At 45.2% G+C, this 288,358-nt stretch overlaps 1 protein-coding gene across 5 annotated transcripts; it reads left to right on the top strand.

Annotated features, from left to right (window-relative positions):
• The first annotated feature begins 82,459 nt into the window (after positions 1 to 82,459).
• Positions 82,460 to 273,677, top strand: EGFR (epidermal growth factor receptor). Of its 5 annotated transcripts, none has more exons than XM_032643822.1 (28): positions 82,460 to 82,656; positions 210,231 to 210,382; positions 211,436 to 211,619; positions 214,665 to 214,799; positions 217,742 to 217,810; positions 218,611 to 218,729; positions 220,040 to 220,181; positions 221,613 to 221,729; positions 225,119 to 225,245; positions 225,344 to 225,417; positions 226,181 to 226,271; positions 228,530 to 228,729; positions 229,768 to 229,900; positions 231,661 to 231,751; positions 233,698 to 233,855; positions 238,825 to 238,863; positions 240,861 to 241,002; positions 241,758 to 241,880; positions 242,507 to 242,605; positions 248,074 to 248,259; positions 257,532 to 257,687; positions 258,506 to 258,581; positions 261,606 to 261,752; positions 263,030 to 263,127; positions 264,593 to 264,760; positions 265,141 to 265,188; positions 265,873 to 265,975; positions 273,376 to 273,677. In XM_032643822.1, exons 1-28 carry the CDS (start codon positions 82,569 to 82,571, stop codon positions 273,483 to 273,485), a joined length of 3,375 nt encoding a protein of 1,124 aa, XP_032499713.1. In that variant the 5' UTR covers positions 82,460 to 82,568; the 3' UTR covers positions 273,486 to 273,677. The 5 variants fall into 5 exon arrangements, with proteins under 5 accessions (XP_032499713.1, XP_032499711.1, XP_032499709.1 ...); XM_032643820.1 differs by having other exon boundaries at positions 265,870 to 265,975; XM_032643818.1 differs by having other exon boundaries at positions 266,635 to 273,379.
• Positions 273,678 to 288,358: the final 14,681 nt, after the last annotated feature.

Raw genomic sequence — 288,358 nt, 5'->3', positions numbered from 1 at the left:
TCCCATTATTTGGGTCGCTTCTTCGGATTACAGAAGCACATGCTTCTGGATGAGGGGGAGAAGCCCAGGACCTCTCATCTGCACAGTACATGGGTTAGTCCCTGAGCGTAACTAACTGCACCTACAGAAGGAGACACAGAATCTGGCCTGAATGCAGACCCCAGTGCACACGTTCTGGGTAAGCATGGCAGACTGAAACTGCAAATTTCTCTTCAGGCCTTTCTGTAGTCCCAAGAAGTTTTTTAAGAAATTGAAACTTTATTTCTGTCTAAATCTCTCCAAAAGGAAAAAGAAAATGAGAGAGGGGAGAGAGTAACTGAGAGACACTGAGACCTGTTTGGAGGCTGAAGGCTTGAGACAATGGTCACCGGCTCAGTGGGGGGAGGTCCACCTGCAGTGGGGTAGAGGCACCAGCGAATGACACACTGGTTGGTGGCCCAGGCCCTAGAGGCTTAACAGTTGACAGCAGGGCTGCCTCTAAAGGCCGGGTTCAGAATGTCATTGAAAATGAAGGCTTCATTAAAAGTCCACACGAAAAGCACTCAAATTCCCAGATTTCCAATCCTGATTCCCGATCTCAGCCTCAACAGCGAAGCCTGCTCTCTCTCCATCCTCAGGAGTGGACAGACCACCTGCCACAAAGGTTCCTGAAGCAGCACAGAAGGAGCTGAGAGGTTTATCTTAACACAATCTCTCTCTTATAAATCAGACGGGTCCAACGAACAAGGGTGCTGTGGAAGAATTTCAATCTAAAATGGAAACACCAAAAATAGAATAGGGACTTCCCTGGCGGTCCAGTGGTTAAGACTCCGCACTCCCAATGCAGGGGGTGTAGGTTCAATCCCCGGTTGGGGAACTAAGATCCCACATGCCGCACGGCACAGCCAAAAAATTAAAATGGAAATGAAGACATGAGATGGGAAATCTCACACGTGTGTCCTCAGGAAAACAAAACTTCAGGGCTGAGAGATTGATTTTCTGTAAATGCCTGATTTACCAAAAAAAAAAAAAAACCCTGATAATATTGGAATGTTCTTATTGATATCACCTCATATCAATCCTGGGAAGTTTTGCTTATGGTTTTCAGAGGCATGAATAAGAAGTGACCCAGATCGGGTTGGTCTGACAAAGTAAGCTGAATTGAGCTTTGCTGTTGCCGCTGGACTGGTTTCGTCTGCTCAGGGAATTTTCAAAGCTGGTTTCCGTTTGTTTTTGATTTTAGTAGATTGTAACTGAACTCTCCCTTCTTTACATTCCCTGCCCATATATACAGCACCCCAAACTCTCAACGGACTCACTGCAGCTTGCTACACTTTGCTGTCTCAAATTGCAATTCCCCTGTTATTCCCAAATAAACTCATCTTTCTGACCTTTTGAGCTGGCCTCATTTTACCTTTTTATGTAGGTGGACGGTGCACAGTCCTGAGATTCGAGATACCGAAAGAGGTGACGTGTGCGTGGACACTTGAAGCATTTTAGAGGACACTGTTACATACTGATCAACAAACCTCCAGGCTTTATGACCTCGATGTGTCAAAATGAAAGAACGAAACCAACCAAATGAAATGGAACATGAAGATGCTTAAATAAAGCAGGACATAGAATTGACTGAAAATTTATACAAAGCCCTTGAATTTATTAGTTGCACTTTGTAACAAAGGTTAACACATGCCACATTGTCTTCATTTATTTCCTTAATACCAAATTAACTTTAGCAAAGAGGAATGACATTCCCAGCAAGTGTCTGGTACGTACTGTATCTGAGCCAAATTATTTAGTCTTCCTGGACCTATCAAATTAGTTTACTTTTTTACTGGCGTATTCATAGTCCTAGCTGTTTATTCATCTTACTACACTAAATGCACTGAAAATATCTTCAAATTCTGAATAATATTACAATAAGACGTTGTGTGTGTAATCTTGTATCGGTATTGCATGTACGGCAGAGAGAGAGAGAGAGAGAGATTGATTCATTCCACAAGTATGTTCTGGGTTTGGTTGGGTGTCTGCCTGATGCTACCACATAGTTGGCACATAGTATATAAAATACTTTTCTCCCACCTTTTCAGTCATGCCACCAAATTTAGCCCTTTTACAAATAATGGTTATACTGTCTGCTGATGTATTCTGGTGTGGATAGAAGAAAATACTTTATTTCATTTTATTATTTTATTTATTTTATTTTATTTTATTTATCTTATCTTATTTTATTTTATTTTATTTCCTGAGACTTGAAAGTAGCCACACCAGGCTCCCCCGGTAAGAGCGGATTCTGGGGTAACTTTGAGAAGTCGGTTGACAGGGAGATTGGAGGAAGCAGTGTCTGCCGTGGCGCAGAGGAGCAAGAAGCAGCCGGGAAAGTGCGAGGCTTGCCAGTCGTGGGTTGTGCCACTCCGGGATGCAGAAATAAAAAATTAAAAAGGCCAGTCCCAGCCCCTGTGATTTCCTTTTCTCTGGGTCCAACACTTTGGACTCCAGTCAAGGCCAGCAGCTGGCACCCCAGACAAGTCTTAGTAGGTCAGGTTAGAAGGCTGGCTGTTCCCACTCAGCCCTTCATCTGTACCCACCACACACAAGGGGCATCTGAATGAGCACTTAAGAACCAGAGCTCTGCCTATTCTTCATTTGGGGCTAGATTCATCTTTGTGCCTCAAGACAATGGCTGTGCTCCTTTCCCTCTCGCTTGAACTCTTGGCAACCTACAAAGAGCAGGGCATCTGCCTCTGTGGTCTTAATTTCCCACTGAACACACTCTGTTCCGCTGCATACATCAGGTCTCCAAATACATCTGAAATGTATTTGTAGCTCTTGAATGAATACCGTGAACTTCGTAGCCGATGTGCATGTCCCCCCATCGGCCAAGTGGGTGTGGGAGCTCATGGTAACAGTGTGGGTCCATCGTGAGGGGCTGCAGGACCAGAAGCAGGAATTCCAATCAGCAGACAGTCCGCGGCTGCCAGCCACTCTGAAGCAATTTTCCTCTCCCCTCACCTGGTTAAAGTGAACATTGATTACCAAGGAAATATTTGGTGGGCTCCAACATGAATCAGGACAATGCATGGTTGCTCTTGTAAAGTCAAGTAAGATGTGATCCTGGCCCTTGAGGATATTTCAATTTAGTGAAGAATATATTAGTCTGTGACGTCCACTTGCTCACTGAAGAAATGTATATTGCGCTCTGGCCACGGGCCAGGGTTAGGATAGGTCATCTAGCCCTTGCTTCTTATTTTTTTCTCACCCCCAATCCTATCTGCTTTAGATCCTGTCAGCTCTACCTTCAACAACATACAGTCAGAATCCACCCTTCTCATCACAACCACCATCTGCCTCAAGCCATCAGCATCTCCCGTGTGAATTATTTGGAGAACCACCCAGACACACATACTGGTGGCCTCGTTCTCCACACAGCAGCCCGGAGCGCCTCTTTCAGACATGAGTCAGTGATGAGATACCCTTGTCCAGAACACTTCAAAGGCTCCCAGATAGATGAGAAGCAAAAGCCACGTCTCCTCACTGGCCCGCGAGGCCTTAGGAGACTGAAATCACAGCTGTGCATCCAAGATCATTTCCCACGGCTCTCGCCTCCCTCCTCTCCGGCCACCCTGCCTTTCTTGCTGTCCTGCAACGTGGCCTTCGCGGCAAGTCCCAGCTCAGGGCCTCTGCACTTGCCATCCACCCCGACCCCACCTGGAACTTTCTTCCCACAGACAGGCACACAGGTCACCACATCAACTCCTTCAAGTCTGTGTTTAAACATCACTTTCAGGGACTTCCCTGGTGGCACAGTAAAGAATCTGCCTGCTAATGCAGGGAACATGGGTTCAAGTCCTGGTCCAGGAAGATCCCACATGCCGTGGAGCTACTAAGCCCGTGCGCCACAACTACTGAGCCCGCACGCCTAGAGCCACAAGAGAAGCCACAGCAATGAGAAGCCTGCGCACCACAACGAAGAGCATCCCCCGCTCGCCGCAACTAGAGAAAGCCCGCACGCAGCAATGAAGACACAACGCAGCCAAAACTAAATAAATAAAATGTATTAAATAAATAAATATCACTTTCACAAGGAGACCTTCTCTGACAGCTTCCAAAATTCTCATCTCATTGCCAATCTTGTTTTACCCATATCCCCAGCAATAGATACCCTAACCTATTACTATTTTGAACTAAATATCAGATACCATATCTCTTTACCCATAAATGTTTCAAAAAGAAAGACACTGTTTTCAAAAATAACCACAATATCTTTATCACATAAAAAAATTAGCAATGATTTCTTAATGTTATCCAATATCCAGTTGGTATACAAACTTCTCCCAATGACCAAAGAAGAATCTCTCTCAAGGCTTTTTTTTTTTAATCCTCTCTCGCTCGCTCTCTCTCTTCCTCTCTCCCTTCCTTCCCGCCTCTTTCCCAATTTATTTGTTGAAGACAGTGAGTGATTTGTCTTGTAGAATTTTACAGACTCTAGATTCTGCTGACTGTACACTATCTTCTATATTTCTGTAAACTGGTAATCAAATTTAGATGTCTGATCAGATTCAAGTTCAAATTTTAATCACACTGGCGATGTTATATATTTCCACCACGAGGCACCAAATGTCTTCTTGCCTCCCCTTTTTTGATCTCAGTGGCCACTGTTAGACTCAGCAGTGCCTGGACCTATGATCTCATTAGAGGTGAAAAGATGCTGAAATTCAGCTCTATCAATCCTTCCTCATGGAAGAGATAACAGTAAGTCAGGAAATCATTGTGCCAGGTTTGGATGAGGTCATCCAGGAAAAAAACAGAGAGCGAACTCTGGGGAATGTCAACATTTAAGGAGAAAGGAGAGGAGAAGAGGCGAAAAGGACTGAAAAATAAAAATCCTGAAAGGGAGGAAAATGCCATCAAAGAAGCCAATACAGAAGAAACGTCTCAAGAAACAAGAAGGAAGCCACAGTGCCAGAGGTCACAAAGACATCAAATAAGACAAAGGATGGAACAAGGACCACTCAGAAACAGCAGCATGAAATTATGCTTCTTACCACAACTCCCAGTGTTATATTTGAAGACATGAAAGGAGATTGACACTTATTTAGCACCTGATTGACACCTCCCACTTCCAAAACTGACTTCCAGGTGAGGTCTCTACCATGAGGGGAAGTCGACTTAGCAGGCTAGTGGATATAGCTGGTGCCACTCTGGGAAAACTTCTGACAGTTTTTCTAAAGCTAAGCCTACAAGTACCCTTGACCCAGGAATTTCAATTCTGAGTATTTATCTAAGACAAATGAAAATTAATGTCCACAAAAAAACTTGTACACAAATGTTTGTAATAGCCCCCAACTGGAAACAGCCCACGTGTCAATTTGTAGGTGAACCAATAAATAAATTGTGGCCTATTTCTAAAATAGATTACTACTCAGGAATAAAAAAGAACAGATTACTTACACACACACACACACAATTGTTTGATTTCATTTACACGAATATCTAACACAGGTGAAAACTGTGTTGAAAAATTCAGAACAGTGGTTGGCTCTGTGTGGGGTTACAGATTGGCTGGAATGAGGCATGGTGATAGTAATGGCCTGTGTAATCGTAGGGATTTGGGTTGCACGAGTGTATGCATTTGTCAACCTCAAATCATATACTTCAGACTTATTCATTTCATTGTATGAAAATTCTACCTCAAAAGAAATAAAGGAACCACAAAAAACACCAAACTCTGGCTGATAATGCATGCTGAAGTAATTAGGAAGAAAGTACAAATGTCTTCAAACTATTTCAAAGTGTATCCAAATATTTGTATCCAAATAACAAGATAGATTGATGGACGGATAGAAGGATGCATAGATGGATAAATATGTGAAAAAGCAAGTAGGGTAAAGTGTTAAATTCAAATCGAGGTGGTGGTGTATAAGTGTTCACTGTAAATTCGTTCAAATTTCCCATATGCTTAAACATTTTCATAATAAAATTGTGACAATTTTGCTGTTACGTTGAAAAATTGTGTTACAATGTAGCAGCAAAGAGATGAAAATATAACAAGACACCATTTTCAAAAGCATTGAGAAACATCAAATACCTAGGAATGAATCTAACAAAATATGTACAATACCTCTATAGAATAAAAACTGTGAAACATCATTGGTACAAAATAAAGAACACCTTAATAAACCAAAGAATCCATTATAGTCATGGTCTGGAAGGTAAAATATTGTAGACACGTCAACTCACCTCCAGCTGATCTGTAGATTCCATGAGATCTCACTCAATTCCCCAGGAGGTGTTTGTTGTTGTGTTGAAGTCGACAAGCTGATTCCAAAAACTTACTTGGAAATACAAAGTAAGACCCCTCCTGGGTCAAGAATAGATAAGGCAATCTTGAGAAATAAAAACAAAGCTGGAGGAGGTTTAGGAAAGATGGCGGAAGAGTAAGTAGCGGAGATCACCTTCCTCCCCACAGATACACCAGAAATACATCTACACGTGGAACAACTCCTACAGAACACCTACTGAACGCTGGCAGAAGACCTCAGACCTCCCAAAAGGCAAGAAACTCCCCACGTACCTGGGTAGGGCAAAAGAAAAAAGAATAAACAGAAACAAAAGGATAGGGACGGGACCTGCACCAGTGGGAGGGAGCCGTGAAGGAGGAAAGGTTACCACACACTAGGAAGCCCCTTCGCGGGCGGAGACTGCGGGTGGCGGAGGGGGAAAGCCTCGGTGCCGCGGCGGAGAGCGCAGCAACAGAGGTGCGGAGGGCAAAGCACAGAGATTCCCGCACAGAGGATAGGTGCCGACCGGCACTCACCAGCCCGAGAAGCTTGTCTGCTCACCCGCCGGGGTGGGCGGGGCTGCAAGCTGAGGCTGGGGCTTCGGTCGGAGCGCCGGGAGAGGACTGGGGTTGGCGGCGTGAACACAGCCTGAAGGGGTTAGTGCGCCACGGCTGGCCGGGAGGGAGTCCGGGGAAAAGTCTGGACCTGCTGAAGAGAAGAGAGTTTTTCTTCCCTCTTTGTTTCCTGGTGCGCGAGGAGAGGGGATTAAGAACGCTGCTTAAAGGAGCTAAAAGCAGGGACCCCAGAGACAGGCGTGAGCCGCGGCTAAAAGCGCGGACCCCAGAGACAGGCATGAGATGCTAAGGCTGCTGCTGCCGCCACCAAGAAACCTGTGTGCGAGCACAGGTCACTATCCACACCCCCCTTCCGGGAACCCTGTGCAGCCCGCCACTGCCAGGGCCCCAGGATCCAGGGACGACTTCTCCGGGAGAACGCACAGCGCGCCTCAGGCTGGCAACGTCATGCCGGCCTCTACCGCCGCAGGCTCGCCCCACATTCCGTGCCCCTCCCTCCCCCCGGCCTGAGCGAGCCAGAGCCCCCGAATCAGCAGTTCCTTTAACCCCGTCCTGTCTGAGCGAAGAACAGACGCCCTCCGGCGACCTACACGCAGAGGCGGGGCCAAATGCAAAGCTGAGCCCCGGGAGCTGTGCGAACAAAGAAGAGAAAGGGAAATCTCTCCCAGCAGCCTCAGGAGCAGCGGATTAAAGCTCCACAATCAACTTGATGTACCTGCCTCTGTGGAATACATGAATAGACAACGAATCATCCCAAATTAAGGAGGTGGACTTTGAGAGCAATATTTATGATTTTTTTCCCCTTTTCCTCTTTTTGTGAATGTGTATGTGTATGCTTCTGTGTGAGATCTTGTCTGTATAGCTTTGCTTCCACCATTTGTCCTAGGGTTCTATCCATCCGTTTTTTGTTTCTTTGTTTTAATGTTTTTCTTAATAATTATTTTTAATTTTAATAACTTTATTATATTTTATCTTAATGTTATTTTACTTTATCTTCTTTCTTTCTTTTTTCCTTCCTTCCCTCCTTCCCTCTTCCTTCCTTCCTCCCTCCCTCCCTCCTTTCTTTCTTTCCTTCTTTCTTTCTTTCTACTTCTACTAATTCCTTCTTTCTACTTTTTCTCCCTTTTATTCTGAGCCATGTGGATGAAAGGCTCTTGGTGCTGCAGCCAGGAGTCAATGCTGTGCCTCTGAGGTGGGAGTGCCAACTTCAGGACACTGGTCCACAAAAGACCTCCCATCTCCACATAATATCAAATGGCAAAAATCTCCTAGAGATCTCCATCTCAACACCAGCACCCAGCTTCACTCAACGACCAACAAGCTACAAGCTGGACACCCTATGCCGAGCAACTGGCAAGACAGGAACACAACCCCACCCATTAGCAGAGAGGCTGCCTAAAATCATAATAAGTCCACAGACACCCCAAAACACACCACCAGACGTGGACCTGCCCACCAGAAAGACAAGATCCAGCCTCATACAACACAGTACTAGTCCCCTCCACCAGGAAGCCTACACAACCCACTGAACCAACCTTAGCCACTGCGGACAGACACCAAGAACAGTGGGAACTACGAACCTGCAGCCTGCAAAGGGGAGACCCCAAACACAGTAAGATAAGCAAAATGAGAAGACAGAAAAACACACAGCAGATGAAGGAGCAAGATAAAAACCCACCAGACCTAACAAATGAGGAGAAAATAGGCAGTCTACCTGAAAAAGAATTCAGAATAATGATAGTAAAGATGATCCAAAATCATGGAAATAGAATAGACAAAATGCAAGAAACAGTTAACAAGGACCTTGAAAAACTAAAGATGAAACAAACAACGATGAACAACACAATAAATGAAATAAAAATACTCTAGATGGAATCAATAGCAGAATAACTGAGGCAGGAGAACAGATAAGTGACCTGGAAGATAAAATAGAGGAAATAACTACTGCAGAGCAGAATAAAGAAAAAAGAATGAAAAGAACTGAGGACAGTCTCAGATACCTCTGGGACAACAATAAATGCACCAACATTCGAATTATAGGGGTTCCAGAAGAAGAAGAGAAAAAGAAAGGGACTGAGAAAATATTTGAAGAGATTATAGTTGAAAACTTCCCTAATATGGGAAAGGAAATACTTAATCAAGTCCAGGAAGCACAGAGAGTCCCATACAGGAGAAATCCAAGGAGAAATACATCAAGACACATATTAATCAAACTGTCAAAAATTAAATACAAAGAAAACATATTAAAAGAAACAAGGGAAAAACAACAAATACCACACAAGGAATCCCCATAAGGTTTACCGCTGATCTTTCAGCAGAAACTCTGCAAGCCAGAAGGGACTGGCAGGACATATTTAAAGTGATGAAGGAGAAAATCCTGCAACCAAGATTACTCTACCCAGCAAGGATCTCATTCAGATTTGATTTACAAGTTAAAACCTTTAAAGACAAGCAAAAGCTGAGAGAGTTCAGCACCAGCAAACCAGCTTTACAAGAAATGCTAAAGGAACTTCTCTAGATGAGAAACGCAAGAAAAGGAAAAGAGGTACAATAATGAACCCAAAACAATTAAGAAAATGGGAATAGAAACATACATATCGATAATTACCTTAAATGGACTAAATGCTCCCACCAAAAGACACAGTATGGATGAATGGATACAAAAACAAGACCCTTATATATGCTGTCTACAAGAGACCCACTTCAGACATAGAGACACATACAGACAGAAAGTAAGAGGATGGAAAAAGATAGCCCATGCAAATGGAAACCAAAAGAAAGCTGGAGTAGCAATTCTCATATCAGACAAAATAGACTTTAAAATAAAGACTATTAGAAGAGACAAAGAAGGACACTACATAATGATCAAGGGATCAGTCCAAGAAGAAGATATAACAATTGTAAATATTTATGCACCCAACATAGGAGCACCTCAATACATAAGGCAAAACCAAAACCAAAACCAGATACCAAACCCAGAAAAGGATGTCACAAAGAAAGAAAACTACAGTCCAATATCACTGATGAACATAGATGCAAAAATCCTCAACAAAATACTAGCAAACAGAATCCAACAGCACATTAAAAGGATCATACACCATGATCAAGTGGGGTTTATTCCAGGAATGCCAGGATTCTTCAATATACACAAGTCAATCAATCAATGTGATAAACCATATTAACAAATTGAAGGAGGAAAACCATATGATCATCTCAATAGATGCAGAGAAAACTTTCGACAAAATTCAACACCCATTTATGATAAAAACCCTGTGGAAAGTAGGCATAGAGGGAACTTTCCTCAACATAATAAAGGCCATATATGACAAGCCCACAGCCAACATCGTCCTCAATGGTGAAAAACTGAAAGCATTTCCACTAAGATCAGGAACAAGACAAGGTTGCCCACTCTCACCACTCTTATTCAACATAGTTTTGGAAGTTTTAGCCACAGCAATCAGAGAAGAAAAGGAAATAAAAGGAATCCAAATTGGAAAAGAAGAAGTAAAGCTGTCACTCTTTGCAGATGACATGATACTCTACATAGAGAATCCTAAAGATGCTACCAGAAAACTACTAGAGCTAATCAATGAATTTGGTAAAGTAGCAGGATGCAAAATTAATGCACAGAAATCTCTGGCATTCCTATACACTGATGATGAAAAATCTGAAAGTGAAATCAAGAAAACACTTCCATTTACCATTGCAACAAAAAGAATAAAATATCTAGGATTAAACCTACCTAAGGAGACAAAAGACCTGTATGCAGAAAACTATAAGACACTGATGAAAGAAATTAAAGATGATACAAATAGATGGAGAGATATACCATGTTCTTGGATTGGAAGAATCATCATTGGGAAAATGACTCTACTACCCAAAGCAATCTACAGATTCAATGCAATCCCTATCAAACTACCACTGGCAGTTTTCACAGAACTAGAACAAAAACTTTCACAATTTGTATGGAAACACAAAAGACCCCGAATAGCCAAAGCAATATTGAGAATGAAAAACGGAGCTGGAGGACTCAGGCTCCCTGACTTCAGACTATACTACAAAGCTACAGTAATCAAGACAGTATGGTACTGGCACAGAAACAGAAATATAGATCAATGGAACAGGATAGAAAGCCCAGAGATAAACCAACGCACATATGGTCACCTTATCTTTGATAAAGGAGGCAGGAATGTACAGTGGAGAAAGGACAGCCCCTTCAATAAGTGGTGCTGGGAAAACTGGACAGGCACATGTAAAAGTATGAGGTTAGATCACTCCCTAACACCATACAGAAAAATAAACTAAAATGGATTAAAGACCTAAATGTAAGGCCAGAAACTATCAAACTCTTAGAGGAAAACATAGGCAGAACACTCTATGACATAAATCACAGCAAGATCCTTTTTGACCCACCTCCTAGAGAAATGGAAATAAAAATAAACAAATGGGACCTAATGAAACTTAAAAGCTTTTGCACAGCAAAGGAAACCATAAACAAGATGAAAAGACAACCTTCAGAATGGGAGAAAATATTTGCAAATGAAGCAACTGACAAAGGATTAATCTCCAAAATTTATAAGTAGTTCATACAGCTCAATAACAAAAAAAACAAACAACCCAATCCAAAAATGGGCAGAAGACCTAAATAGACATTTCTCCAAGGAAGATATAGACTGCCAACAAACACATGAAAGAATGCTCAACATCATTAATCATTAGAGAAATGCAAATCAAAACTACAATGAGATATCATCTCACACCAGTCAGAATGGCCATCATCAAAAAATCTAGAAAGAATAAATGCTGGAGAGGGTGTGGAGAAAAGGGAATACTCTTGCACTGCTGGTGGGAATGTGAATTGGTACAGCCACTATGGAGAACAGTATGGAGGTTCCTTAAAAACTGCAAATAGAACTACCATATGACCCAGCAATCCCACTACTGGGCATATACCCTGAGAAAACCATAATTCAAAAAGAGTCATGTACCAAAATGTTCATTGCAGCTCTATTTACAATAGCTAGGAGATGGAAGCTACCTAAGTGTCCATCATTGGATGAATGGATAAAGAAGAGGTGGCGCATATATACAATGGAATATTACTCAGCCATAAAAAGAAATGAAATTGAGCTATTTGTAATGAGGTGGATAGACCTAGAGTCTGTTATGCAGAGTGAAGTAGGTTAGAAAGAGAAAGACAAATACCGTATGCTAACACATATATATGAAATTTAAGGGAAAAAAATGTCATGAAGAATCTTGGGGTAAGACAGCAATAAGGATACAGACCTATTAGAGAATGGACATGAGGATATGGGAGGGGGAAGGGCAATCTGTGACAAAGCGAGAGAGAGGCATGGACATATATACACTACCAAACGTAAAATAGATAGCTAGTGGGAAGCAGCTGCATAGCACAGGGAGATCAGCTAGGTGCTTTGTGACCGCCTGGAGGGGTGGGATAGGGAAGGTGGGAGGGAGGTAGATGCAAGAGGGAAGAGATATGGGAACATATGTATATGTATAACTGATTCACTTTGTTATAAAGCAGAAACTAACACACCATTGTAAAGCAATTATACTCCAATAAAGATGTAAAAAAAAAAAAAAAAAGCTGGAGGGCTTACCCTGCCAGTTGTCAAGACCTTTTATAAAGCTGTAGTAATTGAGACAATGTGAAATTGGTGTAAAGACAGACAAATTGGCCAATGGAATGAACAGAGAATCCAGAAGCAAAACCACACAAATACAGCCACCAGGTTTATAATAGTACATGGGGCTGGGCCAACAGAAGAAGTCTCTTATGAAAAAATTTACCCTTGGCGCCTACCTCACACTATACACAAAAAAGATCAATTCCAGATGTATCATAGACAAATATGGAAGGCAAAACAACAAATTTTTTAGAAAAGAGCAAAGTAGAACATCTTCAAGAACTTAAAGAAGGCAAAGATTTCTCAAAAAGGGCACAAAAAATATGAACCATATAAAAGAGAAAAATAATAAATTGGACTGTTTTAATTTAAGAAAATCTATTCATCAAATACACTATAAAGGGTATGGACATGAAAGCTGCAGAGGGGGGAAGATGTGTGTATTGCATATTTCCAACAAAGGGCTGTGTCTTGTCCAGCTGTAGTACAAAGAACTACAGCTGAATAATGAGCTGTAGCATAAAGAACTGCAACTCAGCAATGAGCTGTAGTATAAAGAACTGCAGCTCAGTAAGAAAAGAGAAATCCAATTTTTCAAAAAGAGGGTAAAACTTGGTCAGATTCAACATCACAGGAATTTGACTCACTTTCTTTTCCTCCTCCTGGTCTTTTTTTTTTCCCTCCAGTTTTACTGAGATATAATTAACACATATCACTGTATAAGTTTAAGGTATACAGCCTAACAGTTTGACTTACAAATATTATGAAAGGATTACCAATGATTACCAAATGATTATTAAGTTTAGTTAACATCCATCATCTCATATAGTCACAATAAAAAGAAGAAAAAGGACTTCTTTTCCTTGTGATGCGAAATCGTAGGATTTACTCTTTTAATAACTTTCGTATACATCATAGAGCAGCGTTGTCTACAGCAATCATGCTGTACGTTACATCCCTGGCAGCGAACAGTAGAAATGATCCCTGAAAGTATAGCCTTTCCAGGGCTTCTTATAGTTACTCACCCTTCTAGGTTATTTGAAATTGCACTGGGAATTATCTTAGATGTTACTATCAAAGTTCTCTTCTATCTCTTCCATCAGTTTTGTTCAGTAAAACCCTTCTATTCAGAGACTCCTCAGTTGAGTTGTAATTTTTTTTTCTGTCCTATCCACTCATAGGGGTTTTCTCTCTACCTGTATAGGTCAGATGATAAACCATCAAGCAGCCTGAAAACTTGGACCCTTCAGATAAAGTGTAGGGAGTGTTTGTGGGTGGAGGAACCTCACTGTTCTCAAGTTCTCTGGGCACAAAAAGAGAAAGGCAATCCTCTGATAATCACCTGATCAAATAGGAATTCAACTCGGTGCTGCAGTTCCCTTTAACCTGCTGGGGCCAGCAGGATGAGGGGACCACACTACTTAAAGTATTCCATACAACAAACCCCTTTCCCCAGACAGTCTACTGGTTGGTATCTCTTGGGAATCTCTAAAATATGAGCTTTTCCAGGGTCTCCCCCTAAGAGGAAAGCCTTCTCCCTGATTCCTGGATCCAAGTGTGTACACTGGGACCACAGACCCACTAGAGCACTTGGGTCTCCAGGTCTACTGCTTGTGCAAGCATGGAGTTTGGAAGGAGATGATGCCACAGGTGTGTGCTTGGGGTTGCGTCTTCTCAGTTATCTTCCATGATAAAGGCTGACCTTCAAGTGCAGACTGATGCTTCCCACCAGCTCCATTCACGAAACTCTTCTCTCAGCTCTCCCACAGGTGCCCCCTCCATCCACATGAACTTTCTGCCAACCTCCGTTGTGCCCTTTGCTGTCTACTAAATACGCAGCTCTGTCCTGAGTCCCACAAAGTTCTTGGCCTCGACTTTAATAACCCTGCCACATTTACTGTCACCTACTAATTTGAGTCCTGCTTCAACCCTAATTGAAACTAAAGCTGAGATCTTGCTGCTGGTCCCCAGAATGAAGAGACCCTCTCCCCTTTACACCAGTATGAAGCTTAATGCAAGTTGACCTTAAATTATTTGTGCTGTTGGGTCATCCTCTTGGAGTCCAGTCCATCCTAAACCTCACACTATTGCCCTACTGCTCTGTCCCTCTTGGTTTTGAGATGCCCCTGGCACACAAAGCACATTCTAGTATCTATCACTTTTTGCTTTTAACTGAGAACCTAAGGAGGTCGCCATTATTGACTTTTTATTGTGATAAAATATCTACCTATATATATAATAAAATTTGCCGTTTCAACATGCATAATTCAGTGGCATTGATTGCCTTCACAATCTTGTGAAACCATGGCCACAATTTATTTCCAAAACTTTTTCATTACCCCAAGCAGGGATTCTAGACTCATTAATCTACTACTGATTTTAAGTGATGAAAACTTTCATTTCCTGGATTACTGATTTGAGATAAGGTAGATTCAGCAATCACTTAGTTAAAGCCTTTTCTTATAGTCCCTTCTCATGGGAAGGGAGGAATGACAATTAGTTTGAAACCTGCTGCAGTGACCTTCCCGTTCTGGAGCTAACCTTGTCTTCAGAAGGGTTAGATCTCCTCCAGAACCATGGCATGAACTGCATCCTCTATTTCATTATAAGGTTCCTTGGACACAAAATCTATATTCCATCCACTGGGACAGATAATGAAACAGGTTGAGAAGATGTGTCCAGGGAAAATATCTCATGGCATCTCAGCAATGCCACTCAGCCACTGACACACATATATACCCTGTCCCTTTAGTAACATCATCACTACCTAAGCAATGTGAGGCAGGTCGGAGGACAGAGCAAAATGTAGATACCACGAGTGAGAAAAGGGTATTTAGTGCTTTGATGCCAGGATATCTGATGTGACTTTTCAAAGTTTTGTTTGTTTATGTTGGTTGTACACCACACAGTGTGGTGTTTAAGTACCCAAGTGGACCCTGGAATTAAGCTACCTAGGTTCAAATTAGAGCCATGGAATTTAATAAGCCTTAGAAGTTCCTAAGACTTTTACTTACTAAGGCAAATGAACAAGCCTCTAAGTCTCAATTCTCTAAGCTGTATAACGCACAAAGAAATCGTAACTAAGGCTGTCATGAGGAGTTAATGAAGTATACCTTCTAAATTGTTTAGCTCAGTATCTGGCCCATACTTAGAGCAATAGTTATAATATGAAAAGTATAAATGAAACAGATCAACAAATAATTTTCAACAAATGAAATACTTAGGTACTGCTTTTGAGATGCAAAAACATGACAGAAAAGATATGAGGGTTTTAATTAACAAAACTGTTCAAAATGTCAACTTTACAGATTATCAAACTGTTTCTTTAAATAATATTTGGATGTCAAGTTTCTTCATGGAGCAAATTAAACATTCTTTTCATAGTTTTTCCCTTTTGGTTCCAAGATGTCAACTGTCAGACAAGCACCCGAATTCCAAGTAAATATCTAACATAGCCCCGGTACAAGGTGCATTCATGATTACTCATCTATAACCTGGATTTAGTCCATTTGTTTTTTGTGGGGAGAGGGGTTTGCATTCAATAGTTATGTGGGGAGTCCAGAGAAAATGTCAAGTCTGTGAGAAGTTTGTACTTTGTACTGCTTGATGTTATTCTGACTCCAGCAGAACATCCTATTTCTATGTATTGCAACAGCCAGGGTGATTGCACACCTGAACGTACCCTTGGAATGTGCCGAGCCACAAACACATGCCAACTATTCCAGCTATGTCTCCGTAGCTCAGCACACGTATCTTTTCACAAACAAGAACCGAAATAGCCCCTGGTCCCATTGCTTGAACGTGTTCGGGAACCTCATGCTCTCAGGTCATCATCTCCCATCTGAGGTCGAGCAGTAAACATCCATAAATGAGGATGACTCAGACTGAAAGCTAAAAAATAAATGAATAAGTTACCCAGGAGAAGTCACAGTATCCAGTGTAAAGTTTTTTAGAGATGGTGGACAGAGCAGTAATTGGGTCTATTCCTAACTAGATCAATGATTTCCAAAAACCTAAATATTGTATATCTAATGGATGTGACAAACTGTAGACCTCTATAGACTGGGCAGTCAAGAAATGTGATGACAATGGAAGAGGAGAGCTCAGTAGCAGTTCTTGACATCTAGGGGGGCAGCCACAGTCCAGAGAAGGGAGGGTCACCTGAACCCTCTGAGGAGTTATACTTGATTCCAGACACAAGAAGAATCTAGCAGAACTTAGAGCTGAAAAAAAAAACAAAATGTAGTTCACCAACGTGACCTGGAGTGTAAACCAAGACCTAGAACGTGGTAAGTTGGTCATATAACCTGACCACACCTCGTGATGGGGAGAGACAAGGCTGACCTAGTCTCCTGCAGGCACTGCCAACCCTATTCCCAAGATTTGGCAGAAAGCCATTTGCAGCCTTCATTTTGCACACAAGGGGCAGCTGCCAGACACCCAGGTGTGTGTATTGTAGGCTCATAAGTGCTGAAAGCACAGGTGGCAGCTTGGGGTTGGGAGAGACAGGGACTGACAGTCACAAAGCCTTCTAATACCATCAGTACCAGTGATAAGGAATTAAAGTTTATTTAATATTACATATGCCACATTTAATAGCAGTTTATTTAAAACATGGATGTTTGCTTCATTGTTGTTAAATTAAGTTGATGCTGCTATCCCATTATACCATATTATTTCCATTTTTCTGTTGCAGAAGAAAGTAGAAATGAGTTTATATTTTGCTTTTATTTCAAGCATTTTCATGTGGCATAAACTCTATAATTATTATTTTAAGTTCCTTTTTTTTTTGATAGGTAAGAAGTGGACTTATTTAGAGAAAAACACATCCCACAGACAGAGTGTGGGCCATCTCAGAAGGTGAGAAAGGCTATTTTAAGTTCTACATCCTATAATTCACTTCCATTTTAATTTTTGTGGAATATTAAGGTTGATGCTGATATTTTGTATCAACATCTATTGTGCATAGATACTACAACAATTATCCTTTTACTTTTAGATAAAGTCTTTAGTTTAAATTCCCAGAAATAGGATTCTGATCAAAAGGTATTTTTTACTTGTCATTATGTATGTTCATTTGTTTGTTATGTTTCTCTTGATAGATGCTGTTAAATTAATGGCAAGAAGCATTGTGTTAATTTACATCACACATATTACAGGTGAATGTACCACCTTCATCTCTAACACACCAACTATTTTACCATCTCACTAAGCTTGAAAGACAACTCCAAAGTCTTTAAAATATAATTTCATTCATAAATAACCATGCTGACCACTGTTTTACATTTGCATATTAAAAATATTTCCTACTAGGTAAATTTTCTGTACTTAAACTCAGAGATTTCATTTGATTCCTACTAGTTTGAATAACACTTTCCCATTAAAACTGAAAACAACACAAATGTCTTAGAAGTTCTGGAGGTCAGAAATCCAAAATGGGTCTGTATCTGTTGGCAGGGCTGTGCTCCTTCTGGAGGCTCCATGGGAGAATCCATTTCCTTGTGTTTTCCAGCCTGTAGATGCTGCCTTCATTCCTTGGCTGGTGGCCACCTTCCTCCATCTTCAAAGTCAGCAACAACAGGCCAAGTCCTTCTCAAGCTGTCATTCCACCCTTCTGACCCCCTTGTCCACTTTTAAGGATTTTGTGATTACACTGGGCCCATCTGGGTAATTCACAATGATCTCGCCATCTCAGCATCTATAAATTAATCAAATATGCAAAGTTCCTTTTACCATGTGAGGTTAACACACTCATAGGTTCCAAGGATTAGAATGTGAAAAATATTGGGTGGGGGGCATTATTCTGCCTACCATAGTCCCTAAATCTGAGGTACTCTCTAGGGCCCGACCAAAAAGGATGAACATCCTCTCTAGATGAACACATCCTCAATCTAAGTCCACAGGATTTACACAGAGGAAGACCAACCTTTGAGCCCACAATCAGTGATCAGCAAATACATGAGGAAACAAATCACCATGAGGGAGAGACAGCAGAAACAACAAATAGAAGACTTAATCCCCAATGAATTAGCATAAAGAGATTATCAGGAATCATCATAAATAGTAAGAAGACTCAAAGAAAGGAAAAAACAATTGTTGAAACGAAACACCCTGCACCCCCCCATACACATATGTCAAACTGGAAGATAGAGAAGACATTACCCAGGATGCAGCACAGAGGGGCAAGGATATGAAAAATATTTTTTTAATTGAAGCTACATAAGGAAAAAATTAGAAGGTCTAAATCCTGTCTTATCAGTCACAGAGAGAAAGAAGATAAAGGGGTAGAGAATAGAGAAAGGACAGTATTTGAAATGATAATTGTGGTGCTCCAAGGACAAAGAACAAGATAAACTCGAAGAGCCAACATTGCTGGGACAGAGAATTACTGTACTCTTATCACTCTGTCCCTAGCAACCATTACATTATCCCTGAGCCCTCCTAAGCAGCATGCCCTGTCCCTTTCCCGTTCCATATAAGGAAAGGTATTTGCCCTGTTCTCTCGTTCAACACACTGGAAGTATGCATACCCTACCCAATCAGCAGATGATTTGCTGGTTCTTTTGTTCCCTGGCTATAAAAACAGACCAGTAACCCAAGCTCGGGGTCGACTCTCCCTGACTACCAGGAAGTCGGCCCATTGTTCTGGCAGTGACACATCCCTTTAATAAATTCTACCTTCTTTATATTCTGCCTTGTGTCTGGAAATTCTTTTCCAACCCGCGTTCAGACCACGACAGTAAGAGCTGAAAAATTTCCAGAAATTCTGAAAAATAAAATCCATAGTTTCAGGATGTATAACATACATAAAACTGAAGAAATAAAAATAAAATGTGTAGGACACTTCTTGTGCCTCATCTCACATTTTCTTGGCCACTTTTTACCCAGTCATTACTGTGGCAACCATCTTTCTTCAGGCATAACGGACGGCATCTTGCCCCAGGTACAACTCACAGCTTTTGCGTTCTGTTCTGGCACTTCTCTGGTACATGTGCGAACCTGACAGAGACCCACTTGTGCATCAATCCTGAAATTGCAAGGGAGTGTAACACTTCATGGAATAATCCTTGACAAGTGAGGAACAGGAACTGGTGGATAAATGCTCCCAGGTGCATCTCCACACAGTCACTTCCGAGGCACATTCTACAAACTACCTCAGAAAGTCCCAGAGGGCTTGAGTCCCAATTTTCTATAGCAGCAACCAGATCAATAAGGTGCCCTTGCATTGGCTCTCCCTACATCCTTGTTTCATTTTTTTTTCTACTCCCACTTTTCTTTTCCCTCTGATCAACTGAATAAACAACCTACTCAAGTCTATATCTCAGGATCTGCTTTCTGGGGGGGAGGAAGAGATCGAGGTTCATAGAAAAAGTCATCTCCAGGTATATCGAAGTATAACAGCAAAATAACAAAGATAACAGAAAATCTTAAAATTATTCAGAGAGAAAAGTGAATAATATTAAAAGAAAAGACAATAAAACTGACATCAGATTTCTCAATGATATAAGCACAAAAAGCAGTAGAATAATACTTCAAAAGGCTGGGAGAAAGCAACTATTAATTTACTCTGTACCCAGCAAAATCATATTTTAAGAGCCAGGGAAAAATAAAGAAATGTATAGATAAATAGAACCTAGAAATTTTGCCATCAATATGTCTACTTTAAAGGAACTTTTAAAGAATGTTCCTCAGAAAGTAGAAAAATAAACTCAGAAAAATGTTATGAGATGCAAAAGAATGGCAGGGAAAAAATTGGTAAACATGTATAAATCTAAAGAAATATAACTCTATGACATAATAGAAATAATGTCTAATTTGAAGGTTAACAAATAAAAAGAACTTAAATTCTGGGAAACAATAAAATAAGGAAGAAGTATCAATCAAAGCTAGAATGTTCCAAGTTTCCTGTAGCATTTGGTTGGGAAGTTAAGCTATTAATTTTGAACTTAGTTAAATATACATGGTAGCATTTTAAAATTTAGTACAAAAATGGAAATAGGATTTTAAACTTCCAACACATCAAGGGATAAATGGAATATAAATCAAGTAAAAAGAAACAGCAAGTGTAATAAATGGAGAGCAAAAACATAAAGTGAGAGAGACTGGTAATAAATCTGTGATCATAATAAATACAAATGACCTAAACTCTCCCACTAAAATACAGTGGTTTTTTTGACTTCCCTGGTGGCACAGTGGTTAAGAATCTGCCTGCCAATGCAGGGGACACGGGTTTGATCCCTGGTCCAGGAAAATCCGACATGCCACGGAGCAGCTAAGCCTGTGCATCACAACTACTCAGCCTGTGCTCTAGAGCCCCCAAGCCACAACTACTGAGCCCACGTGCCACAACTACTGAAGCCCGCACACCCTAGAGCCCACACACCACAACTGCTGAGCCCACGTGCCACAACAGCTGAAGCCTGCATGCTCTAACGCCTGCATGCTCTAGGGCCCGCATGCCGCTACTACTGAGCCCGTGAGCTGCAGCTACTGAAGCCTGTGTTCCTAGAGCCCATGCTCCACAACAAAAGAAGCCACTGCAGTAAGAAACCTGCACACTACAATGAAGAGTAACCCCCACTTGCTGCAACTAGAGGAAGCCCGTGCACAGCAACGAAGACCCAACACAGCCAAAAAAAAAAAAAAATACAGAGAATTTCTTAGCAAATAAAACCAAAACAAGCCCATCTATGTTGCTTGCAAAACCCTTACCTAAATCATAAGAGCACAGAAAATTTGAAACTAAAAGGATTAAAAATTTTACCAAGCATATACTTCCCAAATGTTTATCTCTAAATGCTTACAACAGAAAAGAATAAATCCAGAGAAATTTAAAAGGAAAAGAGATTAAGAATAGGAGAAGAAATCACCTAAATAGAAAACAAATATAAAATGGAGAGGATATGCAAAGCCAAAAACAGTAGGATCTTAGAAAAGACTCATAAAAGAGGTAAGATTTTGTTGAAATTGACCAAGAAAAAAGGCTCGAATAGAATATTAGAGCAGAAAAAATAGATATAACTTCAGATAGATCAGAGACTAAATTAGTTAAAGTACTAAGAACAACCTTATTCTAATACAGCTGAAAAAAATTAAATGAACAAAGTTCCACAAAAATATAACTAACCCAAATCAAGATGAAACAGAAAATCTTAATATTATTGTAACTGTAAAGAAATTACATTATTTTAAAATATTCCAACAAATAAAACCACAGGCCCAAAATATCCTACTGATGGGTTCTACAAACTTTCAAGGAGCAGATTATTCCAATCTTATAAAACTTTTTCCAGGAAATAGAGAAAGAGGAAATACTCATAGCATGCTATGAAGCCAATAAAATTTTATAATAAAACCAGATATGAACAGTATAAAATAAAAATTCAAAATTAATCTTTCTTTATAAACAGAAAAAATAAATTTTAGCTAAAATTATAAATCTTTATTAAAACCATAAATAAAATATTAGCAACTAAAGCAAAGAATATAAAGCAAAGATAATAAATATATCATATGCTCAGGTTGAAATAGGCAGGAATGCAAAGTGACTTTAGCATTTTTAAAAAACTATAAATATCACTCAGCACATTAAATGCTTAAAGAGTAAAAATTATATAACTACCAACAAATGTAGAACAAATATTTGACGATTCATCCAACAGGTACATGAAAAGATGCTCAAAATCACTCATCGTCAGGGAAATGCAAATCAGAACCACAATGGAGAGCACCTCACATCTGTCAGAATGGTTATTATCAAAAAGACAAGAAATAACAAGTGTTGAAGAAAAGGGAACCCTCATACACTGCTGATGAGAATGTTAATTGGTGCAGCTACTATGGAAAACAGTATGGACGTTCCTCAGGAAAGTAAAAATGGAACTACCATATGATCCAGCATTTCCACTTCTGGGTATTTATCCAAAGAAAACAAAAACACTAATTTGAAAAGATATCTGCACCTCCATGTTCACTGGAGCGTTATTTACAACAGCCAAGATATGCAAGCTAAGTGCCCACCAATAAATGAATGGTTTAAGAAGATGTGGTATATATATGTGATTGACTACTACTCAGCAATAAAAACAGAAGGCAATCCTGCCATTTGCCACAGCATGGATGGACCTGGAGGGCATTATGCTAAGTGAGATAAGACAGAGAGAGACAAACACTGGAGGATTTCTTACATGTGGAATCTAAAACAAAAATAAAAACAAAAAAACCAAGGCCATAAGTACCGAGAACAAACTGATGGTTACCAGAGGCAGGGGAGAGGGAGTGAGTAGAATGGGTGAAGGGGTCGAAGGGTATAACAAACTACCAGTTATAAAATAAATAAATAAGGCAGGGGGACATAATGTACAGCATGGTAAGTAACCACAGTTAATAATACTCGATTGCATATTTGAAAGTTCCTAATAGAGTAGATCTTAAAAGTTCTCATCACAAGAAAAAAATTTTGTAATATACATTATGTTGTAATGTACATTACATTAGTGAAACTAATGTAATGTTATATGTCAGTTATACTTCAATCTAAAAATATTTGATAATTCATCACTATTCACAATTTTTAAAAACTCTTAGCAAACTCAAAATAAAAAGGAACTTCCTTAAGCTGAAGTGTTAGTTACAAAAAAAATTATACAGAAAACACCAGTCTTTGATGGCAGTATGTTTGAAAAACCTTTCTAAAATCAGGAGCAAGATAGAGTATCCATTATCACAATCCCACTCAACACTGCACTGTAGATCTTACCTAGTACAATAATGCAAGATATAGAAATGAAGCCATAAAAATTGGGAAGAGACAAAGCTGTCATTATTTACAGATGATTTTCTACATATAAAACCCAAAAGAATATATGGAATATTATAAATAATAAGAGCATTTACTAAGTGGCTGGCCAGTAATTGCATTATGTGTGCCATCAACAAGCAAGTAGTATTGCTTAAAAGATACAATTCTTAAAAGCATGATTTATATACATATACATTTATACCTATATAAATTTATATTAATATATATTATATACATATTAAAAATATTAAAATCCATAAGATACATAGGAAAATACTAATAAGTACAAGATGTGCAAAATTTATATTGAAAATTTTTCAACACTTGATTTAAAACATTAAAGAGGGGTTTCCCTGGTGGTGCAGTGGTTGAGAGTCCACCTGCCGATGCAGGGGACACGGGTTCATGCCCCGGTCCAGGAAGATCCCACATGCCGCAGAGCAGCTGGGCCCATGAGCCATGGCCACTAGGCCTGCACGTCCGGAGCCTGTGCTCTGCAACGGGAGAGGCCACAACAGTGAGAGGCCCGCGTACCAGAAATAAAAAAAAAAAAAAAATTAAAGAGGACAAGTAATGACCATGTTTCTGGATAGGAAAACTCAATATGGTAAACATTTCCTTCCTTCCCAAATTGAAATACAGATTCAAAGAAATGCCAGTTAAAATCCCATAAGGTTTATTCTGAAACTTGACAAGCTGATTTTAAAATTTACACTGGAAAAAAAAAAGGCAAAGTAAAATTAGCCAACACTCTCCTGAAGGAGGAGAAGAAGAAAGAAGAGAAGGTGGGCAAGGGGTAAACTTCCTCAACTGATTTCGGGGTTTTCTGTAAGGGTCTGGCAATTAAGATAGTGTGGTACAGGCAGGAATAGAAACATATACCAGCAGAAAAGACGAGAACCTAGAAGCAGATCCACAAATATACAGGAACATTATATATGAAATAGTTTGAACTGCAGACAATTTACAAAGAAGACTGTAGAATTAATAGACCTGGGAAAGTTAGCTATCGATCTGGGGGAAAAAATCAATGCCAGCCCAGATTTACTCAAAAATTTTTTAATAAATTAAGGACTAAAACAAGAAAGGCAGGCTTCCCTGGTGGAGCAGTGGTTGAGAGTCCGCCTGTCGATGCAGGGGACGTGGATTCATGCCCCGGTCCAGGAGGATCCCACATGCTGTGGAGTGGCTCGGCCCATGAGCCGTGGCCGCTGAGCCTGCACGTCCGGAGCCTGTGCTCTGCAATGGGACAGGCCGCAGCAGTGAGAGACCCACGTACCGCAAAAAAAAAAAAAAAAACCATGAAAAGCAAAATTTAAAACCTTTAGGGTGCAAGCATCATAAAAAAATTGAAAAGATAAGTCACAGTCTGAGGGAAGACATTTGTGATATATACTGCACAAAGGATTAACAGATTAAATATATAAAGAACTTTATAAATCAGTAGGAAAAAGACCAAAAAAAAAAAAGCAGTAGAAAATGGGCAAGTGACACGAACAGGCATTTCACAATAGATGGACTACTAATGGCAAAGAGAAAAATAGTGAAAGGGAGGGAGGGAGGGAGGAAGGTCAGTTCTCAATGGTAAAAAATTGTCCCTCTCTGGTGGGGAAGGTGGACATAGTGGAGGCTGTGTATGTGTGAGGGCTGAGAGTACATGGGAATCTCTGTACCTTCTTCTGAATATTGCTGTGAACCTAACAGTACTCTAAAAACAAAAATCTACTTTTTAAAAATAACCTTAGCAGTTACCCAAAACAAGTTAGCAGGTAATTCGTGAAGTAACTCCTTAAATAGGTTATGCATAAGGTAAAGACTAATCACTGAACAATTCCATTACAATATGGGCCCTAAATTCCAGACGACATCACTAAACCTGGTAAACAGAGAAAGAGGATGAAAAAGCACACGAAATACTTTCTTATGACGCTTATTATCCCCTTAAATGCTAACCCTTCACAATCCCTCCACCAAGCACCTCCTCTCCAGACAGGCAGCTAGTCCAATTATTCCCACAAGGACCTACTTCTGCCCTCATTGGGATGCCCTGTCCTGACTTACCGGCCCTCCAGATGTCCCCTTTCTTGACTTTTCTCTTTATTCCATTTGATTCCTTGGGCTATCAGGTCACTAGCATTTTTGTTACTACCTTAAAATGTATTTCCATTATAATCACCTGGAAAAAACAACATAGGATGTACCTGCTTCATGTGAGCCTTTGCTCAGGAAACAGGGCACAGAAGAGTCCCACAGAGATTCACATTGGTGTGGGTATCAGCTGGGCCCTTGACTGTCACTATAGCTACTAGCATCACACTTTCTGCTATTTCAAATCTGTCCCTCTCTTACCAAACTTCTAATTCTGCTCTTATCCCCAGCACTTTCAACAAATTCTTTCTCTTTTTACTTTAAAGAAAAAATGGAAGATATCAGCTATTACTCCTTTATCATCAAAACCTGAAAGGTATAAAAGTAACCTATAGATTCGTACATCCTTTTCCTTCCTATTGGAGAAATTGTATATCCTCCCATCAGTTCACCCAGGCTTTGTAGCTACTCCATCAGAAATAATTAGAAGCCCTTGTTGCTTTTGTATATTAAACATTTTCCTCTCAACAGGGCAGGACCAGCTACATACTTTGCTCATCCCAGTGCAAAATGAAAATATGGGATCCCTGGTTCAAAAGCTATTAACAGTTTCAAGATGGCAACAGCAGATTTCATCAAACCAGGTGCAGGTCCCTACAAAACTCAGGACCCCCCCCCCGATTACATGGGTTTCCCATCCACAAAGTCAGCCTTACAATCAGATCTTTCTCATCACATCTTATACATGCTCAAATAGGATCCACTTAAAAAACAACACTTTGTTGAGGATTTTATTACCAATGGCATTTTCACAGAATTAGAACAAAAAATTTTACAATTTGTATGGAAACACAAAAGAATCTGAACAGCCAAAGCAATCTTGAGAAAGAAAAACAGAGCTAGAGGAATCAGGCTCCCTGACTTCAGACTATTCTACAAAGCTACAGTCATCAAGACTGTATGGTGGACTTCCCTGGTGGTGCAGTGGTTAAGAATCTGCCTGCCAATGCAGGGAACACGGGTCTGAGCCCTGGTCTGGAAAGATCCCACATGCCACGGAGCAACTGAGCCTGTGTGCCGCAACTACTGAGGCCACACTGTAGAGCCCGTGAGTCACAACTACTGAGCCCGTGTGCCAAAACTACTGAAGCCCGCTCGCCTAGAGCCCATGCTCCACAACAAGAGAAGCCACTGTAATGATAAGCCCGCGCACCACAATGAAGAGTAGCCCCCACTTGCTGCAACTAGAGGAAGCCCGCATGCAGCAACAAAGACCCAACATAGCCAAAAATAAATAAATTAAATAAATAAATTTTTTTTAAAAAGACTGTATGGTTCTGCCATAAAAACAGAAATATAGATCAAGGGAACAGGATAGAAAGCCCAAAGGTAAACCCACGAACCTATGGTCACCAAATCTCTGACAAAGGAGGCAAGAATATACAATGGAGAAAAGACAGCCTCTTCAATAAGTGGTCTGGGAAAACTGGACAGCTACATGTAAAAGAATGAAATTAGACCACTCCCTAACACTATACACAAAAATAAACTCAAAATGGATTAAAGACCTAAATGTAAGACCAGATACTATAAAACTCTTAGAGGAAAACATAGGAAGAACACTCTTTGACAAAAATCGCAGCAAGATCCTTTTTGACCCACCTCCTAGAGAAATGGGAATAAAAACAAAAATAAATGGGTTCTAGTTAAACTTAAAGGCTTATGCACAGCACGGGAAACCATAAACAAAACAAAAAGACAACCCTCAGAATATTTGCAAACGAACCAACCAACAAGGGATTAATCTCCAAAATATGCAAACAGCTCATGCAGCTCAATATCAAAAAAACAAACAACCCAACCAAAAAATGGGGAGAAGATCTAAGTAGACATTTCTCCAAAGAAGACATACAGATGGCCAAAAAGCACATGAAAAGATGCTCAATATCACTAATTGTTAGAGAAATGCAAATCAGAACTACAATGAGGTATCACCTCCCAGTCAGAATGGCCATCACCAAAAAATTTACAAACAATAAATGCTGGAGAGGGTGTGGAGAAAAGGGAACCCTCTTGCACTGTTGGTGGGAATGTAAATTGATGCAACCACTATGGAGAACAGTATGGAGATTTGTTAAAAACTAAAAATAGAGCTACCATATGACCCAGAAATCCCACTCCTAGGCATATATCCAGAGAAAACCATAATTCAAAATGATGCATGCACCCTAATGTTCACTGCAGCACTATTTACAATAGCTAGGACATGGAAGCAACTTAAAAGTCCATTGACAGAGGAATGGATAAAGAAGATGTGGTACATATATACAATGGAATATTACTCAGCCATAAAAAAGAACAAAATAGTGCCATTTGCAGACATGGATAGACCTAGAGACTGTCATACATAGCGAATTAAGTCAGAAAGAGAAAAACAAATATCATATATCTCTTACATGTGGAATCTAGAAAAATGGTACAGATGAACTTATTGGCAAAGCAGAAATAGAGTCACAGATGTAGAGAACAAACTTATGGCTACCAAGGGGGGTTAGTGGGGGAGAGATGAGCTGGGAGATTGGGATTGACATATATACACTATTGATACTATGAATAAAATAGATAACTGATGAGAGCCTACCGTAGAGCACAGGGAACTCTACTCAGTGCTCTGTGGTGACCTAAATGGGAAGGAAATCTAAAAAAGAGTGGATATATCTATACACAAAACTGATTCACTTTGCTGTACAGCAGAAACTAATACAACATTGTAAAGCAACTACACCCCAATAAAAATTTTAAAATATCTGTCACAAACAGAAATAAAAAATGAAGGCAACAACAACAGCAAATCAGCCTCTATCATCCTATTCCTGTCCTGCTATGAAAGACTCTCCCCTCCTCTTGAAAACCTATCTAGTTTGTCTAAATTTTCATCTCCAGTGTCTCACCTCCCACTCATGCCTCCACCCCTCCCAGCTGGCTTCTCCCATGACGTCACAGAAAGGGTCCCAGCTGCTCCCTCCTCCTTCATGCTCTGCCCTTGGCTTCCATGAAGCCACAATTCCTGTTGTTCTGCTGCCCCTTCACCAGCTTCCTTTTTTTCCTTCTTTGCAAAATCCTCCTTCTCTCCTAGCCACTCGGCAGTAACACCATTCCATCGACCTGCACTCTTCTCTCTTCTGCGTGTGAGTTCTTCTGCCATAGCGCTGAGCCTGCACCTTCAGTTTTGACTTCCCTTATGGTGATCTCACGACGTAGAATTTGCGTATTTTTATATAGCTAAAACTGACTTTTTTCCTTTTTTTCAATAATTTGCTGGCCTGTTTAGGAAGCCCTCTACACCCCAAACATAGGAACAGCCTCTTATTTATTTTTTACTACTTTCATGGGTTTTTATCCTTTTCTGTTTTTTTAAAACATTATTTCAACAAAATTTATTTTATATGTGATATCTAACATCTTGATAAATTATCTGTGGGTTCCAACGTCATCTCCCTAGTAATTTGAAATCTCACTTAATCATCATTTTTTACAATAAACATATTTTTTTTTTTTTTTTTTTTTTTTTTTTTTTTTTGCGTTACGCGGGCCTCTCACTGTTGTGGCCTCTCCCGTTGCGGAGGACAGGCTCCGGACGCGCAGGCTCAGCGGCCATGGCTCACGGGCCCAGCCGCTCCGCGGCATGTGGGATCTTCCCAGACCGGGGCACGAACCCGTGTCCCCTGCATCGGCAGGCGGACTCTCAACCACTGCGCCACCAGGGAAGCCCCTAAACATATTTTTATCAGAGAAAGTAACAAATTTTAAATAAGAAAATAATGTATATAATCAAACTGGTTTTTCCTTTATAATTTGTTTTTTTCACTTAGAGTAAGAAAAGGTAGAAACTGATTAATTCTTCATTATAATTTCTGATAGCTTTTCAATCATTTTATTTTCTATTAAACTTTTAAATAAATTATAAAGTTTTTACATTTTTCCCCACTTCAGAATATAAACTCTATGAAAGCAGGGGTGTTATATCTTTTCTTCAATGCTGTATCCCTACTCCAGTGCTTAGAACAGAATGGCAGGAAGAGTTTAATATGTATTTGTTGAGTTAATAATTAAATAAGTAATTGAACAAATTAACTATTTGCTAACCGGTCTCTCCACACCTGTATTTTTTTTTATCTTTTGAAGTGTTTTAAATGGCTTTCTAGAAATCAATTATTAAATTCTAAAGTCATTGGTCTATAATTACAATGGTAATCCCTATTGGCTCCACTAATTTAATTGTCTAGAAACATGCCGTATGCCTGCATCCCAATTACTATGCCCATGTATTATGTTTTTATATGTTTTGGCTAAGATCTATTTAAACTAATCTTTCAGGACAGTTTTTGATAGTATCATAATTAGATAAATGTGAGAATCAGTTCGCTGTGATGGACAAAAAATATTTTATGACATATTTGACTCAAATCTATTAATTTGTAAAAAATCCATTTTTTTACCCTATCCATCTGTACAGTTGACATTCCGGGATCCCAGGTGTCTGCCAGGAGCAGTACTAGTGTTGGGGAGGAGCCTCAACAAGAGAGAAAAGAGCTGAAGTCCAGTTAGCTGGGAGGGGTTTCTACCCAAAAACCCCCTCCCACAGCATCGGTGTGTTCCAACTAGAAATGGTTGTTGAAAGCAGAGCCTCACAGGAGCCAGGAAGAGAGAGTCAGACTGCATATCTAAAAGGCAAAGCGGGGGGCAGAAAGGGGAGGAAGAGCAATGGATTAAAAGTTGAAAGCAAGAAATAACTGGCATCAAAATAAAGGATGAGGGCTTCCCTGGTGGTGCAGTGGTTGAGAGTCCGCCTGCCGATGCAGGGGACGCGGATTCGTGCCCCGGTCCGGGAAGATCCCACGTGCCACGGAGCGGCTGGGCCTGTGAGCTATAGCCGCTGAGCCTGCGTGTCCGGAGCCTGTGCTCCGCAACGGGAGAGGCCACAACAGTGAGAGGCCCGCGTACTGCAAAAAAATAATAATAATAATAAAATAAAATAAAATTAAGGATGACAAAAGGATTTGAAGGAATATCAACCCTTCAACAAGAAGACAGGGAGTATGGGAAGAAGGAAAGAAGAAGGAGGAGATCCTTTTCCATTTCCTTGTGTTTTCTGATCAGAAATATTATGTTTAGTGTAGGGAAAATAGAAAACAAAGCATTATGAGAAAGAAAATACAATTCACCCATAATGGGACAAAAGAGGAATAACTTTCTAATATATTACCTTGTAACCAATAAAATCAAATATATTTTCGTTTATATTTTTATAAATAGGTTCCCCCTTTCACCAGCCATTTCCTGGATATAATATCTTCATCTCTTTTTTCCACCTTTCTTTATCGTATTTTAGATCCTTCCTTGAAACAATATAGATACGTTTCATTTTCTTAACACAATCTGATAGTCTTTTATGATTGTCAAGTTTTTTTACACTTAGTTGTGACATATCTGTTGCTGCTCAACAACTTACCCCAAAATGTAGTGGCTTATTATCTCACAGTTCCTCTGGGTCACGAATGTGGGAGTGGCTTATCTGAGTGCTTCTGGCTAAGGGTCTGTGACAAGGCTCCAATCAAGTTATTGGCCAGGGCTTTCGTCATTACTATGCTCAACTGGGGAAGACCCACAACAGATGCTTCAACCAAGACCCCTGGTTTTTGGCAGGACTTGGGTCTTTTCTGGCCCTCGGTGGGGAGGCACTGAGTATAGAAACAGTCAATGCAAGACCATATGTAAAAATAGAGCTCTGAACCCCCACCCGCTGCAGCCCGCACAGGGAACCGACCTCTCATCCAGAGTCCTCCACAGGAACCAGCCCAGGAATCAGCCTGCTGTCTCTAGTGACAATGCAGAAAGTCAAACAGTAACCCCTGCGGCATTCAGCCCCAAATGCCCAGGACCTGATGAACGAGCGACAGCATACTTTTATCCCTACTTCCAGCTTAGGACCAACCAGAGGAAGCCAAATATGTCCCTCTGACAAATCGCATAGGATGCCCCTGTCTAGTAGCCACCTCCAGCCAGGGCACGCCTGAAACCTTCTACTTCTTCTGCTATAGAGCTTTCCCCTTCCTCTGCCTGCCTTTGAGTCTCTGACAAAATGTAAGGGAAGATGGTTGACTCTTTTGCTGCAGCCAGCTCTGCCTAAATAGCCTTTGCCTGTTCTCACGTGGGTGGTCTTCATATATTTTCATGGTGGGAGACATCAGTTCCTTGACACATGGCCCTCTCCACAGGCAGCTCACAATATGGCAGCTGGCTTTCCGCAGAGCAAGTGACCAGAAGAACGAGAGAGGGCAGGCCGAGACAGAAACCACAGTCTTTTTGTAACCTAATCTCCAAAGTGACATCCAACCACTTCTGTTCTTAGAAACAAGTCACTTGGTCCGGCCCACATTCAGAGGAGGAGATTACACAAATATGTGAACACCAAGATGCAAGGGTCATTGGGGTCCATTTTGAGGATGCCCGCACTTAGTGCAGTGACTGAAGTACTTAATACCATCCCGTAAATCATTTTTATGTTATTTTTCTTTTTGTTTTTGTCTTTTTTAATGTTTTTAATACCATTTCCACATGATTGTCTTGAATTTTCACTGTACATTTCCATTTCATTAATTGTAATTTTCCTTTTCTATGCTCTCAGAGATACATATGATGCTATTTTTTAAAAACAAGGGACCAGCTATTTCCCTCCATGAAATTCTATTTCATCACTATCTCATCACAGAAGCATGAGGGTTCCTTTAAAATAGATCCATTTCCCCACTCCTTCAGTCTCATCCTATTGTGACCTTTACAACATGGTGGGGGGGGTGGGAGGGGATGAAAGGGGAGATTGAGATTGACATATAAACACTATTGATACTATGTATAAAACAGATAACTAATGAGAACCTACTGTACAGCACCGGGAACTCTACTCAGTGCTTTGTGGTGACCTAAATGGGAAGGAAATCCAAAAAGGAGGGGATATATGTATACGTATGGCTGATTCACTTTGCTGTACAGCGTAAACTAACACAACATTGTAAAGCAACTATACTCCAATAAAAATTAAAATAATGATAATAAAAATAAAACATGGTCATATGCCCCTCTCTCTGCCCCACCCCCAGGCAACTCTAGTGTGTTGCTAGTATAATTTAGTACCTATTCGGGTTTCCCTCAGGGGTTGTCTCTTTGTTTCAAGAGTTGTCATTTATGCCTCTATTTTCTCTTCCTAAAATGCATGATCTTATCCACTTACACATACACAAATACACACACACACATACACATAGTTTATTTTCCACTGCTCTTTCCCCTGTTTTTGCAATCTCCCATCTGAAAGTCTCTGTTCTGATGGTTTGTTTTTATATGTTATCAACTTTTCATTGAGGTATATGACACATACAGCAGAGCACACAAATCAAAAGTGAACAATTTGATGACTGATCACATCAGTCACTCACATCACCTTCACCCAGGTCAGGAAATAAGATTTTGCCAGCACTCCAGAAGCTCCACCCAGGCCCCGGCCACTCACTACCCTCTCCATCCACTCAAAAGGAACCACCATGCTGACTTCTAACACCAGAGATTTGTTTTACCCGGTTTTGAATGTATATCAAAGAAACAATGCAATATTTATTCCTCTGAGCCTGGTCTCTTTCACTCAACATTATGTTTGTGAGATTGATCCATGTGGCTCTAGTTCTTCATTCATTTAAATTAATAGATAGCATTTCCTCATATGAATTACCACAATGTATTTATCCATCCTACTCTTGATGAACAATTTGGTTGTTTCTAATTTGGAGACACTACAAACAATGCTGCTATACTTTGTGTGTCTTTTGGTGCACACGGGCATGAATTTCTGTCAGGGCTATATCTAGAAGTTAAATTTCTGGTTCACAGGGAATGCATTTTTCACCTTTAATAGATAGTTCCCATTTCCAATGGTTGTACCACTTCAATTCCCACCAATATTGTGCAAAAGTTCCTTGGTTAATTTGTTTTGTTTTGTTTTAGTTAACATGTGTTAAGTTTACTAAACACTTATTGAATATTTGCACCTAAGACAAAAGGATTTCAGAACACAATTCTACACTTTGCAATTATTTACCATGATTCTACCAGTATCCTCAAAAAACCAGACCGGTGCTATTGTACCTTGTGTGCCCAGCCCTATGTTAAACACAAAGAATAGGGTCAATCAGAAAACTCAAAGAACCTGATGCTGTGGTGGTCAGATTATTTTTGCCACCTGGAAGTTCATTTATTTCTTCTTCCCCATGAAATTTCAATAGTAAATACAATAGTTAAAATCATCTGGCAGCCCTAGAAGCTTAATGAAGATAGCTATATTCTTACAACCAGAATTACTGGACTATAATGATCCATTTATTTCAGCAATTTTCACAGTGAAGAGACATTATTAGTGGTTCACTTACTTGATTTATATATGAGCAATTCAGGAAATGATGAAAACATCAAATAAATTCTTTAATGGGTCACTCAGCCATGGTTGTCAGAGCCAGTCTTGGTTGTTCTTTTAGCTGATTACGGGCACTATCATCTTCTGAGATTTCTGCTTAGTAAAGAAAATAATTTATTTGTTAATTTACTCATTTGTTGAGTCATTGAGGAAATGCTGTCTGCTTATAAGTGGACGTGAACTTCAAACCCATGTTGTTCAAGGGTCAACTGTATTTGACTATGTAGATTAACCCAAAATAAACACATTCAGGAAAATCCACAGCAAGATACAGCCAGTGAAATTACTGTATTTCAATAATAAAGAATTATGAAAGTATTCAGGCAGGAAAAACGAGTTACATTGGGCCAGTTTCTATGATAACTAGAAATGCCAGAAGACAATGAAGCAATGCCCATCAGAGTTGATGCCCAAAATATTCTCAGCCATGTAAGACTATAGGAACTACTACACCGATACGATTCTTCTTAAATGATTTTTAAACACAGGGCACAACAACAAAAGTGCTTAACCAAATCCATCCACCTATCTAAATGCAGCATTCACTGGTGTTGAGTTTTCAATCTACTGAAGAATACAACGATAGGAAGAAATAATTGTGGCGAATAGTGATTATAAGAAAAGATATAAATGTTATTACCATGGACATCCAAAACTACCATACGATAATAACAAATGCTTGCAAGGATGCAAGGAAACTGAATCACTCACATAGGGTGAGTGGAAATATAAAATGGTACAGCCACTCTGGAGTATGGCAGTTTCATACAAAACTAAGACATGTTGCCTACCATGCAAACAAGAAATTCATTCTCAGATGATTTCCCAGAGAAATGAAAACATGTTCACTGAAAAACTTGTACATGAATATGCATAGAATTTTAATTTGTGATAGTCTAAAACTGGAAATAATCCAAATATTCTTCAGTGGGTGACTGGTTAAATAAACCGGGGTCCATTCATACTATGGGTAGTAGTGATACAGAGAATAAACTATGACACACACAAGTTGGAAGGATGTCAAGGGGATTATACTGAGTGGAAAAAAAAGGCAACATCAAAAGTGTACACAATGTATGGGTCCAATCTAGGTTATATTCTTGAAATGACAAAATTACAGATACGGAGAACAGATTCTTGGTGCAGGGGTTTGAGGGATACTTGTGGTGGAACTATTCTGAGTCTTGACTGTTTTGGTGGTCACACAAATTTACACATGTGATAAAATTATATAAAACTAAACACATACACACACAAGGGCATGTAAAGCTGGTGAATTCTGAATAAGATTGATGGATTGAATCAATGTTGATTTCCTGGTTGGGATATTGTATATATATGCAAGATGTTATCTTCGAGGGAAACTGGATAAAGAGTAGACAGGATCTCTCTGTATTGTTTCTTACATTTCTTTGTGGATATGAATCTACTATTATCTCAAAATACAAGTTTTCAAAATTTCAATAATAATAAAAATAAGAAAAATTTGGAGTATGGGAGAATAAATAACTAAAACCTAATGTTGAAACATTTATTTAACTCAAATAATCACTTTGGTCTTTTAAGGCTTTTTACCTTTCTTTAAGTGTAAAGAGATTATTTAGAATTATTAGAATTTAGACAAAAATAAATTTCAGTTCTTTCTATTTCACTTAGTTTCTTTTAAGTTCAAATAAAATTAAATGTAATGTAATTTATTTTGAGATAGAATAGGTAATTTGATTCTATTTTTCTAAAATTATTTCTGTTCGTTTTTTCTATCTTTATATCTGCAACTACACATTGAGATGTTTAGAAAAATGTTCATCTAGTGCCAGAAATAGCTACTTCTCATTAATGAGATTTGAGGTGTTTTTTAATTTCTTTTTGTATTCTTGTATGATTTTTAAATTGTGAATATGTGCCATTTTTAATCCTAAACAAATAGCAACCAAAAAAAAAATTTTCAAGAACAATAAAAGCGTAGTCCCTGAGCTTGAAGAGGTTATCATCTTGTAGGATGACAAGCAAGTAAACGAAAGATTTAGAAGGAGGGTCAAAGTTTCCATGAGAGACACAAAAGGATGAAACAAAAGCTGCCTTAGCTCCAGAATGAAAGAAGACTGCCCAGGAGTGATGAAGCATATTATAATATTGTTTTTTAAAACCTTCATTTCTTGGTAATTTTATAAGTTCTGTCTGGAAAAGGCACACCATGGTAAAAAACTGTTTCAAGTCAGGCTTTCCACTGTAAAATCCACTTTGGTTAGTTTTGATAGTTTATTGACATGACTGTGTAAAAGGTGAGAAACTGCAAGTGGAACAGCATGGACTTGGAGGCCAAGGTGTTGTTTATTTATTTTAATGAAGAATAGTCTAATAATTAGAACCTCACTTGAATTTTTACTCTTTCAAAAATTCATTTTCACCATTTAAACCATCATTTTCTTTTTATCTTTGTAAAAGACACTATTAAAGCCAAACACTGCAGTGTGCTAGTAACCTACTTTTTTCATTTATATATGAAGTAAAAAAGAGCATTCAGATGTTTAATTTTCATAGTTAGTTGGGAATTTTCCCAATAATTAAGGAGCTGGTATTAATTTGTCACTTGATTTTAATCTCTGAACACACAACTCATGTATTTTTACTCTGGCCTTGGTGCCGCACCAAGAACTCTTGTACTAGCAGGGAGACAGGCTCTCCATCTTTCACTGAATCTATGTCTAATATTTGTACAGTTGACTGTGTATATCACCATCTATTTACATGTCTTAATTGTGTAATAACATAATTGGCCATCATAAAAGCATGGAATAGGGCACTCATCAGGCCAATCTTGCCCACAAGCCTAGCTACCCTGACATATGGTCACTCAGCTCCTGCCTAAACACCTCCAGCTTCAGGAAACTCACCATCCACCAGGTGCTCAATTTTCACAATTGCGAAGTTCTTCACAGTCCAAATAAAAGATGTTTGTGGTATTACTCATTACTCTATAGGCAGACCTTGTATATTTTATACTATTGTATGTACTTTAATCTTGCTAATTCAATTGATTTTCCCTTTTCCACTGTTGCCTAGTGGACTATTGGCCAGACACAACTATTGCTTGTAAGCTGCTCACTGGCAACGCCTGTATTATACTCACAATTCTCGGTCAACACAGTGCACATGTAGTCACTTCATGCCATTTTGTATAACAATGAAAATGTGGTTTGAATCACTTTCACAAGTTAATAACACACGAGCAACATATAATTGCAAAATTGTCTACATACCACATAAAAGAACTGTCATTTTGAAGACCAGATGTGATGATGTTTGTGGAGTACTTAATTCAGAATACATATCACACGGCCGAGTAGTGTTTATGAAAGCCTCATGTTGTATTTCTCAATGTGTGTATTAAATGTGTCTGTATTTTGGAATGTACATGTTTTCATTTCTTTTATAAAAAATAGAGTGGGGTAGGGACAGGAACAAGGACCTATTTCACCTTATAGTGACTGGTTGATGAAAACCACATTTTAATACAAATATTATTATAGAAACTCAATGTGTTTGTTCATTAAGGAACAATATTTGAATTTCATCATCACAAGGGGCATCCAGACGTGCTCAAGAACAAGCAAAGGTCACATCAATGTCAACTTTTCCATGTCCCTGGCAGCCTCTGCTGTTTTTCCTGGGTATTCACTCACTCACTCCCCCACCTCCTTGGGTCTCACAGCTCTTGCCAGTCCTAGGTCCCTTCTCCTCTGAAAGAATGTAGCCCTGACCAGGGTATTTCCCCAGGACTTCCAAAGCCACAAACCATTTCAATACACTCAACCATTTCTACTCACTTCAGGCATTTCTTTCTGCTTGCCCACGCTCCACACTGCCAGGGAATTATTTTATAGAGTTACCTTTCAGAGTTAGAGTCAATATCTCTCTTATTTCTTGCAGTGACAGAACTCATATAATATATACAAGTTCCTTAGAAAGGATATGCACACCCATCAGGACACAACCCTTGTCTTCCTCTCCAGCTGTATCTACTGCAACTTCCCTATCCCTAGAAACTTATGGTCTAACAATACCAAAAACCTCACAGGTGCTTCCATCCCTCTTTCCTTTGTGCATGCTACTCTTGCCCTATCTCCAACTCTGTTCCAAAGGAAGGGCTGAACATTCACCTCCCCCATGAAGACTGAGAGGATCCTGGAGGAAGATTTAATCTTTCCTTCCTCTGGACCCTATGGTTTGTCTATGGTACCTAATCAATTGCATTGTTTATTTTGCTTTGTTTTTAATTTAGATCTTTCATACTAGCCTTCTCTTCATATGCTCAGCCAATTTTAAAATTCCTTTGGAAATCCCTACCACCTAACAGAGTGTCTGACATGTAACTGACATTCCATGAATAATTGTTTTTGTTTTGTTTTGTTTTGTTTTGTTTTGTTTTAATAATTTCAAGCCAACATTTATTGAGCACCTATTTTATTCCAGCTAGGTGTTGGAAATACCACATTGAATAATACATGATTTTATTTGTTTTTTTGTTTTTGCGGTAGGCAGACCTGTCACTGTTGTGGTCTCTCCCATTGCGGAGCACAGGCTCCGGACGCGCAGGCTCAGCAGCCATGGCTCACGGGCCCAGCCTCTCCGCGGCATGTGGGATCTTCCTGGACCGGGGCACGAACCCGTGTCCCCTGCATCAGCAGGCGGGCTCTCAACTACTGCACCACCAGGGAAGCCCAACAATTGTTGAATGAATGAATGAACAAATGACATTCATCAAAAGAGCTTGGTCTAGAGGTGCCCATCACCATGGGGCTCTGTGTGGACTGAGCTGAGGTTGCCCTTTAGACCAGCACTGAGATCTCTGGGCATCATGGATGTAACAAATGACTTAAGAGGTAAGAGTGCCTGGAGAGGCACAAAGAGCAGTGTCATGGGAGCCTGCCATCAGCCTCCGTCCTCTCAGTGCTTATTCATTGCAGGTGCAGCTGCTCACGACCTAGTTTCATTTGTGCTTCCATCCTCAGTGGTCTCATTAGCTCCTGGCAGCGGTCATACCCCAGAGCATCTCTTTCTCCAAGTGCTCTAATGAGAAGGCCCAGCAGATCTCATCATTTGGAAATTAACAGAAGCATTGGAAAGAGAGCAAGTGCCCACCCCCTCCCCAAAGGCATCACCTCAGCCATCTCTCAGGGAAAAGAGAGAATGTTTTCAATATACTCCCCATCAGAGAGAGAGAAGAAACATTTTCCCACCAGCAAACCAGGGAGCGAGAAGATCTCACTGGGGCATTCAGTGGGCAATTGAAAACTTGAAATGAAATCCAGCCTTCATATTTTAGTGGTGGGCAGTAGCAGGAAAAGGGTTAGAGCTAAAATTAGAATAACAAAAACTAACTTTATTTGAAATATTTCATATAGAGTGAAAGAAGTATTGAATAAGAACCACTGTAAATAACAAAAAATGAGGAATTTCAAACCAAAATGAGAGTTTAATGACCCTTTTACTGCTAAAAAGAACAGTCTTTTTTTCCAATTTCTTATCCTACAAAAGAAACTAGTATGTGGAATATCCAATGCCAAAATTCCAGCAAATCTTTTTAACTGCTGAGTTTTCTAAGTGTAGAGGATGTCTTTTCCAAAAGGCTATTTCCTAAATTCTGCTAAATAGAAGAGTTTTCTTATTTTCTCTTTCTGTTACCACTGTGGCCTACGAAATTCAAATAACTCACCTAGATTAAAATATTTCTGAAAAGACTACAAAACTGAATGCTGCCTTTGCCTCAGATTTTTCTGTTAAAAGCAAGTTTTTGCATAGAAATTAAATGTCTAATGCAAATTTTTAAGGATAGATGTGAAGCAGTTTTCCAGATTCCTTAATTTGGCCCAGACGCCACAGTAATTTTGCTGCTATTAATGTTGGGCATAAAAGATATCCACCTTGTGCTTCAGTATAATATGTTTCAAAATACTAATCACGGGGATAGCTTCAAGATGGTGGAGGACTGAGACATGAAGATCACCTTCCTCCCCACAGGTACACCAGAAATACATCTACACGTGGAACAGCTCCTACAGAACACCTACTGAACACTGGCAGAAGACCTCAGACCCCCCAAAAGGCAAGAAATCCCCCACGTACCTGGGTAGGGCAAAAGAAAAAAGAATAAACAGAGGTAAAAGGATAGGGACGGGACCTGCACCAGTGGGAGGGAGCTGTGAAGGAGGAAAGGTTTCCACACACTAGAAGCCCCTTCGCGGGCGGAGACTGCGGGAGGCGGAGGCGGAAGCTTCGGAGCCACGGAGGAGAGCGCAGCAACAGGGGTGTGGAGGGCAAAGCGGAGAGATTCCCACACAGAAGATTGGTGCTGACCAGCACTCACCAGCCCGAGAGGATTGTCTGCTCACCTACCGGGACGGGTGGGGGCTGGGAGCTGAGGCTCTGGCTTCAGAGGTCAGATCCCAGGAAGAAGACTGGGATTGGCTGCGTGAACACAGCCTGAAGGGGGCTAGTGCACCACAGCTAGCTGGGAGGGAGCCCTAGAAAAAGTCTGGACCTGCCTAAGAGGCAAGAGACCATTGTTTTGGGGTGCGTGAGGAGAGAGGATTCAGAGTGCCACCTGAACGAGCTCCAGAGACGGGTGCAAGCCACAGCTATCAGCAAGGACACCAGAGACGAGCATGAGATGCTAAGGCTGCTGCTGCAGCCACCAAGAAGCCTGTGTGCAAGCACAGGTCACTATCCACACCTCCCTTCCAGGGAGCCTGTGCAGCCCACCACTGCCAGGGTCCCGTGATCCAGGGACACCTTTCCCAGGAGAACACACAGTGCACCTGAGGCAGTTGCAATATCACGCTGGCCTCTGCCGCCACAGGCTCGCCCTGCATTCCATACCCTGCCTTCCCCCGAGCCTGCGTGAGCCAGAGCCCCTAATCAGCTGCTAGTTTAACCCCATCCTGTCTGGGAGGGGAACAGATGCACTCAGGTGACCTACAAGCAGAGGTGGGTCCAAATCCAAAGCTGAACCCCGGGAGCTGTGGGAACAAAGAAGAGAAAGGGAAGTCTCTCCCAGCAGCCTCAGGAGCAGTGGATTAAATCTCCACAAGCAAATTGATGTACACTGCACCTGTGGAATACCTGAACAGACAACAAATCATCCCAAAATTGAGGTGGTGGACTTTGGGATCAACTGTAGACTTGGGGTTTGCTTTCTGCATCTAATTTGTTTCTGGTCTTATGTTTATCTTAGTTAAGCATTTAGAGTCTATTATCATTAGATTTGTTTATTGATTTGGTTGCTCACTGCCTTTTTTTTATATGTATATATTTTTCTTTTACTCCTTTTGTGAGTGTGTATGTATATGCTTCCTTGTGTGATTTTGTCTGTATAGCTTTGTTTTTACCATTTGTCCTAGGGTTCTGTTTGTCCATTTTATCTGTTTGTTTGTTTTAGTATAATTTTTAGTGCTTGTTATCATTGGTGGGTTTCTCTTTTGGTTGGTTGTTCTCTATTTTTTTTATTATTTTAATAACATTTTATTTTATTTTTTCTTTCTTTCTTTTATTTTCTCCTTTTTCTTCTGAGCCGGGTCACTGACAGTCTTGGTGCTCCAGCCAGGTGTCAAGTCTGAGCCTCTGAGGTGGGAGAGCCAAGTTCAGGACATTGGTCCACCTGAGACCTCCCAGCCCCACGTAATATCAAACAGCAAAAGCTCTTTCAGAGATCTCCATCTCAATGGTAAGACCCAGCTCCACTCAACAACCAGCAAACTGCAGTGATGGACACCCTATGCCACACAACTAGCAAGACAGGAACACAACCCCACGCATTAGCAGAGAGGCTGCCTAAAATCATACTAAATTCACAGACACCCCAAAACACACCACCTGATGTAGTCCTGCCCACCAGAAAGACAAGGTCCAGCCTCATCCGCCAGAGCACAGGCACCAGTCCCCTCTACCAGGAAGCCTACACAACCCACTGAACCAAACTTACCCACTGGGGGCAGACACCAAAAACTACGGGAACTACAAACCTGGAGCCAGAAGAAAGGAGACCCCAAACACAGTCAGTTAAGCAAAATGAGAAGACAGAGAAATACACAGTAGATGAAAGAGCAAGGTGAAAACCCACCAGGCCAAACAAATGAAGAAGAAATAGGCAGTCTACCTGAAAAAGGATTCAGAGTGATGATAGTAAAGATGATCCAAAATCTTGGAAATAAAATGGAGAAAATACAAGAAAGGTTTAACAAGGACCTAGAAGAAATACAGAGCAAACAAACAATGGTGAACAACACAATAAATGAAATTTAAAATTCTCTAGAAGGAATCAAAGCAGAATTATTGAGGCAGAAGAACAGATAAGTGAGCTGGAAGACATAATAGTGGAAATAACTACTGCAGAGCAGAATAAAGAAAAAAGAATGAAAAGAAATGAGGACAGTCTCAGAGACCTCTGGGACAAAATTGAATGCACCAACATTCAAATTATAGGGGTCCCAGAAGAAGAAGAGAAAAAGACAGAGACTGAGAAAATATTTGAAGAGATTATAGTTGAAAATTTCCCTAATATGGGAAAAGGAAATAGTCAATCAAGCCCAGGAAGCACAGAGAGTCCAATAAAGGATAAATCCAAGGAGAAACATGTCAAGACACATATTAATCATACTATCAAAAATTAAATACAAAGAAACAATATTAAAAGCAACAAGGGAAAAGCAACAAATAACACACAAGGGAATCCCCATAAGGTTAACAGCTGATCTTTCAGCAGAAACACTGCAAGCCAGAAGGGAATGGCAGGACATATTTAAAGTGATGAAAGAGAAAAACCAACAACCAAGATTACTCTACCCAGCAAGGATCTCATTCAGATTTGGTGGAGAAATTAAAACCTTTACAGACAAGCAAAAGCTAAGAGAATTGAGAACCACCAAACCAGCTTTACAACAAATCCTAACCGAACTTCCCTAGGCAGAAAACATGAGAGAAGGAAAAGACCTACACTAACAAACCCAAAACAATTAAGAAAATGATAATAGGAAAACACATATTGATAACTGCCTTAAATGTAAATGGATTAAATGTTCGAGCCAAAAGACATAGACTGGCTGAATGGATACAAAAACAAGACCTGCATATATGCTGTCTACGAGAGACCCACTTCAGACCTAGGGACACATACAGACTGAAAGTGAGGGTATGAAAAAAGATATTCCATGCAAATGGAAATCAAAAGAAAGGTGGAGAATCGCAGTGCCGTGAGAAACACTGCTGCACGGAGTGTCTGAGATGCAGTGTCCCACGTGGCTGTTTTGCACCAGGAGGGCCAGAGGCAAGGCCTCTGCTCTGGGCCCCCTATGAGCAAGGAAAATTAGACAAAGCACAAAGGAAAATAAAAAAATAAAGAAGTGTCTTGGTTTGGATGATAAATTATATGGCGTCACGGATGCCTCATTCCACCCTTGAATTCCTGCTGACCCTATTGATATTGTTACACAAAAGGATCACCTGGAAAACTTCTTTAGATGCAAATGCCTGGATCCTGCTCCAAGATATTCTGCTGATTTAACACAGACCAAGAAACTTACTAAAGAGGACTCTCCAGGAAATTCTGAGGATGTTGACCCAAATGGGAATCTTTTAGGCTATTGATCCAATATATGGTATTTTGTATGTAAGATGCCATCAACTATACAGTGCATTTTTCAGTATTTCTAAGAAAGAAAAAAAAAGATTTCAGTTATACAATCTCATTGATTATAAGATACATCTTAATTTTAGAGAAGTTAAAATGCATTATTCATCTTGGAATGCTGTAATACTATATCACTAATCTATACCAAGCTTTTGACATAATTGGATAGCAGTTGATTCAAAATTAAAAACTCTAATAAATCTCTGCTTGAACCAAAAAAAAAAAAGAAAGAAAGCTGGAGTAGCAACTCTCATACCAGACAAAACAGACTTTAAGATAAAGACTATTACAAGACACAAAGAAGGACACTACATGATGATCAAGGGATCAAGCCAAGAAGAAGATATAACGATTTTAAATATTCATGCACCCAACATAAGAGCAGCTCAATACTTAAGGCAAATGCTAACAGTCATAAAGGGGGAAATCGAAGGTAACACGATCATAATAGGGGACTTAAACACCCCACTTTCACCAATGAACAGATCATCCAAAATGAAAATAAATAATGCACATGAAAGAATGCTCAACATCATTAATGATTAGAGAAATGCAAATCAAAATTACAATATGATATCATTTCACACCAGTCAGAACGGCCATCAAAAAATCTACAAACAATAAATGCTGGAGAGGGTGTGGAGAAAAGGGAACCCTCATACACTGTTGGTGGGAATGTAAATTGACACAGCCACTGTGGAGAACAGTATGGAGGTTCCTCAAAAAAGTAAAAATAAAACTACCATACAACCCAGCAATCTCACTACTGGGAATATACCCTGAGAAAATCATAACTCAAAAAGAGTCATGTACCACAGTGTTCATTGCAGCTCTATTTACAATAGGACTTGGAAGCAACCTAAGTGTCCATCGACAGATGAATGGATAAAGAAGATGTGGCACATATATACAATGGAATATTACTCAGCCATAATAAGAAACGAAATTGAGTTATTTGTAGTGAGGTGGATGGACCTAGGGTCTGTCATACAGAGTGAAGTAAGTCAGAAAGAGAAAAACAAATACCGTATGCTAACACATATATAGGGAATCTAAAAAAACAAAGAAATGGTCATGAAGAACCTAGGAGCAAGATGGGGATAAACATGCAGACCTACTAGAGAATGGACTTGAGGATATGGGGAGGGGGAAGGGTAAGCTGGGACAAAGTGGGAGAGTGGCATGGACATATATACACTACCAAATGTAAAATAGATAGCTAGTGGGAAGCAGTCGCATAGCACAGGGAGATCAGCTCAGTGCTTTGTGACCAGCTAGAAGGGTGGGATAGGGAGGGTGGGAGGGAGGGAGATGGAAGGGGGAAGGGATATAGGGATATAGGGATATGTATAACTGATTCACTTTGCTATAAAGCAGAAACTAACACACCATTATAAAGCAATTATACTCCAATAAAAATGTTAGAAAATAATAAAACCAATGCAGCCAAAATAAATAAATAATTTTTTTTAAAAAAGGAAAATAAATAAGGAAACACAAGTTTTAAATGATACACTGAACAAGGTGGAATTAACTGATATTTATAGGACATTCCATCCCAAAACAACAGAATACACTTTCTTCTCAAGTGCTTATGGAACATTCTCCAGGATAGATCATATCTTGGGTCACAAATCAAGTCTTAGTAAATTTAAGAAAATTGAAATCACATCAAGCACCTTTTCTGAACACAACACTATGAGATTAGAAATCAACAATAGGGGAAAAAACGTAAAAAACACAAATACATGGAGGCTAAACAATATGTTACTAAATAAACAAGAGATCACTGAAGAAATCAATGAGGAAATCAGAAAATACCTAGAGACAAATTACAATGAAAACGCAATGATCTAAAACTTATGGGATGCAGTTCTAAGAGGGAAGTTTATAACAATACAAGCCTACCTCAAGAAACAAGAAACAAGAAAAATCTCAAATAAACAATCTAACCTTACACCTAAAGGAAGTAGAGAAAGAAGGACAAACAAAACCCAAAGTTAGCAGAAGGAAAGAAATCATAAAGATCAGAGAAGAAATAAATGAAATAGAAACAAAGAAAATAATAACGATGATCAATAAAACTAAAAGCTGGCTCTTAGAGAAGATAAACAAAACTGATAAACCATTAGCCAGCCTCATAAAGAAAAAGAAGGAGAGGACTCAAACCAATAAAATTAGAAATGAAAAAGGAGAAGTCACAACAGACACCGCAGAAATACAAAGCACCCTAAGAGACTACTACAAGCAACTCTATGCCAATAAAATGGACAATGTGGAAGAAATGGACAAATTCTTAGAAAGGTATAACCTTCAAAGACTGAACCAGAAAGAAATAGAAAATACGAATAAACCAATCACAGGTAATGAAATTGAAACTGTGAATAAAAATCTTCCAACAAACAGAAGTCTAGGACTAGATGGCTTCACAGGTTAATTCTATCAAACATTTAGAGAAGAGCTAACACCCATCTTTCTCAAGCTCTTCCAAAAATTTGCAGAGGAAGGAACACTCCCAGCCTCATTCTATGAGGCCATAATCACCCTGATACCAAAATCAGACAAAGATACTACAAAAAAAGAAAATTACAGACCAATATCACTGATGAATATAGATGCAAAAATCCTCAACAAAACCCTAGCAAACAAAATCCAACAACACACTAAAAGGACCATACACCATGATCAAGTGGGATTTATTTCAGGGATGAAATTATTCTACAACATATGCAAATCAATCAATGTGATACACCATACTAACAAATTGAAGAATAAAATCCATATGATCATCTCAATAGACGCACAGAAAGCTTTAGACAAAATTCAACACCCACTTATGATAAAAGCTCTCCAGAAAGTGGACATAGAGGGAACCTACCACAACATAATAAAGGCCATATGAGACAAACCCACAGCCAACATCATTCTCAATAGTGAAAAATTGAAAGCATTTCCTCTAAGATCAGAAATAAGACAAGGATAACCACTCTCACCACTATTATTCAACATAGTTTTGGTAGTCCTAGCCACAGCAAGCAGAGAAGGAAAAGAAACAAAAGAATACAAATTGGAAAAGAGGAATGAAACTGTCACTGTTTGCAGATGACATGATACTATACATAGAGAATCCTAAAGATGCCACCAGAAAACTATTAAAGCTACTCAATGAATTAGGTAAAGTTGCAGAATACAAAATTAATGCACAGAAATCTCTTGCATTCCTATACTCTAATGATGAAAAATCTGAAAGAAAATTAAGGAAACACTCCCATTTACCATTGCAACAAATAGATAAAATACCTAGGAATAAACCTACCTAAGGAGACAAAAGACCTGTGTGCAGAAAACTATAAGACACTGATGAAAGAAATTAAAGATGATACAAACAGATGGAGAGATATACCATGTTCTTGGATTGGAAGAATCAACATTGTGAAAATGACTCTACTACCCAAAGCAATGTATAGATTCAATGCAACCTCTATCAAATTACCAATGGCATTTTTCACAGAACTAGAACAAAAAATTCTTAAAATTTGTATGGAGACACAAAAGACCCCGAATAGCCAAAGCAGTCTTGAGGGAAAAAAACGGAGCTGGAGGAATCAGGCTCCCTGACTTCAGACTATACTACAAAGCTACAGTCATCAAGACAGTATGGTACTGGCACAAAAACAGAAATATAGATCAATGGAACAGGATAGAAAGCCCAGAGATAAACCCAAGCACATATAGTCACCTTATCTTTGATAAAGGAGGCAAGAATATACAATGGAGAAAAGACAGCCTCTTCAATAGTGGTGCTGGGAAAACTGGACAGCTACATGTAAAAGAATGAAATTAGAACACTCCCTAACACCATACACAAAAATAAACTCCAAATGGATTAAAGACCTAGATGTAAGGCCAGACACTGTAAAACTCTTAGAGGAAAACCTAGGCAGAACACTCTATGACACACATCACAGCAAGATCCTTTTTGACCCACCTCCTAGAGAAATGGAAATAAAAACAAAAATAAACAAATGGGGCCTAATGAAACTTCAAAGCTTTTGCACAGCAAAGGAAACCATAAACAAGATGAAAAGACAGCCCTCAGAATGGGAGAAAATATATACAAATGAAGCAACTGACAAAGGATTAATCTCCAAAATATAAAGGCAGCACATACAGCTCAATATCAAAAAAACAAAGAACCCAATCCAAAAATAGGCAGAAGATCTAAACAGACCTTTCTCCAAAGAAGATATACAGATTGCCAACAAACACATGAAAGGATGCTCAACATCACTAATCATTAGAGAAATGCAAATCAAAACTACAATGAGGTATCACCTCACACCAGTCAGAATGGCCATCATCAAAAAATCTACAAACAAGGGCTTCCCTGGTGGCGCAGTGGTTGAGAGTCTGCCTGCTGATGCAGGGGGCACGGGTTCATGCCCCGGTCCGGGAAGATCCCACATGCTGCAGAGTGGCTAGGCCTGTGAACCATGGCCGCTGAGCCTGCGCGTCCGGAGCCTGTGCTCTGCAACGGGAGAGGCCACAACAGTGAGAGGTCCGCGCACCACACACACAAAAAAATCTACAAAGAAAAAGTGCTGGAGAGGGTGTGGAGAAAAAGGAACCCTCTTGCTCTGTTTGTGGGAATGTAAATTGATACAGCCACTATGGAGAAAAATATTGAGGTTCTTTAAAAAACTAAAAGTAGAATTACCATATGATCCAGCAATCCCACTACTGGGTATATATCCTGAGAAAACCATAATTCAAAAAGAGTATTATACCACAATGTTCATTGCAGCTCTATTTACAATAGCCAGGACATGGAAACAACCTAAGTGTCCATCAACAGATGAATGGATAAAGAAGAAGTGGCACATATATACAATGGAATATTACTCAGCCGTAAAAAGGAACGAAATTGAGTTATTTGTAGTGAGGTGGATGGACCTAGAGACTGTCATACAGAGTGAAGTTAGTCAGAAAGAGAAAACAAATACTGTATGCTAACACATATATATGGAATCTAAAAAAAAAAAAAAAAGTGGTTCTGAAGAACCTAGGGGCAGAACAGGAATAAAGACGCAAGCGTAAAGAATGGACTTGAGGACACAGGGAGGGGAAGTGTAAGCTGGGACGAAGTGAGAGAGTGACATGGACATATATACACTATACACTACCAAATGTAAACTAGATAGCTAGTGGGAAGCAGCCACATAGCACAGGGAGATCAGCTTGGTGCTTGTGTCCACCTAGAGGGATGGGATAGGGAGGGTAGGAGGGAGACTCAAGAGGGAAGAGATATGGGGATATATGTTTATGTATAGTTGACTCACTTTGTTATACAGCAGAAACTAACACACTATTGTAAAGCAAGTATACTCCAATAAAGATGTTAAAATAAATAAATAAATATATATATATATATATATATACTAATCACAAAATAGTCAATACTCAAAGAAAAATGTAAAAATTCAGAGCAATAGAAAAAAGAAAAAGCACTTCTTAGTTCCGTCCTCCAAATATAACTGTTTTCAAAAGGGTACATTTCCTTTCTTTCCAATCTTTTTTCCTATGTGTAAAGGAGTCCTCTTTTCATAGCTATCATCACCTCTACGTACTGTATGATTTATGTTACAATTTTATATGAAATACTTTCATTTCAATTTTAAACATAATGATAGCAATAACTAAGACTATCAACTGGGAGAATTTTCATATGGAGGCCACATTGCACATGCCACCTCTAACCTACCCAATCCTCTAAACTACTTAATGCTGTATTGGCTTCGACATCCTTATGTAAAATATCTAAATGAATTTTAGAACTTCTGTAGGGTCACTGTAGATTTAGATTGATCCTAGTAATGCCCTATTTTTCCACATAATCAGGTTTTCCAAGCTGGAAAGTCCATAAGAATTACTAAAGTGCAATCTCATTTTTTAAAGGAGGAAATCAAGACCAAAAGAAATTATATAATTTTGTTCAAAGTTGCACGAATTAGTCCCAGGGTCAACCATTGCCCCTGGGCCTCTTAATTGCTCTCTGCATTGCCCTTCCACAGCACTCACTGCCTGTCAATCATTTGTCACCAAAATTAGTTTCCAGAGGGTGAGGCTCCCTGAAGCTCTCCCAGTCTCCCACACCTCTTTCTCAATTCTTGGGCTAGGTTGGCTTTTCAGAGAGTTGTAACAGAAAGAGTACGTAAATACTACATTTCTGTCTCGAATTCACTGATAGTTTCTGCAGACTTGTCCTGTAACTCTTGAGTCCTCTCTGGGGATGAACTCTTCATTTTCTGAGAGAGAGACATACTCTGTAATTCAACTACAAAGTGAAAAAGTTCATTTCAGTAGTGAGAATAAAATCCCCAAATTGGATCTATCTTTTGCTCTTCTGTCTCTCTCATTGGCCCTGACTTGAAGTTATCTGAAGCAGGGCTGGTATTCTTGGAGAAGAAGAGATTCTAAAAATAAAAAAACACTATCCTGCATGGGAGATGTTGTAACAAAGGGGCAAGAAACACAGTCATTCCCATTTCTCTTTAAGGATAGAAAATCATTTTAGGACTTGCTTCCCTTTTCTCACCTCCCTGTCACCAAGCCCTCCTGTAGGAGGGGAAAGTTAATGCCATTTGAAACCATACACCCTGGAAGAGAGGGTGCTAGAAAAATACTTCTAAGACTTTTCTCCAAAGAAGACATACAGATGGCCAATAAGCACACAAAAATATGCTCATCACTGCTAATTATTAGAGAAATGCAAATCAAAACTACAATGAGGTACCACCTTACACTAGTCAGAATGGCCATCATTAAAAAGTCTACAAATTACAAGTGCTGGAGGGGGTGTGGAGAAAAGGAAATTCCTACATTATTGGTGGGAATGTAAATTGGTGCAGCCACCTTGGAAAAAGGTATGGATGTTCCTCAAAAAACCAAAAATAGAGTTGCCATGTGATCCAGAAATCCCACCCCTGAGCATATATGCAGACAAAACTATAATTTGAAAAGATAGATGCATCCCTGTGTTCATAGCAGCACTATTTACAATAGCCAAGACATGGAAGCAACCTAAATGTCCCTTGACAGATAAATAGATAAAGATGTAGTGTATATATATATATATATATATATATATATATATACATATATATATAATGGAATATTACTCAGCCTTAAAAAAGAATGAAATAATGCCTTTTACAGCAACATGGATAGACCTAGAGATTATCATACTAAATGAAGTAAGTCAGACAGAGAAAGACAAATACCATATGATATGACTTATATGTGGAATCTAAAATACAATACAAATGAACATATCTATGAAACAGAAATAGACATAGAAAACAGACTTGTGGCTGCCAAGGGGGAGGGGGTGGGGGAGGAAAGGATTGGGAGTTTGGGATTAGCAGATGCAAACTATTACATATAGGATGGATAAACAACAAGGTCCCACTGTATAGCACAGGGAACTATATCCAATATCCTGTGAAAAACTACAGTGGAAAAGAATATGAAAAAGAATATATATATATACACACATATATATATACCTGAATCACTTTGCTGTACAGCAGAAATTAATAAATCAACTATATTTCAATAAATTTTTTTAAAAAACAACACTCCTTCTATTCTCTCTTCTATGTGCCTTTTCAGACTCAAGTTCAAATATATAACAGGCAACTCTGAGCTTCTAAAACAACCCTTAGGGTCTTCCCTGGTGGCGCAGTGGTTAAGAATCTGCCTGCCAATGCAGGGGACACAGGTTCAAGCCCTGGTCTGGGAAGATCCCACATGCCATAGAGCAACTAAGCCCATACGCCACAACTACTGAGCCTGTGCACTAGACCCCGCAATCCCCAACTACTGAGCCCATGTGCCACAACTACTGAGGCCCACGTGCCTAGAGCCTGTGCTCCACAACAGAAGAAGCCACCGCAATGAGAAGCCCACGCACCACAACGAAGAAAGCCCACGCACAGCAACAAAGACCCGATGCAGCCAAAAATTAAAATAAATAAATAAATAAATTTATTAAAATAATAAAAAAAATAAAACAACCCCTAATGATCAGCCTTGAATATGACTTAGGAGGTGAGGCACTTGGACATTCCTCTCATCCTTTTTCCTCTCACTCCAAACACAGCTCTCAACTAAGCTGTCTCAACTAAGAGGAATGCAAAGATAGAGGTCCTAATGAGAGGACACCTTATCATGTGGTGGAAGAGACAGCCACTAATGGAGGGACAGAAAAACCACAAAATCAGAAAGGCAGCTAGTCATTCTATTTGCCCAGGGCCCTCCCAGGTTTACAGTTAATCCTTTGCACGCTAGGGCTCTATGCAGATTCAACTGGTCACCTAATTTACAAAGATAACATGTCATAATTGCTTATGGTTGCACAGCATCACTTTTCTTGCCCAAAAGTCACCTTCTCTGAACCCTGCTTGTCAGAACTTAGCCAAGACCCCAGAAGCAAAACTGGCCCCCAAGACACTTGATGAGCTGCTGTAAAGTTAAGGCTCTGAAGTTTAGGTACTTTACTCATAAGAGAGGACTCATCCAAAGTCAATTTCATTTTCATCTTTGTGTGTTTCTAACCAGCATGACTCTAAAATTTCTCAGCTCACAAATAGATTAGAAACAGCAAATATTTGAAAGGTGATTGACTTGATCAACTGACAGATGGTGAAGGGGAAAGAAAATTACTACAAGTTAATAAGGCATAGCCGCCTAGATGTGGATTCCGTGTAGAGGCTAATGTATTAACACACTTCATTAGTTCCTCGGGGACCTCTGTGTTATAGCCCAGGCTCTCAATGAAGGTCAAAATGACAAATGTCCTTCGTTCCTTCATGTCCTTCAGATGGCAGCTTACACATCAAAGGCTAAGAAAAACCTTCTTCCAATGACTCCACTTGAAGCAGCCCTAACCCATCATTCTGTTTCTCAGCGCCTTTTATATTTCCTTCCCAGCACCTATAAAAATTTACAATCATGTTATTTATGACTTTACTTTCTTGTTACATTGCCTACCTGCTGCACTAGATTATGAGTTTCATGTGGCAAAGAGCCATGTCCTTCTTGATCATCACTGACTGCCCAAATCCTGGCTCTGTGTTTGTCACATAAAAGGGTCTTGACAAGTAAATGTTGGGTGAAGAAAACAATGTCACCAGGGAAGCAACTACATTCCCTGATTACAATATATCACTTTAGAAACATTTCTTTAAATTTAGGAATGCTCCTTAAAAAGATGCTTAAAGAGATGTTATTTCCTGAAAGGACAGGAAAGTTGGGGGAATGTAACTACCATTTATTGAGCAACCATCATGTACCAGGAATGCTAATCCTCACAATGACACAGTAGAATAGGTATGATTAGTCCTCACTTCAATGATGGGGAAACTGAAGTTAAGCAACTTTCCAATTCTGTGCAATTAGTGGTAAAACCTAGATCCAAGCCTGAGGTCCACATCTCATTACTTTGATGGGTAAAGCTTCAATTATCTTCCCTTAAGGAATAGCTTATGTGTTGTCTGGGATGCTGGCTGGAGTAGAGCCAAGAATTGGGTTCCAAAGGGACTATTAGGAAAGACGGAAGGTCTTGTAGGTTGGGGCTGAGTCAAGTCTGATAGTCAAGACAGGGAGACCAGGTTCAAAGGGCAGACAAGGAATTATAAATGGACAGAATCAAAAGTCAGGAGTCCTATGAAAACAGGATCTGAGTCATGCTTCAGCCCACGTAAATCTGGCATCCACCCCCACCCCCAGACTCTCCCAAAACAGCTCTCACTAATGTTACCAATGACTTTGACATCACCAAATCCAATGGGTAATATTTACTCTTTATCATGCCTGGCTTCTCCGTAGCATTTGGCATTCTGACCATTTCCTCCTTTGTGAATCATTGTTTACCTTTGGCTTCCCCACCACACTCTGTCCTGGTCCTTCTCTTACATATCTGTCTGCTCCAAGTCTGTGTCATTTGCCACTTCACCCTCCTCCCACTTGGCAATGAATGTGGGGTTTTTTCAAGATCAAGACAAGACCTCCTTCTCCTTTGTCTCTTGGTCTTTACTGTCTTCTCTCTGGGTAAACTCACGAATTTCCATGGCTTTAAATATTATTGATATGTTGACAACTTTTCAGGCATTTATTTCCAATTCTACAATACATTTCTGAACTTCAGGCTTGATTTCCAAATTTGCCTACTTGGCATTGCCGTTTGGATATTTTAAAAGTAGCTCAGGGCTTCCCTGGTGGCGCAGTGGTTGAGAGTCCACCTGCCAAAGCAGGGGACACGGGTTCGTGCCCCGGTTCGGTGAGAGCCCACATGCCGTGGAGCGGCTGGGCCTGTGAGCCATGGCCGCTGAGCCTGCGCGTCCGGAGCCTGTGCTCCGCAACGGGAGAGGCCGCAACAGTGAGAGGCCCGCGTACTGCAAAAAAAAAAAAAAAAAAAAAAGTAGCTCAAATGTAATATATTCAAATACAAATTCATCAGTTCAATCCTGATGATTGAACCCATGTATCCACTCAAGCAATGCAGAAACTTGGCATGATCCTTTTTTTTTTTTTTTCCTGGAACCACAGCTAATTGGTCTCTCCACCTCCACTCTTGTTCTCCTCCAATTCATTCTCCATGTTGCCACCAGAGACATCTTTTTAAAATACAAATCTCACTACATCATACCACTAACCAGGGTAAAACTCCATGCTTATACGGGTTCTATATATCCCTGAATAATCAGACTTCTGCCCGCCTTTCCTGGCCCACGTGAATCTATACCAATTCTCTATTTCTGGGTTTCAGCCACCAAGGACCTTCTTTCAGTTTGTAGAATCCACGATGCTCCCTTTGGCCTCAGAACTTTGATGTATTCTATCCTTCTTTCTGGAACATTCTCAGCCCTGTGATCACCCCTCATCTGGTCATCCTTAGGTTACAACTCACATGTGACTTCCTCAGGAATCCCTGTACCTTTTGGATCCCACCCCCCCCCACACACACACACCCCGACACACTGGATCAAGTTCCCCTAATACCTAATATTCTTGTTCATCGGTACCTACACATTGTATAATTTGATTAATGTCTCTCTTTCTTAATGAAATGTAGGTTCTGCGGGGGCAGGGGCTGTGGAGATTGCTCATCACTGAATGCCAGGGGCCAACACAGTGTTTTGCACAAAGATGATTTACAAGTATTTGTAAAATGCAGAAAGGGAGAAAGCAGGGAAGTAGTCCTGAGAGGACCTGGGAGCATCCATAGCTCATATATATCAGGCAGTCCCTAGGCAGCGTCCAGGTGTGTCTGGCTTAAAGTAAAGGTGATTTGGTGTTATCAGTGGAGAATTCGTGTAATTTATTTATAAGGCAATAAACATTTTACTTCATCTTTAGATTGTTTTGACTTTACAAAGTTGAATTGTGGCTAGCACATTTTTATTGTTGGGACTGTTGCTGTTTTGCTAAATCATATTTCTCCATTAACTTTTAATTCCAAATTTAAGATATATTTCCATTATAGCAGTTTGCAATAAATTTTTCATTTTTTATTTTCAGGATGCATTTTATTTATTTCTTTACATATTCATTTACTTTTAATTGAAATACAGTTGCTTTACAATATTATATTAGTTTCAGGTGTACAATATAGTGATTCAATATTTTTATAGATTATACTCCATTGAAAGTTATTATAAAATATTGGCTGTATTCCCTGTGCTGTATCCTTGTAGCTTATTTATTTTATACATAGCAGTTTGTACCTCTTAATCCCCTACCCCAATCTTGCCCCTCCCCCATTCCCTCTCCCCACTGGTAACCACTAGTTTGTTCTCTCTGTATGTGAGTCTGTTTCTTTTTTGTTATATTTATTCATTTGTTTTATTTTTTTAGATTCCACAGATAAGTGAAAACATACAATATTTGTCTTTCTCTGTCTGATTATCTCACTAAGCATAAAAACCTCCAGGTTCATCCATGTTGTTGCAAATGGCAAAATGTCATTCTTTTTCACGGCTGAGTAAGAGTCCATTGTTTACATCTACCACATCTTTTTTTTGGCCACACCACACAGCTTGTGGGATCTTAGTTCCCCACTCAGGGATCAAACCCACGCCCTCTGCAGTGGAAGTGAAGAGTCTTAACCACTGGACCACCAGGGAAGTCCTATACCATATCTCCTTTATCCATTCATCTATTCATGGGCACTTAGGTTGTTTCCATATCTTGGCTATTGTAAATAGGGCTGCTAAGAACATTGGGGTGCGTGTATCATTTCTAATTAGTGTTTTCATTTTCTTCAGATGTACACCCAGGAGTGGAATTGCTAAATCATATGACAGCTCTATTTTTAGTTTTTTGAGGAACCTCCATACTGTTCTCCATAGTGGCTGCACCAATTTACATTCACATCAACTGTGTACAAGGGTTCCCTTTTCTCCACATTCTTACCAACATTTGTTATTTGTGGTCTTGCTGATAATAGCCATTCTGAAAGATGTGAGGTTATATCTCACTGTGGTTTTGAAAAACCACAATGATTTCTTTTCTAAAAGCCAATTCTTGGTTTCATTGATCTTTCCTATTTTGGGTTTCTGGGGGTTTTCTTGGTCTCTATTTTATTTATTTCATCTTCTATCTTTATTATTTCCTTCCTTCTGTTGACTTTAGGCTTGTTTTTTCTTCTTTTTCTATTTTCATTAGGTTGCTTATTTGAGATTTTTCTTGTTTCTTGAGGTAGGTTTGTATCACTGTAAACTTCCTTCCTAGAACTGCTTTTGCTGTGTCCCATAGATTTTGGAAAGTTGTATTTTAATTTTTATTTATCTCAAGGTATTTTCTCATTTCCTCTTTGCTTTCTTCATTGATCCATTGGGTCTTTTTTAGAAGTATGTTGTTTAGTCTTCACATGTTCGTGTTTTTCCCATTTTTCTTCCTGTAACTGATTTTTAGTTTCATACTGTTGTGGTCAGAAAAAATGCTTGATATAAGTTCTGTCCTCTTAAATTTGTTGACACTTGTGTTGTGGTCTAACATGTGATCCATCCTGGATAACCTCCTATGTGTAATTGAAAAGAATGTGTATTTTGCTGGTTTGGGATAGAATGTCCTGTAGATATCTAATAAGCCCAACGGGTCTAATATGTCATTTAAGACTACCATTTCCTTATTGATTTTTGGTCTGGCTGACCTGTCCATTGATATAAATGGGTGTTAAAGACCCCTACTATTATTGTGTTATTGCCAATTTCTCCCTTCATGTCTGGTAATATTTGCTTTATCTACTTAGGTGCTCCTGTATTAGGGACATATATGTTAGCAAATGTTGTATCCTCTTCTTTTATTGATCTCTTTATCATTATATGTTGCCCTTCTTTGTCTTTTGTATAGACTTTGTTTTAAAGTCTAATTTGTCTGATGTGAGTATGGCTACTTCAGCTTTCTTGTTGTTTCCATTTGCATGAAACACCTTTTTCCATTCTCTCACTTTCAGGATGCATGTGTCTTTAGCTCTAAGGTGAGTCTCTTGTAAGAAGCATATAGATGGGTCTTGGTTTTTTTTATCCATTCAGCCACCCTATGTCTTTTGTTTGGAGCATTTAGTCCAATGACATTTAAGGTGATTATTGATAGGTATGTACTTATTACCATTTTGTTACTTCCTTTCTGTTTGTTTTTGTAGTTCTTCTCTGTTCTTTTTTTTTTAACATCTTTATCGGGGTATAACTGCTTTACAATGGTGTGTTAGTTTCTGCTTTATACAAAGTGAATCAGTTATACATACACATATATCCCCATATCTCCTCCCTCTTGCGTCTCCCTCCCACACTCCCTATCCCACCCCTCTAGGTGGTCACAGAGCACCAAGCTGATCTCCCTGTGCTGTGCGGCTGCTTCCCACTAGCTATCTATTTTACATTTGGCAGTATATAAAAGTCCATGTCACTCTCTCCCTTCATCCCAGCTTACCCTTCCCCCTCCCTGTGTCCTCAAGTCCATTCTCTAAGTCTGCGTATTTATTCCTATCCTGCCCCTGGGTTCTTCAGATCGATTTTGTTTTCTTTTTTTTAGATTCCATAAATATGTGTTAGCATACAGTATTTATTTTTCTCTTTCTGACTTACTTCACTCTGTATGACAGTCTCTAGGTTCATCCACCTCACTACAAATAACTCAGTTTTGTTCCTTTTTATGGCTGAGTAATATTCCATTGTATATATGTGCCACATCTTCTTTATCCACTCATCTGTTGATGGACAGTTAGGTTGCTTCCATGTCCTGGCTATTGTAAATAGAACATTTACAATGAACAATGAACATTTTGGTACATGACTCTTTTGGAATTATGGTTTTCTCAGGGTATATGCCCAGTAGTGGGATTGCTGGGTTGTATGGTAGTTCTATTTTTAGTTTTATAAGGAGCCTCCATACTGTTCTCCCTAGTGGCTGTATCAATTTACATTCCCACCAACAGTGCAAGAGGGTTCCCTTTTTTCCACACCCTCTCCAGGATTTATTGTTCGTAGAGTTTTTGATGATGGCCATTCTGACCAGTGTGACATAATACCTCATTGTAGTTTTGATTTGCATTTCTCTAATAATTAATGATGTTGAGCATCTTTCATGTGTTTGTTGGCAATCTATATATCTTCTTCAGAGAAATGTCTGTTTAGGTCTTCTACCCATTTTTGGATTTGTTTGTTTGCTTTTTTGATATAGAGCTGCATGAGTTGCTTGTAAGTTTTGGAGATTAATCCTTTGTCAGTTGCTTCATTTGCAAATATTTTCTCCCATTCTGAGGGTTGTCTTTTCATCTTGTTTATGGTATCCTTTGCTGTGCAAAAGCTTTGAAGTTTCATTAGGTCCCATTTGTTTATTTTTGTTTTTATTTCCATTTCTCTAGGAGGTGGGTCAAAAAGAATCTTGCTGTGATTTATGTCATAGAGTGTTCTACCTATGTTTTCATCCAAGAGTCTGATGGCGTTTGGTCTTACATTTAGGTCTTCAATCCATTTGGAGTTTATTTTTGTGTATGGTGTTAGGGAGTGTTCTAATTTCATTCTTTTACATGTATCTGTGCAGTTTTCAGAGCACTACTTATTGAAGAGGCTGTCTTTTCTCCACTGTATATTCTTGCCTCCTTTATCAAAGATAAGGTGACCATATGTGCGTGGGTTTATCTCTGGGCTTTCTATCCTGTTCCATTGATCTATATTTCTGTTTTTGTGCCAGTACCATACTGTCTTGATTACTGCAGCTTTGTAGTATAGTCTGAAGTCAGGGAGCCTGATTCCTCCAGCTCCATTTTTCTTTTCTCAAGGTTGCCTTGGTTATTTGGGGTCTTTTGTATTTCCATACAAATTGTGAAATTTTTTGTCCTAGTTCTGTGAAAAATGCCAGTGATAGTTTGATAGGGATTGCATTGAATCTGTACATTGCTTTGAGTAGTAGAGTTACTTTCACAACGTTCATTCTACAAGCAACTATATGCCAATAAAATGGACAACCTGGAAGAAATGGACAAATTCTTAGAAATGCACAATGTTCTGAGACTGAACCAGGAAGAAATAGAAAATATGAACAGACCAATCACAAGCACTGAAATTGAAACTGTGATTAAAAATCTTCCAACAAACAAAAGCCAAGGACCAGATGGCTTCACAGGCGAATTCTATCAAACATTTAGAGAAGAGCTAACACTTATCCTTCTCAAATTCTTCCAAAATATAGCAGAGGAAGGAACACTCCCAAACCCATTCTATGAGGCCACCATCACTCTGATACCAAAACCAGACAAAGAGGTCACAAAGAAAGAAAACTACAGGCCAATATCACTGATGAACATAGATGCAAAAATCCTCAACAAAATACTAGCACACAGAATCCAACAGCATATTAAAAAGGTCATACACCATGATCAAGTGAGTTTTATCCCAGGAATGCAAGGATTCTTCAATATACACAAATCAATCAATGTGATAAACCATATTAACAAATTGAAGGAGAAAAACCATATGATCATCTCAATAGATGCAGAGAAAACTTTTGACAAAATTCAACGCCCACTTATGATAAAAACCCTCCAGAAAGTAGGCGTAGAGGGAACTTTCCTCAACATAATGAAGGCCATATATGGCAAACTCACAGCCAACATCGTCCTCAATGGTGAAAAACTGAAACCATTTCCACGAAGATCAGGAACAAGACAACGTTGCCCACTCTCACCACTCTTTTTCAACATAGTTTTGGAAGTTTTAGCCACAGCAATCAGAGAAGAAAAGGAAATAAAAGGAATCCAAATTGGAAAAGAAGAAGTAAAGCTGTCACTGTTGCAGATGACATGATACTCTACATAGAGAATCCTAAAGATGCTACCAGAAAACTACTAGAGCTAATCAATGAATTTGGTTAAGTAGAAGGATACAAAATTAATGCACAGAAATCTCTTGCATTCCTATACACTAATGATGAAAAATCTGAAAGTGAAATTAAGAAAACACTCCCATTTACCATTGCAACAAAAAGAATAAAATATCTAGGATTAAACCTACCTAAGGAGACAAAAGACCTGTATGCAGAAAATTATAAGACACTGATGAAAGAAATTAAAGAAGATACAAATAGATGGAGAGATATACCATGTTCTTGGATTGGAAGAATCAACATTGTGAAAATGACTCTACTACCCAAAGCAATATACAGATTCAGTGCAATCCCTGTCAATCTTCTCTGTTCTTTTCTTCTTCTTTTAGTTTCTCCAAAGCAATCTACAAATTCTACAGATTCAATGCAATCCCTGTCAATCTTCTCTGTTCTTTTCTTCTTCTTTTAGTTTCTCCCTTACGGTTTGATGATTTTTTTAGTGGTATGCTTGTGTTCCTTTCTCTCTTTTTTTTGTTTATCTATTGTAGGTTTTTGACTTGTAGTTACCATGGTGTTCATAGGTCTTGACCTAAAACTATAAAACTATAACTACTTGTTTTAAACTGATAGTCATTTAAGTTCAAACACATTCTAAAATATCTACATTTTTTACTCCCTTCCCCCACATTTTGTGTTTTTATGTCATATTTTATGTTTTTGTGTTTATCCCTTAATTGTTTATTGTAGTTATAGTTGATTTTGCATTTTTCTTTTTTAATCTTTATACAAGCTTATTGAAGTGGTTCATCCACATCCTTTATTATGTATTTGCCTTTTCTAGTGGGACTTTTCCTTTCCTATAGATTCTTAAATCTTGTTGTAACCTTTTCTTTTCCACTTAGGACATTTCAACATTTCTTTTAGGGTTAGTTTAGCATTGATGAATTTGGTTTTTGCTTGTCTGAGAAGTTCTTTATCTGTCTTTCAATTCTGAGTGATAATCTTGCTGGATAGATTATCCAAGTTTGTAGTTCTTTTCCTTTCACCACTTTAAATATGTCATATTAAATATAGTATGCCACTCCCTTCTGACCTGCAACGTTTCCGCAGAAAAATCAGCTTATAGTTCTATTGGGGTTCCCTTGTATGTGACTCTTTGTTTTTCTCTCGCTGTCTTTAGAATACTTTCTTTAACTTTTGCCATTTTATTTATGATATGTCTTGGTGCAGGTCTCTTTGGGTTCATCTTGTTTGCGACTCTCTGTGCTTCCTATATATGGATATCTGTTTCCTTCTTCAGGTTCAGGAGGTTTTCAGCCATAATTTCATCAAATACATTTTCAACCCCCTTCTTTTTCTCTTCTGCTGGAACCCCTCTAATCCAAGTGTTAGTATGCTTGAAGTTGTCCCAGAGGTCCTTTAAACTGTTTTCATTTTAAACTTTATTTTTCTTTTTTGCTGTTCTGATTGGGTCATTTGCATTATTCTATCTTCCAGATCACTGATGCATTCTTTTGTATCACCTAGTCGGCTCTTAATTCCTCCTAGTGTGCCTTTCAATTATTGTATTCTTCAGCTCTGACTGGTTCTTTTTTATATTTTCTAGTTCCTTGTTAAAATTCTCACTGTGTTCACCTATTGTTTTCCCAAGTTCGGTTAGCATTCTTATTACTAACGCTTTCAACTCTTTATTTGGTAAATCATTTATCTCTGTTTCATTAGCTGTTTTTTCAGGGTTTTTTCCTTGCTATTTCATTTGAAAAAAAATTCCTCCATCTTCTCATTTTGTTTAACTTTCTCTGTCTCTAGGAAACGTGGTGAAACAGTTACCTATCTTGGTCTTGAAAGGGTGTCCTTATGTGGGAACATCCTTTTACAGACTGCATGTGCCCAGTGGCTTTGGTGGGAAAGCTGGATCTGAAGTGAGCACAGGTCACATTTTTCCCCAGGGTGCCACCATGGTGGAAGGTGGCCCTTGAGATGGAAGGATTGGAGCCCGAGCCAGGAGCTGAGGCTTCTGCTATGCTCAGTGTTGTTACTGCCGTATCAGGAGTGGGGTGCGTCCCTAGGTGCTGGAGCAGAAGCCCTGAGGGTCAAGTCCAAGCCGGTTCTGTTCCTTCGAAGTGTGTGCTCGTCCCCAGAAAATGCACCTTTGCCCCAGTTGAAGCTATGCTAAAACAAGTGGGGCTGGAGTGGGTGTGAGCACTGGGTTAGTCCAAGGATGCCAGTCAGAGCTTAAGACAGCTCCCCAACCAGCGCCTCTGCAATCACCAACAAGGTGCTCACAGCTGGGTCAACACAACTGTGCTCTCTCCACAGCAACAGCAGCTTCACCCTCATGGGGAGCTGTGCCGGAGCTGGAGGGGTTAGGGCACAGGTGCTCAGCACAGGCAGGGAGTACCCTGGGACAGTCGTGGGAATCAGGCCAGAGCCCCAGGCAGTTTTAATCTGCTTCCTCCACCTTGTTTCAGGAGTGAGCAGGTGTGCACACTCTTCACAAGTGGAGTTCTGGTTTCCTACAGCCCTCCTGTAAGCCCCACTGGTTTTCAAACCAGCTAAGGGGGCTCCCCTTCCTGGTGTTGGATGCCAGGGATGGGGTGCCCAATATATGGGCTCAAACCCCTTGCCCAGGGAGGGTCCCCGAGCCTGTATAATCCCCTCTTCTTCTGTGTCCCCTCCTGGGGTGCGGGTTCCAACCTCATCGCTTCTCTTCCCTTTCTACCGAGTCCATGTAGATCTTTCTTACAGCCTTGGTTGTAGCAGAGACTTCCTGCCAGCCTTCAGGTTGCTTCAGTGAGAACTGCCCCATGTGTAGATGTATTTTTGATGTGTGCACTGGGGGAGGGGAGCTCAGCATCCACCTACTCCACATTCTTGATCTCCTCCAACTTTTAATTTTTTTAATTTGGGCAACAGTGGAGTTAAAATGTCTGACAATTGTGGGCTTGATGTAGGGCTGGAAGCAATTTTGTGTAGATCTAAGATGGATAATTTGATCAGCTCCAGACTGTCTTTCCTATTCTTGCCCCTAACTTTTCCTTTCCCCATAAGAGAAGTTTCTTCCAGACCTGAAGACCACCTACAGTGGATTCAGATTGCTTGGGTTGGTCCAGTATCCAATGCTCTTTCTGATAACAGCACCTAAACACACTGTCTCAGCATACCAGTTCTACTCGATCTACGTGCTTGGGGTGGGGCAGATCCACCCCAGCTCCACGGGTGGGCAAGTGACCCAAGTCTGGGCAGTCAGAGCACATCCCCTGGCCAAGGTGACTGGCACACAGATGGCCACAGTCAGGCCAGTGGGACTCAGTCTGGTTCATTGGACTGCATGAGGAAGAGAAACTCTTCCTCTTTCCTTGGCTGAGAGAATAGGAAGTAAGTGTGCTTGGCTTTCTGCCCTTTGTCCTCACAAGATGAAAATGTAGCCACACACAGAAAAGAAATAGTGGGAGATAGTGAGATGATGTCAGTAGAATAATTTGAGTGCTTCCAGGGCAGGGGTGAAAACTTCTGGAAAAGGGCTAACTAGTAAATAAGTTAGGCCTTGTGGGCCTGTGGACTGTACTGTGACTACTCAGCTGCCCTTACAGCACAAAAGCAGCCAAGGACAATATGTAAACTAATGAGCAGAGCTATGTTTCAAGACACTTTTATGTACAGACACTGAATATAATTTTTTTTTTTTTTTGGCTGCATTGGGTCTTCATTGCTGGTACGGGCTTTCTCTAGTTGCAGCGAGTGGGGGCTACTCTTTGCTGCAGTGTGCGGGCTTCTCATTGCGGTGGCTTCTCTTGTTGTGGAGCACAGGCTCCAGGCACACGGACTTCAGGAGTTGCAGCACGCGGGCTCAGTAGTTGCAGCACGTGGGCCCTAGAGCGCATGGGCTTCAGTAGTTGTGGCTCACAGGCTCTATAGCACACGCTCAGTAGTTGTGGCACACGGGCTTAGTTGCTCCACAGCATGTGGGATCTTCCCGGGCCAGGGATTGAACCCGTGTCCCCTGCATTAGGAGGCAGATTCTTAACCACTGCGCCACCAGAGAAATCCCTCACATAATTTTTATGTGCCCCGAAATATTATTCTCTTTTGATTTTTTCCAACCATTTATAAAGAGCAGAAACTGTTGTTAGCTTGCTGGCTTTACAACAGGCCATCAGTCAGAGTTGGTCTAGACTACACTTGCCAACACACATGCAATTATTCAGTAACTCAGCCTGTAAATTCTCTTTTTTGCCTTAAGTCATTCCAGGTTTGAGGGGTTTTTGTTTTCTGGGGTTTTTTTTTCCTGACATTTGCAAGTGAAAGAGTCTTGAACGTCTTATCCCTTGTTTGCTACGTGGGCTTTAGTTTCTCTCCTTCTGAGCCTGAACCAGTGAGAGGTCTGAAAAAGCTAATAGAAGTGCTGTCTGAGAAAGTCTTTTCACATTCGCTAAGGCAGAAAAAAATGTTTGATAACATCTTAGCCATAGTGAAGCTGGGACTGAATGCCTTGCTTCGACATCAATACAAAAAATTCATTAATAAAAATAACCAAACGGTTATAAATTTACTAATTTCAAAGTCTGACATTTAATGAAAAGAAATTAGTTGAGAATGTCATATGAGTGTTTGACTCTTCCAGATTGATCTCCCATGACTAGAAAATATCATTTTAGACTTTAATAATTTTTGTCATTGCCTCAGGTGGAATTTATTACCAACCCAGAATATAGTGTTTTTAACAATACCTCATGCATTTAGTCCTCATTTAAGTTATCGAAGTCAACCCTCCATTTGTCTCTCTTTCTGTTCGTTACCTCTTTATTAGTCATTAAGTTCATTCTTAGTGTTTTAAAAACTGATCTTTTAATTTAGAGTAAAGTAGCAACAAAGACAGAGGAACAAATAATTCTACTAAACCGATCTCTACGCCAATAATTAGCCCAATATACTCTACAAGCTTGAAATACTTGCTTATAATTACCTTTGAGAAGAGGAGGTTGACTTTGCTGCCACAATGCTCACCTTAAAGTTGACACTTTACTCAGACGTGCAAACTAATGATCAAAGGAGATTTGAATCACGCACTGAAACACTGAGGAAGTCTTAACTTTTTAAAAAATATCTAATAATGATATGGTACTCTCTGTTCCTCTACCCTAACAAAATCACTACTTATATGTTTGCATGTCATCTCCTAAGAAGATAACTTTTACCCTTACGTTGTTGTAATCATCGCATCCAAATTGCTGTGTATGTTTCTATTTTAACTGGCACTGAAATTTTGCATTGCCTCATGTTTCTACACAGTCTCCATAGTGACCATTTAATCGGCAACATTATATTATAGCACAAAATATTGCAGTTCCTTTATAGAGCAGGCAGAAAGGTTGTATTTCCCTGATGTTATAGAAAGTGCGTCACTGAATATTCACATGTGTGTATTTCTTGGGGTGTCTGAATCCATTCAGTCTCTGAAGATCTCTAAAGAGCTCCTTTCCCATTTCCTTTCTGGATATTACACATTTCCTTCTTGATTTAGTAACTGCCTTATTCTCTCCCTTCTAGATCATATAGGTTTGTTCATCTACTTTATGTGTATACCGAAAACAAAAGTAGTAATTCCATGTCCCTTAGCTAAACATAGATTTACTGCTTTCAACTGAGTGCACTTGTTACAGCCAGAGCAGCGGGTGCACAGGGAAGATGGCCTCCAGTTGGTGGGAGACTGAGAGCTCTGTGACTTTGCAAGTGCATCCTCTTCTCCCTTTCTCTCCCCTGCCCTGCAGTCCAGGTTGTTCGGACGTCCAGCCGGGAGGGCAGCCACTGAAGCAGCAGCAGCCTTGGTGATCTGATGTCTGGAACCAGAGTCCCTGAACCTTGTAAATACCACGGTTTCTTTCACGGGGTCACTTGTAAAAGTTTCTGTGGAACTAGAACACTGTTCGAGCTCCTGTAGGCTCTCAACAGTCAGAAAGGAGTTGTGAACAAGCTCTAAGCATCAGGGAAATGAGACTGAGGCTTCATCCCACACCAGGAAGGACAATCAATGCCCTCCCCACATCTCTGCATAAAGGCCAGCTTACTACACTGCAGACTGACGCTTCTCCCTGAGAGGTTAGAAGGCAGAGGGAGGGCGTTGGAGTGTCTATTTGTCCCATACCTTGGAGGTAGCATTTGGATGACTGCTACAGAATGAATTCCTTTAAGAGTAAACATGGCAGCCCTACCAAAATACATCAGCTTTACGGTGGACATGACTCAGCAACAGAAGAGGAATAAAGAGCAGGATGAAATGCATTTGCCCTTCAACTCAGCATTCTCCTCCTGGGTATTTACCCAAGTGAGATCAACACGTCTGTCCATCCAAGGACTTGTACATGAATATTCATAGCAATTTTATTGATACCGATAATAGCCCCAAATTGGAAACAATTCAATGTCCAACAACTGGTGAATGGATAAACAGAACGTGGTATGTCCATATAACGGAGCACTAACCACTAACTCAGCAATAAAAGGACCTATTGATAAAATCAACAGCGTGGATGAATCGCAAAATCAACAAGCTGAGTGAAAAAAGCCAGACACAGAATACGGTTGACCCTTGAACGTTGAGAATGGACTTGAGGACACAGCGGGGGAAGGGGAGGCTGGGATGTAGTGAGAGAGCAGCATCAACATACATACACTACCAAATGTGAAATGGATGGCTAGTGAGAAGCTGCCGCATAGCACAGGGAGATCGGCTGGGTGCTCTGTGACCACCTAGAGGGGTGGGATAGGGAGGGTGGGAGGGAGGCTCAAGAAGGAGGGGATATGGAGATATACGTGTGCATATAGCTGATTCACTTTGTCGTACGGCAGAAACTAACTCAACATTGTGAAGCAATTATACCCAATAAAGATGTATAAAAAGAAAAAAAGAACAACACAGGGGTTGAAAATTCACATAGAACTTTTGACTCCCCAGAAATATAATGACAAATAGACTACAGTTGACCAGACGCCTCACTGATAACATAAACAGTTAATTAACACATATTATGTATGTTATATGTATTGTACACTGTAGTCTTAAAATAAATTAAGCCTCTGGCTTAATATAAAATCTTAAAATAAAATCTTATTAAGAAAAAAAATCTTATTAAGAAAACCGTAAGAAGAGATAATACATTTACAGCAGTGTACTGCATTTATCGATACCCTAAGTTTATGTTGCCTGTTTACAAGATGAGCCATCTGTCTGTCAGTACCTACGTGATACTGGCTTATGCAATAAAAAACACTGTGGATGTTTTACATATCACTAACACTAGACATCAAAAATAAAAAGATAATGTAGAAAAGAAATTCATATGTATTTACAGGTAGAATGTTTCATGCATTGATAATGAAACAGCAGCAATGTGATGGCTTCCCGGTCGCCCAGTGTAATCAATGTCAATTGCTTCATGGTAGCCTAGTCTATACACGAATGAATGAGTTGTTACCAAACTTTTATGGCATACAGTAGGACAGTCATATTCATAATGCAATATTGGAAATGTTGTTACATTTTTTAAAAAAGACCCTTACCTGTGATGATAGGCTGATACATAGTTTCTCCGATTATAAGAGAGAGAGGCATGCTGTATGGTAATGTAATTCTTTGAAAGCAATGTTATAAGACTGTAAGAAAACCAACACATCATTAATTTTGTATTCATTATCTCTCACCTTCTGCTTAGGTAAGGATAGCCTATCCACTTCATTACAAGTCTTGCACGTGATGTTCTACACGATGAATACTCAGGTGTTGATGATGATGACACAGTAAAAGTCTCATATAGTTCTTGCCGTACAGTTCTTAGATGTTCCCACAAAGACACACATGCATAGTTAATAAACAGATAAGTTTATTAACTGTGTGATACGATGATGATTTACTATTCATTAAGTGGAAGTGGGTCATCATAAAGGTCTTCATCCTTGCCGTCTTCACGTCGAGTAGGCTGAGTGGGAGGAAGAAGAAGAGTGTTGGTCCTGCTGTCTCTCGGGGGTGGCAGAGGTTGAAAAGGTGGAGGAATTGGGAGCGGAGGCTGAGAGGCAGGTGCACTCGGTGTAGCTTCATGGAAATTCGTCGTAATTTCTGTCTGGCGTTTTTGCTTTTCCACTTCTCAAAAAATGTTTCTGTATAATATCAATCCTTCTTTCACCATTTGCTTTAGTTTCAGTGCCCATATCAGAGAGGGTCCGGGCTGTAAAGTGTTGAAAGTGGTCCTGAGTAATCAGAGCCCTTCTGCCCTGTTGTCCAGCATCAACTTGTTTCCGGGCGCTGCTTCTTCCTTGTCTTCTTCCTCATCGTCTGGCCCAGGTTGGGAAGTGCTCTTCTCCATCTAGTCGTCTTCTGTCAATTCCTCTCACGGGGTGTCTATTAGCTCTTGAATATCTCTAGGATCTCTATGTTGAAACCCTCCACCTCCCACCCTTTTTGCCATATCCACGATCTCTTTCATGGTTTCCTTGATTGGCTCTGTCGTAAATCCTGTGCAGTCACGCACAACGTCTGAACGTGGTTTTCTCCAGCAGGAATTTATTGTTTTAGGCTTGATGGCTTTCATGGCTTTTTCTATAACAGTGATGGCATCTTCAGTAGTGTAATCCTTCCAGACTCTCATGACTTCTTTCTGTTGGGTTTCTCTTCCATAGCTTGACGATCCTTTCCACAGAGTACCATGTATAATAAGCCTTAAGGGTTCTTATGACCTCCTGACCTATAGGCTGAATTAGAGACATTGTGTTTGGGGGCAAGTAGACCACTTTAATGTCTTTGGTGTTGAACTCATGGAGTTCTTGGTTGTCAGGGACACTGTCCTATATCAAAAGAACTTTAAAAAACAGTCCCTTACTGGCAAGGTACTTTGTGACTGCAGGGTCAAAGCATCGATGGAACCAATCCAGAAAAAGTGTTCCCACCGCCCAGGCCTTCTTGTTGTACAACCAAAAGCCTGGCAGCTGGTGTTTACCTTTTCCTTCAAGGCTCAGGGGTTAGCAGATTTACAGACAAGGGCCGTCCTGATCATACACCCAACCGCATTTGCACAAAACAGTTGAGTTAGCCTATCCCTTCCTGCCTTAAACCCTGGTGGCTGGCTTCTCTTCCTTACTAATAAATGTTCTTTGTGGCATCTTTTTTTCCAGAATAGGGCACTTGCATCTGCATGAAAAACCTGTTCAGGCAGATATCCTTTCTCCTCAGTGATTTTCTTAAAAGCATCTGGTAACTCATCTGCTGCCTCTTGGTGGCAGATAGATAATAGGTTTTTCCTATTATCTTGCCATTTTTAAAGCCAGATTGCTTTCTAAAATTATCAAGCCATCCTTTGCTGACATTAAATTCTCCAGCTTTAGATCCTTCACCCTCCTTTTGCTCTAAGTTTTCCTATGACTTCTCTTTCTCTAGAACATATTAGAGTCTATAGGTATGCTTTTTTAACAGCAATCCTGCACCCGCAGAAATGCTGCGTTTTTCGGTACAAGATAAAAAAGGTATTCCACAAAAAGTGTAAGGTTTTTGAGCCTGCTGGAATAGCAGCAGTGAGAGCTTCACAATTTTTGGTCTCCTTCCTTTTTTTTCTCCCCCACAATGGTCCTTACACTGGATTCATTTGTCTTGGAATGGTAGCAACTGCAGCTGCGGACATCAACCTTCCGTACATATCAAGCAATTCAACTCTTTCTGTATGTCCAGCATCACTAGTGGCCCTTCATGGGTCCCACTGTGTTGTTTAAGGTTTACGGCATTGCACTAAACATGATGAAAAACACAGGAGGACCCTGAGAGATCACTTTTTACTGAGATATCCAATGTACTGGAGAGACACACTGCTCAGGGGGAGCTAATGGGCGTCACAGGGAGTTTTAAGCAGATACAACACTTGAGCTCACGTGAAAGCAACAGAAGGGGCTCCAAAGTATTACAGTAGTACAGGGTGTACTACAGTTGATTTTATTCAGCTTTGATTTAATGCTGCATCTTTACATTTGTTTACGTTTCTCTTAACTGCAAATGGCGCCTGTGTGTGCATACATTTTGTTAGACTTCAACAAGATTTTTTACGATAGATTTGCATATATTTCATGGTAGTAAATGATAAAATAGACTAGCGTCTACATATATTTCATGCATTCATGGCATACCTTTTTCTTAATTGATTTGTCTAGGCTACTTGGTTTGTCTGCAAGTTTTTACAAATTGTTGCAAATCTCAAAAAATTTTTCTGATGTATGTATTGAAAAAACTCTATGTAATATAAGTGGACCCACAAATTTCAAACCAGTGTCGTTCAAGGATCAAGTGTACTTCATACGGTATAATTCCTTTTGAAATTCTAGAAAATGCAAACTAGTCTATAGTGCTGTAGGGGTAGATCAGTAGCTGAGTGGGGCAAGGGGCAGAGAGCTGGGGTTTGCCAAGGAGCATGAGAAACCTTTCGGGGTGATAAAAACGTTTGCATCTTGACTGTGGTGGCGATTCACAGGGCTTGTATTGTACGCTTTGAACAGATGCAGTTTATTATATGTAAACAATACCTCAATCAAGTTGATAACACTTATTTCTTTTTTCAAAAATTTTATTGGAGTATAGTTGACTTACAATGTTGTGTTAGTTTCAGGTGTACAGCAAAGTGAATCAGTTATACATATAGATAGTATATATTTTTTTCATTGGCAAGAGACTTAAAAGAGATACTTCACAAATGGCCAATAAATACATGAAAAAAAGCTCAATACCATTAGACAAGAGAGAAAGGCAAATTCAAACCATATAAAACCATAAAAACGTGCATTTCATTTCATGTAAATTAGACATTAATTTTTAAAATGCAGATCTTAAATAGAGAATAAAAATAAATTTTATTTTTAAATCAGAAACAAAACACTCAGAAATTCCACTTTCAAATGCATAAAACCAGTGCTATAGGTTATTCGTTGTTTGGAAATATTCAAAATGTCCTTCAGTAGGGAACTAGGTAAATGAATTAATAGTACAATCATAAAAGGAAATACTCTACTATGGAAAGAAAGAATGAGGAGATGTTAAATACTGATGTGAAATAGTTCCACAATGTATTATTACATATACTTTTTAAGTGAAGAAAGAACACTGTGTATATTGAGAGTATTGGAAGAACCATTCCTGGAAGGAAAACCACCTGACTGGGAGGACAGGGGTGGGACAGAAGATTTTCACGCTACACATTTTTAATCCTATTTAGTTTATTTATTTTTTTTATTTTAGGCTGCGTCAGGTCTTTAATTGCGTCAGGTGGGATCTTTGTTGCAGCATGTGAGATCTTTCGTTGCGGTGCGGGCTTCTCTCTAGTTGTGACGCGTGGATTTTCTCTCTGTAGCTGCGGTGCGCAGGCTCCAGAGCGCATGGGCTCTGTAGTTTGCGGCATGCGGGGCTCTCTAGTTGAGGCACGTGGGCTCAGTAGTTGTGGCTCGCGGGCTTAGTAGTTGTGGCTCGCGGGCTTAGTTGCCCCGTGGCATGTGGGATCTTAGTTCCCCGACCAGGGATTGAGAACCCGTGTCCCCTGCATTGCAGGACGGATTCGCTACCACTGGACCACGAGGAAAGTCCCTAATCCTGTTTAATTTTGAACCATGTGAATTTATTTACTCAAAGTTTAAATTAAGTTCACTTAATAAGTAGACACAAACAGCCCACCAATCTTCATACCTAAGTGTATCAAAAGCCATTGCCTTTTGTCAAGGGTCCTTGGAACTCTCACCTCCTTCCAAGCCAAGCCAGTGAGCAGAGCTCACCCGCCCCCCTCCTTTCTCCTTCCCCCTCCCAGCTCCTTCGGATGCTTGGATCTGACACTTGTTCTCTTCCAGACCTTCTGGCTTCCATTTCCTCCAGTAGTTGCCCTGAAGGAGTAGCCCGGCCCCTCCCTCTGCCCTCCTTCCACAGATACCTTTCAGATCCCAGCACAGCAAAATCATCACTTGATGTCTGCCTATGAAATAAAGCGGGGGAGAAAAGACATATGAGTGGGAAAACATTATTTTTCTGAATGTGAAGATTTAATATTATCAGCAGGTGGATAAAGTATTTTAAAGAGGTCAGTACCTCTTAAATATTCCTATAAATTTAATAAAATTTCAATCAAAACCCCACTCCAATCAGACTCTCGCCCCACCACTCTAGTGAAACTTCTTCTTGACAAGGACACCAGTGACCTTCCGGTGCCAGATTCCACTGAGGAATCTGCAGCTTTTGATGTAGCTGATTAAAGTCTCCTCTTTGAAGCCCCACTTGCCTCCAGGACAGTAGATCAGGCCACTCCTTCTCAGTCTCCTTGATTTCTTCCTCCTTATCTCCTGTGTCTCTTCACAATGGAGGCCCCAGGGCTACTTGTGGTTTATATTTTCTTCTAATCCCTTTATGACCTTATTCAATCTCAAGACTTTAAGTAGCATCTGTATATGGATGATCATAGTTTTTATCTCTTGCATGGACCTCCCTCCTGAAGCTCAAACTCATAAATCCAACTACTTCTCCAGTATCTAAAAGTATCTCAGACATAGCAAGTCCCAAGTCAGACTCTCAGATGTTCCCTTCTAAAATTCTCCTCCCATCTCAGTAAACACTACCATCAACCCCTTGCTGACCCTCGCCTTTCTCTCACACCCAGATTCATCATTATTTTGTGCCAGCTCTTACTGCCTGCCCCTCCTCCATGCACTCGGGGGATCCCTTCTCAGGGAGCACACCGCACCCCCCAGCCCCACCCCGGTCACCACCACCATCTCATTTCAAATCCATTGATCTTCCTGCTACTTCCTTCCTTCCTTCATTGTTCTGCACAGCACTTACCCTAGAATGCCTATGTTTACTGGCAGTCTTCCACCCACTGCAATATGTGCTGAGCCCGGTCCTAACAATTGGAAGATGGAGCAGTAAGCAGTACCCAGCACACAGCAGGCTCTCAAATAATGCATGCACGCAAGTATGGTGACTGAGGAGTTTACTACACAAACTAGACAACTTCACATTTAATTGGGGCTAGCTGAAGGCCATCTTACACTTACTTTTCTCCTTAACCCCAAACAAGATGTGGAAACAAGGGCAAAGATCAAGTCTTCCTACCTCTGTGTCCCACATCTGGTGAAGAAGTGACAAATCAATGGGCTGTCTTGGGAGGTGACCAGAGCACATTCTGGTTACCGCTGGAGAGAAAGAACTTGGTGATTCTGTAAACTGCCTTGGAGAAGGCACAGCCTGCTGGAGCTGGTCCTGGGTTAACCCAACAGTCTGTTTGGTTAGCAGTGGCATAATTCCCTGCCTCGGGGTCAAGTAACATTTCCTAGCTGGAATTCTATGCCCAGGAATGCCTGCAGGGGCTACGAGCAGCTGGAACTTGACACGAAGCAGAGGATTTGCTTTTTCCAGAATATTTTATACCCCTGGAGGCCCCCTTAGGTTCAGGAGAAGGTAATCACTGACCAGATTGGTGCATGAAAGCTGATGCCACAGAATTTATCTTACTTCTTATCTAGAACTTGAGGTCATTAGGTGTCCTAAGGCTAGGTAAAAGTGTCCCATCCAGTAAAGACACTGTCAGCTCACCTGTGGGAGGGCTTGCAGTGTGGGAACTGCCCCGATTAGATGACTAGGACCTGGTGAGAGCTTCTACAGAGGTGTTTGTTTCCTTCAGAAGATGTGGATCTCTTTAAGGTAGTTCCAGCCTTGGTCAAATAACAGTCGGTTTAGAGGGACTGTGCATGGGGGTGACCAGGATACTAAGGAGGGAAGAAAGCAGGGCACAACCTTTAAAAGGATGACAAAGCCATTAAAGACATGACACAAACTGGTTAAAACCAACTAGGTCCAAGATGCTGGAAGATTCGACTTCCAGTAGACCTTGAGCCTCATTATACAGTCATTGTAATACATTAGCATCTAAAAGACACACCCACAGGTGCCATGACAGTTCCAGGGAAGACCGTGAAAGGCCAAAAAGTGGGCAATGGCCCAATTCCTGGAAATCTCCACCCTTTCTCCAAGATAGCTGTAATAACCCTCCCTCTTGTTAGCCTATGAATTACCCAGCCCATCAAAAGTAACCACATCCATGTCTCCTGCTTTTCGCCTTTTGAGACAGACCATGTTCTGTGTATGGACCGTGCATCCCCCAGGGCCGCCTCTCGCCTTCTGGGCAGGCCCACACCCTGTCTGTGGAGCGAGTATCCCTCTAAATAGATCTGTTTTCACTTTACTATGGTCTCCCTTTTGAATTCTTTCCTGCGCAAAGCCAAGGACCCTCACTTGGCGCCCATAGCAGAGACCTGGTACAGGAACATTCTCTTGAGCCCCATTTTTTTCCTGCAATACTACCACGTGGCACTTCCCTTGATAGGACTACGTTCAAAGGACCAGGTCTGTCCCATCACACCTCTAGGAGGAGGAGTTGAATTCGCTCCACCCGGCGGGGCTGGACGCTCGGCGCTGCTCCTCCCTTCCCAGCCGCCGGCAGAGCGAGCCCAGCCAGCTTCCCCAGACCTCGGCGGGTCCGGGCGGGGGTCGGGTGTCTCTGTGGCAGGTGCTGGGCACAGACATCGCGGGAGACCTCGCTCACCGTTTGTTTGTTTGTTCTTTTTTTTTTTTGTTAACATCTTTATTGGAGTATAATTGCTTTACAATGGTGTGTTAGTTTCTGCTTTATAACAAAGTGAATCAGCTTTGTTGTTCCCATATCCCCTCCCTCTTGCATCTCCCTCCCACCCTCCCTATCCCACCCCTCTAGGTGGTCACAAAGCACCCAGCTGATCTCCCTGTGCTATGTGGCTGCTTCCCACTAGCTATCTAGTTTATGTTTGGTAGTGTTTGAAAAACAAACTTGAGAAATTCCGCAAATCTCAGAAAAGAAGGGATAACAAAAGTAGCCAATATTGCCCTCCCTCGTCCTGCTGAAATCATGGAAAACCCAATTCTCCCGCTAGGCCTGCTTCCAATCCCTCATTTAAAAGTTAAATATTTTTTTTAAAAGCACACAAAAGTTTGGATAAGGTGGGGGGAGAGGGCAAAATAGTAAAAACACGCAGTTACAATGAAATCCTTACCCGCAAAATCACAATACAGGGTCAGACCATCATCTCCGGTCAAATCAAAGAGCGCCGCACGGGCAGCACATCCCAAAGCGGCCCAGACGCAGGGCCGGGAGAAACCGGAACAACCCCAAGGGCGACCCGCCCCGCCGCGCGCTGCCGAGCTCCGCGCGGCCTCCCCTCCCCGAGCCAGACCGCCGCTGAGTGGCCGCGCGGGTCTGCAGTCGGACGGCCCTCGGCGCCGCCACCGCGAAGGGGGAAGCGGGCCGCAGGGCACCCGGGAAGGGAGGCGAGGGGAGCCGCTGCGCAGCGCGGGCGCCGGGGCACCTGCACAGCCGGCTGAGCGCACGGCGGGCGCTAGCTCGGAGGGTCATTGCCCGTTTCCCCCTGCACCTGCCGCAACCAATAGCAGTTCTTCGGAAGGCAAGGAACACCACTGGTCCTCCAAGTTCATAATTAGAAATCTCAGGGGAAAAAAAATCATTGTTGCTAATGTGTGCCGTGGGGAGGCTGAAGGGGTCTTTTTTTTTTTTAACTTTTAATGACGAATTCTATGTTTAGATTGTTTATATGACCATGAAGACTAGCTGAAGGATACATCTAATGGGCTGCGCTCCACCGACTGGGCTCAGAGCTGAGCCAATTAACTGTGTTTGTTTACTGCTCTGTCTGCATATGAGGAAGGCTTAGAAAATCTCCAGGGAAATGAAAGAATGTTATATATACAACCCATAGCTCCGAAAAACACATGCACACAGTGTATTTTTTGTCATTTGCTATCTGCTAGGTGCCTTACCTACATTAATTCAAGTCATAATAATCCTATGTGGCAAGCATTAATGACAATTTACAGAGACAAAAACTAAGGATTTTGGTTGGAAAGACTGAATAAATAAAACATGCTCAAAGTCACATTTAGTTAATGGCAATTTTTAGATCACTGTTCATTTGGTTACTTCACACCCACCCCACCCCCCCGTCCAGTATATATATTTGTGTGTGTGTAAGTGCGTGTATAATATATATTATACAAAACACACATGTATAATATATATGTATGAATACTTATGTATCAAAGGTAAAATAAATAATTTAATATAAATTATTCATAAAAGATATCATTTAAATATTTAACTAGGGGTTTAAGTCCTTCTTGTATAAATTAAGTAATGCCAGGGTATAACGGAGTAAGAAACAACCTGCACATCCAGGTAGCCGAACAAAGGTGAGTGTCTCTTCCACTCTTCCTGTCCATCGTGTAGATGCGACCAGCTGAAGGGTCTGCTCCCTGCCGGCAACCTTTCTCCAGGCCCAGCCTGAGAAGCAAGCCACTCTCTGGACCATTACCAACCAAGGTAGAGGAAAGGGTGTCATGGGGAAGTGTACCCCACTTTTGAGAGTCTGCCCAGAAGGGACATGAATCCCTCCATTAACATGTTATACAAGTCGAAGGCTGATTTCCAGGGGACCAGAAAGTACCATCCTCCCATGGGGGAGAAGGCAGGCAGACCCTGCGGGACACACTACTTTTCTCCACTGGGCTACAATGAACTGGTCTCCAGTGAGACTACTAAAGAGGAAAGGCAGCAATGCACTTGCCAAATGATCTTAGCGTGTGACAAAACTAAATGCCACCATCAGAACAACTCACCAATCTCCAGTGAGACAACAGTAACTTCCCTAAATGTAGGCATTGAGAATTCTAGTTACGTCTGACATTTATTTTTATAGTGGAAGAGTAAAACATCCTATTATTTTGGTGGCATTGAAAAATCAGCGAAACTGGTAAAAACTAAAGAATAGAAAGGTTCCTATTCGTACACGCACGCAAACACACACACACACACACACACACCCCTAGTTAGTCTAACTAATCTTTTACAGGCTGACTGTAAGTTCTATGAGGGCAGGAACTGGTAGCTGACCTCTGTCTCCCAGCCACTTTGTACTCAGTAAGTGAGTATTTAGTAAATGCCACTTATTCCAACTCTGAAGTTTAATAAAATTGCTAACAACCCTGAAAACTTCTATGTGTTTTATTTTATTAACAAGGTGTTTTTTATTATTCCTTTCTCTGTCCCTGAAACAATTCTTTTGGACAAGGTGCTTACCTGTCACCTATAAAATGGCAGGGCCGTATCTCCAAGGTCCCTCTCACCTCTAAGCTTCAACCTCAGGCTTTCTTGTGGCTCAGTTCTACGAAATTAACATGTGCAAGTATTTCTGATTTTCCATTCAATTGCAAAAACAGAAAAGCAATTTACCTTGGATTGCTCTAGCCCTGTTAATCATTTTTAACCTACCATATTCTCCCCCTTGCAGACCCTCTAGATCTACCATCACCTAAAATGCCACTTTGAATCTAACTTCTGGGGACTTTCTCAGAAGTGATCTGCTCCCTTTCACAGTACTTCTCTTACTTAAAGACAATCTAAAGGAAGTAGTTTTCCTGGCCATTTTGAACTCTTCGTACACAGTGTCCATTTGTTTGGGGTGGGGGGTGAGATCTCAACTAAAACATGAGAGAACACTTTAAGACTTTCAAAACATTTCTCTGCATCTATATTCTTTGTGAAGAAAAATAAACTGATATCATTCTCTCTCTTCAGTCTCTTTAGTTGTTCCCTAAGAAAGCACGCATTCTATCATTTGTTACAGTTTACTATGGACAAATCGGTCAGACAAAACTTGTTGACCTCCTAATGCTCCACCTCCTTCCCTGGGCTTCCTCCATCGCCAGCTCAGGGTCTGTCCATGCTCATCACACACACGTCCCATAACCGAGAGGTAGAGCCTTCTCTTTCGGCTCTACAACAGGGCTGCATTTCTCCCCAGCAGTTTTTAATTGGTTAAATTCAATTCTATGCCTCAAGAATGTCAACCATAATAATGATAGGGTATAACCATGAGCTGTGATAAACATCTGTCCTTTTACATTATTCCATATTTGAAATATACTAATTTAACATAAGGTCTATCACAGTATTCAATGCATTATGACCTCTGGACCAAAATCTCTCAACAAATAGATATGCACACACAGGCCATGAGCCAGAATGAGCTGGATAGAGAAAGGAAGGGAGAGGTGAGAGGAAACCACACCTAAAAAGTGGCAGTAGCACTATTTAATCAGGAAGGCTGAGGCTGCATTTGCTAATGCCTATAGTAGCCACGCAGGCCCCATGAACTGGTGGGTCAGGCTTGGTGGTGTCGGCGTGAGCTGAAGACTCAGTGTCCTTTCCGAAGGGGACAGTGATCACCCCGCCAAATGCCAGCTTGCATGAAAGCACACCCAATTGGCGAGCACTTTCCATTTTTCAAAAGAAACACAAAATTCACATTTTATATATGAAATCTCCTGATTTTTAAATGCTGCTATTAATTCAATTAGAAGAAATATTAAATAAGCCCCACAAAACCACATCTGTATCCTGAACTTGGTCTGCCGGCCACCAGTTGAAACCTCCAGGCTAGTGTTTCTAGTTATAACTATTCCCTGAGACAAGTGGTGACACCTTGGACAAAATATTTAGCGTCAGTTTTAAACCCTTAACATGGGCAAGGCATTGTACAGAGTCCAGAAACCTCCTACAGGATCCCTGTGCAAAGTAATTAACAAACATCTCAACAACGCCAGAAACTGGCATTCAAAACGCGATCCTGCTTTTTGAGCATTACGTAACCCTCAACCCTAGAGATAAGGAAGAATACTAATAACATATACTACTACTAAGAACACTAATGACAAACGAAGGCCTCAGCACTTTGGTGTCAGCGTATGATCCCTGAAAAAGAAGTTGCTTTTTTCTATTCTGCCAGAGATAGGTCTCAACTCAGAGTCAAATGCAAATAACTCGACTCAAAGGGAGAGGAAACCTGGAAAGCTTGCCACCAGCACCGCCCAGGAACCTCGACGGGGTTTCTGAGGCCACTGACTCCTACGTCTCAGAAGCAGGTAATGCCTGCTCACAGCGTAAAATTGTAAGTGTGTAAAAGGACAGACATTTGAAAGACAAGTCTCCTTCTAATTCCTGACCCCCAGCTACCTAGCTCTCCTCCCCAGTGACAATTCTTGTGTCTTCTTAAAATATATCTTTGGAAGAGCTGCTGAGTGCGTGTACATTGAAATGGGAACCTGTTTTAGACATGCATGTTCTTAGAGAATTTTAGGATTGGAAGGGATCTGGTTCAGCCCTTAATTCACAGCTTCCCTTCGCACTCTTTCTGCATACAAACCTCTCTATGGATGGAGAAACACTTTCCACCTGGAGGCAGCTCATCCCACTTTTAGATAACTCCAGTAGTTTACAAAAGACATTTTTTAAAATTCTGAAATCTGCCACTCTGGTGTTTCTTCCTCTTCAATTCCTGCTTTGACCTCAAAGGCCAGAGAAAACAGGTGGTCAAATGCCTTTTGCCTAAAATGGAACTTAAAATATTTGAAGCCCTCCCACTGTCACCCTGCCAAATAACCCCGGCTTCTCCTCCCCTTCCACAGGGTGTGTGGTTTCAGGGGATTCACTGCCATGTTCCTTCCAGAAAGGATTAAAGTCTTATTTAAAATACTCAGAAACGTCTTCAAAGAGGAGAACTGCTCATTAGAGGAGGGGAAAAAATTTCCGATTTGTGGCTAGCAAAGTAATGAACAGCCTGTGTTATGAAAATGGGTGGACCACAGAAGATTTAATACAGGATGTACTACAGTCTCAGTGCATACTTGGTGTGCACGGATGCTTTATGTAGGAATTTGGGGGCCAAGTAGAAATTTTGGTTGTACCTTCTCTAAAAAGTTTCCAAGATATTCTGAAATAGAATTTGGGGGCCTCAAGTCTCCATGTGTCTCAGGTCTGGAAGAGTGGCAGTATGAGAGTGACGAAGGATGTGGCCAGGGTTTGAGTTCGAGGCTGGCCTCATGACTAGCAAGGATGCTTTGGGACTTCGGGTAAGTTATTTACTTAACCTTTCCCAGCCACAGCATCATCTTGCTATAAAAGGCAGACAAAAGCGTAACCTAGCTCATTGGTGGTCAGATAAGCTAATTTCTGATCAGTACTTAATACAGTGGAGTCAAGGCTGCTCCTTCTATGCCTGTGGTGGTGGTAGGGGCAGCTTTTGCTTGGGATATGGCCCAGGATGTGACGTGGGATCACTTTTTGCAGAGGTTGGGTGCCCAAGCATCCTGTCTAAAGGGCCCAGTCTGGGCAAAGCTCCGTTCTCTCAAGAGGATGTCCTTTCTGTTAGCTCAGCCACACAGTTTTTTTTCTTAACAAGTAACACATTCATGAGTACACTCCACTCCACGTACCTGTCAAAGAGCGTAAAATCATCCTGAATGTCAGCCCTCACATCACAGGCTCAGAGGAGAAACTGAACCTTCACATACCTGTCCCAGGAGGCTGCTGAGCCTCCCCGTTCCTCTCCAGTCACTGGGACCAACCCCGTATTGGATCATGTGCCTGAAGTGTCACCCTGCCTCTTCAAGTAATTGTTCTCACAAAGCTCTGCTTCTTGAGATGCCATCAGGTCGTATGGAAGGATGCACTATGAAGGTTGTTGCTCTCTCCTTTGGGGAGAGTCATGGGAGAAATCCCTGTGCAGTCTTAAATATTTGATGTAGCTTGAATAGCTTGGTGTTTTAATGGACAGTATACACGTGCTACCACACAAACGTTTCCTTGACAATGGCTTAGGGCCCAGTCTGTGGCCCTTGTGGAGTAAATGCACAGAATTTCTGTGAGCAGATCCGCTACGAGACGCACCCTTGGCTGCATTCTGTGCCCCCACTGCGGTGTGCCTCGGTGTCCTTCTCTAGCAGGTTGTCCTTTCCTGAGGTTGTTTCTTTACAAACCACTTTAAGTCCTCGTTTGGAGCGTGTGGAGTGGACCGAAGCCACAGACTGCAGAATGTACACAGCCCTCTTCATCCAGGGGCTGGATGAGTTCAGCAGGCTCAGTGGTCGTCCTGATTCATTAAAACAAAGAAATAAACACAGATGACTCTAAACTTACAGAAGTCTCAGGTTCCATGGACTTGCTGCCTGGGAAGGAAAGATGCAAAGTTCTGCTCCTCCCACCGTAGGAAAGGTCCTGCTTTAACTCCATTTACTGTAGGTTTGTGATTCCTGCTTAAACAGGGGAGACCAGAGCTGAACCGCCTGAATGTCACAGTGGACCTGGTGAGGAGAGGGAATCTGGCTGTAGACAGGCAGAAGACATCTGTCCTGTAGGCAGACTCTGCTGAAGGAACTTAGCTTAAAAAGTTCCTGCAGGGGCTTCCCTGGTGGCGCAGTGGTTGAGAGTCCGCCTGCCGATGCAGGGGACACGGGTTCGTGCCCCGGTCCGGGAGGATCCCACATGCCGCGGAGCGGCTGGGCCCGTGAGCCATGGCCGCTGAGCCTGCGCGTCCGGAGACTGTGCTCCGCAAAAAAAAAAAAAAAAAAAAAAAAAAAGTTCCTGCAGCCTGAGAAAGCCAAATTTCTTCTAGCCGAGTCCTTAGTGGTCTCCCTGGCTTTTCTCCTGCCTGAGTTACAGCGTGGTTGTCTCTGGGCAGAGGGGCACCTAGCTAGTGTTTGTGCTGAGGCTTGATTCTCAGCGCTTGACTTTTTGAAGTGATTTACTGCATGCATTTGCTTTTCAGGTACTCCTGGGCACATGAAATGCTGCGGGCTCCTTCGGTGCCCATGCACTCGTTCAACACACATTTTTCCAAGGCTAGTCTCTGTGTCAGGAGTTGGGTGCCCTTATTTCAGACGACTTCGAGGGTGCCTGACGGGATCCGAAGGACCCTCGGACTTGAGAGCGCATCTCAAGAGGCCAGGCACCCACCGCATCCACGCACGCGGGCGCGGCTAACAGCCTTCTTGGAGGCCAGGCCGCCGCTGACCCCCCACTGGGAGGCCGGGGTGCTCAGAGGAGTTGGGGGCCAGAATAAATCGGTGCTTTCCCCCTAAGTACCATCATCCGGCCTTGGCCTAAGGCTCGGCCAGTTTGCCCGGAGCTAGAACAAGTTTGCTCGGCAAGTTGAAGGGAGGAAGAAGGGAAACGGGAACCCTGGCATAAAAGTGGCTCGCAGTAGGCTGGGTCAACGAGACAGCAGGCAAGTCCGCGGGGACGCGTCCCGAGGAACAGCGCGAGGAACGCCCGGCTCGGCAATGAACTCCCGAGGCCTCGCTCGGCTCCGCACGCCCCCTCCCCGGGCACCCCGCTCCCGGGGCCGCCGCTGTCCGCCTCCCCCTGTCCTGCCGGCCGACGCTCCTCCCGCCGGTTCCTCCTCCGCTAGGCGCGCCGTCCGCCCCTCCTCCCGGTCCCTCCTCCTTCGGCTCGGCCTCCCAGCGCCCCCGCCCCCGCCCCCGCCCCAGAGAGCTAGACATCCTGGCGGCCGGCGCAGCGCGCAGCCTCGGCCCCGGCTCGGTGCGCACGCCCGCGGCCCCGCGCTAGCCCCGTCCGCCCCGCGCCGCCGAGCCCCGCGCCCTGTGCACGGCCGCCGCTGCGTCCCGACCGAGTGCGGAGCCCGGCGCGATGCGACGCTCCGAAGCGGGCCGCGCCGTGCTCCTGGCGCTGCTGGCCGCGCACTTCCAGGCGAGTCCGGCGCTGGAGGAGAAGAAAGGTAAGGCTGCCCGCGCCGCCGTCCTTCCCGTCCTGGGCGGCCGCGCTTCTGCCGGGCCGCCGAGGAACGCGCGCCTCGGTTCCGGGCGGCGGGGCACCTCGGGCGCGAGGCGCGGCGGGCCGAGGAGCCCGGAGCGTGGCTTTCCCGTCCGCTCTCCTGTCCTCCGCCGGGTGGAAGCCCTGGCGAGCGCTTGGTGCGGGGCGGGTGCGTCCCGGCATGTGCGTCAGCAGTCAGCCCGGGCCCGGGGTCCGAAGAGAGGCGCGGAGGCCATCCCGCCCCCTCGGACCTCCGGAACGGGAGCGGCCCTCCGCACCCGCGCCCCGCCCCCGGGCCGGCTCTCCGACCCCGCGAGCCCTCCTCCCGGCGCACCCTTGACCCTGAGAGCTCGTCCCGGACACGAGCCACCTGTGCTGCGCGGCTGGGAGGGCCGCCCCTCCCTTCGGCACGGCCCGTCCGCGGCCCCCCTGCCGCCGCGAGCTCCCCCCGGCCGTCCGCGCCCTCCCAGACGGTGGGCTCTCGTGAGTGGTGGCTTCCCGGGACTCCCGAGACTCGTCCCCACCTGCAACCTTTGGGCCGCGTGTCCGCGCTGCGCGGTGGAGTGGACGGAGCGGTGGGACCGGCCTCGGCGCGACAGCCGGGTCCTGGTGCGAACGCCCCAGGGGCGGAACCCTTCCTGGCCGGGGCCCCGCGGTTTCAAAACAGGACTCACAGCACGCTTTCCTCCTCAAAATCCAGAGATTTTTCTCTTTGGGATGTGTCTTCTAGCTTTTTGAAAAATTTGACATTAGGCCAACTAAAATATTAAACTTAACTAAAAAAAAAAAAAAAAAGGATTGATGTCCATGGTTCATGTGTGCCCTGCCCAGACCCAACATGAGCGAGTCTGGCTTCGTGACTACCGACCGTAAAGTCACTTGACGCGAGAAACATGCCTCAGAAGGTTTAATTGCACAATTTCAAGATCGAGCAGCCCGGGTTCCGAGAGTCAGGTCTGTACTTGCTGTTGATGTCATTGGCACAGGGAGTTGGGTTTGGGGCTGAGCGCCTTTGCTGTGGGAGCGCTAAGGCATAAAGCAGTGGTTCCCAAACTTGGTTGCAAATTAGAATCACTTGGACTTTAAAACGAAACAAAACAAATGATGTGTGGCTCCCACCCGCAGACTTTCTCATTTCTCTGGGCTGGGGTGAGATCTGGCATCTGTATTTTAAAAAGCTCCTCCGGTGCTTTTGTTGGGCAGCTGGGTTTGGCAGTCACTGGCAATGGAGGTGGAATCTCTGGAGAGATTACCTGCCCATTTACAAAGCTCTTTTGGAACATCTGGAGTTTTAACAGTCTTGCAAAAATATGGGAACGAGGACGTGGGGGTGATTTCAGTAATAAGGGATTAGTCTTTTCACTGATGGGCTCCCCTACTCCATGCTGTGAACCCGGGAGGCTGTGGTCCTGCGCCTGAATCAGTTGACAATAGGGTTCTTCTAGGCAGGTGGCAAGGGGACCCCATCCTTATTTTAAGTGAAACTCTTGGAGTGCCTCCAAAGCATCGCTTTTCTCACTCCAGAAATGTTCCCAGCTCCTTGCCGTTAGCTCTGTGAACACTACTGTTAGTGCTTGGCGATTTGTTTCTAAGAAATATATAAATACCACTTAATTTGCCTGTTACTCCCGTGTTTGTTTAAAACAGAACCCTCCTGGATAGAATAATGAGAGTAGGTGGGCAAATGTCATTGGGTTAAAGTAACATAAAAAGACCAAAGTGTAAGGGGCAGATTATTAACAAAAAGTGTGAAAGACCCATATCAATCAAATTTGGTCAGTTCTGTTCTAGAAAATTTACTCATTTTAGAGAGATTTGTTTGGTTCTAAGATATGGTGTCTTTTGTTCTTCCTGCACTTAGTCCTGTCAGACACCGTTTTAAGTGTCCTCTTAATCCTTGCATCGACCATACGAGGTGGGTCCTCTCATTATATATGGGGAAACTGAGGTACAGAGAAGCGACTTTCCCACAGCCAGCAAGAGGCAGGATTCAAACTCAGGGCTTCCCCCAGCCCCTGCCTGTGCTGTCCTGTGTGAGTTCTGGTTTTGGGGGAGCCCTGTTGGTGTGTGTGATGTAGGAAACTGGCAGGGGAGGAAGAGGACCGGGGATGGGGAACCTACCTGGCGTGTGGTCTGGATTCCTGCTGCCCGTCCTCAGGAGACACCTTTTGTGGAGGAGCTCGATTACCAAGTGAGCAATGACCGTGGAGATTGCTGGATGGATGTTGAGCAAGCCCCTTGCTCTTGCAAAACGGAAAGGTGAAGGCGCTACTCCGGAAGTGATCCTGGGTGGTATTCCCAGCCAAGCCAGCCTGCCTGGCCCCTCCTCTGAGGACATCCTTGGTTCAGTAGGTCTGGGCTGTATTGAAGAGGACAGACTCAGGGATTCCAAATTGTATCCAGCGTGAACCCTCCTTCCTCTAAGGAGACCAGAGGACTGCCACTCAGTACTGGCCTGGAGGCCAGGAGCCTGTGTCCTTATTCCCGCTCTGTGTGAAGGTGGACATGTCCCTTGCCAGCTCCAGGTCCTTGAGCCCTCATTGCTCAATTCAACGAATATTTATGGAGTGCACAGAATGTGCCAGACTTTATGAATTAAAAGGGGCAGGGGTAATCTTAATGGTTTCTGTTGTTGCTTCCAGAGTGGTTCTTTGGACCACTAATTAAGTATTAGTAGATCGCTTTTCAGATCTGAAAAGGAGACCAGGGTCTGTGTGTCTGTCATCTGTCCACACCCGGGTGGCTCCGTCTAGCCGTAACAGGCTGATAGCTCCCATCGGCTTTGGACTGCCATTTCAGGCTTCAAATGTTTAGTTTTATAGTCCATAGATTTTCAGAAACTTATTCTGAAGTTTGAAGAAGGCGATTGCCAGAATCCATTGTCCTGTGTCATTAGACTTGGTCCATGTGATGGCACTAACATGTTTTAAAATGTTTTTAGAGGTAGTGTCAATAAAGAGGAAGAATTCTGCCCTGTTTGAAAAGAAAATACTCTTTGTTTTTCCTTTGATCAAAGCTCCAGGACCAGCAGCTAGTGTCTGAAACTTTCTTGACAGGAGTGGCAGGCCAGCTCTAACATTACCTTGATGATCACGGTGTTTATGAGAAGATGGCCCCATGCCGGTGCCCCAAGCCCTGGTACGGGGGCGGGGTCAGGGTGTTGCGGACACATGGCTTGTTGAAGGACACCTAAGAAATCGGCTGGCACTCGCCCTGTGGCTTGCTGTGAAAGTTGTGCTTGTGTGTGTGTTTGTGTTTTCATTTTGACTTAGTATAGTAGAAACGGGTTTATGGTTTTACCAACAGAGGTATGTTTTGAGAAAAGGTCCAAGTTCTAGAACATGGCTCACCCATGTGTTGTTTCCTTGTGGACACAATTTAAAAATTATATTATGCCCCTCAGATTTCTGCTGAACAAATCCCATTTTTGTTTTCTTCTGTCACTTGTGGGCATTCGAAATTATGATAAGAAACATTTTTGGTCTCAGTTCATTATTACTGGCTTATTTCTGAACCATCAACACACATGGAACAGAACTTACATCTTAGCTTGTTCTCGTAGGTCATTCCCGTTTGCATCAGAGCTTCTGCCCATACCTTCTTTTTCATCTTCCTTCTAAAAGCTTGTCTTTTCTGAGAAAATTCCAACAGTTGTCTCTTTGCACAGCATCTAAGGATAGTCTGCCATCCAGCCCATGGGCGTAAGCAGGTGAGCTTGAATTCGGGCAAGGATCCAGGCTTTGAGACTTATGCCAAATAACCGGTTTGACGGAAATTTTCACATTTTCAGAGTCATCAGGTCCAGCTTCCTTGCAACAGGTTTAGATAGAAACACTCGATTCAGTTGTCTAGAAAGTTCCCTGAGCCAGCTGGGGCAGGAGGGGTAGCTGGGGCCGGCGAGCAGTGGTGGCTTGTTTACTTAGCCTCATTAGAAGCTAAGAACTGGATTTGACATTTTAATCTCTGAAGACGCTGAAGTATAAGATCAAATGTCTGACCCTGCTGACTGAGCATCTGTGAGTTGCATATGCTTAAAATAAACTTTACTCCTACCAAATTTCAGCAGCTTTTGCTTAAGAAAGTCGTCTGTGAAAGCTTGAGTGTGGGGTAGAGTTTCCTTCTCTGCCCCACATTATATCCCATTTTGGTGGGTTCTCATGGAAAAACCCAGAGTCCAAGTATCTTTTCTGGCTCTGTCTGGAACTTGTCATTATCAAGAGTCTCAAATTGCAATTTAGTGGACTCAGGGTTAGGTGAGAATGCCTTGTACACTGTTCTTGTTATAGCCACAATTGCACCTGTTACTAGGGGGCCAGCAAACATGGCCTTGATTTAGTTCATTTAATTGAGTTTATTTAATTATTATTACATAAGTTAACCACTGTTGTTCTTCCTTCGAATAAAAGGATGAGTATTGCTATGTATTATAGCCTTGGCTTTTATTTGCTTTCTTTTCTTTATGTTCGAGCCATGGTGACAGTTTGTGCTGTTCCATCCCCATTTTGAACTCGAGGAATGAATCTGACTTGATACCTGCCCTTAAGTGTCTAGAAGTCAAGTATGGGAAGAGAGATCTATAGATAACAAGTGTGAAAATGTCACAGGAGCGATGATAGAATTCCATGCAGGATAAAGAGGTCTTCTGGTATTTAGTCCTTGCTTTGAATTCTACCTGGAGAGGGGACCAGGTATAGCCCCAAATGGAAGGGATTACTCATTTGAGCCTGCAAAGAGCTATGAGTATTTCCCCAGAGACTATGATGTATGATGTGAAAGGCATTCCGAGAGAAGTGCCAAGAGTGGCAAAGTCCTGAAGAGCCCTGGTGATTCAGTGTGATGGGAGGGAAAGGGAGAGTTGCAGAGCCTCCAGTTCGCGGGGAGCTATGTGTGAAGGGAGGGGCACCGTGGAGTTCGAAGCTAGGAACTGGCGTGACGTGTTTGGTGTTTCGGAAAGATGACTCTAGCAGGATTGTGGGGGATGGATTATAGGGGCAACGGTAGCACTGGGGAGATGGGTGACTCCTGCAGGTGAAATGATGTGGCAGGACCAGTGAGGTTGCAGAACAAGAGACTCGGGCAGATCTGGAGGTAGAACTGATTGATAACTGTGTGTAACGAGTATAAGAAATGGAGAATCCCAGGATGCCACACAGGCTTCTGACTCGGAAGCCTGGACAGATATAAATCCATTCACGGAGGCTGCAAACGCTCCAGGCGGGATGGAGTTGATTGGTGGGATTTGCAGCGCTCAGATGGGAAAAGTCCTGGAGGCAGTAGAGCATACAGGTCTGGAGCCCAAGGGAGCCGTGTGGTCTTGAATTGTTTTATTAGACGTTTCAATTGCAGGCATTGTCTTTGGCTATAGGACAGCTCGCCCCAGCCTGCTTTATGCTCACGGTCACCGTCCATTACTGAGCCTGGCCAGGTTGTAGATCACCAGCTGCTTTTCGGACTAGGCTGCTATGGTGAGCAGCCTGACCGGGGCGGTTATCAGCAACTGATGAATAATATATCGTGCATCGAAGTACGGTGGGAATTGTATTTGTGTACCACTGCACATCCTCAGATGGGAATCCGCCGTGTCTTATTTAGGACAGCATCAGATTACTTGGTTTTGTACGTTAGTGACTGAACCAAGAAGACCAGGAGGTGACTCCTTTTTTTAAAAAAAAAGCAGCCTTTCCACTTTGAACATTCCTTAGAATCACCAAGGAGCTTCTGAAAAAGAGGGTGCCTTGCTGCACCCTAGGCCAGTCCAGTCAAAATTTCTGGAGGATGGAACACCGGCACATACTTTTGAAAACTCCCTAGGGGGTTGTGATGAGTGGAGTAAGTGGTGTGTATAGCTTGCGGCAGAGAAGAAATTTTGTCTTTGTTCTCTGATTCCCATGTTTTACTCATTACATCAGCTTCCTCAGGAGTGAGGGGCTGGTTTATATTTCGTTAATAAATGAGTCTCAGAGTTGCATTTTTTTCATGAATTGATACATGAGAAGTCTACTACAGTGGCTTTCAGATTATGTCCCAAGACAGCAGTAGTAGCGCCTTGAACTTAAGAGAAATGCACATTCCTGAATCCCCAGCCCAGACCTCTGAATAAGGTACTGGAGGTTGGGGCCAGGGTTCGAGAACTGCTAACATGCTGCCCGCAGGCCTCGAGCTGGGTTCTGGGTACACACTCGAGGAACGCAGGAACTGTGCTCGGCCTTACTGGATGCACAGTTTGCAGGGCTGAGCGGGGGCACGTGTAGCACAATGTCTCATGATAGACGTGATGGGGGTTTCGGTGGGAGCCCAGAAAAGGGGTTGCGTCTATCTCTGGGACAGCGGCAGCATCTCAGAAAGAGGACATTTAGCTGGAGCTCAGAGAATGAGGTTTTTACCTGGTCTCCATGCGAAGGGAAAAGAGAGAGATGATAGTGTGGCTGGTAGTCCGGCAGCAGGCCCGCCATGGCTGGCCACTTCATAAATGCACAGGTGAAGGCTTTAGCATTTCCTGGTTCCTTTTCTGAATGAGCATAAGGAAACTTACAAGGTCAAAAGTAAAGTGCCCGAGAGCTGACACATTTTATATTTAAAAAATAAAATGGTCATTTGGTCATCTTCTTAAAAATTAACCAGATATGAAGGATTGAACTAGAATCTGGATTATAGTTCATAGTTTTAACATTCTCCCCAATAGCAAGATTTGTCCCTAAAGCTTGTTGTGAATAAGAAAAATGACTTCGTCCGATCCTTTATTTAACTCCTACTACAGAAAGCAAGGAGAAAACGGCAACAAAAGTCTGCATCATTCTAGACACAATAAATACATGTTGAATCACATTGAACTCAGAAAATCTCTCAGATTAATCGAGCCACTATCACTTATGAATTAGAAGACATCTGTTTCCTGATTCACTGTTGAAAATTGTACAGGTCTACCTGTTTATTTGCAGAGCTCATTTGGAAACAACCAGGCAGATTTGTAACAAGGGATTAGTGACTGCGAAAGTCTCCCTTGTACACTCATGCCTGCCTTTAAGTGGAAGGAAATATGGAAGTGGTTCTAGACCACTGTTTACTTAGCAGTTGTTTTAAGAGCATTTATGAAGGATTTTATTTTGATCGCAGAAATGTGATATCTGAAGGTTTTACTGCTATAGACGTGCAGGCCTGCACATGGTAGATGACGTCATGATGGCCTTAGCAGTTGCAGACCTTTGCACATGCTATCATTATGACCACTTGCTGAAGTTCCTTCCTTTTACTCTAGGTTTTGGAGAAAACTGATGCATTGCATATAGTCTCTCAGTTTGACAAACTGAATGTATGTGAAAAACTGCATGCTTTAGTTTCTTTGCCCTCAGTCATAAATTCATCTCTACTTTAGTGTCTGGAATAAAAACAAATCATTTATTGGATCTGTGCAAGTCCTTAAGGACAGGCAAGTGTTCCCAGAAATCTCTTATAATTGTAAATGGGATTTCAGAAAGTTTTGCAAAAAAAATTTTTTGATATCAGAAACCTGGTTTTACTTATTTACCAGCACATGTGGAATACCTGAAGTCTGTAGGGAGATTTTATTGCCATACCCTTTCTGCATTTACGCAGTATCTCTTAGTTCATTCGTATGCATCATAAGCTAGAGTAGAGGGCTAAAACTGTGCTGAACAAGATAAACTATTTTAAGTTTCTTCCAGTACTAACTTGTAAGATCCTTTCTTTTTTTTTAACTAAAGTATACTTTAACATAATATTAGAAAGTTTAAAAATTATCACCTCTTTTCACAAGAAAAGAAAAAAAACACCCCACTACTTTTGATTAAGTCCAGATGAATGACAGAAAAGCAAAAGGTGGTAGTCTAGTCGAAGCATTATTGTATCACCTGTTGGTATTTAAGGTATTGATTTTTAGATACAATGCATTTCAGAACTTTTTCTTGGCTTTGATTTGCTACAGAGTTAATAGAGAATCAGAAACCTTTCCTTACAGTTACTTCCTGATTTCTTTCTCTTGCCATTTCCTGATACTTTAATAGACTTTATGCATGGAACATATTTATGAGTGAGAATAATGTATTACCTTAATCTGTCCTCCCTCCCTTGCCTTCTTTGCGTCCTTCCTTTCCTCCTCGCTTTCTCTCTTTCCGTCTTTTTGGAAGCTGTTATGAATAAGCGTTTGCAGAGAAAGAAAACTTCGACAAAAGATTGCAGTGAAAAACTTTGACGAGTGACTGCAATAATACACTATGTAATTTTTTTAAGTTAGAAAGTATCAAAGACATTCAGTATTTATGATTTTTTTGTACAAATAAGCATATTCTTGTATCATTCCTTAAAGGTGGTGTTGCTGAAGTTTTCCTTAGTATGTAGCTTAATGTATTTTCCGCCCAGTAATCTGTTGTTAGTTACAATAGGAAGAGAAAACAGATTAGAATCTACCTTCCTAGTTTCAACTTCCAAAAAACAACTAAACCAGATGGTTCTGAGCCTCCTGCCAGCTGGAACTGTCTATGAAATTAAAAGCAAATCTAAATGCATGCAAGATATATATTTAAACATGTCGATAATAAATGTATTGTCCCTATAATTTAGATGCTAAAACATTGATGTCATAATAATAATAATGACACCTTGCATTTATACATCACTTCACAGTTTACAAAATGCCTTAATATCCATCTTTCCCAGGCTCCCAGCAACCCAACGGGATGAAGATAATTATCCATATTTGAAGGTGCGGGACCCAGGCTTGCAGGGGTTCTGCACTTTGCCCATGGTTACTGGGCTAGTCAACACTTAGGTGCCGAGAGCTTTTCCTGCTTCACAACACACGCTGTCTCCCGACATGTGTGACACATCTGACACAGGTGACACATCCGATACGGGTGACACGGGTGATGCATCTGACACGGGTGATGCATGTGACATGGGTGATGCATCTGACACCTGTGACACATCTGACACAGGTGACACATCTGACATGGGTAACGCATCTGACACCTGTGACATATCTGACACGGGTGACGCATCTGACACGGGTGACACATCTGACAGGTGACGCATCTGACACGGGTGACGCATCTGACACGGGTCACACATCTGACACGGGTGACGCATCTGACACAGGTGACGAATCTGACACGGGTCACACATCTGACACGGGTGACGCATCTGACATGGGTGACACATCTGACACAGGTGACGCATCTGACATGGGTGACGCATCTGACACCTGTGACATATCTGACACGGGTCACACATCTGACACGGGTGATGCATCTGACACGGGTCACACATCTGACAACGGGTGATGCATCTGACACGGGTGACACATCTGACATGGTTGACACATCTGACACAGATGACACATATGACACCTGTGACACATGTCACACAGGTGATGCATCTGACACCTGTGACACATCTGACACCTGTGACACGTCTGACACGGGTGACACATCTGACACAGGTGACGCATCTGACACAGGTGACACACTGTTACCCGTGTCAGATGTCCCGCACACTCTCCTTACCCCTCCTCTGAGATGTCCCTGGTTCTTCGCTGTTGATGCTTCCTATCATTTTTAGTCCTGCTTGTGAATCAAAAAACTAACATAGAGCACTCCTCAACATTTCTGTTATACATCTATTACTTGTCTTTAATGCCCCTCACAATTCCTGCTCTGTATTGTTCCTTTCCCACTTTTCCTCTTGTTGTGACGTATTTTTTGAGAGTTGTCTCTTATATATATGTTGTAATAGCCTGTTGCATAAGATACAGGCATTGAATTTATGAGCCTTGAAGACATTTACTTTAGAAATTAAAAGTATAACTTTATTTTAAAGAGTCGTAAGCTTATGTAAATTTGCCAGACCTGTAAATACTTGAAGAAAAAATCAGGGGAGAAAGCACCTTGATGTAGCAGTTGGGTCAGTTCACAATGCGTGTGGCAAAGTGTGCTAATTTACTTACACAGTTGTGCAAAGAATCGTATTCTGTGATTTAAATGAAGCACATACTTCAGTTCATTAGGGTGTGTAAACAGCTATGATGAAAAGAGACACACTTAACAAACAGTGTGCTCTCCAGGGATGCTGACGTCTACGTCATACCCTTTAGACAAAGCCATTCTGGCAAGTATCATCCTTGGAAGTGTGGACTTAAGGAGAATTTATTACAAAAATGAAGCTGTCCCGCTTTGAGGAGCTTTGTCGTTTAAATGGATGGAACAAGGAACATGACGGTGGGTGGGCCCCACATTGATGGAGAGACACCTTTCCTCAAAGAATTTCCAGATACAGTGTTCATTCTCCTCCATTACAAAGGAAAGAGCCTTTTTCAGTTATTGTTTATTCCTAACATAGTGGAAACTTTCAGTACTCCAGCAGAAATTCCCCAAGAGCATGTTTATATTTCATAATTATCAAGTGAAATAGGGAAAATTCTGTATGTAAGCTGAATACTTTTTTTTACTTTTTAATATTTATTTAGGCTGTGCCGGGTCTTAGTTGCAGCATGTTTAGTTGCGGCATGCAGACTTTTTAGTCGCGGCATGCGTGTGGGATCTAGTTCCCTGACCAGGGATCGAACCCAGGCCCCCTGCATTGGGAGCGCGGATTCTTACTCACTGGACCACCAGGGAGGTCCCTGTAGGCTGACTAACTGATCTGCAGTGCAGCCTGTGTACTCAGGTGTAGGGGCTGTCACTGAGAACGTGATTTTTGCAGCCTGAGATGGCATAGACCCTTACAGTGAACAGGCAGCTAATATATTGATTTCAGGGCCACTTTAGTAACTGAGCCTCTAAGTCTTGCAAAAGTTACTTGGGCAAAAGCTATGCCATTTCACTTTCAATCAGCAAAGTCTGCCCAGCCAAGGCAGAACAGACAGTTAAGCAATTTGATGAAACTGGACAATGTAAAGAGTCAGTCAGATGAGTTGCTCAGATTTTCACTTCACTTTCGGCCTCCAGAGACTTTCTCTTGTTTAAATGCACATTTAATGATGTCCCTGGCTGGGGGAGGGCATTAAGTGAGAAAGCCCCAGGTTGATGGAGGACTTGGGTGGGTACCTGAGTCCATGTTCCCTCGTGACATAGGGATTGTCCTTAAAGTCTTGGCTAGAAAAGCTAGCTTTTTAGGTTGAGCAACGGCTACTAAATAGTCATAATGTTGCCCAGTTGCAGAAACAAAACATTCAAACTATAGCCAGGGAAAGAAGCAGTCGAAAATTCAAGGTCTAAACCATCCTAGGAGCCAATGAGAATGGGGTGTTTGATGCCACGGTGGGGACAGTTCTCAGGAGTGCGTTCTTCTGTTGCATTTTTTCTTTCTTCCTTGGACTTCATTTTGGGGAGGCGTTGGACTTTATTCCCCTTCTAGGCTTGCATCCTCTCGTCTAGGTGGCAAGGGAGAGGTAGACCGAGGTGGCAACCACGGTGCAATGCGACGGTGGTGAGTGCAGGGATGCTGAGTGCATGTTTGTTGAAGTTTCACAGGCCAGGTGACTTTTGGACACTATGTACAAGGTCGCTTTTTAATTAAGAGGGAACCACTGGGTACCACGTAATGTAATAACAGTACGCAGTCCTGATCTCATGACCGTCACATGTCCTGTTCACCAGGCGTTCTGTCGAGCCAGAAAAGGCATGGGCTGAGTTTAAAAGGAGCTTTAAAAGTAACAGATGATAATAAATTAACACCCAGTGGTTTTGAAATGAGCCATCAAAATGCCAACTCAGCAGTGTCTCTCAGAGATGGGGAGAGGGTGGGATGATGAAGCCCGTCTCTTGTCTGAGGAAATGGCTTCGTGCGGTGAGATGGGAGGAGCGTGTCTGCAGATGAGTTTCCTCAGCGTTTGATCGGTGAAGTTTCTTTCCGCGAAGACCTCCGCTTGCCCACACCTCTGCCTCCTGGTGTGTCTTGGCTGGCCCTGACAGGTGGGAGTCGTGTGCATCCTGACACATGCGGCTGGGACGTTTGCAGGTCGGCGGCACGTGTGTGCCACCTCCAGAGACGTGCGACCACTGCCCTCTGGCCGCCTGTGACTGTCCTCGCTGTGTTGTTGGTGTCATTTTGCCGCAGATGCTTCTGGTCGCTTATCAATTTTCTGTGCCCACTAGTTGGTATAGAATTGATTCTTCTGAAGAATCTGTATCCGTTTATATTTGGGGTGCTGTAAAGTGGAATGTGTATGTCATTTATTAAAATGTCATTATTAAATGGGGAAAATGTTCTGGGGTTTCTTGACTCAAACAGGGAAAGAGGACACTTTCTCAGCCAAGAATTGACTACATTTGTGGGGTGAAGAGGACTCACCAAACCAGAGGTCAAAAGGCCGCATGTGCCAATTGTTCAGGGCTCTTGGAGTAACTGCCCTGAAAACAAAGGCTTCCATTAGGTGGATGTTTGTGAATTTCACTGGTTCTGTGTCCAAAATGATCACGTCTATGAGTAATTTTTCCAATCTAAACGTTATTATAATAAGCTAAAGAATGCATTCGACCAGCGATTCTAGGACTAGTCATCACCAACATTTGACGGATGACTTTTTCATGCTAGAAAAGGCAATAATAACGTTCGTTATTATTCGTTATTATTATTTTCGCTACCATCTGTTTGATGTTCAATTTTTTGTAAACAGGAAAAATAAAATGTGTACATGGGACTAAAATATAAATATACAAAACAAGGAATATATCAGAAAATCTCTGGATCTGCTGTGTGGTTCTTTTTCTGGGCAAAAGTTACTTACTGAGGCTCTGCATCCTGCACGCTCACAGAAACGTGTGGGGTCTGGGTCAGTCTCCCCCTGGTTGCTGGGCACGTTGGCCAAGTTGAGTAACCCCATGAGTCCTGTTTTCCCCATCTGTAGCATGGAGACAGTAATGGTGCTTATCTCCTGGGGCTACTCAGAGGATGAAAGCAAATGGTTTGTTTAGAGGATGGAGTCCATTCCAGAAGAGCTCACTGTTATCACTGTGTGAAGTGCCGCTGACTTGCACTCTGACCTCTAACCCTCACCACGACCTTTATGATCGCTGTTGTCGATGGGGAGCCTGGGGTGGGGCAATGTCACACCGCTTACGGAGCTCATCCACCCAGGCAGCGTGGCCCTGGCCCCTGCCCGAGAGCCGGCGTCCTCAGCAGCTGCAGGTCTCCGGCCCCAGATGCCCACCCTGGCTCGGGATCCTCAGGAGGCCATGGGCTCCAGGCAGGGAAGGCTCAGTGGACCCAGTCAGGGCCTCAGTTTCCCTCGGAAGAGCATTGTTGCTGTCTTGCTCCTGTACGGCCCTGGGCCAGTTTTCAAAATGCTGCTGATTTCATCGTACAACCTGATGATTTGTTCCTGTGCTGTTTTCACATCAGCACGTTTATTCCAGCCACTGTGAAGGCCCATTTCTCGTCCGTTTGGCCTGCTCACCCTCCTTTCATCACTGCAGCACACGTGGCAGTGACGGCCACACACGTTTCCCCCACCTTTATGTCTTCATGGTCCCCTGGACAGATGCCCTGCCGGGAGCCCTTGGCCCTTTCAGCCACAGTTCAGTTTCTAAAGAAAGAAACAAATGGGTCTGTATTCCCCCTTTCAATTATTATTTGATCTGAAATGAAGCTGTTTCAGGTAATGCTTAGTGCACTTGGGGTGGGTCCTGAGCTGCAACATGTCCTGCCCGGAGGCTGCTTCCTTCATCTGTGGCACCAGCCTCAGAACTTCCTTCGCTTTCTGGTTCTTCACCAAGTTTGTACTAAGGCCTGCAGGTGCTCTTGTGGGACCAGGAAAATGTACCAATTCTCTATCTATCTATCATTTTACTGATCATTGTGTTTGAATTTGCAAGATAACAGGTAGGTCATGAATGAACATGCTAGAGACTTGCTATTTCCTAGCAGCAGCATATAAAAGTTATTTTTAAAGTTGTTTTAAATCCGTGAGTAAAAATAAATGGCTTTTGCCGCAAGAAACACCAAAAATGGAAAAGCTAAGAGTCCGAAGGCGATAATTTATCCCGTAGGCATTGTTAGCAGCGTAGCTGCTTTAAACAGTGAGAAGATTCATGAGACGCTTGATTTACAGCTGGGTTGAAGGGCGTTCTAACCTTCATGCTAGGGCTCGCCATCCTGGAGCTCTTTGGAGTCACACAGCACAGTCGTGGAGATGTGGCTTGCCTGCAAGCGGGCCATTTGAAAACAGGCAGGACACACAGGGAAGCAGTGAGCGCTCCTGACACGTAAGCCTTTGGGAAACAAGCATATTATTTTCTTAGAAAATTAACTTTATGGTTAGCTCTTTTTTGTTGTTTTTTTTTTAAAGCATGGGAGAAAAGAAAACGTGCAGTTAGGAAAGTTAGGATTAAGGAAGTAAACTGCTGTACCTTCCCTAGATAACGTTTGAGAGAATAAGTTCTTCACTTTCAAAACATACTTCAGGGCTTCCCTGGTGGCGTAGTGGTTAGGAATCCGCCTGCCAATGCAGGGGACATGGGTTCGAGCCCTGGTCTGGGAAGATCCCACGTGCCGCGGAGCAGCTAAGCCCATGTGCCACAAGTACTGAGCCTGCGCTCTAGATCCCGCGAGCCACAACTACTGAGCCGTGTGCCACAACTACTGAGCCTGCGAGCCACAACTAATGAAGCCCACACACCTAGAGCCCGAGCTCTGCAACAAGAGAAGCCACTGCAATGAGAAGCCCGCACACCACAACAAAGAGCAGCCCCTGCTCTCCGCAGCTAGAGAAAGCCCACGCACAGCAATGAAGACCCAATGCAGCCAAAAATAAATAAAGTAAATAAAGTTTTTTAAAAAACACACTTTAGAGTAGGTATTTGTCTGAACTTAGTATTTGGATCTTATTTTTTCTCAATAATTTTTTGTTTTGTTTTTACTTAATAGAGATGTTCAGAAGACTTTTGAAATTGTTGTAGTCCTTAGACTAAAAATAAAACACTGACCACCTTATGTAAATATGAATGGTGGTTTGCTGCAACAGCAAAGCTTTCTGTTGTTAACTTTTTATTTTTAAAGAATTACAGATTCACAGGAAGTTGCAAAATAGGCAGAGGGAGGTCCTGTGCACCCACCCACCCCCAACTGCCCCCAGTGGAACATCTTAGCAAAGTTTTAAATATTTAGTTTGACATCTTTATCTACTATAACCTAGGCTAAATGCTCACTATTTTAATTAGCTAGTAAGGTGATAATATAGAAATCATAGCCTTCACAGTACTATTTAGAAGTTAATTTTTTTTTTAAGAAAATTTTGGTGTTTAAATTTGGAGGCCATGGAGGCATGAGGAAGGAAATAGAATGAGGGATGGAGGGAGAACATAGACAGACAGACAGACAAACAGAGAAACAGAGAGAGCGATAGAGAGATAGATTGCTTTCTTGCTTGATAGATTGGACAAGCCAAACATTCTCTTCTAGTTTTGGGGTTAATTTGCCAAGTTTATATTGTGTTCAGATCATAAGTGGTTGGGTTTTTGTGTGTGTACCGTTACGTCCAACCCAGGTTTATTCTCATCTGTTTGGTCTATTTTGCCTTCTTTTTTTTTTTTTTTTTTTTTTTTTTTTTTTTTTGTGGTACGCGGGCCTCTCACTGCTGCGGCCTCTCCCATTGCAGAGCACAGGCTCCGGACGCGCAGGCTCAGCGGCCATGGCTCACGGGCCCAGCCGCTCCGCGGCACGTGGGTCCTCCCGGACCGGGGCACGAACCCGTGTGCCCTGCATCCGCAGGCGGACTCTCAACCACTGCGCCACCAGGGAAGCCCTATTTTGCCTTCTTTAATTATCGGTGCCCTAGATGAGGGTCTTCTGGATCGCTGGTGATGTCATGTTTCTTGATTCAGATGCCGGTTCCACAGATGGAATCACTCAGTGAGGAATTCATGGACCTGCATATTTTAGATTTGTACACTTTTCTACATGTACGTTATACTATACTAAGTTTAAAATACTGGACACACAGTCACTAGGCAGAGAAGATAAAAAACCTATAGGGAAAGCCAAGATTTTATTAGAAAATTCAGGATCTCAAGGACAGTATTAGACTTCCAAGTCAAGGCATTGCATCTGTTCTTTCTTTTGGTATAAATAGCAAAACGATCTCTTCAACTCAAAGTGAGACTGCTCTTCCTGTTACTTCACTTTAAGTTAATTACAAATTCTTTTAAATATAGGGTTGGAAAAGGATAGCATCAGAGTGGTATACTCCTTCTTCTTACATATACGTAAAATAGCCCCCCAGGAGAAAGCCTCTTTTAACAGGTACTCACCAACTGCAGAATCCTTGCAGAAGGACAGTGTCATTGGAGGGTCACCACATCTTCCTTCCCTGTCTGTTACCTCCCAGTGTCAGGGTCTCATGGAGCTATATTTAGACCCACACAGGGAAAGAGAAGAGAAAACCAATCCCGTGGTAAAGACAGCTCCCAGTGCCCGCAACAAATGCATTCCCATACCGCAGATCCTCTTGTGGGAGTCTCTAGAGATTCCCAGATCCCCAAGCATGCTGAGCCCTGGTTCTTACACCTGTTCCAGTGCACAGCCATAAACTGTGCTCGCAAGACAGCGGGGGCGCTTTATCTTAGTAGATCGGTATAATTTAGCAGAATCACATTCATGTTTCATTTCCAACTTTTCAGTCCAGTTCAACACAGTAGGCATGCATTAGATGTTTACTGCATATACTGTGTACCAAGAAGCTGCTGGGGGCCGGGTTCCATAGTCAGAAAATGTAGTCTCTGCCCAAACGAGCCTGCAGTCCAGAAGCCCATTCCTTCCATCAAGTTTCCGAAAGTGAGAATTTGGTCTCATGTCGTTTGTGAGTTCTTCAGAACTGGAGTGACAGTCGCAGGAAACCTGAATGGGTTTGCTGGGATGCTGGTGTGTGGCTGTGAATCAGGACGTCGCTTTCAGAGTCCCTCACAGCTTTCTCAGAGCCTTTGACACATTTTATCTTGTTTGAATAATCATGCAAGAATAACCTCATTTCGAGGACTTCCGTGGTGGCGCAGTGGTTAAGAATCTGCCTGCCAATGCAGGGGACACGGGTTCGATCCCTAGTCTGGGAAGATCCCACATGCCACGGAACAGCTAAGCCCGTGCTCCACAATTACTGAGCCTGCGCTCTAGAGCCCACGAGCCACAACTACTGAGCCCATGTGCCACAACTACTGAAGCCCGAGCGCCTAGAACCCGTGCTCCACAACAAGAGAAGCCCCTGCGAAGGGAAGCCCATGCACTGCAACAAAGAGTAGCCCCCGCTCGCCACAACTAGAGAAAGCCCACGTGCAGCAACGAAGACCCAACGCAGCCAAAAATTAATTAATTAAAAAAAAAATAGCCTCATTTCCCTTTTTGATCTCTTTGTCAGGGTGATCCGGTAGATTACAAGCCCCAGCTTCTGTGTTCACAGAACCGAATTGGTTCAGAAAATCTCTGAACTCTTTTGACGTTTCTAAGTTGACATCTAAAATTGTTTACCATAAGCTTAATAGTGGTAAGAGGTAAGATTTCAATCCTTTGGTGAAGCTGCCAGAAAGATGCTGACTTCTTTTTCCTGCTCAGAACAACTTACTACTTTCCTTAAAAGACCCGTCTCAGTTCTGAATGCCGATTCTAAGATGGATACTTTGACACTTGATGGGAAGCTGGGGCAAGGAGCCGTCAGGGACTGGCTGCGGGGAGGGAGTCGGTCAGGCTGTCTGCAGTATTTCAGTGCTGGGTCCAGCACCGTGCACGCGGCCGTCCTTTCGTGTGGCACCTGGAAGGGTTTTTACAAACGGGGCCTGAGATGGGCCAGGAGGGTGATTGTGAACGGAGAACCTGGCTTCAGGTGGGTTGGCGTTAGGAAAGAGCACACACAGGTGGGGAGACCCTGGGAAGTCCGGTACCGTGGGGGCCACAACCCCGGTGTCAGACTAAGGACAGAGCAGGCAGGAGTGTGAAAGTGACAATCCGGAAACTGGAGGAAACACACCCTGCCTGCAGCCTTTTCCTCAACAGTGAATCTTCCTCGAGAGGGAGGGAGGGGGCTGTGAACAGTATGACCGTTCGCAGGAAAAGGGCTGAGCAAACCCATCACAGCGCAAGTGCGCTGGTCCCTATGACAACGTTGAGCCCACTGTGCATCCCCGCCTGGGGCTGCTGGGGAGCAAACCCGCTCCCCCTCTTGAGCTTAGTAAGTAGTGGCGGCAGTTATGAAGCTGCTCTAAAGTTGCTTTCTCAAACTTGGGGGCCACAGATGTACCCTTTGGGGGAAGAGCCTGTGGACTTTATGAGATTTTTAAATCTTGTTTATTCATTTTGAGCATAATCTATAAATTCTTTTGAACTTATGTGCGGGCTGAACCATTTTGTAGCAATAAATCACAACCCGATGGTACGCATGTGTGTAGGTAAACCTCACCCTCTAGCGATATCTTAACAGTCACTTGTATATAAGGACATTAAGAGGAGAAAAGGAAAGCTGCTATTTTATACTGACCCACCCATTTACCATGCGTTTCCCTTCTCTTCTGTCGTTCAGCCTTGCACTGACCAGTGGCTGCTGCCTGACAACAGTTGCCTCAAATATTTCACTCAGTTTTCTGGTGGTTTGTAGCAGGAGGACAGTCTCGTACCAGTTACCCAGAAGCGGCCAGAAGTAGAGGCGTGTGGACGGAATTTTTATAATTTCAGTGTTTCTCCAGTTGGGGGTCCAGTGGACATTGTTTTTCTGTCAAGAAGGCCCATACAGTATTAAATGTGAGAAACCTCACTCTAAATGAATGAAGCTCAGAGGAACGAACAGGTAGGTGCCTTGTCCAACGTACTGTACTAGGGACCTGATCATCAAACACTCTGGGTAGCAGAAGTAAACCAAGTATCAGAAGTTCTGTTTGTATACGCCACGCTTTAAAGGGAACCTGGAAAACAGGTGCGAGGGGCAGTAGAGATGGCAGGGTAGTGTGGAAGCCTGAAGAACCGTTATAACAACCGAGGATATGTAGTGGGAAGGAGAGGAACTTTTAGGGGCCACACCTGCCTCTTCAGGTTGACAGGGAGAGGAGTGTTTGGGGCTGAGAAGGGACAGCAGAGGCCCGCGGAGGCACGAGTCATTTCAGCTCTGTCCAGAGAGGAATGTGCTTGGTTGAGGCAGAGCCCCTCTGTCCCGGGGCTGGTCGGAGACGGAGCAGTCATTTGTGGGGTTAGTACTGAGGCGTTCGTTTGTAGAGAGAGGCTAGGAATGCTTGAGTGTGTAGATATTTAAGAAATAAATTCTGCGCGTCCCGTGTTTTTTCCGTACTCTGTCATGCTGTCACAATGGTTGCAAAGGAAGCACTGCCTGACATGAGCCCCCCCCCACCCCCGCCCCAGGCGTGGGAGCAAAGAACTGTCCCTAAACTACTGAGAATGAAGGAAAGAGATGGGTCCTCTGTGGGTTTGCTCCCAGCTGATACCTTTGTCTTTCTTAGACCAACTGATTAAGCTCTGACACATGACTGTCCTCTTAACTAATACACTGAGAGTGAAGCAGAAATTCAGAGCTCCATGAGGGTCACAGGGTGTTTTTAAACAAGTTTTGTATGGGGTAGATCCAGCCTTGTCTCCCCTGGCTCTTGTTACAACAAAGAAAGCTGCTCATCAAAAAGTTCTGTTGTAAGGGTACCTTTCTGCATCAAGCTTGGAATCTGGCCATGTGGAGGTCGGAGGAATTACTCCCCTAGGGAAGTATAAAAGATGGATCATGCCTCTATAGCTGTACTGCCTGTCAGATTTCTGCACAGAACTACTGTATATGTATATACTGCATTTCTTCAAAGAAATATTAATCCTGAGACCCACAGTCAAGTAGGATCCAGAGATGCTTAAGAAGACAGTGAGCTTGGAAGATCTGTGTTAGTTACATCCTCTGTGTGCTGTGACAGTGTGCTCCATCAGGGAAAACCTTTGGTAAATACAAAATGGGTGAATCAGACCTTTGCGATGCCTTTTACTTACGCATTGCTATTTTTATTTCAAGACTGGTTTGAACTGCTACAGAGCAATGTTTAAAAGTGCTTTCCTCACTCTTCTTTGCTCTGCAGTTTCCCCATCAGATCACTACATAACTGGAGAGAGATGTTTCTTTGTTTTTGTTTTTCAGCGTCTACTTACAAAACATGTTTTCTGAACAACTGTGTTTTAGGGACAGCGTGCCTTTTCCCAGAAAATATCAGGTTAACATTCAATAGGCACTGGATGTTTATCTGATCTTGTTTATAGGAGCTTGAGAACTTCGGTAACCTTTGTATATACTTTATGCTGTTAACTAGGTAGGAGGTCATTGGAACATTTAGAATTCCACTATAAACTTCTAAAATTATCAGGTGATAATTTTATTTGCATTGCATCTATATCAGAAGATGTTTGTTACTCATCCAGGAATGAAATTAGCTATGTGACAAAGAATACGTGTGGCTCTGTTTGGAAATCTACATTCAGTGACCAGCAACCGCATGTCCTTCAGGAGTTCACAAGGCCGTTCTGCACCGTCCACCATGGTGGACGCCGTAGTAAATTAGCCTGGGCCTCTGTGGTGGGAAGTGTCATAGCTACACCCATGGAGTCAGTCACTGATGATGGAAGAAGTTACATATAAAACCATAGAGTGAGCCTGAGGTACTCTGCACTTCTTATAGGACATTCTAGATTATTTATGTTCTGGTACAAATTTCTCACTAGATTGTCAGCTCCGTGTGACAAGCAGCTTCTGGTTCATTCAGCCCATAACTCCCAGCACCATGCCAGGTACGTAGAGAGCAGTAAATAAATACTGGCTGCAATGCATCGAACATATCTAGGGTACGATTGCATTTCAAATAAACTTCCGAAATCGAAACACATCTTTATTCACTAAGAAGCAAGAATGTATTTTTAAAAAGGGGGGAGGACTTTCTAAACCAGCAGATGGTTAGATTATAATGATCTCAATTCGTAAATTTTCTCACTGGCCTTCTTTATACTTAATTTGGAGTACATAGGAAAACAAGCATGTCTGAAGGAGAGTGCCAAGTGTTTTCTTCTTTTACATTTCAGAGCATTCATCTCTAAAGTCAAGAACAGACATTGGTTTAAAAGTATTTTTAAGGAATTAGTAGTTGGATGAAAATTGAGTTATCAAGGAAAAACATATCTTAACTTCATGCGTTCATGATTCGACCTCTTCATATAGAAGGGTCTGAGATTTATCTGCCGTATTCACCATCATCCAAAGAACTCAGGGGCATAGATTTTTTTTTTTTTAATTAAAGTTAGTAGAAATTGGCAGGCAGTTTAGAGTAACATCTGATCTTCAGAGCTCCCTTAGCAATTAAAAGAAAACTAATTATTTTTGCATGGAATACGATAAGGTGACTTTAAGTGCGTATTAAAAGGTCATAACCATGACAACTCTTAAATATTACATCCAAGAAAAATAAGTTTGACTTTCATTTATTTTGGAAATAACTATTAACTGTAGCCCAAGAAACATTATGAACAGTGAGTTTGCTTCACGCCAGAGTGTTGTGAAAGTCAAGTGGCTAGTGGTTATTTATTACTGACAAGAGGCAGAAGTCAGGTCCTGTCTGTCTATATGTCTGGATCTGCCCCGAGTTGGTACACTGATGAGAAGACCACAGGTACTGAATGAGGGGCTTCAATGAAATAAAATTGAATTTCAAGGACAGGGAAAGCAAAGTTCATTGAATTCTGTGACTCATATCCCAAGTATCGTATGCTTTCTCACACTCAGTGCAGGATTCCTCTGTTTCATTTTATATTTCCATGTAGCGTGGGCGGGGGTGAGAGTCTCCTTTACAAAGGCGGTTCATGTAATTTACTCTACGTAAGTGTATGAGGAAATTATAAAATTTTGAACCATCGACCAGATAAATTTTTGAATCTTCAAACCGGAAGACATAAAATAGAGGGAATCAGAAGAACTATCTAAACAAAATAATGATAGCAGGTCACACTTTGCTGGCACACATGAGTCTGGGGAGGAGCATTGGTCTTGGCTTTGCATGCACACGTTTAACAAATAGTTCTTTCTTCTTTCCCATTTACCTCTGGAAATGGAAATTAGCGTCGTCAGTGACTTTACTGGGAAGTAGAAGCTGTCTGTGAACTTCCTTTTGTAGTTTTTAAAACAGACTATCACATTTAAATGTCAAATATGATAAGCTGGCATCCTTTAGAAATACCTGTTTCAAATCAAATAGTATCTATCCTTCAAACTGCCATTTAATGACTGACTACTATACGCGAGGTGTTACCTCCAAACTTAGGACTTAAACTGCAAATCAAGTTAGCAGATTCAGGGATATGCAGATCCCGACCAGTGGTTCTCTACCGGGGACAGTTTTGCTCCCTGCAACCCCCAGTCCCCTTCAGGGAACATTTGGCAATGTCTGAAGCAGTTGTTGGTTTTCACACTGGGGTGTGTTATAGGCATCTAGTGGGCAGAGGCCAGGGCCAGTCCCTGCCATAAAGAAAAATCCCCAGCCCAAAACGTTAGTGGTGCCGAGGTGGGGAAACCCTGGGCTAGGCCAAGCCAACCGTATTCAGCTCTCACTCATCCGTCTTTTTCATATCACACCAGAATACACTCACGGGCTTTATTCCTCCTGGCTTTGAGTTAATTATTCCTTCGCCTGGGTTTTCTGTGTGCCCGCAGTGCAGCAGCCGGCTTGGAGTTTGGCATTCCTGATGATTGCACTCGAGCCAGCATTCCACCTCCACCTGCACCAGCCTGTCCAACCTGAACGCTTACTGAGTGAAAGCAAGAGTCATGGGAAGACGCCTTAATTATACCCACCCATAAACTTGCTTAGAAAGGAATCCGCGAGGTCCTGGAGTCAGAAATTGGCTCTCTCACTGTTGTAGAAACAACATAAATTTAACAGAAAACACGTGCTTTTCTTTTCCCTTCTTTTGTCCCCCTCCTGGCAGTGCAAGAGCGCCATTAGGTGAAGAAATCTCTCCCCACGCCGCTCCCCAGAACCAGAAGAAAACCCAGCTTGTTCTAGCCCAGCTTTGTCATGGAGAGAAGGCAGCTGCTCCATTCTGAAATAGCCTTTCTCTGATAGCAGCCTGCCCAAGGATGAAATGCGTTTAAGAGTTTGAATTACACAGTGCGCAGTGAATGCATGCCTGTTTCTGCTTTATGGTACTTGAAAGTGAGGCTGTGTGCGCTGAGGTTTTAGATCACTACACCTACTGGCCTAGCAGAGGGGGAGGAAACCTTCTGCCAGGCAGGGATCACTGTGTCAGTATTGGGGTGCTGGCCCACCAGCTGCCTGAGACTCCCGAAAGGGCTAAGTCACCATGCTCTTGGCCGTGCCTAAAGGGAGTTACTAGAGTCTTGGAACAGGGCCACACACCTGTGGGGTGTTCCCTGGGCATTTGGGCAGGGCAGGTGACCAAGGGTCCTGTTGGAGTTGGAGGCCAACTTGAAAGCACATCTGGCTGTGAGCTCAAGTTCAGTAACACTCCCCGCCCCCCATAATTCATGTGTGTCATAAAACACAATAATTTCTTGAACTTTAAAGTCATGCCTGTAATAGCGCCTGGCATACAACAGGAGCTCCATAAGTACCTGTTGAGTGAATGAATAAGTTCAGAACTGACGGGCTCTTGGTCCAACTCTCACTTAACAGAGAAAGAAACTTGAGGTCCACAGAGATTCTGCGATTGCCAAGTGAAAAGGTTGCTTTCATGGGCATGGTTTGCAGGGCCCTGTGGGTTATGTGCTAATACAGACCCCCAGGAAAACACCCACTCAGCAGACAGTGCTGGCTTGGGCACCCTCCCGCTTCTGCTCCCAGCTTTCTTTTAAAAAGAGCCTCCAGGATTGCTTAGGCTTCAAGCTCCCCCAAATCTGCATCACCCTAGTTGAGAAAAATCAAGGAATAAATAGAACGGGGCTGAAGACCTCGACATAACTATTAGTTCTAAAACAATGAAATAGGTATTTTCAAATGTAAGACTTTTTAAAAATGTTTACTATATATATTAGTTCTTGCCCTCTCTATATGAATGTAATACAAGTGTCACTCTCTGAATAAATTAATAAGTTTTAGAGAACCAAACTGATCACGTTTTTTATAAATTAGACACATTTAGTCAAATTTAGTGTGACTACACCCAGCTACGTAACTGATAGAATTTAATTTGAATTTCTGTATTATATGTTTTTTCCCAGTAATTGACCCCAGTTTTCCCATCTGTAAAAGGGGGTCAGACCTCACGGTAGCTAAGGTACCTGCCGAGTTTAAGGGAAATGGCCTAAAGGGAGGACTCTGGACCGTGTCCACAGAGGGTCCTGCGGCCTCAGAGTCAGCACCATCACTTAGGGACTGTGTGACCTTGAGAAGCACCTCTTTATGCCTCAGTTTCCTCACCTGCCAAACACCAGCACAGTGGCAGCTAGGGCTTAGGGCCGTGATGAGAGTTCAGGGAAGTGATGCATGAAAAGTGCCTGCCATGTAGAAAGTGCTCAACAAAAATTAGCTATTTTTTTGCTGCCGCCGCCGCTATGGTTATTAATGTGGCTTCTAGACCTTTGCCATCCAATAAGGTAACCATGAGCCTCATTCGGTGGCTTTTGGGTACTTGAAATGTGGCTTGTCCGAACTAAGATGTGCTGTGTGTCGAAAGTATGTACTGGATTTTTCAAAATGTTAAAAATAAGATTTTTCACATACTTTTTCTTGTACTAAGTCAGGACAAGAAAACGTATGTGAAAAATCTTAACACTTTTTAAAATTAAGGACACCTCGAGGCAAAAATATTTGGGGTATATTGCATGAAATAAAATACATTATTAAAATGTATTTCAGCTGTTTCTTTTTACTTTTTTATTACTGTGGCTACGAGAAAGTTTTAAGAGACGTATGTGGTTCGAATGGCAGTACTGGGCGGTGCCGTGGGTATTGCGGGCAGCCAGGGTCCCAGGATGGTGCAGCAGACTTTATCACAACTTGACCATAGCTTCTGGTCTCCTCCACCCAAGCTCTCGCAGTGTGGGCCTGAATCTTTAGACTGGTAGGCTTTATCTCTCGAGAGGGTTGGCCCGAGCAGATTGAAAAGAATAAGCATCTAAGCCACTGAATCTCATTTGCTCTCTGACTGTTCTGCTCTGGCCGAGGGGAGGCCCTCTTTAAGCGTCAATCTGCCGCCAGTAAATGAAGGGCGATCTAGTTCCTTGGTCCTCAGAGGGTCCACTGAGAAAGCGTCACTGACCTTGCTTACGGCTCTCCTTTCAAGGGCAGCACGTGGCCTGGTGCTTCTTCAGTCTGTGGTTCCCGGCTTTGTTCCTTAGACACATGTTAGTGTGAATAGTTCTTGGAAAAAAGCCTTCAGTGGAAGGCCCTGCATGTACCAGGCCACTTCCTGTGCACATTTCATGTTAAGGACTCTGGGTAGTCCTGCAGTAAGGAGGCCTGTCTGGTGTTGTCATGACCTGTGGTCACTCAAGTTTATTTGACCGCAGAATCCTTTTCAAAGAACACCTGTAAGACACACCCCACCTGTAAGACACACCCCAAACTGAGACAGTTTCAAAAACACTCTCTTAATGAAAACGGTCCTTTCACATGAACAATGTTTTCAGGGAAGGCAGGCTGAAACGATCCCCCTGGAAATGTGAGACTGCTTCTTACTGAGTGCCTTTTGCTGGAAGAAATCGCCGATAACTGCTTCTCTAGAAAGAGTGAAGGGGGAAAAAGTAATTGCTCTCTTACTAGTGTGTCAACCTCTGATTCATACCTTTCTTATTTTTGGTTTCTCAGACAATATTGAAAGAATGCCTCGTTTAGATCAATAAAATAAAGAAAAAGGTTTGCCTTCAATTTATATTTATTTATAATTAGTCTATTTCCTGAAAGTAGCTGAGACATGAGAGTTGCAAAACTAGGGCCATTCCAGCGAAATTGTGAAGTAAAAAGAACGCAGCCATACAGGAGGAGGCGACCCTGCCGGAGACTGCAGGCTAATGGGAGTCACACAGCCAGGCATGAGCGCACGCTCGGAGCCTCCTGGCTGCAGGGAAGGCCCTTGCAGCGTCATGGTCCCAACCCCAGGCCTGGTAGATTGCTGCCTAAGTCATAGCAGCAAGGCCAGCCCTGGGGGGGGGAATCTCCTCCAACATCTGGTTACTGCAGATGTCAGTTTAGAGGATTATGCACTATTGGAGTGTTGGTATACAGAGAAACTTCTGTATGAAAAGGCCTGAAAAGAAAAAACCTAATATAGTCAATCCAAATGTTTTTTAAATGAAAAAATGTATTTGTATACTTAACATGTATTAGTACAGCTGCCTATGTGCATTGTCATTAAATAATCATTTATTACGGGGATGTTCTCAATACGTATTTTGCTAACAGGGATGCTGATCCAGACTCTTTTAGGCCTTCCTGCTCTAGCCTCGTCCACTGGTTTTCCAGCAGTAATGAGGGGTATTTAAAATAATTTTTGGTAATGACACATGGCTTCTCTGGGCCAGCGTGTGAGTAGTAGGTGACAGCCGTGTGCCTTGTTAAGCTGTGTAAGCTGGCTCCAGGGCCCTGCGTGGAATTTGAGTTACAAGTGCTGATGAAGTTGGTGAAGTTTAGGTAAACACAGCTGGGACTGCCCGATGGCCTTAGCGTGACCTTGGACATCACTGTAATTTACCTTTGGAGATGTACATGTGCATCTTCCCTGGCACGATAGGACCTTCCATGATGCTTTTAAAGTGGTTTTGTCTGTGTTTTCTTGGTTACCAGACTTTCATGGAGCCAATAGAAGACAGTGGTTAAAGGCATCTCTTTATAGACAGACTGGGCTCAAACTGGCCGTGGGACCATGGGCACGATCCCGTGTCAGAGTCCTCGCTTGGGATTGAGGGTAGAGTCTCCACCTCTGTCAGAGCACCGAACGGGACACTGCATGCCGAGTAGGTAGGCACTCACAGCAATGACTCGGTGCCATCTGGGGCAAAGGTGAAATACGGTAGCAGCTGATCCAGAATTCATCCAAGGAGAAAAGCAAACTAAATGACCCGGAACAGATTTTCTTCCTTTGAATGTCTCTATAGCATAGAATGCCGGTTATTCTCAGGAAGGAGCTATGTACATCAAATACAGCTGCCTCTTAATTAAAGGAAATCCAGACTATTAGCACAAACGGTGTGACCAAGCCGTTAGTACACGGTAAACCACGGCCCAGCAAGGCTCTCCTTTTTCTGTTAGTATTTCCCAGACTTTCCACTCTGATTTTTGGTGCAGACACCAAGTAACCCTGGTTGTCTGCCCTGCTTTCAGAATACTTTGTAAGGATCCACACCAAGAGGGGAATCATTGGTGTGATCGGCTGGGTGTTTGGATTATACTCTAAAGTGGAAATAAAATCATCAGACCTTTGTTGCCTGAAGTTGGAGCCACTACAGGTAATTCTTTTCCACGAGTGTTTTGCTGACGCTGGTTATAGCCTGGCTGTTCATGCAGTGTCTGTGGAACATACAAAGGGTGACCCTGTATTGAAAATCAACCCCAAACAAGTTTTTGTTATCCTTGTCTTTGGAGGCCCCTTATCCTCTGAATGGTGTCACAGTAGGGGGTGTCATCTTTTTTTTTAAACAACTTTATTAGAGTATAATTGCTTAACAATGGTGTGTCAGTTTCTGCTGTATAACAAAGTGAATCAGTTATACATATATCCCCATATCTCCTCCCTCTTTTTTTTTTTTTTTTTTTTGCGGTACGCGGGCCTCTCACTGTTGTGGCCTCTCCCGTTGCGGAGCACAGACTCCGGACGCGCAGGCTCAGCGGCCATGGCTCACGGGCCCAGCCGCTCCGCGGCATGTGGGATCTTCCCGGACCGGGGCAAGAACCCGTGTCCCCTGCATCGGCAGGCGGACTCTCAACCACTGCGCCACCAGGGAAGCCCCTCTCCTCCCTCTTGCGTCTCCCTCCCTCCCACCCTCCCTATCCCACCCCTCTAGGTGGTCACAAAGCATTGAGCTGATCTCCCTGTGCTATGTGGCTGCTTCCCACTAGCTATCTATTTTACGTTTGGTAGTGTATATATGTCCATGCCACTCTCTCAATTCGTCTCAGCTTACCCTTCCCCCCTTCCCGTATCTTCAAGTCCATTCTCTACAAGGTCTGCATCTTTATTCCTGTCTTGCCCCTAGGTTCTTCTGACCATTTTCTTTTTTTTTTTTTAGATTCCATATATATGTGTTAGCATACGGTATTTGTTTTTCTCTTTCTGACTTACTTCACTCTGTATGACAGTCTCTAGGTCCATCCACCTCACTACGAATAACTCAGTTTCGTTCCTTTTTATGGCTGAGTAGTATTCCATTGTATATATGTGCCACATCTTCTTTATCCATTCATCTGTTGATGGACACTTAAGTTGCTTCCATGTCCTGGCTATTGTAAATAGAGCTGCAATGAACATTTTACATGACTTTTTGAATTACGGTTTTCTCAGGGTATATGCCCAGTAGTGGAATTGCTGGGTCGTATGGTAATTCTATTTTTAGTTTTTTAAGGAACCTCCACACTGTTCTCCATAGTGGCTGTATCAATTTACATTCCTACCAACAGTGCACGAGGGTTCCCTTTTCTCCACACCCTCTCCAGCATTTATTGTTTGTAGATTTTTTGATAATGGCCATTCTGACTGGCGTGAGATGACTTGTGCTCTAATTGATCCAATGCTTAAAATTGTTCTCTGAGATTAAATTTTACAGGAGTCATATCACACCTTTCCAGATGCTTACTGTGTCAGTTTTAAACAGCATACCTTTCTGGAAATTTTAATCTATATTTAATATTTTTTTAAAAACGAAAGTACTCTGTTACGAGTGTTTGTTATGTCTAAGACTTATTCGTCTCACTCCCCCATGGCCTTAAAAGTAAGCAAGCATGGTTATGCTTGTGATATGAGAGGTATTCAACAAGTCCCAGCTATTATCCACATACACACTCGCAATTCACCAAGAATAGTAAGTCTGAGAAGCAGTTTGAAGTCTGAGAAGCAGTTTGAAATTCTTGTATTAGAAAAAAAGTGCTGTGTCAGTATTTTAATTCCCTGTGAATGATCGGTGGAGATGTGTAGACAGAACCACTCATGCTTTCAGAACTTTTATAGAACTGGGTGCTGTCTGAGGCACTGGTGTCCATAGGTAACATGGTCGGAGGACCACGTGACCAGTTAATGGAGCGTTGGAACCTACCCGGATCTTTCAACCTCAGTTACTTCTGTAACACCAGAAGGAAGAAAGCCAGGCTAGAAGGATAACAGGAAACAGAAACCAGCTAGCTTAATTCTCACCGAGAAGATGTTGAAATGGGACAGATGCCTGGAGTGGCTGTGCTTTAACAATTGGAAACACAAGTGTCCTACAGTACATTGAAGATAGAACTCGAAATTCAAAATGCTATTTTAAAATAATATGTGCAACCCCTTAAAATAAGTGGAAGTGTTACTTACTTTTCGTATGTATGCTTTAGCCACATGAAGTATTTTGATGCCGTTGATACAGTACAATGTTCCATGACTTTTTCTACCCAAATTAGCCAAGTATGAATTCCATCCGCACGATCTCAATAAACTTTAATACGATCTTTACTGATTGTAGCAATACGTCGGGATGATTATTGGTATGTGTATAGAAAGTTCCACCCCAGCTTCACAACGCCCTGTGGGAGGCCCGAAGAGAGTATAATTTTAATGTATCTTCTATTAGGGAAAACCTGGAGCCACCACGCCCTCCCGGCCCATGGACTCGTGAGCGCTCAGCCCCTTGTCGCTGTTTCACAGGACAGACCACAGGCCACTGCTGCACGGGCAGACCTGTCAGCCATTAGACGGCTCTGGGGAAGGAAATCTGACACTTGACTCAGTGTCAAAATCTCACTTTTGACAGTTGGGGATTAGCTAGCTGTAGCTGAGCGTGGGCTCCTTGCTTCACTCGTCCTCCTGCAGACCTTCCCCTGGCAGCCTGGCCGTCCCTCGTGGCCTTTCCCGGGGCCGCAGGTACGAGGCTCTGCACAGCGTGGAACCGACGGGATGGGGTCCAGCAGGGCCATCTCAGGAACAGGACCTCAGGGAGCCGGGGACTCTTTCACATATGGAATGATAAGCTCAAACAAAATCAGGACTGCGTGTCCACAAGCTCAGAGGAGCGCAAACCCCTTGCTTGCATGCATCGTGGTGGCAGGTTCTAAATCAGCCCGAGTGGGAATCTGCCCGTCTTACCTGCAGAATTCCTACATGCCCTCACATCCATAGACTCCCACGTGGCCTCTGAAAATGCTGCTCGAATCGCCCCTTCACCTGCTCCCACTCCGACCCAGCTGTCACTGCGGGCGAGCGATGGACAACCTCCCCAGTCGTGGGCCATGCCTAGGAGGTCCAGGCGTGATCGGGTCCACCCTGCTCCCTCTCTCTCTCTCCAACTATTTCTAATTGTGACAAAACATACATAACACAAGGGTTATTTACCACCATAACCCTTTTTAAGTGTGCGGTTCAGTGGCATTAACTACATTCACATCGCTGTGCAGTCATCACCACCATCCATCCCCAGAACTCTTTTCATCTTGCAGAACTGAAACTCTGTCCCCAGTAAACAACCCTTCATTCTTCCCTTTCCCCAGCCCCTGGCAACCACCATTCTGCTTTCTGTGTCTATGAATTTGGCTACCCTAGAAGTCTCATATAAGTGTCATCATACAATATTTGGCTTTTCGCGACTCTCTTACTTCACTTAGCGTATCTTTAAGGTTCCTGCATGTCATAGCATATTGCAGAATTCTCCTCCTTTTTAAGGCTAATAATATTTTATTGTAGATATTTACATTTTGTTCATCCATTCATTCATCAATTGACACTTGGATTGCTTCCACCTTTTGGCTGTTGTGAATAATGCTGCTATGAACATGGGTGTCAACTGTTCTCTTCTAAAGCCCAACTCTGATAAAGTCACTCCCCAGCTTAAAGTATTCCCCAGCTCCCTGTGCCCATGGGATAAAGGCCGGGGTCTCCTGTAGTTTTCTCCTGCCAGCCCTGCCCTGAGTTGTCTGGCCCATCACTGTGGCTGGGCCTTGCATCTCCATAGCCCTCTGCCTGTGTCCATACTCTGCCCTCCATCTAGAATGTGGTCTCAACATCTCTACCTGCTGAAATCTTGTTTCCTCTTTCAAAAAAAACCCCAAACCCCAAAATCCAAAGACTTCAAGTGGGACTTCCCTGGTGGCGCAGTGGTCGAGAGTCCGCCTGCCGATGCAGGGGACACGGGTTCGTGCCCCGGTCGGGGAAGATCCATACGCCGCGGAGCGGCTGGGCCCGTGAGCCGTGGCCGCTGAGCCTATACGTCCGGAGCCTGTGCTCCGCCTTGGGAGAGGCCACAACGGTGAGAGGCCCACGTACTGCAAAAAACAAAACAAAAAAAGCCCAAAGACTTCAAGTGTCCTGGCCTCTGCCTGGGGTTTGGCACACGCCTGCTCCCCTTCCCTCCTCCTGTGTGCGTCTATGTGTCTGTGTCACCTGTAGGATCTGAGCCCCTAGAGGGTGGGCACATCATCTGGTTCAGTTTGGAAATCCTGGTCTTCCCTAAGTGCCTAACTCACTGGAAATGTCCCTTGAGCAGTGTGACAGCTCCTGACCCTCGGGAGAGCCCTGCTAAGTCATTCTTTTGCAAATTGCTGATGCTGCCCAGGTCACAGCTCTTTGCATGAGTGTATCTGGTCCCCAGAGAGTGACCTGTGGGGCAGGCACAGCCCTAGGAAGCCTTTACACAAAGATGAGGCTCTGCCTTCTTTGGTCCAGTTAGGGTCACGACCGTCTGAAGTCTGCGTGTCCAAGGGAGCTTTTGCAGAGCTGCACTCATGCACGTGTCCCCACCTGTTCCCCAGTGTCACGTTAACCCGCTGTCCCCCGGCTCACTGGGCTCCAGCCTCACTGGCCGCCGCTTAGTTTCTCAAGCTGAAGTTCTCACTCCCCCAGGGCCTCTGCACAAGCTGTTCCCGCTGCCTGGACAGCTCGTCCCGGATCTTCCATTGTAACGTCCTTCTCACCTTGTGGAGTGTTTGTTTGCTCTTTAAATGTCTCTCCAGCTGGACCACGATGGCAGAGCTCTCACCTGCTTCCTTCACCTGTGTACTCACAGAACCCAGCACCACTGTACGTTGACTGACACAAAATGCACTGAGAGTGAAAAAACCCTGAATCCCAGCTCCGCAGCGCTTGCTTTAGCTGAGTAGGTTTGCTCAAGTCCCGTCTCCTCCCTGGGCCTTAGTTTTCTCTCCTGTAATAAGATGAAGATTCCCCTTGCTGGCGTGTCTCGGGGGACTACACGGACAGGCACTGAGCCAGCACTTTTGCTCACTGACGATGAGAAACAGCTCCGAGCCTTGCAGAAGAGACTTACACGCCGTCCTTCCTCAGGCACGGTTTATTCATTAATTAGTTATGTGTTGAGAAATGGGTTCTGGGGGAGCAATGTGGTGTCCACAGCCCTGATTGTGCACCTTGGTGTCTGATGGCCTGGCCTGGACCCTCACGTTTAAACCCTTTCTATTCTTCAAAAATTAGACTTCTTTCAATAGTTTCAGTAATCAGTCAATCAGTAGTAGTAATAATAACGATAATGAGTAATCCTGCCCCATGCCGGCTGTGCTCCGCTGAAAGCAAGCTAAATGCTGCTCTCCCCAGAAACCTCGGGGGTCTGTCCCGCCCGGGACTGTGGCCCTGTGATGGAACAAGGGAAGATGCCACCAGGTAGAGAGGTGCCCCTGGCCGCCCAGGCTGGTAGCGGGGGATGCTGGCCGGGCTCTTGCACTCGAGGGCTGACGACGTCATTGGCCAAAGTGCAGATGCCGCGCAGGCCGTATGGAAAGGGGCGAGTTCACGGCTCCCGGTGGGGATGCAGTGGCTGCAATGCGACGGAGGTCAGCGGGGGACCGTCCTGGAGGAAGGGCCGGCCGGGGCGAGCGTGGGCTCTGACCCCCGCACCCAAGCCGCTCAGCTCCCGGCGACCCTGAGGACAGCGCCACGTGGGGACTGGGAGAGGAGCCAATAAAAGAAAACGTGGGTTCCCAGCACCAGGAGAGGCCCTCCTCCAACTGTGCAAACAGTGCCCTGCAAGCATTTCAGGGATACGGTTTTGAGGAGAAGTATGTTATTTTAGCTTTCTTAGGTCAGGGAGAGAATGCAGCCCGGCGCACATTCCTCAGAGCAGACTATTCTAATTATTACCAGTTTAATATGGGTTCTGCTTATCTAGGGAAAATCCCTGTGGTTCCCTGACATGTTTCACTGTCATAACTTAGTGTTGGAGTAAATAAGACTTCACGGCCCGGCGCCTGGAGGAACTCAGCCCTCAGCGCTGGGGGCTGGGAGACCTCCGACCCCGGGAAGTACGGAGGCGTCCCTAGAAATGAGCCCAGCACCGCGCGGTCCGGCTGCGAGGCGGTGCCTGGTGGGCCGGTGCGTGCGCAGCTTGCCAAGATATTCTGCGGCCCGGGAGTCCCGAAACGTCCCAGCCTGCGGTCGCCAGAGCCGCCTCCCGCCTGGCCACGCTTTCTCCTCCCAGGGTTTCCCACGTGACCCCAGAGCGCTGCCTATTTCATTCAAAGCTCGGTGCATACTGCTTCCCCTTAGAGACGGCGCTGCCTTCCCAGCGGGCGGCCGCTGGGTAAGAGCGGAGATGCAGTCCCTGCAGGGGAGGCCCGCGGAAGCCCTGGGAGAACCGTGGGTTATACAGTCGTTTGCTAGCTGCCTCGGGGCCAAAAAGCAAGTTACAATTAAAATGCAAAGGATCTCACACCGGTCAGAATGGCCATCATCAAACAATCTGGAACCAATAAATGCTGGAGAGGGTGCGGAGAAAAGGGAACACTTTTGCACTGCTGGTGGGAATGTCAATTGGTATAGCCACTATGAAGAACAGTATGGAGGTTCCTTAAAAAACTACAAATAGAACTACCATATGACCCAGCAATCCCACTACTGAGCATATACCCTGAGAAAACCATAATTCAAAAAGAGTCATGTACCAAAATGTTCATTGCAGCTCTATTTACAATAGCCAGGACGTGGAAGCAACCTAAGTGTCCATCAACAGATGATTGGATAAAGAAGACGTGACACATATATACAATGGAATATTACTCAGCCATAAAAAGGAACGAAACTGAGTTATTTGTAGTGAGGTGGATGGATCTAGAGTCTGTCATACAGAGTGAAGTAAGTCAGAAAGAGAGAAACAAATACTGTATGCTAACATATATGGAATCTAAAAAAAAAAAAAGAAAACAATGTCATGAAGAACCTAGGGGCAAGACGGGAATAAAGACACAGACCTACTAGAGAATGGACTTGAGGATATGGGGAGGGGGAAGGGTAAGCTGGGACGAAGTGAGAGAGTGGCATGGACATACATACACTACGAAACGTAAAATAGCTAGCTAGTGGGAAGCAGCTGCACAGCACAGGGAGATCAGCTCGGTGCTTTGTGACCACCTAGAGGGGTGGGATAGGGAGGGTGGGAGAGAGGGAGACGCAAGAGGGAAGAAATATGGGAACACATGGATAAATATAACTGATTCACTTTGTTATAAAGCAGAAACTAACACACCATTGTAAAGCAGTTATACTCCAATAAAGACGTTAAAAAAAAAAAAAAAAAAGCAAAGGTTGGCAAATCCGAAAGGCTCCTGTCCCATCCTAGCCGCCCCTGTGTCCCAGGCAACCTGGGGTGGGCGGGGGCCGCATGTCAGTGGACACCTGATGCCTGGCCCTTCCTTCAGGTGATTCGCATGAGCTCGCACTCTTTGGTTTTTTATTGATTGATCCATTGAGCTCTTAACTGATCTGCTTTACAATAAGCTGGTTTTGTTGGAAGCGGACAAACCCAGTTCCTAAGGGACATTGATGATTTCTTCAGTCTCTGAGGAAAAGTTTTCATTTCCCTCAATTTGTGAAAAAGGCAGGTGCCCTCCCTCTCCATCGGTGGACAGTCTCCACACCCGTTGACGGGTGCCGAGTGCCGCGGCATGGGGCCTTGTCCACCCCGGAAGAGGAGAGCCTGCCCATTGGGCTGCCTGTTCCCCGTCTGTCCTCTGCCTGGACTCCCATCCGCCCTTTCTGGAAGGTCTGAAGGCCTGGCGCTCCACGCTTCCCTCCCTCAGATCGCCTGGCCCGGATCAGGCGGCTCCTGGGCCGATCGCCCAGCCTGGAGCAGGAACCTGACCGTCCAGTTCCCCCCACCTCGACCTTCGCTGACCTTGAGCAAGTTTCTCAGGTTTCACCTTTGATGAAACTTGAGCAACTTTCACCCCCAGGTCGTCCTTCCATTGGTGTGTGCGGGACCAGGTGAGGTTGCGTGGAAGACAGCTGAGGACTGGGGGCGCGGGGCTGGCGAGCTGGGCTGCCTTCACCCGGGCCCAGAGCCTCGTGCCTGCCTGTGCCCCGGCCTCCTGCGGGGACCCAGCTCCCCAGCACAACCGCTCTGGGCGGGTCAGCGAGGCTGTCTCACACACTGATGTCCTTTGTTCCCAAAATGAGGGCCCTTAGTCTCAATCACAGCTTGACAGCGAGCCTGGATGTGTGAAATCTGCTTGGGAAAGTCTGGAGCACCTGGTGGCCAAAACCCTGGGCACAGTAGGAAACGAAGCACCTCTGCCCTCACACCCCTGCCGTGGTGGCAGGTCCTCAGGGCATCGTTGCTTTGATTTTCATGCCATCTCCATCCTTGTCCCTCCGTCCTCCTTGCCCTCAGGGCTCTTCTCGGCGCTCACAGTTAAAGGCCCCTGCCGACCCCGGATGCAGAGCCTTCACCGTGGCCGGGCCTCACGTCTGCACACTTGTGTATAGAGCCCCTTGGAGGTTGCACTGGCAGTTCCACAGCCACTTCAGGTTCTGTTTACACATGCACCAGAGTCACACACCAGAGCCGTCCTTAGACATCCCCATTTTCCCCACTGCGTCCATCCTGTCCTTGGTCCCCACGATGACCTCTTGGGTCGGCCCTCACCATCTCCCGTGAGGACAGTGTCATTGCTTCCTCCTTGCCCCCCTCCCCTGCTCTTTCTTAGAGCTTCTCGGCACGGCTGCCAGAGCCATCTCTGAAACAGTGGTTTGAAACCTTGGCTGCACATCGGAATCGCCTGGGGAGCCTTAAAAAATCCCAGCACTGGCCCCAGTCCCTGGTATTCTGCTGTAATTGGTCTGGAGTGGACGTCAGAGGTGTTTTGTGAAAGTTCTCCACGTGGTTTAGCTAGAATTGTTCTGAATTGTTCTAAAATGCTAATCACATCAGGTCACGAGCTTCTTAACTCTGTTAGGTGATCCCTCTGTGTGATGTTCAAAATTGAACATATCTGGACTCAGTGTACACATGACTTCCACCTACTTGAGGTCAGTTCTTGAGCTTTGTGTGTTCACGGGGCTTATGAGCACAGAGCTGAACGTGTCTGAATGAACCAGGGTGCTTCTGGGAGCCTCAGTGTAAGAAAACATGGGGTTTCTCCAGCTCTGAGATTGAGTTTGCTCTTAATAATTACATGATTCTGTGACAGTTTGTTGGTTAAGAAGGGAATACAAAAGGTGAGTTAGACCCTTGGCACCTGAAAAATATTCACAAAACATGGAAAACCAGATGGGTGAGGGCAGAGGGAATAAAGGCATCTCGTAAGCGACATTGGTAGCTTAAGAGTTTAAGGAAAACGCATGAGTGTTTTCACTATGTAAGTAAAACAGATGGTCATCCTGTATTTATGTGTAGGGTAATACCTGGAAAACTAAGGAGCTTGTCTGATGTGTCAGAGTCAGTAAAGCAGCTACGAGTGCTACTTACATAACTTCTAAGAATAACATTTTGAACTAAAAGATGTGCTTTCCATTGATTTTCAAACCGGCGACAGTCAGAATCTGGCTGTTTCTCGGCAATCTACTCTGTGCCCCTCCAAACACACGCGTCTGAGCATGAGGGTGGGACGTGATGGGACTTCACCTCATCATCTGCAGTGCCCCCTCCCACGTGACACTGGGACTCTGCATGGCTGCTTTGCCTTTAACAACTAACTGATAATAATAGTTAACTTTTAACATGGAAAAATTTAATTTTGGGTTCACTTGTAGGTCAGAAGTCCATGTGTTTCCTTAGTCTGTTGCCCAATCATCTTATGGAAAATTGTCCACTTTTGGACATTTTTTTCTTGAAGGCACTATTTGTTGAATGACTGGCAGAATGAAAAAACACCAGTTATGTACGTGTGAAGAAGATGGGGTGGCTCAGGTTAAGTGTGAGCCAACAACAGTGTGGTGTGGGTGCAGCAGCATGTTGGTGGGAGCACAGGGTCCTGACCCCACGAGGTGATGGTCCAGTGCCAGGTGCTGGGCAGGGGTGAGTAGCCTCTGCTGGCTGATTCAGGGCACATCTTAAAGGGACCATGGCGAGTGGGAGTTTGTGGAGTGGAGTGTAGCCAAGAGGAGAATTAGAAACCACACGTGAGTAATTCAGCTTGATGGAAGGACTCGTGGTGATAACAGCCATCCTCAGGTGTTCGTGGTGCCGATATGTACGGTGTTAGGTAGGGTTCTGATTTCATTCTTTTACATGTAGCTGTCCAGTTTTCCCAGCACCACTTATTGAAGAGGCTGTCTTTTCTACATTGTGTATTCTTGCCTCCTTTGTTATAGATTAGGCGACCGTAGGTGCCTGGGTTTATCTCTGGGCTTTCTATCCTGTACCACTGATCTGTATTTCTGGTTTTGTGCCAGTACCATACTGTCTCAATTACTGTAGCTTTGTAGTATAGTCTGAAGTTGGGGAGCCTGATTCCTCCAGCTCCGTTTTTCTTCTCAAGATTGCTCTGGCTATTTGAGGTCTTATGTGTTTCCATACAAATTGTAAGATTTTTTTGTTCTAATTCTATGAAGAATGCCATTGGTAATTTGATAGGGATTGCTTTGAATCTGTAGACCGCTTTGGGTAGTATAGTCATTTTCACAATATTAATTCTTCCAATCCAAGAACATGGTATATTTCTCCATCTGTTTCTGTCATCTTTGATTTCTTTCATCAGTGTTTTATAGTTTTCTGAGTACAGGTCTTTTGCCTCCTTAGGTAGGTTTATTCCTAGGTATTTTATTCTTTTAATTGTGATAGTAAATGGGATTGTTTCCTTAATTTCCCTTTCTGATCTTTTGTTGTTAGTGTATAGGAATGTGAGGGATTCCTGTGCATTAATTTTGCATCCTGCAACTTTACCAAATTCATTGATTAGCTCTAGCAGTTTTCTGGTGGCATCTTTAGGATCTTCTATGTATAGTATCATGTCATCTGCAAACAGTGATACTTCTTCTTTTCCAATTTGGATTCCTTTGTTTCTTTTTCTTCTCTGATTGCTGTGGCTAGGTCTTCCAAAACTATGTTGAATAAGAGTGGCCCAAGTGGACATCCTTGTCTTGTTCCTGATCTTAGAGGAAATGCTTTCAGTTTTTCACCATTGAGAATGATGTTTGCTTTGGGTTTGTCATATATGGCCTTTACTATGTTGAGGTAGTTTCCCTCTATGCCCACTTTCTGGAGGGTTTTTATCATAAATGGGTGCTGAGTTTTGTCAGAAGCTTTTTCTGCATCTATTGAGTTGGTCATATGGTTTTTATTCTTTAATTTGTTAGTATGGTGTATCACATTGATTGATTTGCGTATATTGAAGAACCCTTGCATTCCTGGGATAAATTCCACTGGATCATGGTGTAAGATCCTTTTAATGTGGTTTTGGATTCTGTTTGCTAGTATTTTGTTGAAGATTTTTGCATCTATGTTCATCAGTGATTTTGGTCTGTAATTTTCTTTTTTAGTGATATCTTTGTCTGGTTTTGGTATCAGGGTGATGGTGGCCTCGTAGGACGAGTTTGGCAGTGTTCCTCTCTCTGCTATTTTTTGGAAGAGTTTGAGAGGGGTGGGTGTTAGCTCTTATCTAAATGCTTGATAGAATTCTCCTGTGAAGCCATCTGGTCCTAGACTTCTGTTTGTTGGAAGATTTTTAATTATAATTTCAATTTCATTACTTGTGATTGGTCTGTTTATATTTTCTAATTCTTCCTGGTTCAGTCTTGGAAAGTTGTACCTTTCCAAGAATTTGTCCATTTCTTCCAGGTTGTCCATTTTATTGGCATATAGTTGCTTGTAGTAGTCTCTTATGAGAGAGTCTCTTAGTCTCTTTGTATTTCTGCAGTGTCAGTTGTAATTTCTCCTTTTTCATTTCTAATTTTATTGATTTGAGTCCTCTTCCTTTTTTTCTTAATGAGTCTGGCTAAAGGTTTGTCAATTTTGTTTATCTTCTCAAAGAACCAACTTTTAGTTTTGTTGATCTTTGCTCTTCTTTTCTTTGTTTCTATTTCATTTATTTCTGCTTTGATCTTTATGATTTCTTTCCTTCTACTAACTTTGGGTTTTCTTTGTTCTTATTTCTCTAGTTGCTTTAGGTGTAAGGTTAGATTGTTTATTTGAGAGTTTTCTTATTTCTTGCGGTGAGATTGAATTGCTGTAAACTTCCCTTTTAGAACTGCTTTTTCTGTGTCCCATAGGTTTTGGATCATCGTGTTTTCATTGTCATTTGTTTCTATGTATTTTTAAATTCCCTCTTTCATTTCTTCAGTGATCTCTTGGTTATTTAGCTGTGCACTGTTTAGCCTCCATGTGTTTGTGGGTTTTTTCCTTTAATTAATTTCTAATCCCATAATTCTGTGGTCAGAAATGATGCTTGATACGATTTCAGTTTTCCTAAATTTTCCGAGTCTTGATTTATGATGCAAGATGTGGTCTATCCTGGAGAGTGTTCCAGGTGCACTTGCGAAGAAAGTATATTCTCCCGCCTTCAGGTGGAATGTCCTATAAATATCAATTAAATCTGTCTGGCCTATTATGTCATTTAAAGCTTGTGTTTCCTTATTTATTTTCTGTCTGGATGATCTGTCCATTGGTGTAAGTGGGGTGTTAAAGTCCCCCACTATTATTGTGTTACTGTTGATTTCCCCTTTTATGGCTGTTAGTATTTGCCTTATGTACTGAGGTGCTCCTATGTTGGGTTCATAAATATTTATAATTGTTATGTGTTCTTCTTGGATTGATCCCTTGATCATTATGTAGTGTCCTTATCTCTTGTAACAGTCTTTATTCTAAAGTGTATTTTATCTGATACGAGTATTGCTACTCCAGCTTTCTTTTGATTACCATTGCATAGAATATCTTTTTCCATCCCCTTACTTTCAGTCTGCATGTATCCCTAGGTCCGAGGCGAGTCTTATATATGCAGTATATATATATATATATATATATATATATATATATGAAGCATATATACATTTTTTTTTAATGTGGTTTTAGATTCTGTTTGCTAGTATTTTGGGATTGACATTTATACACTAACATGTACTAAAACTAGATAACTAATAAGAACCTGCCATATAAAAAACATTAAATTAAATTTTAAAATGTGTGCCTCATTACATTTTTTTTGTAAAATGTGGGACTTTGAAAAATCAGCATCACAGTGTGAAATTCAAAAATTTACCATGAGACTGCAGTAATTTCACTTTCTGAACTACACCCCAAGGACCCATATATATATGGGTCTTGTTTTTGTATCCATTCAGCCAGTCTGTGTCTTTTGGTTGGAGCGTTTAATCCATTTACATTCAAGGTAATTATCGATATGGATATTCCTATTACTATTTTGTTAATTGTTTTGGGTTACAAATGAACGATCAAGGTAAAAACCTACAAGACCAAATAACTGAAGAGGAAATAGACAACTTAAGAAAAAGAATTTGAGTAATGATAATAAAGATGATCCCAAATCTCAGAAATAGAGTGGAGGCACAGATTGAGAAATACAAGAAATGTTTAACAAAGACCTAGAAGAACTAAAGAACAACACTAACAGTGATGAACAACACAGTAACTGAAATGAGAAATACACTAGAAGGAATCAATAGCAGAATAACTGAGGCACAAGAACAAATAAGTGAGCTGGAAGACAGAATGATGGAAATCACTGCCGAGGAGCAGAATAAAGAAAAAAGAATGAAAAGAATTGAGGACAGTCTCAGAGAGCTCTGGGACAACATCAAACACACCAACATTCAAATTATAGGGGTCCTAGAAGAAGAGAAAGTGAAAGGGTATGAGAAAAGATTTGAAGAGATCATAGTGGAAAACTTCTCTAACATGGGAAAGGAAATAGTCACTCAAGTCCAGGAAGTGCAGAGAGTCCCATACAGGAGAAACCCTAGGAGAAACCCACCAAGAGATACATTAACCAAACTAACAAAAATTAAATTCAAAGAAAAATATTAAAAGCAGCAAAGGAAAAGCAACAAATAACATACAAGGGAATCCCCATCATGTTATCAGTAGATTTTTCAGCAGAAACTCTGCAGGCCAGAAGGGAGTAGCAGGATATATTTAAAGTGTTGAAAGGGAAAAGCCTACAACCAATATTATTCTACCCAGCAAGGATCTCATTCAGATTCCACAGAGAAGTCCAAAGCTTCACAGACAAGCAAAAGCTAAGAGAATTCAGTACACCAAACCAGCTTTACAACAAATGCTAAAGAAACTTCTCTAGGCAGGAGACACAAGAGACAATACATTATTATTAACCGAAGTTCACAGTTTACTAGTGTTTACTCTTGGTGTTGAACATTCTGTGGGTTTGTACAAATGTATAAGGACATGGCTCAACCATTACAGTATCACACAGAATAGTTCCACTGCCTTAAAAATCCTCTGTGTTCCACCTGTTCACCCTTCCCTTCCCAGAACTTGTGACAATCACTTGACCTTTTTTCTAAATGTATTTATTCCTACGCTTTGTGTTATTCTGTGCTTACCACGTTCTGATAATGTGAAATTACATGACCTATAGTAGTGCTCCATAAATATTTGTTGAATAAATATTTGTGTGAATAATCAGAGTTTTGCAAGATTTCTTATCCATTACATCATCACTATGAGAAAACAGTGTTTTCACAGAGATGTGCTGAGGGGACACTGGGCATGTTCTTGACCCAGAGAACGTCTGGGCAGAAGTTGAGCTGGAAGCACGGAGGTCCGCACTCGTTGTCCAGTGTTGCTGGGCCTCCGGGAGCCTGTGCTGGGTGCCCACTGGTGGCTCAGGGGTGCAGGCTGAGGTGGGTTCCCCACCTGCCCCGAGCACACAGGGGGTTCTGAGGGGGACGTGCAGGGGTTGCTTCCACCCCACAGAAGAACAGCCTAATTCTAATTTATTTCTGTCATTCTAAGTTTTCTTACCTTTCCCAGTGAGCCATTTTATTGCTCTTAATCACAGAATTGCCATTTAAAGTCATATGATTTTATTTCATTCAATTTACGTATTCTAGTTTGCTCATCCATTCTTTTACTGGGCCAGTTGTGTGGTTTCTTGATATTTCTTTTTTTTATTAGTGCTCATCAGTAGTTTTACACACAATTATTTTTCTCTTTTGGATAATTTCCTTGGGGTGTAGTTCAGAAAGTGAAATTACTGCAGTCTCATGGTAAATTTTTGAATTTCACACTGTGATGCTGATTTTTCAAAGTACCACATTTTACAAAAAAATGTAATGAGGCACACATTTTAAAATTTAATTTAATGTTTTTTATATGGCAGGTTCTTATTAGTTATCTATTTTATACATGTTAGTGTATACATGTCAATCCCAATCTCCCAATTCATCCCACCACCACCACCACCCCCGCCACTTCCCCCCTTGGTGTCCATACGTTTGTTCTCTACATCTGTGTCTCTATTTCTGCCTTGCAAACCAGTTCATCTGCACCATTTTTCTAGATTCTACATATATGCGTTAATATACGATATTTGTTTTTCTCTTTCTGACTTACTTCACTCTGTATGACAGTCTCTAGGTCCATTCACATCTCTACAAATGACCAATTTTGTTCCTTTTGATGGCTGAGTAATATTCCATTGTATATATGTATCACATCTTCTTTATCCATTCATCTGTCGATGGACATTCAGGTTGCTTCCATGACCTGGCTATTGTAAACAGTGCTGCAATGAACATTGGGGTGCATGTGTCTTTTTGAATTAAGGTTTTCTCAGGGTGTATGCCCAGTAGTGGGATTGCTGGGTCATATGGTAGTTCCATTTTAAGTTTTTTAAGGAACCACATACTGTCCTCCACAGTGGCTGTATCAATTTTCATTCCTACCAACAGTGCAAGAGGGTTCCCTTTTCTCCACACCCTCTCCAGCATTTGTTGCTTGTAGATTTTCTGATGATGAGGCACACAAATTTTTTTTTTTTTTGCGGTACGCGGGCCTCTCACTGTTGTGGCCTCTCCCGTTGCGGAGCACAGGCTCCAGACACGCAGGCTCAGCGGCCATGGCTCACGGGCCCAGCCGCTCCGCGGCATGTGGGATCCTCCCAGACCGGGGCACGAACCTGTGTCCCCTGCATCGGCAGGCGGACTCTCAACCACTGCGCCACCAGGGAAGCCCCACACAAATATTTTTAAATAGACCTTTCCTTAGTATCTTTTCTGTCCGTTTTTGTAGGGGAGTGCCAGACTGTTTCAAGAACCCAAGACCTAATACCATCCCCCCCATGAGCAGGGCCGCAGTGAGCTTCTCATTGTCTCTATTTCAGGAAAACACCGTAGAACTTTTCATCTTGTGTTTTGGGAGCCATAGAAGCTTATGATAGACACCATAGTTTAGAAGGTTATTTGGGCTTGTTCCCGATGTAACAATGCAGTTTCCTCTGAATAGGAGATGAGCAGGTGTGAGGACTTAGGATGCTGCGTGGCCTGGAGAAGGAACCTGGCTTTGGAGCTGGAGAGACCTGGTCTCGGTCCAGCTCTGCCTGTTACCAACCGTGTGACCACGTGAGCCTTCGGAACGATGAGCATAGAGTGGGAGGCCAGCAAATTACTGTTTTTTCCGATGATGTTAAACAGACATGGCCCAGTCTACTCTACTTCCACTTCTGCCACATGTCAGCGTTTTAAAGTAACCCTAAAGAAGGTGAACGAAACCGTGGGAGACACTCCTTGCTCTTTAAGCAAGATGTAAACTACAGCCTAGGCACCCATGCATGCCACTCCTGACTGTGTTTCCACCAGCAACATTTGGGAACACAGCCCACTCTGGATCACTTAACATTAATCCAGTGGATTTCATTCGTGATATTTAGTAGGCCCCCTGGGACTGGACATATAGGTCTCCCGTGTGGATGAGATTCTGTCTTCCATGTAGGTATGTGTTTCTGTTTAGCTTTCAGGTCCCACCCCTGGGAAGGCTGTAGGGCCTTTACCAAGTCGCCCACCCACACTAAGGAGAACAGCGTCCAAATGTGGAGAGTTTGCTTCCCACTGTTCTCAGCTGCTTCCAATTAGCCCCGATATCCATAACCCGGCTTGTGTCTTTATCAGCACAATTCTCCCATGCCCGTGCAGATTCTGAACCACAGAGCGGGGGAACAACCGTGGATGATTTTTATAACAGAGCTCTCCCCTCCCCTCACTGCGGTACTCAACACTGCACGGATTTCTTTGCTCTGATTAGACAACGTTTCATATCCCAGATTTGCTTGGAGAGGCACACTTCTCCCTACATGGGTCTCAAAGGATGTCATATATAAAAAATCCCTATAAATATACACATCTCTCTGTGTGAAAGGTCATTGTCCGTATGTGGATGGTTGGAACCAAGACAAATGAGCTTAGCCAAGAGACTGTAAAGGGTAGACCAACTATGATCTAATCTCTTTGACCTACAAAGCATTTTATACCTTGATGGACACAGTTTGTGCAGCACCTAAAAAGTGAAGCTGTTTAAGCCTCACAGACACCACTGTCTCTATGCGGGTACGACTGCTGGAGATGCGGGGCTTGGACTGACTGGTCCTCACAAGCTCGAGCACATGGTGCGTACTGTCACTCTGGGCGGACTAGGGGCTGGGGATCTAATTGCTCAGGGCCATGGGACTCTAATCTCAGCTTCAGGGGAATTTAGGGCCCCGGAGGAGGAGCTAACAAACCCCGTGAACCAGGAGAGGAACTGATGCTGGGGAGACGTGAAAAGTAAGAAATGTAGCCTTTTAAGAATGAGAGAGCCCGAGGCTAAAAGCCAGAAGTGGAATAATGGGGGAGCGAAGGACTGTTCTAGAACTAGGTCCCAGCTCTAGCAGCTCCCAAGACATGGTAGAAAAGGAAACTTCTTTTTGTTTTGCGGTACGCGGGCCTCTCACTGTTGCGGCCTCTCCCGTTGCGGAGCGCAGGCTCCGGACGCGCAGGCTCAGCGGCCGTGGCTCACGGGCCCAGCCGCTCCGCGGCATGTGGGATCCTCCCGGACCGGGGCACGAACCCGTGTCCCCTGCATCGGCAGGCGGACTCTCAACCGCTGCACCGCCAGGGAAGCCCGGAAACTTCATTCTTGAATTAAGATTGGTCTTCAAAGACAGGCGGGGGATTTGTGATTCACTGTGTGAGAAAGAGGCAGGAGTTCTGGCTTCCAAAGTATCTGAATTAAAGTGGGATTAACAGGTGGCCATGAAAGGGAGGAACAGTAGAGCAAAGGGCTCCACACCCCAGGTACCCTTTCTTAACCGTTCATTTAAGATCATAGAAATGACCCTAGAAATAAGTTACAGTAATTGACTGTTGATCATTTATACCTGTTGCTTCAACGGCCATATTTTCTCTTTCATAACTGCTTATTTGCATGGAAAAGTGTACATGGGTTTCTGAGCATAATTTTGTGGTGTTCCTCTCCACTGTATTTGTGCCATTTAGATCATATTTGATAGGCAGGCAAACAGTATTATTCAGTATTCGTCACAGTATTATACAGTATTATTATTATTCAGTATTATTTCCCAGTAGCTTTCTTTCCTTCCCATTTCTTTGGAAATAATCAGGAACTGACTTGTGGCATCACTGAAGGCTACTTAATGTAAAGCTGTGCTCTGAACTCGACAAGTGTACTTTTAATACCAAGTCAACGGAGCCCTTAATGCTCGTATGAGATGAATCTTACCATGCTGTGGTTGCTTGCCCCGTGCTAGGCACTGTGCTTTAAGCCTGTGTGCTTAAACTCAGCCTGCAAGAGAAACATCATGGCTCCTTTTCACCGGTGAGGAACAGAGAGGTGGAGTGACCACTCCAAACCCACAGAGCCAAGCCCGAGCCCTGAGCTGTCTGCCGCCAAGGTCGCTCTGCTTCTCCACACCACACTGCATCTCCATTCTCATCACTCAGGGTCAGATGGAAAGAACAGATGGGGTCAAGTTTCAAACATAAGAGAAATCAGGAAATCTGTGCCCGGAAGCCAGACCGACTGGCCTCATCAAACTGGTCCAGTCGCCTCCTCTCATATCCAACCTTTTCTGCCTGTGGCAGATCTTCTCTCCCCCGCTTTTCCTCCTTGATCTTCCCTGGTGAAGTCATTAAGGTCCAGGCTTTGTTTCACTTCGGTTCATAATTTAGATGGACCCACATGGGCCGATGCAGTTGGAAAGGTGTGGAATTCTCTGGACAGCAGTAGAGTTGTGGACGGGTCCAGTGTGTGTTTAAGATGAGAAGACCAGGCGTGGGGGAGGAAATAGAACGAACAAAAAATAGATGTTTTTTCATGAATACTAAACCTACACTTAACTGGAAAAGTTCTCTTCCCACGAGATCCCCCCCAAAGTGTTTTACCATCAGCGCACACAGACCTTACTGAGAGGTGGGGCCACCTCGGGACCATCTGGGCCGCACGTGGCATCAGCCAGGCCAGCAGAAGTGCATCGTGAGCTGGCAGTGGGTGAAGGGCTGGGTCTGCGCAGCGAGGGGAGCACAGCAGTGGGTGGGAGGGTTCGTGAGACACGCTCTCCAGGAGGGTGACGTAGAGGAAGCAGAGCGGTGCCCCCAGGACTGGAGGGACTTCTCAGCTTGTCCTGGGGTGTAAATTCCAACTGCTCTCTTCTTTTTTTTTTGCGGTACGCGGGCCTCTCACTGTTGCAGCCTCTCCCGTTGCAGAGCGCAGGCTCCGGACGCGCAGGCTCAGCGGCCGTGGCTCACGGGCCCAGCCGCTCCGCGGCATGTGGAATCTTCCCGGACCGGGGCACGAACCCGCGTCCCCTGCATCGGCAGGCGGACTCTCAACCACTGCGCCACCAGGGAAGCCCTGCTCTCTTCTTCAACTAAGAAATAAGGCTGAGTCAGCCAGCACAGGAGTTCTTGGGCTTCTTTGCTTGTGCTGCACAATTTCCTTGTTTTCGTTACCTCTCACCTCCACACACAGCCCTCCGGGAGTGGAAAACCTAACATGGAAAATAGAGGTTTTAGTACATTTTTGTCATCTGAGCACCACTGTCCTTCACTGCTAATGGAAAGGCAACTGCCTTCGTGATGTGTGATGCACAAGAAACCAGAAAAATTGTACCAGGTGTTCTGGGTTTATTTGCCTGAACATAATAGGAGATTTTTTTTTTTTTCTTTTAAAAGAATGATCTTTCCTGGACTAAAGGAAACCTGCAAAGCGCAAGCAAACATCAGTTTTCGATGTATAACAATATATTTCTTCAAACTACGTCTTTAATATTCAGAGTTTAATCTAAAACTGCATGCAGGCTTATGTACAAACCTATCGATACAGAATGAATGTTTAATAGTAGGTCATGTGTATTATTCACAGGCCTGTCTGACTGTCAAGTAGAAGTAATTCCAATTCATAATAATTGTGTCAATTATTCTTCTCCACCAGTAAGCCAATTTAATGGAAAATAATTTAATGTAGTGTCTGTCGGTTGTAATTTCAAAAATCCAGAACTGGGTATTTTTCACAGAGCAGCCTGTATTGCTTTGTTAGGAGAATATATTAGAATCCAGACGTCCAGAAAGGGCCCCTCACGTTTTCAGAGTCCATTTTCCCTTTTTTGAACAACACGGGGGTTAGGGTCACTGACCCCCACGCGGTGGAAAATGTGAGTATAACTTTACAGTCGGCCCTCGGTATCCGTGGCTTCAACCAACAGCAGATCGTCTGGTGCTGTAGTATTTACCATTGACCGAAACCTGTGTGTAAGTGGACCTGCACAGTTCAAACCTGGGTTGTTCAAGGGTCCACTTTACCGACAAGAAACACATAAATAGATGCGAACCAAACAGAGATCTTAGAGTAATCCCACTGATGTTTATGTACTTTTATTCCCTCATTTGGTCCTTCAAATTCTCACTCAGTGGCTATTTGCTCTTATTTTAGGGACAGTTTAAACCTAATTAGAAACCAGAAGCTCTTACATGTCCACAAGGGATTTAAAAAGTTTGACAGCAGCAAGAAAAAAGAGTGTAGCAGTTATATGGCAAGGTAAAGGCTGCTAACAACACAAGGATAGAATTTATCATTGGTCTTAGACTTCTGAATTTAGAACTTCTCATAACAGCCTCTAGAACAAAGAAAAAGTCAATGAATAAAGGACATGAAAAGGAGACATAAGCCTAGTGGGCAGGTCATCTGTGTGACAGCAAACAGCCCACACAGGCCAGAGGCCAAGGAGGTTGGTGTGTCCCAGCATTGTCTACAGAGGGGGTCACCTACACACTGCACCACAAACCAAATATGGTGACATCGGAAGGCTCAGAGCAAATGTTTTACAAATATTTATCCAAAAGCATTGAAGTAAGCATTCTCAAGGCTTACAGAGGTCAACCTGAGTTATCTGGAAGGTGATGACATTTTTTTGGAGATTGCTTGATCCTTAATAAATGGGGGACCAGATGAGGATTTTCCCGTCTACTGTCTCAGAAATGTAATTCTGGAATTCCTTAGCTTCCTGGAGATTCTTGCTGCATTCTGGGCTTTTCCTGTATGAATACTTAGATGTTCTAAGTAAGTAACTCCCTAGGGAGGAGAGGGGTGCATGAGGAGTAACCTTTGCTCATGACTCATGTGCTGTGTGGAAATTCCCCGTGCAAGTGAGCTGTCCTGGGTGAGTCTAAAGAGTTAATGCACTTTCAAAAGCCTCTGATTTATTATCCGGGAGAGTAACTTACTCACCAGAAGTATCTAGGTGATACTAACACACTTGTAGCCTTTATAAGATCAGTTTTTTTGTTTTGTTTTTTTTTTTGCGGTACGCGGGCCTCTCACTGTTGTGGCCTCTCCCGTTGTGGAGCACAGGCTCCGGACGCGCAGGCTCAGAGGCCATGGCTCACGGGCCCAGCCGCTCCACGGCATGTGGGATCTTCCCGGACCGGGGCACGAACCTGTGTCCCCTGCATCGGCAGGCGGACTCTCAACCACTGCGCCACCAGGGAAGCCCAGATCAGTTTTATTTTAAGATCAAAAGTACAGAGCAACGGCTGGAAAGTCATTAAAAACGGACAGCCAGTTTCCCATTTTTGGAAGTATTCATTAAAAGGTTCCTGTTGCAAAAGGAAAAAGAAATAGCTTGGGATCGTGGCAGCATGAATCTTGTTGTCAACATGTTAACTCCGGCTGGAGAGAGGTCTGCAAATCAAACCAGATGAGATGAAGTATCACCAGAAGGTGCTGTGGTGTAGGGCACATGGACCGTTATTTCCCCACCTCTCTCCACTACTAACATGTTCTGATATTCATGGCAGGGGTGATAGCACTGGGGACACAGGGTAACTGAACTAATTTTTCTGCAGAATGAAGTTGAGTCATGTAGCCTCTGTCATTCCAAAACTATTCTCTGTTGCCGCATTCTTCTGTAACTCTGGAGAGGGGTTCCGGAAGTCTGTTCCTATCGTGGATTACGAAAAAGATGAACTGTTCCAAAAAGCTGGAGATCGTTTCTAGCCTGTGTTTTCCTAGCTGTGGCTATATGACTGAAGTTCAGTGCACACGGGACATCTGAATAAGGTGCTAAAATGTCCCCATGAGCGTGTGGAGAACCGCCCTGTGGAGGCTGGCTCCTTTCTTGCTTCTCTTTTTTTTTTTTGCAAGTTAACACATTCCTTCGATTTGGAGAGACTCCTTTTCGTTCGGTGGTGTTCTTAGCTTCAGAAATATAAAATAAAATTTGCGAATCACCGTAATCTAGTTTGACTTTGGAGAATTACAGCCCAAGTTTTAGAAAATCACAGAATTGATCACTGAAGAATCACAATATTGTAACACTGTGGTTAAAATATTGTGGCATTTGATAGAAAACGAGTTATCGCCATGCCTCCATTATTTTCAGACTTTCGCAGCCCCTTTTCAACAGAGACAGTTCTAGTGGAGGAGCCTGGGCGCGGTGGGTGGGTGGCAGGTGGCCGAGGCAGGGGGTGCCCGGCGGTGTCCGGACGCGGCGAGGGCTGGCGCGCGTCCGCCGGAAGAGAACCCAGATTTCTGCAGGAGATTAGATCAGAACGCACGATAGCGGACTGTCTTCACGACCGCATGGAGGCATCTCTTTTCACCGTCAAGTTTGGTTTGCTGAATCACACAAAAAAAGGGCAGGTCAAAAAAACTTTGATATTTAGATTGATATTAGGAAGGTAAGATAAACTGTGCCCGGCAGGTTGTTCCGGCTGTTCCTGGGGTCGGTGGCACGTTCCTCTTCTTTGAAATGGACCCCAGCAAAGACTAATGATGTGCGCGCCATTCCTAAGCTTGGAAAATGATACAGCAAGAAAAAATACATGATTTCTCGCTCATGCAGACCTTCTGAAACTTAAAACTAATTAACACGTTCACGTAGAGTTGAAATGACAGAACTCGAGATTGAGTTGGCAGTTCCTGGAGCAGGATGGTGAGCCCCACGTGGCTGCAGGGTGATAGCGCCTGCTTGGGCTCAGCTCCGCCGCCTGTTGACCGCGTGATCTTAGGCCGGCTCTGTACCTCTCAGGGTCTCTCTCCTGCAGCCCTGCTGCGGGATGCTGTGAGGTGAGGATGCTCGGCACCTACTCAGTGCCTGGCACAGGGGGTGCATCAGGTAAGTACAGTTCTGTGGCATCAGAGTAGATGAGGAGGGTCAGAATTTAAAAAGCTGGAGCTGGAAAATGCTGTTGTATCCAAAATGCTTTCAAGATTCATTAGGGACACGAATGAGGAGAGAAATGGAACCCACAAGGAAGTTATTTCAAAGCATTACATTTATTAGAGGAAGTCATCCAAATGGAAAATGTACACTAAAGCAAATAAATGCCTTAACAAGCAAGCAAAATAATGATGAGTCCCTGAAAGGTTAGTTACTGGTCCATGACATTCAAAACTTAAAGTGAGGACCCCTCATTGCTCTGTGTCAAAAGAACAGTCATTGTTTTGTCTTGGCTTTTGTTTTGAAATATCAGAACAATAATAATTTTCCACAGACAGAAATCCTCAATCAACACTATTTTTCTGTCTCATATATTCTTTTCTTTAAAATTTTATATTGAAGTAAAGTTGATTTACACTATTCTGTCAGTTTCAGATATACAGCATAGTGATTCAGTTACTTTTTTTCAGATTATATTCCCTTATAGGTTTTTATAAGATAATGGGTATAATTCCCTGCACTATACAGTGTATCCTTGTTGCTTATCTATTTTATGTATAGAAGTTTGTATCAGTTAATACCACACTCCTAATTTGTCCATCCCTCCCTCTCCCCTTTCGTAACCATGTTTGTTCTCTATATCTGTTAGTCTGTTTCTGTTTTGTATATACATTCATTTGTATTATTGTTTAGATTCCACATGTAAGTGATATCATATAGTATTTGTCTTTCTCTGTCTGACTTATTTCACTAAGTATAATATTCTCTAGGTCCATCCATGTTGCTGCAAATGGCAGTACTTCATGAATTTTTATGGCCAAGTAATATTTCATTTTGTGTGTGTGTGTATGTGTGTGTCTATTAAATCAATCATCTGTTGATGGGCACTTGGGTAGTTTCCATGTCTTGGCTATTGTATATAGTGCTGCCATGAACGTTGGGGTGCATGTGTCTTTTCAAATTAGAATTTTTGCCTTTTCTGGATATATTCCCAGGAGTGGGATTGCTAGATCATATGGTAGTTCTATTTTTAGTTTTTTAAGGAACCTCCATACTGTTCTCCATAGTGGATGTACCAACTTACATTCCCACCAGCAATATAAGAAAGTTCCCTTTTCTCCGCATCTCTCCAGCATTTATTATTTGTAGACTTTTTGATGATAGCCATTCTGACTGGTGTGAGGTGATACATCATTGTGGTTTTGATTTGCATTTCTCTAATAATTAGCGATGTTGAGCATCTTTTCATGTGCCTGTTGGCCACCAGTATGTCTTCTTTTGAAAAATATCTATTCAGGTCTTCTGCCCATTTTTATTAGATTGTTCTTTTGATATTGAATTGTATGAGTTCCTTGTACAATTTTGGATTCTAGCCCTTTGTCAGTCACCTCAGGTGCAAATATTTTCTCCCATTCTATAGGTTGTCTTTTTGTTTTGTTGATGGTTTCCTTTTCTGGCAAAGGTTTTTAAGTTTAATTAGGTCCCATTTGTTTATTTTTGCTTTTAATTTTTTGTGCCTTGGGAGACTGATCTCCGAAAATATTGCTACAGTTTATGTTAAACAGTGTTTTGCCTGTGTTCTCTTCTAGGAGTTTTATGGTGTCACCTCTTACATTTAGGTCCTTAAACTATTCTAAGTTTATTTTTGTATGAAGGAATGTTCTAATTCCACTGTTTTACATGGAGCTGTCTAGTTTTCCAAGCACTACTTGTTGGAGAGACTGTCTTTTCTCCATTGTGTATTCTTGCCTCCTTTGTCATAGATGAATTGACCATAGGTGTGTGCATCTATTTCTGGGCTGTCTATTCAGTTCCATTGATCTATGTGTCTGTTTTTAATGCTACTACCATGCTGCTTTGATTACTGTAGCTTTGTAGTATAGTCTGAGGTCTGGGAGGTTTATACCTCCAGCTTTGTTCTTTTTTCTCAGGATTACTTTGGCAACTTGGGGTCTTTTATGGTTCTATATAAATTTTACAGTTATTTATTTCTATTTCTGTGAAAAAATGTCCTGCATATTTTGATAGGGAGAACATTAAATTGTAGATTGCCTTGGGTAGTATGGCCATTTTAATAATATTGATTCTTTCAATCGAAGAACATGGGATATATTTCCGTTTCTTTGAATCATGTTCAGTTTCCTTCATCAGTGTTTTGTAGTTTTTAGTGTATAGATTTTTCACCTCCTTGGTTAAGTTTATTCCTAGGTATTTTATTTTATTTTTTTGATGCTATTTTAAACAGGTTTGTTTTTACACTTTCTCTTTCATTGTTAGTGCATAAAAATGCATCTGATTTCTGTATATTAACCTTGTATCCTGCATTCTTGCTGGATTCATCTATTAGTTCTAATAGTTTTGGGTGGAACTGTCTCATATAGTCCTCATAGACTTCAGGCTCGGTATTGAAATTTTTTTTCTGAAAATAGAGAAGAATACAAAGACAAGATTCAAAAGAATCGATGTCAGGCCCCTTCTCTTTTATATCTTGTTTCCTGCTCCCTCAGTTTTCCTTGGGGATGGTGTTTCTGGTTATTTCTGGTAGCAGCACATCCAGATCAGACAATGGTTTTCTTCACAGATAGTCTGCAGTGAGACACCGAACGAGGTCAAAGCAAAGATTGCTTAGACACTCCCTGGGGACTTGCCCTGGGTGGTTACCGTCCTCTCCTCCTGCCAGTCCTCACTGAAGCCGTGACCACAGTGCATGGTGAGAGTCACTGTGTCAGTGTCAGTATTCTGTCAACATCTAGGAGCAAACTTGGAAGAGCTGAGAGAAGAGAGAAGCTCCCCTCCACGCTCGTGTTAGAAATGTATGGAGGAGAGCAGATGAGCAGGGCTGGGGCGGGGCAGCAGGGGAAGAGGGTTAGGACATGTGTTCCGAGAGGAGAGGTCTGGCTTTGGAAAGTCCGGGGCCCTTTGGGAACAGTAGCCACTTCTTTTTGCTACTGTTTCTTTAGAGAAAGGTCGTGAGACTAAAGTCTCTTATGAAGCAGTTTTGAGACATTCAGTTCCAGACTGATTACAGAAATGAGTATGAAGCTTATTTTTACTGTATTTTTTTTAATGGAGTTCTCATTTCAGGAAAGGCAAAGAAACCAGTGAGAGCTCTGCAGTTAATATTTCTTCTAAAACCAGATAATTAAGACACATGAGCACGTGAAGAGAAAAATTTGCACTGGTGGCCCTGGAGTTCCATGTGTTCAGCTACAAGATGAAGTCACTTATAATCACCTATTTTAGCCCTTGTCAGGGCTCTGCTCTGCTACACACATATGTCCAATAAGTATTTGTTGAACGAATAATAAACAGCCTCGGAAGAAGAGACAGTGGGTGGTGCCAGGTCTAAAAGAGCCCCTCGCTCCACCCATCCTGACTCCCCCCGGGGTTCCCACAGGCCAGACTGAGCAGACTTGTCAGACCTAGGTCCTGCTCAGTTCTGGGTGCCACAGCGTCCAGCAGGTACTCTGCCCGCCAAGACCAGACTCCCTATTCCCTACTCACTTGGTCCTCCTCTCAAGGATTGGAGACCTTCTAGGTCACAATACTGTGATGAGCACCCACCTCCCTGTGACATTGCTGACTAGAGTTTAAATATTAGACTACTGACAGTGGGGTCGGGTAGATGCACTGAACCCGGGAAGATGCCTGAAAAGACTTCCCTAGTGTTTGAGGAGAAAATCCTTACAGGGCATGTGCCCCAAACTGATCTACCTGCTACCTACACTAATCACAGGGGTTTGATTACACACACAAATATGCATTCTCTCTCTCTCTCTTTCTCTCCCCACCAGCCTCCCCCACTGACACACACACACACATACACACACACACACACACACACACACACACACACACACAGAATCTGGTTGCTTAAGTTTCAGATAGTCTACTTTCAGAAGAGTTTCCAGAAATACATCATGTACCAAACGGAGATATTACCTGAGCTTTTTTTTAGTTCTAATAGAGAGCAACACAGGCTGCATTATTTTTCAAATATCACGCTTGAAAAGCACAGACAGGACACAAATATATTTAGAAAAATAGGTTATTAAAATTCTTTTAAAAGGAGAATAACGCTACGTGCCTTATCCCACCTTTCTCTGAATGTGACATTTCTCCCCTGTCCCAGGCTGCATCTAAGAAAAACGAAAGGGAATACACTATGTCTTCTTTTTTGAGTAATGAAGCTCCAGTTTTCCCCACCTTTTCAGTGCATAGCACCTTCTTTTATTTCTGGTCAGACAGGCGTAGGTTTTGATCCCTGAAGGGTGCTCTTCTGAGTCCCCTAATATCACTGACTGACTTATTCTCATCTAGGTAATCGTAAGCATCACCAACTTTCCTGCCTCAGCAAAACCTCCGCTGCTTGAAATATAGCAAGCTTATCCGTTTTGGAAAGGACTGCCATAAGTGGAGTGGGAAAAGAACCGAAGTGTTGAACTTCTTACCTAACTTCCATTTAGATTTCTGGGATTTAAATACATACGTGCACACATACCCACATGCAAGAAAGTGGCAAAAGCATTTTATTTATTTATTTTTTAAAAATTTATTTATTTATTTATTTATCTTGGCCGCATGGGCTCTTTGTTGCGGCACGCAGGCTTCTCTAGTCGTGGTGCACGGGTTTCTGTAGTGGCGGCACGCGGGGTCTAGAGCACATGGGCTCCGTAGTTGTGGCGCATGGGCTTAGTAGCGGTATGTGGGATCTTAGTTCCCCGACCAGGGATCTAACCCCAGACCCCCTGCATTGGGAGCATGGCGTCTTAACCACTGGACCACCAGGGAAGTCGCGGCAACAGCATTTTTAAAAATGATGAGATGCTGGAGTTAGAACAGGGGTTTTCAGTCTCCAGTTCAATGCTCCGCTTTTACAGATGAGAGAGTTGAGGCCTGTGTACATGGTCATTGGCAAATGATCCTCCAGTCTTCCAGTTTATGTTGTAATTCACAGCGAGTGCTGATTTTAGAAGCAAATGAACAAACGTGCAGGAAGAAATCACACAGACTGTGGCTTGGGTAACCTCCTATCTTGGTAGGATCGTTGAGCAGTGTTGCATTCCTCTCATTCCCCCACACCAGTCCCGCAGAAGGGCAAGGAAGTGGAGAAAAGAAAAAGGAATGAACAAAGCTGATGGGCTTTCGTCCCAGAAGAATCCTATTTAATCCCAGCTTTATAAAGTTTTGCTTTATTCCATGGCAACGTGGGTGTACACATCCCGCTGGATGTTTCAGTTGCTTGGAGCAGGTGAGGTCTGTGCCGAGTTCAAGCAGGAGGCAAAGTGGAGACGGGCCCCAGAGGTAGATGCCGGGCCTGTCATCCCGTCTGTGCCTCGGCCTTTGCTGTGAGATCCAGAAGGGTCCCCTGACGCTGACCATCGAAGCAGAGCAAACGCTGTGTAGGCAGCTTTCCGCGTGGCCAGGAAGGAGAAGGGAATCGGGAGACTTGTGTCCTGTTCGCAGGCAGGAGGTGAAGGGGCTGTCCCACCCCACTAGTTGTGTGCTACAGTGGAGAACTTATAAGAGATGCAGTTTCCAAAATTGACTTTGTAAGTTTTGGGGTTAAGGCTTTTGGGGGCAAGAGGAAAGAAACAGTTGTTTTGAATATATACTTCCTTTTGCTTCTGTTACTTATAATTGTGTTTTGCCTAAAAATTCAGAATCTTCAAGAAATAGATGAAAAGTTCTCTCAGAATGTTTTGATTGAAAGGAGAATTGAAACCGGAGAGCCTGAGGGTGTCCGTTAAACCAGGGCCCGATGACTCTCTCCTCACAAGCCGCCCTTGTGTGTTGGCAGAGTCCTGGCAACTCAGTGGCTTCTTGGGTCTCTTCGTCTCTTTCAGACTGTGACCCTCCTTCCCTTCTAACCACTCTTACCCATGTGCCTGCGTGTATGTGTCTGTGTGTGCTCACGTGTAGCTCACAAGAACTCTAAAGAGATATATTTCTGCTTAAATACTTGTACGTTTGCAGTCTGCATTTCAAATCAGTATAGAATCACAGGATTCTCTCCAAATTGTAGTTGAAAGAGAAAGAGAAAACAAAATTTATCTTACAGATATACTCACGGCACACTCAGGTCACACATACAGAGATGTTCCAGAATGTAGCTTATCTCTTGAGAGACAATTGACATGGTTTTCTGGACAAGGCAAGGCAAAATATTCTGTAACTTAGCAACATAAACAGAATAGAGCCAGTATTGCAGCACACTTTTCTCTTGGACTGGGCCAGAAAGTAACACAGAGAAAACAGTGTCGAGAAAGCTGCAAGACTCCTGTAACCAGTGCTGGGATTAGCGCTGTCCCCGCGGTAGGGATTCCGCCAGGTATGCACCAGTGCCAGCACCTCCTTGACCACGACATTGAGTGCAGCTCTCTCTCCCTTTGTACGTGACCTCCAGGAAAGTGAAATGGGTATGCTTTAGAAAGTTCCAGTGCCTACTTAACTGTTACTTTACAGAACATCAGTCCAGGTGTCATAGCTATTACTAGCAAAGTAATTTGGGGGTGAGTTCCTCAGGGAACTTTGAACAGACTTCAGCACATACAGCCCGGCACATGGTGTGTTGACCACTGTCATTAGTGGTGCTGGTTTCCCTTTTTAAGGAAGTGACTTTTCTGTGCAAAGGCACCAACTACATAAGGACAGCTTCCTGTCAGCACATTTGCCCATTAATTGTTTCCGTTAATAGGACCAGGAACGGTTGTTCAGCCTTTTGATGACTCATGGATACACCGTAGTCAAATTGCTTGGATGTGTTTAGATAAATACTGATAAATGCTTTTAACAATGTGCTGTTTTGTCTCCTTAAAGAGGCCCTTGAAAGATGACAGCACAGGTGAAAAGATGCCAGGAGTCACCTGACATCTCCAAGTGAACCTGTTTTCTTTACTTGTGAATTTGCCAGCTTCTAAAATGTCATATACCTAGGACTTTCATTAATTTTTTTAGGTACATGGCTACAGTTCAGTTTAATTCACCATCTGGAAGGTTCCCCACCAGTCAGACTAAAATTTCTCATGCTAACGTCTCACTACTTGTACATAAGCGCTCAGGCTTTGCTCTGTGTGATCACTTTCACTCACTCCCCGATCCCCTTGTTATCATTTTCCTTCCAACCTGTCGGTCTTTCTTCTGTCATTTAACCACTTAATTATCTCTGATTTATCCAAAAACGGAAGGAATTTCCTCAGTTCAGAGAGTCCCGGATCAATGAAGGGTTGATTCAGTCCTGGGCAGCCTGAGTGTGCTGAGTGCTGTCGTCCACATCAGCCTCCCAGGTCTCCCACTCAGCGTGCTCCCTTGTCTGTGGAAAGCTGTGAGTGTAGTGCCTTCCTACTAGGATTTTTTGTGAGAATAAAATCAAATACTCACTGGAAAACTTTAGCACAGTGAGTGGCTGAGGCACGTACCACCGACGGAAGGGTTGTGCAGTGTAGATGCCGTAGCGATGCATACATGTGTATCACCCCAAGCTCCCCACTGCGACTTTTGAGTGCAGCTCACACTTTGTATGTGGCCTATGGGGACATGAAATGTGTATTATTCCGTAATGTTCAAGTGTGAACGCAGTTTTGAATTTACATAACATGATGGGCTCTTAGCTGCTGTTAAGAGCATTTATATCTACTTTGTCCCATTTTTCCCACGAGGAAACCAAGGAGCAGAAATTAGAATACTTTCTAGAATCATCTGAACCACATACCTGTTAAGTAGAGAGACAGGCACATCTACATCAGATTTGGTTTTCCCCACCTCTTAAGATGTTATCAGCTTCATTTAAAAAAAAAAAACACGGGGGGGGGGGGGCGCTTCCCTGGTGGCACAGTGGTTGAGTCCGCCTGCCGATGCAGGGGACACGGGTTCGTGCCCCAGTCTGGAAGGATCCCACATGCCGCGGAGCGGCTGGGCCCGTGAGCCATGGCCGCTGAGCCTGCGCATCTGGAGCCTGTGCTCCGCAATGGGAGAGGCCACAACAGTGAGAGGCCCGCGTACCAAAAAAAAAAAAAAAAAAAACACAAAAAACGGGGGTGTGGCCCTGGCGGTCCAGTGGTTAGGACTCTGCGATGTCACTGCCGAGGGCCCAGGTTCAGTCCCTGGGGACTGATCTAAAATCCCACCACCCTGGCGTGGGGTGGCCAAAATGTTTTTTAAAAGGCAAATATGTTGTCTACTCTCACTTAGTCAAGCAATTATAACATTTTTCTTTGAAGACTGTGTACTTACTGGGGTGTGTATCTTACACAAGGAATAACTTTTAGGCAAATTACAGTTAAAATACTGTTTGCATCTTTTCCCCTTTAGAATTGAAATAATCATGTCTTAGATTGAGTTAAACTAGCTCTTTCTGAGCCAGTGAGTGTAAGCCACACCCTTCGCCTGGCCTGGAGAGGCAAGTGGGCGGAGCCACTGGGTGTGGGCGGGGCTCCTCTGGCGCTGGGCGTGGCCGGCAGTCCCTGGCGTGTGCTCTCTGGTTTCCTGCGGGTCTGCCAGGGGCACCGGCTCAGTCTAAGGTGCTCACTATTAACCCCAAGAGAAAACCAAGAGGCTGGCTCCCCGCCCTGCCCACTTGCGCTGAGGCATGCTGAAAATGTTTCAGAATATCTGTTTTGACCATGAGTCCCCATCCAGATCCACAAAAAAACTTCTGTAGTGTGTTCACTGTGAGATCCCATTTTGAGTCTCCTCCTGGCTAACCAATTACTTCTCGACTTAATACCTTGCTGCATTTACATCCTGGCGGTCTCAGTTAGAGCTGAAAGTTATGAGCATGTCATCAAACTAGAGCCCTGGTTTACAGCTGATTCCCCTTGTCTGGTTTGTGTTTATAAAATAGAAACAGAAAGTGTGAGTAGTGACTTACTCTTTTTTTTTTAACATCTTTATTGGCGTATAATTGCTTTACAATGGTGTGTTAGTTTCTGCTTTATAAAAAAGTGAATCAGCTATACGTATACATATATCCCCATAACCCCTCCCTCTTGCGTCTCCCTCCCACCCTCCGTATCCCACCCCTCTAGGTGGTCACAGAGCACTGAGCTGATCTCCCTGTGCTATGGGGCTGCCTCCCACTAGCAATCTGTTTTACTTTTGGTAGTGTATATATGTCCATGCCACTCTCTTCACTTCGTCCCAGCTTACCCTTCCCTCTCCCCGTGTCCTCAAGTCCATTCTCTATGTCCACGTCTTTATTCCTGTCCTGCCCCTAGGTTCTTCAGAACCTTTTTTTTTTTAGATTCTATATATATGTGTTAGCATACAGTATTTGTTTTCCTCTTTCTGACTTACTTCACTCTGTATGACAGTCTCTAGGTCCATCCACCTCACTACAAATAACTCAGTTTCGTTCCTTTTTATGGCTGAGTAATATTCCATCATATATATGTGCCACATCTTCTTTATCCATTCATCTGTCGATGGACACTTAGGTTGCTTCCATGTCCTGGCTGTTGTAAACAGAGCTGCAGTGAACATTGTGGTACATGACTCTTTTTGAATTACGGTTTTCTCAGGGTATATGCCCAGTAGTGGGATTGCTGGGTCATATGGTAGTTCTATTTTTAGTTTTTTAAGGAACCTCCATACTGTTCTCCATAGTGGCTGTACCAATTCACATTCCCACCAGCAGTGCAAGAGGGTTCCCTTTTCTCCACACCCTCTCCAGCATTTATTGTTTATAGATGTTTGATGATGGCCCTTCTGACCGGTGTGAGGTGATACCTCATTGTAGTTTTGATTTGCATTTCTCTAATGATTAGTGATGTTGAGCATCGACATATGCCTTCACTCAGTGTGAAAGGCCACTCAGAGTCTTTTCAAAATTATTTTTGAGACTAATATGGATTTTTAAAAAAATATCTAATTATTTTAAACATCTTCTTGCCTGTTCCCCAAATACATGATGTTCTTACCTAGGATGTATCAGGGAGAGGATAATTTCTCCCTACCCTTCTTGAGTTCTTTAGGCTGGTCTAATAATTAAATTGACACAAGACAGATTAACAGGAGGAAAAAACCAATTTAATTCATACGCATGAAGGTTTCATAGAAATGGGACCATCGAAGTGACCAGAGCAGACTGTTTTTATATCATTTTTAGACTAAGAAACACTTGTGAAGATTTAACAAACAAAGGGGCTTGTGCTTGGGGCAGCAGCCTAATGAAGAAGTGGCCAGATTTTGTTTATACGGCCTTCTTAGCCTTGATTTCCCTAAATCCGGTGCCAAGTATGCCCTCTATCCTCTTGGTACAGGAAGGACACCGTCACACGGGAGATTATTTATTTCCCACTTTCTGGGGGAAAGAGGAGGGTCAGAGTGTGGGGTTTTATACCTTTTTTCCACCAGCTGTTTGTTAAGTAACTTTAATTCAAGCTAATCAATATGCCTTTGAGGCATGTTTTGGGGTGGCCTGCCCGGGGGCCCAACAGATGTATAGTATTACTAAAGAATATCTAATATTTAGGAATGCATATTTTCATGTTATAAACTGCTACGACTACGAATTGACCCATTCATTGAAGTCAAAAGAAATTTGTAATCAATGAGTAAGCTTGTTGGCTGTCAAAATCGAGGTTATATTTTCTTAAGGTAGCTAACCTAACATTTCAATTACCAAATAAAGAGCTCTCTTCCGAAGAGTATTTCAACAACACCTTTCCATCCAGAATTTGAACCATGAGATTGTATTTCAGAAGTCTGTTTTAGACAACTTTGGTGAAGATTCTAACAGTTACGTTAATGGAAAACCGATATAAGAACAACCTCAAGAAGACATTTCACAATACTAGTGAAGTTCCTTTGTCACCCTCTTAAAACTCTTATGGAACATTTGGAAGTCACTGAGTGAGGGTCAGGGGTGTCCAGGTGGCTGCACGGTCAGCCCGCTGCTAGAGCAGGGTCAGGTAGCTCCAGGCTGCGGGCTTGTGATTGGCACGGTGAAGACAAAGCTCAAAGGAGCCAGTGTCAGCTTCACCAGCCGGGACACCACCTTTGACGACCTGGCCTTCCTCGCCCAGGCTTCCTCAGCACCTACAGCCACAATTCCTTTCGCTTAGCCCTTCTCCTGGAGGTCATTCTATCAACTGAGTTGTAAGCACCGTGGCAGAAGTTCTCATCTCAGGGCTTTTGGAATAGAAACAGTTTTCAGACCGTGCTCACGGGGGGGTGGACTTAGCAACGACAATAACACAAGCAAAAAAGAAACCCGTGTATCTTGGAACACATTTGGCAATCTGAATTTTTCCCCAGATTTGGTCACGCTCACGTCGCAGCTGATACATAGCCATGTCCCTCCCAGATCTTGGGAACACATCTTCTTGAACTCGCTTACAAACGGGCTCCCTGAAGCGTGGGCTCCTCTGACAGGGACACCCCAGGGCAGGGCCAGAGGCAGTGGGGAGACGAGGCGGGAGCTCGGGCCCATCACAAGTGCACCGCAGCTGCCTTGGCTGGCAAGCGCTGAGCTACATGATGTACTTCGGGATTGGAACCCTTTTTTTTTTTCAGTTGGTTTGTAAATAGGATTGCACAAAAATCCATGCAAATCAACTCTCCGGATCAGAATTTGCTGAGCTAAGAAGACTGTTGAATCAGAGGGGCTTCTTTCAGTGGTGGGACTGTGACAGAGTAGCTCTGCAGGGCAGGGCTTTAGAAAGACAGACAAGCTCACCGCACGGTAATTTCCAATAACCTGGAAATGTCAACACTGTTTAGCTCGATTAATTGTCCTTGTTCACTTGTCCAGCCTAGCAGTTATCCATTACTAACTAGAAATGAATGGGGTGTTTGCTGTTAGAACATCTCATTTAAGTAAGGTACTTCTACTGTTTATTATGACATTCTATTAGCGATGTTTCATCAGCTTGAAAGGTATTACAATCCAAACTCCGTGTGAGTTTTAGTTTTTCAGGTGGCATACCTAGCTAAAATTCTAATTGAAATATGATTTTCATCGTAGTTGAATAAATAACCGAAATGGTAACACATGTTAAATACCCGTAAAACGTAAGAAAGACCTGTATGTTCCTTCAATCTGAGGGGCACTACAAGACAGTTTTGTTATCAGACTCAGGGATCCCAGTAAAAGCTGGATGCATCAGTTAGAGAGAATCCCAATAACCCCTGTGCTTATTCACTTTGATGATTGAAATTTCCAGTATGTTATGTGGCCTGGACTTAGGAACACAATTAATGTCGTGAGAAGAATTCTCCTTTTTATTTCTCTCACCTAGTTCACCTATTTTCACACACACCAGCCAAAAAGAGCCAAGCGAACACACACACGCACACACGCACGTTCACCTTTTTCATCTATATCAATTTTCAGAGCTCATCTCAATAAGACCTGTTTCCTACTTGATCCCTGCTTCTTCCAACAGTCTCCCCTGCAAGGAAATAGTTTCTTCTCCTTTGTGTTTCACTTGTAGAGGATACAGCTCATTCACCCTTGAGGAAGAGTATTGTCCCTCCCCTACTGTTCTAGTTATGTTCTATAACACCCATGGGGCTCTGAGCACCCTTTCATTTATTCTGGACCTCTGTAATACCACCCCATCATTGGCGTTGCCACGTAGGATGTCAATAAATATATGATGAATAAAACAGAGAATGAGGGAAATTGACTTAGCAACCAAAGTCCTGAACCTTCTCTGCTTTGGTGTTTGAAAACCGAGTTCACTACCATCACGGGACATATAAAGGCAGAATGAAAATTGTACAAAAATCTGTGTTGCTACCAATGTCTGCACGGTTGTTGAACAAACACCCATGTAGTAATAGAGGAGTTGCTAAGTCATCCAGTGTCTTGGTGAGATCAATTACAGATTATTATTTAGACTCAGAGATTCCAAAGAAGATATTTGGATCAAGTCTTCATTCTTCGTAAAGCTAGGTGGAAGTTGGCAGTTTTAATATTCTGTGCTAGATGTGGTATTTTTAAAAACGTTATCAGTGTGCCTGGCATAGGACCTTGGCCACATAGAAATTCCCTGATAATCGTTGAATAAAAGTTCAATGTAAAAGATCACATTAAGACTGTGAAATTATTTTCCTGGGTGGTTAACATAGTAAATAACTAAATATTTTGCACAACATAAGCTGTGGAACAATTTAATTGCTTAATTTTCTAATCTCAGTCTTGGTATTTACTTGGAAAGTGAAACTTTGGCTTCCTTCTCTTTCTCTAACAGTGAAAAGCATGTGTGTGTCATGTGCCCCGCTGCACACTTCCTAATCTAACATCCAGATCGATGATGCGTGATTGTGATGTAATTAAATGACAGAAATGTTGACTCGCGAGTGGAACCAACCCAGGGGAAGCCAGGCTGGGCAGCGTGTAGACTGAAAGATCCAGGTCCGCCAGAGTGCCAGAAACAGGCCAGAGCAGGAACCCAGGTCCCTGGGCAGGAGTGGAAACCTCCTGTGAGGCCGCAGGGGCTCTCGGGTGCTAGATTTAGTGAAATGCTCTTGCAAAAGAAGGCTTGGAGAGGTGCTCTTCTGGGTGCACCGTCAGCTTTTCTTTTGAACTAAGGCAGTGACAGAGAGCTGGACGTTCTCTCCTGGGCTGGGGGCTGCAGAACAGGCTCTGACACCCTCGGGCTCTGCTTGGTTTGGTTCACAGAGCTGCACAGGATCGCCGTGTTTCACCAGTGAAAGGCGATGGGTGGTGAGCCAGGATGCTGTGGGTGACGGAGGGAGCGGGGCGGGCACCTTAGCTGCCTCTCTTGGGGTAAAGTACACAGCGGGCCTGCCGCCTTTCCTCCCTGGGTGGGAGAACAGCCTAGAATAGGCTTCATATGTTCCTCCTGGCTTTCTAGAAACTGTGGAGTGTTTACCCTTCCCCTGCGGTATGTTCCAGTCCCCGGGTGTCCCCTTGCCTGTGGGCACGGGGCGGGGTTGGGGGGGGCAACGTGACAGCTGTGGGGCCGGGGGGGGGTTGGGGAGGGTGGTTGAGGGCCTGCCCTCCACGCCGGCGTATCTCCCTAAAGCCCACAATAGTGCCAGAAAGGTCCCTTCTCACAGCCATACTTTAGGTACCTCACTTCTCCAGAGGTGCCGCACTTTTAGAGAAATACTTTTCTTTTGCTTTATTTTCCTTAACTAAGTACTGTGATCGAACTAAGTCAAACAATACCTCAGTGTGCAAAGAGTCTGTAAGCTTCCTCCTTCCTTCATCTGGTCCCAACCCGCTGAGGAGAACCGTTCTTACACGCCATTGCATGTCTTTCCACCTGTAGAAAATGTTTCTCTCTACCTGTCAGCCTGGGGACCACACTGATGCTGCAATTGCTGAATCTGTCGGATTAAGGAACTGCCAGTGTGGCTGACGTGGTGAGAGCCTGGAAGCCGTGATGGGTCCACGGGGTGGGGCTCTGCTCAGAAGGACGGAGGCGTGGGCAGCCGCGGGCAACTCTAGGTCTCTGGGTCCCAGAGTATCCCCTCCATCACCTGGGCATCCTCCACAGAGACATGGAGTAAGCAAAAGGTTCAGGAACTCTGCTGTTTCGTGCAGCTCTGCATCCTTGTATGGCCTAGAGCGTGGTAACAAGCACAGGGCACCAGACTCTCCTCCACCTCCAGGTACCAAGTACTTGTGTTCAGTTTCGGTTTCAAAAGGGAGAAGAGAAAATAAGGTCGGCACGTAGGGGTTCTTCACTCTTTCCTGCCGTGAGTGACAGGCTGTTGCCAGAAGTGAACATTTGTGTGTTTTGAGAGCTCTTCCTATGTTCTGTTTATGAGTCCTCTGTCAGATATGTGGTTTGCAGTGTTGACCCCCAGTCCGTAGCTTGTCTTTGCAACCTCTTAGAAGGGTCTTTGCTGAGCAAAGAAGTGCAGGTGACGCGTTTCTTTTTATGGATCATGCTTTTGTTGTCATATCTGAGAATTCCGCACTGAAGTCCAAATCCTGAGGGTTTTCTCTTATGTTATAAAAGTTTCATAGTTTTGCATTTTAGACTTAAATCTTTGATCCATTTTGAATATAAAGTGTGAGCTTTAGGTCACCATTCATTCTTTTGCCCCTGAGGTCTAGTGGCTCCTGTGCCATCGGTAGAAAAGACGCTACCCTATTTCAAGACATATTACACAGCTGTAATAATCAGGAGTTGTTTCTTTTTGTTTTGATAATAAATGCCGGTCACTGCAACGTGGACATGGTGGGGACAAACAGGGGACGTTCCTCCCCGTGGCGCTGTGACCTCAGGGTGACCCGGTAGTTGGGGTGCTGGTGATTGATGACAAGACCTCACCGCAACCCAGCCACCAGACAGTTAGAAAAATGCCCACAAAAGGCGCGCTGCAAAGCATGAAAGCTCAATTCTGGACTTTAAATGCTTAAAAAAAGTACATGGTTGGGCTTCCCTGGTGGCGCAGTGGTTGAGAATCTGCCTGCTAATGCAGGGGACACGGGTTCGAGCCCTGGTCTGGGAGGATCCCACATAGTGAGCAGCTAGGCCCATGAGCCACTACTACTGAGCCTGTGCGTCTGGAGCCTGTGCTCTGCAACAAGAGAGGCCGCTATAGTGAGAGGCCTGTGCACTGCGATGAAGAGTGGCCCCCGCTTGCCAAAAAAAAAAAAAAGTACATGGTTACCCAAATGTAAAATCGATAGCTAGTGGGAAGCAGCCGCATCGCACAGGGAAATCAGCTCGGTGCTTTGTGACCACCTAGAGGGGTGGGATAGGGAGGGTGGGAGGGAGACGCCAGAGGGAGGGGATATGGAGATATATGTATACATATAGCTGATTCACTTTGTTATACAGCAGCAACTAACACACCATTGTAAAGCAATTATATGCCAATAAAGATGTTTAAAAAAAATAAATTTTAAAGAAGTATATGGTTACCACGTTTATGTCAAACAGTTTTTCAGGTGGAATTTTTCCTAACGTAAAACAAAAGCAATTTGAACAGAAAGCGTTTTGAAACATGCTTTTGGTGGGGCTCCTTGCAGATAGGGAGTGGAAATGATTAACAGGGCGGTTATCAACTGTGGACTTCCGGCAGCAGAGGCAATGTTATTTTTTGACGTAGTGTGGGCCTGAGGCATGTACCCCAGACATTCGATTTTGTGGACAGTCTCTTTCCTCGTCCACGGCAAGGAACAGGAGGAAAATGCAGTGCTGGCAGAGGACGTGCATCTTTTTCTTGGTCATTCCTGCTGCTGGTAGGAAGCAGACGTATTTAGCCTGGCTCTGCTTTCTTCTTTGCTGTGTGTTGCAGAACCCCAACAGAGCCCAGGTCCCCAGGAAGCTGGGGTGTGGGTGAACTCAAGCTGCAGTGCCGGAGCACACCTGCCCTTGGCCACGGTGCAGAGCGGGGGGGGGGGGGGGGGGGCAGCCTCTAAATTCCCCATGGGCAAAGCCTCCCCTTGGCGAGCAGGCCGTCACCAAGTTACCCACCAACCTAGGGTAACAGTGGCTGTTTCTACACAACTCCCTGGTGTTGCTGGGAAGAGAAGGGCAAAGAGATCATTTTGGAGTGGTGAATTTTCTTTCTTTTTAACCTTCCAGCTCTTTTCCTCTCTTCAGAACATGCTGTCAGTGTTTTCTTGTTTATTCTATAGGAGATTTTGAAGCCAGTCGTAGAGTCACAAAAAGTTGGCACAGGAAAGGTGTCAAGATAACATTTGGTTCAATGGCTTTCAAACATTACTAAACTGAGAAATTCATTTTAAAAATTATGACATTTACACATGACTATATGTGAAGTTTCATGAAATAATACCATCTTTATAATATCACCCTGATACTGTCCATTTTCTTTTCTTTCCATTCTATTTCTTTTTCTTGTCTGTTATGCTGGTATAACAACCCACTAAGATGATTTCCCAACACTGCTGGGTTGAGACCCACAGTTTGAAATAGCATCTAGGGCATGACTCTCATGTACAGAACAGGAAACTGAGGCCATTAGTAGATAAGTGATTAACCCAAAGTTGTTTAAAGCTAGTTACAAAGTGGCAGAATCTGGATTAGAACTGTTTTGGCATCAGGAACTTGGGTCGTTCTTGGTACTTCAATGAGTAGAAAGATAGTCTTTGAACCTCACACATGGATAGAAGATACATTACCTTACATTATTCCCCACTTTCCTTTTCTCCTTTCCGCCACCAGTCATTGGATTAGGACCCACCCCAGTCAGGTATGACCTCATTTTAACTTGATTACATCTTTAAAGACCTTATTTCCAAATAAGGTCACATCACAGATACCAGAGGTCAGGACATGGACACCTCTTATTGAACAGTTCAAGTCATAGCACACAGTCACCTGCATATTCCACTTGGAGACTTTGCTCTTAGTGGTGGTAACCCCTGCAACGTCAGTGTCACAGACAGCTTGAAGCATATGATCTCTGAAATGCATTGAAAACATTGTGTTCCCTTCCTTAGTCTGCAGTCAGTCAGCCTTGAACGCCAGTGAAGGGCTTCCTTTGGATTTTCTTCATGACTTACTCCACTGAGCCCTCCCCATAGTCCAGAAGGACTGTAGCAGATACCTTTGCCAATGGTCTAGAGCCCTCGCTGAAAGCTTTCTTTGGTGAATACAATGTGAGAATGACACACAGTAGGTCACTCTTGCAGGGGAATGACAGCTTACCTGCAGTATAACAAAAAGAGTGATATGGTGAGACACTGTATAAATCCCAAGTTTTAAATTACAGCTAGGCTGAGTGGAGATCTCTGGTGGGTCTACAGATGATAACAAAGACTGAGGAAAGGGAATCCTTTTTTGCCCTTCGAAAATTGCAACTCATTAATCAAACTTGTGTTTTTAAAATATGTGAAGAGGAGATCGGGATGGTGGAGTAGAGGGATGTTGAGCTCCCACAAATACGTCAAAAATACATCTACATGTGGAACAGTTCTCACAGAATACCTGCTGAAAGCTTGCAGAAGATCTCACACAACCAAAGATGCAGAAAAAGATCCCCATGTAACCAGGTAGAATGAAGGGAAAAAGGAGAAGAGGAGGAATCAGGAGGGGACCTGCACCCCTGGGAGGAAGCTGTGAAAGAGGAAAGGTTCCCTCACCCTGGGAACCTCCCTCACCAGCCAGGAGGTCAGCCTGGACAGATGGGGAGTGTCAGAGGCTGGAGAGGAGAGTGTGGGAGCTGGCCTGTGGCCCCACAGGGTAGAGAGAGACCGGGACAGACGGTCCTGGCCACATCACTGCACTTCCCAGCCCAAAACGGGCACATGCTGGTGTGTGCTGCAACTGGCTTCAGTGGACAGACCCAGGGAGAGGACTTGGTTTGGCCACTCGGAGACAGCCCAAAGGGTCTGGAGTGTAGCCACGGAAGGGAAGAGGTACGATTGTTATTGTATGTAGATCTCTATATACTCTATATAGAAAACCACACAAAAACTATTAGAACTGATAAATGATTTCAGGAAGGTAGCAGGATACAAGATTAATACACATAAATCTGTTGCAGTTCTTTACACTGACATGAAATATCAGAAAGAGAAAGTTAAAAAAAACCAAACCTGTTTAAAATTGTGTCAAAAAAATAAAATACCTAGGAATAAACCAAGGAGGTTTCTGAAGGACTTATACATTGAGAACTATAAAACGTTGATAAAGGAAATCAAAGATGATTCAAGGAGATGGAAAAATATCCCATGCTCTTGGATTGAAAGAATTAATGTTGTTTAAATGGCCATACTACCCAAAGCAATCTACAGATTTAATGTGATCCCCATCAAATTATCCATGATATTTATCACAGAACTAGAATAAATAATTCTAAAATGTCTATGGAACAACAAAAGACCCAGAATTGCAAAAGCAATCCTGAGGAAAATGAACAAAGCAGGAGGCATAACCCTCCTGGACTTCAGACAATACTACAGAGCTACAGTGATCAAAATGGCGTGGTATTGGCACAGAAACAGACATATGGATCAATGGAACAGAATAGAGAGCCCAGAAATAAACCCATACACCTACGGTCAACTAATTTTCGACAAAGGAGGCAAGAATATACAATGGAGAAAAGACAGTCTCTTCAGCAAGTGGTGTTGGGAAAGCTGGACAGCTGCATGTAAATCAATGACGTTAGAACACACCCTCACACCATACACAAAAATAAATTCAAAATGGCTTAAAGACTTAAATATAAGACATGCCACCGTAAAACTCTTAGAAGAGAACATAGGTAAGACATTCTCTTAAATAATCTTATCAGTGTTTTCTTAGTCAGTCTCCCACGGCAATAGAAATAAAAGTAAAAATAAACAAATGGGACCTAATCAGACTTACCAGCTTTTGCACAGCAAAGGAAACCATAAACAAAACAAAAAGACAGCCTTCAGAACGGGAGAAGATATTTGCAAACAATGTGACTGACAGGGGCTTAATTTCCAAAATATACAAATAGCTCATACAACTCAATAACAAAAAAACAAACAACCCAATCATAAAATGGGAAAAAGACCTAAATAGACACTTCTCCAAAGAAAATATACCGATAGCCAATAGGCACATAAAAAGATACTCAGCATTGTTAATTATTAGAGAAATGCAAATCAAAATCTACAATGAGGTATCACCTCATACTGGTCAGAATGGCCATATCAAAAAGTCTACAAATAATAAATGCTGGAGAGAGCGTGAAAAGAAGGGAACCCTCCTATGCTGCTGGTGGGAATGTAAATTGGCGCAGCCACTATGGAGAACGATATGGAGGGTCCTCAAAAATCTAAAAGTAGAGTTACCGTATGATCCAGCAATCCCACTCTTGAGCATATATCCAGAAAAGATGAAAACTAATTTGAAAAGGTACACGCACCCCAAGGTTCATAGCAGCGCTGTTTACAACAGCCAACACATGGAAGCAATCTAAGTGTCCATCAACAGATGAATGGATAAAGAAGATGATGTGGTGTGTATATATATATACATATATGTGTATATATATACACACACAGTGGAATATTACTCAACCATAAAAAGAGTGAAATAATGCCATTTGCAGCAACAAATGAGATTATCATACTAAGTAAAGTAAGTCAGACAGAGAAAGACAAATATCATATGATACCTGTGTATGTGGAATCTTAAAAATAGTACAAATGAACTTATTTACAAAACAGAAACATAGACACAGAAAACAAAATTATGGTTACCAAAGGAGAAGAGGGGAGGGATAAATTGGGAGTGTGGGATTAACAGAGGCACACTACCATATGTAAAATAGATAAACAACAAGGATTTACTGTATAGCACAGAGAACCATATTCAATAACTTGTAATAAACTGTAATGGAAAAGAATAAAAAAACAAATATAGATATATACATATATATATATATTACTGAATCACTTTGCTCTACACCTGAAAGTAACGCAATATTGTAAATCAAGTATACTTCAGTAACAAATTAAAAAATAAATAAATATGAACTATAATGCAGACAGCCATTAGTTAAGTATACTGAGAAGTCTTTGGTGAAATGAAATCCACTGTCTCTGTATATTACTCACACGAGTCAGTAGGCGACATGTTGGGAATGATTGTCCAGGTTCAGTAAGTACCCAGGTTTTTCTAATACAAGAAATGATGAGGGATTCGAATATACAGGTTGGCAAGATCAGGACCCTAAAACACGAACCACAATGAACGGAACAGAATTAGGGAATTCATCCACAGCAAGGTCAAGACAGAGCCAGCTGCAAAGACACAGGATGGAGGAAAGCCGGCTTAACAGATGCACCCATTGAAGGTGAGGCTTAGTTTACCATAAGGAAATAACAGCCCTACCTGGGATGTTGTAACAAATTACTGCAAGTGCTGTGGCTTAAAACAATACACACGCATCGTCACCCTGTTTGGTGCCTGGGTTCTCAGGGGCTCACAGTGCTGTTATCCAGCCCTCCTCCATGCTCATCCTGGTTGTTGGCAGAATCCACTTCCTGGAGGTTGTAGGACTGAGGCCCTTGGGCCCTAGCAGCTGCCTGCCCATTCACAGCAGGACTGTTTGCTTCTTCATGACCGCAGTGTCTCTGCCAGGAGAGGCATTTGTTAAGAGCTGTCACCTGATCAGGTCAGGCCCACATAGATCCTCTCCCTTTTGATCTGGGACCTTAATGACATCTGCAAGATCCCTTTGCCTCTGACTTAAAACCTACTCACAGGAGTGATATCCAGCATGCATTTGGATCAAGTTGTATTAAGGAATAAGCAAGAGACATAAAACTGGATAAGCTTGTATTGATTGGAAGTGCTCAGTTCCAGGGCTGCACTTGGGAGGGATGTTTGCAAATTGAAATGGGCCAAAGGGCGGGGAAGGCACTCGGAAAAGTCACAAGGACAGATGAAGATGGCCTGGACTGCTTGTTTGGGAGAAAACTAAGGGAGGATATAAGAGTTATCTTCAAATATTTGAAGGGCTATTATTGGGAAGAGGAATTTGACATACTGGCTTTTGGCCTTTGGAAAGGCATGATGAGACATCTGGAAACATCCATCCCAGCGCAGCACTCGCCTGCCACATTCCTTCCCGGCTCCCCAGTTCAGTTGCTTGTCTGAATTCCAGGCCGTAGCCTTCAGCAATCACACATATCGTGGACACTCAGGAAATAGGGAAGTAACAGTGGCAAAGGCCCATTTCCATCGGAATGATCTACTGAAGCGCGTGCTCCAGTCCAAGGAGGGTGTGTCCTCCCCTTCATTTCTCTAGACCCTCAAAGGGTCAACTAGCACCAGAAAATCAGGACACCAGAAGCCTTGAGAAGTTTCCAGTGCCTAAGTGGACAGTAGTCAGCTGCCTAGAATAGAACACATCCACACAGGTATTCCGTATTTAATCATATAAAGAATACATACCACCTTGAAGAATTGCTGCAGGTATGTCTTACCTGAGGCATCAGAGTTGGCATTCAGTTGCCCCTTTCCACTGCATTCATGCAAATTCTTTTAATATTGCAAAAACTCAGTGTCATTTCCATCTTCTTTAAGTTTTCTGCGTGTGTCTGCTTTTCCATGGGATGGCGTGGCGGAATGGAAAGCTGGTGGGCCCTGGGGTCAGGTGGGCTCTGGTTTCAGGTCCCAGGTCACTGTGTGCTCCTGGACCCGTAGGCATCTGCTCTGTCGCACTGAGCCATTTTCTTTCCTATAAAATGGGGATGATTCTGTCTCTGAAGGAGTCCGTGAAAACTTAATAGAGCAACACAGAAAGAATATAGTATATAGTTGGTGCTTTATAAACACTTCTACTTTCTGAAAATTACTTCTGAAATAACTAGACAAGAATCCTTGAACATGTAGAATTTTCATTTTAACCACATACCATAACGTCAACAGTGTGGTGAAATTCTGCTAAATGTGATCTGCTAAGTATCAGGCAGGGAGAAGAATTGACACCCAGGGTCCCTGTGTCTCCTGGCACGGTGCTGGGTTCTTTACCCAGCGTGTCCTTGATTCTCACAGGGGCCCCCGGTGACACAGTGGCAGATGCGATGGCCAAGCTCACGTGTTTTGGGCTCCATGTTTTGTCCACTGAACGTGCTACCCTGAGTCTGACAACGTGCAGGGCTCCGTAGGGACATGCCCCCTGCCCCTGGGGAAGGCGACCCTCTTCCACTGCTAACTCCTTGTGCGTCTCACACATAGTTTAAAAGCAGTATTGATAGTATTATAGTGGCTGCTGTTTACCAGGTACCAGGCCCTGTGCTGGGTAATTATTATGAGTTATCCAATATCTATATTGCCTCACAGTTTTCCTGCTTCAGTGTCTCCACTTCACAGGTGAGGAAATTGAAGCTCAGAGACTGAATAACTTGCTGTCGTTCACACAGCCAGGGCTTCCAACTCAGAACGTTCTGAATGTCTTAAAACCAGTCATTACAGGTTGTAAGATTTACCCCCAAAAAATGACGGTCTGTGGTAATGCAGAAAAGTGAGATTATTTGGCTCCCGTGGAGGAAGAAAGAGCGCTGGAAAGACGTATCACCAGAGCATGGGAAAAGTGAAACTACGGCTTCTCTGTGAGCCAGTTCTTTCCTGGCAGCGTCTTGGAACAAAACCAACTATAGCAGAATTTTCTGTTTTAATATGAGCTGCAGGGTGACTTTTTTTCTTTATGCTTCCACCTCTCTCCCCGTCTCTGCCTAGTTAATTCCGAGGAGCCCCTGCCTGGCCCACCGGACAGCCGTGCAGCTTGCAGTGCCCGGGGCCAGCCTCCGCGGCACAGGGGCCACTGGCCTCTGCTCCTGCCGGGAGGCCTAGAGGCCCGCACAGCCCGGGGGTGGGGGTGGGGAGGCGGCAGCCGCTGGCGGGCCGAGCAGGGGGTGTGGGGGGCTGTGAGCCGGGGGGGTTGATGGCCCATGAGAGAACTGAAGTCTTGCCTTCCTTTTTGTCTCCCCTTCTAAGCCGTGAGTCGACCCCCGTCTCCCCCGACTCCGTCCCCTCTGCCCCCCTCCGTCCGTGCCCCACTGCAGCCTCGCGTTCTGTGTACACACAATGCTGTCCTAATATTTCTCTTTTCTCCGGGCAGGAAATGAGAAACTCATTTTTTAGAGCCATTCAGGAAGTTGTCCAGAGTTATAATGGCCCATTATCTAATGGCCAGAGTTTACTTAGGCTTTCACTACTTCCACTGCCCACTTGAAACAAGGAAAACTATTTCCCCCCGCTGCCGCAAGTGTGCTGTTGACACGGACCACCGGCACCCGGACGTCCTACTGCCCAGCAGCACGCTCCAGGCTAACCCTACTTCGTGCTCTGAACATTGTGCTCACAACCCCCTTATTTAACCCGTCATTCCTTAGAGAGTCGATCAACCCGAGCTGTGGCACTTCTAAAAACGCGTATTCCTAGGCCTGCGGAGGGAGGGGACGGTGGGTCTCCGGAACGCTCACTCTAAGCCTTATTCTCGGCACCCAAAAGAGGCAGAGCGCACGCTTTAACAAAAGGTGGTTTGCGCCTGAAGCACGTAAAACATTTCAGATGTGTGGCAAAATGCGTCTTATTGGCACCAAAGATTTTTTATTTTTATTCGGAGCGTGAATGACAAGAACTGACTTTGAAGGAGGATTAAGAGAGCAGCCTTTTCTTACCTGCGCTTTGTGCTTTCGGGACAAGTTGGAAGCTCCCCTTTCGGGTTCATCAGTGCGTGAGCACCCACGCCCCCAGCTGAGACCCAGCCCTGTGGGCCGTGCTCTCACCCAGGATGTGGGAAGGCCTGGCCATGAGTCAAGGCTTATAGGAACCCATGCAGGTGAGCGGGGAACATTCCAGCACCTGGTGTGCAGCCGCCCCTCCCAACGGCACTCCTCCCTTGGTGCAGCACTGGCCGCGGAAAGGAACCCACAGTAGTAACTCTGGGTGTGTATGTCCCTAGCTGCTCGAGATGGGAGGTGATACATGGAAACAGGGATCTCCTTCCTCAGATCCTGGCATAACGCAGGGAGTAAAAGTGCACCCGCTCCCACATGCTTGACATCTGCCACACCTGCTCGGTGCCCGTTCCTCTCCCGTCTGGATGAACAGCCCCACAAAGCCCGAGGTACTGAGAAGGGAATGAGATGGCCACCTCCGCGGAGAAGAAAACCTGGTTTCAGACTCTGCGCTCACCTTCCCCTGACCTGCTCTGAAGGTGGGGTCCATCAGGGCAGGCCCCCTTGGCACAAAGGACCCCGTGAAAGAACCTGAAATCCAGTCTGTAAAACTGCAAAACAGATGCCAGCAATGTTCCTAGGACGTCTTCGTGAGTCAGAACACAGGTGCCTTCAAGAACATTTAACTTCTCGACCAGTGTGCCCTGAGTATGTGTACTCTCCCTGGACCTGGCCACACTTGTGGTTGTTCAAATTACAGGGGTGATTTTAGAGTAATTTAAAAGTCAACTGCCGGGCATCTTGAGTTAAGGGCACCTTGGTTAAGGTCATTACAATACAAATTACAGGGGCGCACCTGGGCGACCTCCACAGTCATCCAGCTCCTGTGATTACCAAGGGCAGTCACCTTCCCTCTCAGCCCTGATGAAAGCCTCCATCATTCTGCTAATGGGGCACAGCCCTGTTATCAGCCCCATTTTTTTTTTTTGAACGCTGACACTGTTTTCTTTCAAATGAAAGGCCTCTGCCCACCTCACTCCTGTCCCTTTGAATGTGAAGACAGCAAGCTCCGGAGGTTTGCCAGTGTGCCCTTCCTGCACTCCATCATCCTTCGTCTTCCCTCCCTCCACCATTCTTATCTGTCTCCATTTGTTTATTTGTTTGGCTGTATTTTAATTGCTTGATACAAAAACGCCTCCTCCTTGTAACAAGTTCAGTGGTCGCAGAAAGTCAGAGAATAGAGGGGGTCTTGCTCTCCACCTCCCAGATCCCACTTCCACTGGCCAGAGTTTGGGAGGTGCCTTCCAGAAGTTGTTCTCTGTATTCTACATACAAACGTATGCACAAATAAAAATACTTTAGGTTTGGTTTATAGTTTTACGCAATGAGTTTGTATGATGCAAATTGTTTTGCTACTTGCTCTTTTTTTTTTTTAAACTTCACTTTAACTGAGAGCTTTCCAAATTGCAATCTGTATGAAACAGCCTCATCTGTGTAATTGTCCCTCGTCCTCAGGGTGGCCTGCCGCTGCTGGTGGGCATTTAGATTGCTTTGGAGTTGTTAGCCAGAACAGTGAGGGCTGTAATGAACATGTTTACACAGTTTTTCTCTGCACACAGGAAGGGGTTTTCCAGAAGAGAGCTAGGAGGTAAGGACCATTCAGTGGATTTTTCAATAGTTTTAAAAATTTCCATTATACCCAGAAGTTGTAATACATATCCAGAGCCCCAAATCATCAAGATTATTTCACCATCTATCCTTTCATTTCTGAAAAAGTTTAAAGCCAGTCACGTCACACCAAGAAATAATGTCATTTCACCACACCATCCTTCATTATGCATCCCTAAAACCGCGAATTTTATGTCGTCCCAAGAAGAGTGGAAACAGTTCAAGGAATGCTCAAGCTGTTGGTCCAAAGAGCCCGGACTGTGTCCTAAATGTGGCCCTGAGTGGTGGCAACTCTATCAGAGCTTGCCTTAGACAAGGTCCCTCGGCCTTCTGCAGAGCTGTACACAGGTGACAAGACCCAGTCCTAACTTGGTGTGCACACCCATGACTGAAGTTTGGCGAAACAACGTGTACAACACACACCCTTAATGACTTAGCTGCCTCTGTTCTCCCACTGTGCCTATGATTTCTGCTGTGCTGGGAACAGAATGGCCTGAAACACAGTATTGTGGGTGAAATATCGTAAACTGTCCCTTGCTTCACTTTGCATTTGGCCTGACAATTCCAGTAGATGCTGAGTTCTGCAGATTTATTTGAGGAGGCCAGGAAATGCCCCGGAGGCCGAGATTAGGTGCTCCCTGTCGTGGAGCAGTCACCTTAATTGCTGCAACAAGGTCTGCATCAAGAGCATCGGTGCAACCTCACTGCAGCCCTGGGGTGCAGCGTGCCCCGCGGAGGCTCCGGTGTCCTTGCAACCGTACAGTCGGGGGCACTTGCAAATCCAGGCTAGCCCGAGAGCCCGGCACACTCACATTTCACCTACGCCCGCGATTGCAGCACGTAAATGATCCCGTTTTTCATCCCCGAGGACTGCTGTTTTTTCTATATTTATGACTGTATAATTGGTTCTGAAGAAAGTGTTCAAATTGTATATCATGTGGAATACGTTTATGGAATCCAGTTTATATACCTTTTTCACCGGTTCACAACAAGCTGTCCTAGCAAATGTCACCAGGCACAGTGACGAGCAGGTCACGTCATCCCTGTGCCAGGCTAATTACAGCTGCCTGCCCTGGCATCAGCCACCGGGCAGGGCCAGCTGGTGGTGCATCTCCAGCAATTTGCAGATAATAAATGTGGTTTTGATGATGTCGCTAAAGATCTGTCAGTGTAGAGAGGGATCAGAGATTAGGAATTTGGAGGGCTTCTATTGCTAGCATTTCTACAAATGACCAGTTAGAGGACTGAGTCCAGCCTGCACACCTATGTGAAAACCTGTAATGGACAAAGTTCACTTAATTGGCTGCGTTGGGCCTTCATTGCTGCACACGGGCTTTCTCTAGTTGCGGCGAGTTGCGAGATGGTGGCTTTTCTTGTTGCGGAGCACAGGCGCTAGGCTCATGGGCTTCAGTAGTTGTGGCACGCAGGCTCAGTAGTTGTGGCTCACGGGCTCTAGAGCACAGGCTCAGTAGTTGTGGCTCACGGGCTTAGTTGCTCCGTGGCATGTGGGATCTTCCCGGACCAGGGCTCGAACCCGTGTCCCCTGCATTGGCAGGCGGGTTCTTAATCACTGTGCCACCAGGGAAGTCCCTTAATTGGTTACTTTTATGTGTCCCATCTTTCTAACTTGTCCAACATTTTCACATGTTTTAATTTTAGTCAAAAGAATCCAAACTAAAATGGGACTTGGAAAAATTATTTACCTTATGTGTGTCTTAATTTCCTCAACTGACATCTCGGAAAAAGAAGATGAGCTAGAGGGCCCCAGGGGTCCCCTCCAGCGTGCGTGCCTGTCAGCTCCTCACAATGGGCAAGCCTTCAGGGCACTTCTGTTGGTCGTGTCCTGTGAGAACAGATTTACCTTCTACCCTTTTAGTTCTACTTTCCATGTTTGAAATTATGGAGGTCATGTGTCCAGGCTTTTTAAATGAAATCGCCTTTGTGTTGGTGGTTGTATGGGTCATTTTTTACTCCACTTAGTTTTGGAATCCCTAGCTTGGCCAATTCATAACCAAAAACTGTAGTTTACAGTTAGTAATAAATCCCACAGATGACTGTAGTAGCCACATCCATATTCTCTTTCCACGGCTCATTTTCAGGTTTTAGTCCTAGTTAATGATTAACGGAAACAAGAGCATTTCTCACCCTGATTGAGCAGCATCTCTGCACTACTTTTCCTCGTCTGTTCATGGTATTACACAAGTTTCTCTTCTGGAAACAGGAATTTCTGCTTATATCTGTGGACAATCAATAATGAAAAAATGATTTTTTTCAAGGAGGAAACTGTATTTATATCTACTCTAATTTTGATGGAAACTTTCTCTGGAGACTGGGGTTTTGTTTTTAAAGTTCTTTTCTTTCAAACATAGGAGAGTTTTTGCATCTGTTATCCAAGGATCATCCTAAGTTTCTCTTAGGTGGTGTGGTTTAAGGCTCAACGTTTGAGTCCAGTCCGCTCCTGGCGGCGGTGTTGGTCTTCTCAGTCACGCTGTGACTGTTCCTGGTGGCCCAGGGAGTGGCCAAGGAAGCACGGGAGGTGCCGACGGACACAGAGCAGTTGTCTTCATAAAACGTCAGCTGTATCACAGATGATGGCAGAACCAGGACAGGAAGCGCATCCACCAAGAACTTACAGCACAGCCAGTGTGAGATGCGCATAACATATAAAAAAATGAAACTATTGTACAGATGCAATGCATTGCATAGGCTTGTATGTTTTCCCCATTACAAAGGAAAGTTTGTCTTCAAGAGGGGCTGCTTGACAGGATGACATCTGGCGATAACATTTTTCGTTTGGAAGTTAACCTTAGAAGCGAGTTTCCATTGACTGGTGAGGAGAAGAATGAATTGTCCTAACCCAGCATCCAGCACTGCATCCTCGGGAGAGAGAGCTCTTGGTCGGTCATGAGAGGCAGCTGCCTTGTGCCAGCACCAATTCTGGGAGGTTTGCCTAGGGCTCTTCCTGAGCATGGCAAAAAGGCCTCGTGGACGTGGCCCTCCTACTGTCCAGATGATCGTACAGGACAGGCTAGCCTGTCACATCAGGAGGTCCAGTCAGAGAGAGGTTTTCAAGCATCTACTTTGGGGGCAGTCAATAGAGCAGTGCTTGGAGACTCCTTAAGTCGGTGACCAACATCTAGGTCATAGTTTTCTACTAAGAGTCCATAATGAAAATAGGAAGAGGAAGCTACTCCAGAGCATTCTAACAATTTTCTTTCTAACTTCATCTCTCACTAATGCTAGATACTCTAAGACTTTGTGTCCATGCAGCTACCTCAGATTGGTTTGGGAAGAGGGTAAAAGAAGGAACGCATAGTGCTTTTAGGTTGTTTCTGGCCATCATAATTGCTCAGCACCACATGTTCACGGGCGTTTATTTTGCAGAATCCAGACAGACTCTGCTTTTTAGCAGATACGTAGTTATCCTTGAAATATTAGAAAGGTCCCAGCAATTTAGCAAAGGCGTTTTTGGATCATTCAAAACCATGACTCATAGTAATGCAAATTCATGACTCTGACTTCAGTTGAGCAAAAGAAACAGAGTTCTGTGGGGACATCCAGACTTGGGAAGTTGCTCTGAAGGCTTTTAGGGACTTGGAGAGGGGGCTCTGGGCCTCCTCCTTCAATGGTTCTTTCAATCCCCTTTCTTCAAATTAAGGCTCAGTTCCCAATAATTCTGAATCGTCCTTTATCCTTTTCCAGTTGACATGCCTTGCAAATGTGTACCAAAAGGTGGTCATTTCCCTGAGGATACTGCTTGATCCTCTTATTCTTTTGTAACTCCTGGTGCCCAGGCTTGTGGCACTAAGGGCATGGTCTCTCCAGCCCATCGCTGTGCCCTTGAGGGTGCATTCCCTTGGGAAATGCTGGGGGAAGGAATTCATCACCTTGGAAACTTAGAGCCGCCTCCAGCTAAAACAGGAAAGTCAGTGGTGAACACAGGGTGATCCTGGGGCTATATCCACTCTTTATGTTGGTAAGGGATAGATTTCACAGGGAAAGGAGAAAATGGTATTTTAAAACTCAAGTTTGTATTTTCTCTTGCTTATGATTCAGTAAAATCTATAGAGGAGCCTTAGAATTCTGTCACCTTGTGGAACTGAACATATTGTTTTTCAGTTCCTGGTGGCACATACGGAGCCATCACCACTTTTGAGAAAACATCTTGTTTAGGCCTCACAGTGGCCCTTCTCACTCGCTCTGCCTTCTGATCCTCTGCTTGAAATCACTGACGTTCCACTGTGTCCCCCACAGAGCAGATATCCTGGCAGGCAAGCCCTCACCAGCAGGTCTGCCGGGAGCCCCTACCACCGTTTCCTGGATGAAAAGTCAGGGTGCGGCAGGGAGCTGGGAGAGCCTGGTCTCCTAAAGAGGCGGTGGTACAGACACAGCGTGGGTTCCCGGGGCGCAGCCAGGGGCCCGCTCTTGACTGTCTGTTCCTGACTCTGCACCCTTTGTGGCGCTCGTTGCCCTCCTGCGCTGACCCCACCAGCCATGGGCACGCGCTGTCTCTGGTCTTGTCTGGTATCCGCTTTTCCCTCCGTCATGCAAAATTCAAAAGGTCAGATCACTTCACCTTCCTAGACTCAATTTCCTGCGCCCTAGAGGAGGAGAACGAGGGTGGCATCACTGCCTTGTCCCCTCCGGTCTCCCGGCTGGTGCAGCGGCCACCTGGCAGTGATCACCCCGCGCAGAGCACTGGCCCGAGTGCAGGGCAGCTTCCCAATTTGTGCAGTGACCACAGGGTCCCACAGGCATGTGCGGGCACATACACACACACACACACACACACACAGAGGTAAGGTGATAGCACCTAGTTAAGGAGGAGAAAGTAACGCTCAGTCTCTCCTTTTTATAGAGGGAGAAATGGAGGCTCCGTTTGAAGTGAGAAAGCACGGAAGTGAATCCCGGGCTCCGCCTAAGCCTTTTCTCCATGAAAGTTGCCCTCACTCACAGTGTACACATACTCAATTATTGTTTAATGTCTTTTTTCCACTCTTAGTCCTGAAACACAGCAATGTCTGTGGGAAGCAAAAGTCAAAAAGAACGGTGACAAGGGCACCGAAGGCTAGGTTGACAGCAGGGCATTGTGAAAACAAAATAATTACTCATTGCCTCTATCCTCACAATTAGAATCCACATGCACACCCAGGCACCCTTGTTTAAATCCTGGGCCCACGTAATATCCGGCAGCTGGGAGCGTACACATCAGCTACTTCCGTGCAGCCAAGTGGAAGGCAGTCCGGGTTCAGGCAGCTGACCCTCAGCAACCCTCAGCCGAGTGGTTCTCAAGGCTGGCTGTTCACTGGAATCATCTGAACGGCTTTCAGACACCCGTGCTACCCCAGAATGATTGATTTGCAAATAATATTGTTTAAAAGCCTTACCGTGACTTACTGAATATCTGACCCAATGATTTGGTCAATAAGTTATTTCCCTTTAATTTCCTTGTTTGTAAATGCAGGCTTCCCACCTGTGTCTTCTAGGTTTGGCAACTTTGGGTTCTATTTCATAGCAGTGCTGGCTCTGTCGATCAGAATTCACCTATGACTCCTTTCTAGAAAATCACGGGGGACGGAATTTGTCTCCCCAGCAAGTATGGAAGGGTGAATTTGTGCATCAGTAAGTTTCTCCTTATTGATTGCAGCTGTCTGATTACTGCGCAGCAGTTCCGTTTCTGAACGGCTTACAGTCACGCTGGGTTAAGCAAACGCGTCAGCACACCCTGAGGCACCATCAGTGATGGCTACTGAAGGATCCGTTCACCCGCTCATTTATTCCGCAGGTTTCTCTCAGGGGCCTGCTGAGTGTTTGCCGCTTGTTGGGCGCTCAGGCACGAAGCAGGCACAGCCCGTTCGTCTCCCTGGTTGGTTCAGGTGCTCAGTGGATTGACTACACCTCTTGGTACCGTGACCAGCCTTATTCTTGACTCCCCCGCTTGTTGTCGACCTGAACCTTACCTTTGGGGCTCACGTTCTTCATGTGTGACATTTACATGCTAACAGGTGCTGCTGGCGGGGGCGTTAGCCTGCTCCGTACGCATCCCCTAGTCCGTGCCCCCCAGCTGCCTGTCGTCTCTCCCTCTTCTGCTCCGACTGCTAACGCGGCCCCTCCCACATCTGTGCCGCCCAGGCCCACATTAAATCTTGAACCTATTCACTGACCACTTGCTCTGGCTCTCCTCTGAAGGGCTCCGCGGTCGCTGCACCGTAACTCATATTTCGGGTACCGAGGTGCAAAGAGGGGTGCGAAGAGGCATCTCAGACCTCTCAGCTGCTCTCAGTGGGACAATATCTTAGGTACCCACTTCCTCATCCTTGAGGTTGATCACTCAGTGCCCTTGAGGATGACATTCAGAACCCCAGAGATCTGCACCTCCAAATCACCTTTCCTACCTACCCCCATGGCATTGGAGCTGTTTCACCTCAGAAATCTCGAAGCCTAAACTGCATTTTTTTTTTTTTTTTTTTTTTTACAAATTTAAGGTTTGCGGCAACCCCACATCAAACAGGTCTTTCGGTGCCATTTTTCCAACAGCATTTGCTGACTCTGTGTCTCTCCGTCACTCCTGGTAATTCTTGCAATATTTCAGACTTTATCATTGTTATATTTGTTATAGTGATCTGTGATTAGTGACCTTTGATGCTATTATTGCAAAAAGATCTCAGGCTCAGATGATGGTTAGCATTTTTTAGCAATAAAGTATTTTTAAATTAGGGTATGTGCCTTGCTCTTTTAGGGATAACGTTATTGAACACTTAAAAGATTATGGTATAGTGTAAACATAACCTTTATATGCACTGGGCAACCAAAAAAAATCTGTGTGACTCGCTTTATTGCGATTTTCACTGTATTGCAGTGGTCTGGAACCAAACCCAAAATACCTCCAAGGTCTGCCTGTTCTCTGGTTTTAAAAAAAAAAAAATGGGGGCTTCCCTGGTGGCGCAGTGGTTGAGCCGTCCGCCTGCCGATGCAGGGGACACGGGTTCGTGCCCCGGTCCGGGAAGATCCCACATGCCGCCGAGTGGCTGGGCCCGTGAGCCATGGCCACTGAGCCTGCGCGTCCGGAGCCTGTGCTCCGCAACGGGAGAGGCCACAACAGTGAGAGCCTCGTGTACCGCAAAAACAAAACAAAAAAAAAGCTGCCCTGTGCCAGGCTTGTGCAATGGAGCTAATGGAATGGAATGAATGTAATGTGAATTCATTACCACAGCCCCTCACCAACCCTCCAGATGCATATTATCATCCTCCTTTGCCCGATAAAGAAAGGGAAGCAAGAGAGAGTGTGACTTTCCCAAGGCCGAGCCTGTGCTCTTTCTGGAGCTTGAATAACTGGTTCTAGAACGTTAGCATGCAAAGAAACTCCTGAGGACGTTTGTCAAAACGCAGATTTCTGTGTGCCGCCCAGATCTACAGAGCCAGAATCTCCCGAGGGGGCTTGAGCCACTTTCCTGGAATGCAGAACGGGAGGCTCCTTGCTCCTTTCCTGATGGCCTGAGGGCTCTCAGATCCACCGGGGAAGGAAGGCAACACAGCCACTGTGAGAATGACCTCAGCTGACAAAGCTCCCTCTCACACCTCCCACCCAATATTGTTTTAATAACACAACAAAACAAGATAAAACTGACCAGCCCAAATATCCATCAAAGAACAAATGGATAAGTAAATCACCTAGAGGGAATTTACTGCAAAGCTAAAGAAACTGAAGCTCCTTCCAAGGCCCTGGGTGGTCCTAGCAGTATGCTGGCAGGGCCTTATGTTTTATGAAATTTGCATAAGGAAAACATCTTGTGATTTTTCATTCCAAGTATTCACTTGCACTCTGTACCTAATTTTATATGCCTAAGTCTCAGGGCCCACAAACCCTGTGTCCACCTCTGGGGCCACCTGGGGGATACTGCCCAGCAGGAAACGGATTGCAGTAGATCACAGTGTGTCTGGTGAGTGATGGCCAAGATGGAGTCTGTACTTTGCCCACAACATCCATAGGACAGTCCCATTTGTGAAGAAAAAGGAAGTGATATATTTGAGCACCTCAAAAAATTTTTTTAGCCCTATACCTTGCCATACTCTTGATCTTGCCTCAGACTTCAAAAATGGTATTGATTCTATTATTTCTCCTAAATAGAAAAGGATAAATTTTTATAGAAAAGCTTGAAAATAATTAAAAATGTGATGAGAAAATATCCTCAAATCATGCCACATGGTAATAACTACTGTAATGTATTTAAAATTGGCGTTTCTTCCAGGATAGACCCCCAGGGCCGCCCTATGCCTTGATGGTGTAGTTGCTGAAACAAAGAATCCCCTTTACTTTAAAAAACGAGGGTGTAGATGCCTTATTAGAAATGGAAAGCTCATTGATTTTTTTTTTTTTTTCCCCCACACCTAAACAGCCTGTGTTTCTTTGAATAACCAATTTGTGACCCGGCTGGGACCAGGGGAGGGAGCGCTCCTGTTCACCTACTGCGAGCGCGGTGGCAGACCTGAAAACATGCATGGGCTCCAGCAGTGGAGGACCCATTACATATGTAACTTGACTCTATATGATGAAATACTTCTCTGCCAGTAAAAAGTATTTTGTAGATAAATATTTATTAAAATAAAATACTTGGCAGTCTATTAAATGAAAAAAGGCAAGTGAAAACTTATGTGTAGTAGAGTCCCATTTTTATAAATAAATTCCCTACCTACCCGGTATGCGTAGAAAGAATTCTGAAAATACAAATACCGTGTGAAGATCATCGGTTCTGTCTTTTTTTTCCTGTTTGCTTATCTTTAAGCCAGTCATGCTTCAAAGAACATGTTCCTCCAAAAATATAGAAATGAAATAATTGAACTTTTTAATTATTTTTTGCGGTCCACGGGCCTCTCACTGCCGTGGCCTCTCCCGTTGCGGAGCACAGGCTCCGGACACGCAGGCTCAGCCTGAGGCCATGGCTCACGGACCCAGCTGCTCTGCGGCATGTGGGATCTTCCCGGACCGGGGCAGGTAATTGAACTATTTTAAACAAGGGCAGGCAAACCTGGCCCTCCAAGCTATCATCCTTCTGTGATTTGAAACTTCAGTTTTCTCACTTGATAAAAAGATTCAACAAGGTATTGAAATAATATGTGAATAAATAAACCATTAAAGGGGTGGAGGTGTTGTCTGTGAGCCGAATTATTAAGTGATTTGATTCCTTTGAAATCGCAGTCTTCTGTGCCAGGCAGCAGTGGCTGCCCCAGGAGCTGCCGTCTCCAGGCGGAGCGGGTGAGAGGGCCCGAGAAAGGCCCCCAAAGCACGCGGCCCTCCAGCCTCTTCTCAAGTGCCTGTCTTCTCCCCTTCTCACTCCTCTGTCCCGTGGCCTCAAAGAGGAAATGGAAATCATTCGAGAAATACCCCGGTGTTCTCTCTAACCTGTTCTGCTCACGTGCACATAGGTGGCTTCCTCTGTATCCCTCTGTTGATTTATTCTCTGGAAGTCAGTGGATCGCAATCCCATCCCCGGCACGCTGTGAAGATTGTGGTGAAACTTCCCCACATCTCCTCAGTTACACAGACATTTCAGATGAGCTAACAGATGCCCGTTCTAGGGTAGGGTGGTCCCATTTGACTCTTTTTTTGTTTGGGGCCAGTGGGATGGGTTATATATTTTTTTAATGCTACATTCTTTTAAGCATTAAAGACCACCGTTTGACTTTCAGAACTGGAAGTCATTGTGACGGTAGCACCATTTGACTTTCAGAATTGGAAGTCAGTGTGATGGTGAGGGCAACATTCCTTTCTATGAAAAGATGAAATAATTGCTTGGAATAGCTGAGCAGGACACTTGGTCCCAGAGGCACAGGAGGAATTCAGGCGCGAGGCAGGAAAATAACACTTTGCACTTAGCAGCCTTGAGGGCTGTGATCAGCCACTGCAGGACCTGCTGCTGCCAACGCCACCTTCTGGAGGGGTGCCCCCCTGTCACCAGCTGTGGCTGTCCCCCGAGGGCAGTCTCACCAGGCTGTGCCTGCACCAAGGCATGCTAGGGTGGGAGACGTCCTCTGCTGACGGCTCTGTGTGCCCGCTCCCAGGGTCTGATTCATGAGAAAGCACAGATTTCACAATTTCTCCCAGTGTCTTCTGCCAACTTCTGTGAACAGATGTGGAATTAAAAAAAAATAAAAGCGAAGGATCTCCATTCTCAATAACTGGGATGTTTCTTTTATATAAAAGAAACATAAAATGTATATATATATGTACATTTTTAAAAATTTGTTTATTTTTGGCTGCACTGGGTCTTCGTTGCCACGCGGGCTTTCTCTAGTTGCGGCGAGCAGGGGCTACTCTTCGTTGCGGTGCGAGGGCTTCTCATTGCCGTGGCTTCTCTTGTTGCAGAGCACAGGCTCTAGGTGCACGGGCTTCAGTAGTTGCGACACGTGGGCTCAGTAGTTGTGGTGCGTGGGCTTAGTTGCTCTGCGGCACGTGGGATCTTCCCGGACCAGGGATCGAACCCGTGTCCCCTGCATTGGGCAGGCAGATTCTTAACCACTGTGCTACCAGGGAAGTCCCAACTGGGATGTTTCTGATAGAAGAAAATAGGCTAATGATTTGTTTAAAATCTCAGAGATGGAACTGATGCATTAAATGCACCGGTGTTTACAGATACGGGCAGACCTTGTTTGATTGCAGTTAGTTTCATTGCACTTCAGAGATCCTGTGTTTTTTACAAATTGAAGATCTGTGGCAACCCTACATTGTAAGATGATGGGTAACATCTTTACCAATAAGTACTCTTTAATTAAGTACATTTAATGTACATTTTTTAGACATAATGCTATTGCACACCCACTAGACTACAGTGTGGTGTAAACATAACTTTTATGTGCACTGGGAAACCAAAAAACTTGCGTGACTTACTTTACTGCCATGTTCGCTTTATTGCATGGTCTGGAACGGAACCTGAAGTATCTCTGGGGTCTGCCTGTGTTACAAGGTGGGCCGCTTATGATTGTAATCTTTTCTTTTAAAATTTTTCTGAGAGCTGCTGGGTCTAGGAGCTCTCCGTGCAAGCCAGGTTTGTCAAAAAGAAGTGGGCTTTCATCGTGGCCTCGGTGGCCAGCGTGCACGGCTAGCCAGCCTTGCAGCACCTCCAACCCTTCCCCAGGGTACATGCTCCTTGAGCGGAGCCTTGAGCACCCTCCCATGCTCCTCGAGAAAGGAAAGCACTAGAAGATCACAAGCCTTCACCGAGCAGCCGCGGGCCTGTTTGCTAATGTTAACTATGTCAAGTGCTTTGAGAAGGCCCTGCTCCCTGCACCGTGGGCTGCCGGTCGAGAAGGGCTCCAATCACAGCTGTGCCGTGTGTGCCCCATCCCCTCCGAGCCAGGATGTTCCGTGTAAACAGTGCTGTTGATTCCATCTGGCCAGCTCCCCTGGGTTCGGTGGGCGGGCCCCCAAGAGAGCCGAGCCTACAGGACCTCCCCTCCTCCCTGCTGTCTGCTTTCTAAATTGTCTCAGAGCCCCCACAGCTGTGCACTGCGGTGACCCTGCTCACAGCTGTGGTGCGCGAGGCCCAGGAGGGGGATCGTGGCTTCCGCCCTCTTAGAGCGCGGAGTCCTTGGGGTCCTGGACTTGCGGGACACGCGACAGGAAGCAGCAGCCTGGGCGGCTTGGGCCTCAGGTCTGGGAGGGCTGCCCGGGGCATGAAGTCCGTGAACTCTGCCAATGGCAGGGAGCTCACCGCTACCCGAAACAATCTGTGTTCCACCTTTTTCAGCAGCTCTAATAATTAAAAAAAAAATTTTGTCATCAGTACATTATCTGTGTCCCCGCCTCACCTTTCTTCTGGCCCTCCGACACCACATATGACGCCTTCTTTCTTTGTGCCAACCCCCCAGTTTAAAGACAGCTGAGCGTCCTCTTCCCGAGGCCGAGAAGCCCCCTCCCTGCAACCAGCTGATGGCTCCTGTCACACTTTGTCACTTGCCCAAGGGACCCCATGCTTCCCAAGCAGCCCCCCGACCACTCCTGCCCTCTCCCAGCTGCTGCTAGCTATCCTGGTATGTCGGGGTTTGGGAACCTAAGTAAAGCACTTGTCATCTGCCCCTTTTAAAATTAATGCTGTTATCAACACTCCTTCATTCTAGCTTCTTGAGGACACCTGGGATCCGATCCTGCCACCTGGCACATACAGTTCCGAATCCCAGTGTTTCATAATGATTTCTGTGGCTTTATTTACTGGATCGTGGCACAGATGTTGACCAAGGCTGAGTTGTACGTGGTTAACTCCGCTACCCTCATCTGCTTCGAAATCAACACTCTTGTCAACAGGCTCTGTTTACCCTATGGGAATCCATGAAATCCTATCAGCCACCACATCTTTGCTAATTAATATTATGGTTTAGTTAACTAGATGGCCTCATTGCAGTTCATGATTTTAATATGCCTTAAACTGTCTCTACATTCCTAACACTCTCTAATGCGTTTCTGTAAAGATACCCTTGCAAAATTAACTGGACATTCACGAACCTGTAGTGTCACATTAAGAGATGGAGTGAAAGCTGGCATATTTCACTTGAAGCTCAATCTGAGGAAGAAAGTTTGTATAGACAGAGCTGTGTAGGTAGCGTGGTTTGGAAAGAACAAGGTACCAGTGGATGGCGGTGTCTGAATCTGAGCAAGGAATATTGTCAAGGAAATTTAGACATCAGACTACGTTCTTCCAAACACAAGAATCTGTAGAATAATGTCCTGTGGGAAACCTATAAATATTCTGGAACCTGTCTCTTCATGGGGAGCTATTCATACAAGTTTTGTCATCTCTGGTTACAAGAATAAAGGATGCTGTATGGGAAGTTCACATCTTTTAATTCACAAAAATTAATTTTTCTTGAATGATATAGTTCCTAAAAATTTATTACTTGCATTACATTGTTTTATTTTTTCATGCCAGAGGGTAGAAGTGCCTGTGCTCATATTAAAAACAGCAGTGTTAATCTCTGCCTGAATCAAAACCCAATTTATAGGGTCTGTAATGCTTATGCCCACCCAGAAGCACCCATGGACGTGCTGAGGATAAAAGAACATCTGTAGCTGATAGGAATAGGAAATGTTTATCAAATGCTTACTGTGTGATAGGCACTGGCATGTGAGCTTTAGGGTCTCATTAACAACCCTTTGTGGCAAAAAGCATTGTAAGCTATTCAGCAGGAGAAAACTGAGGCATAGAGAGTCTAGGTAAATATACCAAGGCCACGCAGGTGACAACCTGCCAAGCTGGACTGAAGCCCACACACATGGGTTCCAGCTTTTCTGCATGGCTGCCGTGGATGAGTGACATCTGGGTAGATGGAGTTTTGAAGTCACGTAGGATGCTGACTTTAAATCCCACCCCAGCTGCCTACATGCTCTATGACCTTGGCAAGGTCATTTTCTTGAGTCTTGTTTTTCTCATCTATAAATTAAGAAAAACTAGGGCCGATTAGGGAGGTAGTCATCTTAAGAATTCCAAGGATGTGCATGGCACTCAGTACCCGGTATATACTACGTGGTCCACGGTGGTTAGCATCGCTTTGTATTCTCAGGGCAAAGATGCTGGGTGTGTTGAGTCGCTGCCAAGTTGGCCCGTCTGCCTTCTCCCAGCTCCCGCCCCATGGTGAGGCAGGGCTCAGCCCAGCAACTCTGGGGAAGCGCTGACTCCTTCCATTCAAAACCCATGTCACTGACCCTGTGGAGTTTGTTTTTTGAGTTTTTGTTTTGTTTTTGTTTTTGTTTTTTTCTGTTGCTTTCCAGTGAAGTAGGAAGTGGGCAGCCTGGCAGGGAAAGTGATTTAGAATCATTTTATTGTTTATGCTTTGGCTTCATTTGATCTAAGACAGATCAGCTGCTCTCAGAAAGCTACTCAAATGGAAGAAAAGTGTGTGGGGGGGGGGGTGGGGGGGAAGGGAATTTGGATTAGCAAACTTTTGCATGATAGAAATAGTATTAATGATTAATAACAAGTTTTTTTTGGTTAATATGGGCAATTTATACTACAATGATGCCCCTTTAAAAATTAATTGTACAGGGCTTCCCTGGTGGCGCAGTGGTTGAGAGTCCGCCTGCCGATGCAGGGGACGCCGGTTCGTGCCCCGGTCGGGGAAGATCCCACGTGCCGCGGAGCGGCTGGGCCCGCGAGCCATGGCCGCTGAGCCTGCGCGTCCGGAGCCTGTGCTCCGCAACGGGAGAGGCCACAGCAGAGAGAGGCCCGCGTACCGCAAAAAAAAAAAAAAAAAAAAAAAATTAATTGTACGATGGATGTTTGCTCTTGATTTGAGGATTTGGAGTATAATCGGTATTTTAAATTTGTTATGATCTTGCAGTTGTTGCATCCTTGCCCTTATTGTGCATTTTTAGCTGTCGCCCCCGATGTCAAACACTCAGGCGGAAATAACACATTCGATTACAGCGTGGCTCCATGTAGTTCGGGAAGCCAAGGAAAGGGTGTGCCTTCACTGCTTCAGGTACTAGAGGGGAAACTAGTTGACTTGCTGTTTTACTTTTTTTTAAATCTCATTCTAAGCGGTTTTGTAAGTCAGTTTCCTGTTGTTGGAAGAGAGGGATTTACTCTATAACTTCCTTGTAAAACAGAGTGTTAGACATCCCTTCTATGATGAAAGAGAAATTGGGTCGGAGGGAGGGGGAAATGGGGAGATGTAGGTCCAAACTTTCAGTCCCAAGAGGAGTCTGTTCAGAGGATCTAAAGTGCGGCTTGGTAACGGCAGTTAATAACACCGTATTGTATACTTGAGATTTGCTGAGAGTAGATCTTAGGTGCTTTCATGACACAGACAAAAAAAGAGTTTAACTGTGTGAGGTAATCTTGATCTTGGTAATCATTTCTCAGTGCACGTGTGTATCAAGCATCACATCATACACTTGAAATGTGTGCAGTTAGATCTGCCAGTTATTCCTCAATGAAGTTGGCGGGGGAAGAAGGGAGAATCTGCGTCTAGTAGTTTCAGTGCCTACATGTAGACATGAATTGTTTCTCTCCTTTTCACCGTGAAAACAGTTCCTGCATAAGTGGTACATGTAGGGAATAAGGCACAGTTACAGCATGAGGGGCCCTCAGAGCACTGGGCGCAGAGCTGGACCACCTGTACCTGTCTCTAAAGGGGCTGACGACGTCCAGGTAAATCACAGAGCATAGGTTCACCCACGTTAGAACGCAGAGCCCTTGCATACAAAAGGAATCCTGATTTTACTCTAAAGTTCATTTATATTTAAGGTTATTCCAAATGTATAAACTTTTAATTTAGCTGTTTTGGGAGAAAGATCTATTTGATAGATAAGACATAATTTAAAATAAATGTTCAGGGCTTCCCTGGTGGCGCAGTGGTTGAGAGTCCGCCTGCCGATGCAGGGGACACGGGTTCGTGCCCCGGTCTGGGAGGATCCCACATGCCGCGGAGCGGCTGGGCCCGTGAGCCATGGCCGCTGGGCCTGCGCGTCCGGAGCCTGTCCTCCGCAGCGGGAGAGGCCACAACAGTGAGAGGCCCGCGTAACGCATAAAAAAAAAAAAAAAAAAAAAAATAAATGTTCATTTGATGAGTGGGTTTTTAAAAACTAGTTATTTTTATTCTTTCCTCTGAAAGAAGTAGGATGGTGAGAATAGGTAATAAAAGTTTTAAGCATGAAATAGGAAGGCTGTCACATGAATTTCTTAGTTCTTTCTTGATAACAAAATTCAAGACTTCGTTAAAGGAGGTGTTTGAGGTAGTACATAGAGGCCCCAGGAGATCCAGAGACCCAGGTCAGGGCTGAGCTGGACCACTTCAGTAGAAAGCCAATGGCCACGGCCATTCTGAAGAGTAGGTAGAAGCTTTGTGTCCAGACGTGGAGCCCAGAGACTCGGGTAACTCTGATAGTACATGGCCGGATAGTGAAGATAAACATGGATTCTTACTTGTCCCCTCCCAGCACTAGCTGGGGGCTCACTGTTTGTTCACGCCCACTCTCAGTTCAGGGATGAACTAGAGCACTTCTGGCCCTGAGTCAGGAGTCACCAGGAGTGTCATCCTACCTAGATGTCCCACCAGTGGGCCATGCCCATCTTTTCCCTTCTTATTTGCAGCTGTATCTCTGTATTTCATGATGCATTTTGCCCTGCTCCTAACTTGAAGTCGATCTCATTTCTTTGGGCACCAAATTGTCCGGTGGTTGTGTATCAGTACTCAGTCCTGTTTCCTTTAAGCATCACTCTGCACGTCCAGGGATGCACTGTGTGCTCCGCGGTCCACAGGCCGTGAGGGAAATTTTACCTTTATCAAAGACTTAAAGTAAAACCTTTCAAATTAATCATCTCATGTGAAAGTCTAGACTTGATTAATACAAAGTGACTTTCCAGACTTTAATTCTAAGACGTTTTCCCCAGACTCTGGAATTTTGTTGCATCCTATCAATACGTATCCTTAATGCAGCAGTTTATCAATTACTCCTCAACACCTGCATTGTCAAATGCATATTTTACAATCAGTTTTTAAAAAGTGGTGTTTAGAGATCTTGTTAAAAGTCTAGGAGTCAAGACATTCCCCTATTAACCATGGAATTGTCTTCAGGTCTAACTCAGATGTTCCTGAATTCGTTTTCATAATGAACACGTTAAATAGATGTATAATATGTTTGCATATAAAACATGCATATGTATCTCCGACCTTGTGCTTTTCTAAGTAAAATTATAATACAGGAAAAGTAAGTCTGCTTTGTCAGAAATAAGATATATCAAGCATAAACTGGCAGCATCTGGTTTATTAAAGCCCAGGCATGCTCACTGTTTACACAAGATAGTCCCATGTTGTAACAAATGTCTTTCCTCCCGTCTGTCACTTCCTCTTTCTCCCCATTTTTTGTTCCTGATACTTGGTGTATATTTTTTTTCCTATTTCCGTTGGCAAGCTATATGCCAAGCACGTGATCACTAGAAGACTACGATTCCTCAGTGAAGGAAAATGCCCATTAGGTCTTGTTAATTAGTCATATAGACTATTTTCCAGTTTTTTTTGCCTTGTTTTGTTCTCAGTAGCACCTATAGAGTTAAGTGATATAAAAAATCGATTACTGTGTCAGGTGTACATGTTTAATGAATTTCATGTGAAATGTTGGCATTATAACCCAAAAGAAAGGAAATATGTGAGGAGTGAATGCTGCAGCGAGTGGGAAATATCAGAGTTCCTATTTTTCAGCATCTTGTAATGTCCCAGACATGTCCCGCCAGACAGAGTGCATCATAAAGCACAGGAGTGAATTCCGCTTGTCCAGAGTACATTTGACTTCCAAATTCCAGAGGCCGCAGATTTGGAGATAGAACAGTGTTTGCGTATGAAACTGTGGGATGATTTTTGCACAAGTGCCTATACGTTATCTGGAGAGAATTTGCCCACTCACTAGATTTCCCCCCCTGTTATCTGAAACAGACGACTGAAAAGACGGGCGTACTTGCAAAATAAATGATTTGCAAACTAAGAAAAATATTTAAAATCTATGCAAATGGTTATACTGTGTTACACTATGCATAAAAATGTCAATAAGCAAAGAATAACTGGAAAACAACTCCACTGCTGTGTAAATGAAACATCTTTTTACTGGATCCCGCTGGGTTTCTTACAAAGCTCTGTATTTCCTCTTCAGGCGTTATCCTTGAAAGATGAAGTTGAAACAAAAGTTCTATTCTTTTTAAGTTGGCAGAACTTCTGAAAGGTGATTCTTAGCTGTACTGTGACTCATTCCAAGTACAAAATTCTCTGACCCTGAGCTAGTCTATTTTTCACGTAGGAGCCTAGAAAAGCCACGAGCGATAGGAAATGGCTATATGTAGACTCTTGCCTGCAAGCTTCGTGCAAACTTACTCTCTGCGTTCCAAAACACACCTTGAGCACCTCTTATGAATTAATGGAAGGATGGCTGGTGTTCAGAGCAAACGAGGAACTGGAGCTGGCCTGCTTCCCTCGCCAGACCTCTCCCATGTGGATGCATGCTTTTAATAGCCGCCCTGTATACCAGGAGTAGAATGTACCCTGATCTGTCTGACCAACCTTCTATTGTTGGATATTTGGCTTATTTCTAGAAAAGGTTGCATACTTGTTCGTACATTTTTATGCACTTAGGTAAGTCTCTGTTGGATAATTCCTGGAAGTGAAACCTGGTCAGAGGTTTGTGAGAGTTTTAAGTGTTACATTTTAAGAAGGTGTGAAACGAGGCGAGGACTGAGGAAACGTAGCCTGCCCAGGATTCATGAATAATAATTGAAAGAGCTGAGGCTATTTAGCCCTGACAGGAGACATTGGGAGCGGGCTGCAGACAGGACAGCCATCCTCAGATCTTCAAAGAGCGTTTCTCCAGGGCAGGAATGGGCTCCACCTGCAGGGAGGCGGGGCTGGGGTGGGCGGGGCCGGGGCCGGGGCCTGACTCCAAGCTATGGGGCTTCCATAGGCTTAGAAAGGATGCACAGAGCACCTTGGCAGCAGGATCACAGGCCTGGCCAGTTGCCTGCTCTCGTGGAGCTTACATTTTAGTTCGGAAAACAGAAAATGCAGAAGTAAACTTACAGAAGAAAAAGGAAATTAATGATACTGGTCAATGATGGTTGGAAAGAAAACAGGGTCCTGTGATAGAGTGACTAGAAGGGAAGAAAGATGAAGGGAGCATTTAATAGGATAAACAATAAAGGCCCAAATGAAGAACAGTCTGCCTTATTAGGCAGTAAATTCCACAGCCTTGGAAGTTAGAAAGGGAATATATTAATATACACAGAGGATGAAATTACGGGATCTGCAATGTTATTTAAAGTCTCTTTCAACATAAATTATATGGATGTAATCCAAACAAAAGGCATCCTCAAGGACTCATATTCTTCCCAAGGATCAAATTTTACTGTAGTTACACTGGGAGACTTACATCCGTGTCGGGTGAATCGTAAGGAGTATCTAGAGGAGTGAAAGATCTTCGGGCATTGCACTGTGTTCCCAGATAACAGTAACTGCAGGATGATTTCTGCCTTGAGGTTGTGGCCTCGTGGCCGTATTCAAAAAAACCAAGGGCGGGTACAAGGCACAAAGCACAGTGCTTGGTTACAAGGGATCCGATGGCCCGAGACCAAGCAGAAAGCAAGATGAGACAGGTCCTGACGCAGTAACGCAAAGCCTTCCTCTCTTTCCCATATGAGTCATTGTTAGTCAGAAAATTACCTTTGCAGAAGGACTTAAATCCTTTTCAGACCTTAAAGTGATTCTTCCTCTTGGCTTAGGTGTAAACCTTTGTCTCAAAGGATAGATTCTATGAATCTGTCGAGCCTCCGACTGTGGGTGTGTGTTTATTTGCATGACAAAGAGGCCTTTGGTATTTCAACAAACAAAAACAGGCATATAAAAACATCCTCTTTCTGAATGAGTACCAAAATTGTTCTCCAGTGAACTTCTGAAGGAAGAGAAAACCTGGGTACTACTCCAAGGCTGGTTGTGTATTTTGCTTGCAGGAACTCCGGCAAGCTAGCCCTCCGCTGAGAACAAGGTCACCTAGATAACCAAATGTGGAAGTACGTTAGGGAGTGCAAAAAGATAGAAGAAATTGAGAGGTATAACAATGCAAACAGATATCAAGAGGTGTGATATTATCACTGTAAGAGTCTGTGGGGGAAGAGGGTAGGAGAGAAGATTTTCTATGAATCTCATGAGAATTTCCAGAGAGAGACAAGGGGTCTCGATAGAGAGAGATGGCTCTGTGAATCCATCCCCACTAATCCCCATTAGGTGATAGCGCAGAAGTGTGTGTCTGTGTCCCTACAGCCAAGCCCGTCCAGCCTTGCAGGGACAGCCCGGCTGCTGGGTCAGCCCTCCCAGCCCCGCCAGGGGAAAGGTAGCAGAGATGGAGCACAACCCAAGGTTTGCATCAGCACTGCCCTCAATCATCTGTAGGCCTTTGTCTTAAATCTTAAGTGTCTTAAGATTATTTAGTCATATATATATAGAGAGAGAGAGCTCAATTAACATGTATCCATAACCTAAGATATTCATGAGACTGTATCTGTATGAACAGAATCAAGGACCCAGGCCACTCTCAGTCCTGTAATTACTGCATTTCCATGTCGCTTCCTGTTCACACCCAGAAGTCGAATCTCAAATATTGCTTTTCAGACGGTATTTGGGACCAATTTTAGCTCCGCTTTCCTTTCTCTTGCCTCTTGCTGGCCATCAGCCACCAGACTCTGCACAATGACCAGCTGGCCCCTGGCAGATCTTGGGCCCAGGTGTGAAGTAGCTAGAGAAACGTTTCAGAGCCAAGAAGGGAGTGATTTCATTTTCCACTGGCAGTATGCAGAACTGAAGGGGATTCAAGTGCCTTCAGAAAAGCTTCCTTCCAGTGAGTAGAGTTTTGGGGAGTTTCCAGACTTATACTGCTTTTATTCTTGGAAGCATCATTGTGCCTTTTCCCCCTTCCATTTATATCCCAGGAACTGATTCACAAACCATAGCAATTGGATTTGGACTTGCTGAATGCTAGCAGACAGCTGCCCGCACTCCTTCCCAAGATTCCTGCCAGCTGGGTTAGGTACCAAGTGCGAGCACCCCTGAGCCAGCCGGCCAGGTCCTCCAGCTCCAGCCGTGCGACAGCAAAGTGACCAGAGCTGCAGTGCTGTGCTTCGTTCGTTAGACACTTTGTGGTTTGGGCTCAGTCAACCAGGGTATGATTTCAACCCCCAGTAACGGGTTTGGGGCAGCTGCCCAGTGAGGCAGGTTTCATCTTGCTTCCTTAGCTGTTTTTTCTTACCTCACACCTTTTTCTTATTAGACTTGGATTTCCGTTTCCTGAGCCTGTTGTTTCCACGGATTCAGACAGGCTTCCGGGAGGACCTACCAGCCTTCTTGAATAAAATGCAGCAGTGAAGGTCTTAGGTTTAAAATTGCCCAAAATGTGGTCTAAAAAGTACTAAAAATATTGTTACCATCCGGATTGAATAAAATCCTATAGAGATGAATTCCTTGACTTGAACCGTTAGCTGAGCTGGCCTCACCTCAAGAGTAAGTGTGTTCAGTTAAATAAGATGAGATCAAATAGAGGAGTGTTAGCCTGGGAAGCGGCCTGGCCTCTTACGTCAGCAGCCCACCAGGTAAACACCGTGGAAATGCCACATTTAGGAGGGCTTAGGATGGTACCACTAAAAGGAAAGGTTTTTAAAACAGGGAAAAAGTGAAATGTGTACCTCAATCGTAGTTCCCCTGTGCCAGGCATTGTGCTAAGTGCTTTCGTCCACATCGTCTCCCTCAGCCTGAGGGCACCCCAGAGCTGCTGTTAGGGGGTGCAGGGGCTTGGGGGCATGGGGCTGGAGGGGTGGGTTGGCAGCTCGCGCTAAAGCCCTGGCAGAGCTAGAGCCGGGCTCTTCCGTGACCGCTGCCGACCCCGGCCTTACCTGAAAGCCCTCTGTTGGGCAGTGCACAGGATTCGTGGGCAAAAGGGCAGCTGCCCTTTACCTCCTCCTTTTCAGGCTGGAAAAAGCCCACTGCAATAAGAGCGAGCCTTTAACCTGTGTGCCACAGTGACCTCCCAGAGACATATGAAAAAACCCACACCAAGTGAGCGTTCCGCCCTCCTGCGTCTCATGGACATTCACGGTGACATCAACACGATCTTGGGGACATTCTGACGGCCGCCGTTCCGTGTCCTCCCTGGTCCCGTGGTCTCGGCGGGCAACAGAATCTTGGGCCAACTATGGGGACACGACAGCCCGGTGACCAGGCAGCTGGTGGGAGGGGGCCATTGCTCAAACCTGTAATTCGCAGTCAAAACAAACAGACGATTAGCTGGGGGTTGTCACTTTCAGTCAAGGCCTTTAGCATCGTCTGGACGTGGCCTCAGCGTGAGCCCCGTGGGGCTCCTTGGCAGGCTCTGCGCAGATGGGGAAGCGTTGAGGAAGGAAGGGCTGCACGGATTCAAATCAGAAAGCCCACCTGGGCCTCGGTCACCTCACACGAAAAGTGAGAGGGGGTCTTCCTACGAGGCTCGCTGCTAGAGTTGAAAAACAAGAAAGAGTGGCTGCAGAATACTATCTGAAATGTGACATCACGACGATCCTTGTTAGGCTATGAAATTGCTGTCCAGAGGGCTTTTGTAACCGGCCCAGGTCGCCCAGGCACTTCGTGGCAGAGCCAGCCCTGGAATCGGTCTCCTGACCCTCAGTCCTGTGTGATGTGCATCAGACGTGCAGCCTGACAGTCACACAGGAACTGCCGCCCAAGTCCCTGGGTTCCAGTCCCGTCTTCTAAAGATAGGTATCATTTTATCCTGGTGATCCTGGGGCAGTCATCAAAGGAAGATGAAATGATGCCCTGTAGATTCAGGATGTCCATACAATTTTCCCCTCCAAACTAGCACACTTTTGCGAGTGAAATGAGGGGACAACTGGACCAGACCCTGGAGCCAAAGTGCTAAGAGAAGCGCCTGGGCGGGCAGAACAGTGATTCCCACACACCCGGAAAGGTTCACGCGAGTCAGGTTTGTCACTCAGCTTCAGTTACGTGGAGAGTTGAGTGAACTGGGACAGCTCATTGCCTAAGCATTCTGACTGCTAGTGACACAGTCCGATAGTACAGCTCGCCCTGTCTCATGGTCGTGGTGACTAAATAAGGTAGCGTGTGTGCCTGCTGCACAGGGAGTGCTCAATAAGCATGTGCATCCCATGAAAACACTCCCTAGTCAAGTCCCCTGGCATCCAGGCAGTCGCTCGTCTCCCGGGTGAAGTGTACAGTGAGATGTATGCCCAGCTCTTGTTCTCCTGGGTGTTGGCAAGGGGGTCCTTTTGGTCTCCTTTTTCCTCTGAAAGTGTGAAAAGTCTTTGATGTGTATAAACATTATGTTTTTGCCCTGTAGACAAGTAAATCACCTTCTTTCCACATTCCCGATATTTTTTCAATGGATGTCCTCCAGTAAGGAATCAATAAGGGGAAATTCATTGAAAGCTTTAATTAGGTTCACTATTGATCCAAAAACATACCTCAGAAACCCAGCTTTTGTTCAACATTCTAGCCCGGTATATTCACAGAACTTCAATTCTGATACAAGCAATTTATCTGTGACAGAGACCCCAAGGTGAATTGGTAAGAAGCAGGGCTGTGTATGGGCTCTGGAATGTTTTGGTAGGAGTTCAAGTCCCGCCCAAAGGCCCGCAGACCTCTAGAAAGCAGGACACATGTCTTACTGTGGTAGCCTGGGGCCACCTGGGGAGCTTTGAAGAAACGCTGCTGGCCCAGGCTCACCCGACCCGACTCGCTGTTTCCCAGGTCTGGGCCCTGCCTTGGGGGCGGGGGTTTGAAGGTTCCCGGGGTGGGGAGAAGTGCCCCCGCTCCCCAGCCCCCGAGACACTGAGAATGGTGCTTCCCTTTCTCTCAGCACTTAATACCTTGTCTTCCGTCTAAAAAGTAAGACATGGCTGTCCTGGAAAATGGCCATGTAGTAAATAAAAACCTTGTCGTCCAGAGACAACCATTGTTAACAGGTTAGTATGTATAAGTGGTTTTTACTCATTAATAGTGTATCCTGAGATTTTTCTGTGGCATTTAATGTTTTAAAAAGATGTTTCATTGTTAGAGCACTCAATTTTATATCTATGCGCAATCGTTTATTTATAATAGTTTCTTAGTGTTGGACATTGAGCAATTTTTTAAACAAATACTATTTTTTAAAATGTCCATTTCTAATTTTTATCATAAGGAACGATTGGATTTGATGTAATTGGAGAATTCATTCTCTTCTATGGCACCGTGTCCAAGAGACTCGAAGTCTTAATATGTGTGTTTCTGGGGGGGTTTTCCTGGCATTTCAAAAAGAATGAAATACATTGTTACCACCTATGTACATAACAGCTTTTGAGAGAAGGGAATTTCATAGAAATAATGAAACATTGCAGCCTTTTATTTATTATTCTTTAAGTTTACATGAAAACCTAAGATGATTTCAAAAAATACCGTAAGTTAAAATATCACCAAGACTCTACTTAGACAAACGTACAATATAAGTGCATCAGGCTCTTGACAGGCATGATCTCTTAACGCCACGATAGGCTTGTGAAGCAGGATCTTACCTACCAGGATAACTGCAGAAACGCCACGCACAGTGCCCACACAGAGTACATATTCAGTGGTTGCTATTTTTATGAATTCTGTTTAATAAATGTGTATTGTCCTGTATCACATTGAAGAAGTTATATTTATCATTACCTAAGACTTTAACTCTTCTGTCTTTTAAAAATAGATTCTGTAATCAGTCACAGGATTGCAGAGTGACTCACAGATCTGTAAATCTGAAGGGTTTCCTGGAAGCCTTCTCGGAGGTGGAGGCTGTTAGGAACCCCTCAGGCCTGGCGCAGGGGCCCCTGGGACCGCAGGACACGGGTTCCTCAAGGTTTCACTCCCCACCCACAAGTTCCCTTCAGACGCTCAGGCTGCTGCTGCCCAGACCCGGTAATGTATTTACATCAACTCTGTCAGTTCCATGGAGAACTTCCTGTGTGCCCTTCCCTCTTCCACGTAATTCCATTTACACAACGACATGCCAGTGTCGTTGCTGGGTACTTGGACTGGTTGGCCCCTGGACTGCATAACTGGAATGGAGAATGACCTCAGTAGATCCTCAGGGCAATCATGTATTGTTAAAATTTTACGTTGTTTTAAATGACAGCAGGTGTGTGAAGGAAGATGCACAGGGTCCCAAAACACAGATAAGCGTCTGAAGTTGGAAAGAAGTGTCTGCCAGTCAGGGTTCAGGGTGTTTTATTAGCGTCCTCAGTTTGGAAGAGGGAGCAGAGTGTGTGGGTTCATGGTTATTGTTATAACCTTACTTGTTTGACACTTGAAAATACAGCTTAATCGTGCTAGAAAGGAGAGATTGCCCTGGCAAAAGGCAGACTTGATGGCATGGATTAGAGAGGACCATGCGTGTTCTTTGTTTAGACGCCTCTCCATGCAGGTGGATCCCTGATCTCAAGCGCGGGGAAAGTCGAGGCCCTCTCTGCTTCCGATCCAGGGTGGGTGAGTGAGATTTCTGTGTCCACACTGTGCTTAGAACTCCAGCCCGGGCAGCTCTCCTCCTGGGCAGGTGGCTTGGTGAGAGGCCGTGAAGGGTCCTGAGCTGGATGGACCGCACGGTCCTGGACCCCCCGGGGACCTCCTGTTCGTATGTTCTGCCAGCCCCATGCATGGCCCCTTCAGAAAGCCTGATTCCTGACGGGAGATTCTATTCAACCCAGGCAGCTTTTCTTATAGGGAGCAGCAGTCCTAGAATTTTTTCAAGGAAAATTTCAATTCACATATCACGTAGAGTCAGAAAAGTGCACAGATCAAAGGGGTGCGATTTGATGAATTTCACAAACCAAACCCCCCTTTGTAACCAGCACCCAGATCAGGATAACCAGCCTCTTGTGTCCCCTTCTGGGGCATGGTAACCACTATCTTAATGATAATACCATGGATTGGTTTTGCCTATTCTTGAATTTTGTATAAATGGAATCATCCAGCAAGTACTCTGGTGGGTCTGGTTTCTTTCACTCAACATTTTGTGTCAGAAGTGTCCATGTTGTTCTATGGAGTTGTATTCCTCTCATTCGCAGCTGGATAGTCCATTATGAGAGAGTTCTACACTGCGTTTGTCCATCTACCGTTGACGGGCGTTTGAGTTATTCTCTTTTTTGCAGTTACGAGACAGTGAGTGCCATCGCACATGTTTCTGAATACTATCGCACAGTGAATACAGCGCAATCCTCTGCGTTTCCGTTGGGTACCTAGGAAAGGAATTGCTGGGTCGTCGGGTGTGGGTTTGCTCTACTTTAGTAGATATTACAAAAAAATTTTCCGAAGTGGTTTTAGCAAACTGTACTCCACCTGCAGTGTTTGAAAGTTTCAGTTGCTCTGGATCTGCCCCAAGGCTTATGTTGTCTGATTTTCTTATTTTAACTATTCTGATGACTGTTATCCTGGAAATCTAATGGTGAAAGTCAATATTCATTAACCTTCTTAAAATTAATTAATTTTCTTAAATTTATAAATATAGCCTTTATGCCAAGGAGGCAGCGTGGGACCTGGAACAGACTATAAGGCAGAGATGGGCTTGAATATCGCTTCTGCCGTTGTCAGCTGAGTAGCTTATCTTTAAACCTGGGTTTCTCCTGTCGTAAAATTGGAGTAAAGGACAGGATTAAGTGAAGATTAAATGACATAACCTCAGAAAACAGAAAAGGCCTGAGGCGCTACATTCAATAATGCTTTGTTGTTTATACCCCACTCCCTGCAGGTTTTTTAAAAATTCACATTTGCTACAGAAAAGCTTGTCTTCTTCAACAAAGCGTGAGGGTTGTGTAAGGCCATGGGCCACAGTCAACTCTGACCAAGGACCAGGAGCTGACATGTGGTCTCTTTGCTTTGCTCTCTCCCTAGACGATATGAATTTTAACAGTTTTCCCAGGGCCATTCCCTAAATCCTAGAGGATGACACTTAAAAGAGAACTTGGGGACTTCCCTGGTGGTCTGGTGGTTAAGACTCCATGCTTCCAAGGCAGGGGACAGGGGTTCGATCCCTGTTCAGGGAGCTATGATCCCACATGCCGCAGGGAACAGAGGAAAAAAAAAAAAGTGTGGAAATCCTCCAGCCCAACAATTCACTCCATTAAACCGTAACCAAGCGTCAGGAGGTAGAATGACTCTCTCGAGACCCTACAGGCAGTTGTGGCCTGGATGCTCCTAGAATTCAGACCCTCTGATTCCGGAACTGTTTGGTGCCTCTGGTCAATACAGCGTAAATCTGTATTTAAGCCGTAATGAAAATGAAAATAACTTCTGACATATGCAGTTAATATAACTTCTATCTTGTTCACAATAAATCTAACACCTCTCATACCAGTGACAACTCTTCAGCAAATTCGAAAGGCAATGTATTTGCTCTTTTGATTCCAGTGGTTTATAAAGTGCGACAGGGGTGGGGTTAAAGGTTTTCTTGCCCCCATTTGAGATCAGTAAATGTTTATTGAATGAATGTGTGAGTGGAAGAGAGATCATGGCACCCAATAAGCTGCAAGAATCAAAACAAGGCAGCTTGTCAAAACGGAAGGCCTTTTGGCCGTGGCTGCTGCATGGAGGAGCATTTGGTCCTAGGAAAGCCAGGGCGACCCTGGAGGCCAGGCACTGAGTGAGGGGAGACGTGTGTCCGGGTCACGGTCCTGTCCTAACGGTAGGAGCTCTGTGGAGTCACCCAGACCCTCCGCAGCAGGTACCATCCGTGGGCCACCTTCTCAGACTGGTCCACAGGCATTTTGTAGGATGCCCTTGATGGACACCAAGGAAATGGGCTGACGCCCCCAGCCTTCACGTCTGTAAATCCGCATCGGAACCGCACGTGCGCTCTCACCTCGTTGAGAGCTTCGCAAGTCTCCAGCACATGTTAAGTTTTTATTAATGAATCCTTTATTCGTCTTCATAAAATACTTAGAAGGAAGTTTCCCCTGCAGGTTTTCAGCAGAAATGCTAGAGCAGGGCAGGCCCAGCAGGTCACTGAGGAACAGGTCCGCCCACTGCCAGGGAAGCTGCTTCCTATGGGGTCAGCCCTGTATCAGCCGCCACCCTCCCCCGACCAGGTGTCAGTGACACGGCTGCAGCAAGTCCAGCAGACACAGTGCCTGCCCCACAGAAAGTTCACATCCACCTGCACACGGCAAGTCAGTCAGTCACTCACAGCCCTGGGGTCAGCGGTGTGAGCTCGGGAAGGCGCCAGGGGTGGCGGGACACTGAAGTGGCAGATCAGAAGGCCCAGATCGTCCCCATAAATGTGCTCTCAGTGCCAAACTGGCAGGAAAATTGGTGGTTTCACTTTGCGAATTCTTACTGGAAAGCTAGAGTTTAAAAATACACTCCAAAAATGTTTTTATTTTTATTTTTGACAAATCCTACCTTTGCTCCAAAGGCAAGGAGAAAAGAACAGAGGTCCATGGGAAGTTCAGGTAAGCCTGCAAGCACTTGCCCTTCCCCACTGCTCATTTTACAATTAAAGTGTTACTACATTTATTACTGCAAGAAAGGTATCATTTGGGCTTCCCTGGTGGCGCAGTGGTTGAGAGTCCGCCTGCCGACGCGGGGGACACGGGTTCGTGCCCCGGTCCGGGAAGATCCCACATGCCGCGGAGCGGCTGGGCCCGTGAGCCATGGCCGCTGAGCCTGCGCGTCCGGAGCCTGTGCTCCGCAACGGGAGAGGCCACGGCAGTGAGAGGCCCGCGTACCGCAGAAAAAAAGAAAGGTAGCATTATTAAGACCTTAATTTCATAATATTGTCTAATCTGATAAGAATATGAATGCTGTGAAATGCAGGCCTTTTGAAAGCCTTCTCTAATACTACACTGAGTACTCTGTTCTCTGCATGCACAGTCTGTGTGATGGTCTGCAAGTCCTTTCCCATGAGATGTAACACAGTGAGATTACAGGCTCAGAATTCAACATCAGACTCTCCCTTTCTTTGATAGGATAGGATATGACCTAAGTGTCTGATCCCAACGCAGCCTTTGGAGTGTTTAAAAGTGCATGGTGACTATAGATAATAATGCTGTCTTGTGTGCTTGAAATTTGCTAAGAGAGTAGATCTGAAGTGTCATCACCACACACACACACACACACACACATACACGGTAACTCTGTGAGGTGATGGATGTATTAACTTAATTATGGCAATCATTTCATAACGTGTGTTATTAAATCATCACATTGTACATCCTAAAGAGATATACTTTTTATTTGTTAATGATGCCTGAGTAAAGTTGGGGAAAATATACGGAAGTAACGTTGGCTCTAAAGTTGTATGTCTCCAACAAATGTTTAATCCTTGGAAACTAGAATTTCAAATTGCAATGTAGTCGGAGATGGTCTTGTCCCGGCAAATGTGAGGAGAGACTGTCACCGTGCATTTTCTCCTCCTAGCCAGTGTGTGAATTTCCTCAGAATAATCCGCGCGTTCTCACCGCGCCACTGAAACTCATCTGGGAAAGGTTCGGAGACTGCCTCTGTAGTTGAGATCTGGTCCGTGCCTTTCCTCTCACCTGCTCCAAGCTTTTGCAGCTTTGGACAACGTGGTGTCTGCTTTTGCCTCGTGGCCTGGGGGACCGCCCTGTCCCAGCTCTCCCGTCTCCTTCATCTCTCCTTGTTGGTGGTATATTTTAACAAAATCTCAGGTAATTCATAGGCCCTCCAGGGCTTGAGAAGCGGTGTCCTGAGCTCCTGGAGTACGATTATTGCGGAGGTCAGTGATCTAATCGGGTGGCTAGATGTGACTGGGGATGCTTTTTCTTTCGTGTGATCCTGGATGGGCCCAAGGCCATCCACCTGGCCAGAGCAGGCTTGCGTTCTGGGTTTTTCCCTTGCGTTGTTGTGTCTCTCCGTCCTCCCGCCGTGTGTGAGTGACAGCGCACTGCAGTGGCTGCATCTCCCAGGTTAGGGGCCCACAGGGGTGTTGGGCAACTTGATTAATAGTAAAAGGAAGTGCTTGCTTTCTTGGACAAATAATCGCTTCCACTCTTTCATTTGAAAGTTGTTCACATTGATAGAGAAAAGAATGTATGACCTCCATGAGGACATTTTTGTGGCTACGACCCGTCTGGAAAGGCATCTACTCATTGCCCTGCAAATCAGCTCGTCAGTGGTGGTGTCATGAATCCCCAGCTGTATTTAGTGTCGGTCTTTCTTCCCAGACTGCCAGCTCCGTGAGGGCGAAGACCGTTCACCCCTCCAGTAACAAGCACAGGGCCTGGCACGCATTTGGGGCCAGTGAACGTTTGATGACTGACGCAAGAGCTCGTTCATTCTCCTGGGAACTTCACTGGTAATCTTCAAACACTCATTCAGAATAGAGACTGCTTGTCAGGGGCTGCCAGTTATTATTATTTTATTTTCCACTGGTTATGGAGCCTTCAGACTTAAAAGGCATTATGAATATTGCTTGTAAGAAGAAATGTTGATGGAAACGAGGCAAATGGCATTATGGTTAGAAACTTGCCAGGTGTCATTTTTGGGAGATTAGATAACTGTCTTGTCTGGTAGAGTGAATTGCCTGTTTGTTACAAGTTAGAACTTTGCTGGACTGGTTTACGGGGCTGAGGGGAAAAAGATAAGTGAATCTTCTAGTGAGAGGTCATCTGTTTTGAAAGTGGGGACGATTCCATGAACCCGATCCAAGTGTTACAACATAGGGAAATGTCTCAGACCATTCAGCATAAGGAAGCCCCCAGTTGAACGTTAAAGCAAAAATTCTTCACGCTGTCCTCTTGGAAACCCCATGCAATCCAGACCTCTGAGTGCACAGTCATGAGTAGATTTGGGGATGAAACTCTGATACCAGAGAAGAGGTGAGCTTCTTCTATCAGGCACCCGAGGACGAGGCTGTCCTGCTGTCCTTGCCGCTGGCGTTCGGAAGCCGTTTCAACAGAGGAGGTCAAAAGCAGACGGGACTGCCCCTCCCCGCACGGGACCAGGGCAGGTAGGGCGTGTCCTCTCCATGGCATCGTGCCATCTCTTCCTGTCAGGTAGTGGCTTGGCCATTAGAGGAGTGTCTTGGACATCTTTGCATATTCCATGACAAGAAGAGCAGAAGATCCTGCCCTTCTAGAGATTGCACTCGTCCTCGTAGCCAGCCGGCTGGGCCATGCTTTCTGCTGCTGCCTTCCGCTCCATCCCCAGCCCGGCCACCACCCCTATTACTTTCTTTCTCTATCTGAATTCCATTCAGAGAATCACCATTAAAAGCAGACAAGAAGTACACCACCCTGCAGCATAATGGGTGGTTTTTATCTCTTGTTTTAGGTACCAGGCTTTCCCGGATAACGTCAGTTAATTGAACTTAATATTAGAAGGCCCTCCCGTTTACCAGACTAAAAAGGTATTTCAGTGATGCAATCGAGCGTGTGCTGTAATTAATTCGGACATCTAACAAGTGTATTTGTCGGTGTCTGTTCTGTGCAGGGGGCTCCTTGCTGTCCGATCCCATCAAGTGGTGCTGTATTGTGCGCTGAAAACCGGTTTGGAGGATAGGTCTCAACGTTAAATGTCTTAACACGATACAATTTTTTAAAATTAAATAGATACACTGTTAGATTTCTTTTAAGTCAATTCAGACCCTTAGAGTCCATCCCGAAAAGATTTAGAGGGTGGATCTGAGCCCACTTCCTGAAAGAAATGATATCAATTTACTTAGGTACTCTGTGAAACAAGCAGTATGGGAATCTCCTCCCTAAGAGCCCTCTGAGACCTCACCATGAGCCAGGAGGCTCCGCCTCTGAGACCCCAACACCCACACCTCTCACTGGCCTCCTTTGCTCCCAGCCCTCAGCCTCCCTTGTGGCACCCAGGCCTCGTCCTCCCTGCCCTCTGGCAGCGCGCACGGTGATGGCGGCCCCTGCCTGCCAGCCAGCCAGCCACATGCCCTCCCCCCACTGCCAGCGCTTTGTGTGCTCCTTGCTTCTGATCAGTGCCCGGCTCACTCCTGGAGCTGCTGTTCCGGGCTGGCATTCGCTCAGCGGATGGACCTGTGTCTCCCTGCTTCTTCCCGCCCCCTCCGAGTCTTCTCACGTTCCGTTCCTTTGTTCTGTCTCCCCCGTGTTCCTCTGCACAAGGAAAAGCTACTCTTCACAATACACTCAAGCATCAGATCCTTTAGGAAGCTTTTGTTTTAAAGGTGCCCTCTGTCCTCGCTTAGCTGAGAATTAGCGGCCTGAGCAGTTGCCGTACCTTCTTTCCAGCATGTCGCGTCCTGTCTCTGCCACGGACGGAGTTCCTTCAGGGCAGGGGCCAGTGCACAAGTGCCTTGTGTTCAGTATATGGTGACAGGTAGATGAATTGATTGGTTAACTAATTAATAGTTTACAGTAGCACACCTTCCATGCAAAGATCACATTAACATAATCCACATGCTGGGTTGTTTTAGAGTGATGGCCTATGATCAGGAAAAAAGTCACAAGACTAGGTCACAAATTCCTTTTTAATCTACTGGCTTCCTATAGAAGATATTGTAAATGACCCACCTGGTTCCTCCAGTTTTACCAGGCTGTGTCTCAAACCCCTTGTATGGAAAAAATGTGCAGCTACAGACCCTTCTCGGTGTGACCTAGTAAGTTTCAGGTGAACTTGTGGAATGATGGTGATGCTGTGGTGAAAGCCAAGGGGTAAAAGAGGTATTTTTTGCCCATAAATATCTATCCAAGCAATTAAGAAATTAACATTCAAAATGCACTTATAGTAATCAGCATAATCATTCCTTTGATAAACAAACATGAGGAAAACTTAACTAAAAATACTGCATATTTCTGCTCAAGATTATATGCCCAGAAAGGATATATTCTTCTTACGGTTTTTGGTCTTTACTTTCTGTTTAGAATAGAGTCTGTGGGAAAATGCATTTCTTCATACTTGAAGTGTACCTCCATGTAAAGTGTTTTCAGAGGTTACTTATGTAACAGACGACTGCTGGCACCGTCCTGAAGAGCTTCACCCCATCTCTATCATGTGCTTCATTTCATGAGGCTTTGTAAGAGGAGCTTTAGAGCTGCAGTGTCTCACTAGTATAAATGTCAGTGTCAGTTTAAATCTAAGATGCAGTTTCTGAGAAGGAAAGCCTACAGGGTAAGACAGAGAGGGATCAAAATATGGGGAGAATGTAATGAAAGACGAGAGCAACTGAACTTACCCAGCTCACAGAATTAAAGCTGTGTGTGTGTGTGTGTGTGTGTGTGTGTGTGTGTGTGTGTGTGTGTGTTTCTAAAGCCTAATTAGAGAGAGCGCATAAAGGAATAGGGACATGAACAGGAAAGCTATAGCTTCAGTTACAGGAAAACTCTTTGCTCTAGATCAGACATGGTTTTAAAATGTTCAGACTTGTCGATATTTTCCCCCTGTGCTATTGGCACAAAATGTCCCTGTGACATTCCATACCACTTCAATCAAATCTAAAAGCTTTGTTTCAGCATGTTTTATTGAAATCTGTATGTTTCAGATCTCTACCAGGTTTTTGTATAGGCACATGTAGGCCTTAAATTGGCTCAGTTATTCACGATGGAGGCTGAACCCCACACAAAGTGTGGACCCGGGCTCTGGAGACTTGTTTGACATTGTTGGTGTTTACAGAATCTCAAAATTGCGAATTTAAACTCTACAATTATAATGTTGTTCGGGATATCCTTTGGCTGTGGCCTCCAGTTAGAAAGCTGTAGGGGTTCCTATGTGAATACCATGGATCTGGGGACTTTTTTGAAGTCTGCATTGTCATGATATGCAGGTTTGGACTCGGCGTAACTAACTCAAAGGATGGACCCTTGTGGGCAGTGCACTTGGCTGGCGGTCAGGAGCCATCACCACCTGCTTATGCATTGCCGTCATCTGCAGCCCGAGCAGGGAGACTAGGCTCCATGCAAGGCGGGCAGCCCCTCTCGCCTGTTCTGGACTGAACGCAAGGTCTTTCCCTATTATCTAGGCCTTTCGTTTTTCCTTGCTGCCATGACGAGCTCAAAGCAATCCAGATATTTACTTGGAAAGGCCTCTTCTGTGCTTCTATAACAAGCTCTCCCCAGTTCTGTGGATTCAAACTCTAACACCTGTCGGGGTTGCCCGCGACCCTGCCACCGTGCTAGTGTCGGGCTTGGAAAGCTCAGTGCAGGGGCATCTCCTAGAGACCTTGTCAAGATTCTGATTAACTTTCTGATTCTGTGAGGCTGCGATGGGCCCAGGACTCTTCATTTCTAACAGGCTCTCGCAGGCGAGGCCAGCGTTGCCAGTCTGCAGACCCCACGCTGCATCTTGAGGCTCTAGACTGTTCTGCAGCTGCCTAACTTGGTCTCCCCACACTGCTCTGGAGACCTTCTCCACGGGGCAGTAAGGCCTTTTGTTTAAGTTAGAAGAGGGAGGTTGTTTAATTTTATGAAGGTGCGACATGGCACAGAGAAAACTAATTCTTGTGCACTGTAGAAATCACACGCTTGTGTAGCACAGGGAACTCTACTCAATGTCCTGTGGTGACCTAAATGGGAAGCAAATCCAAAAAAGAGGGGATCTGTGTATACGTGTTGCTGACTCACTTCGCTGTACAGCAGAAACTAACACAACATTGTAAAGCAACTATGCCCCAATTAAAAAAAAAAAAAAGGATATGGTAGTCTTTAAAAAAAAATAATGGCTTTCCTCTTTATAAGAAAAACTCGCAGCGTTTGAAAATTACAAGCTATTGATATCCCACTTAGAGGTGAAGAGTCCCCTGTCGCCAGGGCACTGCCAGAAGCCAGGCTCATTACCACCAGCACTGGGCTGCAGCCTAGGGCTTTGGCTTTTCCGACAGCTGACACGTTCTAAGGATGACAGTTCCTGCCAGACTTCTGCCTTACAGCTTGTGCTTCTGAAAAAGTAATGTAATTAAACTTCTTGTTTTGGGAAAAGTGGAAACTCACATGTTGTAAGAACTGGCACGGAGAAGCCCAGTGCCACCTTTTATGTAGTTTCCCCAGTGGAGCATCTTGCAACATCAGGATGTTGGCACAGAACATCCCCTCCCACAGGACCTCATACGGACACGCCCTCTTCGGGGCACCATCTAGGTCCTGCTCCAAAAAGCAGCAGGTTTTTCTTTTTTTAACATCTTTATTGGAGTATAATTGCTTTGCGATGGTGTGTTAGTTGCTGCTGTCTAACAACGTGAATTAGCTCTACATTTACATACATCCCCGTATCCCCTCCCTCTTGCATCTCCCTCCCACCCTCCGCATCCCACCCCTCTAGGTGGTCACAAAGCACCGAGCTGATCTCCCACAGCAGGTATTTTTTAAACACAAATCTGAGCATGTTCCTCCTTGTTTGAAACCTGTCGGTGGCTTCTCACGCCTTTAAAATGGAATGGAAAGTCCTCAGCAGCAAGCCCTTCGGCGGCCCCTCTGCCTCCCCTTTCGCTGCTGTCTGGGCTGCATCTCTGCTAGACTCATGTCCTGCCAGGGAGCCTTCCACAGTCGCAGCTCCTCCTGCAAGAAAGCCTCCCAAGCCCTTCCCCACACTTGGCCAAGCTCCTCTTGTCCTTAAGAGCTCAGCTGAATGGCCGAGAGCTCAGGGAATCCTGCCGGGGCCGCTCTGACCGCGTCAGGGTCGACCCTCTACACCCACTCGCAGCCACGCTGCAGCACTGAACTGATCCACAATTTGGTGGCTGTCTGTCTCCCCACTGGAATGCAGGCTTCACGAGGCAGGAACAGTGTCAGACCTGTCTCAGCCGTGTGCCCGGACCTCACGTGTGCCTGACACACACTGATGCTACCGCGGCAGTGCTGATGACAGCGATAACAGCGATGGCCTCCGTGAGCAGACACGGTCCTGCAGATGTTAACAGTTTCGTCCTCACACCGCACCGACCCCAAGAGGGTGGCACTTTTACCCCCATTTTACAGAGAAGGGAAAGCGAGGCTGAGCCAGAAATAATTTGCCTGGGGTGGCCCCACCGGTCCCCGCTCAGAGCTGGCTCAAAGGCAGGCATCGGAGCTGGAATCCTTGCGCTCAGACAGGAGCATTCACCACAGGCAGCCTCTGCGCTGGTCCCTACACACGGCGGTCGGGTGTCCAGTGGGCATCTGCCGTACAAACGCTGAAGGGAAGCGGTCCCCGTGCTGCCCTCGCTAAGCGGGGTGCAGTCGCAAGGGGCTTTCATCCTAGTGGGCTAGATTCTCAGTAGTTTCCTTATTAGGTTGATTTTCTTTAGTAGCTTAAGTATTAGGTAGAGATGAATTAGAAAGTTGAAATCAATTGCAAGTGTGAAGTATAAAGCATTTTGTAAATGTAATTCTCTTTGTAAGTGGATGAGGGTATAATGAATATGACATTCATTATATGAAAAACATTGTGGGATTTGGGGTATAAAATTGACTTAGGAATTGTCCTGTGAAACAGCCACAAACATCCAGTAATACCCAAACACCCCCTTTTAACCTCAAATCAACACTAAATAAGAAGTGACTAGACTTAAGGTGGGGGGTAGTGGAATTGTCCTATGAAACAGCCACAAACATCCAGTAATACCCAAACATCCCATTTTAACCTCAAATCAACATTAAATAAAAAGTGACTAGACTTAAGGTGGGGGGTAGTGCATGTGTATTTCTAGTGGTAAAAACCATTCCCCGATGAAAATTAAATTATTATCTAGTTAATAAGAGTTCCCCTGTCCCTTAGCACATTAATACTTGCTCCCAATTGCTATTTAATATTTTTGGTTTTGTATGTCTTTTACAAATTGAGCTAGCATTTGATGAATGGCTAGGTTCTGCTACTCCAACTTTTGGACTGTTTCCCGCATAAAAATTACAATTCCAGATAATCATGCCACAGAGATCTGGGTCTCATTAGGAGGGAGGGATGCCGGGAGGTGGCCTAGTCCGGCCTCCCCCAAACCAAAGAGCCATGGCTTTCTCTCGTCGTCCTACAAACGATTCAAATTTTTCAGTAATTCTAAAACCTGATGTGTTCTTTCCATGCAAGGAAGTGTTATGGCATTTTCCAAAGGGGGAGGATCTCTATCCCTGCTCCTTTACCCTCTCATTCCCACCCCCTCACCAACACCCACACAACATCTGTAGTTCTTAAACTAAAAGCACAAATTATTGTAAAACTTAATTGAGCTTACAAAGAAATGTTTGTGTAGGAAACTTTCTCGGCTTCAAGGAGAAAAGTCTGCTTTGCATGGCCATTCCACAGGGTAGAAATTGGTTCACTGGAGGCATTCCTACAGCCCCACTGGGTGACCCCTTCTGCTGCCACCAGCCCCTTTCTGCAGATTTGACGACGTGCCAGATTAAACAGCTTAGTGATGAGTCCTCAAAACATAAAGCGCACACGTACCGTTTTTCACTTCTCTGGTTACTGGCCTCCATAACCAGAGAGTCAGCTTAAAAAGCAAAAAATAAACAAACCAAGAAAGTACTTTAGGTTACAGATTACCAACTTACTGAAATATGTCCATTGCACCTAGGCCCCCCGGCCATTTGAAAGACCTTGGACACCATCCTCACACAGCACTGGCCTTGCAGGGACCTGCAGGGCCCCAGGTTGCCAGGAATGACTTGATGTCTGTCAGCGTGTTCTGTCGGATTGAATGGGACAGCCCAAGAATCCGGGGCTGGCACGGGAACAAATAAAAAGTTTTCCCATCTCCTGGAGTGAATTGTTGAGCCTGAATTTGGTACTTAGACGTATAGTACGGGGTCAGCAGCTTTCACTTGCGGTGGTTTTCCAGACCCAGGTACTTTGCTCCAGCCCCGTCACCCCACTGCTCTCCCTTAACGACCAGGAGTGACTTAGAGTCACAAGCAAATAGGCGGAGGCTGTCTTGGTGAAGCCTTGTAACTTCACTTACAGTACCTGCATTTTGAAAGACACTAACAATGACCAAAAGCGGCATATGTGGCTCCTGGAGATTAGTCTCCGATTATCCCCAAGGGGAAAAAATTCAAATAGTTTCCCACTAAGAGATGAGGAAACCCCACTCCAGGATTCTTTGGCCTAGAATTATTTTTACGGTGGAGCAATTTCACCTTGGTCATTGAGCTTAAATGAAGGCTATTTTAGAAAGCTGAGCAAGGGAGAGAATTACAAAAATGTCTTCTGTGAGTAAGAGAAAAGCAGAAGAGAGAAGTTGGAGGTAGGAATTGTTTCAAAAGAAGATATGAAGTATGTTTTGTGAATCCCCTGTGTGAGTTATTTTTATGTATTCCCTTGGGTAATCCTGAATAATGCAGCAAGGAGGGCAGTGATAAGTTTTCTTGTCTGTTATTCTAACAGACCATGTGTTTGGAAGACATCACTCTGGTTAAATCCCAAATAGATTCAGTCAGAAAGTGGGCTTTCAACAACGGAATTCTGTACCTGCAGTCAGTAGCAAATCCAATTCCATTAGGCCAGGAGGATGTAATAGAAACTAAAACTTAAGAGAGACCCAAGCAAGGAAAATGACTTCCTCATCCAAGCCTGAGAGGAATTTACGGTCAGCCCTACTATTAATAGATGCAGTGGAGATTCCATTTTCATTGCCGAACTGCCATTTTAGTTATTAAACTTAAAAGGAGTGAAGCAAGTCTGCTGAAAACTCATATATGATGTTAGTACAGATAGTAGTTTAGCAATATTTATTCATCCCTTATTGCTTGCTGAATTTCTCAGCGTAATAAGCTAAAAGGGAAGCCAAAGGAAACAGCATGTTTGCTGTCGTTCTCGGGTGACATATTATTCTTTAAAGAGACAGGATGTGCTGTGAAACAACAGAACGCTTTCACCACCCAAGTATAAGCAAGTGCACATCCACAGGGGCAGCCGGGGCTGAGGAACCAGGACAGGAGGAGAAGCTGATGGGGAAGCCTCTCTGGAGGGTGTAGCTGCGAAGCGAGACCACACACGTGGAATTCCCAAGAGCACTTGGGAGGTGGAGTCAGGGTGGGGAAAGCACTGCGGTGAGAACAGCAGTGAGAGGCTACTGTTGTCTTCAGTATCTGCAGGGCCAGTTGCATCTGTGTTAAGTCAGAGGAAATTATCATGGGTCTAGCTTCAGATCAGTGTCAGGAATAATTCTGGGATAGAGTTGTAAGTCAGGAGTGCGCTGCTACGCAAACTCTCTTAGCAAGATTAAAACTCTTAGTCACTCGGAAAGACCAGCAGGACTTGATAACCATTTGTCGTGAATATGGAAAGCCAGGATTCCTGGATATGCAGTTCTTAAGGATGTCCAGTTCTTTCTTTTTAACATCTTTATTGGAGTATAGTTGCTTTACAATGGTGTGTTAGTTTCTGCTGTACGACAAAGTGAGTCAGGGCTTCCCTGATGGCGCAGTGGTTAAGAATCCACCTGCCAATGCAGGGGACACGGGTTCAAGCCCTGGTCCGGGAAGATCCCACATGTCGCGGAGCAACTAAGCCCGTGTGCCACAACTACTGAGCCTGCGCTCTAGAGCCCCCGAGGCACAACTACTGAAGCCCACGTGCCTAGAGCCCGTGCTCCGCAACAAGAGAAGCCACCGCAACAAAGAGTAGCCCCCGCTCGCCACAAATAGAGAAAGACCGTGCACAGCAACAAAGACCCAACTCAGCCAAAAATAAATAAATTTATTAAAAAAAAAAAAGTGGGGCTTCCCTGGTGGCGCAGTGGTTGAGAGTCCGCCTGCTGATGCAGGGGACGCGGGTTCGTGCCCCGGTCCGGGAGGATCCCACGTGCCGCGGAGCGGCTGGGCCCGTGAGCCATGGCCGCTGAGCCTGCGCGTCCGGAGCCTGTGCTCTGCAATGGGAGAGGCCACAACGGTGAGAGGCCCACGTACAGCAAAAAAAAAAAAAAAAGTGAATCAACTCTACATATACATATATCCCCATATCCCCTCCCTCTTGCTGATGTCCAGTTCTAAGAGTAGATGACGTAGCTTCGCACAGAACCGTAACCTCACCGCCCCAAACACATAAATGACAGCGTCCAGCCCCGCACTTCCTTATAAGTTCTTAGTACCGTATATCTTCATTTCCTCTATTTAGCTGAGGATAAAATAGGAAGAGCTTAACCCTAAGAAAACCCTTCTGGAGTTTGGCCTTGGAGCAAAATGACTCACTTTAACCAGGTTTATCTTCTAGAAAGTACAGAATAAAGGGATTTCGAATCACGTGCTTCCCCACCTTCTGTCAGGCCTTCCTCTAAAACAGAGATTGGCAAAGTACAGCCCAGGGGCCAAATCCAGCTGCTGCCTGTTTTGCAAATAAAGTTTTATTGGTGCACGGTGGGGCCTGGCTGGCATTGCTTGTTGTCTGTGGCTGTCTCTGGGCCACAGCAGGGTTGAGTGTTGGGACAGAGGCCCTGTCATCTGCAAACCCAGAAATATTTACTCTGGCTGTTTTCAGAAAAAGTTTGCCAGCCCCTGCTCTGGACCAGCATACAGGATGCTTCAGACTGTATTTTCTGGACTCAGACCTGCAGGGTGAGAGGCAGCTCTGGTTGGCATCACTCGTTCATGCATTTTTCCAGGCACGTGACCCATCTAATAGCAGATGCTTCTGTAGGAAAACTATTACCTTGAATTGCTAGCTCCTCGTGGAGAGCTTATATGTTCTAGAAACAGTAGTATCTGAGCAAAATCAAGATTCTTCTGTGGCAGAAAGTTGGCCCAGCCTTCTTCTGAGTTAACTTAGAAGTTTTTAGTGATTTCTGAGTCAGTATTTCCTAGTCACTGAGCCCAGGAATTGGGGTGGGCTTTGGGTCACACTGCAAACCAAGGAAAGAGAGGCTGCAGGCCTCCCCCACGGGGACCATTTTAAAATAAAACTTAAAAGGAATATTTAAATTAAGTAGGAGTAAGTGATAAAATGGTTCATCTTAAAACAAGCGTTAATTGAAAACATGTGCATACACACAGCACACAAATCCAACCGCACTTACAAAACCACCACAAAGGGTCAGGCGAGGCTTTCTTCTAAATGAAAAATAACAACAGCAGAGAATGTTCTGAGCAGAAAGCTGGAGCCCTCCTCAGGGACTTCCTCTAAAAGGCGCACAGTAGGTGTGGCCTCCTCAGCCTTAAGTGCCCGGCACAGACCCCCTGGTCAGACGCGGGCCCAGATGCCCCCGCTTTCAAGCCCTGGGCCGGTCCCTGTGGCCGGTTAGCGGTGGTCAGTGTCAACTGCCCCTTGCCTCAGTACAGGAGCCACGGCTGCTCACCAGGCCACAGACAGCCATGTGAGCAGAAGGCGGAGTGGTCAGCCTTTGGGAGTGCTTGGAAGGAAGGAAGCAATTCATTGGACTGGACCCAGTCCAGATTTAACTCAGATTCAAGTCGTAGTAATACTTACTGAGTCTACCACGTGTCACTGAATCCTCCCAAGAGTCCCTATTTTATAGGTGAAGAAAAGGAGCCTCAATGTGATGGAGAAGTGACCTCCGTAGTGGTGGGACCAGAGCTCTTATCCAGTCCTTGTGGCTCCGAGGCCGTTGGTCACTGACAAGTCATTGTAAAAGTCGGTGGGGGTTGGGGGGCGGCTGACTTGCCCCTTTTCTGACTTTTCAAATCCTTTATGACCTGAGTGTGAAAGCACTGGTTCAAATAGTTGTGCTAAGGACCCGACATGTTTCAGTAACTTGAAGAAAAAAGCCAGCGGCAGACTCTGCTCGTGGGTGAAATCAGGTCCATCACCTTTTTAGGGAGATTACTTTTCTCCTTTCACTGCTTCTGATTTGTTCCCAGCAGCAAAAAGGATACGATGACTCCCCCGCAGAGAGCAATTCCGACCTGAAGCAGCACAGTGGAAGTTCAGACTAGAGAAGTGGCTTAGAAATCTCAGCCGTGTTAGCTCTGTCCCCTCCACACTCGCCCCCCCAATCCACCCCTTCCCAAGCAGCACCCCCGTAGACCGGCCTCCTTCTGCACCTCTGCTTCCTTTCCGTGATCCCCGTTCCTGTAGGTTCCCCCGCAGGAGTGTCAGAGGTCCTCTGTGACCTCCTGCGTACCGTCTCCTCTGGGCTTTCCTGCGGCTCTGCAAAGGCCGCCTTTGGAAGTCTTCACACAGCAAAGGCCGGGCGGGTCCCAAACGCCACGGGGCAGCTGAGGAACTAGACCTAGCCTTACCGTGGCCCGTGCTGCGCAGGGAGCACAGCGGGCGGTGCTGGGAGCATCTTGGTTTTCAGAAGAAAACACTGTTGTCATGGCCTCTCCCGGTGTCTTAGTGATTACTCCCTTCTTTGGATTTTCGTTGTCGTCATTTGCTTTGGGTTTTTGTTTTTTGTTTTTTGCTGTGGTGGGGGGTTTGGGTTTTTTTCTAATGCTCATGAGTAAACCAGCTTAAATGTGTGCATGTTTAGAGATATGACCTTGAAACACAGTTGTACACTAGAGACTGATTTCTTTAAAACATGAGTAATAATAGATGAAAAAATTTAGAAGGACATTCAGACCATCTTGGGGTGGAGGGTAGGATGCACAGCCGCACAGAACCCAAACAGTGGTTCTGCAGAGAAATACCTGCCGGAGAGGTCTTTACCCCCCATTCTGGATTGGAAACCTTTTATTTCCTTGCAAATTACAAACCTTTTCCAGAATTTCCTTCAATAAGAAGAATGCATGGAGAAGTGATTCGTAGAGATAACTGTAAAAAACCCAGGAAGGATCACTTGTATCCCCGGGTGGCCCAGAGGAGGGGAATGCAGCGGGGGAAGGAGAAATGGAAGAAACCTTATTTTCTTCGTGTAGCAAGTTGTGTGACTGGGTACAGTGAAGTACCAAGCCCAGCACCTGGCACGTGTAGGCAGCCTGCTCTTTGCTGGGAACGTGGGGTAGCGTGGCTTCATTTGCTTGACGGTGAGAAACGCGAGGACCGTTCCCGGGTAGCTCACGGTTGGCGACTTCTCCCCTTGTCAACCTGGGTTCCTTCAGCGGCTCTGCACCGCTTGGCTGTGGGATGTCCTGTGATTATTTCATATGTAAAGTCATCTCCCCAAAGGACTAACGCATTTCTTCACGGCAGTGAGCACTTCGGATTCATTCCTGGCAACTGTTGTAGAACCATTTTATTAAATATGAAATAGGTTTTAGTTGAAGAAGTGAATGGTCAGAAAAACAAACAGCCCTCGTGGCCCGGGTGCAGGGAACCAACCCTCACTCGGTGGCCAGCGACACCCAAGGTGATGGCTCCCCAGGCCAGGGCGCTCCTAGGCCAGGCTGGGATGAGTTCCAGGGGGACAGCTCCCACTGTGGGGCGTGTTACCCAGCCTTTGTCATTAGAGGGTGTCATGCAGGCCTGAGCAGAATGGAAAGCAGAAGGGATGTGAGTTGGGTGGGGACGTGTCAGCCTTGCCCCACTGTACCTCCGCGCCATCTTGCTGGGAATGGCACCGATTGTGAGCTCGCCACAACCTTCCTGCTGCTTTCTGCTCGCCAGGTCTCTGCTGAAGAGGGTCAGGCCGAGTCAGAGGTGAGAGGTGGTGAGGGACAGCGTGCAGTCTTAAGTCAGACTCTGAACCGTCACGTCACGTTTTGACCCTGGTTTCAAGCAGTGGTCTTTGACACCAACCCCGTCTGGGATTTTACGTTTCCCACTTCCTTAACCAGCCCTCCTCTGGGCTTTCCTCTGTGCTAACCATCCGCGTCCCCTTTTCCACCCCACCTCCGTCCTTCCCTGCTCTTTCAAGTCTCCTAGCTTTCGGATGGGCAGACCATCCCATTCCAGTGGGTGCATCGGCGGTGAGAGAGGATAACTAGCCCTTCCTCGTCCAGGTGACAGGCAGGTCTCCGCGGTCGCCTTCTTGAGGAAGAGCTTTGCAGACTGTCAATTGCAGCTGTGCAGTGTGAAGTCCTAATCTTACTGTGCTACCCCACACGGGTCGGGCTGAAGTCATCACCTGAGAACGCGACGGGGCTCTGAAGAAATAGGTCAGAGGCACCAAAATCGCTGTGCGGGCAAAGCGTCCAAGCAGTGGTTTGGCCAGCGGTTCAATCAAGGAACACTCCAGTCCCATAGAGGTCCAGTTCTATGTTACCTGATACAGATTCTGATGTATAATCTGATATGTATCATTCATCCATCCATGAATTTTCATTCAGTACATGTCCATGTATTTAAAATACAGATGACCAGAGACAGAACGTGTTGCCAAGTACTCCAAAGAGATGTATTGGACTGAATGCATAAAAGATGAGTATGGCTTTCTGAAATCTTCTCCGGTCCAAACCCATTCCTGGTATTCCAGAATAGGTACAATTCATTTCTGATCTACCAGCCATTCAACCACCTATAAACATGGAATTGATGGTCAGCCCTGTGATTCAAGATTTTTCATTTCCATTGTCGGGACCATTCTCTGGACAGCATCCTATAAAAATGAAAAGTGATATCTTTAATTTCAGAATTTTAAAGCATCCCAAATTTCCACACAGCTCATCAAATTCTGTTGAGTGCATTTAAAAGAGAAATCCTGAGGGGGGGGTAAGTGGGGGGCTAGTTGGCTGGTATCCTTGAAGACACATAGGCAGAAACAGACTGCAGTGGTTTGGCTACTGTGGATACTGCTATGGTGAAGCCTTAGTGTCAGACGTGATTTGTATTTCGAGAGATCTGTGATTTATGAAGCACGTTCACGTCCACCATCTCATTACTTCCCACAACTACCCTGTCAAATGCATCAAGCTGGTCTGATTTCAACCAGCGGGAACACCGAGACCCAGAGAGTTACGATAACTGGCTGGAGATCATGCCATAATGATACATCACAGTCTCCACAGTGGCAGGGTAGATGTTTGATGCTGTCACTGGAAACCTTCCACAATCCCTCCCGGGCCTTCCCGGGATTCATAAACATCAGTTAACGCCCAAGAAAGCGGATACACTATGCACAGGTGTCCTAACTCAGTCTGTTTTTTAAAAGTCATAAACTGGGCTTGGGCTTATTTGAATGGCTGGGAGGAGAATCGTGAGGAAGGAAGTCAACCAGTTTGGGTATTCTGTGCCCCAACTCGAAAATAAAATCGGTGTAATTTTAAAGTCTTCTGCTTGTTAACTTAATTAGAGCTACCTGAGTTTGCAAATGTGTTGGACGTGCCGAGGCTTGGCGTGTTTAGTCCAGAAGGCATATTACAATGCACGTGGCAAATTATCAAGTATTTAAGAGGACTTTTTGAGTATTACACGTGCATATTGCAAGTTGCAATGTAGATTGAAATTCAGTTTGACAACAAAGGCGTCTTTGGACGCCTACGAACTGAGGCGTCTACGAACTGACAACAAAGGCGTCTTTGGACGCCTACGAACTGAGGACTATTTGTTAGTTATGAGATCAAATATGATAAAATAAGGAACTCCCGATAAAATATAAAGTTTTGGAAAATAAAGAAAAATCTTTTTCAAAATCATAATGAGACTTTTCCCCTTCCACACAACCTTTGATTAAACACACAGTGAAAACTTAAATACTGTTTTGTATTTACTCTTATTATTCCTCCCAATTATTTCATTATAACTGGACCCATAGATCTAGTTTCCTACCATCTGTTGTGTGGATTAAATAAGTTTCACAGGCTAGTCGGGTGCCGTAATCACAATTTATAACATTTTTCTATGGGATAAACTTACTCTCTGCTCCCCGAAATGGAAAAATGTATTGATAGATCAGGAAGAAAATGGAACTTGGGAACTCTTCACTTCTGTCATCATCTGAGGAGAAACCATGTGTGTGCGACGCATGGCGTTTCCCAGGGGCTGCCGTATGCAGCTGTTCTGAACAACACTGACGTGCGCAAGCTTCAGCTTACTCGCCTAACACTTTCTATATATAGTACTTCATTCAGTTATTTCTAATTTTTTTTTTTTTTTTTTTTTTTTTTTTGCGGTACGCGGGCCTCTCACTGTTGTGGCCTCTCCCGTTGCGGAGCACAGGCTCCGGACGCGCAGGCTCAGCGGCCGTGGCTCACAGGCCCAGCCGCTCCACGGCATGTGGGATCTTCCCGGACCGGGGCACGAACCTGCGTCCCCTGCATCGGCAGGCGGACTCTCAACCACTGCGCCACCAGGGAAGCCCCTATTTCTAATTTTTAAACCGCTTTCATAAAGCCGTTTAACATGCAAAACTTTGAAAATCATTTCTCCATTTTTATGAAGTGTATTTTATTATAAATGTCCTTCTTTTGGCCTTGTTCAACACAGATTTTTGTAAATTATCTCCCCGATAATGTTTTATTATAAAGAACTATATGGTCACTATAGAAAATTTGAAAAATGGAGAAACTGTAAGGAGGAAATAAGAAAAACCCAGAATCCCACTATTCATAAAACACTGTTGTTAACAGCATTTGGTGTATTTTCCTCCTGTCATATTTCTGTGCATTTTTGAGTAGTTGAAATGTATATACATGCACATTTTGAAATTGCCACCATAATACAGTTTCAGTAAGGCAAAAGAAATGATAAATCCTGATACAATGAAACCTCTAGCAAACTCGGAGTATCTTTTCCTTATTTATTTTTAAATCCATTATGTAAATATCTTATTTGAGATTTCCTTAAACCTTTTCAGGATGAAAGTGGGCAAAATCTTCCTCTGGCTTTTAAAGCTTAATCAAATATGTTACCTAGCCTAGAAAGACTTTACGATAACCCTCCAGAAAGTTGTGAGGACTGGCAGTCTTCTGAGGCATCCTGCGTCCTCCTCCACCACCACCAGACACACGGAAACGGGAGAGGCAGAGGGACCCGTGTCAAGTCATCCAAGACTTTGGTCACGTGGCCACCACTTACCCATTGCTTCCACGTCTGAAATGTAAATGCAACATGTGTATTCACATCCCAGCAGTCAGTCCAACGAGATATATCTGTACATATTCCACCTCTCCCCATTCTGTGTGTGTATTTGCATAAACAATAATTTTAAGTAGTGATAAATGCCAAGAAGAAATCAGGAAAATGCGATAGAATGCAATGGTGGGGACTTAAGCTATTCTGGTTCCAGACAGGCTTTTCTGAAGGGATGTCATGTCCATTGAGTTGGAATCTCAGTGATAAAAAGGGAGACAAAGATGCAAAGAGCTGGGGAGAAAGGGAAGAGCATTCCAAGCAGATGGAACAGCCCTGAAGGGAGCGGGAACCTGGCACCGGGGAGAAACGGGGACGGGGCTGTGTGTCGGGGGAGAACATACGTGGCTGGGCCGGTGGACGGGGGGAGGGAGACTGAGAGGAGGTGGGGAGGCCGTGGGCAGGGGCCCGTCCTGTGTTCTGATGATACTGGGAAACCTGGATCGTTCAAACCAAGAGCAGTGCAATGTGATTTCTGCTTCAAAATGAGGTACTCTGTGGAAAATGGGGTAACAGTAAAAACAGACAACTTCGGAGAAGGGGATAGATTGGCAACAGCCCAGTGACTTTGGTTGCCGTTGAAGTGTAGAGAAAACAAATTAAAACAATTATGAGTTTACTTAGGCAATTCCACAAGCGTCTAAGTGGATTTGGAGAAATCTGGAGAAACCTGTTTTCATGTTGTGTCTTAATCAGCCGTATACATTTGCCCGGGCTTGTGGGCAAAGAGAAGGGCCCACTCCCACAATGACACAGGAAAGCCACAGGCTCTCCCCCTCACATCAGGGGTATCTCAAGACTTAAAGGAGGCAGATTGTTTTATTTTCGGTTAAGATAATTTGGGGGATTCTTGAGAAAAAGAACAGCCTGACTCTGGATCAGCTCTCAGTGTCCGAGTGTAATTCGCAGATAACTTCCCGTAAGACTCCCTGGAAGCCACGTGAAGCCCGGCACCAGGATGAATCTCAGAAACACCTGCTGTGCAGGGGACCTGACAACAAAGGACGGTGCTGCGTGATTCCAGGAGAACGAGGTCCCCAAACAGGCAGAACTATTCTAAGTGAAAACAGATCGCGGCGTGTGGTGTGTGGGGCGGGGATTGTCGGGGCGGGGCCGTGAGGGAGCTCCTAGGGTAAACCGTGATGTTCCAGGGGTAACAGGTTACACGGGTGCATGCATTTGTTGAAACTCATCGACGCTACGCTTAAGACTGATTGTCTCACTGTTTGTGATATTACCTCAACAACAGCTGTCCACTCATGTTGAACTGTAACCCGTGGCATGTCAGGGTGAAGGGTACCGACATCTGTACCTTACTTTAAAATGCATCAAAAAAAGAAGATGGATAGATACGTGACCAAGTAAACGTAGTAAATTGCTACTTTAAGGATGTTCACAGTACAATTCTTTTAGCTCTTCTGTCCGTTTATGAATCGTCGTAATAAACTGTGAAGGTGAAAAGCTAAGTGCTTTGCAGGGCCCTACTGTTCTTGGTTCAGTAGGATTTGTCTTCACATTTGCAGGAGGGAGAGCAAATCCTTAGTATGCTGTACGGAGCTTGACACAAACACTTTTAATTGTCTGGTTTTCAACTTCATAGCCCTAAGGTCATATTAAATTTCTATTTGAATCAATTGCTTAAATATGCCGAAATGCATATTTTAATGAAATTCTTAAAGTACAATGTATTTCTTTTTCTTTCTTCTTACGATTGGGTAAATATTCTTCAGACAAAGAATAAAGTAACTCTGTTTAATGCCCAGTATTTGAGTAAGCCAATCGGCAGATTCAAACATGCCCAGTTCAGACAGCACCTTAGGACAAGGACACGTCCACAGGGGCCCCCAACGTCTGTCCAGAGGCACCTTATGTCAAACAACTGTCACAGTTGCCAGTAGTTAGCTGTAGCGAAAGAAAGTTGAAGCTTTTGTGTTCATTCCATCCTCAGAACCATTCTGGGAGGCCAGAATTGTTTTCACCAAGTCAGTACTTGAGGAAAGCGTGGCGTAGAGCTCGGGGAAGTCGTTCAGTGTTGCATAAGGATGAAGGGCTGACCAAGAAACTTTCTCCTGGCTGAGCTAAGGGCTCTCACTCTTGCAGTTTTGTCTTAAATCTGCCTCACTAGTTAGTGATTTTTACTTTTTAATATGACTGATTCAGTATTCTCACATTGAAATTTTCTCACTGCTTTATATTACGTAACATGAGATATTTGGTATAAAGATATTTATTTGTTTACACAGGTTGTCCAGTTGCTTCTCAAAATGTTTTACAAATTAACCTTCATATCAGTAATGTGTAACGTTGCTATTATCTTCCAATACAGGATCTTTTATGAATGTAAAAGTAATTCATACTAATTGTAAACAGTGAAGGGTCATGGTAGGTATTCATCAAATAAATACTTGTTCAGCACTTTTTGAATGAGTGAATGACAACACAATTACAGTCTTCTTGCAATTATTTTCTTCTATAACAGGCTAAACTGGCATGGCATGTTTTCCTTTTCTACTGATGAAAGTCACTTTTGCGTGATTTAATAATAAAAATTCTTTGGTTCAGCGAAGAGAAATTTACAAGCTAGTACCCCTGATCCTTTAAAATGAAAGTAGATGGGATTGTTTTCATCCTTCTGTGTACAGAAGAAACGCTTCAGAAATGTGCTCCAACACCCAGTTCTAGTCAATACTGGTCACCTGGCTGGTGTGAAGGGCATGATGGATACTTGGGGCTCCCTAGACCAGAGCTGACCAGTTAGGCTGAAATTTAGAGACCATGGTCTGTCAGCTGGAAGGCAGCTTTTGTTCCAAGGTGTGCGGACAGAAAGGTCACCCTTTATCGTCAAAACCCTGTACCTCCGTTGGTGGTGGCATCTTTAAGGACCTTAGAATTGGGAAATCAGTCTGGCCCCGTCCACGTGCGTTGCCAACTGTGTACAGTGGTTCCAACTTGAGGTTCCCGTCAGAGCGGTCCACACTCCTGGGTGAAAGCAGCCAGAGGTGTTGGGTCCATCCCGTGTTATGGTTGGAAGAGTGATGGAATCACTGTGCCCTGGAGACACTGCCGGGGGGCTCTGTCTTGTGGGCCGTCGCAGTTCCCTTGTGAACGTTCTCTCTACCACCAGATTTGAATGAGACCACAGAAGGGGAAAAGAGGGAAATCCCCACACAGTTAAAGAGGAAGTAAGGGTTGCTTCATATTTACTGTTGGTGTAAATGCTTTGCATTGATTATGTGGTATCTGAACACGTGCTCGCTGCCGGGGCACTAAAATGCAAGAGCGGACGGTGATGCTCTTCGGAACACTTCTGTGGGGAGGGGACAAAGGACCTATCAAAGAGGAATGAAGACTGGAGAAGAGTTCCTGAAGGGAGTCCCTGCATATTGACTCTGGCCTTGGTGTTGTTCTCAACCACCTGGTTGCAGGTTGCATCCGTGGAAGAGCCTGGCCTGGGCTGAATCTAACTTCCAAAGCCAGGGGCCATATTTCTTCACTTATGATAATTTGGGTTCAAAGTACAGTCCCTTAACAGCTCCCTGCTTCAAAAGGCCCGAACCTCTTTGTTTTCTTATGCTTGCCTGTACATGTTGTTCAAAGAGCTAGGTTTATAAACATGGCTTTATTATAATCCTCTCCCTTGCTTTTAAAGATAGACTACCAAACGTATTTTCATAGTGTAACTTTGTCCCCTAATTTAAAATGTTTTCCTACATTAAGTTTGATACCTGAAAACATCAGGGAGTTAACCGTGCCAAGGCCACATCCCGGCAGGGGATGCAAAACCCTTGCACCTGCGCCTGGGTGTGTGGGCTCCTTGGAGTGTAGGCAAACACAAAGGCGTGTTGGTTTCTTAGTAGCTGAGTGTGTTTTTTAAATATATGTTTTCATGTCGTCATTTTCTAAATGTTATATAATATTTAATTTTATTCTTTGGTGCATTCGTTTAGAATATTTTTCATCTCCAGCCAGGGGGTTTCAGTTTACACTCTTGTCATTGATTTTAGGTTGTACAGTGTTATGGTCAGAAAATAGGTTTGTAAATATTCTTTGAGCACGCAATAATGTGACATGCAGTTTTTTGCAAAGTAAAAAGTTCATTATATGGTTGTTAACTCATCGTTGTAATGCTGAGTTGCATATTATGATATGTATTTTTTGTTTACTAAAGCTCTTATAGACTGTTTTATCTTAAAGATTTTCATAGAATTCCCATCTGTTTCCCCTTGAACTTTTAACAGTTTTAAACAATTCCACGCATTATAGAGATGAACTAGTCCTTATTATGAACTGCACCTTCTATAAACTTTTAAACATTTTTCGTCACATTTGTCCTGAGTGGCCTTCGATCGGAATATGTCGTAAGTCACTGAAGTGTGCAGTTAGTTGAAGATTGCGAATATCCTTTTACTTTAGTTTTGCTCTTCTACTTGGCATTTCATGTGATACCTCTTTTCCTCTTGTTTCCAGTTTGCCAAGGGACAAGTAACAAGCTCACCCAGTTGGGCACTTTTGAAGACCACTTTCTGAGCCTCCAGAGGATGTTCAATAACTGTGAGGTGGTCCTTGGGAATTTGGAAATTACCTACATGCAAAGTAGTTACAACCTTTCTTTCCTAAAGGTTAGTTCAATGAATTTGATTCTTACCCAAATATAGTAGAAGTAAATATAAGTAGATAAAGGCCTTGGCAGAATTTAACTGGCATTGTATTTACTTTTGCTGTGGTAATGATAAGTCCTAGGGACCTACACATGCAAGTTTTATGAAAAGGCCACTTTACCAGCTAGTGTCAAGTTATAGCTATAAAAGAACAACAAAGAGAAACAGACTGGTCTGGCATTCCGTGATCATCATGGACACTAATCTTTTAACCGTCACTTCAGCCATGGTATCCTGACATACTGGCTCTTTAAAAAAAAAAAAAAAAAAAAAAAGCCTCCTGCTTTGTAGCATTTGTCTATTTCCTGGGTATAAATACCCCCACCGTGGTTGATTTCCAGCTACCAAGAGTTTAACGACTCATTCACAAAATTCCCAAATGTTTCACAGTAGGCTCTAACGAGCCAATGGGAATCAGCCCTGAAGGCTTCTGAGTTTGGTGTAAACTTAGGATTTGATTGGTTTTCTTCTGGGTTTGTTTGGTCTTTTTTAATAGGAAAACCTGCAAGACAGATAGAAAATAAATTAATAAAACATTTCCATTTTCATCTCAGTGTGTTGAACAGCAAGCAAAATGAAAGTCACAGCATTCCTAAGTAATACACATGGTCCTTTGTTATTGTTATCAAGCTGAAGAGGCAAAAATGCAGGAATCAGGGCTTCCCTGGTGGCGCAGTGGTTGAGAATCCACCTGCCGTCGCAGGGGACACGGGTTCGTGCCCCGGTCCGGGAAGGTCCCACATGCCGCGGAGCGGCTGGGCCCGTGAGCCATGGCCGCTGAGCCTGCGCGTCTGGAGCCTGTGCTCCGCAACGGAAAAAACAAACCCAAAAAATGCAGGAATCATCGTAAATTCTGTCACCTCCCATGGGATCCAATGGTAATCACCTGCATGCTTTGCATCTGTCAAACACTCCTGTTCAGCCAGGTGTCCTGGGCTCTCTGGACCTGTTTCAGATCTTGCATTTGTGAGTTCCTCAAAAGAGAAATAATATGTTTATGTTTTATCTCCTTAGACCATCCAGGAGGTTGCTGGCTATGTACTCATTGCCCTCAACACAGTGGAGACGATTCCTTTGGAAAAGCTGCAGGTCATCAGAGGAAATGTGCTCTATGAAAACACCCATGCCTTAGCGGTCTTATCCAACTATGGTGCAAATAAAACGGGACTGAGGGAGTTGCCCATGAGAAACTTACAGGGTGAGAGGCCAGGGAATGGGGAGGCTATAAATGCAGAGAGTGACCTCGGATGGTACTCAGCAGACTTGGTGCTTTTCTGAATTCCATTCAGAGAAGACATTTATTCATCAGACTTAGACACAGAGGTGTTTGCGTGCCAGCCGTGTGCAAGATACAGCAGGTGGAAGTCGCTAAGAAGATAGTAGATGGTGGGGTGGGAAGGGAAGATTTAAGCCAAGTACCAGTTCTCCCTGGTTCGTGGAAAAGTATCCAGAGAGTTGGTAAAAAGTGGTAAAGGTTCTGGAAAAGAGAGTATGACCAGGTGACTGGAGCTGGAATGCTTAGGTAGTCTGCCAGTCTTACTACCTGGACCTCAGGTATAAGGGACATACATTAAAAAAATCAACCCTAATTTGAGACGTTTTCCAGATTAATGCTGATATCCAGAAAACCATTTTTAAGTTAAGGATAGGGAAGGGAGTAAAGGTATTACAGGAGAAGTTTGAATTCTTGTGAGTAGGGCACTTGTGTGAGTTCTGTGAGAGGAAACTACAGAAGACGTAGAAAAGACGTCAAGTTGATTTTTAAAAATTGAAGGTAACAGTGATTGTGCCCTCACCACGCGGCAGGTGCAGTGCCAGCTGTGTTAAATTGGTAACTTCACTTAATGCCCACAACCTTCCTTGAAAGCAAGTGGTAGCTCTGCCACTTTACAGATAAAGAAATGGTGGCAAAGTAGCCCTCCTGAAGTCCCACATGAGCGAAAGGACGGCCGGGGGTGGCCACCCAGTCTGTGCCCCCAGAGCCCTCGCCTTCGCATCTTCCACGCAGCTCTGACGAGCGGGGGGGCCGACCCCAAATGGGGGATGAGAGCAGAGGATGCACGACAGAGTGAGGGTGCTGGGCAGGGAGGGGCCTGGTCCCAGGCCGCGGTGCTGGGATGGCTGAGTGTCCAAGCCCCACGGAGCCTGACGTCTGCTGTCCAGGTTGCCTCCTGGGCTCTGCATTCAGGAGGCGGCCTTAGGGCTTCCCACCCCCTCACCTAAAGGGTGCAGCTCTGGCGCTGGGTTGTGCTGTCCGTGCTCGGTTGTGCTCCGCCTGCCTGGATTCCCATCTTGCCTCACGCTGTCGCTGTTTCGTGGCGACAGGCAGAGGCGGGTGGGAGCGGACTGGCGGGTTCCAGCCCCGGCTCCATTGCTCACCAGCCAGGCACCCGGGAGCGTGTTCTCTGTGTCTTCAAAAATGGGGATGGGGCTTCCCTGGTGGCGCAGTGGTTGAGAGTCCGCCTGCCGATGCGGGGGACGCGGGCTCGTGCCCCGGTCCGGGAAGATCCCACGTGCCGCGGAGCGGCTGGGCCCGTGAGCCATGGCCGCTGAGCCTGTGCGTCCGGAGCCTGTGCTCCGCAACGGGAGAGGCCCCGACAGTGAGAGGCCCGCGTACCGCAAAAAAAATAAATGGGGATGAACGATGGTGACAGACTTCCGAGGGGGGCTGAGAAGACTAAGTGAATTACTCCAGGTGAAGCGCTCCTGGTATTATTTCCGTTGTGGGTATTGGGGTAGTATCAATCCCGATTATTTCATGCTATTAAATAATCCTCTAATGTGGGTTACTGGACGAGAATTACACACTGTTATTGATAACTAACGCGGGCCTCTGCTCCTCGCCACGCTGCCCGCGGCTTCTGTCGGGCCCTCGGCCCCCCCGCTGGCGCTCTCCCGGCCCCGATCTGTCGTCCCGAGGGTCCCGCTGCCCTGACGTCTCTCTTCTGCGTCTGCAGTGCTGACCTCTCATCAGTTTATCCCTTGACTCTGGCTCCCTCCTGGTGAACGTTTTCACTTGGTTGTCCTGCTGCCGTCTCTGACTTCGCATCCAAAGCTCCCTTTCCGACGCCCCCAGCCTGCCTCTGTAGCCCCCGCCCCACCCCCACCACCCCACCCTACCCCCACCACCCCACCCCCACCACACCCCACCACACCCCACACCCCACCCCTGTCTGCTGAAGGAACCGCCCCCCTGAGCCCTCGGGGCCTGTGCTGCGGTTGTGTGTCCACTGGAGCCCGCAGCGCCCGCCCTCCCTCAGGTTCCTCCACGTGCTGCCGCCGTCAGCCTTCAGGAAATGTCAGTCTTTCCATCAGCCTCAGAGAGCTTCCCAGGGAGAACCCTTCCTCTGCCACGTCCTTTTCTCGCTGTGGGATGCTGGCCATTACCTAGGTATCTAGATTTGAGTTACAGTCAGAGAACCGCGTGAGGATTAGCTCAGGTCATGCTATAGCCCAACTGGCCCCTGTTGTGAGTCGTGGTCCGCTGTGGACGTGAGGTCATTAACTGTGTCTCCCGTGCATGTCGCTTCTTAGAAAGGGACCAACAGAAAGCACTCATCTCCACTGACCCCGCAGCTCTTGGTGCTGTGCTCTGTGTACACAAGTCATTCAGGAAATGTTTACACAAACGTCATGGATAAAACACGTGTCCTCTGCTCAGGCTTGACTCTTCGTATCACCCCTGATTTTTCGTGTCCTCCCAGCTCTTCCTTTGAACAGTTGAGCGGGTTTACATCTTGGCATTCCCAGCGCCCGTCCCGTCTCTTCCTCACACGTACACACCCTTCTGCTGCACCTCACTCCCACCCCCTTTTCTCCAAATGAAATACTGCCAAAGCCCCTCACAGCATCCTCCCTTCCACCTGCCCTTCCTGTTGCATCTGCCCTTTCACATCGTCATCACACGGTCATTCCGGTCCAGCCCAGACCAACCTCCCCGGGAACCACCGACTCACTACACTTGTCGTTTATGCTAAGTGACTGAAGCATTATCTTCTTTCCTCCCCATATTTCGAAATTCTGATCATTCATGGTTCAAAAACCCAGGGCAGGGGAACCCTGACTCTTCCACAGAGGAGTCCATCAGGTTATTTTCCACTGCCCCCAGTGAAGTTCCAAGGGGAGTCTCATTTGCAGGTTGCCATCTTTTAGCAGAAGGCAAGACGTGAAGAAACGCATGCATACTTCAGGAGAATTTAGGAGAGATGGCGCATTTGTTCATGGTGGTTCCTTTCTCACGCAGAGATCCTGCAAGGCGCCGTGCGATTCAGCAACAACCCTGCCCTCTGCAACATGGACACCGTCCAGTGGAGGGACATCGTCCACACCGACTTTCTAAGCAATATGTCGATGGAATTTCAGAGCCAGCTGAGCAGATGTAAGTGTTCCACATGACCCCTGCCCCCAACCTGCAGCTCTTAAGGTGGGCAGAGCTGTGGAGCTGGGGTGGGGATCAGGAAAGCAGAGTTAACATTATGTTACATTAATCTAATACAAAAGTAAATATTGATAGTAAACAGATTATATGCTCACTAGAAGACAGAGGGGAAAAAAACCTGTTTTTCATGGTGACACCTCCCCTGCTGGCAGATCACCCGCCCCCACCCCCACCCCAGGACAGCTAAGCCCTCATGTGGCATTGAGAAGAGCCCGGCGAGGTCACCCCTGGCGAGGGGGCTTCTCACATCTTGTGTGAGGAGACTGCCTAGGCTTTTGTGAACTGCTGACTTGCCGCTGAGACTCAAAGTAGCGCCAGGCCCTCTGGAAGCTTGGGGGCTGAACTCTGTCCTCCTGCTGCTGGGCCTGGCCACTCCCACATGGAGCCCCCAGCAAAATTGGGGAGCATACGGTGACGAGTTTGTCCATATTTAACTAGTGCCCATTACCTAGTCCCTGCCATTCATCAGTAAAGCAGCCCATGCAAGGGAGAGGCTGGCCAGGGCCAGGCTGCAGGTCAGGGCTGCCCCATTAGTGCTGTTGGCAGTGGGAAACTCTGAGGACTCTAAGCTCCGCTTAGCCGGCTGCCTTCCTGATCTCGCTGACCTTTTCGGTCTTGAAAATAAGAAGCCATCATCATTTCCTTTTTCTGTTTCTCTACAACTGTGCAGTGGATGCATGGGTGTTTGTTTTTGCTTTTTGGGGTTTTTTTGGTCTCAGAATTTGGAGATGATATGGATCTTAAAAATCAACTGGAGGGCTTCCCTGGTGGTTGAGAGTCCGCCTGCCGATGCAGGGGACGTGGGTTCGTGCCCCGGTCTGGGAAGATCTCACATGCTGCGGAGCGGCTGGGCCCGTGAGCCATGGCCACTGAGCCTGCGCATCCGGAGCCTGTGCTCCGCAACGGGAGAGGCCACAACAGTGAGAGGCCGGCGTACCACAAAAAAAAAAAAAAAAAAAAAATCAACTTGAGCTGCTTTGTTTTTTGGTTTTTTCTTTGATTTGATTGATTGATTATGATAAAATACCCTTAACATAAAATTTACCATCTTAATCATCATTTTTTAAAAATAAGGACCTTTTTTCCTTTTGTGTATTTTTGTGGTGAACTTTTTTTCTTTAATTTTCTTTATTTTATTTATTTATCTTGGTTGTGCTGGTCTTAGTCGTGGCAGGTGTGCTCCTTAGTTGCGGCTCACAGGCTCCTTAGTTGTGGCATGTGAACTCTTAGTTGCGGCATGCATGTAGGATCTAGCTCCCTGACCAGGAGTAGAACCCACGTCCTCTACATTGGAAGGCAGGTTCTTAACCTCTGTGCCACCAGGGGAGTCCCAGAAGGACATTTTAAAGGCATGGAAAAATTGTCATAACGTTTTATCAGTTTTTTTAAAAGTTATAATACAGTGTGTAGTGTGATATTAATTCTTATATGTAGATATACTTATATGCCTATATTGATTACCTCTGGATAGTCTTATTTCTTCTTCTTGCTTTTTTCTATTATCTGTATTTTAAATGATGTCTAATTCTTTTTTTGTCACAGAAGGTTAAGAATAGCATCATAGGCAGACTTTGAATCCCTTGATTGGCAGATGTTTTCCTGTGTTACAGAAAGATGCCATTAAACGTTTTTATTTTAAATATTTTCTTTTATAAACATATTATATGCTTATAATAGAATTTTGGAAAATATGGGGAAGTATCAGGTAAAAACGAAAGATAACGTGATATCATTGTACAGACACAACCACTTTGAACATATCTATGTGTTACTCTGGCTCTTTCCTCTTAAGTTTCTTTCTCTCTTTCTGTCTCCATCTGTCTCTCTTCACAATGTACAACCCGCACCATCCATTTGGGGCTCGTCCTCCCATCCTTCAGGATTCTAAGAAGTGCCAGCATTGCACTGATGCCTCTCACCCCTGGGAGCGATTGTAAACCTTGTCGGTCTTATTGAAGGGGTGCCCTGGTCCAACAATCACTTGGCAAATCGTCAGCTCTTCTGTTTGAAACCGAAATTCTCCCAGAGACTGAATTCTTCCTGACTGTGGGAGACTTTGGGACACATGTTAAGTCCCTTGGTTACTGTGTCTTTGCGATGGAAGTGATCTGCATGGCTGATCTCTTTCTAACAAATTTGGTGGTCAGCTCTTCTCTGTGTCTGTATATAGAACACTTGGTCCTCAGATTTCTTAATGCCGATGAAAACAGAACACAACTAATGAGATTAAAACCCTTAGTAGCTGTCATTTATAGTCAGTCATTTACAAAAACTGCACGAATGGATTGATCAATTACAGATATTTTCAGACAGTAACTTGCAAATTAATAGCTGAAGTTTTAGATAATCAACCAGGTGACACAGACCATGCACGTCCTACCCTTTGTGTGGCATCCAGGCCTCTCTCTCTTTGGCATGGAGTCTGGGAGTATTTATTTACAGGACCCCAACTCCTGGGATCACTGAGGATTGGACACGGCACGAATGTGGTTGGTACATACCCATCCCCCCAGATGAGGCATCCTTAACATCATTGTGGGAGATGCTGGAAAATTCTCCAAGCCTAAGCAGATTTGAAATGTGGACCCATGAGTCCATTTAAATCCCAGTTTTCATGGCCTGCGACAAGTCAATAATCGCTCTCCTCCTCAGTTTCCACAACTGAAATGTAAATAAAAGCAGTACCTGGTTCTTTTTTTTTTCTCATGAGAGTCTTTTTTAAATCATCTTACAAACCAACCAGTTGAACAAACAGAATAAGAAATTTGAAAGCACTTCCTTGTTTCTAGGATGTGGCTTTGCCTAGGGGCTTGAGAAGGGGCCATCAGTTTCTTGTTTCCTTTCCCTAAAATATGAATTTAACGATTACTTTTATATTTTAGGCCCAAAGTGTGATCCAGTCTGTCTTAATGGAAGCTGCTGGGGTGCAGGGAAGGAGAACTGCCAGAAACGTGAGTCGGGGAGCAGAGTTTCACTGGCCATCTTCTCCCCTTACACTTGCATTTGTTTTCCCTTTGAAGACTCCGAAAGCATTGTTGATTTTAAGGCCAGATGTTAGCAGTTATGTGAATGACAGTCTTGCAAATCTCCCCGTGTGCAGTTAGTCCAGCGCGGGCTGTTGTTGGCACTCCATCCTGTCGTAAGTCAGTGCAAGTGGGCCACCCGTGTACCCGCCATTCTCTCTGAACAATATGTTTGGCAGGTTTTCCTGGGAATGGGGGCTTGTCTGTGTTACCTGAGTCATGGCACCTCTCACGTCCTCGCCTCTCCTGCTGCCCCCCTCTCTTGAGTACCCACCTCCAGAGAAGCAAGAGTAGCTTCTTCTTCAAGGGGGTTTTTCTGCGGGAATCCTAGTTCGGGAGCGTGAATGGCCAAGGAATCTGGGGACGTGTCATCTTGAAAACTTCAAGTCTAATTGTGATGTGACTGTTATGTCCTTTTAAACACTGCTTTCTGGCAGGCGTCATGCTATTTGTACATGCTTTCTGTTACCCACCCCCAGACTCAATTCTCATCGGTATCTAATTTAGCAGTCTGAAAGTCCAGAGTTGATCTGAGTCAGTTCTCCTAAGTGATGAGAAACAAGTAGGGAAAAAAAAAAAAAAGTACAGTAAGAAAGACCAAGACTCAGAATCACCAAATTGATCCATCTTTCATCCGCTGTTTGCAAGTGCTCTGCGAGGTCCCGGGGAAGGCATCCTTCCTCCCTCCCGAACCCTTCAGCTCATGGGTGGCCTCTGCTTCTTTCCAGTGACCAAAGTCATCTGTGCCCAGCAGTGTTCCGGGCGCTGCCGCGGCAGGTCCCCCAGCGACTGCTGCCACAGCCAGTGTGCCGCCGGCTGCATGGGGCCGCGGGAGAGCGACTGCCTGGTAATACCCACCCCAGCGGCTTCTCTGGCCCGAGATTCAGAGAGCCTTCCTGTGACTGCACTGTACTGACTGACGTCTGTAGCCGCCCGGGTGACGAAGCATCTCTCAGTGTCCTGCCTTCCTTCACCACTTACTTGGTGACCTTGGGCAACTTATGTGACCTCTCCGTGCCTCAGTTTCCTTGTCTGACAGTGGTAGAGAGTAAAGTACCTACCTGTTAAGTGCTCTAAACAGCACAGTGTGTGTGGCCTCCATACCCAGGACCTGGGCATAGAATGAGCCAAAGTACGAACTGTGTGTTATGGGCCCCTAATGTTTCTTGTGGCCAGCACCAGCCTCGTCTCACTGCTTATTGCTCCACTCGATTCTCATTACAAACCTAGGGCGTTGATGCCGCAGGGACCCCTGAGGTGTGTACGGAGAAGTTAAGGGGCCACACAGATCCCGAGTGGCGGGACAGCTGCGACTCCATTTGTGCCTTTCGCCCCTAAAGCCTCTGCTCTTTCCACCTTGGCTCAGAGGCCTCCTGCGCATATCCCTCCACGCCCACCCCCCACCTCCTCGCCCCCCGTGGGGTCCCGATGCCCTCGCTGTTGTCCCTGTTACTGCAGAAAGCTCACGCGAGACCTAGTGTCCCCGTGGGCCGCGGGTGCCACACATCTGATCATGGGTGCCTTGTGAGTCCCGAGACACCAGGGCGGACAGACGGGGTCCCAGAGTCAGAGCTGAGCGAGCTCCAGACTGGGAGACTCACCTTGGATGGGATCCAAAAGAGTCTGGTTTTCAGGAACAGGGAGGCTAAAGTTCCAGAGGCTGGACAGGCCCCCCAGGCTTTGGACTCGGCTGGTCTGGGCCGGTCCTGATGTGCGGCTGGAAGGAGACGGCCCGAGGCTGTTGGCCAGGGCCCCTCTGTGCGTGGTCTGGTCCCCTCTGCACAACACCCCCTAGTCCAGGTTCTCTGCGTTTGGCAATAAATTCTAAAATGTATCCTCAAGTGTTGTTTAGGAGGGAAACCTGACGTAAGTTAAGCCGAAGAATAATTTCACCGTAGAGTTAACTACTCTCGTGTGTATACTCCTGCCTTGTTCTGAAAGTTAAGGGAGACGTATTTTTCCCTCATCATAATCTGTAAACTCTGACAGCTGGGACAGTGGATTTAAGAAAAACCATGCTTTTAAGAGAAGGGTCTTTCTGACTCTACCGAGAGTACTTTGCTAGACGTGTGTGCTCTGACCAAACACCTGGACGCAGAGAACCGCGGCCGCAGCTCCCCGCACGGAGTCTAACAGCCGCCGCCCCTCCCCTGACAGGTCTGCCGCAGGTTCCGGGACGGAGCCACGTGCAAGGACACATGCCCGCCACTCATGCTGTACGACCCCACCACCTACGAGATGAAAGTCAACCCGCTGGGGAAGTACAGCTTCGGCGCCACCTGTGTCAGGAAGTGCCCCCGTGAGTGCCCCTCGTGGGGACCCTTCCGTTGTCAGGCACCCCGTTACCTGTTCTGTCTCCTGCTGGCATCCCCGCGTCCCCCGCTCACGTGTCCTTGGGTCCCTGTGTCCGCCTCAGCGTCAGGCAGGTGAGGGGACAGCTACTGCTCCAACCTCGAGTCAGTTCTTGTGTCCTGAGCCCCAGCCGTGGTCGCCCAGAGTATCCCATCCTCTGATTGGCACAAACCCATGACCACTGGGCCATTTTCCCATTTAGCTCTTTGCAGGTATTTAAAAGGCCTAAGTTAGAGAGTAGTTAGAAGACCTGCCTTCTTTAGTGGTTAAAAATCTGGTGAAGGTTGTGCCCTTAGGAATACTGCAGAGGGGTTTTTGCTAGTCAGTTGGCTTTGTTTAATCATTTGGGCTTGGGTTTTGCTTATTTCTATTTGTGCTTTACAGATGGCTCTGGTATTTAGGGAAATGGCAACATGAATTATTTCGTGGTAGAGGAAGTGTAGAATTGTCTCATTAAATTGTTTTAGAAACCAATCTTGATTTCCAAGAGGGAATATTAAGGAAAAAGAAAAAAATGTTTAAGAACAATTATGAGGGAGAGGTTTGCCCTACCAGATCTGTGAACATGAAATTTTATAAATTTGGAACAGAAAAAAGAACACACAACTAGAATAATAAACCACTGTAAGGTAAATGACAAGCTAAGAAAAATTCGCTGCAGTCGTGACACAGACATATACTCTTTGAGAGACAGCTTAACGGGCAGCATTTAAAGTCCACAGGAAACCACTCAGAGCCTCAGAGAACAAAAGTAGACAGTTTTCAGAAGGAAAATGACAAATGTCCAGCAAATAAGTTTGAGGATCCACTTGGGAAAGTCGCAAGGAACACACAGAGTTCCTGAAAAGTATAGACTAACATTTGTGTTAATAGGTTATTAACACAAACACGTTGCTGCATCGGCAGCAACGAGACAGTGACCGGCGTCGGGGCTGGTGCCGAGCATGGGCACCGCCACCCATGGTGGCTGGAGGGGATGAGGGCAGCCCCGGTGTGGCAGCCCCGGTGGAAGCGTGGGGATGAGGGCAGCCCCGGGTGTGGCAGCCCCGGTGGAAGCGTGGTCTTTGTGTACCTTCCCATTTTTTAATAAATAGTCAAGCTTCAACCACAAGTCCTGAAGGTAGACCCTGCGGGAACACAGGCTGCAGGGGGTGGGGGAACACTGTGACCAGCGAGCAGGCAGCGCCCCGAGCAGCCCGACACCGCGCCTGGCGGGGAGGCCCCGAGAACCCGTGAACCTCGCATCCCTCTCTGTTTGCAGCCTTTCATTCTTTGTCCTTAAAGTAAACAAAACCAGAGGATCAGCCCGTCATGGAGGGTCCTGAGGCCCAGGAACACCTGGGGCCGCCTTCGCCACCTCCCTTTCACTGTCCCCCAGGTAACTACGTGGTGACGGACCACGGCTCGTGCGTCCGCGCCTGCAGCTCTGACAGCCAGGAGGTGGAGGAGGACGGCGTCCGCAAGTGTAAAAAGTGCGACGGACCTTGTGGCAAAGGTGGGAAGCCACCCAGTGCGGGCAAGGGGCTGTCTCTGTTCCCTGCCCCCAGACCTTCGGCATCACGCTCAGACGAGACGTGAGGGGATCTCCAGGCTCGGAAACGTGTCCCTTCCTTTACGCTCTGCCCTGTTCCTGGGTGTCCTCAATGCCAATTTATCCCTGCTTATCCTGTACTTTATCTTTTATCGAGAAATTTTTCAAACAACACCCAGAAACGTTGCAAGAATAGTGTAATGAACACCCATATGCCCTGCACTTAACTTTACCAATTTTCAGTAATCGCCACGTTGCTCCCACTCTGTGTGTGTGTGTGTGTGTGTGTTTTCTGAGCCCAGTGACAATTACAGGTGTTATAGCACTTCACCCTGCATTCGCCAGCACACTTCCTACATACGGGACATTCCCCTGAGTAACAAAAGACGAGTTTAACATCGATCAGTGCAATTCTAGTTTTCAGTTTGATTTCCACTCCCCCACTGTCCCAATACGTCCTTTTTAGCTGCTTTTCGATCCAGAGTCCAGCTGAGGGCTGTGGGTTCCATGCTCTTCGTCAATTCAGGACCATTTCTCAGCCCCCTTTTCCCCGATGCTGTGCAGACCCAAGGACGTCCCTCGTCTGGCCTGGGCATGGTTTTCCTCCAGGCGGGACTCAGGTGGGCAGGAGCATTTCCCCTCATTGCGTCCCACCAGGTGGCACAGCCATTTCATCCCGTTACCACGATGACAGATTCGATGATTTGCTTGAAGTAGCGTCAGGTTTCTTGGTGGTTATAAAGGAGTGATTTCCTATTTCTGTCATGTCTTCTACATTTATTAGTTGACATTCTTTTCTAAAATAGCTTTTTTAGTACCCATGTGAGGTCATTGAATCCTTTTTTTATTCAGTTTATGGTAATCCCTCCTGTCATCATTCACTTCGATGTCCCGACTGTCTCCCGTGTGGCCCGTGGGAGCCTCCCCAGTTGGCACCCGAGTCCTTGGCAGGTGGCAGGCCTAGACCACGTCTTCCAGTCCCACAGAAGACGCATCTACACTCTTTGTACCTTGCCACTTAAACTTAGCATACCCTGGAGATCACTCCAGATAACTTCGTATGAATCTTCCTCGTCCTACTTTGCAGCTGCTGGGCCCTCCCCGAACCCTATCCATAATCCCCTATACCCTATCCCCTCTACCATAATTTATCCAGCCAGTCTCCCTGTATATGGTCATTTAGATTGTTTCCACTGTTTTGCTGTTATTAAAAAAAATGCCTCAATGAATAACCACTTATCTCGAACATCTGCTTCAGAGGCCACCTTCCCTAAGAAGCATCTGTGATTTCAGCTGAAACTGATTACCACCTCTGTGCTCTTACATTGCACGTGTGTTCTCTCACGGGGCAAACTCAGCCTCTGTGCTGCACGTCATCGAGTCCCTCCAGCCCCCCTAGGGCGTCTGTGCCATTACCATCCCCACTTTACAGACCCACGAGCTCCCAGCGGGTCTCTCTGGCCACCTGGCCTTGTAGCTCCTGTGTGGCAGGGGTGTCAGGGCCCTGAGAGTTGAGTGTCCTTTGGCTCCAGGAGACCTCCCGGCAGAGGGGACATGGAAGGAAGAAAATAAGAACCTGGGGCAGTGCCTGGCACAGAGAAAGTAGAAGAGTTAAGCCCCTGAAGAGAGAGAGGGTTATACCGTCAGCACCCTCAAATGGATCAATAAAATCAGAGATGATTTTTGTCTTTCTTCTGTTAGTTTTGTGTTCAGCAAACACTTCGATTCTCCTGTAATCATTATGCTCTATGTTCTACCCACCCCCAGCTCATATCCTGGAGTAGTGGCCAACTCAGATCCCTTCGGGTATAGGGCAATGCCAGGAAAACAAAGTTTGGAAAATGCGTGTGTCGATGGTCTACAACTTCTCCAAATCTGATCGGTCTAGGGGTGAATGTGTAATTTATCTCCAAATTTAGGAATTCAGGTAACCCCACCGTCACCATCACACCTAAACAGAGAGAGAATGGATATTCTTTCAAACATGTGGAAATCTCTTCCGAACCTGTAATTAAACAGCAAGTCCCCATTGGCAGGCACCTGCCTCAGGGCTTCTTGTGCGGAAGCCGGCCTCACTCTGTTGTCAGCCAGAGCCTTGGAATCCTAAAACAGCCTCGCCCTCCCATTCCCAAGCCCACAGTGAGGCAGACGCAGTACAAGGCGAGCCTGGAGGTCCAGGGGTGCTGACGGGACAGGCCCCACTGCCAGGTGGCAACCCAAGCAGCAGGGACTCTGGACGGAGTGGAGCAGAGGGAGACGGAGGGACCGGGGGGACCTTGTCCCCAGGGAGGCCTGGGTGAGGCCAGGGGAGGACCTCACCCTCATCCTTTCATCCTCCCCTTTCAAAACCTCATTGAAAAACAATGAGATTTTCCATGATTATTCTTCAAAGTAAGATACAATCTGAAAGAGAGGTACCAAAGATTGCACTGTGAATTCTAGAAGTAGAGCCACAACAGATAAATGGGCTTTGGAGGGAGCTGACATTTGAGATGGAAATTCGGGAGTGAATGTAAATTAATAAATGGGCTCAGAGTGTGGAAAAAGGCATCTGAGACTGACGTCACAATAGGACACAGATCAAAGCACATGGCTTAAGTAAACACTGTGGAAGAAAAGCAACTTATCTGATAAGAGTTATTCCAGTATTTCTTATGATGTAACATCAGACGGCCATTAAAAACCATGTTTGTGAATGGTTTTAATGACAGGACAAATGTTCACAGCATAATAAGTGGAAAAAAAAAAAAAACCAGCTCCATATCTAGTGTGACATAACCATGGAGGATAGCTAGAAGGAAATTTTCTAAAATATCAAAGGTACGTAGGAGAATTGCTTGTCATTTTGTTCCCCTTTATTCTGTGTTTTCAAGGTTTTCTCAGATGAATGCATCTTGCTCTTTCCATTAAAAACAAAAAAATCTATGCATATTGTTTCTTTCAGTTAGAAGACCAAGACGCAGGCCCAGTTAGGCGAGGGGAGGCGTTGAGGGTCAGTAGGGGCACGTGGGTGAGCACAGGACAGCACTGACGGCGCAGGGCACACTGTCATGGAGAGGAAGCTGGAGTCCTCAGGAGCAACTGTACTCTGGCCCAAGTGGGGAAAATGAGGAGGAGAAAGCAGGTTCCTTGAGGACAGCCATGGCGTCTCCTGTAACCACTGCAGCCCCAACCTCGCCATGATCCCTGGGCCCTAGCAGGCCTAGCAGTGTTTGTTGAGTGAATGAATGACAGCATGGCGGCAATAGTTCCCACGGCTGCAGTTTCCTGCCTGCTCCCCTCTGCCCGTGGAACACTAGCTATTCTTAGTTCAACAAATGCGAGTGGAATAAACACCTCCCTTATCTTTACAGTTTGTAACGGAATAGGAATTGGTGAGTTTAAAGACACACTTTCCATAAATGCTACAAATATTAAACACTTCAGAAATTGCACCTCGATCAGTGGAGACCTTCATATCCTGCCAGTAGCATTTAAGGGGTAAGTAAAGATTTCTGAGTTACTGATATAATAGAAAAAAACGAAATCAGCTTTGTTCACCTGCAGGATGTTACTGATCGTCCTGTTACTTGTTTCAGTGATTCCTTCACACGTACTCCACCTCTGGACCCAAAGGAACTGGACATTCTAAAAACCGTAAAGGAAATAACAGGTGTGTGCCGCTAACATATCATATGAACATAAACAGGAAATCAGTGTTTTATGGAGAGAACATTTAGCAGTATTTTCTTCTCCTTTGGCATAAAAACATTTATTCTGAAATGCTACCATTCATGAGTAATCAGTTCTTCGATATTTTTCAAAAATGCAGTTTCCCCTGCACTCGAGAGGTGAGCTCTTTAAGCAAAGAGTTAGGTCACTCATGACGTGGTGTGAACATGTCTGCTCTCTCACCGCCCAGCCCAGGCCAGCCGTCCGAGGACCAGCCCAGGGCGTGGTGGGTAGAGGGGGGGTGGGCAGCGGCGAGCGGACAGCAGGCTCCCGGGCCTGGAGACGCACTTCACATCCTGCTCTACCACCGGCAGGCCTGGGCCCGGGACCCATCAGAGCTCCACTTCCGACATCCCTAAAAAAGAAATAATCAGACTAAATTGTTTGGAGAATTGGAACTAAATAAGGATACCATGTCAGCCTCCCTGTGGCGCTACAGCTCGGCACTGGCCGCTGTCATTGAGCACGGCGGCCTGCTTGGGGTCTCGCCCTTGGAGCACAGCCTGCGGGGTGAGAGCCGGGCGGCGGCCCAGGGGCAGCGTGCCTGGTGCACAGCGACGCATGCGGGCGTGTGCTCGGGAAGATGACGAGAAGAACGTTCACCTCTCCTGCTCATCGACACTCCTGAAAATCCTACAATAATGTCTCACACAGAACAGAAATTTCTAAATGGTGTGTGCCTGAACCTTCCTTCTGCCTTATAGGGTTTTTGCTGATTCAGGCCTGGCCTGCAAACAGGACTGGCCTCCATGCTTTTGAGAACCTGGAAATCATACGTGGCAGGACGAAGCAACAGTAAGTTGACCCCAGCCAAAGCCTGGTGGACCCTTATTTTTTGTTTTTGAAATAAGACTTACAGAGGTGCTGCAGAGACACTACAGAGAGTTCCCACACATCCTTCACCCGGCTGCCCCGATGGTGACACCCTACCTCAGCGCGGCACAAGAATCAAGTAAATCAGTAGTAACTGAACTGCAGACTTTCTGGGATCTCGCCAGTTTTTCCATGAACGCCTTGTGTGTTCCATCAGCCCACACTGCACGCGGCTGTCACGTCTCCTTGGTCCCTGCAGTGGGTGACAGTTCCTTGTCTTCCTTGTCTTTCATGGCCTTGACCCTTTTGAAACGTATCGGTCAGGCAGCTTGTAGGATAGCCAGTGTTTTCTCCTGATTCAGCTGAGGTTTTGCACTTCTGGCAAGAACAGCACTGAGGTCACACATCCCTTTCAGCAAGTCATTTCAGGGGACCTGAGAGGCTTTTTAACATTGAGTGTTTCTTTCAGGATTTCCACTTTTCCAGCTCCAAGAGTGAAACACACCCACACACCCACACGCACACGCACACACACACACACAAGCACCTTTAACGTAACAAGGGTAATGAAGAGTTTTGTGGTGAGGGGAAGTTGGGACTCTCTTGTTCAAACCTGCCTTGGAAACCGTCTGGTTCCGAGAACTCTTTCCCATAATTGACTCCTCAGAGGGCTACGTGATATTATGCAATATTAAGGAAAGTCAGACGACAGCACATGTGAAATAAGCATCACTTTCCAAAAACCGTCTTGGCTTTGCATCGCTGATGCTAAACAGGCAGCTCATATCACTTCCCAGAAAGGCCCCTGTGCTCTGAGTTCTCAGGAATACTTCTTTTGCCCAAAGTTCATACAGAGATGAGAGATTTAGGTTAGTTTTCTTGGGTGACTAGCATGTACCTCTCAGCTTAGTTTTAGGGATTTAAATAAGATAAAGATGACTTTTTTTCCTTTTCGCATGTGCTGAGAAGTCCAAGGATGCACCGTCCCTCCTGGGGCAGTGTGACCCCTGGTTCTCAGCAAAGCCAAACCTGCCCTGCCCTGCAGGGAAGACCTCAGCTTTGTCTCTGCCTCCCCTGGGCACAGTTTGGGGGGATTCCTAACAGCAGGGGTGCAGGTCTAATACACAGGAGCCAGGCTGTGGGGAGGACAGAGGGAGGAAAGGGTGGGGAGAGAAAAAGAAACAAGGAGAAGAAGGAGTCTCCAAATTATGCTTTGCCTTCTGTCATCTCACGCCTTCATTATCACTCTCTCTACTGTACTGTCTCAACTGGCCCATTCCACGTCCTGGTGTCCAGTGAGCTTCCTAAAAATGCAAATCTCCTTCCTATGGTTTCCCATCATTTGCAGACAAAAACCTCCTCCGCGTGGTGTCTAAGGTGGTCCATGCTCTGGCCTCTTCCTCCCTCCCAGGCTCCCCTCCCAGGCCCCGCCCACCTCCAGCAGTAGTTCATGGTTCTTAGTACCTGTCACGTTCTCCTGCAGGTGGTTCAGGACTTCCTTCCGTTCAGTCGGAATAACTTCGACCTGGTCACTTGATGAACACGTACTGATCACCCCGTAGGATCCTAGCACAGGGTTGGGTAGCAAAGAAAATATCATAGTTCCTGCTCCCGAGGTCCTGACAGTCAGGCCTCACCACTTCCGGGAGACCCCCTCCGCAGACTTGTTTAGACCCCTACTCTTTGCCTCCGTGGTACCCCTGCTGGGTTAAAATTATCTACTCATATGATTGTGTCATCACTAGACAAAAGGTTTTTTGAGAATAGGAAACACACACTTAACCTAGAATTAGAATGAGTCACATGTTACCTCAAACGTTTGTTCAATAAATGGATGGGTGGATGGATGGATGGACGGATGGGTAGATGGATGGATGGGAAAATGAACCTATGATCTCTTAAGTGTATTTGGATATTTGAGAACTTAGAACATGTTCTCAATTCCCAGGCAAAATTAAAATGCAGCCAATCAAATAATGACATTAAGACATTTATTCAGCCCCTGGTCTGCCACTGGGATTAGAGATGCTAAATGAACAAGGAACTAGCTCTTCCCTGAACTAGCTTTAAAAAGCACTTGCAGTTTTCCAAAGTTGCAGTACGTACCTTCCACAACATGACTTAACAACCCGTGGAAGGCAGTTTGTGGTAAATCTAAAGTGGTACAGAAAAGCAAAGTTTTTAATGAGGCTGTGTTTTCATAATTTTTCACGACATTGTTTTCCTTCTCTCCAACTTAGTGGTCAGTTTTCTCTGGCGGTTGTTGGCCTGGATATAACGTCCTTGGGATTACGCTCCCTCAAGGAGATAAGTGATGGAGATGTGATCATTTCAGGAAACCGAAGGTTGTGCTATGCAGATACAATAAACTGGAAAAAACTCTTTGGGACCTCAAGTCAGAAAACCAAAATTACAAACAACAGGAGTGAAAAAGAGTGCGGTGAGTCATCGCTTTGGTCGATTGTGGAGATGGTTCCAACGGGTCGTTTATTTTGATTTAGAATATTGAAGAACCATTCCCAAACCTTAAAATTACTTTTTACATCCGTAAAGAAGCCAATCGAAAGAAATCTGTATATTCGTAATGGTGGAGTTCATCAGAATTGTTTCTAGATCATTCTCATTTCATAGGATGAACTTGCCTTGAAGTCTAGGCTATCAATTATTGGTAATTTACAGAACTAAATTGAGTATTAATGATATTGCATTTTTTTAATATTTTGTTTATTACACAGCAGGTTCTTATTAGTTATCTATTTTATACATATTAGTGTATACATGGCAGTTCATCCCACCATCCCGACCCACCCCTCTTCCCCCAGTTATATTGCATTTTAGCTGTGTGTTCCTCCCTGCTCATTTCATCCCCAGTGGCTATAGCTAGACACACACACACACACACACACACACACACACACACACACACACACTCTCACACACACACACTCACACACACACACTGGAATGGGATGACTGTTTCACACAGGCATTTCCAGTTCTGAGTTCTGAGCCATAGTCAGCTTTTGAAGCGGGGCCTGCACCGGCATAGCCTGTGCTGTGAGACCCTGGCCACCGGCAGAAGCAGACCTGAGTTCACATCCTGGCTCGAGCCCTTCCTGGCTTTGAGACCTTCATCAGTTTACGTAAATCTTTGGGCTTTGTCTTCTTCATCCATGAAGTGGAGGTAATAATGATTCCCACACCATAGTGCAGTTGAGAGGATTGGTGAGATTCTGTGTGCCTCGCACACAGCAAGGAGCCACACGCTTCCCGTGCTCTTCCGGCAGCTCTGAGTGTTTCATCCAGCTACACTCAGCACCCAGCAGGGCAAAGGGGACTTGCAGTGGGCCTCCGGAAGCCCTTTTTTGCCTGCATCACTGCTTCTACCAGGGGGCCCAGCACGTGTTTGAGCACCTCACCCACAGGGCCCTTGGCCGCTGTTCCTTGCTGACCCGTGTGGCTCACCCTGTCTTTGCAGAGGCCATGGGCCACGTCTGTAACCCGCTGTGCTCGTCAGAGGGCTGCTGGGGCCCGAAACCCAAAGACTGCATGTCCTGCCGAAACTTCAGCCGTGGCAGGGAGTGTGTGGAGAAGTGCAACGTTCTAAAGGGGTAAGAGGCTTTGTTTCTTAATCCCTATGTTTTGATTTTAAAAAAAACAAGACTTAAGATTGTTTTATAGGTTTATGGTTAATCAGTCGGATTCTTTTCCTTTGTTTTTGTTTGTTGACAACTGTTAATCACAAAGGGAAGCGAACAAACTTTTTTCATTACTTAATCCAATCCGATTTATAGAGTCTCTCTCTATCTGGAAGTATCTTATATTTTTCCTAGCTGCACAATGTCCCCAAGACAAACAGAACAGTCTTCCGTGGTTCAGATGTTCAGATGGCCAAGACCATGGCCACTGTGGCACGGCATTCCTGCTGTGTCAAAACACAGCTCCTGGTTAATTTTTGTTTATGTTCAAGACACACTGAACAGTGCAAAGAACTTCAAATATACCCATGGACAAAGAAATAAACAGTTGTATAACATTTGTTGAATTTATTGCAATCAATAAAAAGTACAGTCCGTTTGATTCTATGGGAATTTTGATATTGAGTAAGGCTTTGAATGACCACAAATAATGACTAAAATAAATTAATAGGAAAGTAAAATGGAAGGATAGAGACTGGCAGAGGCAATTTTTTTTTTTAATTTAAAGAAAAAGAAATTTCACGATAGAGAAGAGCGTAGGAGTTACAGATGGCTCTAGGAAATCTTCCTTTCTGTTTCACTATCAGGGCTTGGGCTACAGCTCAGATCAGAAATACTCGGAAGCAGGATGAGAAGACCAAGTTCAATTCTGTAAGAACCTTTAGCTGATAGGCTCATTAGCCTAACAGGGTAATTTGCATAATTGATAGTATTGTTTCAACAAGAAATATTGGTGCAGTCCTTACAGCTGCAAACAGACACTAAGCTCTCACGTCTTCAGTGCTGACGTCTCTTTGAAGCGACAAGGTGATTAAAATATCCACGGCGGTGGCGCCCGGGTCTGCCCATTAGAGAACCCCAGTGCCCAGAAGCACCTGTTCCACTTGCGAGGCTGGCTCCTGCAGTAGGTGTGGTAACCCAGGGAAGAAGCACAGGGAAAAAGTCCCATGACGTATTTGGTTTAATTGATGCCGTCTGCCTGAGAGGACTCACGGACCACGTCTTTGGGGGTAAACACTCCTTGTTCACTGCCTAGTTAATTACCAGTCGTCTTAACACCTGCCACAACTACAGTGTCTTTTCAATCAAACATCAGCTTGTCGCTTAACGTTAATCTAAGTTTGAGGAATGGTTAAAATAGTACAAGCAAAATTTTTCACGCCTGTGTTCCCTACTTGCTGTTTTTAGGAATAACCATTGAGGAAACTTTTAATAGCTGTCTTTCCTTTTCCCAGGCATTAGTCTAGATACCGTTTCTTTGCAGCTTAATTTAAATATCCATGAATCTGATATTGGAGGGGGTATCTTAAATCTTAAGGACTGATACCTTAAGGACTGTTTTCTTCTCTTTTTTTCCCATGTGTTGCCTTGCTTATCTAATATTCAAAAACTGCACCTGGAGAAAAAATGTAGGGAAGATGTTTTGATTATAACGGAAGCTGATGGTTTTGTTCCAGGAGAAGATGACCAGAGATTCTGCTGTCAAGAATCGGTTTATTACGTTACAGTATAGTCCTAAATTCCCGGCCATTCGACTTTTACCTAAAACTGTCTTGACTTTCTAAGAGAGGTGATTTGTGTCATCTGAGCTCTCAGACAGGTGAACCCAGACAGGATCCTGCAGCAGGGTCTCCAGGGACGGCACTGACCAGTTTCCCGTCTTCTCCCGTCAGAGAGCCCAGGGAGTTCATTGAAAACTCCGAGTGCGTGCAGTGCCATCCGGAATGCCTGCCCCAGGCCATGAACGTGACCTGCACGGGACACGTAAGGAGCATGTTTAATGTCACCCCACACGTCAGCCATAGCCCGCAAGGATGACCCTCACCCCCGTCACCCCGTGCCTGCTGGGACGCGCATCCAGCACACTCCCCGTCCACACTTGAGGCCGTGCCATCTCACAGCCGTCGGGGGCTGTGACTGAGGGGAAGTCAGCACATACCCTGCTGGCACGGGCATTCCCCTTCTCTGTCCAACCCCAGATGCACGTGGTGATGCCCGTCCTCACACCACAGATCAGGGCGCCCTGTGGACGGGGCACACCCACAGGCAGCCTTCAGTGTTCCTGACATCTGTCTTCATTGCTTTATTGTCTTAATCAAACATCACCAAATTCTTATTTAACATGAGTTTATCGTTATTTGAAGAGTATTTTTGTTTTTGTTTTTTTTCTTGCGGTACGCGGGCCTCTCACTGTTGTGGCCCCTCCCGTGGCGGAGCACAGGCTCCGGACGTGCAGGCTCAGCGGCCATGGCTCACGGGCCCAGCCGCTCCGCGGCACGTGGGATCTTCCCGGACCGGGGCACGAACCCGCGTCCCCTGCATCGGCAGGTGGACTCTCAACCACTGCGCCACCAGGGAAGCCCTGAAGAGTATTTTTTAATCACAAAGGAAAGGTTTTCAGAATTCAGTTTCACATCTGCATGTTCAGTAATAATCTTTCAGAGAGTGCGAGAATGCAGGTCCCTCTCACACCCGTGTGCCCATGTTGTTAATTCTCAGTATTATTTATATGAGGAGCTCTGTTTGGATTTGAATTTCAACAGCCATATCTAAATCTAGTAACGGAAAACATTTTTCAGAAGTTCTTTAAATCAGACAAAAGACGGTAAGGCTCAGTTTTGAGGTACAGGCTGCCAAAATGGCTGGTTACAAAGGAAACCACTGGTTTTCAGGTTGGTGTTCGGCTAAATTTTCATCAGTGAAATAAAATAACTGGTGATGCTGACTGAGTTAGTCATCTGATTGTTCTGGCTCTGGGAATACTCAGTCTTTGAGACCTGAGAGCACTGAGCCAGCAGGCAGACCCTCCCCTACCCACGTTATTTCAGCCCTGTGTGAAGTGTGCGGACACAACCCAAGCAGCCCCAGTGCATTCATTTCTGTGGGTTTTACCGACGCATTCACATTTGACCAACAGAATCAAATTTAGCGTGTTGCACAGTTAATTATGCAGCCACCACTGCACTTACACGTGCCACCTTCTCAGCACTGCAGAAATGTAGGTGTGGGTTTTCTCAGCTTGGCCTTGGTGAGTCCAGCTTCCCACAGAGGCCCCCTCAACTCCAAACACCGTTCACAAGGAAGTCCATCTGACCGATAAGGATATAAATATACATGTAGGCCAATCAAGAATGCTTTGACAAGGAAAGATGCCCACAGTGTATCCAGTAAAATGTAATAAAGCACATAGTACAGTTTCTTTCATGTTTATATATATATATATATATATATATATATATATATATATATGTATGTATATAAAGTACACATTTAAAGTCAAGAAGACTTTATTCTCAGCTGTTAACAGTGGTCACATCAGGCAAGCACAGTCACAGAAGAGCTTATCCACTTTAAGAACTTCCACGTCGTTTGATTTTTTTTCATGGTAAGCATTTTAAGTAAAAAGTTACTTCATTCTGGGGCTTTCCTGGTGGTGCAGTGGTTGACAGTCCGCCTGCCGATGCAGGGGACACGGGTTCGTGTCCCAGTCCGGGAAGATCCCACATGCCGCGGAGCGGCTGGGCCCGTGAGCCATGGCCACTGAGCCTGCGTGTCCGGAGCCTGTGTTCTGCAACGGGAGAGGCCACAACAGTGAGAGGCCCGCGTACCGCAAAAAAAAAAAAAAAAAAAAAAAAGTTACTTCATTCTGAAAAAGAGAGAGACATAAGTAAATGTTTGATTTATGAAACGGTTTTTCCACCTTGGTGCAGGGACCAGGCAGCTGTGTAAAGTGTGCCCACAACATCGACGGCCCTCACTGCGTCAAGACCTGCCCTGCTGGAGTCACAGGAGAAAACAGCACCCTGATCTGGAAGTTTGCAGATGCCAGTCACGTGTGTCACCTGTGCCACGCCAGCTGCACCTACGGGTGAGTGCGGGAAGCTCTGGGTCTGCAAAGGAAAAGGCAGAACGGGGTGCTTCCCATCTTGCAAATTTGTAGATTGAAAATGTCTCCGGACTTTCCAGTCAGTCAAGTACAGAGGTCTGTATTTGAGTCAGTTCCTCCAGGTGTTCTGGACCCACGGCCACGGCAGCAGCAATGATACGCTCGTGGGCAGATCGTGGTGCTGGCGGGAGAGCCTCTCAGCCTCTCCAGGTGTGTCTCGTGCCAGGGCCCTGTTCTGTGGTGCCAGCATGTCCCGACAAGAAGAATAAGGGACAGGGGGAACAAGAGCAGAGGTCCTGCCCCATCCCCGAAGGTGTCTATATATATATATATGTATATATATCTTTCCAGATGACTGGGATTCCTGTGGGAATCTTTTATTGGTTTACAATTAATAGAAGATAACATTGCCTGGAATGTTGCCTAAAGGTGCTTTTTCTTTTAGCTAGTTGATTGCTAAGCTGTTAATAGGGAAATTAAAACTTTTGACTGTAATTAGTAGAAGCACTCAGAACGTATATATCTTATTTACTAACATGATAAATTTGACAATGAAATTGGACTACTAGAAATCAGAAGGAGAAGTTGTCCCATATATTTCACATTCCCTTCTATCTCTCTATAATCCTCAACTTTATTTGGCACCGTTACTCTTCTCTGGAGCCATCTCTTACTAGCTGTGTGGACTTGGGGAAGTGTCTTAACCTCTCTGTGCTTCACTTTCCTCACCTGTAAATTAGGATAATAAGACTGCATCGCTCACAGGATTTTTGAGATCTTGAGTTAATACGTGTACTGTACTTAGAATAGTGCGTGGACCACACGAGCACTCAATCAGCGATTGCACAGATGGCGGTGCGGAGCTGGTGACGAGGTGGCAGTAACGATGGTGGCGGTTATAATGCTGGTGAAGGAGGTAACGGTGCCAGTCCTGCTGGTAGTGACGGTGGTAATTATGACCGTGACAGTGATGGTTAGTGTTCTGAAGGGGTGCAGAACCTTGCAGTTAGACTTCTAAACATCAGGAGTCTTGAAAATTTTCCGAGTATGTCCTAAGTTTTTACAAAAAACCTATTTTAACTGTATTTATTTGGAAGAGCCTGGGCCTGGAGACAAGTGATTTGGGAATGACTGGTACCCTGGTCAACTTCCGTCGTTTCACCTTCCTTCTTGAGTTTCAGCCATCATGAGGGTAAATGGAAGGGCTCCATCATTCCATGACCCTGTGGTCCAAGAGTTTCAGTCCCAGGCAGCTGACTCCCCAGCTAACATGTAGGAAGCCTGGGCATTTCCTGTGTGGTTTGCATGTGACTGTCTTCTCCCTCTAGTCTTAGTCTAAGCCATTGGTGTGTTGCAAGTGATCTGGAATATTTTACCAAGTTTAACACACACACACACACACACACACACACACACACACACACACACACACACACACACAAACCCCACTAAAGCCAATTAATTAATTTGAGTAGGGCTAACATTTTTACAATATTTTGTACTCCCAGTCAGGAAATGATCATTTCTTCATACATTCAGATACTCTTTTTTATATTTCAGTAAAGTTTTAGTTGTGTTATTTCATGTTCTGCCTAAACATTTTGGATTTATTTTTGCTACTGTGAAGTGGACCTTGTTTTCTAGTATATCTCCTCATTTATTATATCTAATATATAAGATAGCCTTTGATTTTTTTTGGCGGAGGTGTATATTCATCTCGTATTGGTGGTCTCTACTGAACTTCCTTTGAAATTAGCGTTTTAGTTCATGGTCTTGAATTTTCCAGGAAAACAGTTAGATCATCTCCAGTAATGGTATCTGCATCTCTTTTCCAAAAGTTTCAAATCATATTACAAGGGCCAGAATTTCTAGAATAATATCAGATACATTGGTAGTGGACATGAGAATTTTATATCTGATGGTGGTGGGAATGGCTGTAATAAATCACCACTAAGAACAATATTTGCTATTAGTGTGAGATTCTTGTTATCTTGTTAAAGAAACAGTTATCTATTCCTACTTTTAAACTCTTTTTTTAAAATCCAGAATGAATTCTGAACTTTACCAAATACCTTCTTGGTAGGAATTTCAAGATTTTTCATATTTTTCCCTTTGGGTATACCAGCACACTGGTTACATAGACCACTCTGCAAACTCTACAAAACATAGTATAAACTGTAATTTGCTAGTTTTTCATTTAGTCTGTTTTTTTCATATTCCCCAAAATAAGCAATTTCAGAGAAGATTCTCTAAAATAGAATTATACTACCTATATAAAATAAATACATTTTTCCTGTTTTTTTCTATCTTTGGGAAATAAATGTGTTTCTATATGTGTGTGTGTGTCTGTGAGCATATAGCATTGGTGGAAAAATATATAGTTTTCCGTAATCTTCTTATTACTATCTCTATCTTCTCCCAAAGGAATTACGTATTAAAAATGGATTTAATTTTTTAAATATGGAGAAATATTGATGAGGTGAGGGGAAATAAGAAAACATTTCTTTTATTGTGTATCCGCGATGTGCACAGCATCATCAAACACATAGTCTCAACGATGACTAAGAGCGAACGCGCTGCTTTCCCCATTTGTATTGTTAAAGAAACACTTGGAAAGGCTCTGGGGTCACCACGACTCATCAGCCAGCAGTGACAAAGCCCAGGTGACAGGCGCATGCTTGCTTCCAGAAGCCGTGCCCTTCCCGCAGGGCAGGTCTGCTTACCCCAGGGAATGGGTCAGCAAACTTGAAGCAAATCCACTTTTATTTATTTATTTAGGCTGCGTTGGGCCTTCGCTGCTGTGCGCGGGCTTTCTCTAGTTGCGGTGAGCGGGGGCTACTCTTCGTTGCACTGCACGGGCTTCTCATTGCGGTGGCTTCTCTTGTTGCGGAGCACGGGCTCTAGGTGTGCGGGCTTCAGTAGTTGTGGCTCGCAGGCTCTAGAGCGCAGGCTCAGTAGTTGTGGTGCACGGGCTTAGTTGCTCTGCGGCATGTGGGATCTTCCCGGACCGGGACTCGAACCCGTGTCCCCTGCATTGGCAGGTGGATTCTAAACCACTGCGCCGCCAGGAAAGTCCGCAAATCCACTTTTAAACGGAACCACATTTTATAGTAAGTCGTCAGGGGATGGCTTCTTTGAAATTTTATGCCAATAAATTAAACGAAATGACACGAAATTTTGCCTATTTTAATTACATGTAACAAAAAAATAATAAATCAAGTGGGAGACAAGGAATAATTTTTCTGACAAAATTAAATGATAGCATGATATGGCCTCTTTTGCTTGATATTTGACAATCATTTCTGCAGAATTATGCAGGGCACCACCAGCTTTCCCAAGGACCCCTTAATCCTTTGACACTCAGGTGGTTCCCTCTTAGGGCACCTGTCCAATCACTACCCTTGTCCATCAGCTCTTCAAATGTAAACTGGCTGAGCTCTCCCTATGAGCGTCTCCCTTGTCCATAGCTTCTTGCTAGAAACCCCATAGGTTTCCCAGCAGCACTTTCAGAGGCTGCATGAGACCCTGCTTCTTGTCCAAAGTTTGCAATTCCAGTTTACACCACTATGCATAGAGTTCCCGTTCTATTACGGCCTGGAAACTAAACAGGCATTATGGGAAAATATAAAAACACTAGTGAGGAGGGCTATTTTGAGGAGGGATTAATTTTACCAGTGGTTATCCATTAGAGAATGTTGTCTCTGACGATTATCCTAGGAGATAAAAGACTGTGAAAAAAGGAGAACTCCTTGCATGTTCCACTGCCTGAAGAAGCCTGTGTCGGGTGTAGGGGTGAAGGCTCGAAAGCTTGCAGGGCCGAGACTGCGTTGTCTGACGCCACGGAAAAGAGGTCTCAGACCTTCAGAACCAAGAGGAGTAGAGTACAGAGATCAGAGCCCTTGGAATGGGACAGAAAACGATTAGAACCAGTTGACAGTGTGCATCTAACTTAGCACCGGTCCCCTCACATACCTGAACCAGGCTTCTTCATCTCTCCCCAGGCCGTGATCAGTCCTCTCCATTTAGTTGGAATATTTTATTTTCCTGTTGACGTTTTTATTGACAAACACTGCTGTCCTTCAAAGCCAACTTAGTCTGCCTTTTCAACCATCATCCTGTAATCAAAATAACAGATGGTGGTGCCCCACAGAACGGGAACCCAGCTGCTGAGGGGTCACGTTAGGACAAATGATGTCCCTGCTTGACGTACAACGTTGCAGTTGTGTGGAAGTGGATGGAGCCAGCCCCTGGCTTTCTGGGTCTCAAATCATCGTCCCCGTTTCCCTGCCCCTGAGATGCATGTCCTCACTCATCTGCCCCCCCCACCCCGCTCCTTTATCAGTGTGCCCCAGGAAATGGTTCTGGTCTCAGCTCCCTCTACCTCCTGCCCACATTGATGTTCTAGAGCCAGCTGTGGGCTCGCTCTGTCAAATGGAAGACATGAAAACATGTCAATAATGAAGACCAGAAATGTCTACTTTGTTCAATGCTAGAACAATCCCTATCACAGAGTAGACACTCAAAAATACCTGCTGAGTGAATGAACACATGAATAAATGCACAATAAACAAATGCTTAAGCAGTATTGAGACGCGGTGTGATTGTAATGATTTGGAAGTCATTTAACACACATTGCCTTATGATTTAATAAAAACTCTCCAAGAGGGCTTCCCTGGTGGCGCAGTGGTTGAGAGTCCGCCTGCCGATGCAGGGGACACGGGTTCGTGCCCCGGTCCGGGAAGATCCCACATGCCGCGGAGCGGCTGGGCCCGTGAGCCATGGCCGCTGAGCCTGCGCGTCCGGAGCCTGTGCTCCGCCACGGGAGAGGCCACAACAGTGAGAGGCCCGCGTACCGCAAAAAAAAAAAAAAAAAAAAAAAAAAAAAACTCCAAGAAAAAGTGCTAAAGAAGTAAAATGATCGAAATGTGTATTTCTCTTTCAATTCCTACAGCTGTGCTGGGCCAGGTTCTGAAGGCTGTGCAGTGAGTGGGTAAGTGTGACACTTGATGACCTGATCAGAAATGACCAAGAGCGCTATGGGCGAGGGTGGTGCTTTCCCTCTTTTCCGACTGCCCTCTGCCTTGGCCGGTTCTCACTTCACCCTGGGCCGCCTGGGCATTCCTAGCAGAGCTCACCCTGCCCACGCTGCTGGCTGTGCTTTGAGGCCGGGGGGCAGGGGGGGTGGGGGGGGCGAGGGGGAGGGCAGGACAGGAGTGCTGGGCCCCTCCACGCGGAGCCAGCCTCACTGCCCAGCGCTTCTACATGCAGCCCTGCTCCCTAGGTCACCAGGGTTGTTGGGTCCTTCTCCTCCTCCAGCTTCCCTCCTCTTTCCTCGCTGACCCAGTTGGCCCTACCACGAACCTGTGTTTGAATGACCCGTCTGTTCAATGACAGAGCTCCACCTTGGGAGACTTTCTCCCCTTACTTCCTTTCCTAAACACAGGACTTCCTTCAGCATTTCAGTTGTGATCACTTTGCCGTCATTGCCTGAAATGCTGCACAGAGAAAAGCGGAATTGGGACTTCCTGTTCAGACTCATCAGGAAAGAGTGATACTATCAGTTAATAATGTCTATCGAAGAATCAGAATTATACACAAGACACTGACCAGTTATCCCCAAACAGCAGCCAAATGTCCAGGAACCTCTGCCATCTCCAGTAATGTTTACAGAATTCCTCCCCCCAACAACCTTCCTCAATGCCAGTCAGCTCAGTCTCTTGCCGAAGAATTAGCCAAGATAACTGATCCCTCCTGCTATCAGTTTCTCAAAGATAAAGATTTCCTTTTACGCCCCTCTTCACTTGAGCCACGAGGACACCAGCAAGCTTCGTCCTCTCTTCGTGCTTCAGTCAGCGTCTTCGTAATGAGGTTTTCCATCACATCCCCACCCTGAAACCGGTCAACGACCATTCTTCGTTATATTTTTACCCTTTTAATTCTTTTCTTCTCTTTTCACTCCCCCTGCTTCCCATGGAACACATACTCTGTACAAATTATTCCTTATATCTTTCAGTGTCCCCTTCAAAATGGTAAAAACCCATTAATTCAAACTGCATTAACTGGGAAGATGGTATAACTCAGGAGATGGCTTTTGCACTTGCTAAGAAGAAAGTGTCATAAATACTATTTACGTGAAGTACATTTGATGCACTTATGAGAAATCTGTAAGAACACTGGCACATTTTTTTAGGTGCAAACGGTGCTACTGATTAATCTTTGATATTCATTAACATTTCTACCTGAAAATATGAAGTTTGCCAGAAGCTTAGATGGCACAGGTGCTGGAGAATAAAAGCTTTATGAAGATTCTAAATTCAGAATCTACTAATTCAGACGGTTCTTTTCCCCGTGAGCTTTAGAACCTGAGTTTTGGGTGTTTGCTGACCCGAGCTCTATGGGGGGAGGGGTGGCTGCAGGATGACATCACTCGTCCCTGACAGCTCTGCCGTCCGTGTGGAAATCCTGTCACTTCCTCACCCCCTCCACACTCATGCTACAGCACTTCCTACAGCTCTGGTGCCATCTTGAAAGCCCCGGACCCCTCGGGAAGTCTCCACAGGTTTGAAAGGGTCCCTCCTTCCAGCCTGGCCAGCAGACATCGCAAGTGTCACGTGCGGAGGGCGTGCCTCAAACGCGTGGAGACACTCCGGGGAGCCACACAGATTCATATGAAAAGCATGACTGAACTCTGAGTTACTTTTTAAATGATGTGTTCTCTTAATCAACAGATGAAAAGTATGATCCTATAGGGAGAAGTCCAAATGATACTTCAGTGTAAAACATGCGACAAAGCAGGCTCCTACACTGAAGGAAGTTGGAAACCCTGCCCTGGGGCTCGAAGTCCGCCCTCCTTTCTCCTTTACGAGCTGCGCCGTATTCCACTTTCTGAGCTAGCCCTAAATGACGTCATGCTATCAGAACGTACGGGAAATATGTGAAATGCCAAGGTAACAAACCTCACCCCTTTGCGTGTCCACCTCGTTCCAGGCCCAGGATTCCGTCCATCGCCACCGGGATGGTGGGCGCCCTGCTGCTGGCCCTGGTGCTGGCCCTGGGGGTCGGCCTCTTTCTGCGCAGGCGCCGCATCGTCCGCAAGCGCACACTGCGCCGGCTGCTGCAGGAGCGCGAGGTGAGCGCCGCGCGCAAGGGGGCGGGGAGGCGCGGCAGCCCGAGGTTTGCGTTTTGAAGATGTATTACTGTGCTCCTTTTATCGCGAAGAAAAAGTCGGAAGAATCTCTGAATGTCCAGTTATAAGCAACTACATGCACATGTTAGTACTTGTATCCAGGGGAACGCAGCTGTGTCTAGGGTAAGTCCCACGGCCGGTTACCAAGCCGGGGCGCCCGCTGCCCACGTGGGGCGGGCGCTCGGGCCGGCCAAGGGGAAGGCTGGCGCGCAGAAATGTGAGCTCAGGAGGTGTTACTTTGGAAAATGCCATTGTCCACACCAGCGGCTGCTCTTTTTGGAGCCACGTTTGTGACCGTGTTGTCCGTGATTTCTCAACCGGCATCCGTGTCCGACGGCGTGTCAGAAGCCAGAGGCCGTGGGAAGAGGGACCCACCGCAGCTACAGCAAAACGGCTGTGCGGGGCCCGACCGGTTAGCAGAGTGACCACCACAGAGCACTGTCCTTCCCCAAGTGTTCTCGGCCCGGACACAGAAATAGAAATTGCACTTATTGCAAAGGAGCTGTTCTGTTCAAGGATGCCTTTTTTTGAGGGGGGGAGGGGTCAGTCCCTGTTCCTTCCGAGGGTCTCACCAAGTGCCTTAGAACAGGCGTCCCAGGCTCCGGAGGGAGAAACGCGAGTTCTGTCCCCTGGTGTCTGGACCTGCCACCCCTCTCCCCGGCCCGGCGGGCATCGTCTCTTCCTCTTGTCTGTCACAGCTTGTCGAGCCTCTGACGCCCAGCGGAGAAGCTCCCAACCAAGCTCTCTTGAGGATCTTAAAGGAGACGGAATTAAAAAAGGTCAAGGTGCTGGGCTCCGGAGCATTTGGCACGGTGTACAAGGTGAGCCCCCCGAGGGTCCCGGGCGTCTCCGCGGTGGTCTTTATCGTGGTCACATGCTCTTTGTGTCACTGAGGGTTTAGGAAACGCCAGTGTTTTTCTCAAGTTGTCTAGAGGGAATCTTTTATAATCCCAGTGACAAGTAACTGGTGCGGTGAGATCTGTACACCGGCACAGACATTTTCAGGAGGACAGTGTGAGCTTTCTGAGGGGTGGGTGGCACAAGTCCGTCTGAGAGAGGGTTGCCTCTCACTGCACAGCAGCATCTGAATAAAGCCCAGCTCAGAACAGCTTCCTCTTCATTTCTTTCTCCTACATCCCCCCTGCATAGTCTGATTTCAGTTAGGCCTAGACCCAGAATCTCAGAATTCTCGACAAAATGACACACACTGACTGTGTAACTGGCACGAGCTTAGGGGTTTTGTCTAACTACTTTGATTTCTGGAACGGGATAGCTAAAGAGCTGCTGAGCTGTCGTGACTCCCAGCACCGGTGGCCTTGGGTGCAGAGCTGTGCTCGAGCCCCTCGCCCTTTGGGGTGGGGTCACTAGTGTTGCCCAGCCAGCCTAGGAGCCGCATGTTACGTGTATGATGCTTGCCAGCCAATGTCTTCACCTCTCTTCGTCACAGGGACTCTGGATCCCAGAAGGCGAGAAGGTTAAAATTCCTGTGGCTATCAAGGAATTAAGAGAAGCCACATCTCCAAAAGCCAACAAGGAAATTCTTGATGTGAGTCTCTGCTTTATTCTCTAGTTCTCTGCAGGCCTGGAAGCCAGAAGCCACCTTTCTTCGTGGTTGGCAGGACGCTGCTCTGTTTTAGACTCTGTCATCACCGCATTCTGAATGGTCACTTTTCCTGGCTTTTTTCCTTCTGGCTGTAGTTGGTATAATTCTCTCTCGGAGAGAAGACTGACTCTTCCGTTCTCTTATCGGCCCCCAAAAGTACGGAAGCCTGCGGTCCCTGGGCATGCACCGGGGGCCGTCCCTGTGCTCGTGGCTTTACCCCTGCCGTCTCAGTGACTGCCGCTGGCGGGCCTGTGCTGCTCTAGGTGTTGTGCTCGCCAAGCTTTCAGTGAAGAAACGGAGGCATGAAGCGGCCTGATGCTCAGGGTCACGTGGCTGGGGTAGGATTCCAGCACGTGGTTACTTCTGACTCTGAAATGCATGTTCGTTTTCTTCCACCAGCTAGCTCATCTTTGAAATGGCTTTGTAAAGGTGCCTAGGATTAACACTGTGATGCTCTATGAACTCTATAATCTGTTGCTCCCCTTCTGTACTTTCTCTCAAAGTAATTTAAAGGTTATTTCCAGCGTCTGCTGATTGCTGCTTTATGGACTCTTTGAAATACTCCACAAGATTGTTGTTACATGTGTTTACTTGCGATTCTCTTGAACTTTTTCCACCTTCCCTGGACCCTCACTAGCCAGTGAGGGGGCTGCACAGTCTTAGAAAGAGGCTGGATGCAGGAGGGGCCAGCCTGGAGCTGGGCAGAACCCTCTGCAGGTAGAAGCTCAGGAAGCTCCGGTGGACACACCCTTGGGGTCCCGGGCTAACAGCGCTGGCCTCTGCTTGCCGGGGTGGATGTGGGTTTCTCTTGCTCTTGTCCCAAAGCAGAGCCAGTGAAAGAGGAGCTGGAGGGGCTCAGCGGTGAATTAGGGAAACAGTCAATGAAAAAGGAAAACGACTGCCTTTACTGAGTCAAAAATCTAGAGAACTTAGTTCGTGTTACAGCCACGAAGGACAAAGGTCAAATATAACATTTCCCCACTCTTGTATCTAACCCACAGAATATACAGTAAGCAAAGCAAACATGGGCCTTTTTAAAAAAGCGTTCAGGCAGTGAGCTTCCCAGGAGCGCACTCTCTCCAACCCCATTTTCTCCAGGCAGCCTCCTCTCCTTTCATCACAGCAGGAAAGTCCCACCCCAGTATCTTCTACATGAAGGATGATGTATTAACACCGTGCAACAGAAGGTCTCACACACTGATGATAGCTTACCAGGCAAAGTTATCTTTCATTTTCACAGTTTACAAATTAACGTACAGTCTGTTAACGTAATGTCGACTCCTATTTCCATAACCACAAGAAGTACAACAAACAAGTGATTTGTGAAGTCTCTTCACTTTCAACCTCTAGCTCCTTCTCCTACACCGTTAAAAAGAAAATCTTTTTGCAGAATTTGCTTCCTTAATTCATTTGTTACTCATTTAAGACATTCTAATAACTTTCACAAAACGGTGTTGAGATGTGAGTTTTAACAATATTCACTACGCAGAGTAAGGGCGATTTTGAAGACAGTAGCTATACTTTGGGAAGGAAGTAGCTTCACTGAGAAGGGCCCTCCAGGACCCCTAAAACTGGAGGAAATCTGCTTTCGTGGGCCAGAGTTGGGGTAGAACATAGAGAAAGGAAAGACTGAAAAGGTTAAAAAAAAAAAAAAAAAAGTGTAAAGTCCCATTTCGCCTCTTGCGCTGTCTCTGTCCTGCTCTCCTTCTCTCCCTGCGTCCCCCCACCCACCCCGGTTTCTTCTTCCTGCTCTAACACCTGTCCTGTGGCTGTAACCAGAGGGACGGCAGCCCGAGGCCCTCCGCCTGCTTTTCCCGAAGCTCCTTCTGCCCCACACGCACAGGGAGCCTGTCCTTGCAGTGTGGGCGCAGCCGTGGGGAGCCCCTGAGGGAAGGGAAAGCTGAAGCAGCCGCCAGTGATTTGAGGGACAGTTTCAACAGTGAGTTAAAAAGCAAGTTAATTCTGTGACAGGCAGCCCAGGGGGCTGAGCGTGGGCTTTTTTTTTTTTTTTTGGCGGTACGCGGGCCTCTCACTGCCGTGGCCTCTCCCGTTGCGGAGCACAGGCTCCGGACGCGCAGGCTCAGCGGCCATGGCTCACGGGCCCAGCCGCTCCGCGGCATGTGGGATCCTCCCGGACCGGGGCACGAACCCGTGTCCCCTGCATCGGCAGGCGGACTCTCAACCATTGCGCCACCAGGGAAGCCCTGAGCGTGGGCTTTGAAACACTCACACGCACTTGTAAATGGCTCCAGCAACCCGTACTCTTATTCCCCTGCCCAGACCAGCACTGAGGTCCAGCACGCACACCCTCCAGCCCTGGCGCACGCTGCGGTCAGTGGTGGCTTAGTTAATGGGACACTTTCAGAAATATTCTTAAAGTTAAGCCTCTGCCTCTCCTGAAGGAGTTTAAAGTCTAGTGGAATCCTTTCTCCCCAGTCTTTAACGTAAACTAGTTCACAGATGAGGGAGACGGCAAGAAGGAAGGCCCCCCAAATTTCAACGGTTGGACAAAATAATAGACTTTCGAGGTCACCGAGCCTCAGAGGCCCTCCTGCCACGTGACTCTGACCTCAGCCTTGGGAGCCTCCGCGCGTGGGCTCTGCCTGCCAGTCTGCACGCCTGGCGGGGGTGGCCGATCCGAGATGGCTGGGGAATATACCAAGCGTTCTTGCCGTAGGTCACAGTGTACCTTTGAGATTCCAAGAAAAACAAAGCTCACGTTAACTCCTGCACACGCTGAAAGGACACACCACCAGACAGCATCCCCATTGTGCCCGGGCTTCGGGAGCCAGAAATCTGTGGCTGTACCAGATTTTAATAGGAGCGGGGACCTGGCAGGGCTCCAGGCTCTGTGTGGCCGGACACCCACGCCCATGCTCTGCTCCCTGAGCCCCAGGTCAGCTCCCCACGGCCCGCAGCAGATGGGCCGCTCAGACTGCTCTGATCTGCAGATTTCTCTCCCCTCTAAAATGAATACAACATGTTTCCAAGTCTCCAGCAGATCTTAAGAAAATAAGAACAGCCAGGGGATTTCTTTGGTGTTATGGTTGTACAGTTTCCCAGACTGGGGGAGAGACGTGCTTTGTGCTTTTCTGGCGATCGCATGGCCTATTGATGTTTCCATAGACTTTCCAGTTTAAATTTAGGGCAGGCAACAGATCGAGAAGGCAAAACATATTTATGTACGTGCTCTTTCTGTGTCATAAGGTGTGGAGCTTTCTGGTAGCCCATCTGCCAGAGCACTCAACAAGGCCTTGCGGTGCGTGGGGTAAGCGGGGGGGGGGCCGGGAGGGCCTGGGTCGGGGGAGACCCGGGTGTGGGCCCCGCCCTGACATAAGAAATGTGGTCTCTGGTCGTCGTTCACTGGGCCTCAGTTTCCTCTTCAGACAAATAATGGCTTGAGAAGAAACCACTTGCAGGCCTTCTCCAGTTTTAACTTTTTATCAGTAGCCCCTCTCAAAGGTGAAGAGCTGGCAGAAGGTCCATAGTATTAAACACCTGCTCTGCTGTTGTGATGCCGCGTTTAGAACACGGACGAGGAGAAAGGCCGACTGCCTGTGAGAGCAGGGCGTCTCCACTTGGGGCAGCGTCCAGACAGACGGCGGCTCTGCAGCAGATGTCAGAGCTGCGGGTTTCTTTCCGTAGTGGACGTGGCATGGTCTCTGTCTCGTGTGATTTCAGTGTCGTTCGGCCGTGGTGTTTCTGAGGCAGCTCTGTGCCTAGAGATGTGTTGGGCACCACGGGAATGACGTAGCAGGAGCAGGTGTTGGGGAGGTGAGGTGATAAACAAGCCCCAGCTCCGTGCCTCTCACACGGCACACCTGCCCCGGGTGAGGCCCAAGGGTTGGCATCTCTGGCAAGTTCGCAGGCCGTACTGAGCCTGCTCCCCCGAGGGAGAAACTGCAAGATGCCAGGAGAGTTTAACTTAGATCGGGGCTCAGGGATGCCCTCTGAGGAGGGGTCAGCCAGGGAAAGAGGAGGTGGAAGGGCATTCCAGACAAAGGCCCTCCCGGGTGCAGGCAAGCAGAGTTGGGGAGCAGAGAAGAAGGAGGACCACGGGGTCTGTGCGAGGAGAGGCTTTGCGAGGCCTGGTGGGCTCCCCAGGAACAGTGAGGCCAGGGGAGGGGTTCAGGCCATCACGTTTGTGTTTAGGGATATGTGTGCGTGCCCCTCCACCTGTCTGTCACCACTGTCACCTCAGGCTCCTGCGGTGCCTGCCCCAGCATCCCCCTGGCGTGCCTTCACCTGGCCCAGGCCGTGTTCTCTTCTGCACAGAGGGCCCTACCCCGAGCACAGCAGTGGTGAGGTGGGGAGAGGCGCCTCTGAACTTTCTCTTGGAGACCAGGTGGTCCCTTCTGTGTCTGTATAAAATATCACCCCCCCCCTTTGGATTCTAAAGGGAAAGAGATGGAGTTTCTTGGTGGAAATTGAGGATTCCCTAATTCTTAGACAAAAGCGAGGCCCAGTTATGCGCATGGTTGTGAATGAAATCAGCTTCCTCCGCCCGAGGATAGCAGAAGGGTTCAGATAAAGTCCATGGCTGTGGGTCTGTGCCAGGCTCCCGCCACGGCAGCCTCCGAATTAGCAGGGGCGGGGCCGTGGGGAGTGGTTCTGCAGAGCAGCATGGATTTCCCTTCCCAAGACTGAGGCGGGGCGACGCAGACCACCTCTTCAGAAACGAATCCTGGGCCGTAGCGGAGTCTGCGATCGCTGTAGGTGTAACGTCCTCCGTCCGGTTCAGAGCCAGAAACTCTGAAGCACCGAAAGGGCTTCTCTGCCGTGCGTGGCGGCGGTGCCCGTGGTCCCGGCAGTGCAGGGGGTGGGGGGTGGCTCCCCCTCTCTGCCCCCGGTGCTCTGTGGGGAGGTGAGGTCCCCCTCCCTCTCCCGACACCCCCCCCCCCCCCCCCCCCGCCACAGAGCTCTCAGCATCTCCTTCCACGGTGCCCAAGGCCGGGGTTCCGGAGTCAGCAGGCAAGTCTCCACCAGGGTGTGGGCCCCAAGCACAGGTTCCCACCGGCCCTGACACCGTTTTAAGCGGCGGCATCTTTGGCTTTGAGGTGGAGGTCTTCGTAAGGACTCAGCAACGCCCAAACTTGGAGACATCAGGTCTCATTTTCACCCAACGCTTTGCCGATGGCGAGCGCTGCCCGGGCCCCTCTGTGATGCAGAATCCGCACGTGCGCTCAGAGGACGCCGTCTCCCATCGAGCCACTCCACAGCCTCGCGGGCAAGAGACCCCACGGGAACGCCCACTGCACTAGACGTTTCACGGGCACCCTTGTCCTCCACACGCGCACACCTCCAAACTCGAAGTCGTGTTCGACTTCTGTACCCGGAAAGGGTCTGTCTGCCTGTTCCTTCAGCCACGGCGGGGAGCCTTTCTGATGCGCCCTCTCCTCCTCTCCCCCCAGGAAGCCTACGTGATGGCCAGTGTGGACAATCCGCACGTGTGCCGCCTCCTGGGCATCTGTCTGACGTCCACGGTGCAGCTCATCACGCAGCTCATGCCCTTCGGCTGCCTGCTGGACTATGTCCGCGAGCACAAGGACAACATCGGCTCCCAGCACCTGCTCAACTGGTGCGTGCAGATCGCAAAGGTAAATCAGAGGAGCGTGCTCGGAGCAGGGGCCCAGCTCTGCAGGGAGGGCCGGCAGGGCCACGAGGCAGCACTGGTGGCTACCGTCGCTTTGCCGCCCCAGCCTCACCTCCTGGGATGATGCGATCCTGAGGGAGAGCCCCGGAGAACAGCGGCACAGGGGAGATAAAGACAACCGAGAAATTAATCGTTACGTTCTCCATCCTAGGACAGCATAGAGTTTGCCAAGAGGGCGTGTGTATGTGTGCGCGCATGTGCGTGGCATGCAGTCTTCTTTAGTTTGGATTAAATTGAATCAGTTGTCCTTTGCATCAGATCAGTGCCTATCCCACTGCACGTCGAAAATCTAATTATTCAGCTACGTTTGCACAGTTTTCTCTGCACTGGGGGCTCTCAGTACGGTTGATGTTAGTGTTCTTATTTCCCTGGCCTTCTTTTTGTTGAATCCTGTGGTAATTTGGAGCAGAGGAGGAGGTGTGGCTTTCCCCCAGGCAGGACTTGATCACAAGGCCAGCAAACCAGGCCAAGGCTGTCAGGTGACAGTGGCCGGGCAGGCAGACAGACAGGTGCTGGCTCTGACGTGTGGCGGCAGGAGGTGAACAGACGTTTCTGCTGCTTCATGGGGCTCCGTACGCGTCCCCCTGTCGACAGGCTAGATCCGGAGCGAGGGAGGGGCTGAGGGGGCAGACAGTGGCCAGGTGGGGCTGAGACCAGGAGCACAGCAATGAGCCAGGTGTTAGCTGCTCATACGGCCTCACAGGACTGTTCTTCCATTTCAGATCTCCCTCTCTTCAGGCCAGTAGTGCATCGGTTGTCTGCAACCCAACTTGCTAAATTCTGTTTCTCCTGACAGTGGGTATACCGAATGGAATCTGTGGGCAGGCTCCGCCCTCAGCCCCGGGGCGGGTGTTGGGAGCCTGCAGGAACCAGGGAGGACAGGGCGGCCCTTGTCCCCCAGGCCCCATCCAGGTCCTGGTTGCTTGCCTCACCCAGGGCGGCAGCACCCTCGGTCCTGCAGATTTACTCCTGAGGATGCTCTGAACTCGCTCGCTCAACCCCCAGCAGGCGTAGGAGGTGACTAAAGACAGACGAAAACGTGTTCTGGGCTCCGCTCAGCCACAAGCCGCCTGAGACACTTGCTACAGGACGGGGTCAGCGGTGCAGGGTGAAGGGTGAAGCTGGCGGTGGGAGGCTGCCTCAACCCTCTTCTTCCAGTGCCCGCCGGGGTCGCTGTCTCAGCCACAGCCCCGGAGGCTCCGGCACGCGGCGGTGTGGGCACGCCTCTCGGACGCCCGCCCATCGCGTGGTGCTCTCGGCCGTAACCCCGGTCACAGAGCAGAGGAGTCACGTGGCCGCCGCTAGGCAGTGGTCCTGGTAGAGCCTGTGCGCCTCGCGTGCTGTGGTCTCATGAAAAGGCTGGGTATTTCTCTGTCTGACTGTGTTAGTTTCCTAGGGCTGCCACCAAAAAGCAAGACAAACTTAGCGGCTTACCACAACAGAAGCTTACTCATAGTCCTGGAGGTCAGAAGTTCCAAAGCAAGGTGTCAGAAGGGCCGTGCCCCTCCCAAGGCTCTAGGGGAGAATCCTTCCTCCCTCCCCAGCTCTGGTGGCTCCAGGTCCCTCCCGTCTCTGCCCGGTCTTCACGTGGCCTCCTGCCCTAGGCCTGAGTCCAGATCACCCTCTCTCTTAGCAGACACCAGTCATTCCTAAATCCAGGAGGACTTCATCTCAAGGCCGATTAGATCTGCAAAACCCTATGTCTAAAGAAGGTTACATTCTGGGGTGCCGGGTAGGCATGAGATCTGGGAGGACGCTGTTCAGCCGAGGACGGAGGCTGGGGTCGGGGAGGAGCTCATTAGCCCCAAGTAGTTTTCGCTGAATATGGCATTTTTCCTGGAGGTTTACTCGTGTCCTGACTCCTGTCCCCAGGAATTCTTCCTTAGTCTCTTCCCTGATTAGCTAAGGCAGGAGAATCACCAAAGCTATCCCCCTCCACCCCAGGCAGCCTCTATTACCTTGCTTAACTTGCTTTATTTTTTAAAAACACATCTTGCTACCTGCGAAGACCTGGTTTATTTACTTGTTTAACTGGAAACTGGGAGGTGAGCTCCATCAGAGCCAGGCCCTGGCTGCTGCGGCCCCGATCAGGCAGGGCGTCCAGAGCTCTGCACACCTGCCTGGGTGAAGAGGCCCAGCTCACCAGAGGGTGCCTTGGTATTTAGCATATTCTGACTATCTTGTGTCAGTTGGCAGCTCCACAAAAGCGACTTCTTACGTGATGCGACGCATAGCCTTGGCAAGTTCTGCCCGTTACGGAACGGGGCTTGTGACTCTGGGAGATTCACAACTCAATTCTGGCTTTTCTGAGGCGAGTTGTCTCTCTGTGGCCGCAGAAGGGCCTCTGCCGTCTGTCCTCCCGGCAGCGAGAACGGTGCTGGGTAGCCTCTGTGAGGTGCCCACTTGGGCCCCAGTACGCACCCCACGCTCACCTCTCTGGTTTTTTTCGCCATATTTTGACTAATTTAAGTTAGATTTGTGACGAAAATCTAAGCTGAAACATTGTCTCATTCTAGTTCTATATCGACTTTCTCTCCCTAGAGCAGCGTCTCCTATTTCTGGTCCTCTCTCGTTCATGAGCTTTTCCCCGTCTCTCCTTGGCAACCCTACATTCAGATCTGCCTGTTCACAAGTGTCTGCATAGATGGAAGTTTATTTGACCCCCAAAATCAGTCTTCTGCCAGCACGAGGAAGAAACAAACACCTGACCACGGCAGTGCCCGCCACAGGGCGAGTTCAGCTGTGCCCGGGCCCTGGTCAGCCATGAGTTTCCAAAGTTCCTGAGTTGACTTTCCAGGGCCTGCAAGTTTTCCAAGACAGTGCTCTATATAATAGTACTCAGAATTTCACCTTGTTATTTCAATCCACTGCTCTGCCTGTTGAACTCTGTTTAGGTTCACTTTCATCCAGAGTCGGTTCACGTTGCAGCTGTTAGATTTGTCTGCGATGGAGCTGCTTCCTATTTCACAAGAGAAACCTAAGCCACTGTACTTGAATAGCTGTGGCGATGCAGTGTCTGTCCTTGCAGGGAAAGGAAAGTAATGGTTTCTTCAGCTGTAAAGAGAGAAATTTGCTCTTGGGTTAGTGACTGTTTACCTAAGGATTGAACAGTTTTCTCTGTAAAAGTTAGAAGTGAAACTACCCAGAAACACTTAGTGGCTGACCAGAAACTAATCTTGGTGGTGTTTTCGAGGTGGGATTTATTGACTTACAAACGTCCTCCCTGACTCACAAAGGCACAGGCTCTCTTGGGAAGTTTTCCAGTATTGATGGAGACCTGGGTACCATTACGCAGGTTTATTGTCCTGGCTAAACTGCTAAGAGGCAAATAAAATTATATCACGGGCAAGAGAAAAAAAACAGAGGTGGCCTAGTGGGGAATCTTGCTGGGGTTGGGAAAGCAGAGGTGCCCTTCCACACAGGGTGAGAGTGGATTCTAGACTCAAGTCTCAGGAGGCCGTGGAGACGTCACCTGCTCCCTCATCACCGCTTCCTAAGCTCCTGGCTCGGGAAGGTACGGGGGGCTCTCACTCACGGGGAGTGACTTAGGTGCTTCGGAAAGCGTATGCATTCTTCCTGACTGCATAAGCCAGCTAGTGAATCCCAAAATCATTAGATGGGATAATAATGTAGTAAAATGTTAGCATGCAAAAGACGCTGTCTGTCATCAATTCAGTTTAGAGAACACCGCTGCCGCGCCAGGCTCATTCCTCTTAGAGCACCGCAGAGCACATGACTGCCAACTCCTGCATAAATCAGCTCTCTAGGCTGTGATTAATTTCACATTTTCACAAACCTTTGGGACTGCAGAGCTGTCTTTCACCTAACCTGGATTAAGATCTCACAGAAGTGAGTTTTTAGAGAGACGATATACGTTTCAGATACTTGACCAGGCCCTGGTGAGGTTTGAAGGTAGCTGGGGGCTGGGGTCGAGGGGTGGGTGGATGCTGTCAGAAGGAAACCGACCACAACCTCAGAAGCACCGAACTACGCCTAGTTCGTTCTATAAGATGAGACTTAATAAGGATGAACTTCAGAAAACATTCCATTCGAAGGATCCAGTTTTCAAGCAGACGGGATACTTAGTTTGGTCTAAATTCATCTGGAAAAGCCCCAGAGTTTTCACTGCTCACACATTTCTAGGCGCTTTCGGGGCACGAGAGCAGCGAAGAGAAGACGCATCCAGGTGAGGAGAGGAAGGTGGTCCTGCCGATGACGTAGCAGAGCGTGCTGGCCACTCATGTCTGGGTCTAGGTGCCGTGTCATGACACCCACATCGACAAATTATAGCCTGGTCGTGAGAGATGAGCAGGGGTGGGAGAGAATGAAAATCATGCTGGAAGAGAGAGGGGCCGTTGTCTGGCAGCCTTCGGGGGCAGGGGGGAGACGCTGACCGTCCTGTGCACGGCCTCCTGTCTGGGCCCAGGTGGCTCTGGCCTTCACGCCCATGTCTGCTCCCCCATCGCCTGGCTTTCCTGTGCTCCAGATCAGGACTCCTGAAGGTGAAAGGTGAGGTTCCAGGCAGCCCCCACCCTGCTGACTAACTGTGCAGCCTGTGGGTGGTGATTCAGCCTCCGGCCTCCAGCGGCTAGAGAGGAAGACGCTTCCTAAGAGCTGATTCAGCCGCAGAGCAGGTACCTGCGTAAAACCCTGGGCAGCAAGACCGCAGACAGGGGCAGAGCCACACAGCAGATCCGGTTACCACATATTCTGCTTATCTGAATTATTTTTTCATTTCTTCTCACGTCGTTCCACAAGATTACGGTTGAACTTAACCTAAATGATCGCTTTACAGTACGTCACTATAAAGCCAAAAGCTGTTGTACTCTTAAAGCACATTCATCGACTTCTGGTCATTTCACTTGGTGATTTCTTGAGCATTGATCTGTCAGTGTCAGGTATCATGTGAAATACGTATTTAAAGAAGACAAAATTTCCTATCTCCCCAAACTTGCAAACAGGTGAGGAAAACAGATCCACACAGAGGTAACAGTGCAGCAGGAGATGAGTGGGTCAGAGCAGGAGAGCCGAGGGACCAGACTCCCAGAGGCTGCTCTACGCGTCGCATGGGCACGGCCCAGTGGGCTCAGTCGGCCAGCCAAGCGCCAGATGCGGGGACGGCAGTGGTGAGGCGGCCGCCCTGCACCCTCGGGAGCCTGGACGTGGTTCTGGTGCTGTGGACACAAGTGAGAGCCGTCCCTGTCCTGGGGACCATCTGAGGCGGCAGTGAGAGGTGGCCAGGAGACACTGAGGGCTGCCGGGAGCTGAGGGGCAGGCCGGAGGGGAGGGGAGACCCCGCAGGAACCTGCAAGCGCCGCTTCATCACGAAAGCAAAGGGCGCCACGCGGGAAGTTATTCGTGATCAGACTTTGTTGGAAAGTGTAGCAGGACGTGGCAGCAGAAGGGGTGGAGAAGAGAGGATGGATTTGGCATTTAGGAGGAAATGATGGCCATCACAGCACCGAGGGAGGACTCTCCGGGCCCCGTCCTAAGTGCTCCATGAGGATTAACTCATTTAATCCTCTGAGTAGCCCGTTGTACATATGGGGGAGAGCGAGGCAAGGGGTGTTGAAGTAACTTGCCCAGGTCTCAAGCTGGGAAGTAGCAAAATCGAGATTCCACCCCAGGGCTCCTTGCTCCCAAGTCTGTGCTTTTCCCCAGCACTTGATGTCACGGGTCAGAGTGGAGCCCACAGGCTGGTGAGCCTAGCAGGCCTCCTGTCCCTGCACAGCAGGAGGTTGGGGCCTGGAATAGGAGATTCGGACACTTCCCTGCCTCTTCTGAGGGCAGGGGTTCGGTGGTGTGGACGCCGTGCTTTGCTTTACTCTGCCAGAACCTTCTGCCTACCCCTCCGCTTCCTATCCTGCCACCTCCGTAGTCACCAAGTCAGTGTCCGCCCCCACTACCCACCACTTCCCCACATGGTGGTGAAAAAATACACTAGAAATGCAGCGCATTCCTGCCTCGCGCTCTGGGCGCCTCCTAAGAGTTGCAGGATGCCGCAGGGCCTGGGAATACGGTCGGTATGTGTCACACCCAGCCCAGGCCTCTCTCCTTCCCCGGGTGTTGTGCGAGGAAAGTCTTATCCTGTGTCTCCTGTGCATTCGGGTCCCAGGGGGGCTCTTCAGATCCCCTTTTAACCTCAGGATTGCAGCATCCATCCTGGCTGTCCTGTGTTAACTAGCAAAATAAATACGTTCCATTAAGTTAAAGTGAGGATCTCGGAGAGGATGCGCTTCCAAGAGGCCCCATGAGGCTGACACTGATGGTATTGCTTCCTGTGGTTCTCTGTTTGGATTCTGAGAGTTTACGAGCGATGTCAGGGCTCTTATCTTTGGTGCTGGTTAAACTATAACTCTGCTAGGCCTAGAGTTATAACTGAGATGGCCTTTCAAACCGCCATATTATGTGGGACAGAGACCAAGGAATAGTTTTATCTAAGTTCAAATGAGTCTAATCTTGTCCCAAAATTATGTCTGATTTAAATCCCTCTAGCTGTGTGCTCCAGACACGTACTGCTCTTTCCTGCCCTTTCCCAAGCCTTCTCTGAAGGCTGGTGTTACGAAAATACGTTGCAGTGTATTGCAGTTGCTCTGCTCCTTTAAAAATCTGAGGGGGGTGGGGGGGGGCGAGGGAGGGGCTGGGGTGGAGCTAGTTCCTTTGTTAAGATTCCCATCCACCTGCCCTTGGGCACGCTCAGCTTGGCGGCATAGGGCCAAGATGCTGGGGTGTGGCATCCGTCGGAAGCAATCTCTGGGTCTGCAGACAAGTCTCACTTGGAGGCCCCAGCAGGAAATTAAGGGCACGGTCCCAGTGGTGGCCTCAGAGCTCTGGGGCCCTGGGGCAGCTGTCGAGGCTGTTGTGTGGGTACGAGACCTCCCAGCACCAGGAGAGGCATCTTCGCAGGTGTGTTTGAAGTGCCTGGCTCGGAACTGTCAGCCGCTATTATCATTCATTCATCCCTTCCTTCCGTCATCTTAAGCGAGCTTTTGTAAAAAATGTATCCAGTGCACCAGATCCTCTGTTAGAGGCAGAAAGAAAGTTCACGATGATAGTTAAATGTAGCTGGAAATGCCCTCTGAAGTCCTCCTGTGGGCTTAGTGAACCACAGGGGAGACGGATGCTGCCGAAAGGAGCCCCGTGAAGCGGGGGAGGTGCCAGGGAGTAGGAAGTCCTCCTCTGCTAGGAAGCCCTGCTTCTGTCTTCCTCTCCACGCTCCATCCCGAAGGAATGATTCCTAACCTGGAAGTGCTATTCCAGGGAAGCACCTGCCCACCTCCTCTTGAATAGACGTGAGCCCATTAACCTTATTTCCCGACACCTGAGACATCTTAGAAAGGAACCCTTTAAATCAAACAGCATCTTAAACACTCAGGAGCGTTCTAGATAATACAGTACACACATGGGAATCTTTTTTTTTTCCCCCAAGCAAAGAAAAACATTAAAAGCTTCAAAAATAGCCCTCAAAGACTAATTCCTGGGTAGTGTCTTTATAAGATCCTGCTTTCCTGTGATGGCTAGTTTTAACTCTAGAAAGAAAATTTGGAAACTTCAGTTTGATGTGACAAGTTAATTAGTAATTTTTACCTAATATCTACGCAAAAGGAAGCAATGAATTTGCCAGAAAATTTGGGATCTCTCCTTATCTACAGAGGTATTCCCTACATTTGCACTAAAATGAAGAGAGCTACGTGCAAAAGGCTCGAGAGTAATGCAGAGTTGGTTTTGCCCATTCATTTCCATTTTGTGCCCTTCGGTAAGCATTTCTGTGGTGCCTGCCCTTCACTGGAGGAGAGTTCATGAGTGTCGGCTGTAAAGGAGGCTGGAAATGTGGTCCACCTCCCTGGCTGGGGAGAGGAGAGGCGCCTTTGTGAGCAAGTAGGAGAGGACGTGGTTCCAGCCACACAGGCCGTGTGCAGAGCTTGACCCTCCGGCTTGGCTTCTCCTGCCTGCCCGTCTGGCCCTGCACAGGGGCGAGGGCTGCCAAGCTCATGTCAACGGGTTAGGGCTTGCGGGGGTCCAAGGGAAGCTTGGCTCAGCTGGGCAGGCTTCAAGCCATGAACAGGGGCAGGAAGTGAGCCCGCCTGTCAGGGGAGAAGGGGCAGGTGACAGAGACACCACGGAGGCTGTGGACAAGGGCTAGAGGTGAAGGGTCACACAGTTAGCCCTTCGTAGCCGCGGTCCTGCATCTGCAGAGTCAGCCAACTGTGGATCGAAAATATGTGGGAAGAAAATTCCAGAAAGCTCCAAAAAACAAAAGTTGAATTGGCTGGGTGCAAGCAACTGTTTATGTAGCATTTACACGTTTACAAATATGTACATCGTATGGGGTGTTATAAGTAATCTAGTGGTGATTTCATGTATGCAAGAGGATGTGTGTAGGTAACAAACACTTGCTCCATTTTTTGTAAGGGACTTGAATATCTACGGATTTTGGTTAGGGGGGGTGGCAGGGAGAGGGGGTCCCAGAACCAGTCTCACGGGTACCAAGGGCTGACTGTACATCCGAGAATTCACTATGTGTCGGGCACTGTGCTGGGTACTTCTCAAGTATTCTTTCTTTCTCTTCCAGCCTTGATTCTGATTACAGCAGTTATGGAGGCAGCCAGGGAGGGGGTAGGGAGTGGCACCTTGTATCCATAAAAGCAAATTCAATATCCATGTGATTTCAATTTCAAAAAGAGAAAATAAAACAGGACCAAAACCTTCACTGGTAGTGAATCATGTACGATGGTCCAGGAAAGCGTGATGAGAGCCCTGGGTCCTGGGAAGGTGGCGCCCCAGACGGGCTGGCACAGGGAAGGCGAGGCCGGGCAGGTGGGGTTGGCCGTCCCAAGCAGCGAGCAGCGTGTAACCAGGTCACGGCCCGACGGCGGGGCTCCTGCTGTGTCACTGGCCTCTTCTATTTGTTCAGCTGAGTTTGAAACTTGAGTAACTGGATGGAGATAAGGTAGTAAGTCAGCAGCTAGTTATGTCTTCATCTCTTCCCCTTTTCGTCCGTGGAGCAGGTAGACTCTGGTCACTGATGTGACCAGGTGTGTGAGTCACTGTGTCCGTGGAGGGCAGTCCGTCCGCAGACAGGCTCCGGCTCGGAGGCTGTCGCGTACGTGACGCTGCACCCTGCGCTGGGGCGCCCGCCCTCTGTCTGATCCCCGCCGCGCCCTCCAGGGGAGCCTGCTAAGCCCCCGCCCCTCACCGCGCCGCCCTGTGTTGCAGGGCATGAACTACCTGGAAGACCGGCGCCTGGTGCACCGAGACCTGGCGGCCAGGAATGTGCTGGTGAAGACGCCACAGCACATCAAGATCACGGATTTCGGCCTGGCCAAACTGCTCGGCGCCGAGGAGAAAGAATACCACGCGGAGGGGGGCAAGGTAAGGAGCGGGCCTGTAAAGGGCGAGCACTGCCCTGCCAGCAGGCTGACCCGTGTGGGGGCCATCCTCGGGGCCTGCTGGGTGAGCTCACAGCTGCCACCAGCACCTGGGTCAAGCCAGGCTCTTCTGGCCCTGCAGCCAGAGCTGCCCGCGGAGCAGGACCTGCTGGGAAGGTGCGTAAAGAGGTTTCTGACACACCCAGAGGCCAGAGGCGGTACACGTGAGCTCAGCTCCATCGCTAGGTGACCGTTAGCCAAGGGTAGGTGTCCTGGGTAAAGCCCGTTCAGAAGAACAGCTGGGAGAGCGACACGGAAAGGGCCCCGTGTTGTTCCAGCAGCTCCCGAGGGGCGCTGGCCGCGGCCGCATTGGCTTCTTCCTCTCGGACGGGCCCGGGGCTTCTTCAGGGGGATGTCCCAGCAGCGAGGGGTGCGGGTGTCCTGATAGGCCCTCCAGAACGCCCTGGCTCAGCTGCTCCCGTCTTCGCTCTCACTGTGGCCCGCACGGCTCCAAGCAGCTAGCCCTGCAAACAGCCGCAGACACAGGGCACAGCCAGGGCCCCCGGGTGCCAGCACGTGCACCCAGCTCGGCAGAACAGCCCACGGACCAAAGGGCCTCAGCTCTGGGCCTAACAGAGGCCCTGTTCTCTACCAGACTAAAGCCTCTCCCTACCGGCTGGGAAGGTGCACTGGGCCTGGGTTGGGCGGGGGGTGGCCCGGCTTCATCACCTGTGTTGCTTGTAATTTATTCCGGTGTGATTTACTTTTTTTCAGCAGAGGGGAGCTAACTGTTGTCTTCTTACTTTTCTCTATCATCCCAAGGTGCCTATCAAGTGGATGGCTTTGGAATCAATTTTACACCGAATTTATACCCACCAGAGTGACGTCTGGAGCTACGGTGAGTCGAAGTCCCGAGGCTGGTGAATCAGGGCTGAGGCCGCACCGGCTTGTGTTGTTCACGTGCGTTGTGTGCTCTGCCGTCCAGGACAGTGACTTAACGGTCACGTAATCACCGCTGTCTGTCTGTTGTACTAGAAAACGTGAAAAAGGAAACTGAGTCTAACTCCCATACCAAGTGTCACTGGAGAGAACAGTGAGCTTGTCAGGAGAGCGGGTAACGGGAGGGAAGGAACTTGAACCTAGGAGACGCCTGTAGCCCCAAATCAAACTAAAGGTGACCTCTTGCCCTGAATCTGAAGTGAACCAAAGGGAGATGACAAATCAGGTTTCATGGGGAAGAGTTTCCCGGTAGAGAAATGTGGTTTTATGATGGACTGACTCGCGGTGGTGTTGGTTTCATATAGTGAGTGGTCATCTTTGTGTATCAGAGAGAATGGCTTCAGGAGATGCACTGTGAGGGTGTGTTTGTGGGGAACTGTGAGGAAAGGGAAATAGTTACTGTTTCCAGCTCTCGTGAAGGCCGTCTCGTCGGGGTCTGATTCTTCTTCCTTCAAAGCCCACGCAGCCCTGTGCTCCGTCCTCTGACGGGCTTCCCTGTCTTCAGACACACCTTTCACGCTCTCGCCTCGTCCTCTGTACAGAGCATTTCCTGAGTCCGCAGGGGCCTTGCCTTTCAGGAAGGCATTTCCACTGGCTGCCGTGCTGGGCTGCTTCCACCTCTGTTCCTGCAGGCAGTCCTCCCTGTCACCCAGAATCAGCCCAAAGGTTGCAAAACACCTGATCTGCATTGAACTACGTATGCGTCAGCAGCCTATCCCAGCTATGAACGCAGCAGAGGTGAAGGGGTCACCCACCTCCATGGAAACGTGTATTTGGGGAGAGCAATAGTGAAAGGAATCTCCAAGAGGAATTTAGCCATTATTACAAAAACAAAATCGTTCAGGAGATTGTCCATTTAGCATTTCTTTCATAGCATTATTAACTTCCTGATATTCCGAATGCATTTTTAAAAATTGCATGGGTCTTTGTCTTTTCTGCTATAATGTAAGCTTTACAAAGACGGAGATCTTTGTGAATGAATAAGTGAATTTTCATTTATACCTGTGAGCTGAGCTGCTCACGATGAACTAGATAAGGAAATAAAGCTATTCTGATGCCTTACTTTCAGTCATGTTCAAGAAATGTCTACTCCCCCAGGGGGATGGGAAGAAATGCCGCTTTCCCATTTGTGGTCCTGCCCAGAGCTGTCATTGTCATTGTCACAGCCCAAGCCACCCCCCCCACCCCCAGTGACACCAAGGAGGGGCTCCTCCTGGGTCTTCTCTGGGCTTGTTTTACACCCACTCATCTATTCTCCAAACAGCAGGAAAATGTATTTTTAAACTACATTAGACGTTCGCTTCTCTGCTTAACATCTTTCTTTGGTGTTCCACATATGTTCCAGATAAAACCTGAGCCCCTAACCGTGATCAGTTGGGATCAGAAGTGGTCTGCCTTTCCCAGCCTACCGGCTGCGCTCTCCCCTGGCCCTGTGTGTCCACTCGCAGCCCGCACTTGGGCCACGTTTGTCCAGTAAATGAAAACTCTCCGACTCAGTGACTTAATCCCTGTGAATGATTACAACCGACATCAGAAAGTCAGCATCACCACGGGGGCGCTGTGTCTTTCGTCTCAGTGGAAATCATGTTGTCAGTGATTCTAATCTGCTGTCCTGGCAGTACACCAGACCTGTTACAACATGAACCTGAGTTTTTAGGCTAAAAACATATCCTGTTACTCCACTGTCTAGGCTCCAGTCGAGGCAAAATAGTTTAGTCAGTTAGGGACCTACGTGTTCCGCTTAGGAGTTGAAAAGAGAGAGAATTCATAGCACCTTCCAGCCCCACTCATACCCCACAACCGGGTACACACACCGCCCTCTTTCACCGTTTGTTCCGAAACCTGAAAAGCTGCCTTCCCGCAGGAATTCATTGTGTGTGTTTAAACGCAATGTCTGCACCTACTTAGAGAAGGACCAATCGACTTTAAAGATCTGGACATGAGATTTTCTTTCTTTCATCAAGTCCATATTGATTCCGTGGTGGGCAGGACAGAAGAATCTATTTTCTTGTCCCTGGACCACTGCTTTCCTTCATTCTTCAGCCTTGCATTTTGTGTGTTGATTCAGGTCATTCGGTTTTGGCATGACCTCTGAAAAATCTATGCAGATCCGTGGTGATACGCATTTAGAAGCCAATCTCAAGAAAAGGGGTGGTTAGACTAGTTGGAGACCAGGAAGGCCCCGGGTTCCTGTGTCTGGTCCCTCCCTGTGTGGTCTGGGAACCCAGGCTCAGGCCCACTGCACTCATCGCTAGTGGCACCTTGCTGTCCAGGTGGGGACATACTCCCCACGGCATTTGTGTGTTTCTGGAGCAGAGAATTCCATCAAGGGAGGCACGGAGATGGAAGGACCATCAGAACTTCGGAACAGTCTTAAAAAAACACCAATTCTAAAATTACTCCTGCTTTGACTTTTTTAATCATGACGATTGATTGATGTTGAAATTAAAAGTATGGGGTTTTTATATTTATCAAAAGGAACACGGGGGGGGGGGTTTTCTTCCAATTTTTTTATTCTTTAAAAACACAGTTGATAACCTTGCTGGTTAGTCACCTGGGGCCGATGATGTCTGGGTGTGGAACTCCAGCTCCGCAGACCATAATCCATATGTTTCAGAGTGGTGGTATTCCCTTTGCTGTTATTACTAAAGTTTACTATTTATTGGCCGCTTACTATTTGCCTGGGATCGTCTGAACATTGCAGTTGTGTTATCTTGTTTGGTCCTCACAACTGTCCTATGAGGCAGACGCTGTCATCACCCCCCTTTACAGGGAGCTGAACTGAGACTTCTAGCATCAGGCAAATTGCCCAAGGCCACAGACATGGGTTTTTAAACCTTAGAAACAGTATGTCAACAATGATGACTAAAGACAAGGTGCAGTGATTATTATTGACTCACACAGCAACGCTTCTTCCTCTTAGGAGTCACCGTTTGGGAGTTGATGACCTTTGGGTCCAAGCCTTACGACGGGATCCCCGCGAGTGAGATCTCAACCGTCCTGGAGAAGGGAGAACGCCTGCCTCAGCCACCCATCTGCACCATCGATGTCTACATGATCATGGTCAAGTGTGAGTGGCCGGCTGCACCTGGCCCTGGGCTGCCCTGAGCCAAGTGCACCAGGCCTTCGACGCCCTGAAGACATGCTGTCACAGTCCATAGGCAGGCACATCTGTAAACACCCCCTCAGACACTTCCGGAAGCACTTACCTGACGCACTGAGCGCTGTGAGCTGACGTTTGCCCATGTTCACAAGCAAACAAGTAAAATCCAAGTCCTCCATAAGCCATTGCACCAAAATATTCTTCTCTCTTGAGTTGCTCAGTGAAAAAGCTGCCCCACTTTTTGAAGCCTGTTACCAGAGAGACTGTTTTTAAATGCCTAACAATGAGTAACCACAAGAGGTTAATAGAATCGGCATTTCTGCTTTGACGTAAACCTTTTCAGATAGTGGATTTATGTGAGGCCTTCTGCAGTGGTAGCAAGTAAACATTTTAATCCAAGTAAGAATGTGTAGCTTGACTGTGACACCACCGCACCGTCAGAGTCACAGATTCAGTAGGCTCTGCGGGTAACATTACATGTATGATGAGCATTTATACTGAAGGCAGCACAGGGAATGTGATCGAGTTCATGTAAATATTAAGCCTTTCTGAACTTTAGACCACAGAGTTAATCATTTTTAACGTCCTTGCTTTAGGTTGCGGAAGCTGGGATCCAGAGAGGTTACATGATTTGTGTAAGGTCACATAGCAGTCTGGCCCAGAATAGCTTGACATCCTGCTGATAGAAAATAAATAACCCTCAGGAATCAGGAGGATTTCCAGTCGATAGCTGTTCCTCCAGCATGTTTAATCTAGACTTGGATCATCGTGTACTCAAATGCACTGGCACGGTTGACAGAAGTATCCCCACCATGGAAGGCACTGAAGCATCCCTGTCACGTGCACATGTGATTGCTTCAGTGTGTGATACAGTGAAAGCACCAGGGTGTGGAATTCCCAAACGCCGAGGTTCTTAAGAAAGTCCCTAACTTTTTCTAGTAAGCTGGAAACCGAATCCGGTTTCCAGCTTACTAGACTGCCGAGTGAATATGGATGAGGGTGAAATGCCAAAGGAGAACATTACTGAGACACTCGGACTCAGGGCACCCTACAGTCCGAGCAGTGCACGGAAACGGTAATCAGTGCTGGTTTGCCAAGACTGCAAAACCTGTCACAAAGATTAGGTTTCGTCCTCGTTTGTTTGTCTGAAAGAATCTCACCGTAAGTGCTTTCTTTCAGCGATGCCATCTTTATCACTTCTTTCAGGGTTCTAATTGCACTGACTTTCCTCCTTCCTTCCCCAGGCTGGATGATTGATGCAGATAGTCGCCCAAAGTTCCGTGAGTTGATCATTGAATTCTCCAAAATGGCCCGAGACCCCCAGCGCTACCTTGTCATCCAGGTACCAGATCCCAGTCTGCACACCCACTGGGAAAATCCATCTAATATGCATCAAATGTCACTGTGCTCCGTCCGGTGCCGACACAGCCCCCCCGTCTCGCAGGTCACACCATTAATCCTCAGTGCATTAGAACAAGCGCAGCCCAAGCTGTGGACTAAGTGGAGTGTGCCGTGGGGCCCCCAGCTCCATCTGCCACCCCTGTGAGCCCCTCACACTCGGCTCATATCACGGTCCCCTTAGCCAAAGCCTTATGTTGCTCTCCTGGAGGACCAGGGCTTTGGTGTCGGGCAAACCTGGCTTCAGATCCCTGACTCTGTACTTAAAACGTTAGGTTAACAAAACTAAGCTCGCAGAGCTGCTTTAAAGAGTCAGTGAAATAATACATGCAAAACACTTTGCCAAACGCCTAAAGGTTCTGCTCAGCAATCGCAGGGTGTGCGTGTTGGAGGGGAGGCACCCCACACCACCAGGCAAGCAATTCTCCAGCACCAGCTGGTGTCCTTCAGTTCAGCTCGATCTGACACCGTCCACCTGGAGACAGCGTCAGATCCCACAGTCCTCCAGGGCCGCTTCCCCTGCCTCCAGTTCAGATGCCCGTCCCAAGTCCAGGTTGTCACCTGGGCATCTGACCATCTGGCAGAAGGTTCCCACAATCCCCTCCTCGGGTTCCATTAATTTGCTAGAGTGGCTTTCAGAACTCCGAAAATCTTTTTACTTACTGGATCACTGGTTTACTATAGAAGGGTATAACTCAGGAACAGCCAGACAGAAGAGATGCACGGGGCAAGGCATGGGAGAAGGGCACAGTTTCCGTGCTGTCTGGGTGCACCACTCCCCCCAGATCTCCAGCGGTTCACCACCCCGAAGCTCTGAACCCTGTCCTTCCGGGTTTTTATGGAGGCTTCATTACATAGGCCTGATTAAATCACTGGTCGTTGGCAGTAGATTCGACCCCTAGTCCCCCTGCGCTCCCTGGAGGTTAGGGGCGAGACTGAAAGTTCCGACCGTGTGATCACGTGGTTGTCTCCACTGGCCACCAGCCCCCATCTTTAGGTGCTTCCAGAAGTCTCCTGGTTAACGGAAGAGACACATAGGGAATTCCAGGGGTTTAGGAGCTCTGTGCCAGGAGCAGGGAAGACGACCAGATGTGTATTTCTCATTGTACACAGCACAGCACTCAGTGAATGCTGCGGCTTTGGCCCTTCCTTTTTCCTCCTGAGCTGTCCGCATTTCCTTTGAGGACTTTGAGACATCAGGGAATTTTCAGTGTCTTAGTTCCAGGTCTGGGGACATGGAAGGAGGAGCTGTACTTCACAGACCCGGGCAGGGGGAGGGGGGGACGAGTGTATTAGGACTAAATTGGCAAACACACAAGCACCTGCTGACAGCAGACCCGCCTCGACAGCCAGTGGGTGGAACAGCGGCTCTCTGGACCTTTCTAATGGTCTCACAATCTCTGTGCCAGGGGGACGAGAGGATGCATTTGCCAAGCCCCACGGACTCCAACTTCTACCGCGCCCTGATGGACGAAGAGGACATGCAAGATGTTGTGGATGCGGACGAGTACCTGATCCCCCAGCAGGGCTTCTTCCACAGCCCCGCCAGCTCCCGGACGCCCCTCCTCAGTTCTCTGGTACCAAAGTCACTCTTGTTCAAGCTCTGCCTCCTGGTTTGAACAGGTTGAGTTTTAGCAAAAAGTGATACCCGTCTTGTGGAACTCACACAGAGACGAAGAAGTAGACGTTAACCAGACGGTAAAGGCAAAATCAGAACGAAGCAATCCAGTGTATTATCTTACTGCATTGCAACAACTGGATCATACCCTTTTCCGGTCCACTAAGGAACAGCGTTAAATCAGAACTAAATCTAGTTTTTCTAAAGCTAATGAGTCAAGACGAAATCAAGCCCCTTTAACCGTGCCCACTCCCGGAGGCCCCCCCCCACCCCGTCCTGCTCTCAGTGGGGATGGGTGAGCGTCCACATGCACCGTAAACAGCTGTGATTCTTTTTCAGAGCTCCACCAGCAACACGCCCACTGTGGCTTGCGGTGATAGAAACGGGGTAGGTATCAACTCCTGTAAAGCAGAATTAGATAACAGCTCTGTACCATGGCTCTATTAGACGTAAGAAATGCCCACCCTAACTCAGAAAGCTGGGATTTTCCTTCCTGTGTTGTTTGATCCCTACCCTAAGGCCAGCAATTAGCTATCACTTATCAAAATGCTATTGAAAATAGAGGTGAAGGACAGCGCGTCGTGCAGGTCACGGACCTGGCGTCGTTAGAGATGAGAACGGTCGGGCCAGCACCCCGCACCTGCTGACTCAGGATCTGCGGGGAGGGGCCCGGCCGTCTGTATGTGAGCCCACCTTGCAGGTGATGCTGTTGCTTGGTGTGTGAAGCCTTGATTAGACCCACACTCACCAGTGTAGCAGCCACCAGCCACATGTGGCCGCTTAAGTTACAATTTAAAATTCAGTTCCCCACACACGTGGTTAGTAGCTACCACGTGGACGCGCACAGATTACGGAACATGTCTGTCGTTGCAGAAAGCCCTGCTGGACGGCCCTGGCCAGGGCCGTGCCACTTGCCCTGGGGTCTGTGGGCCGCCTGTGGGTGGTGCGGGTCCTCCCCTAGACCTGCTGAGTCAGTACCTGCAGGTGAACGGGCTGTCAGGTGATCCTGACACCCCCGCCGAAGTGAGCGGCACTGGCTGGAGTAACCTTGCCTCATCTCCTCCCCAGCAGAGCTATCCCCTCCAGGAAGATAGCTTCTTGCAGCGGTACAGCTCAGACCCCACTGGCACCTTGACCGAGGACAGCATAGATGACGCCTTCCTTCCAGCGCCCGGTGAGTGCCTCGCTCTGGAAGCAGCCATGCCCCTGAGCCCGCCTCCCCAGTGCCCCGGCCAGCTGCTGCTTTCGAGCTGGTCCAGAGGTGGGGCCCGTGGCACGCGTGCAGACACGATGGATGGAGGAAGAGGCCGATCGACAGAAACCACTAGGCGTGCGCACGGGTCTCTGAGGGGCTCAAGGCATGTCCAGGTTGTCTATAGAATGAATCTGCACGTTTTCTAGAATTTGAAGCAGACAGCAGAGATATACGTGTGTGAGTGTGTGAGCATGTGTGGGTGTGTGTGTGTGACACATCTGATCTCTGTTCTCTCTCCTGGCTCCATTCTTGGCCTGTGAAACATGTATTTCCCTAATCTAAGCTTTATCCCCAGACACACACACACACACACACACACACACACACACACACACACACACACCCTCAAGGGAGGCTGTCCTCTGAGGACTTTAAATTGGCAAAAGATAAACGTGCCCGTTGCTTTGAGAAGGACAGAAAACACACAATTTATTTTAGCCAGAGAGTCGTCTCCCCAGGCTTCCCTGCGTCTGTCACCCGTTGCCTCATTGAAGAACGTTCACGGCTTCAGAATGAGCCGTGGAATCCTGCTCAGGACGATGCTTTGCTGATTACGTCTGATTTCTTTTCAATTTCAGAATACGTAAACCAGTCTATTCCCAAAAGGCCCGCGGGCTCTGTCCAGAACCCCGTCTATCACAATCAGCCTCTAAACCCGGCTCCAGGCAGAGACCCTCACTACCAGAATTCCCACAGCAATGCCGTGGACAGCCCTGAGTATCTCAACACCACCCTTCCCGCCTGCACCAACGGTGCGCTCGACGGCCCTGCCCTCTGGGCACAGAAGGGCGGTCACCAAATTAGCCTGGACAACCCTGACTACCAGCAGGCCTTCTTTCCCAAGGAAGCCAAGTCAAATGGCATCTTTAAGGGTTCTGCCGCTGAAAATGCAGAATACCTAAGGGTAGCACCAGCGGGCAGCGACCTTACCGGGGCCTGACCACGGAGGACGGCCTCAGCCCTAAAAATTCCAGCCCCTTCATTCCCCAGGACCAAGCCACGGCAGCTACTCAGTCCCGTCAGCCATACTCACATTAACTCTTGGACCCACGGACTGGTTTGGCCACATCTGCCGTGATCAGCCCATCTTTCAGCCAACAAGTGCCCCTGACTCGGATGCACTTTGGGGAGCTGCAGGGACATTCCTTTGTCTTCAAACTGTGAGGCTTCCACAAAAGGCATCCAGAAAGAATGTTGTCCATTTGGGCAGAAGTTCACCTTTCAATGAGGTATATTTGAAAAACACTAAATACGTTTAAGGAGTTTTACTGCTTGGGGACCTCTGGGGTTTCGTCATTGATTTTGCTCTCAATGGGCTTGTCCAATGAGGGTCAGTCTTGCTCGTAGCACCTGTGGCACTGAGTAGACCCAGGCCCACCTGTGACCAAGAAGCAAGGGTCAGTATTCCAGCTAACACTTGATTCCATTGGCTCCGCTTGGAGACTCTTCCACTGCAAGACAGTTGAATAACGAACCAGTCCTCTGGATCCTAAGCAGGCCCGACTGGTACTGTATCAAATCACGGCAGGTGCAAGAGGATAAGCCACTTGGAACTCTTCCTGGGCAAGGAAGAAACAGAGGGGGTAGAATTCTTCCTCAGACTTACTTTCATATGAATGTCTCCATGGTACTTAACTCTCCATTGGTCGACCAGTGCTTTCTAATTACAAGTATCAGATTTGTTTCTTTTCCATTCCACTGTGGTGAAATTCAGTATGCTTTCCCTGTCAGCAGGAGGGGACGCTAACCAAGATCAGTTCATATTTCATTCGTCAGCATTCAGACCAGTTGCCTTTAATTGAGATGGAATGACAGTGCAAAAAGGGACCAATCCCCCAGATTTGAGTCTCAGAGGAAATACATCAAGTCCTTTGGGGGTCGGGGGACAGGCATGTATCGGGAGACTGCAAAAACGAAGCTGCTCTTACAACTTTTAGCTCCCCCGGACCAAAAAAAAAAAAAAAAAATTTGTTCAAGCTACTCACGGAAGGTAGTTTTCTTTTTATTTCACTTCCAGGCTTTTTTCCTCCAAGGGTACTTTGCCCCTCACTGGCAAGCGGCCCCGAAGCTCCTCCTTCCCTTGATAAGCTGAAGGGTCCAGGCTCTGGGGCAGCTCTGCGGAAATGTCTCGCCCTCACCACCGCTGACACGCTTTAGAATAGAGACAGCGGTTTGTGTCGTGTGGAATTCAAGCGGTAAATATGAAATTTGACTTGGATGATACTGCCTTCGTAGCATCTATAGGCATGTGAGAAGAAGAAAACAATTTCCCCTTAAAATAACTCCCTGTGATTGGAGGACCTGCTGCTTAGGACGCCAGCATTTTCTCACCTGTGTCCCCGCACCCTGACTGTTAACACCCTTCTTGGTAGACAGTGTTATAAACACTCTTAGTCAACATCCACCTCAGCCAGGAAGAAGTGTTTCAGACAATATTTTCAGCAGCCCATCCCACATCCCACATCCACGATTTTCCTTTAGCTTTTATTTATTGACTCAGATGGATCAGGGCCCCAGTTTTGTTCCCGAAGTATTTTATCTTGTCTCAGTGGAAATATAAACTATATTCAATTCATCACATCGTGTTCCAAACACCCTTGAACACCTTACCAGCCTGGCACAGGTACTGAAGATAAACAAACAAAACATAATCCGTGAGTCCACGAAATTCACAATTTAGCGAAGAAAACTGACTCACAAACGCCAGCCTTAAAACGACATGACACATGCCAGACGTGACATGTCAGCCCAGCACTGTGACAGCACAAAGCAGGGAGTAAGGGGGACCGGGTCCTGGAGGAGCCGTGGTGGAGTTGGGTTAAAAGACCCCCCCAGGGCGTCAGCCACTGGAAAATGGAAAGTGCATTCCCAGCAGAGGGAGCCTCAACCACGGAAGCATTTGCTGCAGGAACCACTCGTGCAGCCGGTCTACAGGCCCACTGCCCCTTCCGGCCTGGGAGTTACATTCCCCGAGGGCCCTTCGGGTCCGTCCCCACGGGGGATTTGAAAATGATTTGAGGGAAGATTAAACAACACCTCTTAAGAATCTGAAATTTTATGTCCTTGTCAGTAAACCACTTTCATTATTTATTCACCTCAGAACATAAATACTTTAGCCCACTATCTATCCAGCCCTGAGAAACAGAACCATTCACATTCTGCTGTCACTTACTTGTCAGGAAACAGATGGTGAGGGAGGACCACAGGGTGCTGGTCCAACTGTAGCAGTAAAACCCTAGTATTTTTGTAATTTGAAATACTTTAACATAATAAAACAGCGAGAACTATTCAGCTTTTTTCTTCTTTGTATTTCAGTTTTCCTGGATAAAATGTAGTTGCCAAATTCTCTTAAAGATTGTGTTTCCTAGAATGGTCTCACTACGTCTGTCCAAGGAGGTGCAGGGGGGCCTGTAGATGCTTCAGAGCCCAAGAGAGCCTGAGTCCAGTCCGGGGGTCCCTGGGAGGTCAGGAGGGGGGCTCCCAGGGCTCCAGGATTCCCACGTCGTGGCTCTGACTGGCCAGACCTCAGGGCTTAACGCTCACCCCTTTGGTTCCTCCTAGTTGACACGAGGCCCCGAGGTCCCACAGAGAGCCTGTCTTCTGTTTCCTCCCCAGCCATCCCTGGAACCCTTCCCCACGGCTCAGCTCCAGACCAGGCCTTTGGACACAGGTCAGGGGGAAGTAAGAGTCGGAGGCTAACATTTACAGCTGACCCTTGAACAACATGGGTGCGGGTCCCCTTAGGCGTGGATTTTTTTCACTAGTGAACATGACAGTTCTACACGAGCCCCAGTTGGCTGAATCCTCAGATAAAGAACCGGAGGCTCCAGAGCGCCGACTTACCAAAGTTACTGGCGGGTCCACTGCTCAGAAGGGTCAGCGCCCCAGCCTGAGTCATTCCAGGGTCAGCTGTCCAGTGGGCCTTACACACATCTTCTCACATCATCTTTAAGGAGTCCCTGTTGTCACACTCTATGAAAAATTGTTCTGTCACCTCAGGAAGACAGAGATGAACCTTCCAAACTCTAGGTTTGCTCTGGTCCAAGTTGTCACTGATTCTACAGCTAGGAGCACAGTGGTGGAGCCAGCAGGTTGCATTCCAGCTGACACTAAGGCTTAGGTATTTGTTGAAAGTTCTTAATTTTGAGCTTTGGTCCTCCGCCGCCCCCACTGCAGACAGACATGAACCATGAATGGCAGAAGCACAAAGGTCGTGGTTCTCAGGCTGGCTGCCCTTGGGAGTCTGCTGGGTCCCAACCAAAAAGGGTCTGAATTTGTCTCAGGGCAGCCTGGGCCCAGGGATTTTCAGAGCTCCCCCAGGTAACTCTAATGAGCACCAGCGTTTGGGAAGCAGCCGTGTTAGGGAAAGGCTCTGCAGGGGAGACTCCGCCTTGGGCCGGCGGCCTCCCGCTCGTGGCGCGCTCAGCGTGTAGGATGCGGCTGCTCGGTTTCCGTGACACGGTTCTCACCCTTGCTGCCCACCAGGACCCCCTGTGAGCTCAAAAGGACCAACTGAATGGGAATTCTACGGGCTCCCCATGTGATTGTAATGGGCAACCAGAGTTGAAACCCTCATCTCTAAAGTCACCTTCCCTTGTACAAGCCTAGGCGTCTACACCGTGCCCCCAAGTCAGGGCAGAATCAGAGAAACTGTGTGTGTGGAAGAGATTCCCGAGGCAGGGCCAGAACGAGCCCACAGTCCCTGGTGTGCCTGGAGACTCAGCCACTGGTGGCCATTCCAGAAGCCTCTGAGTCCTTGTCACCAGCAGCTAACTGATCCTGAAAGTGGCAGATACCCAAATCTGAGCCTTGAGAAAGCCCTGGACAGTTTCATTTCCTAAGAAGTATTAGAAAAATCCATCTCCTGCTGCAGGGAATGAGCTGCTCACCCAAAGCGACAGCTGTTGAACTTGCCCTTAACATCTACTCTGCATTTCTTTCCTGATGACGAGCACGTTATTACAACATCATGATCTGTGTTTTTTCTTTGCTGGGGCTGTAAAACCTTCGTGAATAGAAACCCCTACCTCTCTCACCAATCACACCGGCTGCGTCAGGAGCACAGAGTTTTTACTATTAAAGACACATTCCAACAAGATTTTTAAATGTTAGCCTATTTTTGTAACTTTTTCAGCACTGAACTTCGTAAGGTATATTTATAGGAAAACTCACTTTTCTACTAAAAGAAATACGTTACTTTAGAAAGACTGCAAGAGAATCAAAATTTGAAACGGAAATTTGTGTTTAAAGGGGTTTGACTGAAACAAGAGGAAATTCTCTTCTCTCTCATAAAAAGGCACATCACTGCAGAGCTAGGCTAGGTCGTTGTCCTGATGAAGAGGAGACTCTTTTTCATATCTATAAAGTGAGAAAAAGGTGGAAAGCACATTTAGTTTCTTGGTCTGAAGCAGGTTCATTTGACTCTGGGGCAAATCAGTGGGAAAGAATCACTGTCACAACTAATACACAACTTCAGCTGCATGCCGTACTCCACCCGTCTGCCAACGGGACCCTGTAAATGTGAGAAAAACAAGAGCGGAGCACTTCGTTGGTTTCTCTATCCCAATCTGACTTTGATGCAAAGTATTTTATTTTTGTATTTACAATTGATATGCAATTACAATATAGACTAGAGATACCAGCAGAGCCCTAATAATGTTTAGCATGTTTGACGAATGCCACCAACGGTCTTCCAAACTAAGCCGTTCCCGCACGCTAGGGATGGGGTTCTCAACGCCGGCTGCACAGTGAAATCGAAGGGGGAGCTCTTGAAAATCTTGAGGCCCAGCCGTGCCTCAGGCCAGCAAAACCCAGGATTCAGACTTTGTAAAACTCCTAAAATCATTCTGATGTTCAGCCAAGGCTGTGAACCACCTGCCTAGGGATTAGCCACAGGTGTGTGGACGTGCAGGCAGATTCTGCAGTTGTAGACACCTGAGGATTGAGAGAAGTCCCAAGCACAAACACCCCAGCATCGGACTTCCCTGGTGGTGCAGTGGTTAAGAATCCACCTGCCAATGCAGGGGGCATGGGTTCATAGCCCTGGTCTGGGAAGATCCCACATACTGCGGAGCACCTAAGCCCGTGCGCCACAACTACTGAGCCTGCGCTCTAGAGCCCACGAGCCACGACTACTGAGCCTGTGAGCCTACAGCCTCCTGCTGGGCAACAAGAGAAGCCACCGCAACGAGAAACCTCTGCACCACAACGAAGAGTAGCCCCTGCTCGCCACAACTAGAGAAAGCCTGTGCGCAGCAACGAAGACCCAACACAGCCAAAAATAAATTAATTAAATTAATTAATTTTTTAAAAAACCCAGCATCACTCGCTGAGCGTCAGGAACCTGGGCCTGGTTGGACGGGGAGGGTCCAGGGCACGTGCCCAAGCACTAGAGGGGAGAGGGCCAAAAGGAAATACAGAACAGACCCCTTTTTTCCATGTCTTCCATTGAAAGTGGACTGATCGTGAGCATCCTTGCTGCTTGTGCAACCAGCTGGCTGCCCTGCCTGGAGCCGCTGTGCATCCTTTATTGCCCAGGGAGAAGGGAAGCAGTTAGCCACAGAGGGAGCCGGCAAGGAGATCGCATGAGTAGGTGGATGGCGTCTGTAAAAACCAGAGCCAACGAGAGGATGCTTGCTTTAAGAAACACGTCTTATATTTTTTTTATATATTACATCTGGGATAAAAACTGAAGCAATTAGTACTATTTTCTCTTCCACAAGCACAATATGCCCTCCGAGATTATACATTCCTATCTGAATTGCCAGCAGAAGTACTAAAAATCCCCACCCTAGCACCTGGTAGATAAAACTACACATTTTTAGGTGCGTTTACTTATTTATTTTTTTAAAAAAAGAAACCCTTTTGACTTAATTTGGCTACAGAGTAATCTTGCTGTATAATATAAACTCTTGGAAACAAAGACATGCTATGGATCTGGTGACTGATATTAGAGGTGATGATGTAACTGATTAGACGCCAATAACTTCGTTTTGAAACAAGCAATACTTTTTATAGCCTCTCTATATGGTACGTTTTAACATTGTAAAGTTTTGCTATGATGAAAGTAATATTTGTACAAATGGAAAGCAAGATTTTCTTTTATATGGTTTACACTGTTGATCAAAACATGTTGATTGTATATGGAGTATTAAAAAATTAGATGTATACTATTCATTGTTACTTATACTTACCTTATAAAAAATAATATTGCATTCCTGTTAATGCAGTGTTGATATTAGTTATTAATCATATCTGACCTACTGTAGATGCTCTTTCCTGACAACTTTTTAACGTTCACTAATAAACTTTATTTTTAGAGCAGTTTGAGTTTCAACAACTGCAAAACCGACGAGAAATTATGGAGAGTTACCGTATGCCCTCTGCTCCCCAGGCTTCCCGCTCCCGCCGTCTACACCGTAGGGCCTGATACGCTTCAGCGAGTGGAGCCGTCTCAATGCCGTGTCGTGCAGGGCACACCTCCCAAGATCTCCCCTTCCCAGATCTCCTCCAAGAGAGAGGCCTCCTTGCGGAAGAGATGAGTCTGTAGCAAGGCTGTGTTTCCTCGGGACCCCAGAAGTTTGTTGTTGCGGTTCTGCTCCGTAATAAACACTGAAAGTCAGAGACGTTCACAAACCACAACCCTGTGCTCGGGCGTCGGGCCCAGCTGCTCCACCTCTCTCCCCATCACCCCCCCGTCCCATGGGGAAGACCTGCCTGCCCGCCCTGAGCCATTTCCTCACTCGCCCGTGGAGGAAACCAGCAGCGCTGAGGGAAGATAATGTGTTGAGATTAAATCCTTGAGCGGCTCAGGGAACCGCAGGGGGTCGGTCATCTGAACTGGCCGTAAGGGGCAGCGGGGTGGTGGGAGGGAGTGCCCAGGCAGGGGGCGCAGTCACCCGGAGCCGTGCCACCCTCCCGAGGCCACCGCCCAGGCTCCCCCTGTGTCACAACCTCCCTGATGCTGGCCGCGTAGACGCCCATCACTTCCAGGGGAGGCGCAGCTTTGTTTGGTGTGGTGCATCCCGAAGATCGTTTATCACCTGCGTGCAGCACAGGCTGAGGGGGGGTCTGTCATTCAGGTGGCAGCAGGACTTCAGGATAACCAGGTTCCGGAAGCATAAGCGGATCCAGGGACCTCTCCGGGTCGCTGTGGGACCCCCAGGCCTCCCTGGCCTCCCGGCCTCCCGAGCCCCCAGCCCCTAGTGTGCTCGGTGCCCTGGGCCTCTTAGAGCTCACAGCCTTCCATCAGGGCTGAACCCTCACGGAGAGAAGGGGGAGGCAGACAGGGACAGTGCTGGGGCCCCGGCTGCCTGGAGCCTGAAATGTCACCCCCAAGGGAAGGTCGTGGCTTCCATCCCCACCTCAGGGCAAACGCAGCAGCAGCCCGCTCTCCCCCGCCCCCGCCCCCGGAACCCTAGCTGAAGCGCAGAGCACATGGGGTTTCAGCTTGAAGGGATTCTGCCTTTGGAATCACAAAGGCAAAGTCATCACAGCTCTCTGGAGAGAGAAAAGCTTTCCCAAGAATAGGAGGGTTTGAAAACGATGAGACGGTTCTTCCCTGGGTTTTCCGCTTGTTCAGGGCGTGGGCAAGTCCTCCTGAGCCAGTTCTCCAGGTTGTGTCATATCCTGGGCTCGTCCTCCAGGCCATCCAGTTCCTTCCTTCACACCCGGGAAAGGACATTTAAAAACTTGGGTAGAAAAGCCGTAAGATCACATCTAATTTTTGCCCTGGCCTCAAAAACACAGTAAACAAAATATAATAAAGAGCCTGAGGGCATCCATTTGTAGTTTGTAAATGTGAACCTTGAAGGAGCCTCGCCCTCCGGCCCACCAGGCAGGCATGGCGCCGTGGGAGACTCAACAGTGCAAGGACGGCCAGGTCCACGCTGAGGTCCCGTCACGGGTTCTGCCTGCAGCCTCTTCCTCCTGCCCTGGACACTGAGCTAGAAAAGCTGGATACTAGGTTCTAAAGAAAACAAAAATACATCTTTTACTCCATTCCTGAAAGTCAACCCCGATGAGCCCAAGCACAGAGCTGTCCCGTCAAGGCACATCATGCGTGCAGGTCGCAGAGCAGGACAGATGGGAGCCGTGCGTCAACCACTCTGTCTCACCTGTGGCTCAGCCCCACGCACAGCAGGTGGCCCCCCACCTCTCCAGGTGGTCTGCACCATAAGGTGCTGTCAGCCGGGCCGCTTGGGCAAGGAATCCCTAGGGGACCAGCACCTGAGCATGAAGACAGAGGGCAGGCTGCAGGGGGGCTCTGCCTACCTCCTACCCGCCCCCCCAGGAAAGGATGTATCCAGGGATCCAAGGGTGGTGACGGGGAGGGAGCTAGAGAGCACTACAAGCCAGTGTCCCCAACACGCGGAGCTGAAGCTGGTGTGGCCCCAGCAAAGGCAACCTGACAACTCAGCAGGGAGTGGAAAGCCCAAGGTTTCCAGGAGCCTTAAACGCCCATCGAATTTTCCAAAGTGCAAAATCCCTTCTTTCCTTGAACCAGTGATGCCCTTTAACAATCTAGCCCTGCTCCCTCTGGGTGCAAGTAGAAGTTGCAGGGGTACCCGCCCTCTTTTCTACTCCGGAGCAGCTCAGGGCCTCTCCTTACCACTTATTTTATCTCTAAAGAGCTTGCCTTTTCTGCCTTTTCTGCTTCTCCTCTGTCTTTCCTTATTGTATAATTTAACCATTCCGGAACTCAAGCAGAAATGGGGGAGACATTTTAACCTATGACAGGTTTCTTCTGCTCTCACGTCCACTCGGCTGACCAGTTTCCACAACAGCAAGTCTAAGTGGAACGGATCCCACGCAGCACACAGGCTTTAGCCATCGGGGGCAAAGAGGTGCTGGGACAACCCTGCTTCATAAAGATCAATGAATAACAGAGGAGATGGAAATGGCACAGCCCATCACTGAAAAGGTTCACTAAACCCAAATAATTTCTGGGTGTTCTAGCAAACCTGCAAAGAATAGTTAATTTTGATATCACTTAAAATATTTCAGAGCATAAAAAAAGATGGGAAGTTTCCCAATTCATTCTACAAAAGTTAGAATAGTACTAAAAAATCGAAGAAATATTATAGAAAGAAAATTATGGCTTCATTTATGAATGTAGATATAGAAATCTTTAATGAAATATAGGAAATGGAATCATTTCTTCCATTAATTCAAGGACAGTTCATTATATTTTGTTTATATTCATGAAGAAATAATAGGGAAAATGTGAATATTAAGAGATACATGGCATTTGCTAAAATTCAATCACACTGCTGTTAAAATCTCTTAGTAACCTAGGAATAGATGGAAACACTTTTAACTGGGTAAAAATATCTGCCAAAAATTTAATAAGAAACATTGAACTTAATGGTGAGATACCAACACCTTAAATAAGAACAAAACAGGGCTTCCCTGGTGGCGCAGTGGTTGAGAGTCCGCCTGCTGATGCAGGGGACATGGGTTCATGCCCCGGTCCGGGAAGATCCCACGTGCCGCAGAGCGGCTGGGCCCGTGAGCCATGGCCGCTGGGCCTGCGCGTCCGGAGCCTGTGCTCCGCAACGGGAGAGGCCACGGCAGTGAGAGGCCCGCGTACCGCCAAAAAAAAAAAGAACAAAACAAGAGTGACTTTTATCATGCCTATTATTCAACACTCTTCTGAAATCCACTGTTTTGGAGACAAGGAAAAGCATATTATTCATATACAATATATTTGCATCCTTAGAATATAGTCAGCAAACCCTGTCCCATGCCCAATAGTCAAATCCAGCCAGCAGCCTGTTTTTGTAAATAAAGTTTTATTGGAACATGGTCTCATCTATTCCTTTATTGCCTACGGCTGCTTCCACACTGCAGTGGCAGATTTGAGTAGCTGCAACAGGGCTCCTATGACCAGCAAAGCCAAAAATATTTCCTATCGGTCCCTTCACAGAAGAAGTTTGCTGACCCCAAACAACTGGCTGAAAACATTATTAACCAACATTAATAAAATGAGAAAGCTCAGTAGCGTGGCCACCTGTAAGTGTCATTAATCCTGCATACCATCAATCATTAATTAGACAATGTAATGGAAAAGAATCCCATTTAAAATAGCACTAAAACTACAGAATAGCTGAATATAAACTTAAATGTGCAAGAACAGTATGAAAACAAAAACTATAGAACTTTGCTGAGGCATAAAAGACTTAAAAGATATACTGTATTCATGGATATGAGGACTTAATCTTGTAAAAATACCAATTCTCTCCTAATTATTATATAAAGTCAACTGAAAATTTCAATCATTATTTTGAGAAGTAGAAGTTTTAGAACTTGGAATCCAAAAAAGAAAACGCACGACAGTAGCCAGGAACATTTGGAAAACAACTGAGTAGTGATATCAACGATATAAAAATACACTACATAAAACTAAAATAATTAAAGCTGCATATGCATAGGACCAATGTAGCTACAGGAAATAATTAAGGAAAAAAATTAGAATTTTTGGAAACAGACGTGTACATGGAAGTATAACATGTGATAGTGATGACATTTCCAGATAGTGGAGGAATAAAAGGCTCCCCAATGAATGATTTTGGAGAAAACTTTTATACATTTAATTATAAATAAATTAATTAGAAAATTAATTAGAGCTCTATTTCAAATTCCAGATGGACTAAAGATCTAAAGATACAAAATCAAAACAATCAAAGTACTGGGTAAAATGTATGTGGATGGGCTTCCCTGGTGGCACAGTGGTTGAGAATCTGCCTGCTAATGCAGGGGACACAGGTTCGAGCCCTAGTCTGGGAAGATCCCACATGCCGCGGAGCAACTAGGCCCATGAACCACAACTACTGAGCCTGCGCATCTGGAGCCTGTGCTCTGCAACAAGAGAGGCCGCGATAGTGAGAAGCCTGCGCATCGCGATGAAGAGTGGCCCCCGCTTGCCACAACTAGAGAAAGCCCTCGCACAGAAATGAAGACTCAACACAGCCAAAAATAAATAAGTAAATAAATAAATTTAAAAAAAAAAATGTATGTGGATATTCTTGGAACTCAGGGAAGGTGATGCTGACACATAACAACATAACTCCAAAGCCATGAAGAAAATGACTGGCAACACGGCCACCTAAATTTTTTTTAGTGTTTTTTTTTTTTAACATCTTTATTGGAGTATAGTTGCTTTAAAATGTTGTGCTAGTTTCTGCTGTATAACAAAGAGAATCAGCTATATGTATACATATATTTCCCATAGCCCCTCCCTCTTGCATCTCCCTCTCACCCTCCCTAACCCACCTCTCTAGGTGGTCACAAAGCACCGAGCTGATCTCCCTGTGCTATGCGGCTGCTTCCCACTAGCTATCTATTTTACATTTGGTAGTGTATATATGTCCATGCCACTCTCTCACTTCATCCCAGCTTACACTTCCCGCTCCTCATGTCCTCAAGTCCATTCTCTACATCTGTGTCTTTATTCCTGTCCTGCCCCTAGGTTCTTCAGAACCTTTTTTTTTTTTTAAGATTCTATATATATTTGTTAGCATATGGTATTTGTTTTTCTCTTTCTGACTTACTTCACTCTGTATGACAGGCTCTAGGTCCATGCACCTCACTACAAACAACTCAATTTTGTTTCTTTTTATAGCTGAGTAATATTCCATTGTATATATGTGCCACATCTTCTTTATCCATTCATCTGTCGATGGACACTTAGGTTGCTTCCATGTCCTGACTACTGTAAATAGTGCTGCAATGAACATTGTGGTACCGGACTCTTTTTGAATTATGGTTTTCTCAGGGTATATGCTCAGTAGTGGGATCGATGGGTCATATGGTAGTTGTATTTTTAGTTTTTTAAGGACCTCCATACTGTTCTCCATAGTGGCTGTATCAATTTACATTCCCACCAACAGTGTAAGAGGGTTCCCTTTTCCCCACACCCTCTCCAGCATTTATTGTTTGTACTTTTTTTGATGATGGTCATTGCGACTGGTGTGAGGTGATACCTCATTGTAGTTTTGATTTGCATTTCTCTAATGATTAGTGGTGTTGAGCAGCCTTTCATGTGTTTGTTGGCAATCTGTGTATCTTTTTTGGAGAAATATCTATTTAGGTCTCCTACCCATTCTTGGATTGGGTTGTTTGTTTTTTTGATATTTAACTGCATGAGCTGCTTGTATATTTTGGAGATTAATCCTTTGTCAGTTGCTTCATTTGCAAATACTTTCTCCAGTTCTGAGGGTTGTCTTTTCATCTTATTTATGGTTTCCTTTGCTATGCAAAAGCTTTTAAGTTTCATTAGGTCCCATCTGCTTGTTTTGGGTTTTATTTCCATTTCTCTAGGAGGTAGGTCAAAAGGATCTTGCTGTGATTTATGTCATAGAGTGTTCTGCCTATGTTATCCTCTAAGAGTTTTATACTGTCTGGCCTTACATTTAGGTCTTTAATCCACTTTGAGTTTATTTTTGTGTATGGTGTTAGAGGGTGTTCTAATTTCATTCTTTTACATGTAGCTGTCCAGTTTTCCCAGCACCACTTATTGAAGAGGCCTTCTTTTCTCCATTGTATATTCTTGCCTCCTTTATCAAAGATAAGGTGACCATATGTGTGTGAGTTTACCTCTGGGCTTTCTATCCTGTTCCATTGATCTACATTTCTGGTTTTATGCCAGTACCATATTTTCTTGATTACTGTAGCTTTGTAGTATAGTCTGAAGTCAGGGAAGCTGATTCCTCCAACTCCTTTTTTCTTTCTCAAGATTGCTTTGGCTATCCGGGGTCTTTTGTGTTTCCATAGAACTTGTGAAAATTTTTTGTTCTAGTTCTGTGAAAAATGCCATTGGTGGTTTGATAGGGATTGCACTGAATCTGTAGATTGCTTTGGGTAGTATAGTCATTTTCACAATGTTGATTCTTCCAATCCAAGAACATGGTGTCTGTCTCCATCTGTTTGTATCATCTTTAATTCCTTTCATCAGTGTCTTACAGTTTTCTGCATACAGGTCTTTTGTCTCCTTAGGTAGGTTTATTCCTAGGTATTCTTTTTATTGCAATTGTAGGTGGGAGTGTTTCCTTAATTTCTCTTTCAGATTTTTCATCATTAGTGTATAGGAATGCAAGAGATTTCTGTGCATTAATTTTGTATCCTGCAACTTTACCAAATACATTGATTAGCTATAGTAGTTTTCTGGTAGCATCTTTAGGATTCTCTATGTATAGTATCATGTCATCTGCAAACAATGACAGTTTTACTTCTTTTCTGATTTGGATTCCTTTTATTTCTTTTATGTCTCTGATTGCTGTGGCTAAAACTTCAAAAACTACGTTGAATAACAGTGGTGAGAGTGGGCAACCTTGTCTTGTTCCTGTTCTTAGTGGAAATGGTTTCAGTTTTTCACCATTGAGAACAATGTTGGCTGTGGGTTTGTCATATATGGCCTTTATTATGTTAAGGTAAGTTCCCTCTATGCCTACTTTCTGTAGAGTTTTTAATCATAAATGGGTGTTGAATTTTGTCAAAAGCTTTTTCTGTATCGACTGAGATTATCATATGATTTTTATCCCTCAATTTGTTAATATGAGGTATTACATTGATTGATTTGCAGATATTGAAGAATCCTTGCATTCCTGGGCTAAACCCCCACTTGATTGTGGTGTATGATCCTTTTAATGTGCTGCTGGCTTTGTTTGCTAGTATTTTGTTGAGGATTTTTGCATCTATGCTCGTCAGTGATATTGGCCTGTAGTTTTCTTTTTTTGTAACATCTTTGTCAGGTTTTGGTATCAGGGTGATGGTGGACTCGTAGAATGAGTTTGGGAGTGTTCCTCCCTCTGCTATATTTTGGAAGAGTTTGAGAAGGATAGGTGTTAGCTCTTCTCTTAATGTTTGGTAGAATTCGCCTTTGAATCCATCTGGTCCTGGGCTTTTGTTTGTTGCAAGATTTTTAATCACAGTGTCAATTTCAGTGCTTTTGATTGGTCTCTTTATATTTTCTATTCCTTCCTGGTTCAGTCTCGGAAGATTGTGCTTTTCTAAGAATTTGTCCATTTCTTCCAGGTTGTCCACTTTATTGGCATATAGTGGCTTGTAGTAATCTCTCATGATCCTTTGTATTTCTGCAGTGTCAGTTTTTACTTCTCCTTTTTCATTTCTAATTCTATTGATTTGAGTCTTCGCCCTTTTTTTCTTGATGAGTCTGTCTAATGGTTTATCAATTTTGTTTATCTTCTCAAAGAACCAGCTTTTAGGTTTATTGTTCTTTACTATTGTTCCCTTCATTTCTTTTTCATTTCTTTCTGATCTGATCTTTATGATTTCTTTCCTTCTGCTAACTTTGGGGTTTTTTTGTTCTTCTTTCTCTAATTGCTTTAGGTGTAAGGTTAGGTTGGGTTTTTTTTTTTTTTTTTTTTTGAGATTTTTCTTGTTTCTTGAGGTAGGATTGTATTGCTATAAACTTCCCTCTTAGAACTGCTTTTGCTGCATCCCGTAGGTTTGGGGCCATCGTGTTTTCATTGTCATTTGTTTCTAGGTATTTTTTGATTTGCTCTTGGATTTCTTCAGTGATCTCTTGGTTGTTTAGTAGCATATTGTTTAGCCTCCATGTGTTTGTATTTTTTATTTTTTTTCCTGTAATTGATATCTAGTCTCATAGCATTGTGGTTGGAAAAGATACTTGATACAATTTCAATTTTTGTAAAATTACGAAGGCTTGATTTGTGACCCAAGATATGATCTATCCTGGAGAATGTTCCATGAGCACTTGAGAAGAAAGTGTATTCTGTTGTTTTTGGATGGAATGTCCTATAAATATCAATTAAGTCTATCTTGTTTAATGTATCATTTAAAGCTTGTGTTTCCTTATTTATTTTCATTTTGGTTGATCTGTCCATTGGTGAAAGTGGGGTGTTAAAGTCCCCTACTATTTTTGTGGTACTGTTGAGTTCCCCTTTTATGGCTGTTAGCATTTGCCTTATGTAGTGAGGTGCTCCTATGTTGGGGTCATCAATATTTATAATTGTTATATCTTCTTCTTGAATTGATCCCTTGATCATTATGTAGTGTCCTTCTTTGTCTTAAGTAGTAGTCTTTATTTTAAAGTCTATTTTGTCTGATATGGAAATTGCTACTACAGCTTTCTTTTGATTTCCATTTGTATGGAATATCTTCTTCCATCCCCTCACTTTCAGTCTGTATGTGTCCCTAGGTCTGAAGTGGGTCTCTTGTAGACAGAGTATACACGGGTCTTGTTTTTGTATCCATTCAGCTAGTCTATGTCTTTTGGTTGGAGCATTTAATCCATTCACGTTTACGGTAATTATCAATATGTATTTTCCTATTACCATTTTCTTAATTGTTTTGGGTCTGTTATTGTAGGCTTTTTCCTTCTCTTGTGTTTCCTGTCTAGAGAAGTTCCTTTAGCATTTGTTGTAGAGCTGGTTTGGTGGTACTGAATTCTCTTAGTTTTTGCTTGTCTGTAAAGTTTTTAATTTCTCCGTTGAATCTGAATGAGATCCTTGCTGGGTAAAGTAATCTTGGTTGTAGGATTTTCCCTTTCATCACTTTAAATATGTCCTGCCGCTCCCTTCTGGCATGCAGAGTTTCTGCTGAAAGAGCAGCTGTTAACCTTATGGGGATTCCCTTGTATGTTATTTGTTGCTTTGCCCTTGCTGCTTTTAATATTTTTTCTTTGTATTTAGTTTTTGATAGTTTGATTATAATATGTGTCTTGGTGTGTTTCTCCTTGGATTTATCTTGTATGGGACTCTCTGTGCTTCCTGGACCTGATTGACTATTTCCTTTCCCATATTAGGGAAGTTTTCAACTATAATCTCTTCAAGTATTTTCTCAGTCCCTTTTTTCTTTCTCTTCTTCTTCTGGGACCTCTATAATCCAAATGTTGGTGTGTTTAATGTTGTCCCAGAGGTCTCTGAGACTGTCCTCAATTCTTTTCATTCTTTTTTTCTTTATTCTCCTCTGTGGTAGTTATTTCCACTATTTTATCTTCCAGGTCACTTATCCATTCTTCTGCCTCAGTTATTCTGCTATTGATTCCTTCTAGAGAATTTTTAATTTCATTTATTGTATTGTTCATCATTGTTTGTTTGCTCTTTAGTTCTTCTAGGTCCTTGTTAAATGTTTCTTGTATTTTCTCCATTCTATTTACAAGATTTTGGATCATCTTTACTATCATTACTCTGAATTCTTTAGTAATAGGGAGACTGCCTATTTCCTCTTCATTTGTTTGGTCTGGTGGGTTTTTACGTTGCTCCTTCATCTGGTGCGTACTTCTCTGTTTTCTCATTTTGCTTAACTTACTGTGTTTGGAGTCTCGTTTTCACAGGCTGCACATTTGCAGTTCCCGTTGTTTTTGGTGTCTATCCCCAGTGGGTAAAGTTGGTTCAGTGGGTTGTGTAGGCTTCCTGGAGGGGACTGGTGCCTGTGTTCTGTTGGATGAGGCTGGATCTTGTCTTTCTGGTGGGCTGGACCGTGTCCAGTGGTGTGTTTTGGGGTGTCTGTGAACTTAGTATGATTTTAGGCAGGCTCTCTGCTAATGGGTGGTGTTATGTTCCTGTCTTGCTAGTTGTGTGGCATAGGGTGTCCAGCACTGGAGCTTGCTAGTCGTTGAGTGGAGCTGGGTCTTAGCATTGAGATGGAGGTCTCTGGGAGAGCTCTTGCTGATTGATATTACGTGGGGTCGGGAGGTCTCTGGTGGTCCAATGTCCTGAACTCGGCTCTCCCACCTCAGAGGCTCAGGCCTGATACTCGGCCAGAGCACCAAGACCCTGTCAGCCACACAGCTTGGAGGGCTTGTACACAAACAGCATTACAACAGCAACTTTAAAGTCCTCTCTGCTTAGATAGCCTTTGTTATCTTCATCACATACTTTAAATACTTCTTGTGTTCTGACGGGCTGGCTTCCCACATCCACAGCCAGGTCCTGGCCTTGTAAAACCCCAAGGACTTCATGCTGCCTCAGCCAGAGAAGATGGACTGCGTGGACCTGGGCCGACTCTGGGGAGTCCTCAACCCTGTGGGTCCCAGAGGATGCAGAAAATGTCTGTTGGGGATGTTGGCAGGGCACCATTCTGGGGAGGTGCATGCTAGGGGCAGGAATCCCCTTCTTTTTAGTTTTTAAAGAAAGAAATAGCAGTAAAAAAATCAAAATTCATATAAGGAGAAAAAACTTTGAGATATATCAGGGATTAATATCTTAAAATATGAAGAATTCCAATGGACTCATAAAAAATAGTTAAACACCCTACTAAAACTTTGACAGCATATAAATGGACAATTCATGGAGAAATTACAAATGACTCATAACACTTATGAAAATATAACTCAACCTCACTAACAGTCAAGAAAATGCCAATTAAAATGAAACAATAAACACTTTTCACCACACATTTTGGGAGGAATATAAAGTGTCATAAACTTTTTGGAGGACAATAAAAAGTTTAAATGTGTATATCCTCTGATACGGCAATTTCCCTTGTAGAAATAAACTCTATTAAAATACTGTTATTGACTGAACATCTCTCCCCCCCAAAATTCATGTTGAAGCTCTCGTTCTGGAATTTGGAGATGGGGCCTTTGGGAGGTACTTAGGGTTAAGTGAGATCAGGAGGCTGAGACCCCATGGCGGGATTAGTGTCCTTACAAGAGGAGAGAGACCAGAGCTCACATGCTCTCTGCCACATGATGACATGGTGAGAAGGCAGCCGTCTGCAAACCAGGAAGAGTTCCCACCAGAACCTGACCACGCTGGCCCCTTATCTCACACTCCCAGCCTCCAGAACTGTGTGAAATCCATGTCTGTTGTTTAAGCCCCGAGTCTGCAGTGTTTTGTTTTGGCTATCTGAGCTAAGACAAATATTCAAACAACTCTACAAAGATATAGGAATGAAAATGTTCAGTAAAACATTATTTGTAATAGAGAAAAAAAATTTTTAAATGCTTAATATCCATCAAAAAGGAAATTATTAAATAAATCATGGAGCATCATCCATAATATAGAATTCTGAGCAGTTGTAACAAAGAACAGGATAAATCCTCATTATATAGTTCTAAATGAAATAAAGCAAATTGCTGAATAACATTTTTGTTATTTTTAAAAGCTTATGTTAGTGTATATACCTACCTTTGAGTGTGTGTGTATGTGGGTGTGTGTGCACACAATCTGGAAACCATCTGGAAATATTAGTGTCAGCCCATTAATGGTGGAGACGGGTGGTGAGTAGGGAGCGGTATGTGAGATAATAAAGTAGCAAGGAGGGAATTTCACTTTTTATCTTCTCTATTTCTGTGTTGTTTGGCTTTTATAATGAATATATATTACTTTGGCAGTTGTGTTGGGACAAAATTTAATGTATGTCAGTTCCCTTCCCTCCACTCACAACAAAACATTTAGCAATTTCTTGTTTTGTTTTCTCTTCTCCCTGCTCTCTCTCCCCAGAACAAAATCCTTGTGGTACTGTCTCCTGGGAACAGGTCAGTGGAAGGAGAAAGCAGTGCTGGGGCACTGCGGGCAGCGGGAGGATGTGGCCAGCAGGGAGTTGGGATGAGCAAGCAGGTTCCTCGATCACTGAGGATGGGGTGACAGAGCCCCTCCACAGTGAGGGCGTCTTAGTCAGCTTGGGCTGCCATAAAAACACACCACAGACTGAGTGATTTAAACAGCAGACATTTATTTCTCACAGATCTTGGGGCTGACAAATCCAAGATCAAAGCAAAGGTAGAGCGGCCTCTTCTAGGCCTTGCAGAGAGAAGCCTCCTCACTGTGTCCTCATGAGGCAGACAGAGGGAGAGAGTGAGTTCTCTGGTGCCTCTTCTTATAAGGACACTAATCCCGTCACAAGGGCCACACCCTCACTACCTGACCTAACCCTACCTCCCAGAGGCCCCTTCTCCAAACACCATCGTTAACTGGAGGTCAGGCTTTCAATGTATGGATTGTGGGGGACACAAACATTCAGTCTATAACAGAGAGCCTTCTTCACTTTAGGATGCAAGAGGCTCAGGGAGGATAAAAGACTTTAGTGGGAGCACATGTACTCTACAGTTTAAACGAGATCCAAGTATGCCCTGGAATTTCTGTTTGGATCTTGTTTCTTTAAATGAGATACTGATCTAAGTATCCAAGCCTTTGCCATTATAGGTCAAAGTTTCAATACATAACTTTTTAATGCTTAAGAAACAGAACCATATTTTTAAGTTTACTGGCTACAGGAACTGGCAACAGAAAGATTTGGAATGTGTTTTAAAAAGTGAGTTGGAGCAGGGGGATGTTAGGAAGAGTTTCCTTAAATATATTCACTTCAAGCAGCACATCCCAAAGCCAGTCTCAACCCAGTTCCACCAAAGAATTTAGCCTTAATGCAGGAATCCACTATATGTAACAAAAAACTTCTCCCTGCCCATCTAGAATTGTGCAGTTATGCACCATCCTTGGGAGAATCAAGACAATAATCGCTTAGATTTCTTCCTATAGAGCTAAATTCTCTCTAGGTACCCAAGTTGAAAAAGGCCGGCTGACATCCAAGAGTAAAAGAGGATTCCAAGCTTCATCCATTACACTAACCAAAAGGGACACACTAGTAAAGTGCTAATAAATACTTGGACTAATGAAAGAATTAACTAAAGAAACAATAATCATTGGTGATATATATTGATTTTTAACATAGATCAGATGCTGTGCTAAGTGCATATCTACACTAAGAGAGAAAAATGATTTTCCCATATTACAGATGAAGAAACATTTAAAATGCTGTTTTGGACATAGGAAAAATCACGTCAGCCTTGTTTGGGACCAGAGCCCACAGAGCTGGGGTATTTCCTGGGGGTCAGCTGCATACTGCCTGGGCTCCAGACACAAAGTCAAAGCAAGCAACCCTGGGATAGGGCCATTCTGGGCCCCCTGAGAGTGACAGGCCCACAGAGTATACACCAGCAATGAAGGACACCGGCTCATTGCAGCAAACATTTATGGCCCTACTCTGTGCCAAGAAAGGCACAGAGAGCTGTGAAGACACTAAGGCTGGTGTCCCACAGCAAGTAAAGTTGAAGGCACGCGCACACGTGTGGGACCATACCATCAGAAAAAGGTATGGTTACACTATGGAATACTATGCTGTATTTAGATAGAATTAGCTGAATTTCTATGTCATGATGGAGAGAGGTTTCCAAACCATACTGCTGAGGGAAAAGAGCAAGCTACTGAATTATAAAAAGAGGAACTACCCTTCCTCACCAGAAAAAAAAAAAATCCATTGCCATCGGCAATACCATACCATGAGAAAGCTGGCCAGAAGCCACACATGGCGACGCCTCGCCCTCAGCTGCCAGAGGACATTCTGACAACCGGAACAGTTACGGCCAAGGTGAAACCACAGAGCCTGACAAAGGGCAAGCAGATAAACAAAACAACCAGTGTGGGAGCTAAGATGATATCCTTTAGTCTAAAAAGTACAGACTGGAACGCAGGAGATACAGAAGCGGAGCATCCTTTGAAAACCATTAAAGGATCGTCCCAAAGGAAAGGGAAGCGCATTTTAAATAAATCCTGTATTCGCCGGGTCGAAACTACTTGTTCAGATCTTACCACTAGGAGGTTTTCATTCATTCATTCATTTGTTCAACAAACATTACTGAGCACCTACCATGGGCCAAGAACTGCTCTGGACCCTGGAAATGTGATGGGAACAAAGCTAACAAAGCCCTGCTCTCCCCCAGAGCCTACAGCTTGTTTCTTATGTCCCCCCTTTTCCTGTGATGACACAGATGGTTTTAAAATATCTAATCTGAAGGCCCCCAGGAATTCCCAGGACAGCCACAGTGGATTCTTCAGATGGCTCCCTTTTCTCGGGGGGTATTTACTTATTCTAAGGACCCCTAAAACCTCCCCACTGAGTCTCCCTTTTACCGGCCCCTACAGGGCTGTGACTGCTGTGTCACTGCACTCCTGTCCCTGAATAAATGCTGCAATTCTGGTAGATAGCCTTTAATACTATACCCACGTAATGTGAATTCATCCCTCTTTTAAAAGAGTCAAATATTGCCGATGGCAATGGATTGTTTTCTCTTTTTTTTTTTTTGGTGAGGAGGGGTAGTTCCTCTATTTATAATTCAGTAGCTTGCTCTTGAACTGACACAAATTATAAAGTTTGATAATACTAAGAATTGGCAAGCATGTTAAGAAATAGGCCCCTCATATTCTTCTGGCAATTTGACAGTATGTATTTAAATTAAAATATCCCATGATCTGACAAAGCAATTCCCTGTTGCCGTACCCCTGAGAGAGCCTTGCAGAGGTGCACAGGATGGCATAT

The sequence above is a fragment of the Phocoena sinus genome, chromosome 9 (assembly GCF_008692025.1).
Source record: "Phocoena sinus isolate mPhoSin1 chromosome 9, mPhoSin1.pri, whole genome shotgun sequence".
Classification (NCBI taxonomy): Eukaryota; Metazoa; Chordata; class Mammalia; order Artiodactyla; family Phocoenidae; genus Phocoena; species Phocoena sinus.
Note: the sequence above shows the minus strand (reverse complement) of the source record. Positions and strands in the feature narration are given on the sequence as shown.

Excerpts from the sequence above, each read along its gene's own strand:
- EGFR (XM_032643817.1), top strand. The coding sequence starts at position 82,569 with ATGCGACGCTCCGAAGCGGGCCGCGCCGTGCTCCTGGCGCTGCTGGCC. Across the intron at positions 220,182-221,612 it reads CTGTGTCAGGAAGTGCCCCC|GTAACTACGTGGTGACGGAC; the intron begins GTGAGTGCCCCT and ends ACTGTCCCCCAG. Across the intron at positions 221,730-225,118 it reads CGACGGACCTTGTGGCAAAG|TTTGTAACGGAATAGGAATT; the intron begins GTGGGAAGCCAC and ends TTATCTTTACAG.